Source organism: Kogia breviceps, chromosome 5 (genome assembly GCF_026419965.1).
Source record: "Kogia breviceps isolate mKogBre1 chromosome 5, mKogBre1 haplotype 1, whole genome shotgun sequence".
In the NCBI taxonomy this organism is placed as follows: domain Eukaryota; kingdom Metazoa; phylum Chordata; class Mammalia; order Artiodactyla; family Physeteridae; genus Kogia; species Kogia breviceps.
This window is the reverse complement of record NC_081314.1, coordinates 143576247-143864604: the sequence shown is the minus strand read 5'-3', so window position 1 is coordinate 143864604 and position 288358 is coordinate 143576247. Positions and strand designations below refer to the sequence as shown.

Here is a 288358-nt window from a genome sequence, read left to right as displayed (position 1 = left end):
GAGAGGGATGTGAAAAACAAAAGGTAATTGTGAGATAACACAGTATATGTATTGGTCTCTGCCCCCAGTTCCTGACACAGAGCTCCTAAAACCCTTGTCATTTCCTGGGTGATAGTAGTGTCTTTTGTCCTAAGAACGCGACTCTTGGTGGGTTCCTGAATGGCTCCTCGATGGGGGCTGATCATGGCAAAGAACAAGCCATGGTTAGAAGCTTAGACTGTAGCTCCGCACCCCACTGTCTTGAGAGGGGCAGAGGCTGAAATGGAGTTAATGATCAAACATGCCTACGTGATGGAGCCTCCATAAAATCCCAAAAGTACAGGGCTGGGGAGCTTCCAGGTTGGTGGCCCCATGAAGATCTGGGGAGACCGGTGTGCCCAGAGAGGGCACGGAGGCTCCTGCCCCTCCTTGCATACCTTGCTTGCCCTATGCTCCTCTTCCTCTGGATGTGCATCTGTGGCCTTTATCCTATCCTTTATAATAAACTGGCAAACACTAAGTAGATGGTTTTCCTGAGTTCTGTGAGCTGCTCTAGCAAATTAACTGAACCTAAGGAGGGGGTCATGGGAACCTCTGAGTTCTAGCTGGTTGGTCAAAAGCACAGCTGACAATCTGGACTTGGGGCTGGCATCTGAACTCGGGGGGAGGGAGAGGGGAGGAGGGCAGTCTTGTGGGACTGAGCCCTCAACCTGTGGGATCTGATGCCATCTCCAGGTAAAGAGTATCAGAACTGAGTTAAATTGTTGGACACCCAGCTGGTGTCCCAGAAAACTGCTTGTTATGGGGTAAAACCCACACGCATCTGGTGGCCAGAAGTGTCAGGAGTTAAGTATTCTGTGTGCATTGTAAAGGGGACAGAGGAGAAACGCAGGAAGAGGAAAGAACTGTAGGTTCTCCTAAAACAACAAATAAGGAGGAAAAAGGAAACAGAAAAGTGGAACGAATACAAACAAAAATAAAAGTACAAAATAATATGACATAAGTCCAAATATATCAGTAATTTCAATAAGTGTAAATGGGCTATATGTTCCAATTAAAAGACAATACAGATTGGATTTTTAAAATACAGCCATGTGCTCTTTATACACATATCTAAGCCACTGAGATACAGAAAGTCAAAGGGTGAGAAAAGGTCTGCCAGGCAAATACCATCCAAATGAAAGTTGGTGTAAAAAAAAAAAAAAGACCTGAAGGCAAAAAGTATTACTAGAGATAACACAGGTTACTACAACACAACAAAGAGTTCAATCCACCAGGAAGCTGTATGAGTTCTAAACATGCATACATTTAATAATAACTTAAAAACATAAAGCAAAATTCACATAACTACAAGTCTGCATCATAATCACAGACTTTTATATACCTTTCCCAGTGATGGACAGCCCAGGAAATAAAAGAACAGCAGTAAAGATAAAGATTTGAATAAGACAACTGGTAAGTCTGCCCTAATGGACATATACAGAAGCCATACCCCAAAACTTTAAAACTTGTATTTTCCACCACCTACAGAGTATTTACAAAAATTCTATCCCAATATATTTGAAAGTTGAAAAGAAATGGGTAAATTCCTACCCTAACACGCCTAATATGACTCAAGAAGAAATATAAAACTGAATAACCCCAGAATCACTATTAAGACATTGAAATCAGCAGTTAAAAATCTTCCAATAAAAATAAGAAAAAACCCAAGCAAGTTTTTACGAGCAAGTTCATCATATATTCAAAGAATAAATAATTCAGATCTTAAGCAATCTAGTCCAGAATATAGAAAAAGAAGGAACACTCTCCAACCCGTTCTTATGAGGCTTGCAGAACCTCGATACCAAACCAGATGAGGAAAAAGGCAGTAAGTCCACACTCATCATTTCTACTCAGCATCATACCAAACATCCCAGGCAGAGCAATTAGGCAAAAGAGATAAAAGGCATTAACTGGAAAGGAGGAAGTAAAACTACCTATACTCACAGATTACATGATTTTTACATGGAAAATTCTAAGGAATCCACTAAAAAACTGTTGAATTGCTAAATGAGTTCTGAAGGTTACATAAAACAAGATCAATGTACAAAAATCAATTTCTGTACACTTGTAACAATGTGAAATGAAATTTAAAAACAATCCCATTTATAATAGCTTCAAAACAAGAGACGTGGGACTTCCCTGGTGGCACAGTGGTTAAGAATCCTCCTGCCAATGCAGGGGACAAGGGTTCAAGCCTTGGTCCGGGAAGATCCCACATGCCGCAGAGCAACTAAGCCCATGGGCCACCACTACTGAGCCTGTGCTCCAGAGCCCACGAGCCACAACTACTGAGCCCGGTGCTGCAACTACTGAAGCCCATGCTCTGCAACAAGAGAAGCCACTGCAATAAGAATCCCGCGCACTGCAACCAAGAATAGCCCCCGCTCGCCACAGCAACAAAGACCCAACACAGTAATGAAAACCCAACGCAGCCAAAAATAAATAAATAAATTTATAAAAAAATTTTTAAAAATAGTGACACGTTTAAAAATTTTAAAAAAGATTGAACTCAGCGGCAGTATTCTGAGTGTTGAAAGAGGGATGCATACACTTTACATTCCAAACATGCAGGCAGAAAAGCTGACCCACACAAACAATAGTGAACCCAGAGAGAAAATGAACCGTCTGCCCTGTGATCCACATGGTGTGCAAACCAACTACACACAGAGCTTTGAATCTTGTGACACCACCAAAAGGCTCTGTCATGAAGGACTTGTAAGAAAACAGCACCCTAGAAAATTTCCCTGTTAACTGGTAACCCCCCAACTATGAAAATGTACTCCCTGTAAAAGGTATACGTGGGTGGCCCTAGTGGAAAACCATTATGTGGGGTTTTTTTTCAAGTTAAATATCCCTGGGTACTGACTTAACATCTGGGAGGGGTATAAAAAAGTCTAAGGAACAGTCTCTGGCCCTAAAGGCACTTGCAGCATCGACAGAAAACCCTTTATCACAAAAGTATCTAAAACATTAGAAATAAAAACACACAACAGTAGACACTACAAGTCAATACAAAATTAGTTGACAGAGCAGTCATATTGATATTACTTAAAATGTTCTGACGAGGAAGGGAAGAAAAAAAGAAATCACTATTATCTAAAGCGGTCAGAGAAGGCTTAAAGGTCCAATAAAATATAAATAGATTGGACAGGAGGGGCCAGCGTGCACACACACACACACACACACACACTGCCCCCCCAGAGAGCTATGTATGTGTAAGAAAAACCATGGGAGGGCACAAAGTCTGGCCGGGTCAGGGAAGAGGAAACTAGTTGAGGTAGCATTCCACCCACTTGCACTGGCAACAGAAGAACTGTATTAACCCCATACAAAAATGACTGTGGGGGCTTCCCTAGTGGCGCAGTGGTTGAGAGTCCGCCTGCCAATGCAGGGGACATGGGTTCGTGCCCCGGTCCGGGAAGATCCCACGTGCCGCGGAGCGGCTGGGCCCGTGAGCCGTGGCCGCTGAGCCTGCGTGTCTGGAGCCTGTGCTCCGCAACGGGAGAGACCACAGCAGTGAGAGGCTCGTGTACCGAAGGGAAAAAAAAAAAAAATGACTGTGGGCTTGTACATAAAGATTTCCCTGCTTGATTCACCATAAATATAAGCAAACAAAATTGGCATGATGAGAGCTTTAGATGTATTTTTTAAGATAAATTTATTTTTTTTTTGGCTGCGTTGGATCTTCATTGCTGCACACGGGCTTTTCTCTTAATTGCAGCGAGCGGGTGCTACTCTGTTGTGATGCGCGGGCTTCTCACTGAGGTGGCTTCTCTTTCAGTAGTTGTGGCTCGCGGGCTCTAGAGCACAGGCTCAGTAGGTGTGGCGCACAGGCGTAGTTGCTCCACGGCATGTGGGATCTTCCCAGAGCCTGCATTGGCAGGCGGAGACTTAACCACTGCGCCACCGGGGAAGCCCACTTTAGATGTATTTTAAATCAAAGAGATGTCTATTCTCACATGAAACTATAAACTATACCCAGTAATTTTAAATACAAACACAAAACCTACAGCTATCCATAAAATTTTAGGAAGAGCGAAAAGCACAGATTCCACACCAGTCGTGTGGAATCACAGGAGACTTGGCTTCCTTGCTCCTTTCTGTATTTTCCAGGTAGGATTAAAAAAAAAAAAAGAAAAAAGAAAAGAGTTTTTGTGGGGGTTTTTTTAGGTATTACTTTTTAAAAGTTGTTTTTAAAGCACATACATCGATATTCATAAAGGTATGGAATATCATAGGAAGAATCGTAAAGAAACTAGTAATAGTGGAAAACTCTGGAAAACTGGGTGACACGACAGAAGGTCACAAGATGTACTTTCATCACATCCCTTTCTGTATCTTTTGAATTCAGTGCCACATTTACTACCTATTTAAAAACAAAATCGTTTGAATTCAGTGCCACGTTCACTACCTATTTAAAAACAAACACCGGGGGCTTCCCTGGTGGCGCAGTGGTTGAGAGTCCGCCTGCCGATGCAGGAGACACGGGTTTGTGCCCCGGTCCGGGAGGATCCCACGTGCCGCGGAGCGGCTGGGTCCGTGAGCCGTGGCCGCTGAGCCTGCGCGTCCGGAGCCTGCGCTCCACAACGGGAGAGGCCACAACAGTGAGAGGCCCGCGTACCAAAAAAAAAAAAAAAAAACCCTAAAAAACAAACAAACAAAAAAAAACACCGGGGAATTCCCACTGCAGGGGCACAGGTTTGATCCCTGGTCAGGGAACCCAAGATCCCCCGCAAGCCGCAGCACAGCCAAAAATAAATAAAGAAGAGCTTAAAAAATAAAAACAAACACCATTTTTCAAAAACCACAAGAATATGAAATGCGACGGACATTTAAATTTCCCGTATTTAATCTTCACAAACTATTAATGTATGTGGAAAAGAGTGAACAGCTGTGAATTATAAATCTTTTCCTCTAGCCTCAGTGAAATCTGTCAAAAGTCTTGCAGTATTAATTGCAAGACTACATCCTTAAGAGATAAATAAGGGTCTCGTGAGGGAGACTTTCACCAATTAGTGACCCCAGGACAGTCCACAGTGAGCGTGCCCGGCCACCCGAACGTCGACTGTGTGACCTGCCATTCACGCCACAGCTCACGAATCCCGCAGGGCCTGTGGCCTCGAAGGGGCCCAAGACCCCGAAGCTTCCTTCTGCGGCTGTCATGTCCTCAGCAGGTCGGCTGCTCATCCTCTGTGGCTAAAACGTACCTGTGAGGTGGCTGGGCGCTGGACACTGGTGTCTGCTGTAAATACGGCTGTATCACCAGCTCTGCCTCCTCTCCCAGAGCTGCAACAGCTCGGGGCCGGGTGAGTCTGAGTGATGACGGGAACCCCAAACCCACTCTGGTGACCGTGAACTAAAGCGGCACGGGGCTCCGTCTCTACACAGCTCGGTTACCAGAAATAGTAACGAACTTACTATCACACCGTCAGGGAGCGCACGATACAAAAATGATCTTTTAAACAGTCGTGCTAGAAGTTCGCTTTACAGGGCTGTGGCCCACTTGGTGATCGTTTCAGGCCCTCTGCCACCGATCGGTCGTAGCAAGTAAGTGGCCGTAGGGCAGGAAGTCACACAAGCACTTGCAAAACTGTAATTAGGAAAAAGTGCTTTTCAAAATACTGAGCAGAATTATACTTGATGGGGCAAACACGTAGCCGCTGAAATTAATTTAATCAGGCTTCCCCGTTTGTTTTTTAAGTTTGTTCCATTCTACAGAGCATAAATATTAAATGCTTTAAAAATATCCTTCATTTAAAATACATTAAATATAAAACACAGTTCAAACACAAAACAATGCATTATGGGCTCATGAATACATTTATAAAACACAGTAATGAAAAGTTAACAGCTTCAAATAAGTGGATAATACTATCCAAAGTCTTGCCCAACAAACGACATGTTAAATAGAGGAAGGAAAAAGCGCAAGCAATGTCAATTAGTGTCGTTCTCCCGGTAGTACTGCATCAGATGAAAAAACAAATTTTCAAATTCTAGCAGTGGTATTAAAATTAAGTTACTTTCTAATCTGGATTAAAAATAGCACAAAGTCTTTAAAGTACTTAAGTGATGAGAAAAGTTTGACTTTCCAGTTGGCAATGTGACCTTTAAAATATGTCGAGAGTGCAAATCACAAGTAACAACATGTAGCCCATAAAGTGAGACACTTCTTATCACAAATCTGGTGCCAGGCTGGCTGGTACACACAAGACTGACCTCCATGGCTCACGACAAACGTACAAAACTGAGATTCTTCTAAGAATCTCAACATGAAGCCCAAGAACAAACACGTTCAACAACAAAAACTAACCTGTGGCTTGTGTTTCCTTTTTTAAAAAAACAAGCAAACAAAAATAAAAACAGAACAAAAACCAATAAAACAGTATAAATCAGATTTGTGATCTCCTAAGTGAAAATTCGTTTTTGAAAGTGCTGCAGCCAAATTCATCTTCTTTTTCAGCTGAAAGGGTGAAGCACAATGGCCACAACTTTGTTACAGACTAAAATCCAACAGGTAATTCCAACACCACCTAAAAATAAAGAAATTCAACATGAGAGCATGCCAGGGGTTCCGCCCACACTTCCTGCCTCTGCTACTTTTGACTTCTAGGAAACAGAGCACTTCAGTCCTTTCTGAGTAGTGCTGGGCTAACACCAAGTTTGTGTTTCCTGGGTTCAAACTGATTAGACTTTTTTTTATGGCTGCATTGGGTCTTCGTTGCTCTGCGCGCGGGCTTTCTCTAGTTGCGGCGAGCGGGGGCTACTCTTTTGTTGCGGCGCGTGGGCTTCTCACTGTGGTGGCTTCTCTTGTTGCGGAGCACGGGCTCTAGGTGCGCATGGGCTTCAGTAGCTGTGGTGCGCGGGGCTTCAGTAGTTGTGGCTCTCAGGCTCTAGGGTGCGGACTCAGTAGTCGTGGCGCACGGACTTAGCTGCTCCGTGGCATGTGGGATCCTCCTGGGCCAGGGCTCAAACCCATGTCCCCTGCATCGGCAGGCAGAGTCTTAACCACTGTGCCACCAGGGAAGCCCCCAGACTTTCTACTGATTCACAGAGCTACCTCCTTTACTAAGCAGGAATTACTCAAAACAACAAACAAAGATTTGAAGAATTTATCTTTCCTGCCAGAGAGATGTGCATCATTATTTATGAGATTAATAGACTGTAAGACCACCCTGTCAGACGATCTGTTTTTCCCTTCCCACCAAAGCATTATAAGCACGGAGGAATGTTTACCCACACCTTTCTTGCCCCACTGATGCTGAGAGACAGGAAGAGAGGCCACAAGATGCCCGGAAGGGTGGCCTCCGGCTCCTCGGCTCAGCACTGCTGAGAGCCACCAGCTGCACAATCCCGGCTGGGTCCGGGAAGAGGGAGGGGGAGGGGGAGGACGGGGCCCGGCTAGACTGGAAATCTTTGACACGGGCGTCCCTTGGACTTGGCACTTCGCCTCCAGCATGATCACCAATCACAAGCAAGGACCGGCTGCCCAGGACGCGTACCGCAGCACCATCTCTACAGCAAAAACGGGGGACTTACAGAAATATCCTTTAACAGGGAAATTAGTAAACTATGACACATCCAAATGAAGAAAGCTATTCAAAATTCCTTAATAAAGAAATGCATTAAGCTGCCCTCTCAGCACAGCCAGCAGCACGGCCGTCTCTAAGCTGAAGAAATTTACTGATGTGGGAAAAGGCTTACATAATAAGAGGGGTAAAAACCTGTATGCGCCAGATAACCTTAACCATACAAAAATAAATAGAAAAAATGACTGGAAAAAACATACCACAATGTTAAGAGGGGCTATCCACAGCTACTGAGTCTTTTTTAAAGTTTTTTCTTATATTTCTAATCGTTCTACGATGACATGTACTAATTTTAACACCCAAAAGAAATTCTTTCAGAAGTCAAAGAATGGCCGATAGCAGGAAACGCTGCAGAGGGGCTAAGCATAGTGTGAACTGAAAAGGAGTCAGAGAATTTGGGAAGCAGAGGTGGTGTTTCAATAAACGGGCTACCAGACCCCAGGCACTGGGCTTGGATTACGGAGGCAGGCTTGGGTCGACCTGCAGCCCTGCTACTTCACATTTCGGTGACACTGGACACGTAAGTTCTCTAGACGTCAGTTCCTTTGCGGCAAGCCCCGCGTGAGGCGGAGACACGGAGCCGCGCCCGGTGGGCGGCAGGCTGAGCTCGGCCCACTGGACCTCCCGCCACACGGCCCGCACCGCGCCCGCCGGCGCCCGTGTACCTGCTACTCCAGTGGGAAACGCGACCAGGCGGTCTAGCGGAGTTATCCACCTGCTCGGCACCACGGCCACAGGGACGGAGTAGTACGTCCAGATGAGTGTGACCATCAGGGCGGCCTGCAAGGACACGGCTGGTGAGTGGAAAACATCCTGCCGGCCGCACAACCGACCGCCACGGAAGATGAGGCAACACGTAAACACACCAAGGAAACTCTCCAGGGCAGTGACCTCAAACCCCGCCCACCCAGTCCTCACAGCCAGCAGATACATCACACGATCAAACCCGCTGACAGAGTTAACCCAGGCCTCCCACGGCGCAAGTGTCCTCTCCTCGCTGAGCACCTCCTCTAAGCGGCCAGCCGACGCTAACTGCGCCTCGTCGGTGACAAAAGTGATCTCACGCCTCTCAGACCCCTGAAAAACTAGCCACCGCTCTCACCCACACACCCAAGTGCAGAGGCGAGCCCTCCGTGAGGTTAAGTGGCGGGACGAGAAGCGCGCCTGCCCTCTGCTCCCTTCCCAGCAGCGCTCGGTCAGCTGCCTTCCGCCCCCTTCGTGACCTTGAACGCGCCACTCGAGTGGGCGGACCTCAGAGAGCGTGGCTCGCTCAACCCCTCTCCCCGTGAAACCTCTCGTACCAAAGTGACAGCGCCTCAGGATCCATGTCCCCAAGCAAACCCAAACCACCTGGGCTTCGGGGGGCTGGGCGCAAATCTTTTCCCCCAGGAAGGACGACACATGGGACGGAAACTCGGAGACCATTTAAAGCAGCCACTAGGTGTGCGCGGCAGCCACTAGGTGTGCGCGACAGCCACGGCCTCGGGTGGAGGAAGCAGCAGCAGGGGCAGTGACTGCTCCGCAGCAAATGGGACAAGTCAACGTCCCCCAGGCAAGGAAGCTGGGAAGCAAAGGTCTGGGACTGAGGTGAGAATGACGTGTCCCCTGCCCGAGAGCAAACATCCACACGTCGTCACCTACACGTCTGCAGACCGAATGACAAGCAACCGCCACAGTCACTGAGCACCTGAGAAAATACAATGTCTAAAGAAGCTCTCTCACTCCCCACCCCCCAGGCGCCCAACACGGCGCTGAAACAAAGGCAAAATGAAAGGACTCCAGAGAAGTGCATCTGCTAAAAAAAAATCCCAACATTTAACAACTCTAAAAGACAAAGGCTAAAAGAGACTAAGAGAAACAAAGGCTTCATTTTAGTCTAACTTAGAAATTCACAGAGTGTTCCGAGTTATATGCTAGCAGGACCACCCAGCACAGCAGCTGAAAGTGGAAAAGCCTGAATTCCCAGGCCCGGATTCTGGGCCACAGGGTTCTGGACGACAGTCCGGTACCAACTTCAATGACCCCAGGTGACAGAATAGGACACTTACTTGCAATATGTAGAAAGCAACACTTATAACCCATTTTATCTTGGCCAACTGAGCTGTCCGTGCTTTCACTGAAAGGAAAAACAGGATGAAATGGCATCAGTCCCCCCAAAAAATGAAGAAGATATTCAAGCACACAGAAATGTTATTTCTTCTCATAAACTATTTTCTAACTATGTATGTAACATCTGCTCAATATACTTAGACAAGGGAGTTCCCTTATGGTCCGGTGGTTGGGACTCCGCGGTCTCACTGCCGAGGGCCTGGGTTTGATCCCACTAGGATCTCACAAGCTGCGCAGCATAGCCAAAAAGCAAACAAACAAAATACACACACACACGCGCACACACACACACTTAGAAAATATAAAATAGAATTTCTTAAAAGTCACCCACTGTGCCGTTATTTAAAATAGAATCACACACAGATTATGAGATTTGAAGCTTCAATTTTGAAAACTCTTAAAGCTATTCATCTAAATCAGAGATTCTTTGACGAGGCACTTACCAACAGGACTACCTCTTTCTTCCGGACTTCCCAGGCCACACAGCACACTAATCCATAAGTGGGAGCCAGGTTTGCCTCAGGCCTGGGCAGGCCCCTCTGCACGTTCTACTAGCCACGCACTCTCCCAGCACACAAGCTGACCTCCTATCCCGCAGAGGAGACCGTTAGGCACGGCGGCAAACATAAAGCCGAGTAAGACCTGCTGCCCAGCCTGAGGTCTACACTCGGATAAGGACACTGCTGGGCATTTTTTTTAGATCATTCACAAAAGCTCCTGGGAATCCACCATGAGATTGTTCTAGGCTTCTCTCAGAAAAGTGTTCAATTTGAAAATGTCAACCTACAGAGAATGAAGAAAATCAAAGATGTTAGAGGTTTCTGTGTGGTTGCGTGTTTTTTTTTGTTTGTTTGTTTGTTTTTGTTTTTTGGCCATGACTCTCGGCTTGCGGGATCTTAGTTCCCGGACCAGGGATCGAACGTGGGTCCACAGCAGTGACAGTACTGAGTCCTAACAACTAGACTGCAAGGGGAGTCTCCAGGCTTCTGCGTTCAGAAAGCAAAGGTTCACCAGCAAATAAGGAGAAAGTAACAATTATTATTACTGGGTCTCGTCTAGACAACTTAAAACTCTCTGTCAACATCAGAACCTCAAAGATCAAAGCACAGATGCTGTGCCTCTTTCTATAAAGATTTCTCTATTACTCGGCTCGCAGGAAGCCTCCCACGCTACAGATGAGAACAGTACCGTGAGTTTTGAGCTTATCAGTCATCTTGTTGATCTTCCTCTCCAGCCTGGCGTATCTGGCAAACTCGTCCATCATGTTGACTGTGGAGAGCTCCTGCCTCATACCCTGGATCTCTGCTCGCATCTGTGATTCCCGCTCCACGTCCTTCTGCAGCACCCTGGACATCTGGTGGGGGTGACAGCCGAGCTCAGCCTTCGCCCCCACCCCTCCCCCCATCCGCTCGCTGCCTCCCACAGCTGGGCACGCTGCCCTTTACCCCCACGGCCGGGCTCTGCTGCCCGGTCCCGGTCCTGCTGCCCCCGACCACAGAAACGAACCCCCCGCCCGCCCCGTGAGTCCTTCTTCAATTACGTTTTTCCTTCTGCAGATGTGCCCACGGACTGCTGCTGCACAAATGTATGTATCCTTCACTTTTACTGCAAAGTTGTGATTACAGGGTGAAACCTGAGCTTCACTCAGGTGACAAGGACCGTGCACGCCCCTCATTCCTGTAGAATCCTGTGCTAAGTGAGGTGGGCGGAGAAGGGGGTGCCGGGGGTCAGGGATGAAGCGGTGGCGGGTGAAGAGGGCATCCCCGCAGAGGGGCTGTCTCGCATGAGCGTCGGGGTCCCACAGCAGGGGGGGGCACACGGGACAAGAGGAGGTGGCAGTGGAGGCCGAGGGTGAGTTACAAAGCATTCAGCAAGTCACGGAGACCTGCTGAGGACACTGTGAGCCAGTTTTCTCGCTGAGAGAAAAGGGAGGGAGAAACTTGCATCGGGAGAGAACCAGAATGGATCCCGTGGGACTGGGTGAGAACTGGAGGCACAGGTGTGAACTCGTGGTTTTCCACAGATACACGGACAGATGAACCAACAGACGTAAATGTTTGTGAAGAGGAGCCTCTGACAACCAGGCCCCACGTGGGACACGACCGGCTTAGGCGCCCTCCTGGCCGCCCGGATAGTGGACGGGACCCAAGTGTGAGGGCACCTGCCCGCGCCGTCCCCAGACACCCCCCCCCCCAGACACACACACCGGCGAGGACACCGCCAGCGGCCCGGGCTACACATGCAGAGGCTGCCAGGTAGCACCCAACACCCCACCGGGACAGGTGAAGGTCCCAGGAGAGCAAGGGGAGAGCAAGGGGACCACACTTGCACCAGCGCGGGGAGGTCCACGGGGGACCGCGCAGGGAGGGGACCGAGAAGTCCTCAGGGACTGACCCGGAGTGATGAGTGTACCTCCCCAAATCAACGCCTACGGTACCTGGTGAGATGCAAAGAGAACACAGCATCCTTTGTGACATCCTCGCCAAACACTGAACAGACATGTCCACAGAAGGCCACTGTGCAAAATCACCGCCCTGCGATATTCGGAAATGTCATCCTCGCAATTCAAGGAAAGACCAAGACTCCTTCTAGACTGAAGAGACATGACAAGTATGTGCTATGCATGGTGCTGACTGGGCTCCTTCTGCTATAAAGGACGTCATTGGGACGAGGAAACCCTGAACGGGACAGGAGGACTGTGCCTGACAGCTGTACAGGGGGCAAGGCCACTGTTTATACACTAAAGTACTGGGGAAAGAGGGCACTCGGGTTGACAACTTACTTTCAAATGGTTCAGGAAACAAAACCCGTTCTTTCTAATGAATGTATAACTTCTCTGCACGCTTGTGTTTGTTTCACATTTTTAAAAATATATTAATAAAGATACATTAATAAACTATATTAATCTATTTCCCTGTACTGGTACATAACAGGTACACAATAAATCAGTCTGTTCCTCTAGCCCCCGATCCCCCCGCCTGGTGCACAGTAGGGTGACTCTTAAGTTCGAGCTGGCCAGCCGCGCCCCTCTTGCAGGTCCTCCCAGGGACGCCCGTACAGCCTCCCGGGACACCAGCTGAGGCCCCTTTCCAGCGCCCGAGCAATGAGGCCCTTCGGTCTCCAGAGGGCGCCTGTGCAGAAGCACAGTGTGCTTACCACTGCGCAGCCCCCTGGAGTGGGGGGGTCTTCAAACTCAACTGTCTTGTCGCCACTACCCAACACTCTAACTAAAGGACATACACTCTAGCCAGATCCACCCTAGAGCAGAAAACAGGAATGCACCACATTATCTTTAAAAATCACAAAAGCATCTTAACGAGCAAAGAGTTCATAGATGCTGCTTAAACTTTGTAAATCAAGAAACAGGGGCAGGGACTTCCCTGGAGATCCAGTTGTTAAGACTCCACGCTTCCATTGCAGAAGGCGTGGGTTCGATCCCTGGTCCGGGAAGTAAGATTCCCAAATTCCATGTGAAACAGTGCGGCACAGCCAGAAAATCAAATAAAGGTGTATTTTTTTTTAATTTGATTTTTAAAAAAACAGGTGCAGGGTGGGGAAGGGACTTTCAGAGGTGATGGAGATAATCTTTACCTTGATTGTTTTGGTGGTTACCCTGATTAAGTGTGCCAAAACTCATCAAACTGCCCATGTACAAGAAGTGAATTTCACTGAATGCAAATTACACATCAATAAACCTGACTTTAAAAACTAGGATTTAAAAAGAAATAGAGGGAGGACTTCCCTAGTGGCACAGTGGTTAAGAATCTGCCTGCCAATGCAGGCAACACAGGTTCGAGCCCTGGTCCAGGAAGATCCCACATGCCGTGGAGCAACTAAGCCCATGTGCCGTAACTACTGAGCCTGCGCTCTAGAGCCCGCAAGCCACAACTACTGAGCCCGTGAACCACAACTACCAAAGCCCACACGCCTAGAGCCCGTGCTCCGCAAAAAGAGAAGCCACCTCAATGAGAAGCCCTCGCACAGCAACAAAGACCCAACACAGCCAAAAATAAACTAAAAAAAAAAAGAAAAGAAATAGTCAAACACATTACATACACAGCTTTATAGAGAATACAGGCTGTGCTTCACAGATTTTTTTAATCGAAGGCTTGTAGCAACCCTGCATCACCCAAGTTTATTGGCACCATTTTTCCAACAGTATTTGCTCATTTCACATCTCTGTGTTACATTCTGGTAGTTCTCAAAATATTTCAAACCTTTCTATTATTGTTATATTTTTTATGGTGATCTTTGATTAGAGTTTTTTTTTTTTTTTAGGCCATACCACAGGGCTTGCGGGATCTTAGTCCCTGGACCAGGGATCGAATCCCAGCCCTCAGTGGCGAAACGGCAGAGTCCTAACCACTGGATCAGCAGAGTATTCCCTGATTAGTGATCTGTGATGTCACTACTACAGCTCACTAAAGGTTCAGATGACGGTTAGCATTTTTTAGCAATAAACAACTTTATAATTAAGGCATGTACACTTTTTTTATACAACGCTATGCTATTGCACACTTAATACACTCTAGTGTAAACATAACTTTTTTATGCACTGGGAAACCAGAAATTGCATGTGACTCACTTTTTGATATTCACTTTATTGCAGTAGCCTGGAACCAAACCCACAATATTTCCGAGGTATGCTGTACATAAAACAATTAAAAACTGGAAAGGCCAAAACTGGTTACTCAGGAGTGGAAAGTGAGTGAAGGCAGGAGAATAAACTTGAGGGGAACTGAAGAGATTTGTGGTTAAAATTAGGAAATGCAGTGCTTGAAGAAAAAATGAATATAAAACATCTACAAGTACAAAAAAAGAAAATTTGGAAGTGTTTAAGTTTGCAAATAGGTACCTACATTAATCCAAGACCTCCTTACAAATAACTGTTAAAATATACTAGAATTATGAATTGAAATGTAAGATTTAAGGAAATTTGAATTTTTAAAATGTTCTTAATATTAATTCTTTAAAATATTTATTTATTTGGCTGCGCCAGGTCTTAGTTGCGGCATGTGGGATCCAGTTCCCCAACCAGGGATCAAACCTGGGCCCCCTACACTGGAAGCATGGAGCCCTAGCCACTGGACCACCAGGGAAGTCCCAATATTAATTTTTAAAACATAAACATCTGGGACTTCCCTGTTGGCGCAGTGGTTAAGAATCCACCTGCCAATGCAGGGGACATGGGTTTGAGCCCTGGTCTGGGAAGATCCCACATACCACGGAGCAACTAAGCCTGTGCACCACAGCTACTGAGCCTGCGCTCTAGAGCCATGCGCCACAACTACTGAGCCCGTGCGCCACAACTACTGAGCCCGCGCACCTAGAGCCCGTGCTCCGCAACAAGAGGAGCCAGCGCAATGAGAAGCCGGCGCACCGCGACTAAGAGTAGCCCCCACTCGCCGTAACTAGAGAAAGCCCATGCGCAACAACGAGGACCCAAAGCAGCCAAAAATAAGTGAATAAAATAAATAAATTTTTAAAATATATATCTGAAGTCTTTTTTAAAAAATTTCTATCAGGTTTTTGTTTTGGGGGGGCTGCGTTGGGTCTTCGTCGCTGCATGCGCACTTTCTCTAGTTGCGGCGAGCAGGGGCCACTCTTCCTTGCACGGCGCGGGCTTCTCATTGCAGTGGCTTCTCCTGTTGCGGAGCACGGGCTCTAGGTGCGCGGGCTTCAGTAGTCTCTTAACCACTGTGCCACCAGGGAAGTCCCCTGAAGTTTTTATGTACTCAAGGGCGTATTAAATCTCCCGCTTGACAGAGGCTGATAAGCTGTGTAGCGTATGGTTTTTCAAGGACCTGGAGATGGGTCCACAAATAATTCTAAAGCAGGAAAGTAAATAAGTTTTTAAAGATCAGTGAGGGAATTTCCCAGCGGGCCAGTGGTTAGGGCTTGGCACCTTCACTGCCTGCTGCCCAGGATCAAACCCTGGTCAGGGAACTGAGATCCCGCAAGCCGCAGGAGGAGGCCATCGATCAATAAACAAACAAAATTTGCTTACGATGGACAACAACTCCAGAGGGAGAGTCTGGAGAGACAGCAAGGGCAGAGCGAATCCTCCGCCGCTCCTGCCACCAGACGCTGGCCCTCGGCCTGTGTGAGGTCACAGGGCGCCCCTCAGCCACGCTCTGATCCTGCCCGAGTGGGACACTCCCTCTGCCGACACAATGCCAGGACCCGTGGTGGCACGGGGGTGTTCAAACCCTCACTTCCCACTCGACGGCTGGTCCTCGCTGGACCGGCCCCATCAGAAGATCGTGCCCGACGACACTTACAGCCCAAAGGCTCCTCCCTCCCGGGACACAGCAGGCATCCCTGGGAACGGCGGCTCAGGCGTGTCCCTAACACTGCAGGGAGACCCCTCACCCCGGGAAGGGCCCAAGGTCCAGAACAACCCCACATGCCCCTCGGCCAGGACCGGCCAAGTCGGGCACACGCCTCGGGGCCCTAGTCTCCAGCACGGGGGAGTCCGCATCCGCCAGGCCGCCCCTGCTCATGCGCACTCAACCCCCGTCGCCGCCTCTGTCACCTCCTCAAACAGCACTTGGGGCCCATCCTCATGCTGGTCCACAGCAAGAACTCCCTAGGCGACCGTGCTCCCTGGGAACGGGGAGGGTTTCAGCAAGGCCCGCAGCCCCATCCATTAGCAGAGAGGCTGCTTAAAATCATAATAAGAGGGCTTCCCTGGTGGCCCAGAGTCCGCCTGTCAATGCAGGGGACATGGTTCGTGCCCTGGTCCGGGAAGATCCCACATGCCACGGAGTGGCTGGGCCCGTGAGCCGTGGCCGCTGAGCCTGCGCGTCTGGAGCCTGTGCTCTGCAACAGGAGAGGCCACAGCAGTGAGAGGCCCGCGTACCGCAAAAAAAAAAAAAAAAAATCATAATAAGGCTACAGATACCCCAAAACACACCACCAGACATGGACCTGCCCACCAGAAAGCCAAGACCCAGCTTCATCCACCAGAACACAGGCACTAGTCCCCTCAACCAGGAAACCTACTCAACCCACTGAACCAACCTTAGCCCCTGGGGACAGACACCAAAAACAACGGGAACTACATACCTGCAGCCTGCGAAAAGGAGACCCCAAACACAGTAAGGTAAGCAACAAGAGAAGACAGAAAAACACACAGCAGATGAAGGAGCGAGGTAAAAACCCACCAGACCTAACAAGTGAAGAGGAAATAGGCAGTCTACCTGAAAAAGAATTCAAAATAATGATAGTAAAGATGATCCAAAATCTTGGAAATAGAATAGAGAAAATGCAAGAAACATTTAACAAGGACCTAGAAGAACTAAAGAGGAAGCAAGCAATGATGAACAACACAACAAATGAAACTTAAAATACTCTAGATGGGATCAATAGCAGAATAACTGAGGCAGAAGAACGGGTAAGTGACCTGGAAGATAAAATAGTGGAAATAACTACTGCAGAGCAGAATAAAGAAAAAAGAATGAAAAGAACTGAAGACAGTCTCAGAGACCTCTGGGACAACATTAAACGCACCAAAATTCGAATTATAGGGGTCCCAAGAGAAGAAGAGAAAAAGAAAGGGACTGAGAAAATATTTGAAGCGATTATAGTTGAAAACTTCCCTAGTATGGGAAAAGAAATAGTTAATCAAGTCCAGGAAGCAGAGAGAGCCCCATACAGGATAAATCCAAGGAGAAACATGCCAATACACATATTAATCAAACTATCAAAAATTAAATGCAAAGAAAACATATTAAAAGCAGCAAGGGAAAAACAACAAATAACACACAAGGGAATCCCCATAAGATTAACATCTGATCTTTTAGCAGAAACTCTACAAGCCAGAAGTGAGTGGCAGGACATATTTAAAGTGATGAAGGAGAAAAACCTACAACCAAGATTACTCTATCCAGCAAGGATCTCATTCAGATTTGATGGAGAAATTAAAACCTTTACAGACAAACAAAAGCTGAGAGAGTTCAGCACGACCAAACGAGCTTTACAACAAATGCTAAAGGAACTTCTCTAGGCAAGAAACACAAGAGAAGGAAAACACCTACAATAACAAACCCGAAACAATTAAGTAAATGGGAATAGGAACATACATATCGATAATTACTGTAAATGTAAATGGATTAAATGCTCCCACCAAAAGACACAGACTGGCTGAATGGATACAAAAACAAGACCCGTATATATGCTGTCTACAAGAGACCCACTTCAGACCTAGGGACACATACAGACTGAAAGTGAGGGGATGGAAAAAGATATTCCATGCAAATGGAAATCAGAAGAAAGCTGGAGTAGCAATTCTCATATCAGACAAAATAGACTTTAAAATAAAGACTATCACAAGACACAAAGAAGGATACTACATAATGAACAAGGGATCAATCCATGAAGAAGATATAACAATGGTAAATATTTATGCACCCAACATAGGCGCACCTCAATACATAAGGCAAATAGTAACAGCCATAAAGGGGAAATCGACAGTAACACAATCATAGTAGGGGACTTTAAAAGCCCACTTTCACCAATGGACAGAGCATCCAAAATGAAAATAAATAAGGAAACACAAGTTTTAAATGACACATTAAACAAGATGGACTTAATTGATATTTATAGGACATTCCATCCAAAAACAACAGAATAAACATTTTTCTCAAGTGCTCATGGAACATTCTCCAGGATAGATCATATCTTGGGGTCACAAATCTAGCCTTGGTAAATTTAAGAAAATTGAAATCGTATCAAGTATCTTTTCTGACCACAATGTTATGAGACTAGATATCAATTACAGGAAAAGATGTGAAAAAAAATACAAACACATAGAGGCCAAACAATACACTACTTAATAACGAAGTGATCACTGAAGAAATCAAAGAGGAAATCAAACCATACCTAGAAACAAATGACAATGGAGACACAATGACCCAAAACCTATGGGATGCAGCAAAAGCAGTTCTAAGAGGGAAGTTTATAGCAATACAATCCTACCTTAACAGGAAACATCTCGAACAAACAACCAAACCTTGCACCTAAGCCAATTAGAGAAAGAAGAACAAAAAAAACCCCAAATTTAGCAGACGGAAAGAAAACATAAAGATCACATCAGAAATAAATGAAAAAGAAATGAAGGAAACGATAGCAAAGATCAATAAAACTAAAAGCTGGTTCTTTGAGAAGATAAACAAAATGGATAAACCATTAGCCAGACTCATCAAGAAAAAAAGGGAGAAGACTCAAATCAATAGAATTAGAAATGAAAAAGGAGACGTAACAACTGTCACTGCAGAAATACAAAACATTATGAGATTACTACAAGCAACTCTATGCAATAAAATGTACAACCTGGAAGAAATGGACAAATTCTTAGAAATGCACAAGCTGCCGAGACTGAACCAGGAAGAAATAGAAAATATGAACAGACCAATCACAAGCACTGAAATTGAAACTGTAATTAAAAATCTTCCAACCAACAAAAGCCCAGGACCAGATGGCTTCACAGGTGAATTCTATCAAACATTTAGAGAAGAGCTAACACACCTTTCCTTCTCATACTCTTCCAAAAGATAGCAGACGGAGGAACACTCCCAAACTCATTCTATGAGGCTACCATCACCCTGATACCAAAACCAAACAAAGACATCACAAAGAAAGAAAACTACAGGCCAATATCACTGATGAACATAGACGCAAAAATCCTCATCAAAATACTAGCAAACAGAATCCAACAGCACATTAAAAGGATCATACACCATGATCAAGTGGGGTTTATTCCAGGAATGCAAGGATTCTTCAATATATGCAAATCAATCAATGTGATACACCATATCAACAAACTGAAGGAGAAAAACCATATGACCATCTCAATAGATGCAGAGAAAGCTTTCAACAAAATTCAACACCCATTTATGATAAAAACCCCACAGAAAGTAGGCATAGAGGGAACTTTCCTCAACATAATAAAGGCCATATATGACAAACCCACAGCCAACATCATCCTCAATGGTAAAAAACTGAAACTATTTCCACTAAGATCAGGAACAAGACAAGGTTGCCCACTCTCACCACTCTCATTCAACATAGTTTTGGAAGTTCTAGCCACAGCAATCAGAGAAGAAAAAGAAATAAAAGTAAAAGGAGTGCTTCCCTGGTGGCGCAGTGGTTGAGAGTCTGCCTGCCGATGCAGGGGACACGGGTTCGTGCCCCGGTCCGGGAAGATCCCACATGCCGCGGAGCCACTGGGCCCGTGAGCCATGGCCGCTGAGCCTGCGCGTCCAGAGCCTGTGCTCTGCAACGGGGGGAGAGGCCACAGCAGTGAGAGGCCCGCGTACCGCAAAAAAAAAAAAAAAAAAAAGAAATAAAAGGAATCCAAATCGGAAAGAAGAAGTAAAGCTGTCACTGTTTGCAGACGACATGATACTATACATAGAGAATCATAAAGATGCTACCAGAAAACTACTAGAGCTAATCAATGAATTTGGTAAAGTAGCAGGATACAAAATTAATGCACAGAAATCTCTGGCATTCTTATACAGTAATAATGAAAAATCTGAGAGGGAAATTAAGAAAACACCCCCATTTACCACTGCAACAAAAAGAATAAAATATCTAGGAATAAACCTACCTAAGGAGACAAAAGACCTGTATGCAGAAAATTATAAGACACTGATGAAGGAAATTAAAGATGCTACAAATAGGTGGAGAAATATACCATGTTCTTGGATTGGAAGAATCAACATTGTGAAAATGACTCTACTACCCAAAGCAATCTACAGAATCAATGCTATCCCTATCAAATTACCACTGGCATTTTTTACAGAACTAGAACAAAAAATTTCACAATTTGTATGGAAACACAAAAGACTGCGAATAGCCAAAGCAATCTTGAGAACGAAAAATGGAGCTGGAGGAATCAGGCTCCCTGACTTCAGACTATACTACAAGGCTACAGTAATCAAGACAGTATGGTACTGGCACAAAAACAGAAATATAGATCAGTGCAACAGGATAGAAAGTCCAGAGATAAACCCACACACATATGGTCACCTTATCTTTGATAAAGGAGGCAAGAACATACAGTGGAGAAAAGACAGCCTCTTCAATAAGTGGTGCTGGGAAAACTGGACAGGTACATGTAAAAGTATGAAACTAGAACACTCCCTAACACCATACACAAAAATAAACTCAAAATGGGTTAAAGACCTAAATGTAAGGCCAGACACTATCAAACTCTTAGAGGAAAACATAGGAAGAACACTCTATGACATAAATCACAGCAAGATCCTTTTTGACCCACCTCCTAGAGAAATGGAAACAAAACAAAAATAAACAAATGGGACCTAAGGATACTTAAAAGCTTTTGCACAGCAAAAGATACCATAAACAAGACCAAAAGACGACCCTCAGAATGGGAGAAAATATTTTTAAATGAAGCAACTGACAAAGGATTAATCTCCAAAATTTACAAGCAACTCATGCAGCTCAATAACAAAAAAACAAACAACCCAATCCAAAAATGGGCAGAAGACCTAAATAGACATTTCTCCAAAGAAGATATACAGATTGACAACAAACACATGAAAGAATGCTCAACATCATTAATCATTAGAGAAATGCAAATCAAAACTACAATGAGATATCATCTCACACAGGTCAGAATGGCCATCATCAAAAACTCTAGAAACAGTAAATGCTGGAGAGGGTGTGGAGAAAAGGGAACACTCTTGCACTGTTGGTTGGAATGTAAATTGATACAGCCACTGTGGAGAACAGTATGGAGGTTCCTTAAAAAACTACAAATAGAACTACCATACGACGCAGAAATCCCACTACTGGGCATATACCCTGAGGAAACCATAATTCAAAAAGAATCATGTTCCAAAATGTTCATTGCAGCTCTATTTACAATAGCCGGGACATGGAAGCAACCTAAGTGTCCGTCGACAGATGAATGGATAAAGAAGATGTGGCCCATATATAAAATGGAATATTACTCAGCCATAAAAAGAAACGAAATTGAGTTTTTTGTAGTGAGGTGGATGGACCTGGAGTCTGTCATACAGAGTGAAGTAAGTCAGAAGGAGAAAAACAAATACCATATGCTAACACATATATATGGAATCTAAGGGAAAAAAATGTCATGAAAAGCCTAGGGGTAGGATGGGAATAAAGACACAGACCTACTAGAGCATGGACTTGAGGATACGGGGAGGGGGAAGGGTAAGCTCTGACGAAGTGACAGAGTGACATGGACATAAATACACTACCAAACATAGGGTGGATAGCTAGCGGGAAGCAGCCGCGTAGCACAGGGAGATCAGCTCGGTGCTCTGTGACCACCTAGAGGGGTGGGATAGGGAGGGTGGGAGGGAGAGAGATGCAAGAGGGAAGAGATATGGGAACATATGTATACGTATAACTGATTCACTCTGTTGTAAAGCAGAAACTAACACACCATTGTAAAACAATTACACTCCAATAAAGATGTTTAAAAAAACAAAAATAAAGAACTCCTAACTTAACCACAGAAACGCAGCCACTCACACTCGATGTGGGCCTGCAGAGAGTGCCCTTCCTCTAGGGACAGCTCCTGAAGCCCCGTTAGAAAAGGGGCCACAGACCTGAATAGACGTTTTTCAAAGATATACAGATGGCCAATAAGCAAATGAAATGATGTTCAGCATCACTAGTCATTAGGAAAATGCAAATCAAAACCACAGAGAGAAGTCACTTTGCATCCATTAGGATGGCTATTATCCAAAAAGGAAAAATAATAACTAAAAATAACAAGTGTTGGAGAATGTGGGGAAAATGGAACACTTGTGCATTGCTGTTGAGAATTTACATGATGCAGCCGCTGTGGAAAACAGTACAGCAGTTTCTCAAAAAAATTAAAAACAGAATTACCATATGATAAAGCAATTCCACTTCTGGGTATTTACCCAAAAGAACTGAAAGCAGAGATTTGAATAAACACTTGTACACCAATGTTCTAGCAGCATTATTCACAATGGTCAAAAGGCAGAAACAATCCAAATGTCCGTCAAAAGATGAACAAACAAAATGTGGTATATACATACAGGGGAATATTATTCAGCCTTAAAAAGGACAGAAATCCTAACACAGGCTGCAACAGGGATGAACCCCAAGGACATTATGCTGAGTGAAATAAGCCAGACATAAAAGGACAAATACTACATTATTTCACTTATATGAGGTGCCTATAACAGTCAGATTCATAGAGACGGAAAGTAAAATGGTGGTTGCCAGGGACTGGGGGAAGGGGCATGTGGATAACGCCCCATGTTTTCTGGGGACAGAGTCTCAGTTTAGGAAGCTGCAGTTCTGGAGACGAAGGGTGATGAACAGCTGCACAACAATGTGAGTGGCCTCAATGTCACTGAACTATGTACCTGAAAACGGTTAACACGGTAAATTTTACGTTATGTATATTTTACCACAATTTTTAAAAAATAAGAAAAATGAAAAGTGGGCTGGGGCCTACCCTTCAAGGGTCTTTTATGCAATGCTGAGTACTTCGGACAACATCTTGAAGACAAGGAAGCATCAGGAAAGATTCCCAACGGGGGATGGGATTAAGAGAGAATTGCCTCAGGACAACTTGGGTGATAAGGTCCTAGAATAGTTTTGCACAAAACAGGCACCCAATGGATACCAGTAGAGTAGAAAAAAAGAAGTAGAAACCCTGTCTAGTCTTATATACCCCACCACCACCACCACCAATTTATACCAGGAGAGAAAAGCAGAACCGAGTTCCCAGGATACTGCTACAGGGTGCAGCTCCTCACTCCCACTGGCGGCCTACAGAGGGCGCCCTTCCGCGGAGAACAGCTCCTCACCTTCTCCACACGCACCTCCCATCAAATATGCCACCAAACCCCCTATTCACGCTCCAACAGGCAGAGGAGCAGACCTCGGAGAATCACAAACCAAGGATCAAACCTCCACCCCAGCAATCACTAGCTGGATGTCTTAGGACAGCTACTAGACTCTGAGTCAAACACACCTCCTCTGGGAGGTACAGGAAGATGGCACGACAGTCACAGCAACCGTGGCGACTGGACACGAGGAAATTACTCATGATGGACAAAACGCCCCGCAGACAGTGCTCCCAAGTGCCCGTCGCTCCTCTGGGTATAGGAAACATCACAGAGCACTGGGATTCTAAGTCTACACTGTCTCCAACCCCTCCCGCCCCAAGAATGGGGGCCCCTGCATCCTGAGACCCGTCCCCAGGGACCCTTCAACAGCTGCACTGCACGTGAGAAGACGAGACTTCCCGGAGCCCCGGACGCCGTGCTGCAGGCACTGGCCCTCCCCACGCCCCGACCCCAGCAGCCTGAGGCTGCTCGACGCCCCCAGGAACCAGAGAATAACAGAAATGAGTGCAGCCGGCAGAAAGGCCCTGAGGACTCCAGGCCGCTGCCACGCGAAAACGTGGCCAAGAGTTAACAGGCTTTTTTTTTTTTCTCCCCAAGAATCCAGAAAACCAGATATGGGGGTAAAGCGTTGCGACTTGACGCTAGCAACTCACTCAAAAACATCTTAAAATACAGAACGGCCCAACCAAGACGCCTCTGCAGGCCGAATCCGGCCGTCGTACCGGATTTGAAACCCGTGTCGGCACGCTGCGGCGGAGACCCCACCGGCCCCTGGAAGGCCAGATAGCCACTTACGAAGGAGGAGAAGGACGGGAGGAGGATCCTGAGTACATTGCACCCAAACACGAAGCTGAGCACCAGCAGCCAAGCCCAGCGGTCGGCCTCGGCCGCGCTCATCTCGGAGGCTCAGGGCGGCGCCAGCTCGGCTAAAGCAGCTCCACCTGGGACCAAGCCGACGCCGCGCGTGCGCAGTGAGCCCAGCGCCCGCAGAGGCGCGCCGCTGCGCCTGCGCACTGCGCCGCACTCGGGGGGGGGCGGGGCCATCTTTTGCTCCGGGCTCTGGTTAACGCCAGCCTTGCCCTTGGCCTTCCCGGCTTCCGTAGAGTTCTCGCACCCGCCCCACCACCCAGGCGAACCTGTTTTCCAAATTCGGCCTGCACCGTGTCTCTGGTTTTGTTGTATCTGCAAAGCACTTGTGTGATTATGTAATTAATACTTTCTTTAAACTGACTCACCTTTATTCCTAAATAAATGTATTTTTGTTTTTATTTATTTATTTAGCCGTACGCGGGCCTCTCACTGTTGTGACCTCTCCTGTTGCGGAACACAGGCTCCGGACGCGCAGGCTCAGCGGCCACGGCTCACGGGCCCAGCCGCTCCGCGGCACGTGGGATCTTCCCGGACCGGGGCACGAACCCGCGTCCCCTGCATCGGCAGGCGGACTCCCAACCACTGCGCCACCAGGGAAGCCCAATAAATATTCTTCAATAAACCTTTCCGTAAATAGAAAGCTACGGTAATGATAGTAGCAAGTAACCGTAAAAAGAAAAACGTTTTGTAAGTAGTTTTTAGTAAGTAGTGTTTACATTTCAAAGCTAAACATTGTAATAAATCTAAGTAATTTACAAAACTGCATACCTGAGGTCCTGGTTACATTCAGCCTGTAATAAAGTAGCCTACATTTACGGGAAGATGAGGTTTTACAGCAAAAGAATCCTAACTCACAGTTACGTGTAGTAGGTAAAGCAAAAGATGATTAGCTGCCTCTTCTGCCCTGGTTGGAGTCTGAGAACTAATTCCCAATCAGAATGAATCGAGGAGCTGTGGTTCTACAAATTTCTGATTAAAGAAAACATGTGAAGTGAAACTATTCGATAGTGGTAGAGGGAATTATTTCCATGGAGAGGTTTCTTGGCCGGTAGGTGATGCTGAACTGACCAAAACAAAAGACAGGCCTGGAGCCTGCTTCTCTTCCATAGCCTTACCCTCTACCTGGACCATCCAAGGCAGCCTGGCTACTAGCTCCTCTACCCACTAAAGGCTTGGAAGGATTGGAAGTAGAAACCATCTCGTGAAAAGTGATGGCAGATCCTCCGGCCTCCATCTCCCGGCCCCGTCTCTGCTTTTCAGGCAGAAGAGGAGAGCATCGCCTGCTCCCCACCCGTACCACACCCCATCCCAGTGCCACATCCGCCCAGGAGGAGGATCACCGATTCCTGGTGAGACGAGAATTTGACAAAAAACCCTGGAGAATGTCCTTGACTGTACAACAGTGGTAGGAGAGGACCAGCAGTACCTGGCCAGTGTGAACAACTCAGCTCTCTCCTATTGCTCCATCTGGGCAGCTCCTAAGAAGAGCACTAACAATTAAAGGCTGCCAACACCATCCGAGTACCACACTAGGCCATCAAGTTAAAAAAAAAAAAAAAAGTATCCGTCCCACAGAAAATAAAGATTGTGATGTCACAAATGGATTTCGGTCCAGAGCAAGACTGGTAGAAAATACTAACACCATTGGGGGTTTTCATCAAACCATTTCTTGTTCAGAACAAACAGGTCTCTAACCTCTAACATAATACAACAATTCCTCTTCATAGGACTTCAGAGAATGTGTTTAGCAAGCCCTATATCAGTGACTTTTATGTTGATTTTAAGCCAATCACGACTGAGATTGGAGAAATGAGTACTCTAATAATTAGAGACCAACTCTCCGTCAGAGACTCAGAGGAGTGTGAGCAGGGACCAGAGACGCGCCCAGAACTGAGCGATTTAGGGCCAGTGACTGAGGGTGGCCCACCCGAGGCAGAGTCTTCTCAAGGCAGGCACACCCAGAAGGCAACACTGAAATGCAACGTGAAAATGAGAGTGCCTCAACTATTCCCAAAACAGGGAAAACAGAGGGGACAAAGAGAAGAAACAATTTAGCGGGAACTGAATTTACCTCTTCTTAGCTTTGCCTGCCTGGTTTTACTAAATGAAAATGATGATGATGATCACATACCAGGTTGGATCAAAGAACAGACCGACAATCTTTCCCCCGGCAACTAGGAGTACATCAATATTCAGAGTAACTTAGGTAAAATCTGCAGTGTTTATTTCAGTAACTGGCTGTCACAAACTAAGTGCAGGCAGATACCTCATTGCACAAATTTTATAGCCAGCATATTGCTCAGTGGCTGTCAGAGGACTGGACATGTCTATATGTTGGCAGCCAGTTTTAGGTCCAAGATAGCTAATGATGACTGAAGAATTAGGATCTCTTGGAAAACTGCATTTTAGCGTAGTTGAATAGTCAAGCATTCTTTGAGTGTGTGTGTGTGTGTGTGTGTGTGTGTGTGTGTGTGTGTGAGGAAGTAATCAGAGAGGAAAGCATCACAGATTGTAATTCAAGCTATTTTGTTGTTTTTTAAACTTGTTAAACTTGTTTAACTAGTTTTTAAAAAGCATTTCTGCAAAATTTTAAAGTGCAAATGTTAAGTATCTTTAAAAGCAGCGAGGTTATTGCTAGATGGTGGTCGAACAACATTGTGACTGTACTAAATGCCACTGGACTGGACGCTTTAAAATGGTTGAGTCGTGTCATGTGGATTTCACCTCAATTTAAGAAAAATATTGCTACAGCCAAATAAACTTTAAAATGTTTTTATTTTTGTCTCTTTGTTATGCTAAGCCCTTCTGAATACGCAAAATTCAACAGGTCAAAAATTAATCTTATTGTTATTAGTGCAATAAATTTCATTTAGACCTCAAATTTTCACAGGCTTTTACTATGTCCAGAAATTTATTCCTAAATAAAACTGTCATGAGCTTTTCTTTTTAAAAAATTATTCTAAAATAATTTCAAACTGAGAAAAATTACAGAAAATATAAATGGTATCAAGAACACCCAATACCCTTTTTTTTATATTCACCTACTTTAACATTTTAGCCCATTTGCTTTATTTCTTTCAAAATATCACTAAGAATATTCCCTTATATAATCACGGTACATTCATCAACTTCAGTGAAGTTGACATTGATACAATACTTTAATCCGCCATTTGTGTTCGTTCCAGTTTTGTCAGTTGACTGAATAATGTCCTTTGTAACATTTTCCCTCCATTACAAGATCTAGCCCAGGGTCAGGCATTGCATTGAATTAACATGTCTCTTTAGCCTCCTTTAATCTGGACCATTTCCATAACCTTGCTTTGTCTTTTACTACATTAACATTTTGGAAGAATTCGAGTCCAGCTCCTCTACATTCTCGCCAATACTGGCATGGTCAGTCTTTTAAATCTTAGTCATTCTAATAGGTGTGTAGTGGTATCTCACTATAGTTTTTTGCTATATTTGCATTTCCCTAGTGACTACTGATATTGAGCAGGTTTTCACATGCACCTACTTGTCATTCTTATATCTTCATTGATGAAGTATCTGTTCAAATCTTTTGCCCCCTTTTTTACTGAGTTGTTTATTTTCTTAGTATAGAGTTTAGAGTTCATTCTGGACACAAGTCCTCTCTCTGGTATATCCTTTACAAATATTTTCTCAGTCTGTGGCTTATCGTTTCATTCTTTTAGAGGTGTGTGTGTGTGTGTGTGTGTGTGTGTGTGTGTGTGTGTGTGTGTGTGTTACACAGGCCTCTCACTGTTGTGGCCTCTCCCGTTGCGGAGCACAGGCTCCGGACGCACAGGCCCAGTGGCCATGGCTCACGGGCCCAGCCGCTCCGCGGCATGTGGGAATCTTCCCAGACCAGGGCACGAACCCGTGCCCCCTGCATCAGCAGGCCGACTCTCAACCACTGCGCCACCAGGGAAGTCCTAGAGGTGTCTTCTGAGGAGTAGATTTTAAACTATAGTAGCAGAAAGTTAATCCGCCTGGGGCTGAGGATGTGATCAAGATTGGCTGAGAAAGGACAGCAGGGATTTTTTTTCCAGGTGATTTACATGTTCTGAAACTGGATTGTGGTGACGATTGAACAGCTGTGTAGATTTACTAAGAATCTTCTTATTGTTTATGCTGATTTGGGTTTCTATTACTCCTAGCCAAAACTCTCTCTCCTCTCCTTCCCACCCAATCCACTGAAGAATCCTGTCAGTTACCTCCACCAAAACCCATCCCAAATCCCTCCCTCCACTGATCTCCATCCCCACAGCCAACATCCTGGTCATTCGTTGCCTAGACAACATTAAAATGTCTCCTCTGGTCTCCCATGCCTCGTCCCGGCAACCGGACCTCACATCCCAACCTCTCAGCCTGACCTCTACTTGGAGTCCAGATCAGTGACGTAAGTCCCCTTCATAGCTCCGCCACCGCTCTCACATTCTGGCCACTGCTTTCTTCTCTAACTACAACACGTTTCCCTCCTTCCAACACGCCAAGGTCAATCCTACCTCAGGACCTTTGTAGGAGCTGTCTCCTCTGTCCAGAGGCTTCTCCCTCAGATCCCCCAGAGGCCAGGTCATCTCACCCTTCACTTCTCTCCCCAGAGACCCCTCCTGACTATCCCATCTACTAGCTCCATTCGGCGTGCCTCCAGCACATTCTATATTGTGACAGTTTTCTTCCTTCAGGGCACTGTCACCCTGTGAAAGAATCTCATTACCTTTTTTATTTGTACTCCCATTAGAATGGAAGCCCCATGAGGACAGACAACTTGACTCTTGTGTTCACCACGATATCCCTAGGTCTAGGACAGCACCTGGCAATCGGTGCAGGCAAACTGTTTAACTTTGTCTATCACCACCAATTCTGCCCTACATTATGCTTGTGATTCTTTTCTCTAAAATCCCTTGGGAAAAAAAAAAAAAGAGAGAGAGAGAGAGAGAGAGAGAGAGAGAGAGAGAGAGAGACTTCCCTGGTGGTCCAGTGGTTAGGACTCCACGCTTCCACTGCAGCAGGCACAGGTTCATTCCTGGTTAGGGAACTAAGATCCTGTATGCTGCATGGCACAGCCAAAATCAATAAACGAATAAAAGAAACTAAAATTCCTGCAATCATCGACCAGCCTGAATCAACGCGTGATTTTCCAAAGTGGGACACCTGGAGCCCGGGGTGGAGTGCTGGTAAGCATACCTCTGTGAATGTATACAAAGGTCCTGAAGGTTCTTGGGGATTTTTAAAAATTTTGTGTGTTCAGGTGATCATCGACATTCAGGATCACCCAGCACAGATTGCTACTTTTGACCAAGCATTGCCTAGTTTTGTGCCTGTGTTGGGTGCGTGTTTAGGTTTGGCCCCAAGTGGGACCAGCTTTCCACAGTTTTACAAGTAATTATAAAAGCATCTATAAAATTATAGACGATTTTAATTCATAAATAGTGTTATCTATATCACATGAAACCTAAGTCACACCACGAAGGGCTGAATGAATGATAGCTTGTCAATTGTACACATAAGGTGCCAGGACAATCACCACAGAGGTCATATGGGCCAAACACCATAGGCATATGCAGCAGTTTGCTTTTAGCAAAACTCATTCTTCATGTTAATGCTGTTGGTTTAAATTTTATTGGTTTTGTAGAGATTTGGGGGTTCAAAAGTTAGTTTTAGATTTATAGTTGTTTAAAACCTCTAAGTATTAAACATTCCAAACTTATCTTAAGTTTTCAAAGACGTAAGTGAACTTTATAATAGAAATAGTTTAAGTCAGGACTTGCAGGAACATTTTGTTGTTTTATACAATGTGCTACGTGACGTGTACAGACGTGGCTATTCATTGCAGCGTCCTCTGTGGGAACGAAAGATTGGGCACGATTTGAAAAGTCCAGTCAATAGAGAACTGGTTTGAAAGTGTTTGGCCCATCTATACAGTGGACCACAATGCAGCAGTAAAAAGGAGGAGGAATCTTGTAAGTACTCATAGGAAACAAACTCCATTAAGTGAAAAGTGCAAGTTGTCAAACAGTGTGAAAAATGAGAAAAAGGAAGAAAAAAATATATACACACACATATTTGCTTGTATGTGCATAAAACATGTCTGGAAGGATCCACAAGAAGCAGCAACATTGGCTCCTCCTTGAGAGAACCAGACATCTGGGGAGGACAGAAGTGGAATGGAGACTTCTCGGCAGTCATTTTGCACTTTTGGGATTTTGAGCCACATAACTATTTCTTCCAAAAATAAACAGAAATATAAAAGGTGGCGCCTATAGCTGTGCACGCTCACACACAGGCATCTCAAACGAAAATGCCTTTGAAGGCTCGGCAGATGACACAGGTGGGCAAAGTCAGCAGCACTGGGGCCCTGGCACTCTGGAGAAAGGAAGCCTCCTTGCGAGTTCTAAGGTCAAGTGCAGCCTGTGGGGTGCACACACAAGGGAGGCCGGCAGAAGCTGAAGAGCTCGATTTGTATGTGAAATCATCTGATTCTAACATGCTGCCAAAAAAGTCTTTAAAAATTTACTGCTGATATCTAGCCAGCAATGTATGCATAAGTGCACAGCTCGATGAATATTCACAAGGCAAACACAACAGTACAAGTAACATCCAGATCAAGAAATGGAAGATGGCCGGCTTCCTAAAGCCCTCCGCCGCTCTGTTCCAATCACTACCCCCCCCCACTTACCCCCACTACTGTCCTGACTTCAGCCAGACGAGATCCGTGTGCCTGCCTCAGTAGAGTGCAAGAACAGGATCGCAAGTACTGTGGTTTGGCATCTTTCTCTCAACATTGTGCTTGTGAGATTCATCCACTTCGGTGTGGAGCTGCAGGCAGCTGTTTCTTATTGTTCATACTTTTCCATTTATTCATCCATTCTCCTCTTGGCGGGCATTTAAGTTGCTGCCAGTTTGGGCCTATAAAATAGTTCCGTTATGAATATTCTATTTCACGTCTTCTTGCGAACAGACGTAAGCATTTTTGTTGGGTATGTTTCTAGGAGTGGCATTACTGAGTCTTGGAGTATCTGTTTAGCTTGTAAAAGATACGAACAGTTTTCCTACTGTGTTCTCGGTTGCTCCACCTGCCTGTTTGGGCAACTTTAAAAAAATCCCGACCAAAGCAAACATCTGCACGCCACAGGTCTCTCACCTCTGGCCTAGTGCATCTTCAGTTCTCATGGGAGAAAGATCTTCAGGAGGTTGAGATCTCAGCACATCATCCCTTGATTAAGACCGTACGGGATTCCCTGGCGGTCCAGCGGTTAGGACTCCGAACTCTCACTGCTGAGGGCCCGGGTTCAGTCCCTGGTCAGGGTACTAAGATCCCACAACCCGCACAGCAGAAAACAAAACAAAACAAACAAAACAAAAAAAACCCAAACCTTGCAATGTCTCCCACTCCTTGGATAATGGCCAAACCCCTTAGCCTGGCATCAAACGCTTTCTGCAGGCTGCCCTTCTTTTCTCTGCCTCTTTTCTTTAATCTTCACTTTCCACCGTTGATGGGCCCATCCATGCCATTCTGAGGGCTCTGGATGGCCGTCACGTTCTGTTAAGTCTGCACGCCTTGAGATGTGCTGTCCCTCTTCCTCTGGCTTCCCCTTTCCCTTACTAGGCCAGGCCAATTTGTGTACTTTATTCTCTCCACTAAACCACCACCCCAAGTCCTTGGGAATGGCGTCCTGCCTTCAGTCTCTCTACCCCAGGGCCCAGCACAATGACTGACACAGGGAAGGGACTCACTACATGTTTGTGCCACAAACTTGGACTCTCTGATGCTATTATTTTTCAATGCAAATAGGAGAGGGGAAAAATAAAGAAAAACAACCCATCAGGGAAAAGCATCTTAAAATGAATGTATGTATATGTATACATGAATCACTGTGCTGTACACCTGAAACTAACACAACACTGTAAATCAACTACACTTCAATTTTTAAAAATTACTAATTCAACAAACATGTCATAGTTTCTGGGAACGAAGTGGTGTCAAGATGAACAGGGTTCCTACCCTCATGGAACTCATACTCCTGTGAGGGATACAGGCAACAAATAACTAAACACATCAAGCAATTACAGAATGTGATCAGAGCCATAAAGGAAATATGCAAGGTGATGTGAAAGGAAGAAACAGGAAAAGGGGAGATTATATTAGAGAGGGATAGGATTGCCAGAATGTATCTCAAGAAGAAGAAAACAATTAGTGTTTTCAGCAAAAAAAAAAAAAAAGAGAGAGAGAGAGAGAGAAAAGGATAAATTTCCATCTTACCCTACTCCCCCCAATTGTTCTTCCCAAAGGCAACCACTGGCACCACGTCCTTGTGCATCTTCCTGAAATATACAATGAACGTATAGCTTTACACTCAATATAGCTATTTAGTCTCAAAAGATGCTGTGCAGATAACTGGAGCTGGGGAGCTGCAATCCTAAACTGAAAGGTCAAGAAAGGCCTCAGTGAGACAGTGACATCTGTGCAAAGATCCAAAGGGGATGCGGAATAGAGAAGCACTGGTCTGACGCAGTGCATGAAGCATTCCACGCAGAGGAAGCAGCAGGTGACAAGTCCTGAAGCAGGACTGCCCCGCCTACTTGAGGCTGGGAAGGTGCACCGAGGGAAGCAGCGGTGAACACCGTTTGAAGCGGGCCAGATGGCAGAGGAGTATATAAGCCACTTTAAGGACTTGAGATTTTATTTTCATTTTTTTGGCGGCGAGGCGCAGCGCAGCCTGCGGGATCGTAGACCTCCCACCAGGAACCCGCGACCCCTGCAGTGGAAGCGCAGAGTCTTAGCCACTGGACCACTAGGGAAGTCCAATAATTTCTTGAATGAGAAGGGAAGGCACTAGAGTTACTGATCAGGAGTCAGAGTCTGACTAGTGGTTTTCAAAATTCACTTCTTGCGTGAAGAGCGGCCTCATTCTTTTTCGAATGAATAGAATAGGGAGCTCATTAATCTACTACGTGAAGGTGAAGGTTGTCATAGTTTCTCCGGGCCTTTCAAATGGTGGACATTTAGTCTGTTTCCAAATTTTCGGACTCAAAGTACTCCAGTGTTTCTTCTTCTCCATGAATTCCAGCTGACAATTTTCCGATTAAAAACTTTTTCTGCATGAACCCAACTGAATCGGTCCTTCTAAACATAATTTTCTTATTCATTAAAGAAACTGGGTAACATGTGACCTCACAGGTTCCGGGGTTCCCAGCTCAGACCCCCCAGCCTGAAGCTCTTTACACCTCAGAAAGGAGCTTAGGTGAGCCACGTGGTTTAAAAACCAGGCATGAGCCGGATGGGCATGCTTCCTGTTTCACTTCTGCGCAGGAGTGGATCAGCCGGCCAGGGTGTCTGAGAGTGGGTCCGCGTCCTAGGGCCGGTGGGGGCCGGGACTCACACGCCCACTATGCTCCTGAGACGAACCGCCTTCACCCCCGGCCGCCCAATGAACAGATAACTTAAAAGAAGCTACAGAAAGGCCCGACCGCGAGCAACCTTGCATGGTAGCCGGTCCGCAATTCCACGGCCTTCGCAAAGACCCGCGCCTGCGCAGTGGAGCCCCGCGCGTGCCCGCGCTGACTTTCCTTCCCACGGCCTCCCTTCCCGCTCCTGCGCACTAGGACCCACTTCCCGCAGGCCAGCGAGCCCGGAGACCTATTAGATAGCCCTTCTTACTGACTGAAGTGGGAGAAATTGGTTCGTACTTGAACCTGTTGTATCTCCCTTCCCAGTCTGTGAGATCCAATTGACCCTAGAGAGGAGAGACCCTATCCTGGGGCTCTCCGGTCGCTGAAGGGCGCTCAGGTATCCAGCAGGGTGGTGAGCGGGCTCACCCGCCGACCACGTGGCGGGCCTCCGCCAATCGGCGCGCAGACCGCACTTTGCAGCTCAGCTTCAAACAAACTACCGTGAGGCAAGAGCTGCCTGTGGGGCCCCGCCCCCTCGCCTGGGTCTGGGGCCCTGCGAGACGGCGGGCGGGTAGGGGCGCCGAGAGCGGGGGCGGGGCGCAGTGGTCGAGTGACGGCCCGCCTCACCTATTCGGGGCCCGGGCCGCGGCGCGGTGGGCCCCGTAGCCAATGGGCGGGGGCGGGGGGCGGCCCGGCCGACGGGGAGGGGGAGCCCGCGGCTGGGGGACGCGGGGGGAGGAGGGGGCGGGCTCCCAATCCGGTTCCATCCGGTTCTCCCACCGCCCCCGCCGCGGGTCCCAGCAGCTCGGGAGGCGGGAGGAGCGGCAGCGGCCAGGCAACGCAGCTTCGTGAAGGCTCTCGGCGCGCCGCGGCCCGCAGGCACCCGGCACGCGCCCGCCCCGCCGCCACGATGCCCAAGAGGAAGGTGAGCGGCGGCCGCGGCCCGCACACGCCCCCCTCGGCCGGCCCCGCGCCCCGCGAGGCCCAGGCCCGCCGCTCTCTCGGCAGCGCTGGGCCGGGGAGGCGCCCGGACCTGCGGCGGGCGGGCGCGCGGCGGCCCCGGCCGCGCCGTTCTGGAACGTTCGGCTGCCCGAGGAGCAGGGTGGGAGATTCGAACGCGGCGGCGGGAAGCCGTTGACGTCACGCGGCCGGGCATTGTTCTCGCGGACTGGCGGGCTCGGGGCGCGCGGGCACTTTTGTTTGGGGGCTGCGTCCACTCGCCGTCTGCTTTCTCCCGCAGGTCAGCTCCGCCGAGGGGACGGCGAAGGAGGAGGTAAGACCCCGCTCCTCTCCCGGGGGTGGTTTCGGTTTGCACCGCACCCCGCATTCCTTGCTCATTTTCCTTTTTTTCTCCCAAAGCCCAAGAGGAGGTCGGCGAGGTTGTCAGCTGTAAGTAAAGCGAGCCCCCTGACCTTTCTTTTCCGTGGGATCGTACCCAGGGAAGAAATTCACTGCTACCTTTGCCTTTCAGAAACCGGCTCCTGCAAGAGTGGAAACGAAGCCAAAAAAGGCGGCAGGAAAGGTAGGTTTCACACTCACCTTAAGAGATCGTGGTGTCTTCGAAATGCTGCAGTGCTACCCTAACGCGCATTGCCAGCAGCTGAGGTGTTGACTTTGAGGATCTCGAAATCAACCAGAGTTTGATGTCATAGTCTCCTAATAAGTCGTAGTGTTACCTTATTTATCACTTTAATTTTAGGTTATAGTAATTCCAGTAAACAATGTTGTTTCTGGTTTGGGTAAAATACAGTAGATGCAGTCGTCATCCCGGTTTACGGGAACCTAATGCATCACCTTAATGCTGCTGCAGAATTTGGGAAACTTAAGACGGCTAAAAATACTGGAGAATAACTTCCGCTTACCAGGGAAATCCATTCTTTGTGTTGTGTATGTTTTGGTTAGTGGTCCTCTGTTGGTTGCATGCTTGTACTTCCTCTTTTGACAGTATCAGCAAGGGTAGGACTGAGGCCAGGAGATGGGGAATGTGTAAGTTTTTGCATATAAGGTGCTCGAGGAAAGGTGGGGGGACATATCTTATGTCCAGAGGTAGATCAAGAGCTGTGTTTTCTAAGAGTATTTTACGTACCATTTTATATATATAGGAGTTCACTAAGTTATTTTATCATAAATAGTATGATGGTTGCTGCTCTAGAATAGATTCATGATTACTTTGTTCACATTGCCGGTCTTTGGGTAGTTGTTGGATATGTATGTGTAGGTTTGAAAACTATAAGTTGGAAAACCTAAATGTGTGCATGTTATTTGTAACTTTGTGTTTGGATCTAGCGTTGATACCACCCTCTGTAAAGCTCTTGTTCTTCAGGGGAAATTCATGGTGTGATTAACTTCTGTTTACTCAAAACTTCAGTGAGAGCTTGTTATTAGAAGTCTCCTCTCCTCACAGTCCTTATTGTCATTACCCCTTTCCTAAAAGTAGGTGAAAGGTAAACAGTGCATAATCAAAGATTTTTCCGTTTCTTTCTTTAAACATTGTACAGAGCTGAGGGTAAAAATCTTAATGTTTTTTCAATAGAAAGTTCTGTTTTGTGATCCTTTTTAAGAGGGTTCAAGGAAGGTGTAGGCGTAGTATGTCAACTTGAAATTTCTTACACTAGAAAATAATGGGATAATTCTGTACGAGAAAGAAGAGTAGGCGGGAAAAATAGTGGCTCTTGTTGCAAAAAGTCTGCTTGAACAGTGTACTATTATTACACGTGTTTTATTATTTGCTTTTTTAAATAAACGGATTGGCTGTAATACTATGCCTGTTTTCTCTTAAATTTTTCTTTAATTTAAAAAAAATTATTTATTTTTATTGGCAGTCTTGGGTCTTCGTTGCTGCGTGCAGGCATTCTCTAGTTTTGGCGAGTGGGGGCTACCCTTCGATATGGTGTATGGGCTTCTCATTGCAGTGGCTTCTTGTTGCGGAGCACGGGCTCTAGGAGCGCGGGCTTCAGTAGTTGTGGCTCGCGGGCTCTAGGGCACAGGCTCAGTAGTTGTGGCATGTGGGCTTAGTTGCTCCGCAGCATGTGGGATCTTCCCGGACCAGGGCTCGAACCCTTGTCGCCTGCATTGGCAGGCAGATTCTTAACCACCAGGGAAGCCCAAATTTTTCTTTCTTTATTTATTTACCTGCGTCTGTATTTTGATTTGCCCTAAAATTTTTTTTTAATGAAAACAGTTCAAATTTTACCTCCAGTTGGGTTTGGGACGTCAGATATAATCAACAGGTAAGTTTTCACATCAGTGTTCCTTGAGAAACAAACCTGTCTGTTCAGTTTTCCCAAAGGAAGAATGATGGGGAGAGGGGAGGAGCCTTTTTCCCCTTTTAGTTTCAATAATATACCTTTGTCTTCATAACCAAATCGTTTCAAAGCCTTAAACAGAAGGTAAAGCTTTTGTTGTATTAATTACCATACTACAGACGTGTTGATTTATTTTGTTTTGTCTCACTTTCCAGCTGTTAATAGTTAAAATGGTATTATTTCAGTCCAGGCTATTGCATAATTCTGTTTTCACGTTTCAGGTTTTACATTTTTATGTTACTGTGATAATGGTTATTAAATTAATGAGAAATCTAAAATCAGATTATAAAAGAATCGTTTTTAAACACAGAAACGATTGTCACGCTTCATGGTGGCGATGTGTGTAGCGGTGTTGTCCCAGATATGTTTGTTTAGGTAATTTATTCTAAAGATACTGAATTACGAGTAGTTGTCATGCGTTCATGTATGGAATGCCATTATAGGAGTATCGGTCACTATTGGTCCTATCTAAGTCGGCTATTAACTACGTTCTCTACTTACAGGAAATACTTAAGTGTCTCCTTCCCAGTTGATGGATGGTGTCCAGAAATACTGTTTTATATTACTTTAAAGTGGCTGAATCTTTGAATCTCTTGAATCATCATACTAACACCTGTGCTTTTCAGGTTCTTCAAACACCTAAGTGAAAACGATAAACTCAAAATTGAGCCTTTTAGCTACTCATTATATGATATCAAGGGACTAACTAGCAGAACTGTAGTAGGATAATCAGTCTGACCTTAACAACAGGGTGCTTTTCTCAGGTGAATGGTCTTTTACTGTGAAGGCAAGTCAGTGGGTATTTGACAATTTGATTATTGTTCCTGCTTAAAGAGTTTGGGGGGCGGGTAGGGTTACAGTGGGGAAGAGATTCCTCCAGCGGTTCCTCACTTCATTTATTCTCTCTTGTGGAACTTTAGAGAATAGCGGGTGATTGAGAAAGTGGAGAAGGGTTGTAACTGAGGCTTTAGGTTTAATTAGGTTTAATTGTCGTAAGTCTGATGACGCTTGGTGTGCAGGTGCTGTCAGGGGTCTCCTCAGTGTGCTGTGTGTGTGGTCCTGATCACTGGGGGGACCTTACAGTGTGTCCTGTAACTCGGGATGACACGCGACCACATTAACGTTGCAACTGCGCTGGGCGTAGCCTCTCTAGCAAGTCAGAAAATGCTGGCAAGTGCAGGGTCGGTACTTAAAATAAAATATGCTCTTGTTCTGCCACAGGGTAAATCTTCCGACAAAAAAGTGCAAACAAAAGGGAAAAGGGGAGCCAAGGGGAAACAGGCTGAAGTGGCTCGCCAAGAGACTAAAGAAGACTTACCTGCAGAAAACGGGGAAACTAAAAATGAGGAGGTCAGAAGTGTTTGTGTGTTGTTCATTTTGACTCTGAAGAGTGGATAATAAACTATATTTTTATGTAGCAGATAAGGCAGTCTTTATCCTTTATGATATTGAACAAAGTTTTGTACAGTAACTCCCAAGTGAATGGACAGATTATTTTTATGCATTAGATCATATTTGAAAATATATGTGTAAATGGGTTTTTTTTAAGTGAGTGAACAAGAAATTGTAATGTACTCAGAATTTCAGATTCATGATCTTTATTGTATATGGGGTTCATTAATTTAATTGCTGGTGTGAGTGTTTTAAAAGATTTAATTTACGAAATGGTATAACACATTTTTCTTTCTTTAACATGACCTAGGGGTTTTCTTTAAACAAACTTTTTTTTTTTTTTTCCCAAACTGCCATCTGTAGAACTGTTAATAATCTTGTTTGGTTTTTATATTCTGGATATTGCTTAAAATTTTTTTTAATCGATTCCCTTTGTTTGTCATATTTTTCCCACTTTCTAGTAAAGAAGGCTTATTTTTCTTAAAAGCCACTGGTCTAGGATTAAGTAGTAACTTAGATTAAGCAATTAAAAAGATTGATGGGCTTCCCTGGTGGCGCAGTGGTTGAGAGTCCGCCTGCCGATGCAAAGGACGCAGGTTCGTGCCCTGGTCCGGGAAGATCCCACATACCACGGAGCGGCTGGGCCCGTGAGCCATGGGCGCTGAGCCTGCACGTCCGGAGCCTGTGCTCCTCAACGGGAGAGGACACAACAGGGAGAGGCCCACATACCGCAAAAAAAAAAAAAAAGATTGATGTCCTTAATCTTTATCCTTTTAAGCTCTGAGAAAAAGAGATTTTACCTTTAAAAAAAAGTGTGTTGCAAGGTTATGGTAAATAACTTTTTAAGCCAAGCCTTTTTTTTTTTTTTTTAAACATTGGCTAAGCAGAAAATATAGAGTATTAATTTTTAGATTTTTATATTTATAGATCAGATTGTAAAGTAATAACTACTTACTCCTCCGATTTGCAGGCACAAATTCCTAAATCTAACCCCAAGTCAAATATTATGTGATAGTCAGATGAATTTAACTAATCCAGTTATAAGGGGAGAATGAGGCCTTCTGATCCCTTTTATCAACTGCAGTTGATTCTGGTTATTCATGATGGTTATGTTCTATAAGGTTGCTCTGTATACTGGACAGTTGCTCATAGTGGAAATTCTCAAAATGTTCTCATCACATTTCCACCAACAGATCAAACCATAACCTTATTTCATGTGTGTCTGTTCAATGTATGTATTTGTAAGTTAACACTGAACTCGGGGCCAACAGAAACAGCACTGTAACTCGTGCCGCAGTGAAGCTGTCGAATGTGTGTCTTCTCCACGCGGCATGTCACAACCTTCTTACACAGCACGTAGTACTGGACAGCACTGCACTTGTCTAGTCAACGTTGTTGACCAAAAGCACCCAAAAAATGTGAAATGTGTGGCCCTAAATAGACTGTGAAAAAGACATTTGTTTATAGTGTTACAGCTGAAACAAGACAGAAGGGCCTCAGCTGGGAATGTCTGTGTCAGGTGACTCATTTTTTGCTGCTCTGTATCTGCATATACATGACCATGGAACATGAAACATGAGTATTGATTTTGGGGTTACAAATAAATTTTAGTGAGTCAGTAAATTTATAAATACAGAATCTACAAGTGATGAGGATTGAATGTATTGTTAAGACTTAATAATAGTTGTAATGAGTAAAACTTACACTGTATTAATGCTAAATATCTCTAACATTGTAACACTGACACAGAAGTCAAATGTTCGATCACTGTTTTTCCTTTGATTTTGCAGAGCCCAGCTTCTGATGAAGCAGGAGAGAAAGAAGCCAAGTCTGATTAATATCACAAACCTGGTCCTATCAGTGGTCCCTGTTTCCCTTCTTGTACAATCCAGAGGAATATTTTTATCAACTATTTTGTAAATGCAAGTTTTTTAGTAGCTCTAGAAACATTTTTAAAAAGGAAGGAATCCCACCTCATCCCATTTTTTAAGTGTAAATGCTTTTTTTTAAGAGGTGAAATCATTTGCTGGTTGTTTATTTTTTGGTACAACCAGAAAATAATGGGATATTGAATATGGGAGGCTTTGATTGTCTTGGGTGTCAGCTTAACATTCCACAGATGCGGGGTAGCTTTTCTATCCTATAATACAACGCATACCACATGGCAGTTTGCAGTCAGTTGCACATTTAATGTCTTAAACACTTTAAATTACTTCTCTTCCCACGTTGCTTTTGGTAGAATTGTTTCCTAAAGCAAACCACTCACCCCTTGACCTTGGCTCTCCTGGGCAGAATCTCGTGCACTCTGGAACATCTTTGGTCGTGGTAGTCCGGTTCTTCTAGTAACTTTGTTAGTGTGCTGTGAACGACTGACAATTTGAGTATGTAGCGTATGTGATATTAAATTGTGAATTAGTGGGACTTATGATGTAACAGCATATCAATATTGGAAGATATTGGTACTTGATATCCTGTGAAGGAAAATTTGCCCCCAAATTTTAAGCTGGAAAGTCACTGGAATAACTGTTCAGAAAAGAATCACAACTACATGATTTTTTAGGTTTTTGGTACGTATGTTGAGAATTGTGTACAAATTGAAATGTCTGTGTACTGATCCTCAAAACAACCAATAAAATCTCAATTATGAAAGAATTTCTTGAAGCACATGAATTAAGTTGTGGTTTAAATTTCATTTTAAAGAATTTTCACGTTTGTTCTTCCGAAGTCTTAATAAAATTTTGGAAGAGTGGACTACTTCATTTTTTCTATAATTAACAGTGTACTTTGAAGATGCTTTTGTGACTAAATTGGTTTAATGGGAAGTTAGTCCCCTGTTCTCTGAAGCAAAGTAAATACGTAATTATTCACTCTTCCTATGAAGTAAGCTTATAAATACTGAATAAGCTAGCACTAGATCTAGTAGGTTTGTATTTGTGTGTTATTTTCAAGATTCGCTTTCATGCAAGTCCTTGTCCGTTTTGCCATCTGAATAGTCTTTAGAGGTGGTACTGGACACTGCTGATTTGGCAAATGCAGAAGTGGAGCCAGAGATGGCACCTTGCCAAGGTCACCACTAAAGAGGGAGAGGCCTTGGAACAAAGTTTACAACTCTACGTTTGATGTCATTTTGCTTATGGACTTGATTAGTAGGAGGCAAGAATGCTTTAAAAATTAGTCCTTGGGGGGACTTCCCTGGCGGTCCAGTGGTTAAAACTGAGCTTCCAACGCAGGGTCTGCAGGTTCAATTTCTAGTTGGGCAGCTAAGGTCTCATGCTACGTGTTGCTGTGTGGCCTGGCCAAAGATTAAAGACGAGGCCCGGGGGATCATAGAACTCTGCAAGGGCTGTGTGCTGCTGGAATGTCCGGTGTGAGCAGAGCTCACAGGGAGTGGTGAGGTGTGGCATCGTAAAACGTGAAACTACAGAAAGAAATGCAGAGGACATTGATTTGGGTTGAAATGACACCCCAAAGAGGGCTTTGGCAACTCTTGGGGAGTGGGAAAATTCTTGGTGGAGGACCTGAACTGAAACAGTGATGCAGGTAGATTGTCGGTAGTTTCTAAGTTTTGTTAGACTGTTTAGATATGCAAATTTAAATGGAGCTGAAACATTTTCTCTTGCTGTGTGTATGGGTACTTCATGCAATTTTTTGGTACCAGAATTTCTAGTAGCTATTTGTTGCAGTTAAAGGGATATCTAAAAAAAATAAAGGGAATTCCCTGGTGGTCCAGTGTTTTAAGACTCCACGTTCCCAATGCAGGGGGCCCAGGTTTGATCCCTGGTCAGGGAGCGAGATCCCATATGCCTTGACTGAGAACCCCGATGCGGCAACTAAGACCTGGTGCAGCCAAATAGATAAATATTTAAAAATTAAAAAACCAATGGGGAAAAAAACTAGTGAATTTTAACCCTGTAACCCATGTGGCAGTGTTCATTTCGTATTACCCAACCGTCCACCCCTAGGAATGTGATAAATGTTTACAAAGATTTTCTTATTCTGAACTCATTGCTAGTAATACGTTTAAAGAGATTTATTAATTTTCTAAAAAGCACACCAGGTAAGGTTTTTTCACTTCTTGTTGTATAGATTGATACCTAAAAGAAATTGCCTCTTGTAGAAAATTGGAATGTAGTACTTCTAGATCCTTGCCTTAAGCATTATCCTTTTATGATTTTTTTATAATAAAATGAACCCTCAAGTGGGTGTTCTCTTCAGCTGTCAAAAGAAAACAATTACTTAAAAAAAACGAACACGTTGAGGCATCTTTTCTGGGATCAGTACTTAGAAAAAGTTAATTTCTTGCCCTTTCAACAACTAGTTGAATGAGAACTGAGTGAGGAATGGTTAAGTGAACGTCAGTTTAGACGTCCTAGAAGGACAAGGAAGATAACTGTTCAGTAGTGATGTGAACAAATCAGACAGTCTCATTTGTTAACTAAAAAAGGAAGTTAGCAAGAACCCTGCGTTCTCTTGGCTTGTTTGAGGTTGAATTTGACCTTTCAGATGTAGGCTAATCAGAGGAATTAAGGCATGGAACCTGGTGCCTGCTGCGGAGATGCATGATAATCGCGGAGGCCCGGACGGGGTTGGGGGGGGTGGGAAGAGTCTGTTGTCTGGGTGTTTGGTAAGTGTATACAAGTGTGAGGGCGGGAGCAGGGAGGAGAAAGTGTGTGTGTGTGATTTCAGTACAGCGGCAATCCGTGCTCCCTGGGGGAAAAACTCAGGAAACAGACAAGCTAAAAACACCCAAAATTATAATTCACTCACTAGGCAACTATTTATTTATTTATTTTTGCGGTACGCGGGCCTCTCACTGTCGTGGCCTCTCCCGTTGCGGAGCACAGACTCCGGACACGCAGGCTCAGCGGCCACGGCTCACGGGCCCAGCCGCTCCGCGGCACGTGGGATCCTCCCGGACCGGGGCACGAACCCGTGTCCCCTGCATCGGCAGGCGGACTCTCAACCACTGCGCCACCAGGGAAGCCCTAGGCAACTATTTAAAGATGCATTTTTCTCAGATCCTTTTCTGTGTTTTTACAAGTTTACAAAATTGGTGTCATTATACATCCGTGGTTTGTTTTTTGTTTAGTTTTTGTTTGTTTGTTTGTTGTTGTTGTTTTGGGCCGAGCCTCAAGGCTTGCAAGTTCCCTGACCAAGGATTGAACCCATGCCCCCTGCAGTGGGGACATGGAGTCCTAACCACTGGCTGATCAGGGAATTCCCGCTACATCCTGGTTCGTAATCTTTCTCATACTGTGAACTTTCTCCTAGGTTAATGAGTATACTTACATAGCATTTGTAAGCACTGCATACTATTTTATTTCAAGAATGTAATTTGTCAGACATTTAGACATTTTCCCCATTTAGACAAGCATTGTGAAACTAAAAAAAAATGGGTGATTTCTATTAATGCATACAGATATATCCTAAATATATATTTGCCTATCACAGTCCACAGTTGTTCCATGAGTTTGCAGTAAAAATACGCAATTGCAAAGCAGTTGAGAGTTTCAAAACATTAAGCTTAAATAGGTGATGAAGAGTCTTAAATAGATGATGGGAAGCAGCTCAGTAACAAATTGGTTTTCAGATCATAAATGTTTAGGGTTGTTAAAGAAGAAAACCTGAAAAATAAAAATAAAATCATTTATTCCCAGAAGCTAAAAGTAATTATTTTCAACGTGTTGAATTTTCTTCATATATGTTTGGGTTTTTCTTTATTTGTAAAGTGTTGTGGTTTTTTTGCGGTACGCGGGCCTCTCGCTGCCGTGGCCTCTCCCGTTGCGGAGCACAGGCTCCGGACGCGCAGGCTCAGCGGCCATGGCTCACGGGCCCAGCCGCTCCGCGGCACGTGGGATCTTCCCGGACCGGGGCACGAACCCGTGTCCCCTGTATCGGCGGGCGGACTCTCAGCCACTGCGCCACCGGGGAAGCCCTGTGAAATGTTTTAATGTTTGCTTCACGGTTCATTGTATGGCTGTGCCGTAATTTGGCCGTTACAGTTTTTTTCTTAATTGAGGATAATTTTACCCATACTCAGAAGCAGTTCAGTACACTCAACCCCATGTCCCAGCCCACCGGTCCCCAAAGCCATGCGACCGTTGCTAATCTAGCCCATCCTTATTATTTTGAAGCAAATAAGGATGGATATTTTTAAAATAGTATCTATAAATACGAACTTGAAAGTGAACAAAATGCACAGGAAGCAGATATTTACATAGGTAGTAAAAATTATTAATTTATCTTTGGTCTTTTACACATTTTGTCCGGGGGTTACATGCAGATTCAATTTAATGAGAAGCTGCTTTTTTCTTTGTGGCTAGTTCCATCTTTAGCATCAACATATTACCTTCAGATGCTGATTCCACATTGATTTTTTTTTAAGTAAAACATTTGCTCAAGTTTATTGAATAGCCTTAGATTAATAGGCAGCATTAAAGAATTGAATACCAGAGACAAAAAAAAAAAGTCTTTGCAAAAGATGTGAGTAAAAAAAAAGTTCATCAAAGCCAAGGTATAAAAGAATACATCTAAGTATCACCCTTTAAATCCTTTTCCTGAATATTCTATGAATTTAAATCTGGGGATCTTTGAATGTTATTAGCTTTTATCTGTGACAATAAATCTTATAAAGGAACTCTTTAGAAGAAGGACCTCGTTCCTCTTGATAGTGAGCTTTTAAAGGAAGGATATCTATTATGTGAACCCTCTGTCTCTTGGAAGGCTGAAATTCCATGGGTTTCCCAGGCAGCTTTTAAAAATCTCTTATGGAAGCTTGCTATTCCTAGGGTGTAAAATGATTGAAATGCATTCCATCATTTCCTCCTTAATTGCAGCCACATGTTCAGATTTGAGTTTTAAATCCTTATTCCCTTATTTTGTAGGAAAATTCAGCATTCAACAATAGATATATTATTGAAAGAAACCTATATCATTTATAAGTAAGTAACTGTCCTTCAACAAACTTTCATCCTTGATGTCTAAGAATGCAAACTCTAAGTTTGTAGGGTACTGTAATCAAAAAAATCTCAAGTTTGCCCCATCAGCTTCTGCAAGGTTATTTGCACATAGATTCTCATGCTTGAGCAGATGGGGAAGATCTTTTTCCTGGAAAAGATCCAACCAAACACAAAACTAAAACTCAGGGCAGGGGGAATGCAGGTGTTCTTGGTGGGAATATTGGCATCAGGCAATCGTTTTCTTAAGCACTGGAGCTGGTGACGTTGAAAAACTACATTTTCTTGACACTCTCATTAGTTTCTGTGTCCATTTGGCTCCAGGATTCAAGCAGATAACTGACTTATTCTTCATCCAGGCTATGATTTCTGTGTTTGGACATCCATTCCCAGGGGGCAAGATTTGAAGTTTTCCAATGAGCAAAATGGAGACAAAGTTGAAGGTCTCTCGGATGCATTTACACTTTAAGTTTGTGTTATATAGTTCTCCAGGACACCATGGACAGGAGAGAGGCTACAGGCCAGCAGCACAAGAAGCAGAGATCCTGGGGGGTGAACCTCATTCTGCATCAAGGTGGAGTTCCCACACTGATATTTTTAAAAGTAAGTGGGCATTTGGAAATTTTTAGAGGGCGTGGAAATGTAAAGTGATGTGATTAGAAAGTTAGTAGGAAGAAGGGAAACCACAGTGCAGGGATGCAAGAGATAGTCTGGACATGGTGCAAATGCAGATCTCAGTCAAGGGTGGTTACAGCAGCTTCACCACCTTTGGTTGCAGAAGACTGTGACCCCACAAGGGAGGGGGCGAAGGATTGGTAATAGGACTTAACTAGAGTGATAATAATGCCTTTCCCAGGGTATCCAAGGAGCTAAAGCAGTGCCTGCACACAGCACCTGGTATAATATCTGATGCTATTCCTCAGTGATTTTCAGAGCTTATGGTAAATAGATTCTTGGTGGATTTATTCCCCTTTACAACGATGTATGTTGTTGGGTAAAGCCTTAGAAAATACTTTTGATTGAACCAACGTTAAGTTGAGCACTGTAAATGAGAACTCTAGCTCATAAGATCTGGCTGTGGTACTTACTAGACTATGGCGTTGGTTAAGTCCCTCAATGTTTCCTTACATCTTTTTTTTTTTTTTTTTTTTGTGCTACGCGGGCCTCTCACTGCTGTGGCCTCCCCCGTTGCGGAGCACAGGCTCCGGACGCGCGGGCTCAGCGGCCACGGCTCACGGGCCCAGCCACTCCGCGGCACGTGGGATCCTCCCGGACCGGGGCACGAACCCGTGTCCCCCGCATCGGCAGGCGGACTCTCAGCCACTGCGCCACCAGGGAAGCCCTCCTTACATCTTTAACCGTGAAGATTACTGTTGTGTTTTAGGTTGAATTCATAACTGTAAATTATGTTAATATTACATTTTATCTTTGAGAGCACTTTGTTACCCAGAGAAAATTCAAGTTGAAAAATATATGAAAAACTAATGATACATTCAAGTTATGTATGAAAAAATTTAAATACACTAATCTGTTATGCATGATTCATAGAGAGGAAAAGCTGAAAGTCTTGCATGCTTGGATGTGTCTGTATAAGGATGTGGCTGTGTATTAAAATATGCAAGATTGGGCTTCCCTGGTGGCGCAGTGGTTGAGAATCTGCCTGCCGATGCAGGGGATGCAGGTTCGTGCCCCGGTCTGGGAAGATCCCACATGTCGCGGAGCGGCTGGGCCCGTGAGCCATGGCCGCTGAGCCTGCGCGTCCGGAGCCTGTGCTCCGCAACGGGAGAGGCCACAACAGTGAGAGGCCCGCGTACCCCCCCGCCAAAAAAAATGCAAGATTTTTATTTCCACCAATGCTGATTTGGGTTTTCACAAGAAATATATTTAAAGACGGTCTTAGCTGTTGTAGCATGATTTCTCAGTTTTTGCTTCACTTATTTATCTTATTTTTTTAAAATTTTATTTTTGGCTGCGTTGTTGGGTCTTCATTGTGGTGCGCAGTGGTTTCTCTTGTTACGGAGCACGCGCTCTAGGCACGGGGGCTTCAGTAGTTGTGGCACATAGGCTCAGTAGTTGTGACTCGTGGGCTCTAGAGCGCAGGCTCAGTAGTTGTGGCGCACGGGCTTAGTTGCTCTGCGGCATGTGGGATCTTCGCGGACCAGGGCTCGAACCTGTGTCCCCTGCATTGGCAGGCGGAGTCTTAACCGCTGCACCACCAGGGAAGTCACAGAGAAAAATGCCCATTTTTGATGCTGGCCAAGACCCATTTTGAGTCCCGAAGTTCAGAAGAGCAGTGTGCTCCCTTGCCAAGTATCCAGGCTCTGTTTATCCCGCCATCTAAAATAACCATTTTATTCATATTAGCTCAATTAAATTAGTTGAATTTAATATTTAGTTCATTTTGGCTTCAAAGATAAATAAGAGGGGCTTCCCTGGTGGTGCAACTTTCTGATTCTAAAGTTCATCAGAAAGAGAAAATTGTGAGACTAGTCAAGAATTTCTTGATAAAAGAATATGAATAAGGGGGGCCGTGCCCTACCAGATATCAAAATGTCCTATAAAACTACAGTAATAAAAGCAATGTGAGCGACTTCCCTGGTTGGTCCAGTGGTTAAGACTCCATGCTCCCAATGCAGGGGGCCCGGGTTCAATCCCTGGTCGGGGAAACTAGGTCCCGCGTGCCACAGCTAAAACAAAGATCCTGCATGCCACAGCTAAAGATCCTGCACACAGCAGCGAAGATCCCGCATGCCACAACTAAGACCTGGCGCAGCCAAATAAATAAATAAATATTTAAATAGTTTAAAAAATTAAAATAAAAGCAATGTGATTTTGGAGCAGAAATAAACAAAAAGATCAATGAAACAGAATAGGCCAAAACAGATTAATTTATGATAAATGTGGCATTTCAAATCACTGAGGAAGAGACCATTCAAAAAAACGTTTCAGTCCAATTGGCTATCTATTTAGGAAACTACCAGTTAGTAAATTAGGTTCTCTACCTTGCACCACACACAAAGAAAAATTCCAATAGATTAAAAAATCTAAATATAGAAAAACTCTGAAAGTATAGAATAGTTTTATAATTATGAAATGGAGAAGACCTGCCTTTCTCCACAAAGTAATAAATCTGAAGCCATAAAGGAAAAGCTGCATATTTGATTTTGTAATATTTTTAATATTTTTAACTTTTATTTGGTGTTATTTAAACAAATATCTGAGAAATGTTAGAGAGGGAGAAAATATTTGCAATATATGTAACAAAGAATTCCTTTGGTCAATGTGAAAAAGAAAAAACTCAACAGAAATAGGAGCAAATGATATGAAAAGACAATTCACAAAAGAAATATAAATTTTAAAAATAGTTATTTTTTGGGGGGCTTCCCTGGTGGCGCAGTGGTTGAGAATCCACCTGCCGATGCAGGGGACATGGGTTCGTGCCCCGGTCCGGGAAGATCCCACATGCCGCGGAGCGGCTGGGCCCGTGAGCCATGGCCGCTGAGCCTGCGTGTCCGGAGCCTGTGCTCCGCAACGGGAGAGGCCACAACAGTGAGAGGCCCGCGTACCACAAAAAAAAAAAAAAAAAAAAAAAAAAAAAGTTATTTTTTTAATTGGAAAATATGCATACCATAACATTACTGTTTCAACCATTTTTAAGTGTACAGTTCTCTGGCATTAAGTACATTTACATTGTTCTGCAACCATCACCACCATTCATCTCCAGAACTTTTTCATCTTCCTCATTGAAACTCTGTATCCATTAAACAATAATTTCCCATTCTCTCCTCCCCCCAGCCCCTGGCACCCACCATTCTACTTTCTGTCTGTATGGATTTGACTAAGTACTTCATGTAAGTGGAATCATGTAGTATTTGTCATTTGGGGCTTATTTCACTTAGCATAACTTCAAAGTTTCATCCATGTTGTGGCATGTATCAGAATTTCCTTCCTTTTTAAGGCTGAATAATATTCCATTTTATGTATGTAACACATTTTTAAAATCCATTCTTCTGTTGATGGACACTTGGGTTGCCCCATCTCTTGGGTACTGTAAATAACGCTGCTATAAACTTGAGTATCGATCGTCCTCGACTTACGATAGGTACATCCTGATAAACCCGTCCTAAATATAAAATATCATTAAGTTGAAAATGTATTTAATACACCTAACCTACCAAACATCCTAGCTTAGCTTAGCTGACCTTAAACATGCTCAAAACACTTACGTTAGCCGACAGTTGGGCAAAATCGTCTCATACAAAGCCTATTTTGTGATGAAGTGTTGACTGTCTCCTGTAATTTACTGAATACTGCACTGAAAGTGGAAAACAATGGTTGTCTGGGGACAGAGTGGTTGTTGGTGTCCGGTTGTTTACTCTTGTGATTGTGGGGCTGTTGCCCAGCATCCCCAGAGAGTATCAGGCAGCATGTTGCTAGCTCGGGCAAAGATCTAAATTCACAATTCAAATTTGTGACTGTGTATCACTTTCACACCATTGTAAAGTCAAAACTCATAAGTAAAACATCATAAGGGGCTTCCCTGGTGGCGCAGTGGTTGAGAGTCCGCCTGCCGATGCAGGGGACGCGGGTTCGTGCCCCGGTCCGGGAGGATCCCACGTGCCGCGGAGCGGCTGGGCGCGTGAGCCGTGGCCGCTGAGCCTGCGCGTCCGGAGTCTGTGCTCCGCGACGGGAGGGGCCACGGCAGCGAGAGGCCCGCGTACCGCAAAAAAAAAAAAAAAAAAAAAAAATCATAAGTTAGGGACCATCTGTTTACATCTCTGCTTTCAGTTCTTTTGAGTATATATCCAGCAGTGGAATTGCTGGATCATATGGTAATTCAAAGTTCAATTTTCTGAGGAATCATCATACGATTTTCCACAGTGGCGTCACCATTTTACATTCCCACCAGCAGTGCACCAGTGTTCCAATTTCTCCACACCCTTGTTCACATTTGTTATTTTCTGTAAAAAATAGTTTTAACTGCACTAGAGGTGAATGCAAATAAAAACAGATACCATCTTCACCTATTGATTGGTTAAAAAAGGATAAAGAATGATATTTCATGTTGGTAAGGATGTGGGTTTAAGGGCATGCCTTTACACTTGCTGGGTCAAAGTATAAATTGGAATGACCTTTCTAGAGCACAATTGGGTAATAACTTATCAAAATTTTAAATTAACATATCTTTTGTGATGGCTAATTTTATATGCCAATGTGGCTGGTCCATGGTGCCCAGATATGTGGTCAAACAGTATTCTAGATGTTTCTCTGAAGGTGTTTGTGAATGAAATTTGCATTTTAAATGGTGAACTTAGAGTAAAGCAGCTTGCCTTCCATAATGTGGTGGGCCTCATCTAATCAGTTGAAGACTTGCATAGAAGACAAGACTGACTTTCCCTGAGCAAGAGGGCTTTTCTGCAGCACAGGGTCTTGAGACTTGAACTGCAGACTTGGGACTTGCCAGCCTCCATAACTGCGTGAGCCAATTCCTTTAACTAAATCTCTCTGTATATATATATTACACATTCTGTTTCTCTGAATGTGTTTAATACATCCTTTGACCTAACAATGTACTTTCGAAGAATGTACTCATAACAAAATTACAATTGCACGAGGCTATACATACAAGAACGTTCAATGTAATAGAATTTGTAATAGTGTCCAAATATCCAACAATAGATTATAGTATATTATGTATACTATGTATATTATGGAATAGCACTTGGCTAAAAAGAATATGATAGACTTGTATATGTAGACAGAGAAGGAGTTCCGGAATATGTGGGTAAGTAATAAATGCCAGTTACAAAAGAATATGATTCCGTTCTCATGAATGTATTTGGATGAGCGTGGAATAAGGGCACTTGTAAACAGTTAACCATGGCTACTCCCCCGAGAGAGGGGGCTTCAAGGCAGAGCGGAGCAATGGTTAGAAAGGGAATTTAACTTTTGAATTTATTTATGTCTATATAATTTGAATTTATTGAAACAAGTCCATAATGCTTTTGTAAAAAACTTTTTGAATCCAAGGATAGAAAAAGAAATCCAGGTCCAGATCAGTTTTTTTCAGAGGTGAGCTAGAGAGTCTCAAAAAAGGACCAAGGGGCCGGTGTTCGCACTTCGGGTGAACTGGACAAATCCCTTGGTGGGTCTGGGGGTCCTGAACAAAGTCAGAGCTTTGGGTCTTCTCCGGGGTAATTTTAACCCCTCCCTTCCATCCCACCCCGAACTGGCCAAGAATCAGGGTCGTGGAGGTTGAGGAGAGAAGGGGACCTGACCCACAACAACGGAACTGAGTGGTAGCTGATGGGAGGTTACAGATTCCAGCAGCGTCAGCAATTTATTGATAAGTTGAAGACATTTCCGAAGAAGATCTTGCAGTCAACCCTTGGTGAGACATGCCTTGGCAGGAAAGAGGAACAGTATACTTCACACGGTTTGCCATGAAACGGCAGTGTGCCCTCTGCATTTCAGTGTGGACATCTCCACCATCTGTTCTGTCACAGTTCCTTTTGGATGAAAGGCTCTGGAAAGAAATCTTCAAGTATCCATAAAAATATCGTAAAAGATGAGCTGGGGGCATTCAAGGAGAAGACGGTCCCTTGAAAAGAATCTATTCCCATCTCTTACAGTCCTGTGCTCACCCCTCCTTTACCCTTCCCTAAATCCCTCCAAGAAAAATTCCCTTTCACGTAGGGCGACAACCTCCATGTAGATAGACAAAAAGCTGAGAAAGGGCTTAAGTGTCTGAGGATGAGGCAAGGCATTTGAATATGCAAAGATAACTTGTTTAAAAACCCTTCAGCTGCATATGACGTAGGGGAGATTCTTTGTTTTCCGCACTGCGCGGTTTCCGTTCCCAACCAGGAATCGAACCCGGGGCCCCTGCAGTGGAAGCGCGGAGTCCCAACCACTGGACTGCCAGGGAAGTCCCCTAGGGTGTATATTTTTGAATTAGGGTCCTTTTTTACTTACTTCATGACTGGTTTGGGGACTATATGCTGATTTATCCCCAGCTCTGGCAGGAAGCACTGGAAATGAAATAATCAGTGACCCAATATGCTTGACCATCTCGCTCTTTGCTCATGTTGCATGAAAAATGATTTATCAGTGGAAGGCTCACTGGTAAAACAATGGTGTAGGATCAGGAAGATAGAGTCACGCACTCATTCAACATGTGGCTATTAGGACGGCCCCTGTGTCTGGGTAAGGTGAGAGATACTTCAGTGAACAGACACGTTCCCTACCCTGTTGGAGCTTACGTGCTACTGAGGAGGCCAGCAGGAGACAAATGAAAACTACATACGTGAGATAATTTCAGGAGGTCAGGTTATAAAGAAAACAAAGTGAGGGCAAGACTCTAGAAAATGGAGCCATGTTATTTTGCAGAGGGTGTTTAGGGAAAGCTGCCCTGGGGCAGCGGCATCTCTGAAGAGACATAGAGGAAAGGAGTCCCCCATGTGAAGGTCTGCGGGAAGTGCAAAGGCCCTGAGGTTGACAGGAGCTGGGTTTAGTCCAGGAATTAAAGGCAGGCTTAATCAGGGTTAGGAAGAACAGTAGGGGCTGAGGAGAAGCAGGTACACAGGAGCCAGATCACAGGAAGAGTCTGGGTTTTGTTCTGAGTGTGATGGGAAAACACTGTGAAAAGGGGATCAATGTGCTCCAGTTTATACTTTTAAAAGCTAACTCTGGGGCTTCACTGGTGGCGCAGTGGTAAGAATCCACCTGCCAATGCAGGGGACACGGGTCTGATCCCTGATCCAGGAAGATCCCACATGCCATGGAGCAACTAAGCCCGTGCGCCACAACTACTGAGCCTGCGCTCTAGAGCCCATGAGTCGCAACTACTGAGCCCATGAGCCACAACTACTGAGCCCGTGCACCACAACTACTGAAGCCCATGCACCTAGAGTCCGTGCTCCGCAACAAGAGAAGCCCCCGCAATGAGAAGCCTGTGCACCACAACGAAGAGTAGCCCCCGCTCGTCGCAACTAGAGGAAGCCCGCGCGCAGCAACGAAGACCCAACGCAGCCAAAAATAAAAATATATAAAATAAATAAATTTATTTAAAAAAATAAATAAAAGCTAACTCTGGCTGCTGGAACAAATTGCCACAACATTGGTGGCTTAAAACCACACAAGTTTATCACCTTGCAGTTCTGGAGGTCAGAAATCTGAGATGCGTCTCATTGGGCTTAAAACCAAGGTGTCAGCAGGACGGCGTTCATTCTGGAGATTCCAGGAGACGTTCAGGTTCCTTGTCTTTTCCAGCTTCTGGAGGCCGCCTGCATTCCTTGGCTTGTGTGCCGCCCCTCAGCGATTGCATCACGTTGTCCATGGTTTCTGCCGTCACATCTTTCTCTGCCTCTGACCCTCCTGCCTCACTTCCCTTTACAAGGACGTTGGGCCCACCCGGATAATCCAGAAGAATCTCGCTGTGTCCAAACGGTAACTTCCTCCCATCTGCAAAATCCGCTTGCCATGTAAGGTAACAAAGTCACAGGTTCCGGGATTTGGACGTGGACACCTTTGGGGGCCATCGTTCCGCCTACGACACAGGACAGGAGTAGAAGCGAGACAGCAAAGGAGGCTGAGAGGGGAGATGGTTTGCGCCTTGGAGGTCGTGTGTTTTTCTTTTTTTCGATTTTTTTTTTTTGTTTTTGGCCACACCGGACGGCATTCGGGATTTCGTTGCCCGAACCCACGTCCCCTGCATTGGGAGCATGGAGTCTTAACCACTGGACCGCCAGGGAAGTCTCTGGAGGGCGTTTTTGCAGTCCACACCTTTAGGGTGAGATTGACCTGGAGGAGTTGTTGCCCTAGTAGAGAAAGGACTCTTTTAAAAAATTTATTTATTTTTTGGCTGCGTTGGGTCTTCGTTGCTGTGCGCGGGCTTCTCATTGCAGTGGCTTCTCTTGTTGTAGACCACGGGCTCTAAGCACGCAGGCCTCAGCAGTTGCAGCATGCAGGCTCAGTAGTTGTGGCTTGCAGGCTTTGTTGCTCCGCGGCATGTGGGATCTTCCCAGACTAGGGATCGAACCTGTGTCCCCTGCTTTGGCAGGCGGATACTCAACCACTGCGCCACCAGGAAAGCCCGAGAAAGGACTCTTGTTGGCAGCTTCAGTTCCTGCCAGGTCCTGCATCTCTTGGCAAAGAGGATAAAGAGAATGAAATTTTGTTTCCAGAAAGGTGTAAAGCAGTAGACAGTAAAATTCTACTCTCAGACAATGGAACTGAAAATTGTCTTCGGGGCTTCCCTGGTGGCGCAGTGGTTGAGAGTCTGCCTGCCAATGCAGGGGACACGGGTTCATGCCCCGGTCCGGGAAGATCCCACATGCCGCGGAGCGGCTGGGCCCGTGAGCCATGGCCACTGAGCCTGTGCTTCTGGAGCCTGTGCTCCGCAACGGGAGAGGCCACAACAGTGACAGGCCCGCGTACCACAAAAAAAAATTTGTCTTCACTTCACATGTAAAGACCCTGCCCCTCAAAGTGTTCATGGGTGCCTAGTAAATTGTTCAAGTCTTCCTTTATCAGGAGATTGACATACGCGGATATTTAAAAAAAACAAAATGCAGGGTCTTTGCCTCTCACCAAACTTGCCCACGTAAACTCATTCTTGTTTCTAGGCCTTTCCTTAGGCTTTTTTTCCACCAGGAAAGCCCTTGATTTGCTCTGCCTGAATTCTACTCTTCTTTAAAATCACACCTCCTAGGAAGCCTCCTTAGATTTTTCTAGTCCGCATCGAGGGCCATCTTTGTTGAACTCTTACATTATAGTCACCAAGAGTAATATAAAAGCACCCATTCATTGTTTACCCACTATGTTTTTAATATACTTTAAGTATATTACCTAATTTCATTCTCACAAAACCCTACAAAAGAAGAATCATGTCCACATAATATATGGGAAAACTGCAGCAGACACAGATTAAGCAACTAGCTAGAAAGCTGCATGGCTAGAATTTGAACTCAGTTTTATTTGGCTCAATTTTAACCTTCCAATAAAAGTTTAGTTTCCCCAGTTTGTGGTACAGTTTTTGTCCCAACATTTTATTATGATAGTTTCAGATATACAGAAAAGTTGACAATTTTATAGAGAACACCCACGTACCCACCACCTAGATTCTACAATTGATGTTTTCACTATCCTTGCTTTATTCCCTATCTTTCTGTTCATGTACCCGTTCCTCCCTGCATCCAACAATTCATCTTGTTTTTTTTTCATTTATTTCAAGGTCAGTTGCAGACATCAGGACACTTCCCCCTAATACTTCAGCATGCATATAATTAATTAGAGTTCCATATTTGTTTATGGTTCTATTTTTTTCTTTTGAGGTGTAATTTGCATCTGCTGAAATGTACAAATCTCAAGTGTACTGTTCATGAGACACACCTGTGTAACCCAAACCCCCGTCAAGATATAGAAAATCATCATCACCCCAGAAATCCCCTCACACCCCTTCCTGTCCTATCATTACTCCCACTCCAGTCTTACCTTATCCACCATAGATTAGCTGTGCCTATTCTAGAACTTCATGTAAGTGGGATCGTGTGATATGTACTCTTGTAACAGAGGCTTCTTTCACTCAGGAATGTTTTTGAGATTCATCCGTGTTACTGCATGTATCGGTTCATTCCTTTTCTTTTTACTGAAGTAGAGTTGATTTACAATGGTGTCTTCATTTCAGGTGTAAAGCAAGGGGATTCAGTTATATATATACATATATTCTCTTTCAGATTCTTTTCCCTTATAGGTCATTACAAAATATTGAGTAGAGTTCCCTGCGCTCTACAGTAGGTCTTTGTTGGTGATCTATTTTATATATAGTCGTGTGCATATGTTAAACCCAAACTCCTGATTTATCCCTCACCCAACCCTGTTCATTCCTTTTTATTGTTGAGTAGAAATTCAGTGTCTGGATATACCACAATTTGTTTATCCAGTTTCATATTGAAGGACAGCTGGGCTATTTCCATTTGTTGGCTATTATGCATAAAGCTACAGTGACCATTCTGGTACAAAGGGGTTTTTGTGGACATGTTTTCACTTCTCGCAGATAAACATGATACAATTTTGAGTGCCGGAGTTGCTGTAATCGTGGACTAAATTGGAGATGGTATATTTTTAGGAAGGTAAAAATGTGGCTCTTATTACTAGGAAGACTGCTTGTTTCAACCAGTAAAGCAAGAAAGTTTATCGTGTTCAAAGCAAGGTCAGCACAAACACATGTGTTGAGTCCCTGTTATGGATCAGGTGCTGTTCAGAGCATCCTGAACTTGCGACAGTGAGAATACATGCTCCTGACTGCAAGGTGGGAAGCTGTCTGCTTTCCATACCTCTTCATCTTCTGAGCTTAGAACAGCACCAGGGCGCATAATAAACACTCGAAAACTTTTTGGGTGAAATAAATGAGATATTTGTGTACCCATTACTCAAAAAGGCTTGGGAGAGGCATGACCTAAATTATATATTTTTAAAACACCTGCCCAAACCTGCTTGTAGATCTTCAAGGCTCTGGAAAATGACTGTGATTTTATATCTCTATCTATATCTCTATATCTATTCTAGAAGTTTCAATAATTGACTGAGGAATTCAACAGTACCTATTAAATTAAAATGTAGCATCTCCCATGTCCCAGTAATGCCATTTTTTAGTACCTGCCCTAAAGAAACACAAGAGCACAAGGAGGGAAGACAAAGATGTTAATGGCAGAGATGTTTGTACTGATAGTAATGGCGGGAATTGATAAGAGCCCAGTGTCTCTCAGTAGGGGATTGGCTAAAGTAACTTCATCACATCCTGCTTCATAAGCCTAAGACGTCCTTTACGTGCACCACACCTTGAATGTTTGGGGGCCCCCTTAGGGAAAAAAAGGAAACATGAAAATAAGAACTTGCACTCTTAGTGGAGGAGAAAGGGATGAACAGGTAAAGCACAGAGGACTTTTAGGGCAGTGAAACTGGTCTGTGTGATACCATAATGATGGATACCTGTCATTGGATATTTGTCTAAACCTATAGATTGTACAACACCAAGGGTGAACGCTAATGTAAACCATGGCCTCTGGATGGTAATGATGTGTCAGTGCAGCAGCATCAGTTGTAACAAAAGTACCATCTGGTAGGGATGCTGATATCAGGCGACGCTATTCATGTGTGGGGACACGAGGTAGACGGGACTCTCCATAACTCCCAGTCAATTTTGCTGTGAACCTAAAACTGCTCAAAAAAAAAAAAAAAAAAGTCTATTAAAAGAGATTTTTTTTTGGCCGCACTTCGTGGCTTGCAGGATCTTAGTTTCCTGACCAGGGATTGAACTTGTGACCCCTAGCAGTGGAAGCACAGAGTCTTAGCCACTGGACCATCAGGGAATTCCCAAAAGAGATTTTTTTAAAAATCCAAACTTGTATTCTCTTCTCAGCTAAATTCTACCCAGAACTGTGTGTACCTTTCTCATAAATAAATCAAGAAATTTGAAAATTTGAACATACTATGTGTGTAAAATTTGTGGGAGAAACCTTGGCTTAACAATAATGCCAGCTGAAAAAAAAAAAAACAATAATGCGAGCTAGCTGTTCAATTTTACTACTTTAATAAACAGTTGCCCTATGAACACCCTTAATGCCACTGCATTGTATGCTGAAAATGGTAAATTTTGTGTTATATATATTTTAGCACAATGAAAAACAGAAACAGTTGTCCTGCTAATGAATCCCCCCTGGAGGGACTGGGTCACCTCTGCTCCAGGAAAGGTTGTGAAAACCGCAGGATTCTTCCCGGCTTCGATGAAACTCTTGGTTGCAGGCAAAGCCCTCCACCCACTATCCCAGAACTCTTCATAGCAGCATGCATTGTTCATAGCCGTGAAACACTAGAAACGAGTCCACAAGAGAATGGGCTAGTAAATGGTGTACATCCATCCAACAGCATATTAAACAGTTCTTAAAAATGAATGAGCCACAGTCACATGCAACAAGGCTGAAACAGAAACAATACTGTATGGAGTGAAAGAAAATCTCAACCAAGCACACACACAGGTTTTCATTTAATTGCTTTCATCCACCTGCTCTCTGTCCTCTTTTGTTTTGTTTTTTGGCTGCTCTGCAAGGCCGCTCTGGTCTTGTCCTTCTTGGTTCCCACAACTTAGGCCCCAACTTGTAGCTCCTTCAATACAATCTTTTCCTTTGAACCATGAGAGTGGATGTTTGTTTTGGGAGAGATCTCAGCTGATACAACTACATAAAATCTCATTTTTTCAAAGCTCAAAACCAAGGGTGCTGAACAGTGTGCTATGGAAGGAACCCTATATACCTAGTAAAACTGTTTATAACTAAAAACCAAAGCAGTGTCTGATAAACATACAGTTCAGGCCAGTGGGAACCTCTGGGGGCCAAGCAGGAAATAAAATTGGGAGGTTAATTTCAACAATGTTGATCATGTTTTGTTTTGGTTTGGTTTTTGGCTGTGCCACTCAGCTTTGGGATCTTAGTTCCCTGACCAGGGATTGAACCTGGGCCTTGCCAGTAAAAGTGAAACAGGAGGGAAGGGGGCAGGGCACAACCTTTGAAAGAATGACATAGCCTGAGGACATGACATAAACGGATTAGAACCAAATGGGTCCAAGATGGTGGACAAGTCGACTTCCAATAGACCTTGAGCCTCAGTATATGCTCACTGTGACACATCAGCAAGCTAAATGACACACCCACAGGCGCCATGACAGTTCTAAGGAGACCATAATGATCAAAAGTGGGTGGTGGCCCAATTCCTGGAAATCCCTGTCCCTTCCTAAAATAGCTGGAATACTTCTCCCACTCATTAGCCTATGAAATTACCCACCACTATAAAAACTGACACCATACCCTGGTGCCTTTCTCACCTTCTGAGACGGCCCACACCCTGTCTGTGGAGTGGAGTGTGTTCCTCTCTAAATAAACCCACTTCTTACATATCACTTTGTCTCTCACTGAATTCTTTCTGCGATGAGACATCAAGAACCTGAGCTTCATTAAGTCCTGAAACCAGGTGTGTGATCTCAGTTGGAAGACTGTGGTTTTTGGCCTGGTTTGAGTCCCAGACTCATGGGTTCAAGTCCCAATCTGAGATGCATGGTTTCAAAAGCACTGAGTCCTAACCACTGGACCACCAGGGAATTCCTGATCATGGTCTAACTCTTTAATTGGATGGTGTGTTCAAGGGAGTTCTTTTTTTTTTTTTTTTTTTTTTTTTTTTGGCGGTACGCGGGCCTCTCACTGTTGTGGCCTCTCCTGTTGTGGAGCACAGGCTCCGGATGCACAGGCTCAGCGGCCATGGCTCATGGGCCCAGCCGCTCTGTGGCATGTGGGATCTTCCCGGACCAGGGCACGAATCCGCGTCCCCTGCATCGGCAGGTGGACTCTCAACCACTGCGCCACCAGGGAAGCCCCAAGGGAGTTCATTTTAATACTGGGCTTCATGACTTAATACATAAATTATTTTACATGAATCAACTTTAAAAGCTAAAATGTGGGGGAGGGACAGATCTGCTAAAACATAAGAAAAGAAAAAATCTCATAGGAGGCTGAAGTAAATGTCATAACATAACATTATGCAATAATCTAGTTGGTAGAGCCCAGAGGCAGAAAAAACCCTTGAACTAATCTCTAGGTTATTTATTGTTAAGTTTTAAGAGTTCTCTACATATTCTGCATAGCAATCCCTTATCAGATACATGATTTGCAAATGTTTTTCCCATCTTTCACTGGGATTTTGATTAAGAAAAATTGGGGCTAGTTGTTTTAGTCCATTTGGGCAGCTATAACAAAATGCTATAGACCGGATGGCTTACACAACAAACATTTATTTAGTAGAGTTCTGGAAACTGGAAGCCCAGATCAAAGTTCTGGCAGATTTGGTGTCTGTTGAGAGTCCACTTCCTGGTTCTTAGACAGCTATCTTTTAGCTGTTTTGTCAGGTGGTAGAAGGGGGCAAGGGAGCTCTCGGGGTCTCTTTTATAAGGGCACTAATCCCATTCATAAGGGTTCCACCCTCATGACCTAATCACCCCCCAAAGCCCCACCTCCTAAGACCATCACACTTGGGGTAAAGTTTCAGTATAGGAATATTGGACAGGGGGGACTCAAACATTCAGTCTGTATCAGTGGACAGCCCAGATCTTGTCAAGTGTTTAATACATCACCCTATGGAATTGCGGGACAGTTTAAAAAATGAAAAACACAGGGGATCTACTAAAACAAAGATTTTCAAAATATTGTTAGAGAGAGAGAAGCAGATTAATTTAATAATTAAATTGCATTTAATCTCAAGCAAATTAATCATTGCATGATTTTATTTATGTTAAAAAAAACCAGGGACTTCCTGGTGGTGAGTAGATAAGAATCCACCTGCCAATGCAGGGGACATGGGTTTGATCCCGGGTCCGGGAAGATCCCACATGCCTCGGGGCAACTAAGCCTGTGAGCCACAGTTACTGAAGCCCACGTGCCCAGAGCCCGTGCTCCACAACTAGAGAAGCCACCCCAAGGCGAAGCCCGTGCACCACAACGAAGAGTAGCCCTCGCTCGCCGCAACTAGAGGAAGCCCACACTCAGCAACGAAGACCCAACACAGCCAAAAATAAATAAAAAATTAAATCTTAAAAAAAAAAAAGTAATCAAACTTGGCATCACCTCGCAATATCCAGAGTGACATTGTGCCCCTCCTAATACGAAGCAGTGAAAACTAAATGGCATCGCCTATGAGACAATCTTGTTCAGAACATTTGGCCTGAATCTAATCATGAAGAATAATTTCACAAATTCAGAATGTGAAACAGTTCAGAAGACGAGTGACCTGGACTCTTGCAAAAAGTCAATTTCTAAACAAACATGGGAGACAATAGATGAACAACAAGGACCTACTGTTTAGCGCAGGGAACTATACTCAATATCTTGTAATAGCCTATGATGGAAAAGAATGGAAAAGGAATATGAATATATATAGAACTGAATCACTGTGCTATACACCTGAAACTTACCTTATATTGTAAATCAACTATACTTCAATAATAATAATAATAATAAAAACCAAAGGTAGGGGAGAAGGTTGGGGAAGGAACAATTCTAGAGGCCAGAGAAATAAAACCAAATATAGTACATGAAACGTCACTGGATCCTGGATCAAAAAAAAATTGTTATACTAGATCCCACATGCCGCGGGGCAGCTAAGCCCATGCACCACAGCTACTGAGCCTGTGCTCTAGAGCCCTCGAGCCACAACTATTGAAGCCCGCATGCCACAATTATTGAGGCCCGCGCGCCTAGAGCCCCATGCTTCTCAACAAGAGAAGCCACCGCAACGAGAAGCCCACACACCACAACAAAGAGTAGCCTCCGCTCGCTGCAACTAGAGAAAGCCTGTGTGCAGCCACGAAGACCCAATGCAAGTAAAAATCAATTCAAATAAAATTAAAAAACAAAAAAGATGACCGTCAGATCTGCCTGTGCTGTTTCTGCATGTAGCCCCTCCCTCAGCCTATGAAAGTTCCTGCCCACTGACTGTCAGTGGGGTAAGTCGGGCTTTGGACAGGCATCCGCCCTCCCTCCGTCCCCCGTTGCCGGCATCCAAAATAAAGCAAGCTTTCCTTTCCACCATCCTTTCCTCTTTATTGGCTTTTGAGTGGTGAGCAGCCAGTTATAGGTACATATTAAATTATTTGAGATGAAAAGTCATGATGTGTATGACTTGTTTCACATGGGTCAGATGAAATAAATATAAGCCAGTGTGGCAAAAAGTTAACAATTGATGGACTACATAAAGGATATACAAGATGTCTTTAGTACCATTCTCTCAACTTTTCTATAGGCTTGGTGAATGTCAAGATAAACATTTGAGGGGGAAGAATGCAAAACACCAGTCAAAGAAGAGTGTCACTTGGTTAATAAGACACTCGTGCTTTGACGTTGTTAAACTTGGCGTTGCACGTGTTTGGAATCTTGAAATAAATATTTTTAAAATGTGGATATTTTTGCTGAAGCATCTAAATTTAGATTACAGGGTAGCCATGGAGAAATATTTGCCCTTTGAATCAGATGCTGAAAAGGTAGAGTTGATTTTGGCAGGGTGTGCCCTGCCTACTGGCTAGAAGAAAATGTTCTCCCTATGCAAATCATACTTGAATTTTACAGTACAACTACTCACAAGATACATTTACTGTTTACCATAATAGGAGTTAGGACAGAAATTGTCCCTCGTAAGGAAAGGAGGAGCTAGAGGAATCTAACAGATGGGGTAACGATGAAAACGACATGGAGAGGGCGAGATGCATTCTTGGTCTTGGGAACACAGAAAGGATCGAACTCGAAGTATCTTTCCCTGTGTGGATGAGCCGACGCACGATGGAAGTTACGTAAATGGAGTCAAAGGAAAGGGCTTGTGAAACAAAGACAAGGGCTTTTACTGGGGGGAAGGTTGCTTCAACAATAACGGGAAAAGCTTATTGTCGATGATTTTCAAGACATAGAAAAGCACCAGGGAGAAAACAGAGCCACCGACATGCCACCACAGAGGATAGCATTTGGGTTGCTTCCAGGCTGTTTTCTACGTAAAAATGATGATGAGCAAATGTTTATTCTGGGAATCTAAAAAACCAAACAAAGGAACAAACATAATACAGAAACAGACTCACAGATGCAGAGAACAAATGGGTGGTAGCCACAGGGGAGGGGTTGGGGGGGATGAGTGAAATAGGTGAGGGAGATGAAGAGGTACAAACTTCCAGTTACAAAATACACGTACAACATAGGGAATATACTCAATAATATTATAAAATCTTTGCATGGTGACAGATGGCAACTAGACTTATCACGGGACCATTTTGTAATGCATAAAAATATCACATGGGGGCTTCCCTGGTGGCGCAGTGGTTGGGAGTCCGCCTGCCGATGCAGGGGCCGCGGGTTCGTGCCCCGGTCCGGGAGGATCCCGCGTGCCGCGGAGCGGCTGGGCCCGTGAGCCGTGGCCGCTGCGCCTGCGCGTCCGGAGCCTGTGCTCCGCAGCGGGAGAGGCCGCAACGGTGAGAGGCCCGCGTACCGCAAAAAAAAAAAAAAAAAAAATCACATGGTTGTACACCTGAAACGAACATAATATTGTAAGGCAATTATACTTCAATTAAAAATATAAAGAAACAGGTACTTCCCTGGTGGTGCAGTGGTTAAGAATCTGCCTGCCAATGCAGGGAACACAGGTTCGAGCCCTGGTCCGGGAAGATGCCACATGCCACGGAGCAACGAAGCCCATGTGCCACACTACTGAGCCCACGTGCCTAGAGCCCGTGCTCCGCAACAAGAAAAGTCACCGCAATGAGAAGCCTGCGCACAGCAACGAAGAGTAGCCCCCGCTCGCCCCAACTAGAGAAAGCCCACGTGCAGCAACAAAGACCCAATGCAGCCAAAAAACAAACAAGAAAAACCACAACAAAATACTAAGATCAAATAATGTTTTCAGGGACTTCCCTGGTGGCGCAGTGGTTAAGAATCCGCCTGCCAATGCTGGGAACACGGGTTCGGGCCCTGGTCCGGGAAGATTCCACATGCCGCGGAGCAGCTAAGCCCGTGCACCACAACTACTGAGCCTGCACTCTAGAGCCTGAGAGCCACAACTACTGAGCCCACGTGCCACAACTACTGAAGCCCGCGCGCCTAGAGCCCATGCTCCACAACAAGAGAAACCACTGCAATGGGAAGCCCGTGCACCGCAAGAAAGAGTAGCCCCCGCTCGCTGCAACTAGAGAAAGGCTGTGTGCAGCAATGAAGACCCAACGCAGCCAAAAAGTAATTAATTAATTAATTTAAAAAAATGTTTTCACGTCATATTGCATTTGACCCCACAAAAGTAGTCTTTCATTATTGAGGCGGAAATACAAGGGTTTATTGTACACTTTGCTACGTGCCAGGTACCCACGAACACGACTCCGCGTGGTGAGAACTATTACTTTTGTCTCTCACTAGCAGCACAGTCACCACGTTCATCTAACTTGCTCACATGGCTAGTACGAGGTGGAATCCAGAGTCAAATTCACGTCCTCTGACTTTTTGTCCTACAGAAAGAGATAAAAGATTTATGATGTTATCACTAATCTTAAATTTGCATGTAATAATCCTTTCACCATTTCAAAGAGCTAATTATCTTTATGAGGGACCAGAAGTACATTTAGACCAAAAGTACATTCTTTGAGCATCTAAGTTTGTAATAGGATCAATGAACTCATTCAACAAAAATCTGAGTGTCTTGTATTCTAGGCATGGTGCCTAGAACATATATTATTTCTTTTAAGTCTCAAGAAGGTCCATGCGAAATTATTACAGTTTCCATCTTTCAGATGAAGCGAAGGGATTTTCCCCAAGGGATGACAGCTGTGCCAGAGCACAGCCACTGGTAGATTGGTAATGAGCCGGCCGACCTGGTGTGGTGAGCGGAACAGCATTTCCCAGAATTCTCCTCTCTGTGTGTCTCCATTGCGGGGGGTGGGGGGGCGGGGGCGGGGACGGGGTGTGTGTGTGAGGGGCGCTACAAAAGACAGTCTGCATCTGATTGGGAAGGGAGGGGTGGAGCCAGAGCCCTGTGGTGGTTTACACTCAGCAGGCCTATGCAGGGCACCCAGGTGCTGTTGGAGTTCGCCTGCACGGGTTACTTGCTGGCCCAGCCTCTCCGGAGCTACTCTTTTCTCGCCCCAGATGCTCCAGATGTCACTTAGCTCTTTGACAAAGAGTGCTTTACCTTCTCTCACAGGACACCACATCCTCAAAGTTGGAGCCTGGCGGTGACCTGACATCGGTTCCCCTCTGTCTCTGTGGATTTGTCTGTCCTCCTTCTACCCCTTTTACGTACATTTTTTTTTTTCTCTTTCCGACTGCCTGCCCTGTGGACGTCAGGCTCCAGCGTTAGAAAGCAAGAGGATAGCTTTACAGAGACCGTTTAACCAGCTTCCACAATTGAAGAAGGTCAGATCCTTGTTACGTACCCAGTGGTTTGCTTTCTGTGGTCGAACCCCGATTATTAATAGAAGCCCAAACTTAAAAACCAAACAAACAAAGAAAAAACCAGAAAACAGGGCTTCCCTGGTGGCGCAGTGGTTGAGAGTCCGCCTGCCGATGCAGGGGACACGGGTTCGTGCCCCGGTCCGGGAAGATTCCACGTGCCGCGGAGCGGCTGGGCCCGTGAGCCGTGGCCGCTGAGCCTGCACCTGAGCAAAAGAAAAACAACTAAGTGGCCAGATGGAAATAACTTGATCATTCATCTGTAAATACCTTGGAGTCACAGCTGAACCTACTTTTGAGAATTATCTAATTAAGCTGAGAGGGAAGAGAGAGGTATTTTTTCCAGAGTCTGGAATTTTTTTTTTTTTTTTTTCGGCACGTGGGCCTCTCACTGCTGTGGCCTCTCCCGTTGCGGAGCACAGGCTCCGGACGCGCAGGCTCAGTGGCCACGGCTCACGGGCCCAGCCGCTCCGCGGCACGTGGGATCTTCCCGGACCGGGACACGAACCCGCGTCCCCTGCATAGGCAGGCGGACTCTCAACCACTGTGCCACCAGGGAGGCCCCCAGAGTCTGGAATTTTTTTTTTTTTTTTTTTTTTTTTTTTTTTTTTTTTTTGATATGTGGGCCTCTCACTGCTGTGGCCTCTCCCGTTGCGGGGCACAGGCTCCGGACGCGCAGGCTCAGCGGCCATGGCTCACGGGCCCAGCCGCTCCGCGGCACGTGGGATCTTCCCGGACCAGGGCACGAACCCGTGTCCCCTGCATCGGCAGGCGGATTCTCAACCACTGCGCCACCAGGGAAGCCCTGGAATTTTTGAATGATGAATTAAATAGTTTCATGTAACTTGGCAAATGATTAATTACATTACTAGAGTTGATCATTAGGATCTTAAAAGTTGCTTCTGGCACCTATAGCTGCTGTAATAAATGATCACAAACAATAGCTTAACACAGATTTATTATTTTATATAGTTGTGGAGGTCAGAAGTCAAAAATGAGTTTCAGGGACTCCCCTAGTGGCGCAGTGGTTAAGAATACGCTTGCCAATGCAGGGGACACTAGCCCTGGTCCGGGAAAATCCCACATGCCGCGGAGCAATTAAGCCCGTGCACCACAACTACTAAGCCTGTGCTCTAGAGCCCACGTGCCACAACTACTGAGCCTGCGTGCTGCAACTACTGAAGCCCGTGTGCCTGGAGCCTGTGCTCCGCAACAAGAGAAGCCACAGCAGTGAGAAGCCCCCGGTCGCCACAGCTAGAGAAAGCCCGTGCACAGCAACGAAGACCCGACGCAGCCAAACATAAATAAATAAAATTTATAAGAAAAAAAAATGAGTTTCAATGGGTCAAAGCCCAGGTGCTGGGGGTAGCTGCGCTCCGTCTGGAAGCTCTGGGAGAGGGTGAGTTTCCCGGCCTTTTCCAGCCTCTAGCCGCCCAGATTACTTGGCCTGTGGCTCCTGCCTCCAACTTCAAAGCACGTCTCTAACCTCTGCTTCCCTCCTCTTGGACTCTTGCTTTCTTTGGATAAGGACCCTTGTGATTGCATCGGCCAACCTGGATAATTGAGGATAGGCTCCTGATCTCGATCCTGGTTCTTACCTTGATCACATCTGCAACATCCCTTTTGCTGTGTAATATAATATATTCGCAAATTCTCAGGGTTAGGATGTGGGTATTTTGGGGGCGCCTTTAATCTGACTACCACAGGCACCATGGAAGTTTCTCCTTGTTTCTTTTCTTCTAATGTAAACTTTTAATCAACATGTAACATCTATTTAGGAAAGTGGATGTCAAAAGCATATGGATGAATTTTTCGCCAAGTGAATAATACATCCCAGATTAAGAAACAGAACATACGCAGAAATCCAGAAGTGTCCTTCCCGTCACTCTCCCCACGCCCAAAGGCGACCACTATCCTAACTTCTAATGCCACAGGCTCGTTTCGTCTGGTTCTAAACTGCACATCGATGGAATTATATAGTATGCACTCTTTTGTGTCAGATTTCTTTCTTTTTCTTTTGATGTGGGCCATTTTTAAAGTCTATATTGAATTTGTTACCGTATTGCTTCTGTTTTTATGTTTTGGTTTTTTGGCCACGAGGCATGTGGGATCTCAGCTCCCCGACCAGGTATCCAGCCCACACGCCCTGCACTGGAAGGCAAAGTCCCAACCACTGGACCGCCAGGGAATTCCCTTGTGTCCGTCTGATTTCTTTTGCTCAATCCTTATAAGTCATTTATGTTGAACATCCATTTTCACTTCTGTATAGTTTACCAGTATTATGAATAAATTTCAGTTTCTTTATGCATTCTACGGTTGTCGGGCATTTGGATGTTTCCGGCTGGGGACTATGGTAAGTAGTTCTGCCATGAACATACTTGCACGTGTCTTCTGATGAACACAAACGTGCATCTCTGCTGTGTGTAATCTGAGGAATGGGACTGCCGAGTCACGGGCAAGCTGATGCACGCATCAGCTTCCCCAGGTACTGCAGAAACACAGCCCTGCTCCATCCGCATCCCTCCCATTCCTGAGGCTGCCCCTTACCCCTGTCCCTGACCTCCTTGTTATTCTGCAACCTCTGATCCGCCTCCCGACACCCTATGCCCCAGGAACTGGCGACGGGGTAAAGTTCAGCTCTGGAATGAAGCTGAGGAATCAGATGAATGTAGGTACTTCATGCATGTCTTGGTTGATTTTTAAAATGATGCAAGTGTTAACTGTCTATTTTGGGCTGTGACATAATGCCCCTTGGGTCAAATGAAGGTGCATGCCAATGGTGTGTTAAAATACACAAATTCAGAAGACGACTGGGGTGTTTTGTACTTGGTGGCAGGGCATTAAAGCTTCAAGTGTCAGGTGGGAAAGAGGGTCAGGAAGGTTTAAAAAAAAAAAACACAACCAGGAGAATAGCAAAAAAAAAAAAAAAAAGTTTCTTCCACCTGATGGAATCTTTGCTGGTTCTAGGTTCTTGTGGGGAACTTAGGAAGCTCTGAAAGCTGTGCTTGGCTGCTAGCAGGCAGGCAGCTTGTGTGTCTCCTGCTTTATGTAGCTGGCAAAGTTTAGTTCTGTGTTCTTTGCCACTGGGGAACTTTATACCTATAGGTCAATCCATCCCCATCTTAATGAGACAACCACGCAGTTAGAATCCTTGAAAAGCTGTAAGACTGTAGAGAATTCAGAGTACTGGGCTGGTCATTATTATTTTTTTATAAAGAAAAAAAGAGAAAGCTGAAGAACTTATATTCTAGTAATTCCGGTTACGAATTAGAAAGTGTTAGCCGTGTCGGACCAAGATCTGTATCAAGGTAAACGTTTAATTTATAGTGTAGCTTGTCATCATAAAATTGAGGTTTTGAATATTTTACCGCAAAGACCAAGATGTTCTCTTGTCATATTCTGCTCTCTGCAAAGTCTTTATAATTAAACTCTGTGGAATGTGTAACCATCGTGAGGTTAGATTTTGGCAAGTCTTGTCTAATCGGTTTGTTGTAGGAAATTCTTTTAGTTGTTATTGTTATGGAAAATAAATCTACTCACAAAATTGTAATGAACATACCCACTTTGGGATAATTCTCACACTACCTATAACTGCATTAATTTTGTTTCGTTATGTCCTCTGTGTGAGTAGCACGAATCCACTGGCTGGTCAGTATTCTAGCCTCTGCTCTCTTAAAGGCCTGGGGAAAGAAACCAACCCCTGTCTAACCCCACACAAAGCCCAGTTCTTCTGGAGGTTAGGCTGGGTCCCTGTGGGGAGTAGGTTGATAAAGTCTTTCCCTCTCACGTAGCTAGAAAGATTCTGGGTTCTCACGTAGCTAGATGGTTGGCGGACCCCCAACCACCGCGCCACCAGGGAAGCCCTGTCCTCCTCTTTACAGACTTCCTCCTGGGCTCCCGGGGCTTCCGCTCCCTCCCAGCGGCTCCAGAGGCTCATCTCCCGGGCAGGCCCTGAAGCCAGTTTCCTTGGTCTCCTCATCTTTGCCTGAGGGAAGCCCCGAGGAAACCCCAGAAGGCGGTGCCTGTTTGGGGGAGAGGCTGGGGAATGGGGGAGGGGGTGCTTCCTGTCTGGTGAAACAGGAGGGAAGGGGGCAGGGCACAACCTTTAAAAGAATGACACGGCCCGAGGACATGACTGCAAACTGATTAGAACCAAATGGGTCCAAGATGGCAGACAAGTCGACGTCCACTAGACCTTGAACCTCAGTATACGCTCACATCAGCAAAAGCTAAATGACACACCCACAGGCCCCATGACAGGTCCAAGACCAGCCCGTAAGGATCAAAAAGTGGGCGGGGGCCAATTCCTGGAAATCCCCGCCCCTTCCTGAAATAGCTGGAATCCTCCTCCCCCTCATTAGCCTATGAAATTACCCATCCCTATAAAAGCTGACAAGCCCAGACCCTGGGGCCTTTCGCACCTTCTGAGGTGGCCCCCGCTCTGTGGAGTGTTTCTCTCTAAATAAATCCACTTCTAACCGATCACTTTGTCTCCCGCTGAGTACCTTCTGTGATGAGACATCAAGAACCTGAGCTTCATTAAGTCCTGAAACCAGGTGTGTGCTCTCAGTTGGAAGACTGTAGGTTTTGGCCGGGTTCGTGTCCTAATCTGGCTTTAGGCTGGGTTCGAGTCGGGCACGTGGGTCCAAGTCCCAATCTGAGGTGCACGGTTTCAGCTGGGGCTCAGGCCGGAGGCTGCTGGCAGTCGGGGTGAGCCCGAGTCCCGGGGTCACGGGGCGCCGTGTGGCCAGGGAGGCAGGGGCCACGCCACGCCCACGGGAAAGACATGACAGAATGTTCCATCCCTGGAGCACTCAGTCCTCTCCCTAAAGCAGCCTCCAATCCTGTTCCTGAAAATTCTCTTTCCACTCACCTTCATCTCTTGAAACTTTGTTTTCTTCCTGCCTTTGAGAGACGCCACGAGGCCCTTCCCTCACGGGGTCACTGTGGGTTGGGGGGTGAAGAGGGACAAGGCGTTCCCGGCCTTCCAAGCTCTACCCATGCTGGCCTTGTCTTCGTGGCAGCAACCCGGGCTGGGGGCCAGGTCTCCAGGTATGTTATGAGCCAAGAGGATTTTGTGGGCTGTCCCCAGGTCTAACCACCACACCATCCAAAAGGTTTATGAGTGAATGTTGAGAGCATAACTATCTCATATTGAGGAACTGTCTGGTCTGGGCAAGGAATTTTCCATTAAACATCCAACAACTATTTATTGTGTACTTAACCATATGTTAGGCTTGGTTGTAGCTCCAGAGGGATTTCAGAGAGCAAGACACACAAATCTCTGCCTACCCTCATAGAGTGGGAGGAGACAGGCAATACACAAAAGAGATTAGCAAATTTCACAGTAGGTTTGAAGGTCAAAAGTACTAAGGAGAAAAGAAAGCAGGAAGGAGAAAAGGGAAATGGGGGTGCAGAGTGAGGGTAAGTTTTACTTTTATTTAGGGAAGTCAGGGAAGGTCTCACTGAAAAGGTAACATTTGAGCTAAGACTTAAAGGAGGAGAGGGACTGAGCCATGCAGTTTTCTAGGGGAAGAGGGTTCTGGCAGAAGGAACAGCAAGTACAAAGGCCCTGAGGCAGCGGCGTGCCTGGCACAAGGTGGCCGGTATAGTCAGAGCAGAGTCGAAGGAGGGGAGAACAGTGGGACAAGAGGTCAGAGAAGTACCAGGAAGGCCAGCTCCTTGGGGCCTTGTGGGACTTGGGCTTCTCCTCTGAGTCAGATGGGAACCGTCAGAGTGTTTTGAGAGGAGGGCAGACCTGACTGGTTTTAAGGATCCTTCAGCTGCCTGTTGAGAATGGGTGGTAACCAGATGAAGACAGAAGGAGGAAGACATTTAGGAGGTTGCTGTGCCCATCTGGGTGAGAAGTGCTTAGATTCAAGATCTACTCTGGAGGTGGGCTCATCAGGGCTTCCTGACGGATTGCACGTGTGATAGACAAGACAGATGATTCTAAGATTTTTGGAAAGAGATTAACCAGGACCCAAATGATGTAAGAAAGGTTTTGTGAAGGAAGGAGTTTGGGGACCTAGGTGGATTCTTTCAGGCTAGAGGACAGATATATACAGACAAGGGAGACATATGGGAGCAGAGGGGAGACCTGGAGAGCAGAGCGGGTGTTCTGGACAGCCACGGGGGATACAGTGGAGGGTAGGCGTCATTACGGAGAGAATTAGTACCTATCAGAGTTCCGGAAGAAACAGAATGCATAATCCCGCTGGGATAATTGAGGAGCGTTAATGATGTTATTTGCAAGGGTGTGGGCGGTTAAAATAAATCAGCAAAGGATGGCACAGCGCCCTGGGCTGCCTCCAATGGCCATCTGACTCAGAAGACAAGCCCAAGTCTTGGGGGTCCAGGGGAGGTAGGGGTATCAAAACCCCGAGATGGTTGCTGTGTGGAAAGAGGGCCGTCCCTCGTGAACTGTGGCCTCCAGGAGAGGAACAGCAGCCGCCACTAACCTACAGCTTGGCAGGAAGGGAGCTGGGAAAATAGAAACCCACCCCTGTCATCTCACGCTGGGGCCTCCTACTGGATGAAGCCAGAGGCTAAGAGAGCTCTTAACTGTTAGTGCAGTCAGCTGGGTGTGCAGTGGGGGCAGTGCAGAGCCCGGATAGCCTCCCTTGAAAGCCCACCCAGCTTTCAAAACAAGCCAGGAGTCCAGCTTTAGGTGATAGGGACCAAGAACGGTTTGATTAGAGAATATGCCAAGTTGTGCTTCGGGAAATGTAAAAGTCGCGATAGGATTAATTGGGGGGGGGGGGTGTCAAGGAGGCTCTTTGGTGACCGAGGGAATGGAGAGAAAGATACTCATTTTTATGTGATAGCATCATGCTGAGAGAGAGGCATTGTTCAAAGAGTTTTACAGGCATCCTCTCTGGCAGCGCTCCCAAACAACGCCAGCTATTGCATGAGCGTGAAAGAATACACGTCAGTGGTTTAGCACAGTGCCCAGGATATAGAAGCATTCAACATGTGTTATCTGTTAGCTGTCATCCCCATTTTAAAGATGATTAAAAAACCAAAAACAAACGTTGAGCCACAGAAAAGTTGCTCAACTAGTAAGTGGTGTTCAGACACAGGGACATTCTGATTCTGGCTCCCACATTCCCAAGGTCATGTCCAACCTGTGTTTTATGCAACGCCCTGAGAAACATTTCAAAGGAAGAACTGGTAAGTCCTGGAGACGGACACGGGCCAATGCCTGCAATGTGGGAACACTAGGGACTGAAGCCAACAACAAGGGAGAGGCAGAACTGGAGAGGCAAGAGATAAATGTGGAAACAATTTGCTGAGGGAGGCAGGGACAAGTTGCATTAAGGGGACAGCTGGCTGGGTTAGACTCAGAGGGAAGAAGAGGCCCTGAGAGAAAGGTGACACTGCTGCAAGGGGGAGGAAGGGCCTTGCGAATTAGATGCAAAGTCTGCGAGTGACTAGGGGCTGATCCCAAAGTCAGACACCTTCATTCGTTTTTCCTTTTAAAGTCCTCTGGAAGCCACGGAGCCACTAAGCCCATGCGCCACAACTACTGAGCCTGCGCTCTAGAGCCCACGATCCGCAATTACTGAGCCCGCGTGCCACAACTACTGAAGCCCGCGCGTCTAGAGCCCTTGCTCCACAAGAGAAGCCGCTGCAATGAGAAGCCTGCGCGCCGCAACGAAGAGTAGCCCCCACTCGCCGCAACTAGAGAAAGCCCACGCACAGCAAAAAAGACCCAACGCAGCAAAAAAAAAAAAAAAAAAGTCCTCTGGAAGTCTCTCAAGATGTTAACTCTTCTACTTCTAGGGATTTATCTTATGGAAGCCCGGGAGCCAGTGTTTACCACATGGTGCCTGCCTTAGAGAAATTCAGCTTTTGCTGAATGAATGAAATGATGCAGGGCTTTGGGTGCACTTGAATTCACTTCCATGTACTGATTCAGTTTTGTGGTATCATTGTTCTGTAGGTCCAGTGTCATCTACTTTTTTACATCCCTCAGAACTATGCTGATATTGTGCCTGCATCATTGATGTCTGCTAGCTGAATCTAAATTCAGTTCATGGACATTTGCATTAACATATTGATATTAGAATCTGAATGATGTACATAATTTTCTTTGCATAATCTCCACTCCTCACAGACCAACCTAATTTTTTACTTTAAAAATTGACCCTAATCTACTCTTTAATCCTCATTTTGGACCCCTCTCCTATGTGAACTGTTGGAAACAGTCTGGTTTGCTCACCATTTTCCAGATGTGCTTTTCACACTTAATACCTTTGTGACTCCTAAATGGTGACCTGGAAGGCCCCACTGAATTTTTTTTTTTTTCATGATGATTCATCCTTAGGCAAATTCTTAAACTTTCTAAGCCTCAGTTTCCTCATTCTTAAAATGAGAATAATAGAGTCTAGCTCAGACTTGCCTGTGGTGAGATACTGCACGTATTACGCATTTTCAAATTTCAGCTCTCTCACCTACTAGCCATGTGATCTTGTCTAGGCCCCCTGGTCTTTGGGCTCTGATTTCCTCCGTTATGAAATCGGCGAGGGCAGAAAGCATTTTGCAGTGCTGGAGCTCTGTTTAAGGTAGTGCTGTCCCACAGGGCTTGCAGCTACATGTCCTTGGGCCCTTCTCAATCTCTCTGGGCCTCAGCTTTCTCCGTTGTGAAGTGAGCGTGTTAACAGCACCCGACCGTTGTGAAGATCGGTGATGTGTATCCAGGATGCTTGCCAAGGACTAAAACATCATAGTAGTTCCCTTTTAGTGGAGATGGGTGACAGCATTATAGCTGATGTCACCAGCCATTAAGATCTTCCAACCCTTGCTTACCAAGCACTTTTTCGATAATTTAGTTTTCCATGTAGCTTTCCTGTGGTGAAATTCAAAAGCTATTTCCATTTACCCAAAAGTAAACCTTAGTGTGTGCATTTGGAATGCCTTGGATTCAATTGCTCGAGGGACCCAAACATGATTCTCACCTTACTTGGAGACCACTTCAGGCAGGTCGCAACTATGGAGTTGCTGATGGACAGTTTTCCCCCCTTTCCTCCTCTTCTCTGGTGTAAGTGGGAGTCAAATATGGGTTTCTGTCACTTGACAGCTGAAGGGGGAAGATATTCTGCCTCTTGTCAGAAATCCTGGCGTCTCTATTCCAAACCTAGGAACAGTGCTTGTCATGGACGTCAGGGTGAGTTGTAAAGAACTAGTAGGGCTTGTACAAGGGAAAACTCCTGTCATCTTTTCTGACCTCTTGTAATGGTTACTGTGCTGCCCACACCAGAATTGCAGTTTTGGACAATGACCAGTGCTTGGGATATAAATTCTTGTAACATGTTTTGGGGCTGTCTTTTACTTTTATGATTTTGCTACACAATGAAATATGCAACTCCTTCCTCTATCTCTGAAAGGTTAAATTCTCTCCTCTTCATGTCTTTGTTACTTGCTAACTTTGGTAATATTGTAGCATCAGATCATACTGTCCCACAGGAATATATGCGCTATAACTTCAACTGATCAAGTTGTTCCAAGCAGTTGTCCACCGTAACAATTTAACTAGCCTGGATGCCCTGTCTCAATTGGTGGCACAACCTTGACCTACTAAGCCCCAGACTTAAGATTTTTGTGACTTTTCCTCTCACTGCACTTCAACCTCATCTTACTGATTGAACTTCCTATTTCTGAGCTTCTTTTTTTTTCTTTTTAAAATTTATTTTACTTATATTTATTTTTGGCTGCATTGGGTCTTCGTTGCTGCACGCGGACTTTCTCTAGTTGTGGTGAGCGGGGACTACTCTTCGTTGCGGTGCGCGGCCTTCTCACTGCAGTGGCTTCTCTTGTCGTGGAGCATGGGCTGTAGGCACGCGGGCTTTAGTAGTTGTGGCGTGTGGGCTCAGAAGCTGTGGCTCGCGGGTTCCAGAGCGCAGGCTCAGTAGTTGTGGCACACGGGCTTTGCTGCTCCGTGGCATGTGGGATCTTCCCAGACCAGGGCTCGAACCCGTGTCCCCTGCCTTGGCAGGCAGATTCCCAACCACTGCGCCACCAGGGAAGCCCTGAATTTCCTATTTCTGAACCCATCTCTCTCTCCATCTTTACAATGATTGCCCTAATGCATCTCATCTCTTTCCTATTTTCGGGGTCGACTAAGTGGTTTTCCTGCCTCTTGAAAAGAATCCTTTCTGGCTTAGAACCCTTCAGTTGTTCCCAATTTTAACTCCCCCCCCCCTGCCAATTTAAACTTTGATTTAATGGGTCCCATTCATGCCTCCAAAGTCACCCCAAGTAGTCATATTAAATTTGAATTCTTTAAACTTGGAATGTTATTCACGTCTTGGCCCTTTGTTGTTCATGTACCTGGAATCCCTTTCCATACACTGAAGACTCAAACTTCTAACATCTCCCCCTCCCACAGGGGGGTTAACCTTCCTTCTTGTCATTCTTTGCAATGATGTAAGCATCGTTTCTCCTGAAAGACACTGAAATCTTGGATGGCAAAGCTGTAGTCATTCCTTCATCTCAGTCCCCATCACTTGATAACTGTTTGCTGAACCAACAGATACAAGAAAAGACTGCTGATGCACTCATTCAAACACGTTTGGATCGCTCCCATACAAACATATATAAAAACTTTTGCTATGTGGTGTCTAAATGATTAAAAGCTGGCACATACAGGGTACTTGCTGTATGCTAAGAACACGTTAACCCATTACACCCTCACAACCCTATGAAGTAGGCACAAATATTATCTACAGTTTACAAGTGAGGAAAATTGAGGCTCAGAGGTTGTGATTTGCTCAAAGTCACACACTGAACAGCCCGGCAAGGCCCAGGGTCAGTCCTGCTCCAGGGTCTGCTCTAAACCACTACCTTTAACTTTTCCATGCTGTGGTTGTTATTCTACTGCGTAGGAATTGGAAATTACAATGTCCTCTCCATGAGGGCAGTATTTTGCTCGCTGTTGTACCTTAGGACTCCGAATAGGGCACGTTGGCTATGCCGAGTGAATGAATCCGCAGCCTACCACGGCATTAAGGGAATCTTGTGGACCCTTGTGCACTGCTCCAGCCTCAAATCCTACTACTGTCTTCCAAGAACATCCTAATGACGCACGGTTCCCCCCCGCCCCCGAGTGTCCCTCAAGGGACTGGGCTGCTGCGTGTCTATTGCCCGCTTCCTCCCACCCGCCTTCCTATCCGGCTCAGTCATCGCCGGCCTGGACTGCCTTCCCGGACTAGCGAGGCTGACATCCACAGAGATGTACTGCATTTTCTTTAACCCTTTCTACGAGACCGCTGGGTTCTCCTGGGACTGCGTCTCGGCCTCATGATTCTATCTTCTTCTACTGCACGCGGCAACGTGGACTCTTAGTAAACGTTTGCTGCGCCCTCCGAGCCACAGTGTCCGCGGCGCCCCGGTCCCCACCCCCATCCTGTGACTTCCCCGCATCCCTCCTCCCCTCCCGGGCGAAAGCTTCTCGGGCCGGCCTTCTCCTCTTTGCAGGCGACACGATTCTCAGCTGTAAGTGTTTCGCGTCCTCGAAGCAACCGATCTTCCGTGGGGGACAAACACACTGGCCCCAGATGACCGTCCGTGAGGTCCTTTCCGAGAGCCCGGAGTTGGCGACCCCGCCGCACCCGCCGCGCGTCCTGGGCCCCCACGGTTCCGCGTCGAGGGGTCTCGGTTCCCGCCGGAGAAGCGGAGACCTGTCCCTCTCCCGCCGCCCCCCCAACGACCCCCACCCGACCTCCGCCCCCGCCGCCCGCCGCCCGCCGCCCGCCGCCCGCCCCTCCGCGCAGTCGGGCCGCCGCCTCACAATGGCCGGGCGCCTTCTCACCGCGCGCAGGGATCCCGGCCACGCGCGCTCCCCTCCCCCACGCTCCGCCTCCCCCGGGGCTCGGCCCATGGCGCACATAGTCTCCTCCCTGCGCTCCCTGAAGCGGAGGAGAGGGAGGCGAGGTGCGCTTTTCCGGCCGCGGCCAGACCGCCGTTCGTCCGGTGGTGCCGGCTGGCCCCAACGGAGGAACTACTTTCTCTACCTCAGGGGCACTACTTCGCGGAGGCGTCGGCGCTGGCGGCGCGCACGGCATGGCGACGGCAGCGGCGGCGGCGGCGGCGCGCCTGAGATAGAGAGACGCGGGCCCGGTCAGGCCTCGGCGCGGCCTACACGCTTCGCTCACCAGCTCCCGCCCCGGCTCCGCGCCCGGCCATGGCGGAGTCCTCGCCCGCCCGACGCCCGGTGCCCCTCATCGAGTCGGGTAAGACGCACCGCCCGCGGCGCCCCCGCCCCCGCCGCGGCCCCCTCCCCGCCGCCGCGCCCGCTCCTGACCCGACTCCCCGTCTCCCCGCAGAGCTGTACTTCCTCATCGCCCGGTACCTATCGGCCGGCCCGTGTCGGAGAGCCGCCCAGGTGAGTGCGGGCCCGCGGGCGGCGGCCGCGCTCCGGAGGTCGCGGCCCCGCCGCCGCTTGGGGTCGCGGGAGAAGGGCGCCGGGCGGACCGGGATGCGGCCCCCGCCCCCCTAACTGCGCGTCTCTTCGGCTGCAGGTGCTGGTGCAGGAGCTGGAGCAGTACCAGGTCTGTGCTGCGCGGCGGCGCCCGGCCCGCCGCGTCCCCTGCGTCCCCTGCCGGCCCTGCCCGGGGGCCGCTCGCCCGGCTCCCCCGTTCCCTGCCCCGCCCCCCGCCCCTCGCCTGGCCCCGCGCGGTGGTCACTCGTGTGCGTCTCGGGTCTTTGCAGTTGCTGCCGAAGAGGTTGGATTGGGAGGGCAACGAGCACAACAGGAGCTACGAGGAATTGGTGAGAGTTTTGACATTTCCATCCCGGTGTTTCTGAGCGCCCGCCCCCCGCCCCCTTTTCGGGGCTCCTGTTGGAGGGGCGAAGTGACCGAGCGGCGCTCGGAGGGGGCGGGAGGGCGGCCCTGGCGTCACCGGGACGACGGGACTCCCCCCTGTAGGTAGTATTTTGCTTTGTGGTGGCCGGGTTTGTTTGGGTAGGAAACGGCTCCGGGGGGAGAGTTGGCGGGGTGGGTCCCCAGGTGCGGTGCCTCTGGTGAGAGCCAGGGGCGCGCCAGCCATTCAGCGAGCTGCTCTCATCCGTGTTTCTCCTGAACCCGACTTGTGACTCGACCTGTGATTGGTCTTCCTCCTTTTACCCCGCCCATCTTCTCCAACCACTTGTTCCTAGGAATAGAAGCATCGGTGTCTGAAAGGTGGAGAAATGTTTCTCTTTTTTCCCTCAGCAGAGTAATAAAAAATCTTGGCTGCTGTGAGACTGTGCCGCTCCTCCAGTACTTGTGCCGCTGTAAACTGTGCTACACTTGTTGAATGCCTTAGGAAACTTAATGTGATGAATTTTTACGTTGCTGTTTGGTGTATGTAACTTAAATATAGGCTCTAAATACGCAGTTTCTCTTTCTGGAGCACCATTTAATATAGATTACAGTTCTCTTTCCATTGTATTTTGTCGTCTTTTTTAGTTGCTTTCACAGTATATGATTTGGTTTGATTCACTCGTTCTGTCCTTAGTGAAATAAAACATTTTTCAGGAAAATATTTTTCCAATTTGTATATTAGGACAAAGGATTTCTTTAGTTGCCAGGCCATATTCAGCATCTTGTATGCACAGAACAACTGGGGGGAAAAAAAAAGTTCCTGAATGATTTTTTACCACAGTTCTAATACCTGCAAGCAGAAGTTGGTAGAATATGATCACCATTGTTGAATTATACAAAAGAACAGAAATAGGGGGATTTGTTATCTGTATGTGAACAGTTAAGTGTTTTTAATAAAACTTAATTTAAGTATAGTTGATTTACAATGTTGCGGTAATTTCTGCTATACAACAACATGATTCAGTTATATATACGTTCTCTTTCACATTTCTTTCCATTATGGTTTGTCACAGGATATTGAATCTAGTTCCCTGTGCTCTACAGTATACCTTGCTGTGTATCCATATTCTCTATAATAGTTGGCATCTGCTGATCCCAAGCTCCCAGGCCTTCCCTCCCCACCTCCCCCACCTCCACCCCCTCCCCCCTCCCCCTCCCCCGTGGCAACCACAAGTCTGTTCTCTGTCTGTTTCTGTTTTCGTAGATACTGAACACTTAAGTGTTAACAGTTAAAGTTGGTTGAATGTAACAAAAGATTCTATTTCAATTGTCAGTTTTAATATTTGCCTTCCTAGAGTTTTTTGAAGCAAACACTTAAAAGCAAATATTTTCAAGCAAGTGAGCTCTCAAGGTTCTGTATCATGGCAGTTTTTATGTCTTCTTGAGTTTGACATTTTGAGACTTAAGGAAAAAGGACTGATCCATTTTATTGTTTTACTCCTGTTGTTAGGTGAAAACAGTGTTGTCAGTGAAGCAGAAAAACATTATTTTTTAAATTTATTTTTTATTGAAGTATAGTTGAATTACAATGTGTTAATTATTGCTGTACAGCAAAGCGACTCAGTTATACACATACATACATTCTTTTTCATATTTTGCATCATGGTTTATCATAGGATATTGACTGTAGTTCCCGTGCTATACAGTAGGACCTTGTTGTTTATTCATTCTATATATACCAGTTGGCACTGCTAATTCCAAACTCCCAATCCAACACTCTCCCACCTCCCTCCCCAGAAAAACATCATTGACATGACAGTGCAGTCATGCTGCTGAAGAGAAAATTGCTTACATTTTGAAATAAGCGTTATGCTATAACTACTGGAAAAGTTTCTTTAAAAATAGACTTGTATATTTTTTGGCTTTTGCTGGTAGAATTGCTTAAAACTTAAAATTCTGCTTTAAATTATTCAGTATCTCTCTGTGATATATCCCTATGATGTGGCTGCGACATATGTCTTCTCATTGTCTGGATGATTTGTCTGATGGGTATCCTCTTCCTCCTTTACCGTCCTGCCTCCTCCTCTCCCAGCACTAAATGGAAGAGGATGAGTTTCCTGTATAGAGAATTATTCTTTTGTCAACGGTATACAAGTAGCTTCTAGTTCTCCAACAAAGTCTCCTTTTTTTTAAAAAAAAATATTTTAAGTAGTGTTCAAATATACACAAATGAGAAAAATATAATGAATCTGCATATATCATAAACAAATTCATTAGCAATTTTTTTTTTTCTTTTGGCCTCACCCTGTGGCATGTGGAACTTCCCTGACCAGGAATTGAACCTGCGCCCCCTGCAGTGGAAGCATGGAGGCGTCGCCATTGGACCCCTGGGGAAGTCCCCCAATTTGCTATACTTATTTATTTTTTAATATTTGGTTTGAATTGGGCTTCAGACAAGTTCCATGCATTGGGCTGAAATTACATCTCTTTTTATCTTGCATAGTTTTTTTCCCTGTGCTGTTGATTTACTGAAGAGGCTGAGTTATTCTGTAGAATGTTTCACATTTTGGTTTAGTCTGATTGTTTCTTTTGATGTTGTTTGTTTCTTTAATTTATTCCTTTTTCTCAGTAGTTCGCATTCTTGGATCAGAACCACCTGGGAGCTTTATAAAATCTGGATGCCCAGGCTATGCCCCAGACCAGTTAAATCAGAATCTTTGTGGTGGGGCTGGACATCACTATTTTTTAAAAGCCTTTCAGGTGATTCCCATATCACTGTTTATAAAGCTACAGTTTATCTTAGACTTGTGACCATGCTGTTATTCCAGCCTGTACTTTGGAAGTAAGAATGTTTTTGATACTTCTCAGGAGAATTGAGATTAGTTACCTCTCAATACCTAACCCTGTGTTAGCAGTTGGGCTTGTGAATTTAATTGGAATTTTTATGATTTATAGGTGGTGAAGAAAGGGGAAGAATGAAATAGAAGTATAGAACTGGGCATGGGAATTGGGAAGGACTAGGTTTGTAAAGGAGGAGTGTATTTAAAAAGAGGAAAGTGGGCTTCCCTGGTGGCGCAGTGGTTGAGAGTCTGCCTGCCGATGCAGGGGACACGGGTTCGTGCCCCGGTCTGGGAAGATCCCACATGCCGTGGAGCGGCTGGGCCCGTGAGCCATGGCTGCTGAGCCTGTGCGTCCGGAGCCTGTGCTCCACAGTGGGAGAGGCCACAGCAATGAGAGGCCCGCGTACCCCCCCCCCAAAAAAAAAGGAAAGTGATTTGATATACTTTGTGATTGAGTAACATGATAGATCAATTTTTGTAGACAATCTCTTAACCAGAAAACAAAAACATAAGATTTTTATAGTGTAGCCTATCATTAGAGGATTTATTGTCATTAAGTCGTCATTTATTTATTTTTGGCTGCGTCCTGTCTTCGTCGCTGTGCGCGGGCTGTCTCTGGTTGTGGCGAGCATTGTGGTGGCTTCTCTTGGTGTGGAGCATGGGCCCCAGGCACGTGAGCTTCAGTAGTTGCAACACGCAGGCTCAGTAGTTGTGGCTCACAGGCTCAGTAGTGGTGGCACACGGGCTTAGTTGCTCTGCGGCATGTGGGATTTTTGTGGATCAGGACTCGTGTCCCCTGCATCGGCAGGCAGATTCTTAACCACTGCGCCACCAGTGGTTAATAACAAGGGAAGTCCCTTGTTATTTTTAAAAAATAATGTTTGAGTAGGCCTTTTGTATGAGGAAAAGTCTTCAGAGTTATTTGTATTGAAATCAGTATCTGGTTTATTAGAATTGTAAGTGGTCATATTTTTTAAACTTTTACGTTCATTTACAAATTTTAGAAGGGTAGTAACATATATAGAAACAAGTATATTTGTTTTTACATTTTGATTAGTGTTTGTCACAAGAGTTTAATCTTAAAATATTTAACACCAACTTAATATTGTTAATTAAATTTCCTTGGGGGTTTCCACACTATATATACAAATAGATGATGATTTTAATCTGTAGATGCCTCAAGATGGCAAACATAAGATTTAAGCGTCATCTTTCTAAGGATTTAACTGTTGTAAGTATATTTTATTTATTTATTTATTTATTTATTTTGATTTTTGCCCACTCCACGCAGCTCGCGGGATCTTGGTTCCCCAACCAGGGATCGAACCTGTGCCCCCTGCAATGGAAGTGTAGAGTCCTAACTACTGGGCCACCAGGGAATTCCCAGTATATTTTTATTTTATTTTATTTATTTATTATAAATCCATTGTAATTAATTTATTTATCTTTGGTTGCTTTGGGTCTTCATTGCTGCATGTGGGCTTTCCCTAGTTATGGCGAGCGGGGGCTACTCTTTGTGGTTTGAGTGCTTCTCATTGTGGTGGCTTCCCTTGTTGCGGAGCACGGGCTCTAGGCGTGTGGCCTTCAGTAGGTGTGGCATCTGGGGTCACTAGTTGTGTCGCATGGGCTTAGTCGCTCCGTGGCATGTGGGATATTCCCAGACCAGGGTTTGAACCTGTGTCCCCTGCGTTGGTAGGTGGATTCTTAACCACTGTGCCACCCGGGAAGTCCTATTTTATTTATTTTTATTTTTAAAATATTTATTTATTTGGCTGCGTCGGGTCTTAATTGCAGCATACGGGATCTCTCATTGTGGTGTGTGGGCTCCAGAGCTCGCGGGCCCAGTAGTTGTGGTGCGTGGGCTTAGTTGCCCCACGCCATGTGGTATCTTAGTTCCCCCATCAGGGATCAAACTCGTGTCCCCTGCATTGGAAGGTGGATTCTTAACCACTGGATCACCAGGGGAGTCCCATAAATGTATTTTAAATTTATTGTAGTAAATTATTCTTTTTTACAAATGCTAAAAATAGTTCAGTTATTACAAAACTTGTTACTATATGAGAATAACTATAACTTGCACAAGTGTATCCACACTTCTTTGCTTCACCTCTACTTATTTGTCAGCCTTCCTCGGTTTATGAATTCACTGTCCAAACCAAGGGGACAGTGGTATTACCATCTTGGTCTCCCTGCTGGATTAAGGACTCAGGTTATGATTGAAGACTATGACTCAGGACTTAAAATTTGGGTGCACTGCCAGATAGACTCTTCTGGAGTCTCAAATTGAGCCTTTTTTAAAAATAGCAAGGCTACTTATTTACCATTTAAAACAAAACAACTCCTGGGACTTCCCTGGTGGTCCAATGGTTAAGAATTCCCACTTCCACTGCAGGGGCATGGGGTCGATCCCTGGTTGGGGAACTAAAATCCCATATGCTGTACTGCGTGGCCAAAAATAAATAAATAAATCTGTATTCCCCACCTGTATTGCAGTTAGTCACATTACCATTTTATTTTCACTGTGGGTTTCTAAAGACCCTTCATCCTGAGTACAGCTTCTTTCTTTCCTCTCTGTAGGGATTCTGCATTTTCTTTGTACTTGACTGTAGAGATCTGTCATTCTACAGGCATTTCATTGACAACGCTTGGGAACACTTAATGATCATGGTAGTGTGAGGATAAGTTACAGTCTAGCAATAGAGCAGGTATTAAATTAGAAAGTTGGGTTTTGGTGCCAGGTGGCTAGGCTGTAATTCAGACTTTTTAGCATTACTTACTAGATGTTCTAAGGCAGATTATTTAGTCTCTACCTCAGTTCCTCGATGTGCAAGACAAGGGTAATAATAATTGTATCAAAGTGTTGTTGTGGACCTTATATGGAAATGAATGATTTTGCAGTGTTTATTAGTAACAATGTTGATAGGACAGTAAGTCATAATATTGTTAGACTTCCCCTTCACCTGATTTATATTTGTAGGGTCTTAGGAATTAACGAAATACAGTCTCTGTGAGCTCTAACACTTGTATGAATGATACCTGGTATTTACCCTTATGGATGACCACAGAGTAGGAAGTCTCTATACCTGCAGTCTCTATACCTTAGTGCTGAATAACGGTAGTGGTGTCACTATCTGAGTCACTTAGCCTTGACTCTGCTACTTTATTTATTTATTTATTTATTTGCTTAATTTTTTGGCTGTGTCAGGTCTTAGTTGTGGCACACAGACTCTCTCTAGTTGTGGCGCACAGGCTCAGCGGTTCACATGGCCTTAGTTGCCCCGTGGCATGTGGGATCTTTGTTCCCCAACCAAGGATGGAACCCGCATCCTCTGCATTGGAAGGCGGATTATTAACCACTGGACCACCAGGGAAGTCCCTTGACTGTGCTACTTTAAAAGATAATAGTTATTAGTTACTTTGTTTTCATGGGCTCATCTAATCATAACAGTTATTTTCCTTTACGGCAGGGCTCTCTAACCCCTGTGCTGCTGACTGGTACCTGTCTGAGGCCAGTTAGGACCTGGGCTGCACAGCACGTGAGTGGCAGGCGAGCGAGAGAAGCTTCACCTGCCGCTCCCCATTGCCCCCCATCACTTTCATTATGCTTGAGCCATCCCCTCCCCCAACCCCCACCCCCCCACCCCTGTCTGTGGAAAAATTGTCTTCCGTGAAACTGGTCCCTGGTGCAACAGAGGTTGGGGACTGCTGCTCTAAAGGACAAAGGTCATGTGACATTTTTCCTTTCAAATTGTCTAAATCCTTACAGATTTAAAAAATTCTCCGACCTATGTGGAGTTATCTGTCTCTTTTTTTCTTTAGTTCTTTATTTTGAAGCTATCTCATTAGGTGCATACAAATTCCAAACTGTTATCTTCCTGTTTAGTTGATCGCCCCCCTTCTTTCTAATGGACTTAATTTTTTAGAGCAGTTTTGGGTTCATAGCAAAATTGAGTGGAAGATGCAGAGGTTTCCCATATACTCCTGCTCCCATAAATGCATAGTCTCCCTCATTATCAACATGTCCCACCAGAGTGGTACATTTATTGCACTTGATGACTATTTTGACATATGCTCATCGAAAGTCTATAGTTTGTTAGTGTTCTCTTACATTTACATTTAGTGCTCTTGGTATTGTACAGTCTGTGGGTTTGGACAAATGTACAATGACATGTATCCACCAATATAGTATCGTAGAGTAATTTTACAGTCCTAAAAATCCTCTGTGCTCTGCCTAAATATCCCTGCCTTCCTCCGTCCCACTGATGTTTTTGCTGTCTCCATAGTTTCACCTTTTCCAGAATTTGACCCTTATTTTATTTTTTAATTATTATTTTAAAATTTATTTATTTAAAAATTTATATTATTTTTATTTATTTTTGGCTGCATTGGGTCTTTGTTGCTGCGCACAGGTGTTCTCTAGTTGTGGTGAGCGGAGGCTACTCTTCATTGCGGTGCGTGGGCTTCTCATTGCGGTGGCTTCTCTTGTTGTGGAGCACAGGCTCTAGGCACGCAGGCTTCAGTAGTTATGGCTCGCGGACTCTAGAACGCAGGCTCAGTAGTTGTGATGCACGGGCTTAGTTGCTCTGTGGCATGTGGGATCTTCCTGGACCAGGGCTCCAATCCGAATTTTTAACCGCTGCGCCACCAGGGAAGCCCTGACCTTTTTTTTTTAAATTAGGAAATACTCTCTCTTCATACTTCTTGCCTTAAGGTCTAACATTGCCTTGTGTTATTGTAGCCAGCCCAGCTTTCTTTTGGTGAGTGATGGATAGTATGCTTTTGTTTATCCTTTTACTTTTGGTATTCCTGTGGTCTCATTTTTAAAGTGTGTCTCCTGAAACAGCATGTAGTTTGTTTGTTTGTTAGTTTTTTTGCGGTACGCGGGCCTCTCACTGCTGTGGCCTCTCCCGTTGCGGAGCACAGGCTCCGGACGCACAGGCTCAGCGGCCACGGCTCACGGGCCCAGCCGCTCCGAGGCACGTGGGATCCTCCCGGACCGGGGCACGAACCCGTGTCCCCTGCATCGGCAGGCGGACTCTCAACCACTGTATCACCAGGGAAGCCCAGCATGTAGTTTTATTCAGTCTTTTAGTTGGAGTGTTTAAACCATTTGTATTTAAGATAATTACTTAAACTTGATTGTGTTAGACCTACCAAGTATCTGTTTTATATATGTGCAATTTATTTTTCCTTTCTTACTTTCTTTTGGATTAACCAGCTGTTATTCTATTTATTTATTTTTTAAATTGCTTTTCTGTAATATATCTTTTTATCATTTTAGTGGTTACCCTAGAGATTATAATATGCATTACCATTTACCTTAGGTACTTTAACCACTTCTCATATAAATGGAGTTAAAGCTATTAGTTGTCACCCTCTTGTCCTTTGGGCTATTATCATATTTTACCTTTACATATGTTATAAATTTTTCCAGATGTTATTGTAGTTGTTTTATTTTTTTTGGCCACACTGCACAGCACACAGGATCTTAATTCCCCGATCAGTGATGCTACCTGCATACCCTGTATTGGGAGTGCAGAGTCTTAACCACTGGACCACCAGGGAAGTCCCTGTAGTTGTTTTAAAGTAAATTTTCATTTGCTTATCCACCTGTATACCTTTCCTGATATTTTTATTTCCTTCCTGTCTTTCCATGCCTCTTATATGTGATTATTTTTTCTTCAGTCTCCACAACTTATTTTGGTATTTCTTTTAATGAAAGTTTGTTGGCAGTGACTTCAGTTTTCCCTTTTCTTTCTTTCTTTTCTTTTTTGTTTGAAAACTTCTTTGTTTTGAATTTTTTTTTTTTTTTTTTTTTTTTTTTTTTTTTTTTTTTTGCGGTATGCGGGCCTCTCACTGTTGTGGCCTCTCCCGTTGCGGAGCACAGGCTCCGGACGCGCAGGCCCAGCGGCCATGGCTCACGGGCTTAGTTGCTCTGCGGCATGTGGGATCTTCCCGGACCAGGGCACGAACCCGTGTCTCCTGCATCGGCAGGCGGATTCTCAACCACTGCGCCACCAGGGAAGCCTTATTTTTAAAAAATATTTATTTTTTTAATTTATTTATTTTCCTTTTTGGCTGTGTCTGGTCTTAGTTGCGGCACATGGGAGCTTTTATTGTGGCGTGTGGTCTCTTTGTTGCGGTGCTCAGGCTTCTTTGTAGTTGCGGCGTGTGGGTTTTCTCTCTCTAGTTGTGGCTCATGTGCTCCAGGGCATGTGGGCTCTGTAGTTTGCAGCATGTGGCCTCTCTCATTGAGGTGCACGAGCTCAGTAGTTGTGGCGCGTGGGCTTAGTTGCCTTGCAGCATGTGGGATCTTAGTTCCCGGACCAGGGATCGAACCTTCCTTCCCTGCGTTGGAAGGCGGGTTCTTTACCACTGGACCATCAGGGTAGTCCCTTGACTTTCTTTTTTCTTTAACTAATTTTTACTCATTATTATTATTAAAAAAATATTTTTAAAAAATTCATTTCATTTATTTTTGTCTGTGTTGCGTCTTTGTTGCTGCGTGCTGGAGTTCTCTAGTTGTGGCGAGTGGGGGCTACTCTTGGTTGTGGTGTGCAGGCTTCTCATTGCGGTGGCTTCTCTTGCTGCGGAGCACGGGCTCTAGGTGCGTGAGCTTCAGTAGTTGTGGCACATGGGCTCAGTAGTTGTGGCTCCCGGGCTTAGTTGTTCTGCGGCATGTGGGATCTTCCCGGACCTGGGCTCGAACCCGTGTCCCCTGCGTTGGCAGGCAGATTCTTAACCACTGCACCACCACAGAAGCCCAGATTTTTTTAAAAAATTAATTAATTAGTTAGTTTTTTTTTTTTTTTGGTTGTGTTGGCTCTTCGTTGTTGCGCGTGGGCTTTCTCTAGTTGTGGTGAGCGGGGGCTACTCTTCCTTGCAGTGTGCGGACTTCTCATTGTGGTGGCTTCTCTTGTTGTGGAGCACAATCTCTAGGCACGCAGGCTTAAGTAGTCGTGGCACGCCGGCTTGGTTGTTGTGGTTCACGGGCTCTAGAGCGCAGGCTCAGTAGTTGTGGTGCATGGGCTTAGTTGCTCCGTGGCATGTGGGATCTTCTCTGGCCAGGGCTTGAACCGGTGTCTCCTGCATTGGCAGGTGGATTCTTAACCACTGTGCCACCAGTGAAGCCCCCCCAATTTTTTTTTTTAAGCTGTGAAATTCTGGTTGCTTGGTTGGTTCTGGTGTTTTTTTCTTTCAGCACATTAATGTTGTAAAGTCAGCAGTCTTACTATTGCTTCTTTCAAGATAATGTTTTTTTCTCTGGCTGCTTTTTAAGATTTTCATTTTGTCTTTAATTTTCAGAAGTTTTACTATGGTATGCTGTAGTCATTATCTATCACTACATAAAAAGTTACCCTAAACTTAGTGACTTAAAACAACACAGATTAATTAAGTAATTATTTTTACTTGGCTGCACCACACAGCATGTGAGATCTTAGTGCCCCGACCAGGGATCGAACCTGTGCCCTCTGCATTGTAAGAGCAGAGTCTTAACCACTGGACTGCCAGGGAAGTCTCACAGATTTATTATTGTCTCTATTTAAGTCAGGAGTCCAGGCACAGCTGAGCTGAGTCCTCTGTCTCAGCCTCTCTCAAGGCTGCAATCAAAGTGTTGGCCAGAGCTGGGGTTTCAACTGAAAGCTTGACTGTGGAAAGATCTGCTTCCAAGTCACATTGTTTTTGGCTGGCTTCAGTTCCTGGAGTGGATTGTTAGACTGAGAGCCTCAGTTCCTAGTTGGCTCTTGGCTGCTCTCAGCTCCTTGCCACATTGATCTCTCCAACATAGCAGCTTACCTCATAGAAAGATGAAGGCAGAGAAGGCAGTAGTCTGCAGGCAAGCCAGAAGTCACAGTCTTTTGTAACCTAATAATGGATGTGTTACTCAATGTTAGTGTATTCTGTTGGTTAGAAGTAACTTACTCAAGGGGAGGGGATTTCACAAGTCTGAGTACCAGAAGGTGGGAATGTTGGGGTCCATGACAGAAGCTGCCTACCACATGTGCCTAGGTAGATTTCTTGGTACTTACTTTGCTTGGGGTTCTCTGAGCTTCTTGAATCTGTAGTGTATCAAGTAGTTCACTATATAATTAAAGTCCCATATGGAAAGCATAGAAGAATAGGGCAGAATAAGTATTTTGAAGAGATAATGGCTGAGGATTTTCCAGCATCTGGGCCATTTCTGGGTCTGCTTCTTTTCGCCATTCCCTCTCTTGACCCTGGGTCTCATATTTTGCTTTGTTTTAAGTCTCATCATCTTTTGAAGTATACTGGGCCTTTTTGTGTTAAAAGAGTAGTGTAGTTAGACTCAGTAAAGGAAGTGCTTCTTTTCCTCTCTCAAAGCTGTTAGGTTGTGGGGTTGGGTCAATCTGATTTGTAGCTGATCATCTCTGGCCTTTGGTGCAGCTTTAGTTGCATTCACCCCATAACTGGCTTCACGTGTTTTGCGGGTGGGATTGAGACTCTCTTTCAGCAGAGTTTGGAATTTGGGCACCAGTGAGATTCTTTTTTTTAAAATTAATTAATCAATTATATTTATTTTTGGCTGTGTTGGATCTTAGTTGATGGCACGTGGGATATTTGTTGAGGCATGTGGGATCTTTCTTTGCAGCGCACAGGCTTCTCTCTAGCTGTGGCGTGCGGGTTTTCTCTTCTCTAATTGTGGCACCTGGGCTCTGTAGTTGTGGTGTGCGGGCTGTCTAGTTGAGGCACGTGAGTTCAGTAGTTGTGGTGTGTGGGCTTAATTGTCCTGCGGCATGTGGGATCTTAGTTCCCTAACCAGGGATCGAACCTGTGTCCCCTGCATTGTAAGGTGGATTCTTTACCACTGAACCACCAGGGAGGTCCCACCAATGAGATTCTTGAGAGGTCTATACTTTATAGCTCAGTTGCCAGCTTTCCAAATTTGTAAGATCTTGCGCTATTTTATAGTCCAGTTGCCTACATTTTGGTTGATGAAGAGTTCTCTTTAATTTCCAGTTCTACCTTGTTGTCTTATTCCTAGCCAGCTGCTCTGCATCCAGTTTTTGGCCCTGTGCAGTTGGTGAAGGCCTGTGGAAGGGAATCAGCCTGGGTGCAACTCACTCTGAGGAGGCTCCTTAGTGTTCTAATCAGTCGTCAACCCACAGGTGGCTGTTTAAAAGTTTGACAGATTTTTCCCTTTTCCTTATGTCTGTGTCAGTTCTTCTTGCCTGTCTGCTATGGATGAAAGCAGCTGTGAGTGTTTTTTCTGTTCACAGAGGGCTCATCAGTTTCTGGGGTACAGTTAATTTAGATTTGTTTCCTTAGCTCTGTGAAGGAAGTAGATAACCCAGCTTGTTCTCATTTTTAAGGTGAGAGCAATGGTTTTTCTTGGATTATCTCATTTGAAATAGTTGGAATAGATAGATGATTACTTTTGACTTTTAAAAATTATGTGGGACAGGAATTCCGTGGTGGCGCAGTGGTTAAGAATCCACCTGCCAATGCAGGGGACACAGGTTTGGGCACTCGTCCAGGAAGATCCTGTATGCTGCAGAGCAACTAAGCCCGTGTGCCACAACTACTGAGCCTGCACTCTGGAGCCCATGAGCCACAACTGCTGAGCTGCCCGTGCTCCGTGACAAGAGAAGCCACTGCAGTGAGAAGCCCACACACCTCAATGTAGAGTAGCCCCTGCTCCCCTCAATTAGAGAAAGCCTGCACGCAGCAATGAAGACCCAACGCAGCCAAACATAATTTTTTTTTTTTAAATTTATGTGGGACATGCAACCACCTGTAGTTACCTGTAGGTACAACTAATTACATTTCTTGGCACATAGTAGGCTCTCAGTTTTTATCAAAATAATTAATGTTTAATGCTTAGTATTTTTTTTTTTAACTGAGAACCGGTCATTAACAGTTTGGTTATTAAATAGTGTTTTGTCTGATCTTTGATTTCTTAAAATTTCTCTAAGAAGTGTACTTCATTTGTAGGGCAGTTAGGGCAGTGTTTAGTGCCAAATGGTCATGAGATATATGGAAGTTATACATCCCTTTTTTTTTTTAAAGCTTCTTAATCCATTTCATTATTAACCTACAAAATAGAATTTTTCGATGATCGTTTATTGTCTTTCCTTTTTTATGTGGAAATGGGGAAATGGCATTTTTTTTGAATTATGTGTATTCAAATGATGGTGTTTTAATTCACACTGAACAACAGCAACAAAATCTTGATAAAAAAGAAATGGGAGAAATAAAAACTGATTTCTGAACCAAATGTGTACTTACACAACAGTGAATCACTGGGAAATGTAGTCATGGAGTAGGTAAACTCCATGTGAAGAAAACTGCATATAGGAATTCAAAAGCGTTATAGCACATACTCTTTGTTTTTTAAGTAGATAGGCCTCAAAATTTTTTTTTTTATAGCACATCATTTTAAAATAAATTCTCACTTTTTTTGTTTTTGGCTGCATTGGGTCTGCATTGGTTGCTGCATGCGGGCTTTCTCTCATTGTGGCGAGCGGGGGCTACTCTTGGTTGTGGTGTGCAGGCTTCTCATTGTGGTGGTTCTCTTGTCGCGGAGCATGGGCTCTAGCCTCGTGGGCTTCAGTAGTTGTGGCATGTGGGCCCTAGAGTGTGTGGGCTTCAGTAGTTGTGGCGCAGAGGCTCAGTAGTTGTGGCTCGTGGGCTCAGTAGTTGTGGTGCACGGGCTTAGCTGCTCCGTGGTATGTGGGATCTTCCCAGACTAGAGATCAAACCCATGCCCCCTGCATTGGCAGGTGGATTCTTAACCACTGCATCACCAGGGAAGCACCAGGACTATTTTTTTAAGAAAGTACGTTTATTGGCGGTTGATAATTATTCATCTTTTCTGAATTGCCTTTTTATATCTTTTACTTGCTTTTTTCCTGCTCTCTTACTGTTTTGCAAGAATTCTCCATATATTAGGTTATTCTTTAGTCTGTCACATGTTCTAAATTCCTTTTTCCAGTTTGCAGGTTGCTTATTAGTTTCCTTTGGAGGTTTTAATTTTAGAGGTTTAAGATTTTTAACTTTTTACATGTCTTAATCTTTATTTTGCTTTTATGTTTCTTTTAAAAAAATTTTTTTTTGCTGTACACGGGCCTCTCACTGTTGTGGCCTCTCCCATTGTGGAGCACAGGCTCCAGACGCGCAGGCTCAGCGGCCATGGCTCACGGGCCCAGCCGCTCCATGGCATGTGGGATCTTCCCGGACCGGGGCACGAACCCGTATCCCCTGCATCGGCAGGCGGACTCTCAACCACTGCGCCACCAGGGAAGCCCGCTTTTATGTTTCTTAAACCATACTTTCTGTACTAGAAAATTATAAAGGCAATATTATGTATTTATTCATTTATATTTTTTCCTACGCCATTTATAATTTCTTTTATATTTTTAGTTTTATCATTTTATTTTTTAAAAATAAATTTATTTATTTTATTTATTTATCTTTGGCTATGTTGGGTCTTTGTCGCTGCGCATGGGCTTTCTCTAGTTGTGGCGAGTGAGGGCTAACTGTTTGTTACAGTGCATGGGCTTCTCATTGTGGTGGCTTCTCTTGTTGTGGAGCACGGGCTCTAGGCTCATGGGCTTTAGTAGCTGTAGCTCACAGGCTCAGTAGTTGTGGCTCGCGGGCTCTAGAGCACAGGCTCAGTAGTTGTGGTGCAAGTGCTTAGTTGTTCCACGGCATGTGGGATCTTCCCGGACCAGGGCTTGAACACGTGTCCCCTGCATTGGCAGGCAGATTCATAACCACTGCACCACCAGGGAAGCCCATAATTTCTTTTTTTTTTTTGCAGTATGCAGGCCTCTCACTGTTGTGGCCTCTCCCGTTGCGGAGCGCAGGCTCCAAGCGCACAGGCTCAGTGGCCATGGCTCATGGGCCAAGCCGCTCCGTAGCATGTGGGATCTTCCCAGACCGGGGCACGAACCCGCGTCTCCTGCAACGGCAGGTGGACTCTCAAACCACTGCGCCATCAGGGAAGCCCCGTAATTTCTTTTTAAATGTCTTTATGTAGAGTTTATTTTAGCATTTGGTTTGTATGATATGTGGATCTAGCCTTTTCCAGATTGTCAGTCAGTTTGCAGGTAACATCTGAGTTATCTTCTTTCTCTGCAGAGAATGCAATCATTATCATTTTCTAAGTTCTTTCTGACTTTCCTCTATGGACTTTTTCTGTTCTTGTGACATTCTGTACTGTTTCTATGATTGAACTTTTTTTTTTTTTTACGGTACACGGGCCTCCCACTGCTGTGGCCTCATCCATTGCGGAGCACAGGCTCCGAATGCGCAGGCTCCGGACGCGCAGACTCAGTGGCCATGGCTCATGGGCCTAGCCGCTCTGTGGCATGTGGGATCTTCCCGGACCGGGGCACGAACCCGTGTCCCCTGCATCGGCAGGCGGATTTAGGTCTTCTGCCTATTTTTGGATTGGGTTGTTTGTTTTCTTGATATTGAACTGCATGAGCTGCTTATAAATTTAGGAGATTAATCCTTTGTCGGTTGCTTCATTTGCAAATATTTTCTCCCATTCTGAGGGTTGTCTTTTGGTCTTGTTTATGTTTTTCTTTGCTGTGCAAAAGCTTTTAAGTTTCATTAGGTCCCATTTGTTTATTTTTGTTTTTATTTCCATTTCTCTAGGAGGTGGGTCGAAAAAGATCTTGCTGTGATTTATGTCATAGAGTGTTCTGCGTATGTTTTCCTTTCAGAATTTGATAGTGTCTGGCCTTACATTTAGGTCTTTAATCCATTTTGAGTTTATTTTTGTGTATGGTGTTAGGGAGTGTTCTAATTTCATTCTTTTACATGTAGCTGTCCAGTTTTCCCAGCACCACTTATTGAAGAGACTGTCTTTTCTCCATTGTATATTCTTGCCTCCTTTATCAAAAATAAGGTGACCATATGTGTGTCGGTTTGTCTCTGGGCTTTCTATTCTGTTCCATTGACCTATATTTCTGTTTTTGTTCCAGTGCCATACTGTCTTGATTACTGTAGCTTTGTAGTATAGTCTGAAGTCCTGGAGCCTGATTCCTCCAGCTCCGTTTTTCTTTCTCAAGATTGCTTTGGCTATTCAAGGTCTTTTGTGTTTCCATACAAATTGTGAAATTTTTTGTTCTAGTTCTGTGAAAAATGCAAGTGGTAGTTTGATAAGGATTGCATTGAATCTGTAGATTGCTTTGGGTAGTAGAGTCATTTTACAATGTTGATTCTTCCAATCCAAGAACATGGTATGTCTCTCCACCTGTTTGTATCATCTTTAATTTCTTTCATCAGTGTCTTATAGTTTTCTGCATACAGGCCTTTTGTCTCCTTAGGTAGGTTTATTCCTAGGTATTTTATTCTTTTTGTTGCAGTGGTAAACGGGAGTGTTTCCTTAATTTCTCTTTCAGATTTTTCATCATTAGTGTATAGGAATGCAAGAGATTTCTGTGCATTAATTTTGTATCCTTCTACTTTACCAAATTTGTTGTTTAGCTCTAGTGGTTTTCTGGTGACATCTTTAGGATTGTTTATGTATAGTATCATGTCATCTGCAAACAGTGACAACTTTACTTCTTTTCCGATTTGGATTCCTTTTATTTCTATTTCTTCTCTGATTGCTGTGGCTAAAACTTCCAAAACTATGTTGAATAATAGTGGTGAGAGTGGACAACCTTGTCTTGTTCCTGATCTTAGAGGAAATGGTTTCAGTTTTTCACCATTGAGAACGATGTTGGCTGTGGGTTTGTCATATATGGCCTTTATTATGTTGAGGTAAGTTGATTGAACTTTTATAATATATAATCAGCATTGTAGGTCAAAAAGAAGGTGGTCATTAAATGCATTGTGTGTGCTTTAAGGTGTTAGGGAATTAGAAAGGAATTGGTTTTGAACTATACCTTAACCAATAGCTGTGTAGCCATGTGTACTTTCTGGCCTTGTATTTGGGAAATAATATTTCTGTTCTGAATTATTCAATTGCATTTAGTTAAGTATTTTAGACATTTCAGGACTCAGAACCTGAACCTTTTACTCTCCATCAAGTACATTTCTTTGATTCTTTGTAAACTCTGATTTATGTTTGTATTGCACTTTATGAATTTGTTTTAAAGACGTAGCTAAAATGAATAGGTTTTATTTCTTTTGGTCATTTCGAATAGGACAGACTTCTAGGTGAAATAACTAAGTTTGGCTAGGAGATGTTTTACATTGATGTTGAAATCTTTGGTCTTTACTATGTACATGTGGCTGAAATTGTTATTTGACCAAGAACATTTATTATTTCATATCTTCTGTAAGCTATACATGTGTAAAATTCATGCATTTTAAAGTGCCTGTTTTGGGAATTCCCTGGTGGTCCAGTGGTTAGGACTCTGTGCTTCCACTGCAGGGGTCATGGGTTCTATCCCTGGTCAGGAAACTAAGATCCCACAAGATGTGTGGCACCAAAAAAAAAAGTGTGCCTGTCTCTTCTGTTTTAATACATCTTGTTAAACAGTATCTTTTTTTTTTTTCAGTATGCGGGCCTCTCACCGTTGTGGCCTCTCCCTTTGCGGAGCACAGGCTCCGGACGCACGGGCTCAGTGGCCATAGCTCACGGGCCCAGCCGCTCTGCGGCATGTGGGATCTTCCCAGACCGGGGCACGACCGCGTGCCGCCTGCATCAGCAGGCGGACTCTCAACCACTGCGCCACCAGGGAAGCCCCAAACAGTATTTTTAAAAAATGAAGTTTAACTTCTTTGGGAATGTTTATGTCTTCATTAAGTTCCATGTGCAGCAGTCCCCAACCTTTTGGCACCAGGGACAGGTTTCATGGAAGACAGTTTTTCCACGGGGTAGGGGGCGATGGTTGAGGTGGTAATGCAAGCGATGTGGAGTGGCACATGAAGCTTCGGTCACTCGCCCGCTGCTCACCTCCTGCTCTGCGGCGCACTGACGGTCCCGCTGCTGGGGTTGGGGGCCTGGGCCGCGCAGGGTCCGTGCTGTCATTAGTCTTTGCACATTTTGGTCATTCCACTCGGAAAACTGTGTCATTTTGATTTGGTACAACAGAAATCTCAAGATGAGTGTTTTCTGTTCAGAAGTCAGGTGATTTATGTCTAAAATCCCTGAGAATTTTGCATTCTGTGTTTTATTCTTTTCAGGTGATCTGATGGTAGTTCTAGAAACAGCAGGAGAACTCCTTGTGAAGAGTATCACAAACCTCACGGGAATTACCTGGTGGTCCAGTGGTTAGGACTTGGTGATTTCACTGCTGCTGGGGCCCCGGTTTGATCCCTGGTCGGGCAACTAAGATTTCACCATCTGCGTGTTGACCAAACAAAAAAAGAATATCAGAAGTTTTAGTTGTTTTTTCTCCTGAATAGTTTGTAATTTGGAAAAGCTTACATGGTCTAGAAACAGGGTTCATTGTTTTGCTAAGGGAGGAAGAAAATATTAATAGATTGCACAGAAATGCTAACTAAGGATATGTCCTGGCAGTGAAACTGAGAAGAAATCTCCTGAGGCAGGGGACCGTTCCCGTAAAATTTCTCCTCCCTAATAAAATAGTCGCAGGAAGAAAGAATCCTTCCTTTCCAGCATTTCTAGGGTGTGATGGCAAGAGCTACAAAAACTATCCAGCAACGTAAAAACTAAGAGTCTGAGAGGAAAAAAGCCAAAATGTCAAGGATGCCCAAGCAGAAAGACACGCTCTTTAATGACACCATTAGATCACTGCATCGATTCCATCCACAGACTTGTAAGACACCATTACATATCTTTATTATTACTTAAGCGACTGCTTTGCAGCAAATGAAGTATTCAACAAGCCTATTTTCATGTGCTGCGCAAGCTCACAAAATCATAAAAGCATGTCCACCATTCTGAATATCTGTAACAAAGTCACCCACCAACCATCTCAGTAAAGTGAGGCTTGCCTGCACTGCTCTGGGAAGCTAAAACTGGTTAACTTTTTTGAATTAAAATACACTGAAATGCTTTTAAATGAAGGATCTTCACGCCAGCACTAGAACATTTCTCTGCCTAGGTCCTTATGTATATACTGTTAAGCTCCTTTTTCCTCTTATTTATATAGGAATATTCTGCCATTGACTACTAAACTTGCACTTTTTATTTATTAAAAATTTTTTAAAAATTAATTTATTTTGGCTGTGCCATGTCTCAGTTGCGACATGCGGGATCTTTAGTTGGGGCATGTGGACTCTTAGTTGTGGCATGCATTTGGGATCTAATTCCCCAACCAGAGATCGAACCTGGGCCCCCTGCCTTGGGAGCATGGAGACTTACCCACTGGACCACCAGGGAAGTCCCTAAACTTGCCCTTTTTAAATAAAGAAGAACGTCTGTCTCATCAGAAACTGGGGGAGATTTCTTAAGGAAGACACCAAATTTGGTTTTTTTTTTTTTTGTAAAACACAGTGCTCTCTGTCACTTCTTATGTTTCATTGTTATACTGTACTTTTTATTGTTATAGGAATTATGATATGGCAGTTTACTTACACGTTTTCTGTTGCAGGATTTCTAGGTGTAGCTTAAAACAATTTGAGGGAAAGCTAAAGATCAGACAGGTACATATTAAAGATATTAAATATTCATTCTAGATCCTGATTAGATTATAACATCCCAAACTTTACAGAAAAAGCTACTTTTCCCCATAACGTTCCAATTATGTATTTATTTTTTGGGAATTTTTGAATTTTATTTATTTTTTTATACAGCAGGTTCTTATTAGCCATCCATTTTATACACATCAGTGTGTACATGTCAATCCCAATCGCCCAATTCATCCCACTCCCCCCACCCCCCACCGCTTTCGCCCCTTGGTGTCCATACGTTTGTTCTCTACTTCTGTGTCTCACTTTCTGCCCTGCAAACCAGTTCATCTGTACCATTTTTTTAGGTTCCACATGTATGTGTTAATGTACGATATTTGTTTTTCTCTTTCTAACTTACTTCACTCTGTATGACAGTCTCTAGATTCATCCATGTCTCTACAAATGACCCAATTTCATTTCTTTTTATGGCTGAGTAATATTCCATTGTATATATTTACCACATCTTTATCCATTTGTCTGTCGAGGGACATTTAGGTTGCTTCCATGACCTGGCTATTGTAAATAGTGCTGCAGTGAACATTGGAGTAAATGTGTCGTTTTGAATTAACGGTTTTCTCTGGGTATATGCCCAGTAGTGGGATTGCTGGGTCATATGTTAATTCTATTTTTAATTTTTTAAGGAACCTCCATACTGTTCTCCATAGTGGCTGTATCCATTTGCATTCCCACCAACAGTGCAAGAGGGTTCCCTTTTCTCCACACCCTCTCCAGCATTTGTTGTTTGTAGATTTTCTGATGATGCCCATTCTTACTGGTGTGAGGTGATACCTCATTGTAGTTTTGATTTGCATTTCTCTAATAATTAGTGATGTTGAGCAGGCTTTCATGTGCTTCTTGGCCATCTGTATGTCCTCTTTGGAGAAATGTCTATTTAGGTCTTCTGCCCATTTTTGAATTGGGTTGTTTTTTTAATATTGAGCTGCATGAGCTGTTTATATATTTTAGAGATTAATCCTTTGTTTTGTTGATTCATTTGCAAATATTTTCTCCCATTCTGAGAGTTGTCTTTTCGTCTTTGTAGTTTCCTTTGCTTTGCAAAAGCTTTTAAGTTTCATTAGGTCCCATTTGTTTATTTTTGGTTTTATTTCCATTACTCTAGGAGGTGGATCAAAAAAGATCTTGCTGTGATTTATGTCAAAGAGTGTTTTTCCTATGTTTTCCTGTAAGAGTTTGATAGTGTCTGGCCTTCCATTTAGGTCTTTAATCCATTTTGAGTTTATTTTTGTGTATGGTGTTAGGGAGTGTTCTAATTTCATTCTTTTACATGTAGCTATCCGGTTTTCCCAGCACCGCTTATTGAAGAGACTGTCTTTTCTCCATTGTATATCCTTGCCTCCTTTGTTATAGATTAGTTGACCATATGTGTGTGGGTTTATCTCTGGGCTTTCTATCCTGTTCCATTGACCTATATTTCTGTTTTTTTTTTTTTTTTTTTTTTTCCCGATATGCGGGCCTCTCACTGCACAGGCTCAGCGTCCATGGCTCACGGGTCCAGCCGCTCTGTGGCATGTGGGATCTTCCCGGACCGGGGCACGAACCCGTGTCCCCTGCATCGGCAGGCGGACTCTCAACCACTGCGCCATCAGGGAAGCCCCCTATATTTCTGTTTTTGTGCCAGTACCATACTGTCATGATTACTGTAGCTCTGTAGTGTTGTCTGAAGTCAGGGAGTCTGATTCCTCCAGCCCCGTTATTTTTCCCTCAAGACTGCTTTGGCTCTTTGGGTTCTTTTGTGTCTCCATACCAATTTAAAAAATTTTTGTTCTAGTTCTGTAAAAAAATGCCATTAGTAATTTGATAGGGATTGCATTGAATCTGTAGATTGCTTTGGGTAGTATAGTCATTTTCACAATATTGATTCTTCCAATCCAAGGACATGGTATATCTCTCCACCTGTTTATATCATCTTTAATTTCTTTCAACAGTGTCTTGTAGTTTTCTGCATACAGGTCTTTTGTCTCCTTAGGTAGGTTTATTCCTAGGTATTTTATTCTTTTTGTTGCAGTGGTAAACGGGAGTGTTTCCTTAATTTCTCTTTCAGATTTTTCATCATTAGTGTATAGGAATGCAAGAAATTTCTGTGCATTAATTTTGTATCCTGCAACTTTACCAAATTCATTGATTAGCTCTAGTAGTTTTCTGGTGGCACCTTTAGGATTGTTTATGTATAGTATCATGTCATCTGCAAACAGTGACAATTTTACTTCTTTTCCAATATGTATTCCTTTTATTTCTGTTTCTTCTGTGATTGTCTTGGCTAGGACTTCCAAAACTATGTTGAACAATAGGGGCGAGAGTGGACATCCTTGTCCTGTTCCTGATCTCAGAGGAAATGCTTTCAGTTTTTCACAATTGAGAATGATGTTTGCTGTTGGTTTGTCGTATATGGCCTTTATTATATTGATGTAGGATCCCTCTATGCCCACTTTCTGGAGAGTTTTATCATATATGGGTGTTGAATTTTGTCCAAAGCTTTTTGTGCATCTACTGAGATGATCGTATGGGTTTTCTCCTTAAATTTGTTAATATGATTTTTTTTCCTTCAATTTGTTAATTAGTAAGGTTATCTAGACCCTACTACCACTTTCTGTAACTGCTATCCAGGGTTTGAAAGGGCTTATGCTCATGGCAGTATTTGGTGATAATGATAGTAATACAGTGATTCTAGGACTGTTGCTCATAAACTTTCTGAGACTGAATATGCCTACGAAAAACAAGATGGTAGAGAGATGGGCTGTTTGACTATTGAAGGGACTTTGTTTCTGGCTTCACTCCTGCGGACCTTGTGTAACTGTGGCTTACTCATTGAATTTGCTGTTAGAAACTGTTACTAACGTTCATATCTAGGACTTGAAAATATTAGAGGAAAATTAGCTATTATATTGATTTTTGTCAGTATGATATTAATTTTTAAAAATTCAGAACCATTTTTTCATTTTTTTGTTGTTGTCTGTATTGGGACTAGAACCGTATTATTTTTCAGATACACCTTATTTTGTACAAAATAGGATAATCCCCCCCCCCCCCCCCAGATCTTTGATTATGTTATGTTATCTTTGATTTTGTTTTGTTAGAATCCTCAGAAAAGCAGAGAATCTATAATTCTCTTTATGGGAATTAATAGCTGCTGGATGGAGTCCATGTTCCTATAGTATCTGGACTTTGTCTATATCTACTTGCCTATGTTGAAGCCTTCTTTTAATTTAATGATCAGTTTTATTGCTTCTTCAGTACTGGCAATCTTTTATTGCATGTTTGTAAAGTCCTCCTTCCGTATCATGTAAGAGATGAAATATCTAGCAGTGAGAAGCAATCTGTTTAAAATTTTCTATCCATACCTTTTCTACTTGGAGAATTTCTTTTTATCCATATCTTTTATAGTTGATCTTCAGAAACAAGTCTCTATTCTCAGAGTTGGTTGTGTAACCTCAAAACTTAAAGTCAGTTATATAATTAGAAGTTCTCTATCCATCTGAGTAGTGGAAATCTCAAAGAAAACTATTAGAATGATTTTCCACCTTACAGAAGTCATGTTGCCATTGTCCAAAGTCATTCTCTCTTTTTTTTTAAAAAAAACAGATTTATTTATTTATTTTTGGCTGCGTTGGCTCTTCCTTGCTATGCGCAGTCTTTCTCTAATTGCGGTGAGTGGGGGCTACTCTTTGTTACGGTGTGTGGGCTTCTCATTGTGGTGGCTTCTCTTTGTTGCTGAGCGTGGGGTCTAGGTATGTGGGCTTCAGTAGTTGTGGTTCACGGGCTCTACAGCGCAGGCTCAGTAGTTGTGGTGCATGGTCTTAGTTGCTCCATGGCATGTGGGGTCTTCCCGGACCAGGGCTCAAACCCGTGTCCCCTGCACTGGCAGGCAGATTCCTAACCACTGTGCCACAGGGAAAGCCCCATCTCTTAAATATTTAATCCTTTTAGTTATGTTGTTTAGGTCAGTTAGTACAGTTACTTCAGTTGGGTTTTTGTTTTCAGATTTGCGTTACTGACAAGTTCTTAGATCTGTGATTTTCTTGATCTTGTTGGAATTAACTTCTAGTTCCTCCTATCTTCCTCTCTACTCTTATGATGAGCTAATTATTTACACCAGTTTTTGGACTTTTACATACTGACACTTTTGAAGCACGGAGTGCTAATATTAAATACTTTTTTGAGGTCTGAGCTTTGATACATCTTTTGAGTTTTATCTTGGAATATGTGTCATGGTGGGAAACATAAGTCAGATTGGAAAGTTGAAGATGTCACCAGGGCTTATGAACAAAAACTCTATATTGAATCCAGTTTTATCTTACATTTGAATTCATCATTCAGAACCAAAAGTAAGATCTAGAACTCAGTTTCAAGTTTTCTTTGTAGCAGTGTTTCTCAGGGAGTTTGAAAATGTGTGGGGCCTTGTTGGTGTCAGAATGGCATGGGGAATATTGTTGGCATTAATGGAAGGGAGCCAGAGATACTATGTGTCCTGAATGTGGGCACAGTTCTATGCAGTGATGTTTTGTCAGAACTTTCTCAATGCTCATAGCATCACGATTGAGAAACCCTAGACATGAAGCATTAAAGTTTATGGCAGATACATTCATATCAGGTAACATTAGGCGTATTCATGAGTTAAACTTACACAGTATCCTTTGTATTCGTTTTTATTTTTTTGATGGTAGATTCTTGAGTCTTTTTATTTATTTGTTTGTTTTGGTTGTGCTGGGCCTTAGTTGTGGCAGGTGGGCTCCTTAGTTGTGTCACGTCGGCTCCTTAGTTGTGGCTTGCGGGCTTCTTAGTTGCGGCTTGCTGGTTCCTTAGTTGAGGCTCACTGGCTCCTTAGTTGCAGCATGCGGACTCCTTAGTTGTAGTATGTGAACTCTTAGTTGCGGCATGCATGTGGGATCTAGTTCACTGACCAGGGATCGAACCCAGGTCCCCTGCATTGGGAGCGTGTGAACTTAACCACTGTGCCACCAGGGAAGTTCCAATCCTTTGTATTGTTGTTTTTTTAAAAATTTGTTTTATTTTTGGCTGTGTTGGGTCGTTGGTGCGTGCAGACTTTTTCTAGTTGTGGCAAGAGGGGGCTACTCTTCGTTGCAGTGCATGGGCTCTAGGCACGTGGGCTTCAGTAGTTGTGGCTCGTGGGCTTCAGTAGTTGTGGCTCGTGGGCTCTAGAGCACAGGCTCAGTGGTTGTGGTGCACGGGCTTAGTTGCTCCATGGCATGTGGGATCCTCCCTGACCAGGGCTCCAACCCATGTCTCCTGCACTGGCAGACGGATTCTTAACCACTGCACTACCAGGGAAGTCCCTTTTGTATTCTTGTTATTTATTTTTTTGAGGTATAATTGACATAATAAACTGAGCATAAAGTGTTGAAGTTGATAAATTTAGATGTTATGTGTACCATGACCCAACACCTCAGTGAAGATAGTGAACATACTTATTACACCCAAAAGTATCCTCTTCTTTATAATTCTTCCTGCTTATTTACCAGCCCCCAGTTACCTGTGACCTGCTTTCTGTAACTATATATTAATGTGCATTTTCTGGAGTTTTATGTAAATGAAATCATATAGCACGTGCTCTTTTTTCTGGCTTCTTTCAGCATAATTATTTCGAGATTCATCCGCGTCATTGTGCGTTATTAAATTTTTTTTTATTGCTGAATAGTATTCCATTGTACAGACATACAGTAGTGTGTGTAGGCATTCACCTGTTAATGGACATTTGGATTGTGTTCACTTGGGGGCTCTTAAAAAGAACGCTGTTCAAGAACATTCACATACAAACCTTTACGTGGATGTGTGCTTTCACTTTTCTTGGGTAAACACCTAGGAGTATTATAGCTAGATAATATAGTAATGTATGTGTTACTATTAAAAACGCTACCCCATTGTTTTCCACAGTGATTGTTCTGTTTTACATTTCCACCAGCAGTTTCTCTACATTTTTGCTGATCTTGGTCTGGTCAGTCTTTAATTTTAGCTATTCTCGTAGGTGTGTAGGGATATCTTATTATGATTTTGATTTGTGTTTCATCAGTTACTGGTGATGTTGAGCATCTTTTCATGTGTCTGTTTGCCATCTGTATGTCTTCTTTGGTGAAGTGTCTAGTCAAATCATTCTTAAAAATTAGGTTTTTAAAAATAGTGTTGATAGTTCTTTATATATTCTGGATACAAGTCCTTTACCAGATATATTCTTTGCCAATATTTTCTTTCAGTCTGTGGTTGTCTTTTCATTCCCTTAACAATACCTTTTGAAAAAACAGAAGTGGTTAGTTTTGCTGAAGTCCATTTTATCTATTTGTTGTTTTGTGATTATGCTTTTGGTGTCATTTTAGAAATTTTTGCCTAACATCAGGTCATAAAGAGTTTCTCCAATGTTTTCTTTTATAAATTTTATGGTTTTAGATGATACACTTAGATCTATGATCTGTCTTGAGATAATTTTTATTTATTGTGTGATATATAGATTAAAGCTAATATTGTAATTATTTTTTGGCAAATGGGTATTCACTTGTTCCGGCACCATTTGTTGAAAAAGATTATCTTTTTTTTGTACCTTTGCCAAAAGTCAGTTGTTCTTATATAACAAGTCCTGAAATCAGGTACTGTTAGCCCTCAACTTTGTTCTTTTTCAAAGCTGCTTTGATTTTTCTAAGCCATTTGCATATACATTTTAGAATAAAATTGTCAATTTCTACAAAAAAAACCTACTGGGATTTTGGTTGGGATGGCTTTGAATCTATAGATTAATTTACTGCTTATTTCATTCTTTAATTTCTCTCAGCAGTGTTTTGTATGTTTTTCACCTGTTTTGTCAGACTTATCCCGAAGTAGTTAATATTTTTTGAAACTCTTGTAAAGAATGTTGTTTTTGAAACTTGCTCTCCAATCAGGTCTTGTCCAATAAGCATGTGGCTCCTGACCATCTGCTGCAAATCTGCCAGCGCATCGGCCCCATGTTGGATAAAGAGATCCCACCCAGTATTTCAAGAGTCACTTCTTTGCTTGGTGCGGGAAGGCAGTCTGTGCTACGTACGGCAAAAGGTACCTTAGTTTGAAGAAGTGTTCTGCTTTGTATTACTAGCTTAGCAATTATTATAATTGTGAAGTAACGTAAGCACTGCGGAAGAAAGGTGATATCCATGATGTGGACTATAAAATTCTCTGCATTTAGCGTAGACGTTGAATTTTATTACATCAGTGTTTAATGGGTCCTTCTGCACTTAAAAAAATGATAAAGGTATAGATGTTAAGCTTAAAAGCTTGAATTTATTCTGAGATGTGTTTGAGGTTTTATCAATGTGAGTTCTTATTTTTCCATTTTGTAGCTCACTTATAACTTCATTGAATGTAATTGTATGTGTCTAATAAACTCTTTAAATGCTAGAAGTATTTCATTTGAATATTTAGATTCTGAAGCCCTTTTATAAGGGGAAGTGATTTTCTAAATTTGGTAGCAGTTTGAAAACGAGCACCAAAAATGTACAAATGCATGGTTCTTTTTCACCAGTTTAATTTTTTTGCGAAATTATGTGGTAGCAAAATGTTTGGAATTGCTGTTCTTTTTCTGTTAGCTTGGTATAAATTACTTAGACTCAGTATATGTATGAGATATGATCTATGTATACAACGTGGCTTAACTGCTAATGGGCAAGAATGTTGGCTCTTCTGATCCTGAGTCTACGTCAAGTGCATCCCTCATGATTATTTTTAAGATCTGTTGCTGATGTGATGCTGCTTCTTAGATGCTCCACCAGTATAAAGTTTGACTGAGAAAGAACAACCCTTCCTCTTGGTTCCATGCCAGACTGGTTTGTCAGCTTTAGTTGTTTCTCAGTGCTCTATGGTGGCTTGAATCAGGAAACTGTTCATATTCTTCCTTTTTCTGTGTCCCTACTCACCTTGTAATTATTCTGTTTTAGGTTGTTATATAGTAGTTGCCTGGGTAGCCTGTTTTCCTGTTTTCTTTACTTGTGTCAAGCTCAATGTCGTTTTGTGATGAGCACTGCTTTAGAACTGGCAGACCTTAGAAGAAACTTCAGCAAGCTGTCCTAGGGTAGGGACCATATTTCTCTGTTTTGTACTAGTGACACAAGAGGATGCCTTGTAACTGCTCTTTGATAATGATAGTGGTAATGAATTCATTCATGTAACACATGATATGCCTGTTAGTTTGGGGCACCCGAGGCTCAGTAGAGGGTTTATATAATGCCTTTCTTACCTTCTTCTTTCAGTTGTGAAGAAGCACATTTCTAGCACAGCATAATCTGTGTTCTGCTGCTATCTCCTATAGAGGGGATAGACAGTTTTTCTTAGTATATTTGCTAAGAGGGATAGGACTTCAGAATTAGTGTTCAGACTCAAGGATCCTACATAAGCTCTTGTGTAAAGGATTATCTATGATCCTAAAACAAGAGGAAAGACATTTAATTTTGTCAGTACTTTCTAAGGAGATTAAAATCGTGGTAATATTGGCCATCATTATTTTTAAAACTCAGTAACATTTCACTAAGTTTATTAAGTCAGGATTTTCATATAAAACAAAAACATTAAAATTTTCCTTACAAAAATTTCTGGTTTTCGAAAGTTGGATCAGTTGTGATTAAGACCTTTACCATTAATAATTGTATGGTATGATTCCGCAATGAAAAATAAAAACCTGTTTGGCATTGAGTGGGACTTGGAGTCAAAAGATCTGGTTTTATGGTCCATCTTGACTAATCATTTGCAGTGGATCTCGTTAAAGGTCCTGGAACCTTTGAGCCTCAGTTACCTCACTTGTAAATTGGCAATGATACCTACCTCACAGGGTTGTTGTGAGGATCCAATGAGATAATGTATGTGGAAAGCACTTTGTAAATTGTAAAGTGCGACACAAATGTTAGTTGTTGTTGTATCTGAGATGTCTTAAATTTTTTTTTTTCCTTCAGAAATAGTCTAATAAACCTCTAGGGCTTTTCTGTTAAAGTATATTAGTTGGTAAACCTTTGAATAAACAGTTTATTACAATATACGTAAGTATTCTATAAAATCTTTCTTGGGGTTAACTTTCAAGATTTTATGTGTATCTAAAATTCATTTTAAAGACTGCAGGCACACAGTTTGGAAGGGCTCTGCCTTTGCTGCTCTTCATAGAGGAAGACCTCCTGAAATGCCGCTGAATTACGGTTCCCCACCAAATCTTGGTAAGTGGGGCTGACTTTTCAGAGGCCCAAAACCATTTTTTAATTTCTTGACCAACTTTGTAACTGCTATATTAAAACTTAAAGGTAGTACTGGTAATGTTGCTTCAAATTTATGGTTTTCCTAAAATTATTACTATAAGTAATAAAAGTCAATGAAAACAATCTTATTTTAATAAGAAGTCTGTATTAGTGCTTATAGTAGAAGAGAATTGGGAAGAAACTTTGTCTTTAGGATTTCTTGAACATTGATTTTTGTGACCCTCTGGAAATTGTTTTGGAGGTTTTCTTAGCTTCTTACATATTGGCTCCCCCTTAACCACTCTCATTGTTTTTATTTCCTAGTGGAGATACATCGAGGAAAACAACTCACAGGGTGTTCCACTTTTAGCACAGCATTTCCAGGAACTATGTATCAGCATATAAAAATGCACAGAAGGATTCTCGGACATCTATCTGCTGTTTACTGTGTAGCATTTGATAGGACAGGACATAGAATCTTTACAGTGAGTTAACATTTTAAACTCAATTTGGTATCATCTGGAGCACTTTAGTGTGCCTCAGAATTATCTAGAAAATCTTATAAAACATGTACATTCTATCTTTCCTTTTTGTCAGGAATTTTGACTCAGTAGTGGGGCCCATGAATTTACATTTTTATTCAATATCGCAAGTGATTCAGATGCAAATAATCAGGCCTTGTGTATTTTTTGTGATACACTGATTTAGAGCAGTGGTTCTCGAGCATGATCATCAAGGATGCTAAACAATATGCATTCCTAATGCTTCCCCTCCAGCCCATCCTAGACCTGCTGAATTAGGTTATATATAGTATGTATTAAAAACAAATCCCCTCTACATTAATCAAAAAGACCCCCTTACCCCCAAATCCAAATCTCTACAGGTGATTCATATTCACATTGATTAATCATGATCCAAGGAAATTGATTAACAGTGAAAGATTATTTTATAATTGTAAAAGTATATGTAAATATTTGGAATTTAATTTTAATGTTTTAAGGGAAAATAAGGGTGGGTAAGAAATTTTAAATTTCATTTTTAAGTTGTTGAGACTCAGAGTAGATACTCGAATATTTGCTGAATGGATAGATGCTTGCTGGTACTATAAATTTGAGACTCTGTTGCTTAGTTATTTAAAATGAATGTTCTAGTCCCATTATTTTTTGTTTTTGGAATTGCCACTTCTTCAACTTGTGAAACATAGATCAGTCTTAACTAACACTTATCAAATTATTTAGCTTGATGTGAGCTAACCAAGCATTTAACTATTGTTAATTGAAATGGGTGAGCCATGAACTTTTAGTTGGACTTATTACATGGCAGAGAATTTGGGGAAAATAGTATTTATAATAGGTCTAAGCCATAGAAATGAAAACTTCAAGGTATCTTTATTATTTGATTTGAAGAAAAAACTATTATAAGTGTTCTTGGCTGTAAGATTCATAATTTGCAGAATATTCTACAGTTGGAAAGAGAGGAGGAGTTATAGATGCTTAATTTGAGTGACATGTAAATGGTATTTTTTTAAATGATAAAAAAGACTTGCTGTATTAACATTTTACTTTTGGGTGTATTTTTTCCGCAGGGTTCAGACGATTGTTTGGTGAAGATTTGGTCAACACACAATGGCCGCCTGTTATCCACATTAAGAGGTCATTCTGCAGAAATTTCAGACATGGCAGTAAACTATGAGAATACAATGATTGCAGCAGGGAGCTGTGATAAAATAATTAGAGTGTGGTGCTTGAGAACTTGTGCTCCAGTTGCTGTGCTCCAAGGACACACGGGGTCAATTACATCTTTACAGGTAAACCAGCTTAGTGTGCACATTTGTGTATTATCTCCTTTCCTTTAAAACTCTTTTTCTTTGGAGATGAGAAATAGTAGATGCTTAGTAGTTATATGCTCTATTTTAAATTTAGTAATGAAGAGAAATATAATTAATCATAGTTCCATGAATCTTGGAAGGGTGATATAACAAATATATAGTGCAGTTAAGAGCCTTATATGAAGGCTTGATGGATGACTTATTGTTTCCTTAAGGTTTATAGTTGAACTGAATGAGTGTCATTACACACTCATGGTGTTAAAGGAGAAAAATCATCAATTTAAGACTTGTGGATTTTTATAAGTGGATTAAATTTGCTGAAATATATTAAATTTTTTCCTTCATTGGGGATGTTAATTTTGAACAACATACACAGTAGACAGAATAGTATGATGAACCCCTATATGCCCATCACCTCAGGCCAATTCTTCTTCAGCCATTTCACCTTGTACCCAAAGCAAATCCTAGATTTCATATCATTTCTTCTGTAAAAACTTCAGTATGTCTTCCTAAAAGACATACTGTGTTTTATGAAAAACTGATGTTCAAATTTCCAGTTGTTTCATAAATAGCATTATTTTGTTTAGTTTGTTTGAATTAGGAATCAGACAAAGCCTGTACCTTACAATTGCTGTAGATTAAAAGAATTTTAAAACAATTGCACAGTCTTGTCCAATTTTTTTTTTTTTATAACCACTTGCAGTTTCTTTGAGGAAGTTGGGTTTATCTATAGAGTTCCCACAGTTTGGGTACCATTTGCTTCCTTGTGGAGTAGATACCATGTTTCTTTGTATTTCTTGTAAGTTGGTTGGATCCAGAGCAGCAGTTTTATTTAATGTGCATGAGAATCACTTGGAGGCCTTGTTTAAAACACAGATTGTGGGGCTTTCCTGGTGGCATAGTGGTTAAGAATCCTCCTGCCAATGCAGGGGACACAGGGTTGAGCCCTGGTATGGGAAGATCCCACATGCTGCGGAGCAACTAAGCCCGTGAGCCACAGCTACTGAGCTTGCGCTCTGGAGCCCGTGCTCTGCAACAAGAGAAGCCACGACAATGAGAAGCCACGACAAGGAGAAGCCACGACAACGAGAAGCCCGCGCACTGCAACAAAGAGTAGCCCCTGCTCACTGCAACTAGAGAAAGCCCGCACACAGCAGTGAAGGCCCAACGCAGCCAAAAATAAAAACAAATATAAATAAATAAATTTATATAAAAACAAAAAAGACAGAAAAACCCAAACAAACACAGATTGCTAGGCCCCAGTGCCAGAAATTTTGTTTGATTCAGAATGTTGGAGGCGGGGCCTGAGAATTTGCCTTCCTAACAAGTTCCCAAGTGCTGCTTCTGCTCCTCCTTTACTTATTATTACTATTTTTAAAATTTTATTTCATTATATCTTTTATTTTATTATTTATTCATTTATTTAATTTTAGCTGCGTTGGGTCTTTGTTGTCGTGTGCGGGCTTTCTCTAGTTGCGGTGAGCAGGGGCTACTCTTTGTTGCGGTGCGTGGGCTTCTCATTGCGGTGGCTTCTCTTGTTGCAGAGCACAGGCTCTAGGTGCACGGGCTCAGTAGTTGTGGCTCATGGGCTCTCAAGCGCAGGTTCAGGAGTTGTGGCGCACGGGCTTAGTTGCTCCGTGGCATGTGGGATCTTCCCTGACCAGGGCTCGACCCTGTGTCCCCTGCATTGGCAGACAGGTTCTTAACCACTGCGCCACCAGGGAAGTCCTGCTCCTCCTTTAGGGACTACACTTTCAGGATCATTGATCGAGAGGCTTGGTTACCTTGAGGTATGCTCTTCCAGGCATTGAATGTCTGGTGGTCTCTGCAGTCGCCTTAGATCCATTAGTACTGAGAATGGTGCTACTCAGTTATTTTATTTATTTTTTTTTTTGAAAATTACATTTTGTTAGTAGATAATGATTTGTAAGGCCTTTTAAGACATGTTGGTGCCTCTGATTTGAGTTTGAGTAAGACAAACAGAGTGGTTTCATTTTCGTATGTGAATTTACCCAGGGTATATGTTAAGTGGTCTATAAGTAGATTTGGTGTGAAGTTCTGTGATAAAAGTGACTTTTCTCAACTCCTGTGGTCAATATTCTTGAAGAATAAAGACTGCAGACTTATTTTTGAAGGATGACAACTATAATTGGGGTTGTGTTTTACTTTGAAAATGTAAAAGCAAAATTTTTGATTTGCCTGTTTATTTTTTGTTAAGGAGTATATTGTTCTCTAGAGGATTTCATAGGTTAAAAATTAATTCAAATCCTAGCTATGTTCCACAGGTTAAAAAAATTTTATTTTGTTATTTGATATGAACTTATAGGCAACATAACAGCAAATAAGAACATTTATAATACTTTTTGAGGGTGTTTGTCTTAAAACCATTAGGGAATTCTTCAGTGTGAAAGTGGAGCTCTGGTCTTCACTGAAAGCCCCATTCTTTTGGTAATGGGGGCCCACATGTGTTTACTACCTACTGAATATATAAAAAAACTACTTGGGTGGTGATAGGTTTTTATACATCAGAAGGCCTATCTGTGCTTGCTAGTGGTTACTCTGAAGTTCAAAGTCAAGCAAATGCATGATTTTAGTTATTAATCTTTTTCATGTTCTTTGCCTTGTTGCTACTGGCATGTATAAACCATTTTAAATTTTAGTAAAGGTTTTCTTTTTATCTATTAAAAAAGATATGTAAGTAATATTGTTTGCAAAAAAATTAGACAGTAGTTAATAGCAAATAAAATTAAAACCTTCCATAATCTTACCATCTAGAAATAATCACTTTCAGTATTTTAGGACACACCTTTCTCATGGGTAGCAGTATACAGTGTCAATATAATTTACATTCTCAAAAATGTTAGTATTAGACTTAACTGGGTTAGAGGTAGAACGTTTTGTCTCTCTAAGAGGATCAAGTGAACATTCTTCAGGAGTAAAAGACATAATGCAGAGCTGGCAACTAGAAAAGCTGGAGGAAGGTGAAAAAAGTATCTGAAGTACTAATATAATGAGAAATTATGGGACCAAGATACAGGAGATAAGGAAGGCCCAGGGAGAGGAACTTGAGTTTGAAGGCATATGCCAGTTTCACAGGAGGTGGCTGAGAAGCTTAGCAGAAATTTTGACAGACTTGTAGGGTTGGGGAGGATATATCTTGGAAGTATGTATGCATAATAAATTCATAATAATTATGCAAATTTCATCAGAACTAGAAGTTAGTAAAAAGGAAATTCTAGAATTGAAACATATAACTGAATTTAATAATTCAATGGATGGTTTTAACAGCAGATTAGATGCAACTGAAGAAATCAAAGAGAGAATTAATGAGCTGGAAATGAGGTCAGAAGAAAAGAAATAGATGGAAGCACAGAGGGAAGAGTTTGGAATGTACTGAAAGAGATTAAGGAAGAGACAGGAAATGCTGAAAAGATTCCACATGTGTATACGCACGTGTATACCATATGTGTAATTGGAATTCCTGAAGAAGAGGAGAGAATGAAGCAAAAGCTATGTTTGTAGTGATAATAGCTGAGAATTTTGCAAAATACGATAAAGAAATAAAGCCACAGATTGAAGAAGCACTAAGGATCCTGGGCAGAATAAATATACAGACAACTACGACTACTAAACATTACAGTAGAAGCTTTAAAACCGAAGACAGAGAGAAATCTTAAGTAACCAGAGGGGAAAAAAGAAGGAATAAAACTGGCGGCTAGCTTCTCAGTAGGAGCCGTGGAAGTTGATAGACAAAGGAGTGCTCTTCTTAAAGTGTTGATAGGAAATGACTGCCAGTCATGAATTCTGAACCTACTGAAAATACCATTAAACTATAGTCAACACATTTTCAGACAAACTGAGAGTTTCTTAGTGATGGAAGCGCACTAAGGGGAATTCGAAGTGGTATCCATTAGGCAGAGGAGGAGTGTGATCCCAGGCTTGGAGTAAGAAAGAGTGAAGAATTAAAAAAAAAATGTGTGTGGGCAAATGGAAATAAACGTTGACTTCATGCAACAAATGTAATGTCTTAGGGTTTTAAATTATGTATGGAATTAAACTAACAGTAATAATAGCTTGTATATAGGGAGGAGGTAACTTTGGTATTTGTTAGAACTTTGCATTTTGTAATCTCTAAAATAATTAAAAGACTAGCAAGAGAATATATAACTACTAAGCTTAATAGAGGGGGAAATATGGAACAATAAAAAGGCAAGAAAGGAAAGAAAAAGAAGTGTGAGAAAAGTACTGAGATGATACTAGGATATCATTAAATGGCAGTGTAATCATAGATTACTTGTAAATGCGTGAAATGGTCCAGATAAGAGAGAGATTTCAGGCATAATTGAAAAACAAACCTCACCTTCAATATAAGGGTATAGGGAGTCTGGAAGTAAAAAAAAGTAAAGAATGGAAACAATTTTCCAAAAATTAACCATAAGAAGGCTGGTGTAGCATCCTAATATTAGATAAAAAGGCATTAAGGCAAATACCAATTTTAGAGATAAAGAGGGACAATTTATAATGATTAAATGTTTCATTAGGCAGGAAGAAGAGTTCTGAATTTGTATGTGTTCAGTAACACAGCTTCAAATTACATTACGCAGAAATAGAACGTGTGGGGAAAAATAGACGTCCATAATATTAACGGGTGATAAGCACATCCCTGTCTCTCTCAGTAGTTGGAAGAACAATCTGTGTCATTAAGAATATAGATTTGAACAATGTAAGTAATAAGCATGATCTGTATGACACATTAGAACACTGCGTATTATATTCGCATCATTTCTTTTCAGTCATAAGTGGATTATTATATAAATATTGTCCACATTCCAACCCTTAAACTAAGTTCTCAGTAACTTTGAAAATACTGAAAATAATCTTAAGTACATGTTCTCCAAAAGTGCTATTAAGCTGGAAATTGCTAGCAGCCAGAATTAATAGAATAATCCTCACTTTTATAAATTAAGCAATACACTTTTATGTAACCCATGCATGAAAGATGAAATCACAATAAAAATTTGAGAATATTTTGAGCTGATTAATAATGAAAATATGATAATTATAACTTGTGGGATATAGAGTTTGGTAGCCAGCCACCAAGATGGTGCCCAGTGATTCTTGCTTCCTCATACTCTTACCCACTGGTAGTCTCCTTGTTGAATAGGGTTGACCTGTGTAACCTATAGGGTACTGGAAAGGTGAAGGGTGACTTCCATTGCTTGATAGTGAAAGGTTATAAGACAGTGGGAGTCACTGTCTTATTCTCTTGACTTGAATGGAAACGTCAGTCTTATTCTCTTGACTCACTTGTCTTGAGGTATGCCCGCTGTGTCATGTCGACAGGACACTCAGACAGCTCTATGGAAAGGTCTTCCTGGTGAATAATTGGAGTCTCCTACCTTAGCCGTGTGAGTCAGCCTTTCTGGAAGCATGTCCTCCATCCTCAGTTAAGCCTGGGCTGACATCTTGACTTCACCCTCAGGAGACCCTGAGCCAGAACCACCCTGCCAAGCTGTTCCTGAATTCTTGACCCTTAGAGACTGTGAAATAATATTTATTGTTGTTTCCAGTAGCTAAGTTTTGGGATACTTTGTTATACAACAGTAGATAATTAATACCCAGCTGAAGTGGTGCTGAAAGGGAAGTTTATAACCCTCAATGCATATATTAAAGAAAAGGCTGAAATTCAGTGATTAGATGTATTTCTCAGAAAGTTAGAAAAAGAACAGGAAACAATTAAGGATGGGAAAAATAAGCGTAACAGTAAAGAGTATCAACAAAGCCAGAAGTTATTTGAATGAAATACTAAAAATGGTGTAAGACTGAGCTTAATCTAGGATCAAAATAGAAATATCATAATTAACTATTATCATATTTGAGAAAGGGAGTCACTGTAGAGCCTTCAGACACTAAAAAGTATATTTTAAAAGTTTTATATGGAAAATTTGAAAAAATGAAATAGGTAAATATCAGAAAAACACTAAGACTGGCACAGAAAGAAATAAAATCTCAATAGACCTGTAAATGTAAAATGCATTGAATCTGTAGTTAAAATTCTTTCTCTACCTGTTAGTATTTCTGTCAGAAACGTTTAACCTGAATCACATGAGGAAGCAGTCAGACAAATCCAAATTAACAGTTTATGAAAGCAGTCTGTATCCTTCAAAAGCTTAGTTTCAAAAAGACAAAAGGTGGGAGAACTATTTTATAAGGAAAGTAAAAAATGTGACAAATATACATATGTGATTTGGATCCTGTCTTTTTTTTTTTTTTTTTTGCGGTATGCGGGCCTCTCACTGTTGTGGCCTCTCCCATTGCGGAGCACAGGCTCCGGACGCGCAGGCCTAGCGGCCATGGCTCACGGGCTTAGTTGCTCCACGGCATGTGGGATCTTCCCGGACCAGGGCACGAACCCGTGTCTCCTGCATCGGCAGGCGGATTCTCAACCACTGCGCCACCGGGGAAGCCCGATCCTGTCTTTAAGAGAGGAAAAAAAAAAAGAAAACCTATAATGGACATCTGAGAAATTGGGGGAAATTTCAATATTAATTGTATATTAAATGTCTTGAGTCTTATACATGTATTATATAGGAGAATATCATTGTTCTTAGGAGATACATGCTGAGGATTTTAGGGTTGAAGTGTCATGATGTCTGCAACATAGATTCAGATGGTTCAAGTCCATTCAGTAGCCAGGGGCAAGTGTGGCAAAATATTAACAACTGGTGAATCTTGGTGACTGGTATGTGAGTGTTCATTGTACTATTCTTGCAACTTTTATGCAGATTTGAAATATTGCGAAGTGACATTTGGGGAAAATGAACAAAACACTATACTATCACTGCAACTGTTCAACATTAGCAAGTACTACTAAGCAAGAAAAAACAAAAGTGTATAAATATTGGAAAGAAAGAGGAAAAAATTCTTATTTTCTTTTTTTTGGCCATGCCGTGTGGCATGTGGGATCTTAATTTCCTTACCAGTGATCTAACCCCTGCTCCCTGCAGTGGAAGCATGGAGTCCTAACCCCTGGACTGCCAGGGAATTCCCCCAAATTCTCATTTTTCAAACCGTGTGATTACCTTCTTGAAAAAGCCAAGAGAATCAATGGAAAATGCCTTGGCAGATTTCTGTTTAATCTTACAATAGTTGTGGCACCAGATAGTGATAATGGCTGCAGAGTATTGTGAATGTACCAAATGCCACTTAATTATACATTTTAAAATGGTTAAAGTGGTGAATTTAACGTTGTGTGAATTTTACCCCCTCCTCCACTCCCCTATGCTCATGGCGCTGTCTAGAATGCACATGTGAGCACACAGGAAAGATTTGCATTTTAACAGTTAATAGGACAGCTTACTACCTTTAAATAATGCGTTCTTTAATAGCAAAGTAGAGAATCAACATACATTAAAGACTTCTTATTTTGCCACTGAATAAGTTGTAAAAGTAGAAGTTATTATGCTCTCAGGCACATATTACATACTAGACAGTTATTCAGAATGTGTGATTTCAGGAAAACTATTTTGACTTTGGAAGTAGACATGTGAGATTGCAGTACAGAATCACAAAGCCAAAAGGGACTTTGAGAAATTGCAGTTCTTACTGTTTCTTTTATTTAGAGATGCATGTTACAGTCATCAGTGAGTAGCTTTGAGGGTGGTTAAATACAACATGGCTATACTGCATTTGAGGAAATGTTGTTACTTAGAAACAGTAAAAGGAAGGCTTCAAAAGTTAAAAATGCCTGTTGGGTACTAAAAAAAAAATCTCTTAAAACGCAAACTTAAGAGGATTTACCTGGTGAATTCTATTAAAACCTATTAGAACTGCTGAGAGCTTAGTAAAACAGATAGATATAGGACCCATGTCCTAAAACCAAAACTTTCTTATAAACCATCAATAATCAGTTTGCAAATATAATGAAAAAAGTATGTAATTCACAATAGCAACAAAAGCTTCACATAGGAATAAGCTTACCAGGAGACGGGAAAGGTCTTAAAAATAATGACAGAACCTTGGGTGGTGGGGAGGGAATAGTCTAAATAAGTGAAAATGTCTACCATGCTCCTGAATCAGCAGATTCAATGTTGTAAAGATGTCACCTCTCCAAATCATGGTATAAAGTCAGTGTATTTACATTTGAAATCCCAGTTGCTTTGTTTTAATGGAACTTGGCATGTTATCAAGTTCATTCAGAAGGAGAAAGATAAGCACAAATAGCCACCCCTCAATCCCTCAAAAAAACAAAAACCCCTCAACTTTTTGCCATACTAGATATTTAAAAATGCTTTAAAAGATGTTATAGAGAAAACAGTATAGTGTCAACCCAGGGCTAGACAAAGACATCAGTGAGACAAAACAGAGAGCGACAAACGACTTGTGTATCTGTCATATTAAGTCACCTGTGTGCTAACTAATTAAAATTCTTAAAGTACTCTGTGTTTGCAAGGTTACAAATTTTACCTTGTTTTAATTTTAGTTAACAAGAATATCCAATTGTTAATATAATTTCAATTATTACTTTTAATGAATATTCTCTAAAACTCATTGTTAGTCCATATGCTGAAACATATCTACTTAGATGTAAATAATCACTTAAAAAACGCTTCATTTCATATATTCGAAGGGAAGGAGCTTAGAAGAAGCTTCGCTGAAGAAGTCATAGGTTCAAATCCTATCTCTCTTACAAAGTGTATATAACCTTGGGAAAAAGCATGAAACAGAGATAATAAACTATATCTCTCTGGCTTGTTGTAATGATAAGTAAGTATGTTAATCATACGGAAAAACAAAACCAATCCATCTCCTCCCAACACTTCCTTTTCTCTTAATGGCAATACTGGTCTTACTTTTGCTTAAGCTCCTTTATCTTGAATGTCTCATGAGTCAGCAAGTTGTGTTGCTTCTTTGATGAAGGTAGGGGGTACTGCCCTCCAGTTAAGGTTCTTGGGTCAATTGGATTGATTCTTGGTTCTGTATCTTATCTGTTCCTTTTCAGTCAATATTGTATACCGCTGTCAGACAGATCTTTGGATTGCCTTCAGTGTTTTACTTGAGAACTATAGTTAACCTCTTAATTTGCTGTTACTGGGTCCAGATTTTCTATCCGTTTAACCCATTTCCGTACCACGTCCAAAATGAACACAGTCTTATAGATCTGTCTGTTAACTATCACATATCGCATTCCCTCTCACTTTTGTATTTTTGTTCATCTTATTCCTTTGCCTAGTGCATTTTTCTTGTTTTCCTTATATTTTTCTGTCTTTTAAGCTGCCTTAAAAGCTGCCTTTGGTCCAGGATGTCTCTGGACCAAATTGATTTTGCTCTCTTTAGCTTGTTTGTGTAGCACAAATGTTAGCCCTGTTCCGAAGTTACGATATAATTTTTGTGTTTTCTTATAACACTTTTATGGTCTTGTTATTTAAATATGTAAAATGTTGATCACTTGGAATTTGTGCTGCTTTACAGTCTGAAGAATGGATCAGTTTTCCCCCGGATGGTTGCACAGTTGTCCCTTGACCGTTTATGCATTTACGATCCATTGTTTCCTCTACTGATTGAGATGTGGCTCCTTTATCTTAAGTCTCGGGTATTAGGCTCCAGTTTGGACTTCCCATTTTTCCATTGGCTATTCTGTCATTGTGTACCTCCTGTGCCTCATAGTTTAATTAATCGGCTTTGTGGTAGGTTTCACATTGATAGGACTAGATCTTTCCTTTCTCTTTATAAAAGTTTTTCTGACTGTTGTTAGTTGTGAAAATAATCATTTATCGAGATCACATAACATTTACAAATTAGAGATAGACTTCATTTTTTACAGCTTATGAGTTTTCACTGCAATAATATCACCTATATTTTGGATTTCTTGTGTTTTACTTAAAGTGTTAGTTGAAGTTAACTTTGAAGAACTGTTTAACTTCAGTAGCAGCTCAGGAAGCTGAATTGTAAATGTTATTCCTTTTTAGTTTAGCCCGATGGCCAAAGGCTCTCAAAGATACATGGTCTCTACTGGCGCTGATGGGACAGTTTGTTTTTGGCAGTGGGATTTAGAATCCCTGAAGTTCAGGTAAGTGACCTTAATAGTGTAATAAGTTTTCTTTTTTAATGCGTTACAGTTTAGTCTAGTGAAATGAAATCCGATTATAAAGAGAAATTGTGTATTGTGGTTGCCTTTTTACTTTTGAATTTAATTTTGGTTATATACAGCATATGTGCCATATTGACTACTGTTGACACTGTACGATTTAGATAGTTGGATATGTGAAAGGAGCATAGCCATGCTGTCTTAGTGGGCACATTTTTTTGAAAAAGAAAAAGTGATAGTATATATGTGAACATTTTGAAAAATGTTAGAAATGTATAGTTACTTAGACAGAAATTTAGGCAGGAGAATTTAAGAATCAGACCCGGATCATAGCCCTGCACTGTCCAGTGTGTTTGTTACCTGCTAGCCACACGTCTCTGTTGAGCACTTCGGGTGTGGCTAGTGCAATTGAGGAATCGAATAATGATTTTAAATTTAACTGATACGATTCAGTTATTACAGAACTTTTAAGCATATTTCAAACAACTTGAGTATGTGAATTTAGTTTTTCAGCTATAAGTTTTATGCAATCTGAGTACAGATCAAGTATTTTATTTTTGTGGTACGTGGCCGTTGCGGGGCGCAGGCTCAGTGGCCACGGCTCACGGGCCCAGCTGCTCCGCGGCACGTGGGATCCTCCCGGACCGGGGCACGAACCCGCGTCCCCTGCATCGGCAGGCGGATTCTCAACCGCTGCGCCACCAGGGAAGCCCCCAGATCAAGTAGTTTTGATGAAAACTGTTCAAATTGAGATGTATTATTAGTGTCTAGTATGCTCTAGAAGATTTATAAGATTTAATATGAAAGAACCTAAAGTTCTCAATAAAATTTTATTACCATTAATGTGATATTTTGGATATATTGGTTTAAATGAAATAAAACTAATTTTATCTTTTTACTTATAATGTGGCTACTAAAAAACCCTAGTTTTATCTTTATACTTATGATGTGGCTACTAAAAATTTAAAGTTACACACGTGTGGCTCGCATGCCCTTTCCGTTGGACCATGCTATCTCACCTGGTGGTTCTACATCCTGCTCTGCGGCCTTGATAATGGATTCTCTTACACTGTCTGAGCTTTAGTCACCTAAATGACAGAACGGGGGTTAGTAGGCTTGCTCTTTCTCTATGCTGTGTTCTGTATAAGTTTGGGGATTGGACAGTCTTCTAAGATCCATCCAGCTATAACAGCATAAGTGGAAATATTTGGTATACTGTGAGGTACTAGAAATAAGATGATAACATTTAAATATGCTAGATTAAAACCAATAGTTTAAACCATGTTAATGTGCTAAACTCATGTATTTTAAAACATCTTCTTTTCAAGTCCACGTCCCCTGAAGTTCACTGAAAAGCCTAGACCAGGCGTTCAGATGCTTTGTTCTTCTTTTAGCGTTGGTAAGATGACTTTAGTGTTTTTTTCTTAGTTTTATTTTAGCATTTTGAATGACCACATTATGAGAGAGAGCTGGCAAAAAGGAGGCTTGAAGTGTCCGTATGAGCAGTTCCTGTGCCGTGTGCCCTGTGTGTATGATAAACCAAGAATGTGGTTCTTTTAACTGAACTGCATGTTTTTGGTAGTTTAAATTAGTTTTCCACACGTCTTGTGAAATTAATCTCCATTTTCTTTCCTTGTACAGTGGACTTGTGTGAAACCTTTCTTTTTGGGAGAGGTCAAAGATCTTTCCCCATAGAAGTCTGAAAATTTGAACAAGTGAACTTCATATTCCATAGCTAGGTTTAGGTGTGTACAGCTGTTTGGGAAGCAGAGCCCCTTTTCATGCATTTTCAGAGCCGCAGCATCTTAAAGTCATTGTCACAACTAATACAACACAGGGAAATAGTGAACATTTCCAGACTGAATTAACTTTTAAAAATTAAGCCTCATTGGATGTGTGCTTCCTGCCCCCGCCTCCCCCCTCCCCAGCACCACCAAACAATTCTCCGACACTAGTTGGGTGTCCTATAATTCAACTCAATTCTGACACTACCTACCTAGAGAATAGTGTGAGATCCCACAGGTTAAGGGCTCAGTCCTACAGGATGCCCCACCTACCCGCAGCCTCAGACCAGGTTGTCACCTGTGCTTCTGACTGATGGGCTGTATAGAGCAGAGATTCCACAGCTTCCTCCTTGGGTTTGATTAATTTGCTAGAGCAGCTGACAAAACTCAAACATTTTACTCACTAGATTTTCGGTTTATTATAAAAGGATATAATTCAGGAATAGCCAGATGGAAGAAATAGATAGGATAAAGTATGTGGGAAGGGGCACTCTCTGGGTGTGCCGTTCTTCTCTGATCTCCACCTGTCCATCAACCTGGAATCTCTCTGAACCTTGCCCTTTTGGGTTTTTTATGGAGGCTTCATTACATAGGCACAGTTGGTTAAATCATTGGTCAACTGTTGATTCAGCTCTCTCCCAACTCTCTTATCACATGGTTGGTTCCCCTAGCAGTTAGCTCCCATCCATAGATGCTTTCCAAAAGTCACCTCGTTAACATAAACTCTGGTGTGGTTGAAATGGGTCTGATGAAAATCAAGACACCGGTATCACTTCACTTAGGAAGTTCCAAGGTTTTAGGAGTTCTGCCAGAAGAAGGAATGAAGACCACATATGTATTTCTTCCTAAAAGTCACAGCGTTACATGCGTTAGTTTTAAAAGTTCTTTATATAATGAATTAGAGAACGGATTTATTGCGATAAATTTAGTTTTGGCATAGAGACCTTGCTTAATTTAATAGAGAAATTTGGTTGAGATATTTGTTACAAACTGGATTTTTTAAACCTTAAAATCTTTATTTCAGGTGGTATGTTTTTAGCCACAGGTAGTACTGATCACGTAATCAGAATGTATTTTTTGGGTTTTGAAGCACCTGAAAAAATCGCAGAACTTGAAAGTCACACTGTAAGTATTCACATTTTAAAATTCTGTGGATTGTTAATATTCCTGTTGGTACATAGCCTCATATTGCTAAGGGAAATTGTTACTGATTTTAATTTTAACTTAAATTTAGGGGGAATTGGATTTAAAGGTGAAGCATGATACTGACAAACTCAGCACCTTACGGTGCCAAATACTTTGCAGTGGTTATTTCAGCTTTAAGTCCAAACTCTTGATTATGATAATTAATCTGGGTGGATTAGGTTTGAATTGGGTCTATTTATCTAAACCAAGCTCATGAAATTAGAATGCTGTTTTATCAATGTGTACTGAAATAGGTAACTCTCAGTATTCTGGAGTGCTGGTTAGCGGTCAGGTCCTCTTTTCTCCTATAGGAAGTTCTATGAAGTTATTTGATAAAAAAATCACTTTGCATTTTTTGCACATAATCATCGAAGTGAATATGCCTTGTTTTCAGCTACTTAAACTTTTTTTTTTGATCACTTTCTACACATATCAGTTTTTATACAGATGTAATTAATTGCAAATACCACTTTAATTTTAGAAGTAGGCTTCTTTTTACCGCATGTGTCTATCTTTGAGACGAGAGCTGTTATCTTAGTCTTATTAGGTTCGTAGTTAGATTCTTTGCACTTAAACGTACAATATATGTTTGAATGGCAGGGTTAAGCAGCGTAAGTGCGTATCTCTAGCTTTAAACCAAATATGCTTCTGGCTCTAAAACTGAGTGGGTTTTCTTTGTGTACAGACTATGTAGATGATTACTTTTGTGTTTGTTTTTTTTTCCCCTCTTTAGGATAAAGTTGATAGTATCCAATTTTGTAACAGTGGTGATCGGTAAGTAAGTGTGTGTGTGTTTGTTTTTTTAAATTTTTTTTTTTTTTTTTTTTTTTTTTGCGCGGTACGCGGGCCTCTCACTGTCGTGGCCCCTCCCGTTGCGGAGCACAGGCTCCGGACGCGCAGGCTCAGCAGCCATGGCCCACGGGCCCAGCCGCTCCACGGCACGTGGGATGTTACCGGACCGGGGCACGAACCCACGTCCCCTGCATCGGCAGGCGGACTCTCAACCACTGCGCCACCAGGGAAGCCCTAAATTTTTTAATTTAAATTTTTTTTTATACAGCAGGTTCTTATTAGCCATCCATTTTATACACATCAGTGTGTACATGTCAATCCCAATCTCCCAATTCATCCCACCCCACCCCCACCCCCCGCCGTGTTTGTATTTGTGAGTGTGTTTTTAGGTAAATATACTATGCTTCCTATTAGTATAACTAATATATCATTTTGTAGGTATATATCATATTGCAGGTACTTGTTAGTAAATGTAATAACCGAAGGAAAAGTGTCTGGGGCTGGGAGGAAACAATTAAATGTAAGTTTTTAGAATTGTAGTTTCTACAGCCTCCTATGACCAAAAGTAGTTTTTCTTTATCTCACTGCTGGCTAAATGTTTGATTTATAGGAAAATTAGGTGTAAAGATAAATTTGTTATATTTGAGCAGTTAAACTCTCTTCTAACCAATCACTGTGATGTAATGCGACAGAATATTATCACTTAAATGATACCCTCTGTGGTCCCCAGTGTCTTTTTAGGTACTTTTCCTAAACTGATTTTTTAACACTTAACTTTATTAACTGATTGATTTATTGTTACACATGGCTAGCATGAATTAATTTGAGTTTAGAGTTGAAATGCTTATAATGGTGCTTTCGGTCTTACTGTTTCCTCCATACATCTTTAATTGTCCTTCTCCCACCCACTCCCCCTCCAAACACTTACTGTACTTTGTCTTTTCAAAACGCAATCTATTCGAGAAGCTAGTGATTGAGTTTGAAACGTGCTCTACTTAATAGGGCCAGGCAAATCATAGCAAACCAGATTTTCTCTGTTTAGATATGTGCTAAATTCCCTGTTTTTTGGAATTAACACCTATAGATTTACCTGCAATCAAGATAGCCACATTAAAAATTTTTCACTTGAAATATTCACCGTAGCCCTTGGTAGCACGTATGTGAGTAGAAGATCTTCTTTTCTTTTAAGGTTTTTAAGTGGTAGCAGAGATGGAACAGCACGGATTTGGAGATTTGAGCAGTTAGAATGGAGAAGCATCTTACTGGATATGGCTACAAGAATCTCAGGGTAAGTTGAGACGGTTTGTTTCTAAGTAGGTGCATCCTAAGTACTTGGTTTCTCTCTCTCTCTGGTTGGTTGATTTCTTTGTTCAGGGGATCGGAGCCACCTCCTATTAGAAGAGCTATGATCTAAGTGAATGGCTCCCTACTGCACATCTGACAGATAAATACTTAAACCTCGTATATTCTTTTTTTTAAAAGAATTAATTAATTAAGTTTTGGCTGCGTTGGGTCTTCGTTGCTGTGCGTGGGCTTTCTCTAGTTGGCGGCGAGTGGGGGCTACTCTGTTGCGGTGCACGGGCTCTAGGCACACGGGCTTCAGTAGTTGTGGCTCGCGGGCCTAGAGCGCAGGCTCAGTAGTTGTGGTGCACGGGCTTCGTTGCTCTGTAGCACGTGGGATCTTCGTGGACCAGGGCTCAAACCCATGTCCCCTGCGTTGGCAGGCGGATTCTTAAACACTGCGCCACCAGGGAAGTCCCTGCCTACTATTTCAAAAAATATATAAAAATAACTCAAGTATATCAAATGTGAAAATTTTCAGAAAATTCTACTTTTTGAAGGTAGGATTTTTGGAATTTTTAAGAAGTCACTTACAGCTACTTCTGGTGAAAAAAGCAAACAAACATACTTTATTTAGGTTTAAAAAAATTGGGCTCCAGTGAGAGTGAAAATTTATCTTTTTGTATGCTGAAATTTTGGTTTGTAAAATGGCACTGAAAGCAAGTTTGTCCAACTTTCCCCCTCCCTCAACCTCCAAAGTCTCAAAAATGTATCTTGAGCATCTTTGAGATAAGTTTAGTACTTTCCAAGATTAATATTACAAATTTCAAATACATTGCTTTTTTGGTTTGTATATTTTGGGAGGCGATACAGGTAGTGGAAAGAATTATGTGTTTTGGAGTCAGACCTTTGCTCAAATACCATTTACACTGTTTATAGCTATATAATTTTGAGAACATCATTTAATATTTATTAATCTGTTTCATCAACTGGGAAGTGAGACTACCTGCCTTTAAGTATTGTTGGCAGTTTTAAATCTTGAAAATTTCTAGCACTGCTTGGTCTAGAGTAAGGCATATCAATGTTCTTAGCAGTTTTTCTGAGAAATGTTACACATTTTAGACCTTCATGTCTGCTTTATTTTTATTAATAGTAGGAGAAATTAACCCATTCTTTGCTGTGGCTCAAACAATTGGATTTGAAAATAAATTTGATATTAATATTTTTGTGGAATGATCTGTGGTAGAGAATGGAAAGAATACATATTATAAATCTGATAATCCTCGTTCACAAACAAATCATTACAATTATTTAAAAATGTTACATCTCGATATTTAGAAGCATCTCAGTGTGAAAGTGAATAATAATGAAAGAGTGGCAGTGAAGAACATTTGAAATGGTATTCGCCCATGAACAATTATTTTATTAGGCACAATAGGAATACCATTGTAAAAACTTGAATAAAAATTTTTAAATGAGACTGAAAACCATTTATTTTTCTTGTTGTCACCCTCTCTTCATGTAGAACTTTTCTTGTATTTTCCCTCATGGTGGAAATATTCCTTTCTCATTTAAAGTTTTACTTATTTCAAATCTTGAAAGGCAGTGTTTTCTGTGTGTAAAAATTGATGGATATATTTGTTTTAGTGTTCTAATCTTGGCTAATCAACTTGATGAAATGCAACACGTCTGTTAGTAAATTCAAATGAAGCGTGGAGGGTCTTAGCCTGTATTCCATTTTGTCATTTATTTATTTATTTGGCTGCATTGGGTCTTAGTTGTGGCATATGGGATCTTCGTGTGGCATGCAGGCTTCTCTCTAGTTGTGGCGCACAGGCTCCGTAGTTGTGACACGTGGCCCAGTTGCCCCGTGGCATGTGAGATCCTGGTTCCCCGACCAGGGCTCAAACCCATGTCCCCTCCATTGGAAGGTGCATTCTTAACCACTGCGCCACCAGGGAAGTCCCCTTTTGTTTTTATGTTACACTTCCTCTGACCAGTCTAGTTATAGTTAGAATTATTTCCTCATTTGTGTTCCATGGTGCTTACATAGATAGGTGTTACGTAGCACTCATTTGATATACTTGTAGCTGTTTTCTTTAAAATACATGTTTATTATATGGTTAATCATTTCTTAGAATGTGCTCTATGATTTCAGAAGCAGCTAGGTCCCCCCAGTCCCCCCAACCCCATACTACTGACTGCTGTATTTTATACAGAAGCTTTGTATGTTGCTTTCATAAAGGTAGCAAAACACTGCAGACGTGTATCCAAGACCGTTCTTGGCAAGGACCTATAGGAACAGTTTATAGGGAAGTAGAAAGAGATGAATGCAGCTCATTTACAGTTCAGCAAATTGAGAGTCTGTGTCAGGCACTTTACTAGACATTGGGGTCATGAAGATGAATTACCTTCTTTCTGTCTTCCTGAAGTTTTTTGTCATCTATAGAGAGTGAAACAGTTGAAAGTATTACTTATAGGGCTTGGGGTCAGGAGAAGGGAATAATTAGAAGAGAGGTAGAGAGAAAAAGCCTTGCTTTTATGAGCAGCGGCGGTGTTCTGAAATCTGCCTGTATTCAGTCTCCGAACTATTTGTAAATCATCCCTTACCGCTCGGGATTTTGCCCTTATCTGTTTATAGATTACCTTTTGCGGGTCAGATGTGATGAACTCTCTGTCGAGTTGGTAAGGTATGGACATGAGCTGGATTATTTTAGTTATTTTTGTGTTGATGAGGGATTGTGTACATTGTACAGCCTCCTGCACATACAGCATTGCACATTTCATATTTTTTTCCTTAGAGATTTATCTTTAGAAGAGGAAAGGTTTATGAAACCCAAAGTAACAATGATAGCTTGGAATCAGAATGATAGCATCGTTGTCACAGCTGTGAATGATCATGTCCTCAAAGTGTGGAATTCTTACACTGGACAACTGCTTCATAACTTATTGGTAGGTAGTTTTTATAAAATATAACAAATCAAAAAATTTTGAACTATAATTTTATTTTTAATAAACATGTTTCATTTATATTATCGAATGAATAGAAATGTGTATATATACTAATGTATAAATTACTGTCATTAATGTATATTTTAAAACTCTTATACACTGTGACAATATGGGCTTTTAATTTTAAATTTATAACTTGCAAACCCTCCTTAACTGTATGACTTTGTTGAATAAAGGGACATGCTGATGAAGTATTTGTTTTGGAGACACATCCCTTTGATTCCAGAATTATGTTATCTGCAGGACATGATGGCAGCATATTCATATGGGATATTACAAAAGGCACCAAGATGAAACATTATTTTAATATGGTAAGTGGAGTGAGAGGTATCTTCATGCATGTTTGCATTTGTTTCAAGTATTTGGATAATGAAGTGTAGCCAGAAACTGATCTGCATATTTTGGCAGTTTATATTTCTAGAAATCAGGGTACTAGTTAGTCTGATAAATATCTGATAGCCATATATACATACATACATACATACAAATGTGAAATTAATCTGTATAACTAATTCACATGAGGGAAAGATTTTCAAACTTTATTTATTTAGCTTGGTGTGTGTGAATTTGTCCCCGTCTCTGTTTAAATTGGCAAAATTATGGTAATTCACACAACTTTTTCACTATTTAAATTTATTAAAACATTTGATAATAAGGACTTCCTGGCCATCCAGTGGTTAAGGCTCAGCACTGGCAACGCAGGGGAACTAAGATCCCACATGGCACGTGGTGCGGCCAAAAAAAAAAAAAAAATCTAGGGAATCAAACATCATTGTTTGTTTTTCAGCGTTTCTTCTTTTTGCACATGAGTATTTGAAAACCAGATTACGATCTTATTGCATGTTTTTAGAATTTCTTATACATAACTACAATACAGTTACCAAAATAGGCAAATTTAACATTGATAAAATAGCATTATCTAATCCAGGTTTACATTCAAATTTTGTCAGTTGTCCTAATAATGCCTTTATAGTTACATTTTACCCCTTGGACCAGGATCTAATTCATGATCATGCATTGTATTAAGTAGTTATGTGTCTCTAGTTTTGTAAGATCAATAATTCTGCCTTTTTTTTTTTTCCCTATATCTTGCCCTTTTACAGGCAAGTAATGTTACAGGATATCTCTGTTTTGTCTGATATTTCTTCATGATTCAGTACTGTTTCACATTTTTTTGATGTAATAAAACAAATGATAGTGTGCCCTCCATGCATTGTATTAGAAGGCACATGATATTTATATGTTCCACTGTTATATGGTGATAATTATTAATATTTGGTTAAGGTGGCATCTGCCAAGTTTCCCCACTGATTTTTAAGATAGTTGTTTTTTTCTTTGTAAAGTTTAAACTGATTTTTTCAGAGACTATGTAAATTTCTGGTTCCTCATTAAACTTTCACAAATATCAGTATCCATCGAAGGCTTTCTAATGGCATCATTCTTTACATATTTATTAGTTGGCATTCTTGCACATAGTTCTGTAATCCTTTCTCATTTTATGTAAAGAATGTTTTTCAAACCCTTAAATATTTTTTAAGAATTTGCAAATATATTTTTGACGGTAAATTCGGCATATCTTAGAAGTATGTTACCTATATAGTTAATTTACTATTGTTGAGTATTTAAGTGGTTTCTAAAATATGCACATTTAACAATACTTTGAATGTTTTTATACATGGCTGTTTAGGTAGATCCCTGATTATTTCTTTGGGATAAATTCTGAGGGAAATGTGTAAAAAGGCTTGTACATTGTTAAGACTTTTGATTTATATATATATATATGATAGGTTTTATAAAATTACTCTTCAGTTTATATTGAGATCCAGTTCAAACTATAATTAATTTTTGAGGCAGTATAATAGCATCCTATAGGTGAATGATTCTTAGATATTTGATTGAAGACCATCTTAGTTCATGTGTTCCATGTTTTTGTTCATTTTTTTGACCTTAACATTTTAATTTCAATGTGCTTACACTGGACAGTTTCTTCAACAAACAGTTTAAAATACAGTTTTTTATTTATTAACATTAAGTGCACTAAAACAACTCAAATAGCCTGACCCACGTACATCATTAGGCATCTCTGAAACTTGCATCTCTGTTCACATTACTGGAAAAAGAACTAAGCCGCCTTCAGTTTTTCTATGGCCTTCAAATTCATAGGTACATCCATCTTTTAATTAGACTTTAAAACTTGATAGGAACATTACATACTAAATTTATTAAATCAGAAAACTACATTAACTCAGGCTTTAAACAGAATATAAGCTAAAATAACCTCTAAGCCAAAGAGTAATCTGAAAAAAGTCTCAAATGGGCAACAATGATCTTATTTCCAGTCAGACACCAAAAATTGGCCTTGTATACTGAATTCTTCTTACCTTTACTGCTCAGATGAGAGTCTCCTAATTCTTTAATGCTAGACAAATTACTTAGGGTTGTAAACTACTAACAAAAACATTATTTCATTAAGTAAATAGTTAACATAATGTGACACTGAAGTGTTCTCCAGGCACAGTTGCAGGTCGGATTTTGTCAGGAATCCTTGTGTAGGTCTCTTCGGACTGCAGGTAAAAAACCGGAGTCTGTCTTGCTCTGCCTAGGTAGGTTTGCCCACTTGGGAAAACGTCCTTCTCAGCAGGTGCCCTTAACAAAGCTTTTGGTGCAGTAAGTTCCACACGTATGATAGGAGAGTAGCTGCCACCATCTTTGCTTTACCAGCCAAGGGCTCTCCCCTCCCCACCCTCCCCTCCTTTCCTGGGACTGAAGGTCTCAGGCCAGAGGTGTGCAGTGGTGCCAGGGTGCGGGTTGGGCGGTGGTGGAGGTGGCTCTTCAAAGGACCCTGCGGGTGAATCTGTGTAATAAGAGGGAAAATGTTTACACATTTTTTCCTTTTTATGTTATGAGAGAATGCAAATTTGTATACAGGGATTATCTTATTCAGCAAGTCCCTAAATATCCCAATACCTTAACGTTTTTCCCCCGTTGTGTTACTTGGCACTCACTCATGTGTGGTATAGCAGTAGTGGATTGTTGCTTTTCGAGCGGGTGTTTAGGTATGTATGTGAGTTTGTTTTGGCAGTTAGTTGGGTGGATGAATCCTTTTTCCAACGCTGATTTAACTTGTCCTAAAGTTTAATTATTGGAAAGTTATAGGCTGAGACAACAAATAAGTATAGCTTTACACTACTTATTGAGTTAATGAAACAACTCATTTAACTATAAATTGATAATACTAAACTACTGTAATTTACAGTTAAAAAAAGAATAAAACATTTTAAAAGTTATCCGTTTAAGGCAGCATTCGTGATGCACTTAGAGTATCCTTCCTGAAATTTGTGGCAGTTTGAAATAAGGTAGTTGCAGGTGCAGGCAGTTACACATGCACCCTTGAGACTTTGCAGCGTTACAGGTTTTGCATCTCCACTTAGTCATCTAAGTGGAAAGTTTAAACTCCATAAAAGTATGGATTTTAGTTCATGAATTCCAAACTTTATTAATCTTTAATCATTTCCCTTGTAGGTTATTAATCAAAAGATTTTTGTTATACGTTGAAAGAAAAGTCTGTGAAATTGTCATTCACATGTAAGAAGTAAGGAAAGCCTTCATTTTGGATTGGTTTATGATCCTTCATTTGATCAGTTTGAGAACTAATTCTCACAAGATCTTTCGAGATTTTTTTTCTAGGCTAGTGGTATCTAAAGTGAATTTTATTTTCTGAAAATATCAACATGTGCTTAATGAAAAATTTGTTTAAAACTTTTTTTTTCAGAAGTTGATATAGCAAAAGCTCTTACATAGAAATGATCATACATTTTTCCCTTTGTGTTTCCTAGATTGAAGGACAAGGACATGGAGCTGTATTTGACTGTAAGTTTTCACAGGATGGACAGCATTTTGCCTGTACAGATTCTCACGGTCACCTTCTGATATTTGGTTTTGGATGCAGCAAGCCATATGAAAAGGTCATTTCATATACTTTCTTATAGCATGTAAAATAGTTATAAGCGATGTTTTGAAAATAGGTTAGATGTATTGATTTGAATTTTTTGTCTTTTCAAATAAAGTTAACTGGTTAATAATTTATTTTCTTTAACATGTGTAAACCTCAAACTATCAATTTGTAAACTTCCCTTTTCTAGATTCCCGATCAGATGTTCTTCCATACTGACTACCGGCCACTGATTAGGGATTCTAATAATTATGTCTTAGATGAGCAGACTCAGCAGGCTCCTCACCTTATGCCTCCACCATTCTTGGTAGATGTAGATGGAAATCCTCATCCAACTAAGTATCAGAGATTAGTACCAGGCCGAGAAAATTCTGCAGATGAACATTTGGTTCCACAGCTAGGTTATGTGGCAACAAGTAAGTTCTAAGGCTTTTTTGTTTAATTTTTAATTTGAAAAAATGTAAGTAATAATACAAAGAACTCCTACACTTTCAGATTCACCAGTCCTTAATATTTTGTTTTATTATTGTATTTCTAGATATATATTATTGTTTTGAACCATTTGACACTTAAGTTCTGGCCCTCATGTCCATTTACCCCTAAATACTTCAGTATGTATTTTCTAAGAGCAAAGATATTTTCTTATGTAATCATAAACAGTTATCAAAATTAGGACATTTAACAATTATATAATACTGTTATCAAATCTGTAGTCTAATCAAATATTACTGTTTTAATAATGCCTGTTATAGCTTTTTTTTCTCCCTTGATATAGATTTTAATTTGGGACTGCGCGTTAACTTCATTTGTCATTGGTTAAGTTCAGGTTATGCATTTTGGAAAGAAGACAGCATAAATGGTGTTGTAGCCTTCCTGGAGTATCATGTCAGGATGCTTATGATTGTGTTTTGTGCACTTATCGGTGACGCTGACTTGCTATCTGCCAAGGTTTTCCACTATGAATTTTTTTTCTCTTTGTAATTATTAAGTAGCTTGTGGTTTAAATAACCTGTTCTATTTCAAACTTTTAGGATCCATTGATTTTTTTTTTTTTTTTTTTTTTTTTTTTGTGGTACGCGGGCTTCTCACTGTTGTGGCCTCTCCCGTTGCGGAGCGCAGGCTCCGGACGCGCAGGCTCAGCGGCCATGGCTCACGGGCCCAGCCGCTCCGCGGCACGTGGGATCTTCCCGGACCGGGGCGTGAACCCGCGTCCCCTGCATCGGCAGGTGGACTCTCAACCACTGCGCCACCAGGGAAACCCAGTCTTACTTATTTTTAATGGTTGTTCTAGGGCCTAAATTGTCAGTGTGTAGTTTGCAGACCCATGGTTTTATCCATGACCTTTTATGGGGTCTTAGAGGTTATGACTATCTTCATAATAATATGGAACTATCATTTTTACCTGTGACATTTGCACTGATGAAGAAGCAGTGGTGGGTGAAACATTTGGTACTTGAGAACAAATAAAGGCCGTGGCACCAAACTACTCGCAGTCATTGTATTCTCCACTGCTTTGGACACACATCTTTAAATATTCTGAGTGTTAAAATTGGAAATATGCTTAAAATTGTTCTTGTTTGTGTCTGAAGTCTGTATTCTGGCTAGTGGGAACATGTACTGTTGCCAGCCCTCTGAGAGTTCTGGCAATTTTTTGGCTTTAAAAAATGGCTTAGCTTTTTCATGTTTTATTCCCCAGCATGGTGGAGTTTTAACCAATGTGTGCACATATTATTTAGCCAAAGAATCGATTCCTCATTGTGTACCTCTGAGCTTTCTGTGCAATCCAGTCCTTTCTGATATTCAGCCCTGCATATTTTAGTCTTTCCCCTGCTCTCAAACTCTGGCCTCTGTTTCTCAACTCATTGTGACCTCTGGATGGTACTTGGGTCCCCTCTCCTTGTTCTGTAGTCTGGAGATTGCCTCCAGGCTGTTACCTGGAGCAGTCAGAAGACTGGGCTCCGCTGTCTTCACTCAGGGATCACAGTCCCCTGCTGTTATCCAATATCTGAAAGCCCTTCGTTCATATATATTGTTTTCAGTGTTGTAGTTGTTTATAGTGGAAGGGCACTGTAGTACTTAAGCCTTTATGTGTAGAACCCTTCTTTAGTATTTGAATGGTGACTGCATTATGCCAAGTAGAAACAAGTATCATTCTTGATATCTCCCAAGTTACATTTAAGTTCAATGCTGTGAAAGAAAAGTTACATAGGGTTTTTCTGGGGAGGGGAGAGGATTAGAAGTCTCCTTTTCTGCTGTTTTCCCTTTGGATCCATGTTGTGATCTTAGGGATATTATGTTATTCCTGGTTCTAACTGAAGTCTTTTTATCCTTTTACGAAATTTTTTTATATAGAAATTTACTTATTTTATTTATTTATGTTTGGCTTGTTGGGTCTTCGCTGCTGCGTGCGGGCTTTCTCTAGTTGTGGCAAGCGGGGGCTACTCTTTGTTGTGGTGCAAGGGCTTCTCATTGCAATGGCTTCTCGTTGCAGAGTACGGGCTCTAGGTGCATGGACTTCAGTAGTTCTGGCACGTGGGCTCAGGAGTTGTGGCTCGTGGGCTTTAGAGCTCAGGCTCAGTAGTTGTGGTGCATGAGCTTAGTTGCTCCATGGTATGTGGGATCTTCCCGGACCAGGGCTCGACCCCGTGTCCCCTGCATTGGCTGGTGGATTCTAAACCGCTGTGCCACCAAGGAAGTCCCTTGTTATCTTTTTAGATTAGGGCTCCACTTCTTGCTGTCTTAGTTCATTTTTTGACAGTGATCAAAAAATTTCCATGGTTTTTGTTTGGCTCTTCTAACTTCTTCATTGATTTCCACAGTAAAATGGAGATGTTATCAGTAAGATTTAAGGGATCTAAAAGTAGATTAGTAGGATAGGAGGATAGAAGCATTTTTCCCCCTGAAATAGTATATGACGTTTTTCAGTTTCTGATGTGTTACTATGGATGCAAGTATATCTTTGCATTCTTTTTGCCTAATACCCTATTAATTTCGATTTGTTAAGGTTCTGCTTATAAGCTGGTGGGGCGGTGGTCCATGTTATATATTATGTTCAAAGAAGATGCGTTTTATGGTGGGAGGATATGTAATGAGTTGTTTGCATGAAAATGTCAATGTTTAGGTAAATTTCAAGACCCCACAACCATCTAACACTTTTTTTTTTTTTTTTTTTTTTTTTTTGCACTACGCGGGCCTCTCACTGCTGTGGCCTCTCCCGTTGCGGAGCACAGGCTCCGGACGCACAGGCCCAGCGGCCATGGCTCACGAGCCCAGCCGCTCCGCGGCATGTGGGATCTTCCCGGACCGGGGCACGAACCCGCGTCCCCTGCATCGGCAGGCGGGCTCTCAACCACTGAGCCACCAGGGAAGCCCTAACACTTTTTATCCATTAACACTAACTGAACCTATTAAATATCTCTGAAAATGTATTATTTGAAAAATAAAGAAACAAAGACACTTGAAAATATCTGATTTTGTACGTGAAGGATTATGTCTATGCTTAAAGCCTGTTTGAAAGAGTGACTTAAGCTTGGTGGGAGAGGCATGTGGAAGCTGCCTCCCTCAACTGTGCGTATTTGGGGTGGGAGAGAGCTGGAGTTGGGAGTGGTCATTTGTTGAAGGCCTAAAAGGTGTTGCATACTCTTTTTTTATTTCATAAGACAAAGAAATGCCACTGCTTTTCTCTGCATCAGAAATCACACATTGTTGGTTGTTATAGTCAGAGAGACCTTGGGAAATAAGATTTTAATGAAATACTTGTATAAGTGAGGGACATTTATGTGAAACAGAAAAACAAAACTTTCACTTTCACTCAAGTGTGTTTCCAGATGCTCACTTCTCGGGATTTCAGAATCTCTGTTGAGGTTTTTGTGGTACTTAGTACCCTAAGGTTTGTTTTGAATTTTTTCTGTGACTTAATTAGTTATGAATATAAAGGATATCTTTAATTGATTATTTTTGAAAAACAAGAATTCTGACAGTTGCTAATGTAATTTTAATTGTAGCTTATTGAAAGTTTTTCCTATTCATATGTATTAAGATTTCGTATTCATTCATTGAATTTGCAGGTGATGGAGAGGTAATTGAACAAATTATAAGCCTACAAACCAATGACAATGGTGAACGAAGCCCAGAGTCCAGTGTTCTTGATGGAATGATAAGACAGTTGCAGCAGCAGCAAGATCAGAGAATGGGAGCAGGTCAGGATGCTGTTCAAAGTGGACTTTCAAATGGGGAAGAAACACCCCGAAGAGGTAATAAATATATGAGAGATATTTTGCCTTAATATGGCTGGATTGAAATTGAAGAATAAATGAAGTCATTGTCCCTTACATGCAGTGTAAAAAACCTTAAGCAATGTACACTTACAACTTGAGTAGTAGTCTGGAGGTAGCTTTATTAGGTGTAAGGTTGATGGACTAACAAATGGACATTTGAATTTCAAGTGCTGTGAAAGGCTATTGAAATCTTTTTGCTCTAAAATAAGAGTATTTACAAAATTACATTAAATAAATAGGAGTAAAGAACAAAGTGTTTTCTAAAGGAAACACTAGGTTTCCTTTCCTTTATAATCCTTAAAAAACTGAGCCCTAATGTTTCTTATTGAATCAGAAAGCTTGAAGTGAGTTTTCAGGGCAAAGTACTTGATATTGGAATGTAGTAATAATTATATTAGTGGAAATAATCTAGAAGAGATGGGTGATTGTTATGCAACTGAAAACTCACTCTGGAAAAGCTAAAACCTTGTGGAAGGTAAGAGAAGATTTGAGAGGCTGTAAAATGCTGTAGAATTTCCTGTCTCTTTATTGCTCAGTGCTGTGTTCTGAACAGTTTCTTCAGCACTTTCTGCCCTTTCACTCTTGATCCTCCTTTCATCTAATCTGCCTCGTAACTGGGCTTTAGATTTTTAAAAATTATTACTTGTTTTTTATTTTGGCTGCATGGCTTGTGGGATCTTTTTTGTTTGTTTTTAATTTCTTTTTGGCTGCGTTGGGTCTTCATTGCTGTGCGCAGGCTTTCTCTAGTTGCCGTGAGTGGGGACTACTCTTCGTTGTGGTGCGTGGGCTTCTCATTGTGGTGACTTCTCTTGTGGAGCACGGGCTGTAGGCACGTGGGCTCAGTAGTTGTGGCGCACGGGCTTAGTTGCTCTGTGGCATGTGGGATCTTCCCGGACCAGGGATAGAACCCATGTCCCCTGCATTAGCAGGTGGATTCTTAACCACTGTGCCATCAGGAAATCCCGGCTTGTGTAGTTCCCCAACCGGGGATCGAACCCAGGCCCTCGGCAATGAAAGTAGGGAGTCGTAGTCACTGGACTGCCGGGGAACTTGCAGTGCTTTAGATTTTTATTTGCAGCTACTGTTATGTCTACACGTTTCATTTTTTTCTCTTTAAAATATGACTTTAAAATTAGTGCCTTATACTTTAAGTTTTACTTCTTTTATATATTTAACTGTTTTGGATTCTAGCAGCACAGAATTGGGTCTATCAAAACTTTGTTCTTGACATACTCTTATTGTTCGTTTACACATGCTCCTCTTTTATTTGTTTTAAATCATGATAATAATCTACATCTTTTTATGTGGTCCTGTCCTGTTTCCCTATCCCAAGATAACAACTATTCTGAATCTCATGTTGATTCTTCGCCTTTTAAAAAATAGATTTGACACTCGTATGAATAAAAAGCATTTGTTTTTAAACTTTATCCAAAGGTTTATAAAGGTTAACTTTATCAAAAGGTTTATAAAAGGTTTATAAAGGGACTTAATTGTTTTCACATAGTGCTGTATTTTTAAGATTGCTCACTTGTTGCATTGGATTAATTTTGACTGTTGTGTACCTTGTTGTATATATGATTTTATTAATTCATTCTCTTGATGGGCCTTTGGGTAGTTTTGAGATTTTGCTAATCTCAAACAGAAATGCTATTAACAGTCTTGTATGGGTCTCTTATACACTTCAAAGAATTTCTCTCTCTCTGGTATGTTTTTTTTCTAAATTTTAGAGTAAGATGTGCACTTTATCCCTTAGGCTTCATTCTATATCTTCCAAGAACTGGAACATCTTTTATATGATCATAATACTATGATCACAATCAACAGACTTTATAATAGTACACAATGTACAGACTATACAGTACTGCTCTCTGATGTACAATCTTCACATTTCCCCACTTGTCCCAAAATTGTCCTTCATGGCTTTTTAAAATTTTAGGGTTTAATCAAGCCTTGGTCCATGTGCTTAATTATTGTGTCTCTTTTAATTTAGAACAGTTCCCTCATGGCACTGGTACTTTTGAAGAGTTCAGGCCTGTTGTTTCACAGAATTTCCCTCAATTTGAATTTGTCTGATTATCTCATAATTGGATTCAGGTTAAACATTTTAGGTAAGAATACTGCATAGTTGCTGTGTTCTTCTCAGTGCATCAGAGCAAGAGGCACAAGATATGTGTGCATTTTTCTGCACCTTGCTCTTTTCCCTCAACAGCCTATGCTAGAAGTCACTCTCTTTCCATTCACAGAGCTCGTCTTCGTTCCTTTTTATAGCTTCATAGTACTCCACTGTGTGGAATAACCAGTCTTTGTAATTAATCTGTTTATGGCCACTTAAATTATTTTTCGTGCTTGCTATTACAAGTAATGTTGTGATACATAACATATATTTTCTTCAGATTGTTGGAGAATAATACTATGACTTGGGCAGTCAAATTTAGAATTTAGGGCTTCCCTGGTGGCACAGTGGTTCTGCCTGCCAACATAGGGGACATGGGTTCGAGCCCTGGTCCGGGAAGATCCCACGTGCCACAGAGCAGCTAAGCCCATGTGCCACAACTACTGAGCCTGCGCTCTGTAGCCCACCGGCCATAACTATGGAGCCCATGTGCCTAGAGCCCGAGCTCCGCAACAAGAGAAGCCACGGCAATGAGAAGTCTGCCCACCGCAATGAAGAGCAGCCCCCACTTGCTGCAACTAGAGAAAGCCTGTGCACAGCAGCAAAGACCCAGTGCAGCCAAAAAAAAAAAAAAAAAATTAGAATTTATTTTTAGTTCTCAATTCAAAAAGTGTTCTTAAACATCAGTATATTTTAATATAAATTTTGGATTAATAGCAGGGGCATTTAATGTCATTTTTAATAGCTGGAGTATAATATGTTGCGCAGGGCAGCTTGGTTCACATTTGATTGGTGAATGGAATGCTGTACATAGAAGAATGAAGAGGTTTGTTCACTCATATTTGAGTTTTACCCTAAGCAAGGAGAGCTGGCGTGTTTGGAGTAGAATTTAATAGCCTCCCGTAGGAAAGGATATAGCCCCCAGTTTTCTTTGTTGCATTAGTAGCAGGATCCCCTTCACCCTGTGGTTCAAGAAAACAAGTACTTTGCCTGCGATTCACTCCACATCCCCCCAGGGTGGTCTCCATCCTTTGTGACTTCCAGCTCTTGGGAGGTTGCCCTGCCTCCTGTGTCTACCTCATCAGCTCTGCATAGGCTCAGGGCTTGATGTGGTCTGCATTGCCCTGTTACCCACTCTCCTAGCTCCAATTCAGGTGCTGCCAGCATTTCCCCACTTTGCATTTTTGTGAATTTTAAATAATGGGCTCTGGCAGTTTGCCTGCTTGGGTGGCTTAGATTATCTCTTTAAGTCACAAATAATGTTTGTTGTTAGAGCTCTTATTATAAAGCCACCACAGTTTGAGGCATCTATTTGCAGTGCTAATTTTTCCAGAAAGATGTGTTTTTAGTTTGCAGTTTTGAGGAAGGCGAGGTTTTTAGGACTGCAAATATAACATTATTATAGAAAATGCTTGTATGCACCAGGGCTTGAACCCGTGTCCCCTGCACTGGCAGGTGGATTCTTAACCCACTGAGCCACCAGGGAAGGTGGCCCCATGTAGCCTACATTTTGATCTCAGTCACATTAAGATTCTTTGTTCCAAAGTTTTTTCAGTAGATCTTTTCTTTTTTGGTTTGTATCTTAGTAGGATAGATTGAAGTTTGTTTTGTAATCATTCTTGACAATTTTTCCCTAGGTTTTAGAAGACTAAGCTTAGATATCCAGTCCCCTCCAAATATTGGTCTGCGTCGTAGTGGACAAGTGGAAGGTGTTCGTCAGATGCACCAGAATGCTCCACGTAGTCAGATGGCGACAGAGCGTGACCTGCAGGCTTGGAAGCGAAGAGTGGTTGTGCCAGAGGTACCACTAGGCATATTTAGGTTTGTTTTAGGATATCTATTAATATTGCTTATATCTGTGAGAATATATCTGTATGGTTATTTACACATATTTTAATCATTAGTGGTATAAATAATCATATACATATATTTTAATAATGGGTTGGGATGTATTTTAATTGTGGTAGGAAAACGTCAAAATTGTTCTCTAACTCCATAACCAATCTTGTTTCATCTATACAAACACCCCCCTGTTCTCCCTTCAGTATTATTTTAAAAGATATTCCAGACATAATATCATTTTGTCTGAAAGTATGTCAGTATGTAATTTCTAAGGATAAGGAATTGTCTTAACTATAATGCCATTGTTATATCTTAAAAAACGAACAATTCCTCAGTAGAACCAAATAGCCAGTGTTTAAATTTACAGTTGTTCCAAATGTCATATTTTTAGTTTATTGCAAGACTATTTCATAAGTGGTAAAATTCCATCAGAAAGCATATAATATCTTTTTCTTTATTTCTTTTCTTTTTTTTTTTTTGTGATGCTGGCAGGAGCTGATACTCACTGCCCAGGTTCATTAATTCATTAGGGATTATAAAATAGTGATATTTCAGCGCTGAAGTGTTTATTATCTTGGATACTTCCAAATAAAAATTTACCTACATCTACTATTTAATTATCCAGTAGTAAAGTTTGTATATAAAAACAAGTTTGTGTATAAAAAACAGGATAGCTGCCTGCTCATTTTGCTTTATTTACCTTCAAAATAAAGATTTATTCCTTTATATTCTGCAGTGGCCAATTTGTGTGTTTGTGTTTTTCACTGTATTAATTACACTGCTGTGATTTAGCTTATTTCTAATGTCCTTATTAATGTTTAAATTTTTTTGATCTCTGGCCAGGAGGAGCTTCTTCTAGTTGGCTCCTGAGTCCTTCTTTTTTTTTCCTGTGGTATGTGGGCCTCTCACTGTTGTGGCCTCTCCCGTTGCAGAGCACAGGCTCCGTACGCGCAGGCCCAGCGGCCACGGCTCACGGGCCCAGCTGCTCCACAGCATGTGGGATCTTCCCGGACCGGGGCACAAACCCGTGTCCCCTGCATCAGCAGGTGGATTCTCAACCACTGCGCCACCAGGGAAGCCCCTGAGTCCTTTTGAAATGATGTAGTAGCCTTGCGTAGCATCTTTGCTGTCAGGCATGGCAGGGTGTTATAGGTTCTTCTTGTAAATTTCTTGACCTAGACTTAGGATTAGTCTTTTAAGAGGCCCTATTTTCTTTTAATGAGAAATGATATTTCATAAGTATAGTGTGGATCATAGGGTTTTCCTTGTACTGAATTGTAATGTACTGATTTTCAAGTTATCAGAATGGAGGCAGCAAATACTGTTTTTCATTGATATGTAAAATGTTTCAGTATTCTGTTATGTTTGTGTCTCATAATAACTAATACCTTGAAGATAATTTTGTAAAAGTTTTCATGTGTTTAGCCAGAAGAGTCAGTTGATTGGTAGAGTAATATTGGATAATACTTACATGTCATAGAGTGAATTTAAGGATGTTTATAAGTATACGATAAACTACTGAAAAGCAAAATCTGGAATTAGGATGAGAAATACAGAAAATCACTGTCGTGTATGCTGCATTCTATAATTAAGCCTTAAAATTATGTCTGAGTTGCATGGTCATCAGAATTGAAAGTGTCATTTTAGGATACTTTTTGTTGTCAAAATCAAGGGAAGCAAATAGGTATCAGGAGTGAAAGTCCTGAAGAATAGTTCCTTAAACGAGCATTTATTTTCTTAACATAAAGGAAGACTGGAAGTAGTTTACGGCTAGAATCATGGTTCCCCAGTTAATCAGGGACTCAGGCTCCTCTATTTCTGATATCCATCTTAAGAGTGTGGCTTCTAGTCTTAAGGTCACCTCAAGGTCCAAGATAGCTGGACTTTATAATAGCTATCACATATTGTGATAGAGGTTGAGATTTAGGCCAGAAGAAGGAAGAGAAGGCAGGAGGCAGCAAAAAGGACATTTCTAGTTGAAGCAATTTCATTTAAGCAGACTTAATGGTCCCACATGACATGTTTCCTCATAACTCATTGACCAGAATGTCCTCATATGGCCATACTTAGCTACAGAGGAGGCAAGGTAATACAGTCTCTATTTAGAGCAGCAAAGAGCCTAGATGAAAATTGGGATTTTGCTTCTAAGGAAGAAAGAAGAATGGATTTTGTGAGTCAGCTAGCTGCTGCAGTATAATTTTCCCAAAGAAGAGCATAGCTCTTTCTAGAACTCTATTCTAAAATACACTTGAGTTTTTATGAAGGAGATTCTGAGTGATACAGTAGAATCCTTTAGAGAATGGATTTGCAATCTTGGAAAATCATAGGTACGTTTTGAGTAGCTAACATGAGAGATTCTGTTTGAGTTGGTCCTCATAGGGCCAATCAAAATATAAATGAATGAATATTTCTGTGTTAGATATGAAAAATAGGACCTCCTGGCTGCCTCTGAGATTTTGGTTATATTAAATTTCTAGAGAAGTGTAGTTTGCCTTAAGTTTTGTTATAACTTTAGGAATTTTCTGTATTAATTAAAAAAATATTTAAGTTATGATTCCCAGAATCATAATGATTAGTTCTTTTCTCTATATATCCTTTATTTATCAGCAACTAATATAGCTGGGTACTTAAATTTGTAGGAAGTTGGAAGACTTCAGAATAGAGAAAGGTGAAGAAGAAAGAAATCTTTATGTAATTGGAAGAAAGAGGAAGACTCTCCATCTTTCGCAAAAGGTAACCTAAATTCCATTTCCTTAGGAATAAACAAATTAGAAATTAAACTGAAATTTATAGTTTTCTTTTTGATCAATGAGAATATTAGTAATATTAGTCTTCTGTTTGGGATTTAAAATAGTAGACATAAAGTTGTACAGGTGTTAGGAATAGTGGCTTGAAACTTGTGGGAAATAGCCTAATGCCTAACAGTGATGAAGGATTCTAGAAAATTATTGTTGGGATTTCCCTGGTGGTCCAGTGGTTAATAAGACCCTGAGCTCCCAATGCAGGGGGCACGGGTTTGATCCCTGGCCTGGGAACTAAGATCCCACATGCCTCATGGCACGGCCTAAAAAAAAAATGTTATTGTCTAGTAACCTCTAGAACATTGCCAGCCCATCAAAAGCATTTTGTATCCATTCCCAGTCACTATTCTCCTTTCTCCTGCAGGTAACCAACTGTTTGACTTCTAAAGATGCTGGTTAGCTTTGTCTGTTTCTGATGTTTTCCAAATCATGCATTTATAAAAAATTTTAGATGTCACAATGGTTAGCAACAAAACCCAACCCTACCTGAGAAAATCTTATTCCTTAGTGTTTAATTTCTTGACCATCATATGTGAAGCATTAACAAGTTAATGGAATTTACACAAAATGTATGCACGATCAGTGCTACAAAACTATGGTGAAAATGGTTGTGTTTGCAAGATATTCTCTTAATTGATCATTTAGTTTTGTAGCCATATTGTGAGAAATGGCCTGTGCATGCCTGTCTGCCACATTAACTGCCTTGATGCATGGTTTTTTTGTTTATGACTTGGGCTTTGAGAATTAAATAAAAATAGTTTCTATCTTTTTATTTAATTTAAAAATAATTCAAATCTATTATGTCAAGTACTGAAAAGAAAACAATGTTGACTGAGTATCTTCAGCTATAGTTAGGATATTTTCTCATGATAAAAAACCTTCAAAGTTAAATTTACTAAAATTTTTAAGAAAGTTTTTCATTTGTTTTATTTTTGCTGGAAAAGTTTTGAAGGATTTTTTTTTGAAGTATGTGGGCCTTTCACTGTTGAGGCCTCTCCCGTTGCAGAGCACAGGCTCCGGACGCGCAGGCTTAGTGGCCATGGCTCATGGGCCTAGCTGCTCCGTTGCATGTGGGATCTTCCTGGACCGGGGCACGAACCCGTGTCCCCTGCATCAGCAGGCAGACTCTTAACCACTGTGCCACCAGGGAAGCCTGTTTTGAAAGATTTTTTAAAATTTGATTACTGTGCTATTATGTATTCAGAAATTTCTAATTTGGATATGTAATTTGATAAATTACAATCTGTGTAATTAAATTACATCAAAAGTTATTCAAGAAAGTTATAAAGTTAAATGCAGAGAGCTTTAAAAATTTAAATTTAGCTTTTGTCTTAAAAATATTATCTATTTTAAACCCTGTATTGGATAAGAAGGCTAAGCCTTACACTTAATCTGTTTAGGTACAGAGGACAGATATACTACATAAGTGTTTATGTACTGTATGTATGTCTGTGGTATTACAGTTTGAGGGAGCACATTAGGAGAAAGTCAAGTTTCCTGTAGGGTAGTGGTAGTGTTAAAAAAAAAAGGATAAGAAACACTGATCTAAATGGAATCGTACAGTATGTATATGTAATCTTTTGTATCTGGCTTGCATTTGCCCTTGTGAGATTTATCTTTGTTGTGAGTAGTTGAAGTTCATTTGTTTTCACTGTTGGACAGTATTCCCTTAATGAGAATGTTGCTGTTTAATCTGTTCTTAAAGAACGTTTGGGTTTTCATATTAGGAATATGAATTAGGAATAGTATGTTAGGAATAATATTGCTTTCAACATTTTGTACATATTTCTTGGTATCCGTCTGTGTATTTCTTTTGAGTATATGCACTGGAGTGAAATTATTGGAGCATAGGATACGTGTATATTCAACTTTAGTAGTTAATGCCACATGTGGTTTCAAAACGATTGCACTCTTGCTTACAGTGAGGTAAGTATTAAAGTCTCACTATGCTTGTAGATTTCTTTGTTTCTACTTACTTTGATTTGTGTGGTTTGAAGCTCTGTTATTTGGTGTGTACGTATTTAGAATTTCCCTTTTTCCTACTGAATTGAACCTTTTACCAGTATGAAGTTATCTCTAGTAATGCTTTATTCTTCAAATTCTTGTATATGAATGTAGCTTTGCTAGCTTTCTTTTGGCTAGTGTTTGCATAGTACATGTTTTTATCCTTTACTTCCTGTCTTTCCATTTTATTTTGTCTTTTTAAAAAAAAATAAATTTATTTATTTTTGGCTGCTTTGGTTCTTTGTTTCTGTGCGCTGCTTTCTCTAGTTGCGGTGAGCGGGGCTACTCTTCGTTGCGCTTCACGGACCTCTCATTGCAATGTCTCTCGTTGCAGAGCACAGGCTCTAGGCGCGCGGGCTTCAGTAGTTGTGGCTCGCGGGCTCTAGAGCACAGGCTCAGTAGTTGTGGCGCATGGGCTTAGTTGCTCCATGGCATGTGGGATCTTCCTGGACCAGGGCTCAAAGCCGTGTCCCCTGCATTGGCAGGCGGATTCTTAACCACGGTGCCACCAGGGAAGCCCTATTTTCTGTCTTTTTTGTTTTTAGGCTGTTTCTTGCTGTTCTGAATTTTTTTCTGACCGAATATATTCCGTTTAGTTAGTTCTCTTCAGCTGTGTGTATCCTGCTAATAACCTCGTGTTCTTAGTTTTAGTTATTGTATTTTTCTGTTCAGAATTTTCCAGAGTTTTCAGTTTTCTGCTGAAGTTCTCATTATTTTAATTTCTTGAAAATCTGCCCTGGTTATTTAAAAAACCCATTTCTGGTAATTTCATTATTTCAGTATCTTGTTCCCCTGTTAATCTGTTTGCATTCTGTGTTGATTTTTTTCTCATTGTTTTACAATCACATTTTCTTTGTTGCCTGTGTTTTTGATTGAATGTTAGATTTTAGAGGTGGTTTGAAGTCTAGGATGGCATTTCTTCTCCAGAGAAGATTTTAATTTGCTTCTCGTAGGCTACTAGGGCCACTCTCAAGCCTGTATTACCTTAACCCAGACAAGGATGGGCTTTTAGTTTCTTGGGATTATTGTTTATCTGTAGTTTACCTATAGGTCTAGATTATAGCCCTTTGGGCTAACAGCTGAAGCTTGAGGTGTTTGCCTATACATCGGAGAGTCCGAATTGCAATTTTTGTTAGCATAACTCAAGAGTTTAGTCTGTCAGTTTTTTGCTTACCTGCTAAACCTTTCAGCTTCCTCTTCCAGAGGGAAATTCTAGGGTTCTTTTTTATTGCTTGTGTCCTTTTTCGTGTATTGGTCCTGTAAATCTTCATAGCCTTGTTAGGTATACAGGGCGCTCAAACCGTTTTTTTTTTTTTTTAATATATTTTGACAGATTTTCTTGTTCTTCTTAGTGGTAGTTTTGATCCATCTGATTTACATATTATTAGTCATGAAATTCATTAATAGGAATTTTTGCTTTAACAAAAAAAGTACTGACAAATTAAGGAAAGAAGAGTTGTATTAAAATCAGCCAGGATATATTGTTCAGGATATGTTGAAATGATAAAACATCCCAATGATTATCAAACACATGGCACTAACGTGAAAATTGATTTGTATATCATTTCTGGGAATATGTACTTTCACTGAGTGATCTTGCATACGCGACTTTGGTGTTGGAGGGATAGCATGTGCTGTCCCCCCACCGTTTCAATCTAGCTATTTTATTTGGCTGATTTTAAAAGGTTATTTAATTATTTTGTTTTAATTTTTAAAAAAGATATTTTAAAAATTCAAGCACAACTGAAAAGTACTGACAACAAATCATCCAAAAAGTTAAAACCTGGAAATAACTAGGATTGATATTTGAGGATCATTTCAGATAGTTCTCTATACCTATATATTCACACAGTGATATATATTCCTTAAGGTTGATTACTGCATCATAATATATGAATATATATTTTCACTTCTAAGATATATATTTTAAAGTGATTTCTTTTTTGGATTATAGTTATTATTATCTAATTTATGGTAAGCCAATTAACTTATGGTTTAGTTTGGAAAATGATGATCTAATGTGCCTAAATTTAGCCATGTCTTCTAAATACCTTAAAAGTAACAAAAACCAATCTTGGTTAACAGTATGTGGCAAAAATACCCATTCAAGAATATTTTATTTTTTGAACTATTATTATTATTATTATTATTATTGCCTTAAGTCCTTTTGGGATTGGATAGAATGCAAAATACTTTATTGAAGATTGTACTTATTTAAGTGTTGATTTTCATCTGCATGTTTGTGTTTCAGTCTGATTCCGTGGCTTTGATGTCACGGTCTAGGCAGAGGACATGTAGGCGTAAATATCCAAATTATGGTAGAAGAAATCTTGGACGGCTTGAGTTGTCTTCTGGAAATGAATCTTCAAGCTCCGTAAGACATGTGAGTTTCATAACTTTAAAATATATAAAATAATCTTGAATAATTTGTCTTAATTCTTTACTTTGAATCTACCTTGAGATTTTGTGAAAGTATTCTCTAGAGAGTAAGATGAAATTTCACATTTTGAACTTCTCTAACAGTTTTGAACAGCTTTGTTGTACCATATAAGTGTACAATCCAGTGGTTTTAGTATATTAACAAAATTGTACCATCACCACCACTAATTAATTTCAGAATATTTTAATCACCTAAAAAGAAACCCTGTACCCATTTGCAAGTACTTCCCATTCCCACTCCACCCAAGCCCCCGGCAACCACTAATCTTTCTATCCCCGTGGATTTTTGTATTCTGGACATTTCATTTAATGGAATCATACAGTATGATCTTTGTGACTGGCTTTTTTCACTTACTGTGTAATGTTCTAGGCTGATTCCATGTATAGCATGGATGAATAGTTCATTCTTTTCCATTGCCCAATATTCCATTATATGAATAGAACACAGTTTGTTTACCCACTCATCAGCTGGTGGACATTTGTATTATTTCTGCTTTTTTTTTTTTTTTTCTTTCGGTATGCGGGCCTCTCACTGTCGTGGCCTCTCCCGTTGCGGAGCGCAGGCTCCGGACGCTCAGGCGCAGCGGCCATGGCTCACGGGCCCAGCCGCTCCGCGGCACGTGGGATCCTCCCGGACCGGGGCACGAACCCGCGTCCCCTGCATCGGCAGGCGGCCTCTCAACCACTACGCCACCAGGGAAGCCCTTATTTCTACTTTTTTGATTGTTATGGATGTTGCTCCTTATCAGCATCAATGTACAGGGTTTTGTTTGGCCATAAGTTTTCAATTCATTTGGGTTTATATCTATGAGTCAGTTTTCTGGGTCATACAGTAACTGTATTTTAACCTTTTGAGGAATTGCCAGACTGTTTTCCAAAGTGGCTGTATTATTTTATCTTCCCAGTCAGTAATGTATGAAGTTTCCAGTTTCTCCACATCCTTGTCCACACTTGTTATGTTCTGTCCTTTTGATTTCGGTTGTCCTGGTGAGTGTGAGATGGTATCTCACTGTGGTTTTGATTACATTCCCCTAATGACTAATGATGTTGAACATGTTTCTGTGTGCTGTTTTCCACTAGTATGTCTTTGGAGAAATATCTATGCAAATCTCTGGCCCATTTTTCAGTTTGGTTGTCTTTTTTATTGCTATAAGGGTTCTTTATACATTCTGGATACAAATCCTTTATATCAGATGTATGACTTTGAAATATATTCTCCCATTTATTGGATTGTCTTTTCACTTCTTTGCGTATTTCTGCTGAGCCACAAAAGTTTTACATTTTGATGAAGTCTAGTTTGTTTCTTCCGTAGTTGCTTGTGCTTTTGCCTTCATATCTAAGAAGTCTTTGTCTTATCCCTTTTCTTGACTTACAATAATCATATGTAAGTTACTGTTCTTTTTGATTTTTGGGGGGGAAACCAGTATTTCTGTAAAGAGTTTTTAAAGGTTAATAGTAGAATGTTAGTATTTTCTAATCAGTAATGTTTTGAGGATTGAAATGTTACATAAGGATGAACAATTTATTTGAATTCCTCTATAAAGCATTAGGGTAGTAGTCAAACATAGGGTTTGAATTTAAATCCAAATTCTTCTGCTTCGACAAGTTGGTTAAACTTTTGTGCCTCTGCCTATATCTGTAAAAGTAATTAAGAGTGTGTCCCTCAGAGGTGTTGTGAGAATTCATTTAGTTAACCATGTAAAATGTTTAGAACACTGCCTAATATCCAGTAATGTTAGCTGCTGACCGTTCACTTAAATGATTTTGTGTAAGACCTTTCTTATTTATTTTTTTCTTCTTTATATGTATTGAGCATGTTTTAACCTTTAATGATTTGGGGTAATTATGATAAATGTTCCCATCCATTTTCACTAGTTTCTGGCATATCTTTCCTGTGTTTTTTTTTTTTTCTCTTTCCCCTGTATACTCAATTAGATACATGTATATTTTATTATTTCTCATTTTGTACACAAAATGTTACATACTACAGATACTCTTTTGCACTTGGGTTTTTTCACTTAAAATATTCTTAAAATCACTTCGTATCAGTTCATAAATGCCTTCCTTATTTATTTTTAAAGAGTTGCATCATATTTAAGTTATCTGATTGTAACAGAGTTTATTTAACCACTCTCTGGTTATGGGCATTTAGGATGTTTATAGCATTTTCATTTTAAATAATGCTACAATGAATAATCTTGTAGATGTATGTATTTGTCTAATGATGGAGATGTTATTGGGGGGGGTACATTCCTTGAAATGGGATTGCTGGGCCAAAAGATAAACACGTTTGCATCTTATGAGATGCTAATAAAAATTCCTCATAAAGGAGAATTCCAACTTGCTTTCCTCCCTATGGCGTAGGAGAGTGTCCGTTTTCTTACTGTTTACCAACGGAGTGTGTTACACTTTCTAATTTTTGCCAGTTTAATTGGCAAGAGATGGTATCTTCGTTTTATTTTTTATATGTTTTGACTATTCTTTTATGTGATAGAATATTGTATGTAACATGAAATTTACCATGAGCTGTTTTTAAGTATACAGTTCAGTGGCATTGACTGCATTTACAGATGTATGCAGCCATCACTACTCTTCATTTCTAGCACTTTTTCATCATCCCAAACAGCAGCTCTGTACTCATTAAAGAAGAACTCCCCACTTCCTTCTCTTCCCAGCCCCTGGTAACCTCTCTTATACTTTCTGTCTCTGAATTTGCCTATTTTAGTTACCTCATGTAAGTGGAATCACAATATTTGTCCTTTTGTCTTTGGTTTATTTACAGTGTAGTTTACATTTCTCTTATATGTGAAGTTGAACATATTTTTATATATTTAGAGTCTTTCTCATCTTTGTGCATCGTGTGTCTTGTCTTTTGGCCATTTTTCTATTGTGTTTTTGGCCTTCTTCCCCCCTTCAAGTTTTAATTTTTTCCACCCTGCTACATTACTGTATTTTTGAGTTAAATTATCATTGGATTCTGTGAAGTTTTCCAGGTACACTCTCATTTATACAGTATTCAGTTTTACTACTTCTCTTCTAATTTTTATACTTTTAATTGATGTTTCTTGTCTAATTGCAGTATTTAATACTTGCAGTACATTGTTGAATACTAGTGGAGGTAGTGGACCATATTTCTGTTGTCAGTTGAAATGTGCCTGCTATTTTCACAATAAGTAAGATGCTTTGTTTTAGGTTTCTACAGTATACATATATATTACGCTAGGGAAATATTAACCAATTCTTCTTTTCTTAAGTATTTCTGAAAAATCAGGAATGATTATAGATTGAGTTTTAATTTTTAGATCAGTATTAATCTTATGATTTTATGTCTTAATTTGGTTTATTTGCAATTAATGGGGAACTTTTAAATTAACACAAGTATAATGTAGAATGTTAAATCCACTTGACCTTTTAAGGTAAGTCATAATTTTGTGTTATGGTAGTTTACCTCCTACAGTGGTATGAATTCATTCTCCTGAGTGTTGCAGATGGGTGGAGATTGTTGTGTATGTTGGTTCCATTATGCTTTGGTTTGGAAAGCACTGATAGTAGAAAAAGTATGGGTTTTAGAGTTGGCCTGGTTTCGGATTCCATTTCTTACACTTACTCTTCTGTGACCCCAGGTGTATTTCTTTACATTTCTTAGCCTTGGGTTTCTCTATATATGAAAAGGTAGTAGTGGGCAGGTAGTGACTTGAGATAATACAAAACTCATTGGCAAGACGGATTCAAGATTTGTGGGGTTTGAATCTTGTATAATTTTAGGGACGTTCTTTAGAAAAAGAATTCAAAGTTACAAATAGACACGGGGCCTTGGTAGGCAACTTAAATTGAAAGCCTCTGAAACTTAAGTTTCATTAGCTTTATCTTAACCCTGCCTCTGTTTACAGAAGTGTTTTGAGAGTTAATGCAGATAAAACATTTAAAACTTTTTCCCAGAATGCATGGTTTCCAGGTAGTAGATTTTAAGAGTTTATTTTATTACTGTGATTTTTTAGAAGTCTATTTTGAGCATAAAAAGCAGACTCCTGTTGAGTAGATCTAGTGTGGCTGGCCTAGGAATCTGTACTCCTTGAATAGCATTGGGCTCACATTTTAAGGAACATTTTTTAAGAATATGTTTACTTTGCATTTTGCCTACTCAAATGAAGTATGCAAAATAGCTATTTCCTTGCAATTCCAACTTTTTAGTTTTGTTTCTCCGTGGCATTTTCATTATCCATTTATGATTCACTTAATGTAAGTAGCTGTTATAGGAAGAGGTTGTATCTCAATTTAAAAGTACCTGCTTAGTATCCAAGACCAGAATTTAAAGTAGATGGCAGCTATTAGGGTTGTGGGAATTAGCTGCTTGTTTCCCTCTCTTCCTTTAAAGACTTCCGTGTTTCAGGTTTAAAAAAAATTACACAGTAAGTACAGTGAGTTCCCATATACTGTTTCCCTAAATGTTTCCTATTAATAACATCTTGATTTAGTGTGGTACATTTGCTACAACTGATGAACCAGTTTTATACATTATCATTAACTGAATTCTGTAGTTTACATTAGGGATCACTGTGTGTTGTATGGGTTTAGACAAATGCATAATGTTACGTACCTACCATAATAGTATCATACAGAATAGCTCCACTGTCCTAACCCCCCCCTGTTGTACTTAATCATCACTCGCTCCCCCTTCCTGAGCTATGGGCAACCACTGATCTTTTTACTGTTTCCATAGTTTTGACTTTTCTAGAATGTCATATAGTTGGATCAAACAGTATGTGGCCTTTTCACATTGACTACTTTTTAGTAATATGAGTTTAATTTTCCTCTATGATAAGCCTATATTTAGCTCTGTAAGAAACTGCCCAACTATCATCCAAGTGGTTGTGTTACATTTTGTACTCTGATGAGCAGTGAATGAGAGTTTCTGTGCTTCACATCTTTTTAAGATATTATTTCTTCCCAACTTCATCTATAGATTCAACACAGTTCCAAGCAAAATCCCAGCAAGTTTATTTTGTGGATATTGGCAAAGAGATTCTGAAGTTTGTTTGGAGAAAAAAATGACCCAGGATAGCTAACAATACTGAAGAACAACAGAGGTGCAGGACTGATAGATACTACCTGACATTAAGACTTAGTATACATCTCCAGTTTTCAAGACAGTGTCGTACTGGTGAAAGAATAGACAAATAGATCAATGGAATAGAATAAGGAACCCAGAAGTAGATCAATACAAATATACTCAACTAGTGTTTGACGGAGGAACAAAGACAACTCAGTGGAGCGTTGTCTTTTCAACAAGTGGTGTGGGACAACTGGATATCCACATGCAAAAAAAAAAAAAATCTAGACACAGTCTTTTCACAAAAATTAACTCAAAATATATCATAAACTTAATGTAAATGTAAAACACAAAATTATAAAATTTCTAAAAGATAACGTGTAATAAAAATCTAGGCGACCTTGGGTGTGATGATCACTTTTTAGATACAATTCCAATAGCATGATCCATGAAAGAAAAACTTGACAAATAATAGAAAAGCCTGAGAGATACTGTTAAGAGAATGAAAAGACAAGCCATGGACTGGGAGAAAATACTTGTAAAACTCATGTCTGATAAAGGACTTGTATTCTTTTTTTTTTTAATTAAAAAAAATTTTTTTAACATCTTTATTGGAGTATAATTGCTTTACAATGGTGTGTTAGTTTCTGCTTTATAACAAAGTGAATCAGCTATACATATACATATATCTCCATATCTCCTCTCTCTTGCATCTCCCTCCTTACCCTCCCTATCCCACACCCCATCCCACCCTTCTAGGTGGTATGACTTGTATTCTTTTTTTAAAAATTTTTTTTTGAGAAAAGGACCAGGGAGGTCTTTTTTTTTTTTTTTTTTAAATTAATTATTTATTTATTTATTTTTGGCTGTGTTGGTTCTTTGTTGCTCTGTGTGGGCTTTCTCTGGTTCCGGTGAGCAGGGGCTACTTCTTCGTTGCGGTGCGCGGGCTTCTCATTGTTGTGGCTTCTCTTGTTGCGGAGCGTGGGCTCTAGGCGTGCAGGCTTCAGTAGTTGTAGCACATGGGCTCAGTAGTTGTGGCTTGCAGTCTCTAGAGCTCAGGCTCAGTAGTTGTGGCGCATGGGCTTAGTTGCTGTGCGGCATGTGGAATCTTCCCAGGCCAGGGCTCGAACCCGTGTCCCTTGCATTGGTAGGCAGATTCTTAACCACTGCGCCACCAGGGAAGCCCAGGATTTGTATTCTTAAAACTCAATAAGAACACAACCCAATTTAAAAATCGACAAAAGATCTAACAGGGACTTAGTTAAAGAAGATGTGCTCAACATCGTATGTCATTAGAGAATTGAAAGTAAAATGAGATACCACTACCCACCTATTACAGTGGCTTGAGTCCAAAACAGTGAGAACAATTACATTGACTTATTAACTTTGCTCAGAGAATGGCCTCTTGTATCAATTTCTTTTGTTAATAGTAGTAGTGTTAAGTCTCACAAATGTTTTCTATTGCCTAATTCTTTGATAAGAAAAAGGATGTAGTAAAGACACTTGCTTTTTGTTTTAAGTTTACCTATTTTATTATGCAGTTCTCATACTTACTCCTGAGATGATTAGAATGACTGTGTGGTTTCTCTTGCCTTGTGTTATTTAATCTCAGAGATCAAGATTTTTATTTTATTTTCCCCCCCCTCACAAAATTAGGAGACTTCCTGTGATCAAAGTGAAGGTTCTTGTTCTTCTGAAGAAGAAGAATGGAAAAGTGATAGAAGAAGTGAAAGTGACAGTGAAAGTTCAAGGTACCTGTTTTTACTCATTTTAATCTTCTAAGATTTTAGTCATGATGTTGAATGGAATCATACTTGAACGGCATTCAAGGTGTAAGAGCTTCCAGCTGGGAACAACTAACATTGAGTTTTTGATACATTTAAAAGGAGAAGAAAGCTGGATTAACAGCTGTTTCCATAGAAAATATTTTGGGTTTTTTTTTTGACTATAAAACATTTGAGCCAACAGTGTAAATATGTGTACTCAAAACATCAATTTAGTCTTGGGCTCCGTTTATAAAGAGGAGTATACAACGTCTGTGTGGTAAAATCACCATTAAATTTATTACTAGTTATTGCATACGTTGATGAAAGTTCAATTAACTATCAAGAAGAAAAAAAAAAAAGGGAATTTTATGCAAGCCAAACTGAGGATTCTAACCGGGAAGCAGATTCTCAGGAAGCTCTGAGAACTGTTCCACCTGTTAGAAGCTGAAGGCTCAGTCATGTACATTTTTTCAAGACAAATGATGGTACATCAGGATGACATACTGCTATCTTATATAAAGTTCATCAAGGTTACATAGTCCAGGTAAACTTTGACAAAGTGAGCACCAGGTACTGTGACCCCCGCAGAGCCGGGAAAGAGTGCTCTTCTTGTAAGACGCTACATTGCTCGCGTCAGGAGGAAGGAAAAAATGGGCCTTTACTGTCGAGCAGGCACTCCCGTCTTTGAGCAGCTCTGGTGAATGTGTAATGCCGATGCCCACTGCACATTAGGGAGGGTGGAGGCCCAAATGGACACAGAGAGAGAATTTTATGTTGAATTTTTCTTGTCCTACCTTAAAATATAAACTTTATTTTATCATACGTATTACCTTTTGTTTACTTTTGGTATCCAAATTTCATGGGTCTAAGATGTTAACATCTGTTTCTTGTCTTGGTAAATGTCAACTTTGTCCTGGCAGATGCTCCAGCCAGAATCCTGGACATCATTCTCTTTTCATAACATTTCCATCACCAAGTCTAGAAAATTCTCCCTTCTAAATATGACTCAGATTATTATTATTATTTTTTTTTTTGCGGTACGTGGGCCTCTCATTGTTGTGGCCTCTCCAGTTGTGGAGCACAGGCTCCGGGACGCACAGGCCCAGCGGCCACGGCTCACGGGCCCAGCCGCTCCGCGGCACGTGGGATCTTCCCAGACCAGGGCACGAACCCGCGTCCCCTGCATCGGCAGGCGGACTCTCAACCACTGCGCCACCAGGGAAGCCCTGACTCAGATTATTTTGATTTCCATTGATACTGTGCTTTACAGACCACCATACCGTACTCCTGGCTTCCTTTCTTGTCTTCTTTTATTCCATTATGCTTAGGAGCTGGAGTGATTGCTAGAGCACTTGTCTACTCTTGTTTTTGTTTGTTAACTTAACTTTAATTGTGGTGAAATATACAGAACGTAAGATTCACCATCTTCACTGTTTTTAATTGTGCAGTTCAGTATGTTAAGTATATTCACAGTGTTGTGCACCCAATCTCCAGAACTCACTTCGTCTTGCAAAACCGAGACTGTGTACCTCCTAAACAGCAGTTCGCCCCCCCACCCCCGGGCAACCACCACTGTCCTTCCTGTCTCTATATTCACTATCTTAATTCAACTTTTGTTGAACTTTATTTTACGAAGCAGATGCTCTTAAGATTTTTAAAAACAGCTCTTTTTTAACAAAATATAATACAAAAATAATATTTGTGATAAATAGCTTTTGGAACTGTGTGTTTTATCAAGCCTGAGAGGTATGTGGTTGGACAGTGATGGCCCCAGTAGAGGATTTTTATCCTTTTCTGTGTTTGCTAAAGCTGGGAGTGGACCAGGGGCTAGTTTTCTAGTTTCCTACTTGACTCTGCTTTTGCTCCAGGGTAGGTTAGGACTCGGCCCTCTCTGGGATCTTTTCTCCTATCAGGGAGAGTCCCCCTCTTGGCAGGAAGCTTTGTCCACTTAGAGCTTTCTCTTCTGTGCTTTCCTTGTGGCTCTCAGTGTAGTCACTCACCGATGGTTTGTCATTCCAGTTACAATTTCCAGTCCCATTTTGGAGCCTCCTGCGGTTTAGGGGGCATGCTGCTCTTCTGCACAGTCTCTCCTGCTTTCGTAGCTACACTTCACTTTTGGAAAGGGTATTATTAGTGGGCTATAGATGTTGTCTTCTATGAGGTCTCATCCAAATTATACTTAAAAAAATTTCTCAGTGAAGATTTTTCTCCTTCTCATGGTCTTTGGTCATTTCAGTATGCACTGATAGGGAGGGCAGTCGAATCTTCCCAGGATCTTTTCTTTCCTCCTTGTTGTCTCTCCTCTCGTAAGGTTGTAGGATGAAATTACTCTTAGGGCTTAGATTCTGGTTCTGTGCGACTGAAACTGTTTTCCTCTCTAGTGGCTCTTCATCTAGATATTCTGATTGGACGGCTGACGCAGGCATCAATCTGCAGCCTCCTTTACGAACGTCATCCCGTCGACGAATTACTCGGTTTCGCAGTAGTTCAGAGGACGAAATGTCTACTGAGAATTTATCTCCTCCAAAAAGGAGACGAAAGAGAAAGAAAGAAATTAAGCCTAAAAAAGAGGTAAGAAAAGTATATCTTTAAAAATACCATCTATCTACACTTTTATAGTTTCTGTCCATATTTAGAAATTAGAAATCTTTGGGAATTTGGAGGCTTTATTATTATTATTATTTTGATCGATATACATCATCAGGAGTCAAACGTAAAATGCAAACAAACTTATTTTTGGAAAATCTCCTTCGTTATTAAAACTTCTCTAATCTGCTCTTAGTTGGACTTGGCACTTATACCTTTCTGAATCTGTAACTTAGAGGGAAAGCTCTATTTTGCTCATATCCCCACCATAACTCTTATTTTGTCCTCCAGTTCCAACAGCAAAAATATACTTCAAGGCATTTTAAGATCCTTTCTTCTTGTTTTGTCTGCTATTGTCCTGTTTCCCATTTTCATTTGACATGTTCTGTCTTCATGCTTTTCTCCTAATTGTAATATTGTTATACCTTGTTCCATGTACAGTGCTACATGTGCTCCTGTCATATAGGTAGCTATTGTTACTTAAAGATGCTATGTCTTTGTATTAGGTATCTATTGCTGTGTAACAGATCATCTTGGAACTTAGCTTAAAAGCAAGAAACATGTATTATTTCATGTTTTGATGAATCAGGAATTTGGTCACTGATTAACTGATTTTTGGCTCATGAGGTTGCAGTCATCATGTTAGCTTGGGTCACAGTTGTCTAAAGGCTTGACTGGGGGTGGATCTTTGAAGTTTGTTCATGGGGCATTTGGCTGCTGGCCTCAGTTCCTCACCATATGGGCCTCTCCAGGGAGCTGCTTGAGCGTCTTCTTGACATGGTAGCTGATTGTCCCCAGAGCAAGTGATCCAAAAATTAAGCAAGGGATAAGCCTTTTATGACCTAGTCTTAGAAGTCTCACACGGTTACTTCTGCTTTTTTCTATTTGTTAGAAGTAGTTGGAGCCCACATTGAGTGGAGGATACTTAGGCTCCACCTCTTTTTTTTTTTTTTTTTTGCGGTACGCGGGCCTCTCACTGTTGTGGCCTCTCCCATTGCGGAGCACAGGCTCCGGACGCGCAGGCTCAGCGGCCACGGCTCACGGGCCCAGCCGCTCCGCGGCACGTGGGATCTTCCCAGACCGGGGCATGAACCCGTGTCCCCCACATCGGCAGGTGGATTCTCAACCGCTGCGCCACCAGGGAAGCCCATAGGCTCCACCTCTTAAAGAGGAAAGGAGGAGTATCAAAGAATTTGTGGTTTTATTTTAAAATTATCAGTCTTTTTTTAAAAATTATTTTTCCATTATGGTTTATCACAGAGTATTTTTTTTTTTTTTTTTTTTTTTTTTTTGTGGTACGCGGGCCTCTCACGGCTGTGGACTCTCCCATTGCGGAGCACAGGCTCCGGACGCGCAGGCTCAGCGGCCATGGCTCACGGGCCCAGCTGCTCCGCGGCACGTGGGATCTTCCCAGACCGGGGCACGAACCCGTGTCCCCTACATGGCAGGCGGACTCTCAACCACTGCGCCACCAGGGAAGCCCTATCACAGAGTATTGAATATAGTTCCCTGTGCTATACAGTAGGACCTTGTTTATCCATCCTAAATATAATAGTTTGCATTTGCTAACCCCAAACTCCCACTCCATCCCTGTACCACCCTCCTCCCCCTTGGCAACCACTAGTTGTTCTCTATGTCTGTGAGTCTGTTTCTATTTCATAAAAGTTCATTTGTATCATATTTTAGATTCCACATGTGATATCATATGTAAAATTACCAGTCTTAAAACCTCAGATCAAGAGGAGACTCCCTGAGATGATTAGTCTGTGGTGAAATTCACTGTGGAGTCTTGGCAAAGCAGCCTTAGTGTGTTGAAGAGGATCCAGCGGGAAATTAGACCCACTTCATAGGATGTGAAGCGCTATGTGCAGAGTCTGTTAGAGATTTGGGAGACACTGGGAACGTGCTAGGTAGACCTACAGTGCCTACACAGCTGATAATGTTCCTATGTATGTTAAAGAGACAAATATGTGTGCTGTTTAAAAACTCATCACTAGGCGACAAGCTAATAAAACAGCCCTTCTGAATGGTGATATCTTTTGTTTTTCAATTAAACAGTGCACGCTGCCCCTTTCTATTCTATTAAACTTTGTTCTCTTCCCCTTGGCAGAATCTGCGGAGGATGACTCAGGCAGAGCTTGCCAACATGGAACGTTTATATGAATTTCATCCTCCGGTTTGGATAACTGATACCACACTTCGGAAGTCTCCTTTTGTTCCTCAAATGGGCGATGAGGTGAGAGTAATAAAGTTTAAAAATGTGAAGACGGAACGTAAAATTAATATTACTCTTAGGTTTTTATTTTTAAATGTATACTTCCCTTTTGTAGGTAATATATTTTCGACAGGGTCATGAAGCTTATATCGAGGCTGTCAGAAGAAATAACATTTATGAACTGAACCCTAACAAGGAGCCATGGAGAAAAATGGATCTTAGGGTAAGATGATGGTATTATTAAATCATTAAACATTTAGCACATACATGTATAGTTAAATTATTTATAAATCCGTTAAAAATAACCTCCTGGATGCATACTACATGACTACCTTTCTGTTAATTTCCAACTTAAAAACATCTCTGCTGTTACCTGCTCAGCATTAAGGTCGAGTTAGAAGACGTGCTGTCACTGGGCACTCTGTTCATTATTGGAAGGCGGCTTGGCTGTATATGTCATTAATCTTAAAATGATTGTACCCAGGACAGGTTTTCAAAAAAACCAGTACAAATTGGAAAAAAAGGTTCAACCTCACATGTAATAAAATACAGAAAAAACTTTAGCTTCTCTGTACTTAACCAATTTTATGTATATACATATTTTTAACATTTAAAGAAAGAAAATACCATGTTTTAATAAGTAGCAAAGGTTTAGGTTTGTTAATAGTTCTTCAACTTGGTGATAAGGGTGCATGAAACAGGTGCAGGCTCCCTATAGCGTATCTTGGCAGTTGGAATTGAAACTGAAAATATTTAGACAAATCAGCAGTTCTACTTTTGGTAATTTAGGAAACAACCAGAAGTGCATACAAATTTAAATTCTGTATCACTGTTTATAAAAACAAAAAATTAGGAAAAAATCCAAATATCCCACAGTACTGAACAAACCAAACCATGATATATTCACACATTTGGCTACTATGTAGAGCCCACCATGTAACCGAGCCTTTTAAAATGTTTGTAGAATGAATACTACATATTCACAGTGTGTTACTAAGAGGAAAAACGGGATGTGAAATTCTGGTTTGGGTTATGATAAAAATTTAAAGACATATGGTCAACCAAAATAAATACATTAAAATGTTAGTGGTGATTACATGTAGAGTAGGTACAGGTGATTTTTAATCTTTATACTTCATATTTTTGGTACTTTGATTAACTGAAGATGAAAAAACTCAGTGGCTCTACTTCTATGAATTTGGCTTTAGATACATTCAAATTTATGTCTCTTTCACTTATTACTGTGTCCCTGAGGACGGCTGATCCTCATTTTTCTTGTTTCCCATATTTACGAATTTGCCTTTCTCACTGTTTGCTATTTGTAACACCACAATCAGTACTCGAGGTGCTTTCTAGGCCCTTGCAGGCGTGTTCGGTGTGGCAGAGATGTGGGGGGCCTGCCCAGCGTGTGCTCAGCTGAGCTTGAACAAGGTGATACTTCCTTCTTCTGAGCTCTCATGTTGTAAATAAGTGTTCTTTTTGCAGTCTATTCAGTGCCACGTTAAACATTTTTCAGATGTTTGTGCTTTTTTTTTTCCAGATTTTTGTGTTGGTGACTTGCTGTTTAAGATGGCCCCCTAGCGTAATGCTAAAGTGCTGTCTTGTGTTACTATCTGCAGGAAGGTGATGATGTACCTTATGGAGAAAATCTGTGTGTTAGATAAGCCTCTTGTAGGCCTGAGTCATAGTGCTGCTGGTTGTGAGTTCAGTGTTAATGACTCCACAGCGTAGATTAAATGACGTGTCTTTACATAGAAATTCACATTACACAAGATACTATCTTAATTAGGTGACTGAAGCTTTACGACTGGGGGCCTGCAGCCACCTAGCCTTGTATTCCCTGCAGGAGCAGTGGTTCAGTGTTCACTGGGAACTCAGTAATTCATCATTTTGGGCGGCACTATAGAATAGTAAGAATGCTGCAGATAATGAGAACCAACTGTATTTTTAGCACTTTGTTTGGCACATTATAACAATCACATTTTGTGCAGTGAATAAATGGACGAATCATCTCATATGCTTAGTATTAAGGAAACAGGTATTGGGGGAAGGCTAATTACAGTATAGTGAGTAGGATGCTCTATCATGGTAGGACGTTTCTCCCATTCCCTGTCTTACCCCTACTGCCTGGAATAGGTCATGGCACATAGATCTTCAACAAATATTTATTGAAATGTATTAGGTAGAAATTTTTTTTTTATATTACAATTCAGCAAATTTCTGGGTTTTGTTTATATTTTATTTTTTTAGATGTTGGCGGTCGGAGTTTTATTAATTAATTTATTTTGCTGTGTTGGGTCTTCGTTTCTGCGCGAGGGCTTTCTCTAGTTGTGGCGAGCGGGGGCCACTCTTCATCGCGGTGCGCGGGCCTCTCACTATCGCAGCCTCTCTTGTTGCGGAGCCCAGGCTCCAGATGTGCAGGCTCAGTAGTTGTGGCTCACGGGCCTAGTTGCTCTGCGTTATGTGTGACCCTCCCAGACCAGGGCTCAAACCCATGTCCCCTGCATTAGCAGGCAGATTCTCAACCACTGCACCACCACGGAAGCCCCTAGGTAGAAATTTAATGTCAAGTTTTTGAAGAATAATAAGCCAAATGCTTACATATTTTGATTTGTATAGTACAAAATTATATAAATGAAAGTGTTTCTCTAGGAAGAGAAGAAAGCCAGAAGGAAATTCTGATTATGCACAGTGGTTGTGATTAGATACTGAGCTGATGGGTGATTTGTGTGTTCCTTCTTATACTTTTGTTGTGTCTTTTTTCTAAAGTTGGTATATTCCTTACGTTAGAAACAGTGTTAAATACCGGTCTTCAAAAAATGTGGAGGTTTAGCAAAAACGATTGTAATTAATGGTAAATTAAACCCCTCTTCTGGTTTGGAATCCTAAATTGTGAGCTGACTTAATTTGGCAATATGTGGAGAATTATAATCTTGAGGAATTGCTTTACTTTAACCATTTACTCTTTTAAAAATATCTGTTAAAGGATCAAGAGTTGGTCAAAATAGTTGGAATACGATATGAGGTTGGTCCCCCTACACTTTGTTGCCTCAAACTAGCATTTATAGATCCTGCGACTGGAAAACTTATGGACAAATCTTTCTCTATTAGGTATGTGTTACTTTTTAAAAAATGGAATTATTTAAATTTAGATTTTCCCTCTCGCTGATCAGCATGTCCTTTGCATTCAGCTGCAGGGTAAATAGTAGAGCCCTGTGGACAGCCCAAGATGTAAGTTGAAGTTCTGATAGATGGGACCCACTGGAAGTAAAAATACTGATACTGCAGCAGCAATTAGGCGGGAGCGTGTTTTATACATTTTTCATGCCACTTAAATGTGTAGAGAATTCTGGCCTGTAGTGGAAATTTCTTCTGCATTTGTTTTTGAGAAAATATTAGAATAAATAATTTGCTAACCCTGTGCTGTCCAGTATGGTAGCTGTTAGCCACGTGTGGCTGCTGCTGAACTGAGTGTGATATAAGTGTACGCATTGGACTTTGAAGGCTTGGCATGAAGGCAAAGAATGTGAAATATCTCATTATTTTGTATTGATTATGTGGTGAAACAATATTTAGGATATATTGGGTTAAATAAAATACACTATTAAAATTAATTTCACTGGTTTCTTTTTACTTTAATAAGGCTAGTCAAAAATTAAAAATTACACATGTGGCTCCCATTGTATTTCTGTGGGACATTGCTGCTCAAGACTATAACTTGCTGTGCAGGAAATTTAACAGGCTTTTATTTTTGTTTAGATACCATGATATGCCAGATGTTATTGACTTTCTTGTATTGCGTCAATTTTACGATGAAGCAAGACAGAGGAACTGGCAGTCTTGTAAGTCTGTCCTTACTGAAGTTTATATATACCCTGAGAAAGGAATGTCTCATTTTATTGCTCTGAAGTTTTTTGGTTGTGGTGCTGCTTATTATGGTGGATGCAAACATGTAAATTCTGGAAAGAAGTTTAAGACTGCTACGTGTATTTTGCTTAGGGCTTGGTATGCTATGTGACACTTTGGAAGGATGATTTCTTACTCCTGGAATATAGGCTAGAGTAGACCTTCTGTTTCCCTTCAGACTTGTCCACACTGCCTTACTTCCATCTTTAATGTGACACTGGTCTAATTCACAAAATTACCTGTAATGTAAAACAATAAGAAAGTTGAAAAATACCGCAATGATGTTCTGGTATGCCAGAATATCTTACCTTTGATAATCATATCAACCCAGACTTAAATAGGTTGACTGGAGGTAACCATTCCTTTAAAAAATAAAAAATTTGTGTAAAACTTAGGCTTTATAACCATGAATTGTATGGGTTGACAGAAAAAATAAAATCACCTAAACGTAGGCACTAACTTTTTTTTTTTTTTTTTTTTTTTTTTTTTTTGCCGTACGCGGGCTTCTCACTATTGTGGCCTCTCCCGTCGCGGAAAACAGGCTCCGGACGCGCAGGCTCAGCGGCCACGGCTCACGGGCCCAGCCGCTCCGCGGCACGTGGGATCTTCCCGGACCGGGGCACGAACCCGCGTCCCCTGCATCGGCAGGCGGACTCGCAACCACTGCGCCACCAGGGAAGCCCAGTAGACTTTTTTTTTTTTAGTAGGCTATTTTTAATGGTAACGTCCACACAAGTAATCAGGGTTATTTTGGGGACTGGAGGTGTAAAGGAAAGTTTTCTTGAAGAGAAACATCTAGCCACCAAAGACTAAACAGAACAAAACAAAAAACAAACAAACCGGACAGCTGGAATATGTAGAAGTTAATTTTGTACAGCCAAGTCCCAAAGAACTTTATAGTTTCCTAGCCAGTCTGGTTTTCAACTCCCATGATGTGTAAATTAGAAGCTCTCATTTTGTTCTGCCAACATGCCCATTCAGAAAAATTTCTTAACCTCGATTCTCTACAAGTAAATGCTAGAGATTGATTCCTGACTACCCCTTGTAATTTGGTGGGTTTTGTTTTATTTTTGAGGTTGTGAAATTATTGTATCATATCTTCTATGTTAATTAATTTGTTTTTGCTCCCCCACAAAAATCTTACCTCTTCTCCTGAAGTTTGAGCAGTTACTATAGGAAGTTGCTTGTGAGAACTTTTTACTGAGCAGATGTTTATCCTGCTTTTGACTAGCCAAAATAGGTTTATGTGAAAAATCTTAATGGAATAGAAAAGCCCATTTTTACCATGAGAAAATGAATTTTTTAAGCCTGCTTTTAATTTAAAGTTTTTAGTCTTACACCAAATAACTATTTTTATCTCAACTGAAAGTATTCTAATATTAGATAAATAGGGAAGAAAAATATTACCTAACTAATTCTTGGTGTCAAAGACTGTCTCACTTAGTAACCATATATTTTTGTGTTAGGCTTCTCAAAATGAAGCCCCTGGATTTGTTATTATTACAGTAATACTTATTGTAACAAATATTATAATTGATATTTGTTAAATTAGGTTATTTACATTATAGAATTGGACAGAAATCATGGTGTTACATCAAAATTTTAGTATATATTCCTTCCATTAAAAAGTTTTGTTGTTAAAATTTATTAAGACTTCTTTTTAAAGTTGAAGTGGGGCTTTGCTGGTGGCGCAGTGGTTGAGAATCCGCCTACCGATGCAGGGGACACGGGTTCGTGCCCTGGTTCGGGAAGATCCCACATGCCGCGGAGCAACTAAGCCCGTGAGCCATGGCCGCTAGGCCTGTGCGTCCGGAGCCTGTGCTCTGCAACGGGAGAGGCCACAACAGTGAGAGGCCCGCATACCGCAAAAAAAAATTAAAAAAAAAATAAAATAAAATAAAGTTGAAGTGTTTTGGAATATCTGTATTAATGAAATACTGTCAAAAGTAGAATTTTATTAATGGTAGAAGGGTGGTGGGATGAGGGGCTTATGGGTTTCTAATGATTTTGAAGTAAAATTTACATAAAGATCATGTTTATATAAATTTGAAAATATGTTAACCTCAAAACATGTAGCTCCAATAGTTGTGATATTGCTATTTTTTTCAGTTTTACAGAGTTTATTGAAAGCATGCTTTCTTTAGTCAAGACTATTTGTGGGGAATATTCTCTTTCTTGGGAGTGATATATATGTAGCTTTAATTTTGATTGATACTATTTCTGTAAAACTTTTCTTGAAGAAATAATTGTTAATCTACCAAAGAATTATTAATGAAGAATAAGTAACTTTTTTTCATATTGATTTTGTTTTGAAAATGATGGGAAGGAGGAGATAGGGTTATTACAGCAGTCTGTGTTTCTTTTGTAATATATGTAAAACAAAGATCGAATACAGTTTCTTTCTCTAGCAGTTGTTAACAGTTATAGAATGCATTTAGACATGTATATGTATAATCTAAATCACTGAAGTCAGTTGGAGTATTCTTTCCAGTTACTTCAGTTTGTATAGGGAGCTCTCCTAAGGTCTGCTTGCTTGCTTTTATGTTATGCTGAGATAATGGGGTATGTGGATGTTTAATTCTTTTAAATAATAAATACATATTTCAAGGGTACGTTTAGACCTGATTTTTATTATGAGATCTTAAGAATTAGAACACCTTTTTATGTGGAGATATTTATATAGCAGCAACTTTAGAAGAATCATGGATTAACTTCTGATCATACGTTTATAACTTGTTTTATTCAGGAAATGTTACATATTTCATAAGTATATTTAATATGCTTATTAAATATTTATCGATTTGTATACATAGTTGTAAAAGATTTTTGAGTTTTGTTAAATTTTGTTCTTTGTAATAGAACTTATTTTGGAGTGGGCATTTGGATCCATTAAATAATGGAACCTAGTCATAAACCGTTTTCATCAATTATATTATATGGTTTTATACCTTTGGTAAATTGCCGAGTGTAGTACTATGTCTTTTTCATGTATGTTTTATCACTAAAGATTGCAGGTAAGTGGTGAAGAATGGTTAAGTTTAAGATAAAAATATTATTTGATTTGTTTTATCTGTCATAGGTATTTTATAAATTAAAAATGTTAATGTTAGCAAATTGATGTCTCAGACTTGGTCGTCTCCCTTACAGGTGACAGGTTTCGTTCTATCATTGACGATGCTTGGTGGTTTGGAACGGTGCTGAGTCAAGAGCCGTATCAGCCACAGTACCCTGATAGTCATTTCCAGTGTTACATTGTTAGGTGTGTATGCAGATGAAAACCAATCACGTACAGACATTTGTTCGTTGCGTCAGGTTGTGGTATGAATGACGTGTTTCAGGTTAAAAAAAACACCAGTGACTTCATTGTTAAGTCACGTCAGTCTCACCTTTGCAGCATCTCTCTAGAATGCCTCTGTTACTAGTTACCCGTCTTGGTGCAGGTTCGGCTTGCTTCCCTGGGACCTTTTTTGTAGCCTCCTAATATTTCCTCAACCCAATATTGTGGGATCATTGTTCAGGAGCACAGGTTACTTCATTTCCCTTGTTCAGAAAAAGTCTTTGCTGCCTTTCCATTGGCTGTGGAAACAAAGTCCACATTCTGAAGTGTGGCATTCGAGGCCTTCACACTGTCTTTCTTCACTTACCCTGGGTACAGGCCACACAGGATTTCTGGTTTTGTCCTTGAATCCACCATACATTTTTTTTTTTTTTTTTTTTTTTAACATCTTTATTTGGGTATAACTGTTTTACAATAGTGGGTTAGTTTCTCCTTTACAACAAAGTGAATCAGTTATACATATACATATGTTCCCATAACTCTTCCCTCTTTTGTCACCCTCCCTCCCACCCTCCCTATCCCACCCCTCTAGGTGGTCACTAAGTACAGAGGTGAACTCCCTGTGACGATGTGAGAGAGTGGCAGGGACATATACACACCACCATACATTTTTATACTTGTTTGTTACAATCTATTTGAAAAAAACCATACTGTTAATATTTAAACTTACTGCTATAGTGAGGTTAATTTTTGCATTTTCTATCTTTTTGTTTACTCTTGTAGTGGGTACCTAGTTAATTATCCACAGGTTTTTCTTTTATTTTTTATTGGAGTATAGTTTGCTTTACAACGTTGTATTAGTTTCTGCTGTACAGCAAAGTGAATCAACTATACATACACATATATCCTCTCTTTTTTGGATTTCCTTCCCATATAGATCACCATAGAGCATTGAGTAGAGCTCCCTGTGCTGTACACAGATTCTCATTAGTTATCTATTTTATACGTGCTATCAATTGTCTTTATGAAAGGCTAACCAGACTTTCTTTTGGTTTTAACAGGTGGGACAATACTGAAATTGAAAAACTTAGCCCATGGGACATGGAACCAATACCTGATAATGGTATGTAATTTTTAAACAATGAAAATACATTTTCAAGTTTTTATCTTACTAATGCACATAGAGTACACTTGTGGTCTTTGAGAAACATTTAAAAATTATTATGGTTACTGTGAGCTTTACTAAAACAAGTGAACAGAATTATGTGTATCTGGCTCCTTAATTCTTATCCTCTTTCCAGCTTGTTGCTCGCTGTATCTTAGTCACCAGCTGTCATTTCTCATGTAATTGTGCTTTAGTCTCTTCTTGGTCTCCTTCACATAGCCTCCATTTCTCTTTCCTTATCCTTGTTCTTGTACCCTTGTTCTTTCCTCAGAGAAGAGCTCTAACTGGACTTCTGCCTGTCGTTTGCATCCCCTCGCCTTGCCTGAGAGGTAGAGGCCTCTGTTCGCAAGGCTGTCTCTCCCCCAGTGCTGGCTGTCCCACCCCTTTGAACTTCCCGTGGACCTGGTGTTTACACCTAGTTCATTCCCTCCAACAATTGTAGTTTCCTCCTTCCTATCTCCATTCAAGTTTGGATTTGTGTCTTGTACCTTACAACAGCTTTCATTTCGTTTTCTTGAACATTTTGCTACTGAATTACTTCACTCTTGTTAAACTTCTTGAAGGGGTACCCTGTATATCTGTTGCCTCCCATCGCTCCGCTGTCTTATATTAGTGACGATTCAACATAAAAACATGGAAGAACTTGTGTCCCCACATCCACCATTTTTGACACATGAAATCTTTTGCTCTGTGTTTTCTTCTTGTGTCTGCCTTAAGGGTCAAGCCCTTTTTCCTTTGTGTTTTATTCTCTGACATATCTCCATCAACTGTTGCCTTGCTTTACTTTGGAAATAAGGAGTTTTTTTTTTTTCTCTTTTTGTTTTTTTTAACATCTTTATTGGAGTATAATTGCTTTACAATGGTGTGTTAATTTCTGCTGTATAACAAAGTGAATCAGCTATACAGATACATATATCCCCATATCTCCTCTCTCTTGCGTCTCCCTCCCACCCTCCCTATCCCACCCCTCTAGGTGGTCACAAAGCACTGAGCTGATCTCCCTGTGTTATGCAGCTGCTTCCCACTAAGGAGTCTTTTTCAAAAAAATTTTAAAAAAATAACTACACTCTTGAAAGTCACCAGTGACGCCTTTATTAAATTTTCTTTTGAGCTTAGTATCTTAACAAATAACACTTAGCAATATGAAATGACATTTTGTGTTGTATAAAGCATATATAGATAAGTGAAAACCAACATTTTTTTGAGGTCTTACTCTGCTGCTAAGAACTTCATATGTATCCATTTATTTAATCTTACTCTGAGGTGATGCTCTATTATTAATTTTACAGATGAAAGAACTCAGGCTCAGAGAGTTTTCAGTAACTTCGCTAAGTCACACACCTCTAGAAAGGATAGGAGTTTGGATTCTAGCCTAAGCCATCTGGCACCAACCAGTGCTTTTAACTGCTAGTTATAGCTACCGCTTTGTAAACGATACCAAATTAATGAAAGCACTTACGTAAAGAGATTTTACATGTTAATGAGGCCAATAAGTCTTTACAGGAGTTGTCAAAAGACATGAACAGGCAGAAAAATAAATTTGGAGGTATATGAAGAGAAGCTCGTTGGCATTATCAGTCTTGGAAAGGTATATTAAAATAATAATATTTTAAATAATTTAAAATACTGAAATATCGTTTACCTATCAGATTGTTAGATTGATACGTCTGTCTTCTTTCTGTTGACATTTTTCTCCTTTTTAAAAAAATAGTTTTCAAGAAACTATTCTCTGAATATTTACATTGCCTCTTGTTCTTTTTAAAAATGTGCATACTCTTCCATTATCAATTTTTACTGCACTTTTTAAACATTTCATTTTGAAATAATTTCAAACTTAAGCATATTACAAAAAGAGTACGAAGAATTTCTGAGCACCCAATTTTCTCAAGTGTTAACATCTTAACACAAGTACAATGCATTTATCAAAATCAGGAAATACCATTGATACAATTCTAATCGTACAGACCTTTTTCAAATTTTGACATGTTCTTTTACACGTTGGATTTCATTGCCATGTCTTCTTAGTCTCCTTTAGTCTGAATCTTTCCATTATCTTTCATGACCATGACACTTCTGAAGAGCACTGGCCACTTACTTTGTAGAATTTCCCTCAGTTTGCATTTATCTGATGTTTCCTCATGATTAAGTCCAGAGTTTGCATATTTGGCAAGAGTGTCAGAGAAGTGATGTTGTGTCTTTCTCAGTGCATCATATCAGGAGGCACGTGATAGCAGTCTGTCCTGTTACTGGGAATATTTAATCATTTAATTTAGGTGGTGTCTGCCAGGTTTTTCTGCTATAAAGTAACTTCTTTTTCCTTTGATTAGTATCTTGTATATGAACTTGGACAATTGAATTTAAATATAGTGTATATTTAGTTTGGTTTGATTTTTTTTTTCTTTTCTTTTTTGATGGAATCATAGTTGATCCACCTGAAGAATTAGGAGCTAGTATTTCTGTCACTTCAGATGAGCTAGAGAAGTTGCTCTACAAACCCCAAGATGGTGAATGGGGTCAGAAATCGAGAGATGAAGAATGTGAACGAATTATTAGTGGTATAGATCAACTTTTGAATCTTGGTAAGTTTTTTTACGGTGACAAGTTTCATGTTCAAGATTTCTTTTCCACAAAAGTATATTTTAAAGCAGTAGCATAGTTGTGGTTATATTCTTTATTACACTTTGTATTTATTACTTTTTGGGTAAAAGCCTGTACTAATTGTAGCTCTGTTTTATGAATGATTTGCAGAGAGATGTCACTTAGAGGTAATGAATTTTTTGATGAAAATTCTTCCTTCTGCCATTACAGATATAGCAGCAGCTTTTGCAGGTCCAGTTGATCTGTGTACATATCCAAAGTACTGTACTGTAGTGGCCTATCCAACTGATCTGTACACAATTCGAATGAGACTTGTTAATCGATTTTACAGGTCAGTAGCAACCTACTTTAAAAAAAATTTGAAAAGATATTTGGCCATTTAACCAGGTAGAGTTAACAGAGGTAGTGGTGGCTGATGGTGACAGTGGTGGAGTGGGGGCTGATTAGTATTATTTTCCGTTTCATTCTCTTCTTTTGTTATAGTCATTTCTTGGTCCTGTGTGTAAGACTGTGTTAGATGCCTGTGGCTAGGTATGGATAGAACTTGGATAAGGAGAGGTACCACGTTTCATTCCTCGGTCTTTAGTAGTCTGTTTTTCTTGAAAAAGCTGCTCCATTTAAATACAAAATGTAGTGAACAATGACTTTGGCCTTTGAAAGATTAAATCCCCAGAGTCATCAGAGTCACCAGCTTTTTATCTCTGGCTTCTAGAGCTTTGAAAACTATAAAACCTCCCATTCTCAGGGATTTTTTTTTTAAAGCAGGTGATGGTATTCTGTACGATTCAGCTGCTTTGAGAAATTATCTTTACAAAAAACTGACTTCTTGAGTTCACATTGTTGATGTTAATTTACCTCTGTAGTGCATTCGTTCAGAAACCAGTTTGTGAGTTTATAGTCAGATGGACTTTCTTAGGATTGACGGTATTTAACACATTTTCTTCATTGAGTCTCAATAGCTTCAAATATACCTATAGGCAGTGTGAAAAGGGAGGGTTGCTCTTTTGGTTTTCTGGATGTGGTTAAGTGATCTGTTACGACTTTCAGTCCTTAAGTGTGTTCTCTGCAGTTCAGCTTCCACTATAATTGCTTATGACTGTGATCAAGTTGACAGTATTAGAAAGTTATTCATTATAACTTTGCACTTATGGTTTAATTAATATATCATGCTGGCTTAACATGCTGGATTTTTTTACTTGGTTTCTGTCTTTTCATTTTTTAAGCCCTAAATTGCCTATTTTTTACTTTGAAGGAGGCTATCTGCATTAGTTTGGGAAGTCAGATATATAGAACATAATGCCAGAACATTTAATGAACCTGAGAGTGTAATTGCAAGATCAGCTAAGAAGATAACTGACCAGCTTTTGAAATTCATCAAGTAAGTGACCTCATATTATAGATGTTGTGGAAAAGTGACTTTGCATATTGTGCTCTTAAAACTATCCAGTTCTTAATTTGTGTTCTCTGAATTATACCCTTTTAACGTGTTACATTAAATGACATTTCTTTACATTTCTTCTTTTGTGATTGTAATTTAGGTAAAGGAATGAGAAATTGAACAGTCCAATTTTTTCTTTTTTTTAAAATTTTGAAATAATTTTATACTACAGAGAGTTGCCCTATGTATACATATACCATTCACCTATTTTCCCCTTAGGTTAACATTTTACACAACTGTGGTGTCCTTATGAAATGTTAAGAAATTATCCTTGGTACAGTACTATTGACTAAAGTGTAGAATTTATCTGGATTTCATCAGTTTTTACATCAATGTCTTTTTCTGTTTCAGGATCCAATCCAGAATTCCCACTGCATTCACTGTTTTGTTTTCTTAGTCTCTTTTAATCTGTTCTCTAGTCTTTCTTTTATCACTTCATCTTTTTTTATGAGTGCTGGACACTTATTTTGTAGCGTGTAATTAATTTGGCTCGTCTGATATTTTCTCATGATTAGATCTTTAATCTGTTTTGGATTGTATCCTGTGAATATTCCACACTTTTCTTGCATTTGGAAAACGATTTGGACTAGTAGGATGAGAACTGACCTGCAAATTGAGATCCAGCTTCTAACCTAATCTGTTCTGGTGAACTTTCTGGGTGATTTTGCACATATTACTCAGCCTCTTTCCTTTAAAATGAAAGATTTTGCTATATGATCTTGTATGCCTTTCCCCCAGTTATAAAAATTCTTTGAAAGAATTATATACTGGGGAAGATAATTTATAAACTCTGACATCATTTTGAGTATCTGGCTACAAACTGGGGAATAACTGATTCCAGCTCTTTCACTCTCCTGGGCTGAATCTGTCCGATGTCTGGAGGACTCAAACTTATTGCCTCTCCTCCCAAATTTTCTTCTTTCTACTTCAGGAAGGTCACATACCTATTTTCATTTCAGTTGTGTCTAGATACCCCTATTTTACGATTCTTTCTTCTGCTGTGTTTACAGTGAGGTTAAGATATGATTTATTTTAGTTTTTACTTCCTTTTTTGCTTCCATTCCTTTTTATCTCAAGTCAGCCACTTTCCTGGTGCTCACTGTCCAGATGTTTCACTAGTGGTGACAGCTGTGGAAAGCTCACCCGCGTGCTCATCCAGTTGAGGCTATACATACAGTATTTCTGGATTTTACCAGCTTGATTTCTGTACACACTTAAATTGGAAAAAAAATTCACTTTCAGTGTGCTAGTATGGTCAGTTGTTTCCACAGAGGATAGAGTGAAAACCTGATGTTCTACTGCTTGAAATTAGGTGTGCATAGTTGGGGAACTGTTTGCATAGTTGGGGAACTGTTTGTATCTTAACCTGTAGTTTGAATATTTGGAGACAGGGACTACATTTGCATACTGTTAAATTAAAAAATTGTCTTTTAGGAGTCAAGACTGTACAAATATCTCAGAACTTTCTAACACTTCTGAAAATGATGAGCAAAATGCCGGGGATTTGGTATGAAGTTTGTCAATTTTATAATGATTTTTGTTAATTTCAAATGATAACTTAGAATGAAGAGTGAAGTAGAAAACGTTGGTTACCTAAATCAATTCTTGCTATATTCCAATGAACTATGAAAATAGGGCACTTGATAAAACTACATTTTAAAATTATCTAAATCATCGATGAGGTAATAGCCAATAACTGATATTAAATAAACAAGTTATGTCTAAGTGAATTAACTTAGGTGTGGAATATGTTCTCTTTCCAAATTTGAAATAGAGAAAGGTGTATTATAAGAAGTACCTTGGATGTGTTTTTGGTAAAATCAGCATCTGAGGGAATTCCCTGGCAGTCCAGTGGTTAGGACTCAGTGCTTTCACTGCCGTGGCCTGGGCTCATTCAATCCCTGATTGGAAAACTGAAATCCCACAAGCCATGTGGCACAGCCAAAAAAAAAAAAATCAGTATCTGAGAGTTGGATTTAATTGTAATTAAAAATCAATGAACTTTACCATGCTGTAAGTACCCTAAAATCCTTCACTCAAGATGGTGTCGAAGTGTAAGTAAAAGCATATATCATTGATGTTGTGTAATTTCACTTCATAGAAAATCAGGTTGTTGTATGGAGTTACAGGAAGGATATTTTTTAAAAATAGTGTGTTGTCAGTTTCTACACAGACTATTATTGTAGTTCACTGATTTTCATTGGAATAAAAATGGGGATGCTAATATGTGATTTAGCGAATAGGAAAATGTGTAGCATACAAAATGTAGGAATCTGTGGGAGACTTTTTCTGAGCTTTATGGAAGAGGTAAAAACACAAATTTAAAGCTCCTTGAGCATGTCTTCTGTGGACATGCACAAGGCAACTTTTTATAGCTATATTTTGGACTTAGTGCATGTTTACGTTAGGGAGTGTAAAGGGTTATTAAGAATAAGAACAAGGGTTGGTTTCTTGGAGGGTGAGTGCCACAAAGTGCATCTGGTAGGCTGTATTTTGAGATTTTGTTAACAAGTTAAAACCCTCGTAAACCTAATGTCTTTGATATGCTAAGATTATTGCATATCTAATGAAAATGTTAACACTGAAAGTGCTCTGATTTTTATTCCTAGGATGATAGTGACCTTCCTAAAACATCTTCTGGAAGAAGGAGAGTAAGTTAATTTGTGTGATTAACCTTAGTTGTTTATTTACTCTGTGTTTTAAAATCAACATAAGATTTTAGGTGTTGTCTTTGAAAAGTTACATTGATATTGATATTGAATACTTTATAAGAGAAATGGGAGAAATCACTGTAAGGTGGATGGCTAGGTAAGGTTTAGTGGAAGGCTTGGGGTTTAGACTGTGTCCTCAGAATGAGATAGAGTAAGAAGAGGACACTCGAAAAGTAAGGGTTATTATCATTCAAGCCAAAAAAGTAGGAAAGTGTGGCATGTCAGTGGGCTGCTGAGAGCATTGGCCTGACTGGCGTAGGGGTTGAATTTTGGAGTGAGCAAAGTGGTTGTGTCTGGCTGTTATGTTGGGAGCAGATTATGGTGATATTGTAAACCAAAGATTTCTTTTAAATTTACAGGAGAGAGTCAGTTCCATAGCCAAAACAGATAGATTTTGATTAAAGTTAGATAGATTTGTATTAAAGTTAGGAGTTCGTTGCAAGAATCTCAGAGAAAAGGTGGGAAACTTAGTCAAGAATAGTGCTGGCTGGGAATTCCCTTGCGGTTCGGTGGTTAGGACTCCGCACTTTCACTGCCGAGGGCTTAGGTTCAGTCCCTGGTCAGGGAACTAAGATCCCACAAGTGCCCGTGGCATGCTCATTAAAAAAGAAAAAAAAAAAATAGTGTTGGCCTGCAATAGAGAGGAAGGAAAGAAGATGAGACCTTTTTTAATGGGAAAATTAACTAGGATTTGGTGACTGAACCTTTTTTAAAAATGAGGATTTGTTGGGAGGATAGGGGAGGACAAAGTGGGAAATAAGCTTTGAATATTGGGTAGTTAAAATTGTGGTGTCATCAGCTGTTCTTGAAGCTCTTATGTAATATGTTAATTAAAAGTAAAGTTTATTAATTGGAAAATGCTTAATAGTGTTATCCAAATGCTGCTTTTAAGTTTAAGCTTTTTATCACATCAATTTTCATAATATGCTGCCTCAAACAACAATGAAAAGTTAAGACTTGAATTATTACCATTTTCATATAATTTCATTTCTAAACAGACTTCCAAGTATTTAGTATCTATTTAGTATTTGTCATGATTGCTGTAGCAAATTATAAATCTAGTGCCTTAAGCAATAAAAATATCTTGTAGTTCTGTAGATTAGAAGTTTCACAGGGGTCTCACTGCACTAAAGTCAAGGTGTCAGCATAGCTGCGTTCCTTTCTGGAAACTCTAGGGTAGAATTCATTTCCTTCCATTTTCCAGCTTCTGGAGCCTCATGGCCCCCTTCTTGCATCTTCAAGTCAGCAGCATAGCATCTTCCAGTCTGCCTCTGACTCTTCTGCTTCCCTTGTATGAGGACCCTTGTGATTACATTGGGCCCACCCTGATAATCCAGGACTATCTCCCCATCTCAAAGTCTGTCTATTCTTTTAGTCGTATCTGCAGAGTCCCTTTTGCCATAGTCACAGGTTCTTGGGACTAAGATGTACACATCTTTGGGAGCATTATTCTGCCTACTGCATTCTCCAGTGTGGTACTTCATATTCTGTGAAAACATTTTCTAAACTTAGGAGATAAGTGGTGGAATGGAAATGTTTTTAGAGTAACAGATGTGACATTGGGTTTTTTTAAAAAGTAGATTTTTTTCCCCAAGTAGATAGAAAATCATGTAATGACATATTATGACATAATACAGAAGACAACAGCTCAGTTGCATTCTTACCATTATACTATACCATACCATAGTGTGACTTTTCCAAGATTGAAAAAACTTTTAATATTATGAATGTATTTTTAGGTTCATGATTGGAAAACAAGGAGCATCAAAGCAACCAGTTATGTTGAAAGCAACTGGAAGAAACAGTGCAAGGAACTAGTGAACTTAATATTTCAATGTGAAGATTCTGAACCATTTAGACAACCTGTTGATTTGGTTGAATATCCAGTAAGTTGTCATTTTTGAATGTTTGGGGCTTTTCTTGTTGGTGTAGAGGAGATTGGGGTAGAGGTATTCAAATTAAAAAGTAAGGTGTCTAGAATTCCCTGGTGGCCTCTAGTGGTTAGGATTCTGGGTTTTTCACTGCCGTGACCCGGGTTCAATCCCTGGTCGGGGAACTGAGATCCTGCAAACCATGTGGCGTGGCCAAAAAAAAGAAAAAAACCCCCAGCAACCAAAAAGTGAGATGACGAGGCTTCCTGTTAACTTTGTCTCTGACCACTAATTCAGCTGTGGAAGAGTTGTTTTACACAATTTTCTTGAATTAATAGACACCCTTGTAACTTGGGTTAAGACTTAGTTAACCAGTGTTACATAATATAATTGGAGGATTAGTAGGCCTAGCCCCAGGAAAACTATGAATTGATTAAAAGTGTCTGTCTTTACTTTCTAATAGGGAAATGGAAAATGACCTTAAAAAAAAAATAAAAGATTAGAAAGCACAAATTTACTGTAGGAAGCTTAGAAATTATAGAAGGGTATAAAGAAGGAAATAAAAACAATTTCGTATCTTGCTACCAAGTATGTAATTTTGTTATATTTCTTGTCCATATGTTTGGATGTCTTTTTAAAAATTATTGATGATTCTTAAGATCCTTGTAACCTTTTTTTCTTCTGTCATTTTGAATATTTTAGAGATTTGATGCACTTACGTTTCTAAAAACAGGAATCGAATCTTTGAACTAATTATTGTTTTTAAAACCTAGGATTACCGAGACATTATAGATACTCCAATGGATTTTGGAACAGTAAGGGAAACTTTAGAAGCGGGAAATTATGACAGCCCTTTGGAATTTTGCAAAGACATCCGGTTGATATTTAGCAATGCAAAAGCATATACACCAAATAAAAGATCAAAGGTAATTTAAAAAGTGGTTTATATAAAAAAAAAAGAGTATGTGTGATCTGTGTAGATGGTAATTTTCTAGTGTTTGGTAGAGGTGGGAGCATAAAAGATCAGTGAGTAGAGTAAGACCACTGCTAAGCATAGAGTGCCACTGGCCAGGCATCTGCTTAGGAAACATTTCCTTGTGACACTGTTCTGCTTTCCTCAAGTTTTCTAAACCAAAGAGGATTGGTGTGAGTGAGGACACCAGTGAAAAATGAACAAATTTGTATTTGATGTATAGAGTGAGAAAAATCTGTTTTCTTACATATGGGAATCTTGAAAAGTGGATTGGGAACTTAGTGATAGAGGCTGGAAGAATATTAAAAGTAAGAAAAGGAAAATCTGAAGTGGGCGTGGACTACTGATGGCATACTAACATTTTGGATCTGAAGAAGAAATACGTCGGCCATCTGATTAGTTAAGAACACAAATAGAGTGGACATTGCTAAATTTTTATTCAAATGTTCTGTGTTGGATAACTTTTCAAAACTTGTTGAAACATAATAAATACACAAAAGGGTACACAAACTCTCAGTGAATATTCATAAACCTTTGTAGCCAGTGTGCTGGGTAATTTTTTTTTTTAAAAAAAGCAATAATTTGAGAGTAAGACTTTAAAATAAAGCCCTTGCTTGATGTTACAGCACTTTGTCTATCATCAGTGACTATCACTGCTAATTAACCATTTTGTCTTAATTTCACTTCCGCCTCATTACTTATTATCAGACTCTGCCTGCATTATTAATTCTTCTCTTAATCTGAGAACCTTTTCATTGCATTCAGTATCCTAATTGCTTATTGGATCAGTTTAACATACAAGTCTAACATTTTTCCAAGCTTGTGTTATTGTCAGTATTCACCATTTGTGAGGCTTCCTTTCCAGACAGAAAATAAATTTCATTCATGTCTTTTTCCCTTTTGTTTAAAATATATGTTTGATGATACATCATATAACTCATGGACTTCAAGTTCACAATTTAGTGAGTTTTAGTGTATTACCAAATTTTCAAAATTGTGGTTACATATATATATATGTAAAATATAAAATTTATCACTTTAACCATTTTTAAGTGTATCGTTCAGTGGCATTACTTACATTCACAGTGTTGCTCAGCCATCACTGCTGTCTATTTCCAGAGCTCTTTCATCATCCCAAACAGCAACTCTGTCACAGTGAGCAAGTAACTCCACATTCTCCCCTTCCCTCAGCCCTTGGTAACCTCTAACTTACTTTGTATCTCTCTGAATTTGCCTATTCTCGATATATCTCCTACAAATTGAATCACACAGTATCTGTCTTTGGCGTCTGGCATGTCTCACTCAGCATTAGCGTCTTAAAGGCTCATCCGTGTTGCTGCCTGCATTGGGACTTCATTCCTTTTTATGGCTGAATAATATTTCATTGTATGAGTGTATGACATTTTGTTCATTCATCTTGTGATGGACACTTGCGTTGTTTCTACTTTTTGGTTATCGTGATTAATGGGAATACAAGTATTTGTAAGAGTTCTTGTCCCCAGTTTTCTTGGGTATATATCTAAGATTGGAATTTCTGGTTCATAGAGTAATTCTACGTTTAGCTTTCTCAGGAACCGCCAAACTTTGTTCCATAATGGCTGCACCATTTTGTATTCCCACTGGCAATGTACGAGGATTCTAGTTTCTCCACATACTTGCCAAAATTCGTTATTTTCTGTGTTTTAAAAATAAATTATAGCCATCGTAGTGAATGTGAAGTGTTATCTCCTTGTAGTTTTGATTTGTATTTGTTATGACTTACTAAAAATTATATCTAGAATTTATTTTAATCAGATATAGTAAGACAGGCAGACATGAATTGTCATGAAGGAAGAAGTTTATACTCACAGATCCCTAGAAACAGAAGTGTGATACAAGGTTGATAAGTAGGCAGAGGGGAGGGGAGGGGAGGGAAGGGAAGAGTATGGCGCAGAGCTTAGATTGGGGTTTTCACAGGACGGCAAGGCAGGGCAGAGTAAACAGTCTAGGATTGGCTAGTTTGTAGTAATTGGAGCTTTGATCTGTAGGGGTGGTCTCTAGATGTCTGATTCCTGGCCCTGGGGTGATTTGAGTAGGGGGAATATTGGCTTGGTTTATGAGAGTTTGATAAAGAAGACTGCGTTAGGTGTTTGATCTCTGGATTGATTGTTTTCTGTATCAGAGGTGCACCTGCAAAAAGAAAGCCACTTGCTATCTCTGGGAACTAGCCCTGGGATGGGGTAGTCTCTCCAGGATCAAGGCTCCAAATGCCAGAGCATCAAGGATACAGAAAATAAGAAAATATAGTCAGTACACTAATGACGTTGAGTATCTCTTCATGTGCTTATTGACCACTTGTGTATTTTCTTTGGAAAAGTATCTATTCAAGTGCTTTGCCCAATTTTTAATTGGGTTTTTGTCCTTTTGTTGTTGAGTTGTAAGAATTTTTAAATATATTCTGGATATTAAGTCCTATTCAGGTGAATGTTTTCCAGTTATTTTCTCTGTAGGTTGTCTTTTCGCTTTTGATAATGTCCTTTGATACACAAAAGTTTTTAATTTTGATAAAGTCCAATTAATCTATTTTTTTTTTCCTTTGGTTTCTTGTCCTTTTGGTTTCATGTTTAAGAACCTGTTGCTACTTAGGGTCACACAGCCTGTAAGATGCCCACCACTATTATGGAGCAATTCGAAAAATATGTGTCAGAAGCTTAAGTACCATTTGACCCATTAATTCTAATTTTAATAATTATTTTTTATAGACAGTCAATATTAACTGTGGAAAAGACTACTTGCACAAAACATGTATATTAAGGAGTAATTTATAGAGGCAAATGTTTGGAAATAGTGTTCAAAATAGTTAAAAAAAAAATCTATTGCCAAATTCAGTGTCATGAAGATTCACCTCATGTGTTCTTCTAAGAGTTTTATGGTTTAGTTCTTATTTAAGCTGTTGATCCATTTTGAGTTAATATTTGTATATGGTGTAAGATAGAGGTCCAGTTTATTCTTTTGCATGTAGAAATCCAGTTGTCCCAGCAACATCTGTTGAAGTGACTATTTTTTCCCTATTAAATGGCCTGGTACCCTTTTTTTTTTTTTCCCCCCAGTACGCGGGCCTCTCACTGTTGTGGCCTCTCCCATTGCGGAGCACAGGCTCCAGAGGTGCAGGCTCAGTGGCCATGGCTCATGGGCCTAGCTGCTCTGCGGCGCGTGGGATCCTCGGCCTGGCACCCTTTTTGAAAATCAGTTGGTCGTAGATATATGGGTTTATTTCTGAACTTAATTCTGTTCCATTGGTTTATACATATGAGTGTCTGTCTGTCTCTGTGTTAGTACTATAATGTTTTGTTTACTGTAGCTTTAGTAGTAAGTTTGGCAGTAAAGGAAATTTGAGTCCTCTTACTTTGTTCTCTTTCAGGATTGTTTTGGCAATTCAGGGGGTGCAGTTTATTATGAATTCGAGGATTGACTTTTTCCATGTCTGGTTTTTTTTTTTTTTTTTTTGTGGTACACGGGCCTCTCACTGTTGTGGCCTCTCCCCTTTGCGGAGCGCAGGCTCCGGACGCACAGGCCCAGCGGCCATGGCCCACGGGCCCAGCCGCTCCGCAGCACGTGGGATCCTCCCAGACCGGGGCACGAACCCGCGTCCCCTGCATCGGCAGGCGGACCCCCAACCACTGCGCCACCAGGGAAGCCCCTCCATGTCTGTTTTGATAGGGATTGAATTGAATGTGTAGATTGCTTTGGGCAGTATTGACATCCTGACTACTGTTTTTCTATCCCTTAATGCCAGATGTCTTTCCATTTATTTAGGTCTAATTTCTTCCAGCAATGTTTCGTAATTTTCAGTGGAGAGTCTTACAGCTCCTTGGTTAAATTTATTCCCACATATTTTATTGTTTTAGATGCTATTTGAGATGCAGTTGCTTTCTTAATTTCCTTTTTTGCTTGTTCATTGCTGGTGTATAGAAACAGCAGATTCTGGTGTGTTGATCTCATACTCTGTAATTTTGTTGGATTAATTTATTAGCACTAATAGCTTTCTTATAGAATCTATGATTGCTTCTATATATAGGATCATTTCATCTGCAAATAGAGATAGTTTTCTACCTTTCCAATTTGAATTATTTTTATTTCTTATTTAATTGCTCTGGTAGAATTTAAAGTACAGTGTTGAATAACAGTGGTGAAACTAGGCATCCTTGTATCATTCCTGGGGGAAAGATTTTCAGTCGTTTACCATTGTGTATAATGATAACTGTTTCACACATGCCCTTTTTCATGTTGAGGAACTAATAATTTTAGCACTCATTTTTGTTAAACAATTTTATTTTTAATTCAAATGTATTATTGAATTTTTCAGGTGAAACTGGTGGTACTCAAGATTATCAGAGCTTTCAAACTTAACGCTTGAGGAAAAAAATCACTCTTGTTAAAATTGGTGACTTATGTTAGAGTTCAGGTTTGAGGGAAAAGAATAAATTTAATATATATACAAAATACTGGAAATAACTGTTAAAGATCACTTCAGAGATAAAGAGGGATTACAGATTTCACATATACTTATTATATGTATATGTATATAGGTTTCCTCCTGTATTTGAAAGTACCCCATTTCTAGGTGACGAACCAGCTACCTTAGGACACATCTTGATAACAGATGCACAGGATAGATCAAGATAAAGCACAGATGCTCACAGATACAGTTCAAAACTATGGCAACCTGCCTAAACAAAATGAGTCACAAAGAGATGTACACCAAGACACATCATAATTAAAATGGTAAAAGTTAAGCATAAAGAGAATTCTAAAGACAGCAAAAGAAAAACAAAGTCATAACGTAATGGATACCCCTTAAAGCTGTCGGCTGATTTCTCTGCCAGAACTTTGCCGACCAGAAGGCGCTGTCGAATTACATATTCAAAGTGCCGAAAGGGAAAATCTGTCGTCATTATACTTTTGTCAAAGCCCAAGAATGAACCCTAATGGTTTTGATGGACTTTGGGTGATAACGTGTCAATGCAAGGTCAGCAACCATAATAAATGTATCTCTCTGGTTTGGGACGTTGCTAAAAAAACAGAAACGAACAAAAAAACTGTGGTGACCTGATGCTGAGATACTGAGTGTAGTTGCTGGGGAAGGAGCTTGGCAGTGCTACTCTTGCTGTTTGGGGTATGCACTACCTCTATAACAGCTTGCTGCAAACAAATGCTGAACTCTGTTTTCACCTTTTTTCATAAAAGTGAAAATCTTCTTTGGATTCTTTTCAGTTAGCAAAAACAAGTACTACTAAAGTAGGTCTTTTGTAAAAGCGAAGTGGCAGAAAGTAGCGTTTTTGAAAGTGGGGATACCTGTATATGTATGTGTGTATATATGTATGTGTGTGTGTGTGTGTATATATATATATATATATATATGTGTGTGTGAACATGGGAAATTCATACATTTTACATACTTTTTAAAGGGTCCCCAGTGTTAGTCTCTTCACCCTCCTCTACCATATGCACCAGCGTGACTGATATGTAGCTTTCAAACATTAAATTTTTACTTTTCAGGAATGACTGTGGATGAGTAAAGAGCACTCTCTGTGAGTACATAGCTGTGTCAAAAAGTTACTTACAGCGGCGCACGCAGCGCCACGCTGCTGTTCTTTTGAAGATCCGCTGCTATGCAATTATGAAAGTTATTAGAGCACAGTCTTTCTTATGTAAAGTTATAGGGCATAATGTCACCTTCTGGATGTAAGCAATCGTTTTTTCCCAGTAATAATCTAAGTGGCGTCAGAGGCAGTCAGATGTCAAGTAGAGACGAGTGTGGAAGTGCCTTTGTTCCCTTGCCCCAAAGAGACACTGCTTTTCTGCTGCCGAAATAGCAACCCTAAAACCAAACAACTTCCTATCTAACTTTAGGAGAAGGAGGCATTTGGGGGATTTGTACATGTAGATGTGGAAAAAACCAGTGGAGAACCGTTGACATATAGACATAAACCCTAGATACAACCCTAGGGTTGACTGATTCAAAATTACTTTCTTTTCATCGGAGAAGTGTATATTTGATACTTCCACTGTCCTTTCAGGGAAGGGATGGGAAATAAAGTAAGGAACACTCATTTATCTGTAACAGTGACATAATAGATTACAAGTAGCCTTAATGACTGTAATTTTACTGGTAAAAATATTTTAAAAGATATTTTATAGTACTAGTTTTGCTTTCATGTCCTTGCAGATTTACAGTATGACGTTGAGATTGTCTGCCTTATTTGAAGAAAAAATGAAGAAAATATCTTCTGATTTTAAGATTGGTCAAAAATTCAGTGAAAAACTTCGAAGAAGCCAGAGGTTCAAGAGACGGCAAAATTGTAACCGTGTCAATCAGGCTAACAAAAGTATCAGGTAAATTGGTTATTGCAGTCTTTGTGTGCAGTTTTTAAAAATTTCAGGTTGTGATACTTCTTTGATTTTATTAAACTAAAAATTCTTAATCATTTTACAGTATATTCAGAAAAGAACAGTCATTGTTTTTTATGGATTGAAAGCATTCTCTGCATATAGAGCTTTTGCATTAATTTTTAATTATATACATTTGTAAGCATTTAATGAAAAGCATCAACCAAATCTTACTAAGGATTAGTCAAAATATTACTTGTCTTTTGCATAAGAATTTTTTTTTTAATACAGAGGGTAAAATGATTACTGTGTATGGCTGTTGAGCATTTGATCGTGTAAGGGAAAATGCCAGTTAGATGTAATGCACTCTTATTTTCACTGGGGATTAGTTGTAGAGAAGAAATATAAAATGCAGGATTTATTCTCTTTATAGTAAATTAATATTAATTTATATTTTGCCATTTATGACTATATAGCTTGCATTAATATCAAATTTATAGATATTTTGAAGTGTTGAAATGTGGACATAGAGTTTTTCAGTGTTTAGTTTGTTTTCATGTACTTTTTTTAAAAAGTAAATTTATTTATTTATTTTTGGCTGTGTTGGGTCTTTGTTGCTGCATGTGGGCTTTCTCTAGTGTGGCAAACGGGGGCTACTCTTCGTTGTGGTGCGTGGGCTTCTCACTGTGATGGCTTCTCTTGTTGTGGAGCACGGGCTCTAGGTGTGTGGGCTTCAGTAGTTGCAGCACACAGGCTCAGTAGTTGTGGTTCACGGGCTCTAGAGCACAGGCTCAGGAGTTGTGGCGCACGAGCTTAGCTGCTCCGTGGCATGTGGGATCTTCCCAGACCAGGGATCGAACCCATGTCCCCTGCATTGACAGGCAGATTCTCAACCACTGTGCCACCAGGGAAACCTGTCATGTACATTTTGAATGTGTGCTATACCCTTGATGGATTTCCTCATGGTTGTTCTTGGGATTATACCATGCATCTCAATTGAAAACAGTCTACTTCAGGTTAATACTATTTAATTCCTATAGATATAAGAATTTTGTTCTAGTTTAGCTCCCTTCTTATTTGTGCTGTTACTGTCATACATTTTATATCTTTATATGTTGTTTTATGAAGTTGTCTTTTAAATCAGATAAGAATAAACAAATTACTTATACTGTTATTTATATTTACTTTTGTAATTACCTTTCCCAGTGGTCTTTATTTCTTTTTATAGATTTGAGTTACCCTCTGGTGTCATTTCTTTTCAACCTGAAGTCCTTTAATATTTCTTGTAAGGCAGACATGCGAACAGTGAATTCCCTTAATCTTTGTTTATCTGGGAATGTCTTAGTTTCACTTTTATTATTTAAGACTAGTTTTATTATTTAAGACTAGTTTTATTATTTAAGACTAGTTTAGTTGGCAGTGCTTTTCTTTTAGCACTCTGAATATGTCATCTTACTGCCTGCTGACCTCCAGTGTTTCTGATGAGAAGTCAGCTATTATTAATCTTACCGAGGTTCCCTTCCTTGTGCATATGGAGTTTTCTCTTGGTGCTTTCAAGATTTTCTTTTTGTCTTCATCTTGCAAATGACTGTAGGTGTGGATTTCTTTCAGTTTATCCTTATTGAAATTTGTCCAGCTTTATGGATGTATAATGTTTTTCCATCAGATTTGGGTGGTTTTCAGCCATTATTTCTTAAGATACTTTGTTCTGCTCCTTTCGTCTCCTTTGGGGCACCCACATGTTGGTATGTTTAATGGTCTCCCAAAGGTCTCTGAGGCCTTCTGCATTTTTTTCTTCATAAAGGATAGGATAAAAAGGAAAAGTTTTCACTCTTGAGCTACTATCACCTTGTCTACTGTTAAAAATCAAGTTTATGGGGCTTCCCTGGTGGCGCAGTGGTTGAGAATCCGCCTGCCGATGCAGGAGAAACGGGTTCGTGCCCTGGTCCGGGAAGATCCCACATGCCGCGGAGCAACTAAGCCCGTGAGCCATGGCCGCTAGGCCTGCGCGTCCGGAGCCTGTGCTCCGCAACGGGAGAGGCCACAACAGTGAGAGGCCCGCATACCGCAAAAAAAAAAAAAAAAAAAAAAAAAAAAAAAAAAAAAAAAAAAAAAAAAATCAAGTTTATGATAAGTATATAAGCATATAATTATTTCTTTTTGTATTACCCTGCAGCTGATATTAGTGGAAGTTAAAATTTTGACATAACAAGTTTGAGTTTTCTTTTTAAATTTTTTTTTATTTTTTAATAAAAGGAGGAAACCAAGATGTTACGTTTTACAGTCATTTGTCCCCCTCCCGTTTGTAGCTGACAGATTGGATTTAACACATGGAAACAGAAAGACTACTTGTCTTTAAACATGGTCTATTTACATTTGGAAACTTGAATTTTCTTGATTATGATAAACAATAACTGCTTAAAAGAACTGTGGGGCTTCCCTGGTGGCGCAGTGGTTGAGAGTCCGCCTGCCGATGCAGGGGACGCAGGTTCGTGCCCCGGTCCGGGAAGATCCCACATGCCGCGGAGCGGCTGGGCCCGTGAGCCGTGGCCGCTGAGCCTGCGCGTCCGGAGCATGTGCTCCGCAACGGGAGAGGCCACAACACTGAGAGGCCCGCGTACCGCAAAAAAAATAAAAATTAAAAAAAAAATTGTGCTTTAAAAAAATTGAAGTATAATTGTGGTTATCTTTAAGCTCAGATGTCTTAGATACTCCTAAAAGCTCCTTTATCTTTTTGTTTTAAAGGAAAACAAAACCAAATCCTTTTGTTTTAAAGGATTATCTTTGAAAAACATGAATATTACTCAGATCTGTAATTTAAACCCAAAGATTGTCTTTTAAACTTCCACTGTTTTTCACCATAATCCATAGCTCAGGGGCCGATTTTGGTGAATTGGCACTTAGATGTAAACAGATTGGTCTCAGAAAAAAACTAGCTTGTTCTCTTTTTTGCCTCTCTGTTCTTCAGGTTTTGTCAATTTCTCCTAATTTTACACTGTCTTTAGGAATATATAAATAGGAGCCTAGAGGGAATGTTGTCATATTGAGACTCAAATTTGTAATATGGGCAGTTCCTTGGTGGCCAAGTGGTTAGGATTCCAGGCTTTCACTGGCGTGGCCTGGGTTCAATCCCTGGTCAGGGCCGTGGTGCAGCCAAAAGTCAATCAATCAAAATGAAATCACATCACAAGCTCTATTGCAGATATAACTTAAAAAAATTCGTAATACGAATGAATGCCTGTATTACATAAATGTTGGCTCCCCTTAGCATTTAATCCAAAGAATCTAAGGTATTCAGCATGATTTTCTGTAATTCTTTTACTTGGATCATTTGTTCATTACTCAAATTTGGAATAAAATGATGTCAAATTTAAAGAGAATAGTAATCCATGCTAGAATAAGATGTTAATAATGAATATTTTAATGTCTTGATCATAAAGTTATTCTCAGGTTAAGTAACAATACACTTTATTTAGGCATCCTCTGTTTTGTTAAATATTGTTTTATTTTTCCTATGTTTGACCAGAAATATCAAGCAGAAGCGCTTAAAATCTCAGGCAAAAGTAAGTCCTGAGTTGGTAGGTTCTCCTGTCCAATCTACCTCAAGTAGGGCAGCTTATTCTGCAAGTCGCAAGACAAGTGCTAGTGTCTCTTCAGGTGTTCCTTCTGGTGACTCTTCAGATTCAGCGGCATCGTCAGAGAGAATGAGAAGACACACACCTGTCACTCTAACAAATGGTTCTACATTATCTGGTGAGAAATGGAACGTTATATATTCACCCGCTGAGCACTCACGTTTGTAACATTGGTAGTTACTGTGGGTTTAGAGGAAAGAATAAAGAAGTAAGACATGGCCTTGACATTCTAGGAACTTAAATTTAACAGAAGAGATGTAAGTAACACATGGAATAATTAGATTATATTTGATAAATACTGTTCTTTGCAAGTGGTGCAGCCACATTTTAAGCAAATTTGAGTCCTTCAGGTTTTAAATAATGTGATATAAGTACCACTTTTTGTGCAAAATTTGACATTTAAAAATTTCTTTAAATTAAAAAAAGGACTTGGTAATCATGTAAGTTTAATGCTGATGACCTAATAAGTTCTAAACTGTTTATTTTACTACTGTTTGATGGTGTAACTGTAGCTGACGCTGACCCTTTGTTAGCATTGTACGAACGAGGCCATGGTGTGTACATACTTGCATATGGCTCTGAGTGATTTGGGTGACTTGTGATGATGGTATAATGTTTACTGTTGTGATTTAAAATAGTAGGATCAAACAGGTAAAACGCAGCCACATTTTAGAGACTGGCGAGCCTTGCAGAAAAGTGGATTACTTAATAGGGTCCCTTGTTGTGAAGGAATCACATGACAAATTCTGTTTCAGGAAGATTCATCAGTTTGGCAGTGATACGTGGGGGAGGAGGAGAATCTGGAAGCATAGCCAGCATGAAGGGAAGTGGGGTACCGTAGGAGTGGTGGAGGGCAGACTGCAGAGCGGTTTCAGAGGGAGAGCACAGTTTGGCGACAGACACCCCTATGACAGCCACTCTGTTCTTCACGGAGAGTTGGGTTGTGATATGGAGCACAGTCTTGTCGTTCAGCAGTATGTTCCCACTCATTTTGATGGAATATTTATTTTGTGATAGGCAGGCAAGAACTGAGCCTGGATGAGGGAACAGGAAATTTGTTTTCCTATCTTGTGCTTACATTTGTGCATATACTCATTAAATATTATGGTGGGCGGAAATGACCTGTGCTATTTAAATTATTCATCTCACGCCTTTTCTACCTGTGTGTGTGTGTGTGTGTGTGTGTGTGTGTGTGTGTGTGTGTGTGTTGAAATGCTCTTTCTTGAGCTTGGAAGCCTGTATGGTTCAGCTATGCTGTTAGGAAGGGCTACTAGAAAGAGACCTACTTGAAAGCCTACTGAAATACTGGACTTGAAATGATTGTCTTTTCTATAGGAAATACCTGTCTCATAACAGAAGGAAGAAGATAGTGGAGCTAATTAAGTTTTTAATGAAAGCTTGTTTGTAAAATATATAAACAAGCTTTGAATTTCTGAATCCAAACCAGTATTAACATGTTACTTTCAGAAATAAGAGCACAAACTTGATTTAAAATGCTGATTATGTACCTTTTAATACCAAAGTGTTATCAGCTAGTCTTTGGAACGGTTTTTAAAAATATACTCTTCCTCTTCTGAGTATTTTAAGGATCTACTTTTAGTCTGTTGTTACAAAATAACTGCTTGTGTGTAAAGATAGGAGAATATATGTAATGAACTGTTGATGCTTCATTTTTCTTAGAAAGTGAAATGGAAGATTCCTTAGGTACCTCTTCGTCATCTTCAGCTTCAAATAGTTCAGAGGAAAGCAAAGAGAGTTCAAGAGCTCGTGAATCCTCCTTACGTAGTGGGTTGGCCAGGAGCAGGGTGACCAGAACCAGAGCCGCTAAAAGAAAAACTGGTGAGAAGAGGCTCAGTGGTACTTTGGAGAAATGTATATCAAGAGAATTCAAAAGCTAAATATTGGATGGTTTATTTATTTACCCACTTTAAAAAATTTTGTTTTAATTTAAATTTTTATTTATTTTTTGGCTGCACTGGGTCTTCGTTGCTGCGCACGGGCTTTCTCTAGTTGCGTTGAGCAGGGGCTACTCTTTGTTGCGGTGCATGGGCTTCTCACTGCAGTGGCTTCTCTTGTTGCAGGGAGCACGGGCTCTAGAGTGTGCAGGCTTCAGTAGATGCGGCACTTGGGCTCAGCAGTTGCGGCACACGGGCTCTAGCATCCAGGCTCAGTAGTTGTGGCGCACGGACTTAGTTGCTCCACAGCATGTGGGATCTTCCCGGACCAGGGCTCGAACCCGTGTTGCCTGCATTGGCAGGTGGATTCTTAACCACTGCACCACCAGGCAAGTCCTGGATGGTTTATTGACTTAATGCATCTGCACATGATTACATGTCCTTTAGGCTTTTTTTTTTCTTGAGGTGTAATTGACATATAACATTATATTAATTTCAGGTGTACAATGTAATGAGTTGACATTTGTGTACTTTACAGAATGATTACCACAATATGTTTAGTTACCGTGCGTCACCATACATAGTCACAAAATTTATTTATTTTTCTTGTGATGAGGACTTTTAAGATTTAGTCTTAGCAACTTTCAAATATGCAATACAATATTATTAACTATACTTGCCATGCTGTACATTATAGCTTCATAACTTATTTTATAACTGGAAGTTTGTACCTTTTGACCCCATTCACCCATTTCACTCACTCCCTGTGCACCCTCACCTCGGGCAACCACCACCAGTCGATTCTCTGTATCTAGGAGCTTGTTTTTTCTTTTGTTTTTGTAGATGCCACATATAAGTGAGATCATAGGGTATTTGTCTTTCTCTGTCTGACTTACTTCACTTAGCATAATGCCCTCAAGGCCCATCTGTGTTGTCGCAAATGGCAAGAGTCCATTCTTTTTTATGGCTGAAAAGTATTCTCGTGTGTGTGTATCTTCTTTGTCCATATTCATCCATCAGTGAACACGTAGGTTGCTTCCATATCTTGGCTGTTGTGAATAATGCTGCAGTGAGCACGGGGGTGCACACATCTTTGCACATTCATGTTTTTGTTTTCTTTGGATAAACAGCCAGAAGTGGAATTGTTGGATCAGATAATATTCTGTTTGTAATTTTTTGAGGAACCTCTATACTGTCCTCTATAGTGGCTGCACCAATTTACTTTCCCACCCACAGTGCACAGGGGCTCCCTCTGCTTCAGATCCTCACCAACACTTGGTATTTCTTGTCTTTCTGATGACGGCTATTCTGGCAGGTGTGAAATGATAACTCACTGTGGTTTTGGTTCGCATTCCCCTAACGATCACTGATGTCGAGCATATTTTCATGTGCTTGTTGGACATCTGTATGCCTCCTATGGAAAAATGCCTCTCAGATTCTCTGCCCATTTTTAAATTGGATTGTTGTTTTTTTGCTGTTGAGTTGTATGAGTTCTGGATATTAACCCCTGAATAGGTGTATGATTTGCAGGTATCTTCTCCCATTCAATAGGTTGCCATTTCATTTTGTTAATGATTTCCTTTGCTTTTTAGTTTGATGTAGTCTTGCTTGTTTATTTTTGTTTTCGTTGCTTTTGCTTTTGGAGTTGGATCTAAAAAATCATTGCCAAGAATGATGTCAAGGATTTTTCTACCCGTGTTTTCTTCTAGTATTATGATTTCAGGTCTTACATTCTTTAATCCACTTTGAGTTAATTTTTGTGTATGGTATAAGATAGTAGTCTAGTTTCATTCTTTTGCATGTGGCTGTCTAGTTTCCCAACACCATTTATTGAAAAGACTGTCCCTTCCCATTTTTATATTCTTGGCTCCTTTGTCATAAATTAACTGACCATATATGCATGGGTTTATTTCTGGACTCTCTATTCTGTTCTGTCCTTTAAACTTTTTACATTTAGAAAGGTAAACTTGTTTTGGCATTAAAAAAATAAGGAACATCAGTACTAAAATGAAGTCATTTAAAGATGTTGAAATAAGGAAGACCTTTCTAATTTTACTGATACTTTATTTTTAGGTCCAGTTTCTTTGGAAAATGGATGTGGCAGAAGAGCCACTAGAAAGAGAGTCTATTTAAGTGACTCTGATAACAATTCTTTGGAGACTGGTGAAAGTCTAAAAGCCAGAGCTGGAAGTAACCGAAAAGTGCTACGAAAGTGTGCTGCTGTGGCTGCCAATAAGATAAAGTTAATGAGTGACGCAGAGGAGAATTCTAGCTCTGAAAGTGTCTGTTCTGGCCGTAAGCTGCCTCACCGCAATGCTTCTGCTGTAGCTAGAAAAAAGTTATTACATAATTCTGAGGATGACCAGAGCTTAAAGTCAGAACTTGAAGAAGAGGAGCTAAAAGGTCAAAATCAACCGTCACCATTGTCCAGTTCTCATGCTGCCCGGAATACTGAAAATGGAGATTCAGAGTCAGAAAGTGATTTGCGGGTAGCCCGGAAAAATTGGCATGCTAATGGTTACAAGTCCCAAACTGCAGCAACTTCTAAAACAAAATTTCTTAAGATAGAGTCTTCTGAGGAAGACTCTAAAAGTCACGATTCAGATAATGGACGTAACAGAACTGCTGGCCCATCAACATCTTCGCAGAAACCTGAGGCAGAAAGCATCTCAGAGGAAGAGGAGGAAGCAAATTCTGAACCAAGAAAATATGGTGGTAGGAGATACAACACAGGTCGCAAGAATGCTACTTTCCTTAAGAAAGCAAAAATCTTCAGTGATTCAGAGGACTCTGAATCCGAAGCAGAAGATGGAGAAGACGGTAGATGTCATAAAATGGAAATTAACCCGAGTTCAGGGAATGTGAAGTGTGAACCTATTGCTGGGTCCCAGTGTTTTTCAGATCATGTATCTGAAACTGATCTGGATTCAGATGATGACAAGAAAACAAAAGAAAAACCAAACAATTTTATGAAAGGTAATTCAAAACATTCAACCTTGGTTCACTGATTTTTCTCACTGTCTTTTTTTATAGCATACATTGTCTTTTCCCCCCATGAAACTTTTCTTTGCCACCTGTTTTCTCTCCAACCCCTGCATCCTCTATTAGTCTTTTCTCTGTGTACTGTTGGTTGAGTACATTTAGTTTTGCTCATGTAACAGGCTGCCTTGGCCATAGCTGTTTTTAATAGAGATTTCACTTCTTATAATGGAATGGGGATATTATATTGGCTATGGGCTTAAGAAAAGCAGAGGCCAGCACATTTATAAGCTGTTGGTGATAATAGTTGGAGGAGAGGAAAGAAAAGGGTAGTTGAAAGGAATGTGATAAGTAATAATAATAACAGCAGCTAAGAACAGTTACCAAGTTACCAAGCTATTTCTTATCAGGAAGTTTTTCTAAATGGTTTACATTTATTTATGAACCAGTTTAGTCTTCATATCTTTTATGAGATGAGTACTATTATTATGTCCATTTTACTGATCATAACTCTGGAGCATGGAGAATTTAGATAACTTGCTGAATTAAGATTGTCCTGGTAAATGGAGACTGAAAAATATTAAAGAGCAAGAGGCATCTAAAGCTAAGACTAACTAGTGTGTGATGGAACCTGTGAAGTTAAGAAGTTTCAGGGAGGCTGAGTGATGAGTTTGCATACTTTAGTGCAGTGATGAAGAGAGTGTAGTTTGTATTCATTTAAATAAAATACTCTAGTGTCAAGTGTTTTGTGTATATAGATAGAAAGGCATGGGATGTTATTGATGGGAGTATGTTACACTTGTGGACGGTGCTGAGGCTGAAAAAGTCACTGTTCTAAAGTAGTAGAAGCCCAGCCCATTCACTGCCACCCTCTTTCCAAGTTAGAATCTCGGACTTCAGTTGTTTAAAATGTTGAACATTTAATTCCTTTAGACTTAATCTTCTATTAAAGATTAAAAGAGTACTCTTAATTTTTAGACTCTGCATCACAAGACCATGGACAAAGCAGAAAAGTTGCGAGGAAAAGGGTCTGTTCCAGTGACTCAGACAGCAATTCGAAGGTGGTTAAGAAAGCATCAAAAGCCAAAACGGGTCTCCTAAGGGTTCCTCGAAGGTGTGCCACCACCGCTGCTACGAGGATCAAGCTAATGAGTGATGTGGAAGACGTCGGTTTAGAAAATGTGTGTACTAGAAGCCAGAAGGGAAGGAAAAAGTCCCTCCGTTTTGCATGTACCACAGCTAAGAAGATAGTGAGTGATTCCGAGGGAGACGTAAACTGTGATGTGCCGAACGAACAATACGGCTGTGAAGGGCAGTCAGCTGCGGCCGACTCAGACGGCAGTACAACAAGTGCCGGTCAGCCTTTAGACGCAGACGCAGACTCAGACTCTGGAGGTGTGGTGGATCCAAGACACAAGAGCAGGCATACCAGCAGTCAGAAAGCAAACGGTGCACCTTCTAAGACAAAGAATTCTTTGATTGGGTCTTCGGAGGAAGATTCAGAAAGCCATATTCCAGGGAATGAGACTGGTAGAAAATGTTCTTCTGAGTCAAGTCTGGTGCAAAAAGCTACTGCAGAGAATAACTTTGAAGAGGAGCTGAATTACGGGCTACGCAGGTGGAACGGCAGAAGACTCAGGACCTATGGGAAGGCTCCTTTCAGTAAGACAACAGTGACGCGGGGTTCGCAGGAAGCAGCCGGGATGGCGGAAATAAAAAGGAAGAGACTGCGTCCTGAGTTGGAAAATGCGAACGCTTCTGAAACAACGGGGAGCTCGAAGTGTGGACCTGACGCTAGTCCCACATCTGATTCAGAGTTGGGGTCTGCTACTGAATCAGATGCTGACTTTACTGATGACACAAAAACCAAAAAGAGGAAAATCCAAGGAAAAGCAAAAGTAGTTAGAAAAGGTAAAACTTTCACAGCGAAGGTATCTAAAACCGTGAGACGACAAAGACAGAGCAAACGTCCTAGGCTAAATGTGGAGGATAATGACTGGGAGGGTGTGGACTATGCCAAATCTAAGAGAGTCCTCCGGCGTTCCAAGATAAAGACGAGAAATCAGGGTAGGAGGACCGTGAGATACCACGATGGGGATGACGACAGAAGCTTAGAAAACGTGTTAGAGTTTGAAGATTGCACCTTATGACCTTGAGGGAAAACCAGTTCATTTAAAGAGGGAATGGACTGGAATTTATAGTGAAAGCTGGCTGTTGAAATTATTTTTTGTCCTACAATTCAGGGAATATATTTATATTTTTCTATGAAAAGTTATGAATGTGACTAAATCATGACTGTTATTTTTATTTGCACTTGCTTGCCTTTGTAGCAGCATTCAGCACAGGTGCCAAAATATGCTTCATTTTGGGGGCAGATCTACTTCGACAGTATTTAACTACATATAGCAAGAGTTTGAAATATGTTAAACACTAGACATTCTGGTTATCAAAACCAATGAGCATTACTTTCATGGTAGCAATTGTCATAGTTATTTTCAGAATTCGTCAAGAGGTGGTAGTTTCTAATCCCAGTCTTATTGTAGTATGAATTTCATGTGACCTTTGTTTACAGATTCTTCATAAATATTCTGTGCATACTGACATAACAATTGTGGGAGGGGTAACCATGGTTAGTAGGCACGGTACCTACCACTTTTTTCTTTCCCTGGCTACTTGAGTAGAATGCATTATACCAGATTGGTCATTTTCATTGAAATGGTTTCCAACTTTTGTTTCAAAGCCCTGTTGGGTCTTTCTCTTTTTCTTTATTTTTAAGGAAAATATCATCCATTATATTTTATAAACTTGAATTTGTAAAGTGCTGGTAAATTATTTTTTTTTTTTAACGTTTGTGCATTTTAAACCTCTAAGGCCAGACCATAGTACTAGCATTTTCTTTTAAATTGTGCACTAACAAAATGCTATATAATTTGTCTTTCCAAGATCTCCTGGTTTCCATGTACGGAATTTAACCAAAATCTTGGTCTTCCATAGTCTTACTCTGTGAAATAGAGGAGTTTGTGTGCCTTAGATTTAGATAAAGTGTGTTCTTTAATAGAGTGTACAGGGCTAAAAGAGTAAATTATGTGTAATTTCCCCCCATCTCTTGAAATTGTAGAGTTGATTTTTGTTAAGAGTGCAATCACAGATCTCATTTATACAGGAAAATAGTTAACTGTCATTCTCCGTCTCTTTTAGTCGACTGCTGCCATGTGCAAATCCCAAGCATTCTCTGCTGGTGCAACTGAGTATCTTTATTAGTGACCTCGAGTTTAAATCTAAGAAAGTGTCATGTGTTGTGGGAAAATAATTTTGAAATCCACTTAAAGCGTAACTTTTACATCATCAAATACCATAGTACACTTATTTTCGAGCCACATATTTTTACTTGACGGGTGTGCTTCTCCAAGCAGCATAGGTGGCCCCTCCTAGCTTGTTTGTGCCTGAAGATGGACTTGATTCAAGTGGTTTACATATTTCGTAGCTAAAGGGGTATGTTACAGTACTCCCACCCTTTGTTATTTATTGGCCCTGTGTTTGGTTTCAGACAAAATTAACCCTTTTCTCCTGTGTATCCTTAAGGTGGCAGATAAGGAAAAGCATCAGACTCTGGTATCAGTGTTAGAGTGTTCTTAAGTGTTGCTTCTTTTTAGTTATCTTTTCCAGTTGACATGGTAGAAGGTACTTTCTCTTTCTACTCTGTTATCAGGGGAAGGATGTTCTTAGACATTACGAACTGAGGTAGGTGGTATACCTACCTCTCCTTTGGTTGTTGAGAGAGCTATCACCACTTCAAAACTATGATGCTTTTCTTCTCAAAGCTCATGTTAACTGTATTGTTAACAGAGTGAGTCAGGATAATTGTCCTTGACTACTGACCTGAAAAAAATTAATGGCATGCTCTTTATTTCCTTAATTTTAAGAAATGGTGATAGATGTCATATCCATTAATTTATTTTAACTCTTCTTAAGCTTCTCTGTTTTATATCTATTCTCAGGGTTATAACTCCATGTTTACCATCACCTGGAAAAAGGTACCAAAAAAATCCATAAATAAATATGGAATATATTCATAAATACATCACTTCTTTTGGTGAAATGATACTTTGACCATTTAGCCTTCATCAGTAGAACTAGTCTTATCTTTTGGACTGAATTAACTGAATTGATTGACTGGTCAACCGTTCATAATTGTTCATTTTGTCCAAAATGGTTAGGCCTTTGTGTGTAGAAGCAGTATTTTGGTTTCATCTGAAAAACAAACAAAACCCCCCAAAAATTGGCCTGTTGACTTTGAAAGCATGGTTGACAATGGTAGCTTCTCAAGTTCTGAAGTAAAACTAAGGGATTATGGAAAGAATCGTTTTTATGGGTTTTTTTGGTCATGGTGCTATTCCTAAGGTTAACTTTGAATATGTGACTCTCTCTCTGCTAAGTACCTTTAAGGAAGATTAATAAATAATTGATAGTTCAAAATGTTTACATTGAGCACTAGAGCATGTTTGACTTTTTTTCTACTTCATGTGAAATGAGCAGGGATTTAATGCACAGATGTACTTTAATATGTTTGGGATCAGTTTGTATTTTTCTTGTGAAAAAAGACAAAAGGTTCAAAGTGAATGTGAACTGATCCAGAAGTAAGTGCTACAGCTTTCAATTGCACTCGAAGTAACTTAATGATGTATATGAAAAAAAGACTACTGTGGTGTTGTGTATGTCCAAAGTCCTATGATTTTATTCATTTATGGTTAAAAAAAAAAAGGTTTGAGGTGTATTTAGATTTGATTTTTGACTCCTGTGAAAGACTAATTTTACCAAGCATATGAAGACAAAAAGATTTCAAACATTAAAAAAAAAGGTGAGGTTTAAAAAAGTTTTTCCCCCACTTCCGGCTTATTTAAAAAGGGTCTACTGACAATGTGTAGTAACTTCTGAATAAAAGGAAAAGTTTATCCCATTTTCAGATAATTCCTAGGGTAACCATTCTCCCTTTATTTTAGGGATTAAACCCCTTGTCAATTTAGTAATCCTTGAAAGAATGGTAAAGCATTTATTTACTCACAGCTTCTAAGTTACAACAAAAAAGTTTCTTCTAGATAGTTAAGAGTTGTACCTAAAAAATAAATTAGTTTTATAATAGAGAATGGGGGGAAAGAACTTAACGTTTTAGGAAAAGGCACTTCAAAACCTAGAAGTGCAAATGGGAAAAGGAGACGTAAACCAATAAACATGCCATCTGAAGGTACCTACTGTCCAAAAGTAAGACACATCGCTGAATCCTTCACACTCCACTGCTTGATGACTTCTTAAGTAAAAATTCTTTAGAGTAATGTTGGGTCCATACTGTGTTCCCTGTCCCTCTTCCAGCCTTTTTTTCTTTAGAATGATCAGAACACAGAATTTAGTAACTTCACTGTATGGTATTAAAAACTAAAATGAAGGGATTTTATTAATCTCTCTTGTCAGTACAAATTGAATTTGTGTTACCTGAAAAAGATGAGAGGTTTGTATATCAGTAGGTTGCAAGAATATTGTTAAAGGTGCATACAGTATTTTTGGTTTTCCTTTCTACTCAGTTGTACTCGTTTTTTGAGTAATATTTAAATGGCTAGAAAAGGGTTTTTTGCCTGCCTTTTTATAGCTGAAATGCCATCTCCATTCTTTTCATTGATACTAAGTCAATATATTTACTTTATTCAGGTATCTTGTGGTTGTGACCAAATCCTTTAGTTCGTACATTGTATGGAAATTATAGTTCAATTGTTTTAGTATGATGGAGTTTAACAAAGCACCTTCATTGTAGAAGAATTTTCCGTCTGTTAATTATTTAAGGTACATCTCTCAACTTCTGCTGTGGGTATCAGGGAATAATAAAGCAGAAACCCTAAGAAATTTGCAACCTAACAGAATAAGACTGTCTCTTATTCTAGTATTCGGGAACATACATACCAGATCAAATATATTTGTCAAAGCTAGGGAGAAAATGAGCATTGTGGAAGAATCTAGTCCAACTTGATCAGTAAATGCTAATCCTACTTATAGCTCAGATTGTGAACTTAGTGGAAAGGACTGAAGTGTGAAGCGTATAATGGTGAGGGCTGTGTTGTCTTTTCTCACATTTTAAGAAAAGTTTTTATAGCTGTTTCTTAAAATTATAGGTGTTGCCTAAGGATACATGGGAATTCTCCAAGTTAAGAGAAATGTTTACCAATCACTCATAATCTGCCAAACTGGTTCCTAATATGTTGTTAATTTGGTAGAAGAATATCAAGACTCTTACTTGGTACCTCTTCAGGGATTGCTTGTATGGATTTGATGGAGGGAGGAGGGGCGGGGGCCCTCGCAGCGTTTGAGTCATACAAATTCGCAGGCTCTGTCTTTGGCAGCAGTGCAAGTCGCTACAGACTATTTGTCAAGACCGATAATTTCATTGAATGTAATTATCAGTGCTACAGCATATTGTCTGGTCATACTTTAGTTTTTACATTAATTTTAAAGTAAGTTTTATCATTTATTAAAATCTTTAATGGGAATTAGGACTGTAAAGAGAAAGAGGCATCCTGACAATTGAAATGAGATGGCACGGACTCTGTGGACTGCAGCAGCCAGCCCTGCCCTACTGTTGGTTCCACCAGGAAAATTATGTAGAAATCATTACCTTTTTCGATCAGTGGTTAAATGTTAAAGGAATCTTTAATTTTTAATAGGTTGAAGTTGATTTCCTAAGTTTTGATCCACCTTTAGTCCTTGGACTGTATGGACATGTTCAGTTCATCTGTAAAATTCTACCATTTTACTGTAGCTTGTCAAAAAGGCACATCTTTATAATTTTCCACTCCCACATGAGAGCTCTACTTTAACTTTCTAAATTAGCTCGTTACCACGACTGAGTCAGCATTGTCAACTAGGAACCAATTTTTTAGATAACTGAAGTAGTAGGGTATAATAAATTTAATAGTCATCATAATTACAAGCAAAGGCTTTTTTTTTTTTTTTTTAAAACTACTACCAGCCTTCTAGCTGGTTAATTCTGTGAGGTCTGCAACATCCAGTCAATTTCCATTGCAGCTCATCTTTACCTCTTGTCTTAAGCAACTCTCCAGCCTTTATCCATTTGTGATTTCTTCGCATGCAGGCAGAATGCAGGGCTACAGTTTGTTGTGAGCCAGGGGAAGCTGGAGGGAGTCAGATATTCTTGAAGAGGGGCTGCCGTTGGACTGTCTGTGGCCCTGCTGCTTTTCATTCGTAAACTAATAAAGTAGATGGAAAACCCAGTATTTACTTCTGATATCTTGATGTAAGATCTCTCTGAAAAAATTCATTAAGCAGATAAGTGTAAGATCCCCGAATTCATACTTCATATAGTTTTTATCAGATTTTTAGAAAAAAAGTTGCAGTAGCCATCACAACTCCTGTGAGAATCATTATATGACTGTTACCAATTAATTGCTCCTAGAGATGAAAGAAAACTATAGAGAGTCAGATTAGCTGTAGATGCAAAACAAAACAAGGTTCTATGTACCCATCATTGAATGAATTAGATTTAAGTTCATGTGTTCAACCACAGAAGTGACCAAACTAGCAGAGAACAACTCTTGGTTACAGAATAATTTCTGACAATCCCTTGACGCAGCACATACATTGACTTCTCAGTGTTACCAACTCCCCCTAGAAAAATGTTAAACCCAGTGAGTTACAGAAAACACTATTCTATAGCCCTTCTCTAAAGAGACTTTCAGTTTATGGGATCTTCTGGAAATTTACAGTGTAAGGAATATCAGTAGTAAATGCTATTTGCTTCCTGAGTTTTGGTTATTTCATTGCCTATCAATGAAGGGGAGACAATGAAGAAAGGACATCTCAGGTCTCCTCTGATAAGAGGCTTGCAGGACAGAGGTTATGACTTGCAACTAAAATGTTTCCCCTTTCTAGGGATTTGATTTATCCACCAATCACAGTGACCAATAATGTCTGTACTTAAAGTATATGAACTAGGCTAGCATGTTTTCATTTTGATGCAGACATTCTTTTATATTTTTCCATTATCAAATTTGTTTCTAATACTCCCAATTGAAATGCTGATAAGATTAAAATTGTTTATGCTTCTATAGCAGTGATATGAAGTTTACTTTGGATTTAGGAATACAATTTTGTATCATGAAGTATAATTGGAATATGAATGATTCTTAAAACACAGAAGCTAGAGATCGCTGCTTTGAATCAGAACTGTAATGTCTATATCCACGTTTCTGTTCACTACAGACTATATTAGAATACATACTGATCTGTGAGTTATAAAGTCATCTAGGTAAACTGTGATGGAGCACTATTAAAGATGTAAATTTTCACTCTACTAATGAAGTTTTTACCATACCCAGATAGGGAATCATTTACAGAAAAGCAGCAATGCCCTGAGCACTCAGTGACTGTTCCCACACCTGTGGCTGACCCAAGACCATCTAGGACAGTAGGACTTTGGGGATTATACTGATTTGTTAGTATTAAATGACACAATCACAGATGTATTTTTAGAGCAGTATCCTCCAAAAATTTTAAGCTTGTACCCTAATACATAAATTGGACTTCTCTCTAACCCTGAATTATCCTGTATATCTTTCTAAAAACTGTTTGTGGTGTTCTCAAGGACAATAAAACACGATGATTTAACGAGTTCTCAGTGACGGACACTGACTTACGTGCATATGTATTATTTTAAACAGTCCCCCGCTGTCATTCTCCTGTTTTCCTCGGATTGTTTTTATCTTTATGAAATTCCCATTTTTGGGTCTACGTCTTTAGAGATACAGCTTTATCAAGTTGGAGTTGCTTATACAGTATAACTTACTCCTGTATTCTCTCCCCTCTGGACATAGTTCATATTTCCTTAAAGCATTTTTAAAAGCCTAATTATAGTTTCTTCTGTAGAATCTTAACGTTTCCCTTATTTTGGATTACAGATGTCTTAAGAGTTGGTATTATTAGGTTCCTGCGTTGTCAGTATAAGTACTTTCATCACTACATTAAAAAGGAATTAGTTAAAAATAAAAATAAAAAGGAATTAGTTAATGCAATTTAAATCATTTTGTCCCACAGAAATTTTTAGTGTAATAGGATTTTATCTATACCTTCAACTGGATATGTTGTTGGGAATGAACCAATTGTCTTTTTTAGTATTTTTTTCAACATGCAAATGGATGCAGTTTGTTGACTGATAATAGCATATCCTTATCTTACCATAAAGTACAAATTTCACCTTAATTTTGCCATATATTTTTTAATACTTCATCTGTTGTAGCATATTTATATTCTAGCATTTGCTTAACATTGTTTTAATGTGCTGAAGATTCACTTTGAATCCAGGGTTGGTTTGCTGAGACAGTAGTTTATAATCTAAAAACATTGTTTGAAGTGGTAAAATCACCACTTTAAGCCAGTCCTCCTTTCACTCCCCAATTTCATGTGCAGGGGACTCCACAGAGCGCAACCGAGGGTATGGAGCGGGTGGGGTGGGGGGGTGGTACCTGCTGCATGGAGCCCTGCCCTGCTGAGTCGCGCAGCCTGCTGGAATGCCGTTTTTACAATGCCGCGGGACTTACATTGAGCACCTCATGTCTTTAGAAGTAGAGTTTCACTGCAAAAGCAAACAGAAGACGGAGGCATTTGTGGGGGGTTGCTTTTAGCAGAGTAGTTCCTTATCTACTTTGGGAGAGCTTTCATGGGTCTTGGAGAAAGCACAAAGCACATCTTTGAAACGAGGTTCATAGGCATAAGGTAAAATCGGAAGGGTTTTTCTTTTGAGTGTGGAAGACCTTCCTCATAATCCTTCCTCTGTTGTTAATGAACATGTCAATCCACAGAAGCCACTGTCACCGGTACTCATCTGCCCTTGGTGACAGATACACATCTCCCCTCACAAAAGGAAAAACTAAGAAGGCTGGTAATTGGTAGTTTCACTGCTACCGAGTAACTGTGTTGATAGCTGAGAAAACCCTTATTTTCTATCCCGAGCAGTGAAAAGGACGTAGGGGAAGTGAGTTCTCCAGATGTGTGGTGGTTTCAGTATCTGCAGCCTGTCGTCAACGGCTGAATGTCTGCAAACATGAGGCGGGGTCCTACAGCCCCACCCCCCAGCAAGACTTGTGAACCTTTCAGGCAGTTCTCGATAGTTTGACTCAGTGGCAGCAAGACTAGACTGCCAACAGATAAGGCCCCCACATTCAGGGGCTAACGAACTTCAGCTGCATTTTTATCAAGAGATACTTTTACCCCAGATACTTGGTCATTAATCTTGTATTTGAAACTTGAGGATACGGCATTCAGATGCTGGCAAAAATAAAAATGATTTGAGCCCATCTAAGCTGCTAGATGTGGAGTGGTAGGCCCGGCACCAGGTGGCAGCTCAGCAGGACCCCACTGAGGCCCATCTGAGCTGCCTCGGAGGCCGCCTCAGGCCACAGGAAGGACCTGCCTCTAGTGTGCCTTTTGTCCTGCCTTTTTGGCTGGGGGATCCCGTCAGTTTCTAGCTCACAGCTACAATGACACTTCCTCAAAGGAAGCTTTCCTTGTCCCTTACGAAGTTAGGTTTCTAGAGCATTTCTCACAGCATCCTGTGCTTCTTCCTTATGGCAACTATACTTGCATGTGTCGAGTTCATTTCTTCTAGAATATTTAGCCTGATCCTCTGTGTGCCCAGCATATACCAGCTCAGAAAGTATCTGAATAATAGTGAAACTAGGATTTAATCATTTCAGTTATATAAAATACTGAAATAATTTGAAAAAAATGAATCTAGGATGAAAACCACATTTCAGTTATATAAAACTAATATACAGTTCCGTCCGTTCCCCCCAACCCCCCACCCCCGGTACACGGGCCTCTCACCTCTGTGGCCTCTCCCGTTGCGGAGCACAGGCTCCGGACGCGCAGGCGCAGCGGCCACGGCTCACGGGCCCAGCCGCTCCGCGGCACGTGGGATCCTCCCGGACCGGGGCACGAACCCATGGACTCTCAACCACTGCGCCACCAGGGAAGCCCTACAGTTCCTTTTCATCTACTAGTTACCCATGTAATTTTTTTTGACTAAAGGAAATACTGGTGTTGGAACTAAAACCTTAAGGATCTTGAAGTGGGGCTGATGCTGTATCATCATGGTCATCGTGGCACTTCCTTCTTGTTTAGGGTCTAGGAAAATTATTTCAGAAATCATATGGAGTATTTTAAAGTAATTCAACATAGAGAGTTAGAAATGATACCAAAAATTTAAAACCTACAAAGTTCTAATGAAAAAATTCAGATTTAAAAAAAGTGCATTTAGGTTAGTAGCTTTAGGTTAGTGACTGAACGTACTTAACTCCATTCTTAAAAGTCTGCTACTGCTTTGAGTGACAGTTCTCCTTCCAGACTGCAAAGTATGCCAGGTGCAAGGGATCGTAGCTTCTACACAAGACTTCCTTTTGTAGATAAGGAAATGGAAGGTTATATCAATGTCGGAAACATATCATTGACGATCACTTATGTTTTTTAATTTAGCAATGTGAGTAGTTTTAACATTTACTGTTTCGGAATGTATTATTGAGGAACGTAAGAGTAGTAGTAAAATCTTGTGTTACAGGATTTCCATTTATATGAACTTTCACTCATTTTTCAGAATCTGTTCCTAGAGACAGAGAACCCAATACAAAAATGAGAACATGTAGGCATAGTCAGAAGGGTGCTGTGCAAATGCCTAGTGAGACTCTGAAAGCAAAGACGGCGCCTGAGGAAGTTCCCCGCAGATGCGCCCCTGGGTTGCTGCAACTAAAATAAAGATAATGAGTAATCTAAAGGAAACGATTTCAGGACCAGAAAATGGGTGGATTAGGAGGAGTAGCAGAAACTGCCCCATCGAAATGCTTCTGCTGCAGCTAAGAAAAAATTACTGAATGTTTATAAAGAGGACGATACAACCATAAATTCTCAACGTGAAAAGGTGCTAGAAGATATTAATAGAAAAATGCCTTTTTTGAGGCGGTTCAGATCCTGGAAAGAAAAAGCACAGTAGTGACTATGAAAATGTAGAGTGGAATTGAAAACCAGGGGCCACCAGTAAACTGGCAGTTGCATTCTGCTCCTAGCTCTAACGTTAATCCCTTGTTGGCACCTTCTGAGGAGTTTCTAAAAGCCATAATCCAGTGGGTCAAAGTGGGAGGACGGCTTCCTCCTAGTCAGCCCTTGTACAGACACACGTTACAGAGAATTCTGAGGGGGAAATAGATTGTGGAGCCTGTAGCTGGAGAGGTGGAAAGAAAAGACAAATGGCCTGTCATGAGATTATTCCTTTCCAGAAAGGAAGGGCCTTGAAGAAATCTCTTGATTCTTTAGAGGAAGAAAATAATGGGAATTGTACAGGGCTGAGATTTCAAAATCTCAACCTGATGCTAATTTTCAGGGTTCTGCATTACAGTATAAAGTTTCAGACCACCATGACTAGAGGGTCATTAATGAAATAAGAGAAAAAAGGGCACATTTCAAGAGCAAGTGCCATTGAGCCTATTTGACTTTTGATTGAAGCAAATACTTTAACAAGATCCAGTCCCCATAATTCGCAACCCCCAAAGTTATAAACAACTTAAACTAGAAGGACCTGGGGATTCAACGATGGGGATGTTGATAAATGAGTTCTGAAGTAGAGCATTGGAAATAGAGACAATCCATTAATATTCTTCTTTTGTTTATAAGATTGGAATTCATACTGAATGGTGACCACTTGATGTGACATTCAGGGAATATATATTTTTCTATGAAAGCTATGAATGTGACTATCATAACTTTTTCTCATTTTTACTCTCATGTAGCAGCATTTACAGAGATGGCCAAAATGTGCCTCACTATGAGGCAGACCTTAGTTTTAATGACATAGAAAATCAAAAGTATAAAGATCAAAACAGTCATATTTTTATTTTTTTATTTTTATTTTTTTGCGGTACGCGGGCCTCTCACTGCTGTGGCCTCTCCCGTTGCGGAGCACAGGCTCCGGACGCGCAGGCTCAGCGGCCATGGCTCACGGGCCCAGCCGCTCCGCGGCACGTGGGATCCTCCCGGACCGGGGCACGAGCCCGTGTCCCCTGCATCGGCAGGCGGATTCTCAGACACTGCGCCACCAGGGAAGCCCAAAACAGTCATATTTTTAGATGATACAGTCACATCCTCTTATGTTTCTCTACAGCACCTGAAAAGAGCTTTATGAACTTATTACAAATTTATTACAGTCTCATCACAACGGCAGCATGTCTGGGCTATTTCAGTCCTTCACTAGGATTGGAAAATCTGGTCTTGATACTATAAAGAACTTATTTGCAATGAGGTTTAATTTGTTAATAGTTGAAATTAAAATCACCAGATTAAATGAACGCACTGTCAAATCTTTTTAACGTGGTAACATGCTACTGGAAAACTGACTTGTTAGAAGCAAGCTGTTTTCCCATCTTAAAATACCTGTGAATATTAATATAAGATTTGCATGTGTAAATCTGAGAAAGTAAAATATAGAAACTTAAGGGTTTCTATTTTTCATTAGACTAATGTAGTGCGTATTTTTTGGTTATACAGATCAACCGAGTGTCTTGATTACTTGAGAAATTTGTGGTTGCATGTCTGCTTAAAAAAAGGCTTTTTGTTGTCATTTTCTTTTTCTTAGCATAAGCCAGAGTATTTCTAACCTATGGAGTCTGTGTTCTTTGCTCTGTTTTTAGTATATTTTCATCTGAAATACTGATACCAGTAACTTGTTACTAGTACAGGTGAGAAAGGGAAGAATTCCTAATAAACTGCTAATATTTTTAGGTGCATGAGGTTTGAGTTTTGATCTTTAATGAAATGTTTAAACCCATTTTCAGTCCCATATTTACACTTAATTTCATAGAAACTTATTGGGTATGCTATGTCCTCAACAAGTGCCATAAAATGAAAATGTTAAAATCTCAGTTTAAGACTATTTTATGCAAAGTTTTTTGACAGTTTCAGTGTCATGAAGATTTCATTTTGAAATTATAACTTACTGTGGTGGGGTTAATTTCTGTCAGTACTTGAGACTGTATCATCAGCCTTCTTTCATAGTGGAATCCCTTTTCTGGTTGAGTATTTAATTTGAACATATACGTGCCTTTTTTTAAGTGTTTGGCCTAAATTTATTGTAATTGCATGAAATAAGCATTTGTTTAAAATTTAACATTCTTGTAAAACTCTCTCTCTCTGAAATGTATGCAGAATTTTAATCACGGCTAAATGTACTATCATTACCCTATTTATAATTTTAATCAGCTTTCCACAAGTGATTTTTTCATAATGTAATTGAAATCAAATTTAGGACCTTACTGGTAAAAATGAAGCTACTTTATTCAACAAAAGGACTAAGTGATGCCCAAACTTACTCTGCAATTCAATCATTCTATAAAACCAAGTAACCCAGGAGTGTTAATGCAGTTTTAAAATATTACACTGGTAATCTTGTATATTCTAGCTTGCTAGCTATACCCAAAGTTTCCTAAGCTCTAACTGGATAGTAATTTGGTCTTATTGTTTATACTTAAATGTTCAAATTTCTTCAAAACTCAATATATTATTTTGCAGTAATGTGTAAAATTGCTAAATACTGATTTTATGGAAAGGCTTGTTTCACTTCTTTAAACAAGATGTTTCTAGCAACAGATTTCTGAGATTTTTTTTTTAATCTCAGGAGGCTCCCCCGACCCCAAATTAGCACTTAACTTTGTTACTATTTATTGATAGGGTTCCAGAATGTAAGCAATGCCCTCTAGTTTCAGCACAACTAAATCTTCCGTTGCAATACTGGGTATTTTCATTTAAACTATGGTATAGTGTCCCTTTTCTCTCCCGCTTGGATTAGTGCTCCGTTATCTTTGTCTCAATTTGAAAGAAGAGAACCAACTCAAAAATTACATCCTTTGCTTATTAATGACAAGCTATTTAAAACGAAAACAAACTTTGGGTTAGAAATGGCCAAGTTTTAAAAAAGAAGCAACTATTTTTGCATTCTCATGAAGTCTTTCAGATCAGCTTGACAAGCATCAGCTTTTGAAATGTGACTTCCTATTGCCAGAGTAAAGGCTTATTTTTACAACACCGCGAAGCACTGTATTTCTTCCTGCCCTTCCATCCGCCTTCTGTCCACTGTCCCTAGGACGCGCCGGGCTGGCACCTACCTGGGGCGGTCGCGGTTTGAAGCCGGGTGCTTAATAAACCAAAGCTCACCCAGTCACTCCTAACGGAGAAGAAAACGGAAACGGGTTGAACGAAGGAAAGGTAACCTGGCCGGTCTCTTCCCGGAGCGCTACAAAGGGGCTGGGGCGGCCGAGCCCCTCCTCTGCCCGTTACCTGCCCGACGGGAGGCCCCGCCCCCCGGCTCGCCTCTCGGTTCTCGCCTCTCTAGCCTGCAGTCATCCGATCTCTCGGTGACCCCGCCGAGCTCAGGCGGCTGAAGAAAAAACGCTCCGCGCTTGCGCCGCCGCAAGGACCGGGACGCACGCGCGGGGGTGGTGCCCAGTGGGAGGGGGCGGTGTGTGGAGGTGCTCAGGGGCGCTTGCGCGGGGCGCATGCGTCGTGCAGTGGAGCCGCAGTTCATCCGGGAGGGTGTGAGGGCGGCTATGGCGGCTACGTTCTTCGGGGAGGTGGTGAGGGCGCCGTGCCGAGCCGGGACGGAGGACGAGGAGGAGGAGGAAGAGGAGGGGAGGAGGGAGACGCCCGAAGACGAGGAGGTCCGGCATCAACTGGCGCGGAAGAGGTGAGGTTTTGGGCGTGCCGTCGTAGACCCGGCCCTGCGGGAGCAGGAGCAGACGCGCAGGCCCAGGGGTCGCGGCTGCTCCGCGCTCGGCATCAGTCCTCCGGAAGCACAGGGGGTCCAGACAGCTCTGGGCGTGCCGGGTGGAGGCGGCTCGCGGGGCCTGCTGCAGGCTCCGTGGAGCCGTCGGATCCTCGCGTCTTTAAAGGCTTCCTTTAACTTTGATGCAGGTGGTTTCCTGCGGGCTTGTTAGGTTTTCCAGCGCTGCAGGGCTGCCTTCCCGCCCCAGGTTTGTCGTGTCTTTGGTTCATGGACATAAGACAGGTCTTTTAGAACTTTCTTCTCCGCTGCACACCTCAGTTAGCATTACGTGTTAGTAGCAGATGGATATGTCTTTTTTAAAAAATGGATTATTTCCAAACACACAGACACTGGAGAAAATAGTAAAGTGACACTTTAAGCCCATCCAGTCCCCTAAGTTCAACGGTTATGAAGATTTTGCTACATTTATTTTATCTTCCTCCACCCCCTAGGTGGGTCCCAGTCACCGTGGCCTTTCACCGCTACAGTTTTCCGAATGCGTCTCAACGATATAGGCATTGTCTTACGTATGCTGTCATCCCCCATAACAATTAATAATACTTTTTGGATACCGTTTAATAGCCAGTCCATGGTCAGATTTATGCAGCTGTCTCAGACGTGACATTTTACAGTGGGGCTTCTGGAAATCAAAATCCTGGCCAGGCCCGCACCTTATATTTAGATGTTTCCTCTTTTGAGCTTCCTTTCGTTTGGAGCAGTCCCCTTCCTTTTTCGCCCTGGCTGAGAGACTGATTGTCCTGCAGGATGTCCCATGCTCTGGATTTGCCTGATTGCTTCCTCTTGGTGTCAGTTATGCAGATGTGTGTCCACCACCTGCACTTCCTGTAAAGGGAAGTTCCTTCTAAGAGGCTTGGTCAGTATTTTGCTGGCACAGATGCCTCGGAGGTGGCATTTGCAGTTTCTTAGTGCACACTGTGCCCAGTTGTCCACTTTTAGCGATGCTGGGATGGACTGATCAGTGGGCCGGCTGGACAGCCGGGTCCCTCTTGCACAGTGTCCTCCAGGAACTTTGCAGCAGGCGGTTTTTACCTGTTAGTTATCGTCGCCTGAATCCATTGTTTCCTTAGGATTATAATTATGTTCTTTATAAAATTAAAGTTTGCATTTTACTTAACACAAAATCATACTTATAGTAGCCTTTTTGTCGTAGTATAGTACTGATTACCTTTAAATTGCTCTCGTTTCGTCTTTCATTTCTTGTGTTAGGGAGGTGCGGCTCCTTGGAAGACAAACAAAAACAACTTTGGAAGTTTCTCTGCTAGAAAAATATCCTTGCTCCAAGTTTATAATTGCTATAGGAAATAATGCAGTAGGTAAGTGCAAGTGCATTAGAGTACACATTTTGTTGAAAGAGCAAAAGCTGAAGTTACTTATTTATTTCCACCATAAAAGATTTCAAATGTCTGTTAACTTTTTAAGAAAAAGTGGTAGCAGAGTAACTTTGTATCTGGGTGAATTCTATCCCTGCTCATGCGGCACTGTCTTTTTGATAAGCGTGAAAAATGAGATTTAGAGGAAATACTGGCTTTGGGAACTTAAGAAGTCAAGGAAACACTGTTTTCAGTATACAGGTTTGCCTTAGGCTTACTGGGCCTGTCGTGGCCAGACTGGAAGGGCAGCGGTGGCATGTGCAACAGGGCCCCCTTGTCACAGTGCTCCTTGTATGTTTTTGAGTTATAACCAACTCCTTTAAAAACGTATGGAGCACTCTAAAAATGACAATGATAATTGCTACATTTCTCAGTACTTGGTTTCTAAGATCTTCACATACATGAATTCATTTGATAGGTTAAAGCCAGAACGGTGCAGAGTGCAGCTAGAACAGCGTGCACACACACACAAGTACACAAACCTGTATCGTTTTAGGGGGTTCACGGGCTTGGAGGAGAGCCTTGGGGAACCCCAGTGAAGATTCCTTGCCCTGTAAGGTACCCGTAGTGCTTGTAGAGCAGTACATGGTAAGTAACTGCTGACTCATTTACGTGATGTTCTCCTGGCCTGAGATTTTCCACAGGGGTGTTACAGTGTGAATCTGGTGAAGTCTGTCAGCAAACCTGTCTTCTCGATTCCTGGCTCCAGTACCACCTGTACTCAGGGTGTGGCCTTTAACTTCTTGAGGCCTCAGTGGGTTTTTCTGCAAATGATGGTGTGCATAAGGTTGATGGTCTTAATGGCTCTTTCAGCTCTAAGATTCTCAAGTAACTTGAATATCTTTTTTATTGAATAGAAAATGCAACTCGCGGAACCAAACACTAACTTATGCAAACTGTTTTTCACAGCATTTTTGTCATCATTCATCATGAATTCAGGAGTCTGGGAAGAAGTTGGTTGTGCTAAACTCTGGAATGAATGGTGTAGGACAGTGGACACGACACACCTGTCCCCCACAGAGGCTTTTTGTGTGTTTTATCACCTAAAATCGAATCCCTCGGTATGTGGGGCCTGACTTGTATGTTTAAGTGGGGTTACTTAGGCATCATTTATGTAGTGTTCCTTTGAATTCTATGTTCCTTTATGTCTCCTTTTGGGCTGAGGAATTCTGCCTGTAGGCAGTGGTAGTAACCACTTTTTTGTCTGGTTCTTGTTTTTTTATTTTATTTTTATTTTTTAAAACGAAAAACAAATTAAAAAATTTTTTTAATTAAAAAAACTTTTTTTATTGAAGCATAATTGGTCAACAATGTTGTCTCCTTTTTGTTTATATAAATGTTAATGTGGCGTGTTGGTAAACTTCTGAGGAAATTCTGAAATAACTTTTTTAGAAACAAACCAGAAACATTAGATATTTAAACTTCGCCCTCCTTCAGAGAATGATTTAAGCTGGCAAAGGTAAACATGGGAAAATGTGTACTTGCTGCGGAAGCAGGGATTTCTGCTATGTCGCTGTATACCCACCCGCTATTCAGCCAACGCTGAGCACAGATGCTTCGTGCATTCTAAATACAACTCTGTTGACCTCAAGCTTTCATCCTCACCTGATTCATCCTGATTTTTTTTTTTTTTTTTTTTTTTTCTTTTGGCCTCTCCCCTCGGCTTTCGGAATCTTAGTTCCCCGACCAGGGATCAAACCCGTGCACCCTGCGGTGGAAGTGCAGAGTCTTAACCACTGGACTGCCAGGGAAGTCCTAATTCATCCTGATTTTTTAAGTTATGAAAGATAACTCTGTAGCTGATGCCTAGTGATTTCATTGGAACCATTTGTCCTAACCCTGTCCTTGGGTTCATTGAGAGAAAGCAGTGTCCCGGGCGGTTTGGGGGGCAGGTCAGGCAGGTCAGGTGGCCAGGCAGGTGATGTCTGTCTGTCTCGCCACCTGCTTGTCTGACAGGGTGCCGCTCCACAGCTGCCGAGCACCTGAACAGAGGCCGGGAGAGGGGATTCAGACGATGCGAGAAGTCAGTAATTCCATAATACTAGGATGTAGGCTTGAACACTATACAATTTGATTTTGTAATACTTATAGTTGGTTTTTGTAATACGGTATCCAAAGTTATTAAAGTTTACATAAGGATTTTTGTAAACATCCAGTATTTATAGGAAATAAGTAATAAGGAAACTAGGCTTTTTTTTTTTTTTTTTTAAAGATTTTTTGATGTGGACCATTTTTAAAGTCTTTGTTGAATTTGTTACAATATTGCGTCTGGTTTATGTTTTGGTTTTTTGGTCCCGAGGAATGTGGGATCTTAGCTCCCTGACCAGGGATCGAACCTGTACACTCTGTGTTGGAAGGCGAAGTCTTAACCACTGGACCACCAGGGAAGTCCCAAAGCACGTTCTCTATCTGATCCTTAGTGGAAAGTTTGCACTCTAGAATACATCATGGAGGTCAAGCAGTAGAAATTTCTGTTACTGCATTTAGTTATACCATTGATTGGTTGGGTGTCTCTTGACTATCCAGAATCTTTGTGTGTAGCGAATTACATATCTAGTCTTTCTCTTCCCCCTATACGTGGGCCCCCTTTTTCCCTCTCGTGCTGCTGCTGCTTTTTTTTTTTGGCCACACCACACTGCATGCGAGATCTTAGTTCCGCCCAACCAGGGATCGAACCCGTGCCCCCGAATTGCAAGTGTGGAGTCTTAACTGCCAGATCACCAGGGAAGTCCTTGTGTTTCATTTTTTCCCACTTGTGTCATTAAGTGTTAGTGTTTCTGGCGATATTTCAATAGAAGACAAAGTTGACTTTTATGGATGCCATCATTCCACAAGCATTAATAATCAGGAATGTCGGGCTTCCCTGGTGGCGCAGTGGTTGAGAGTCTGCCTGCCGATGCAGGGGACACGGGTTCGTGGCCCGGTCCGGGAGGATCCCACGTGCCGCGGAGCGGCTGGGCCCGTGAGCCATGGCCGCTGAGCCTGCGCGTCCGGAGCCTGTGCTCCGCAGTGGGAGAGGCCACAGCAGTGAGAGGCCCGCGTACCGCAAAAAAAAAAAAAAAAAAAAAAAAAAAAATCAGGAATGTCATCCTTTTACAGCATTGTGCATTGCATGTTTTCACTTCAAGCACATGGTCTGGACATGGTTTCTAGAGTAATATCTCCTTCCAGGCATCAGCAGTGTCCTAGGGTGCCGCTGGGCTGAGATGCTGCAGGGCTGCTGTCCTGATAGCGCTTAATGTTTCTGTAACACTTTTTGAGTTCACGGTGTGTGGCACCAACACCCCCCCCGCCCCCCGCCAGGGGCGGCAGGCCTGGTGTCGTCTTTGTTTTACAAAGAGGACTCCGGTAGTACTTACTGATAGTGTCTTTAGGATCTCCCGTGCCAGCCCTCACAGTTGCTCTGTCAATGTGCACTTTTCTCTGGTACTAATTGCCAGTAGTGGCTCGATTCTTAAATTTTAAAGAAAAATAAGTAAGGCAGTAGCAGATTAAGCAAAACAAGTGTTATCCAGAGGTTATGTTGGGGTTCACATGATACGTATATGATGACAGTGTGGCGTGTGTGTAACATTTATTTGACCTGACAGAAAACTTGGGCTTTGATTTTCAGGTTGTGCTCTGTCAGTGTAGTTGCTACGTTGCTGAAGATCAGCAGTATCAGTGGCTGGAAAAGGTAAGAGAGATTCTGGGGTTGCTACTTTATCAAGGTTCAGTATCTTTACACTTACACCTATGTAGTCAGATGTTGAAGCGGGCTAAGTATTTGCTTTTTCCCTTAGAAACATAGTAGGAGTTTGTTATAGAATATAAAGAATAAAAGAACTCATTTGGCAAATGTGATCAGCGATGTGCTAAAGATCGTTGGTCAGAGAAAGATAAGACATAATTGGAACAAGTTACCCCCACGAAATAGAGCAGGGTTGCAGCCGCCGGTGAAAACGGGCCGTGCTGACGATGCTGCCTGGAAGCGCAGGGACGGGAGGTGGGAAACTGGGTTCCTGGGGTTGGCGCTCAGCTGACACTCACACCGGGGTTTCATCCATTTTTCGTAGCATTAGAATGGATCAGTTGAGGCTTCATTTTGTGGGAAAATTGAGCACATGGTATGTGTCCACTAAAACAAATTTTTCAGTGAAGAACTTAGCTAGAAATTTTAGAGAATAATCATGAATTTTGGTAGTTGCAGGTTATTATTTTTTTCTAATTATTTATTTACTTAATTTTGGCTGCTTTGGGTCTTCGTTGCTGTGTGCACTCTCTCTAGTTGCGGCGAGCGGGGGCTCCTCTTCGTTGCAGTGCACGGGCTTCTCATTGCAGTGGCTCCTCCTGTTGCAGAGCACGGGCTCTAGGTGCACGGGCTTCAGTAGTTGTGGCTTGTAGGTTCTAGAGCGCAGGTTCAGTAGTTGTGGCACGCGGGCTTCAGTAGTTGTGGCTCATGGGCTCTGGAGCACAGGCTCAGTAGTTGTGGCGCACGGGCTTAGTTGCTTCGTGGCAGGTGGGATCTTCTTGGACCAGGGCTCGAACCTGTGCCTCCTGCACCGGCAGGCAGGTTCTTAACCACTGTGCCACCAGGGAAGTCCAGTTGGTAGTTGCAGGTTATTTGTAAATGAAATAGCCCTTTTATATACGTCTTTTCAACATTGCAACTTAAATCTTAGGCATATTTTAATGTAGGTATTACAATTAAGTTCATTAGAAATAAAAATTTGGTGTACACCTGCTTTAAACCAGATTGGCATACTTAGAAACATTTATTAAAAGTTATTCAATGCATTTTATTAAATGAGGTATTTTCTAATAAGATCTGTGAATCTTATGGTTGTATATGTGATTTTATGCTGTGTACCTATGTGTATTTTCTAGAGAGAGGGTCCATAGCTTTTACCAGATCTCAGAAGGGTAGGAAACTGCCATATTAATTTGTATTGTTAATTTATGTAGGGCATTTTATTATTTTTGTACTATGGAACAACTTTTCTCTCTCAGACTTGAAAAACTGTAGAATTATGCATTTCCAAAACAATTTTTTAATCAGTATTTTTTCCCCTGGGGATACTCTTTGGGTCCCTCTGCTGTTTGGTTCATGTCAGCTGCATAATCCTGATAATCACACACAGTCCAACAGTTGTCAAGTATTGTGGCTTCAGATGATAAGTATCTTAGCGAGGAGGATAAATCAGGCCTTGTGAGTAATGTTAAATGGGACGTATCTGCTGACAGATGTATGTGGTGTTAAGTTTTGTGTTTGTTTATAAAGCTACACTATCATTAAAGTAGCCCTATAAATCACTTACGGCACATAATATAAAATCTTCAGTTCCCTTTGCTAGTTGAAGTAGCCATTTTGTTCTCTTCATAAAATATTTTCAAACAAGGTGCAATGACCTAAAATCTACTCTTTTTTTTTTTCCTTAAAAGATAGCTGCTTTTTTTTTTTTTTTCTTACATCACCAAAGATTTTAAAAGCTGGAAGCATCCCTGGAAATCCATGAAATACCAACTTAGGTGGACATTGAGGTCTTGAGCGATTGAAACTTAGTCTACAGTTGAAATAAATTTAAAAGCGAATTTAAGAATCGTTTGCACTGATAAAAACACTGTTATGAGTGCAACTTGCAAGTGATGTTCTTAGAAACATCCTTAATGGAGTGTTCTTGAACCTATTATATTAGTGAAAGGATCACTTCCTGTTGCTGATACAATACTCGTCTAAGTGGAGCGTTCTTAGAGATACCTGTGTTAGAAGAGATCTTGATCACGTCACTTTTTCCGGTAGAGGATGGGTGTCACTCTCATGCACTTCTATTCAGTGTAACACTGTTCTCAACACTGATTGCAAGCAGTGATCTTAGAAACAGAACAAACTGGAACAAACCGAAAAGAATAATTTGCAGGCGTCTGTGGAGGGCGGGAGAGGGCGTAAGGAGCAGCTGCTCATAGTTGAGCGACTGCCTTACCTGCCGTGGCATCCCTGGCTGTTACAGCAGGTGCCCTGCCTCCTTTGTTCCTGACTTCATTTAATCCAGATCACACCTCCCTCAGTCCTTAGTTCACAGGTGAGGAAGGTAACTTGGAGAAGGTTACCCAACTAGAAAGTGACAGAATTAAGATCAGACCCAGGGGCTTCCCTGGTGGCGCAGCGGTTGAGAGTCCTTCTGCCGATGCAGGGGACACGGGTTCGTGCCCCGGTCCAGGAGGATCCCACATGCTGCGGAGCGGCTGGGCCCGTGAGCCATGGCCGCTGAGCCTGCGCGTCCGGAGCCTGTGCTCCGCAGCGGGAGAGGCCACGGCAGTGAGAGGCCCGCGTACTGCAAAAAAAAAAAGATCAGACCCAGGTGAGGGCACAGCAAAGCATGGGTTTTGTTTTTCCATGGACAGTTCCACCCCTGCAAGGTGCGTGTGTGTGTGTGTGTGTGTGTGTGTGTGTGTGTGTGTGTGTATATGAATGGTGTAGATAAACAACTAGAGGGATGCTTCTGTTCTGTCACGAAGTTATATATATATATTTTAATTTGAAATCAATTTTGTGCTAGGTTTTTGGCTCTTGTCCAAGGAAGAATATGCAAGTAACTATTCTTACATGTCGACATGTTACTGACTATAAAACTTCAGAATCTACCAGCAGTCTTCATACTCCTTTCCTGAAAGCCCTAAAAACACAGAATTTCAGAGAGCCTCCTTGCTGTTCACTGCTAGAACAACCAAATATCGTACATGACCTTCCTGCAGCAGGTGGTATTACAGTGCATAACATTCACATTTTATCTTGTTATTGCTTTATTCATAGTTAATAGTTGGACTAGAAGGGATCTTTTTGAGGTAGTTTGTTAATGATGCTTGATACCATTGTATTGTTGTTTGTCCTCACTGATTGCTCTAGTTGCTGGTATATTCTGTTTGGTTTGAGTGTTGAAACTTTCCAGACACACAGTTGTGTGAGAGCAGCTCAGAGTTCTTAACTGTTAGCTTCAGAGTTGCCGTTTCTTTTTGGTCTTTGATAACTCATCATGCAAGCCAGTGTTAGATGTAAATTGTTGGTGTATGAGAAGTTGGTAAAGTATGTTTTAATTGTCAGAGTAGAAGCTTCAGATATTGAATTTTGGTAGTTGCTTCAATAGTTTATTTTTTATTCCTGTTATCAGTTCTACCCTAACATCATATCAAATTATGATTGTCACTTTTTAGTGGCTAATATGTTATAATATATAATTCAGTGTTATTTGTTAATAAATAAAAGGTTTTTAAATTTAAATGATAAGTTTACTAGAATAAATGGCTAAATATTTTACATTATGCATTGTATATTATTTACATTTAATTTACTTTAGTGTAGTCAGCAAAATTTTAATCTTGTGTCTTAGCTAACCCAGATGTGTCTCAGTAGTATGTTCAGAAAATGCAAAATAAACGTATTTGTAAAAGCAAGAGATAACTTACGAAAATAAATTGGCTTTGAAAGAAAATGTGCATTATAATTGGTTCAGAATGTCAGTAAATGCTTTGATTAAGAGAGGCAACAGAGATGACTATTTTTTAAAGCAGCCTTTATGAGTTAGAGGTATTTAATTTCAAAATCATATAACAGAAAACTTAAGTGTTTTTCTTCTTGTATATTCATAGTTCTGAGTTATTGTCAAGTATGGAAAATCTCTGCAATTCTGTACTTATGTTATACTGATGTGATGAAATTAGACCTAATCACAGTTGAAGCTTTTAAGCCTGTACTTTCTTCCAGAAGCTTGAGAAGTTTGGTTAAGGTAAGGTTTTCTCTCATTGACTTAATAGCTGAGTTATTATAATGAACTTAGTAACAAACATAAATGTATGGTATCAGTGTGAAACCCAAGCAGCACGTAGAGATCCTTTTTTCTCCACAGAAAGAGAAAAGTGTTGATCTGGCAGTTTGAATTTGATTGTTACATGTTCTTCTAGGTATACTTCTGTAACTTGGAGAATGTTTTGTTCATGTTTTGTCAGGATAGATCAGTGCTTTAAATCCCAGATGTTTGTGTGGAAAGATGTTTTCACTATTCAAGAAGTTTCTGTAACTAATTAATTTGGAAGGTGTAATTTTTGAGAAGGCATTTTTGAACACAGTATGGATCAAATTATCGTCATGTTTATTCACTTAATTTTGCATGGACTAGATGAGACAAATCTGTTCCCTGTTCCCAGTCTGGATATATCTGTGGGCTCCTTTCCCAGAAAAATACATATGGGAACATGTATAGAAAAGTTTTGCCAGTAATTTCAGGTAGGTTAGGAACTCTGATCCTCTCCCTAAGAGATTAGCTGAAAGTCTGTGGACTCCTGGTTTAAGAACTTCTTCCTTAAAGGGAAGAGCTTATAACAACATTGTTCCAAGTTGGAAGCCTTGTTTTATTCTAGAAAATGGCCATTAGTATTAGGGCAGCTTTTCTTGTAAGTTCTGTTGGCATCATCTCATTTCATAGCTCTCATAAATTAGTTAGATTGTCAACTCCCTGGGAACGTTTTCCCTTTTGGTGTCCCCAGATCATCCTGAATATGACGTGTAGAAGGCCCTCAACCAGGTGTTGAATTAGTAAGAGTGAAACTGTAGCTTAGTATAATTCAAGTATATCTTTCAGATGAGCTAGAGTCAGGGATAATCTTTCAGACAAATTGAGTTAGTCTGTATTTAGCATCTCCTTCCGAGGATATAGTAACTAATAGTGCTGCTTGCGTCTGTAGTTAACCGATTGGCTCTTCCCACTTCATTGAGAGCAGGGGTCGTGGCTGTTGTGTCTCCTCTGGGCGCTTTCACTGGAGCATCTTTGCCACAGACGTCGTGGCCGCAAGCATGTTCACTGCAGAAATTTTCATCACATAACTTATTGTCTGAAAGGCAGTTGCCATAAAAGATAAAATAACGAAAAATAAAAGAGGGACATTAAAAAGGACATAGTGAAACATGAGAAAGGAATAACAAATTTAGAATGATTTTACTGCAAAATACAAAATATTTGAATACATTTAAAATGTATGTAGATTTATGGTGGTACTGTGCAAATAACAGATTCTGTGGGTTGTACCTAAACTCTTGTCTTCCAAGTTGTACATACATGTGAGCATACATGTGTATGCACAAACACGTATACATATATGTGCATGCACGTGCGCACACACACACACACACACATACATACAGATATATATAGGCTTGTTGATTTGTCTCTTCTTTCAGCATTGCACCTTTTCTTTTTCACCAAAATTTCTTCCTTCATTCATAGAGGTATCAGTTTCCAAGCCTGGGATGCATATGTGTGACCTGAGCCTCCTTACCTGCCTTGTGAAGCCTTTTCTGCACTGTTTGTTCTTGGCCTGTTGTCACATGTCCACTGGTGGACGTTCTAAGTAGTATGGGAAATGTGCACTCCACTCTGCACCTTCACATCACCGAAGGATTTGGGGACTGGTGTGTTATACCGTCTTCCAGTGTAGTACACGAGCTGGCTTTATCCTCTCCTATTTCGCACTTCCCCTAAGTTTCGTCACCGTGTTTTCTGTCCAGTCGATGTGCGTAGTCGCCGCGACCCCCCCGTGTTAAGACTCCAGGTCTGCTCTCGTCACCCGGCACACGCCATCGTGAGGGCCAAGACTTAAGTGACTTAGAGAGAGTCCTGTGTCAGCAGAGAGACCCAGAATGTCGGCCAGTTGTTCAGTCTTTTGTAGCAGGGTTGCTGTGCGGCCAGTTAGCCCCGCGGGGCGCATATAGCAGAGGGGAGCCGGAGGCCTCAGCGGGAGGGCCGGGCGGGTTCTGCTCGTGCGGTCGGTGCCGAGGGCACAGTGCTCCAGGAGCAAATGCACTCATTCTCAGACTTGCAGGTCATCTGCCTTGGGGGGTTTAAGTCAGCTTCCAGGGCCCAAAAATATTCTTTGGAGAGGAAATTTAATTAACTTTTTTGAAGGGGCTCTTTGAAGGGTGCTGTTTTCTTAGCGGCCAGATACAGTCGTCCTGGCTTAGGTCATCGCTTCTGTCCTCCTCAGAGTGGTATTTGGTCAACAAAATGGCATTCTCTTGCGCGCCTGCCGCGTGGACCCCGCGGTGCTGGGCGGTCCACAGCCCGCAGGTGGCGCAGGCGGCCGCCGTGCCAGGTGCCAGCCCGGGCGGGGGGATGGGGGCGAGGCCGAGCCGAGGAGAGGCCCCACGGGGAGGGTGGCCCTGCAGCTGGACTGGAAGGGTGGGTGAGTCCCGGGGGAGGAGCGTGCAGAGGGAGGCGGCACGAGCACGAAGTTGGCAAGTTCAGGGTGCGTTTGAGGAGAGCGGTGGGGAGCGTGGTGTTGGGGTGCAGACGGCGTGAGCTCGGGGGGCCAAGCAGAGAGTCGTGCCTGTCTGAGGGCCTGAGGCTCCCGGGGGGCCTGAGGTCCCGGTAGAGCTTCGGGCGGGGGGCGGGGGCACACGCTCGATGTCGCGTCTGCTGAGCGAGGAGGTGAGGGGCGGGGCCTGTCACGTTCGGCGCCCTTCTCTGCTCCTGACTGAATGCTCAGCCTCACTATATGAACGCCTTTTTTCTCTCCTTCCAGAATATTCCCCAGAGCACAGAGATACTGAAGAAATTGATGACAACAAATGAGATTCAGAGTAACATTTACACATGATTCCAGAGATTGTTTTGTAGAGTGTATTACCCATCCATTCCTATAAGGGTGCGGCGTGCGCTGTTTTGTAGTTTACTTTTTTTCAGGGGGGTATTTTGAGGATGTTAACAGAATAAACTTATTTTAAATTCATTGTAGTTTTTGTTCCTTTTTTATGGTGGTACTTACTGTTCAACCTGAAATAAGCCAGACTTTTTTCTTTATCCACTAGGTGGGAGTATTGTTTTGTTTGAATATTTTAAGGTACTAGAGTTAAATTGTTAAAAAGCTACAAATAGCGACAGGTTTTACAATATGGAAAAATATATACTTTGGTGCAAAAATTCTGTATGAAACCTGAAAGTTGATGATCTATTGGTGATTCTTATTATTTGGAAAGGTTCTATTTTATGAGTTCTTCAGTTGTTGTTTTTTGTTTGTTTTGTGAATAAAAATCAAAGTTATATATTTACTCCAAGTGAAACCAAAAAAATGTGTGTTTCCTCACTTTCAGTAATATCTCACAGTAGCCTCTTTATGCAGACTTTCTGGGCTCTTTTGCAAGGTTAATGTGTTGATGTCCCCAGCTCTACTGCAGTAGAGTATTACACTAGATTGTGACTAGATCGTGAGCTCCCAGGAGCCACACTGCTTCACAGACCCACAAACTAAACTGGAACCTGCATCAGTGAAGCTAAATTTTAAGATGGTGGAGTGGAGAAGTGCTTCTTATGTCTTCTTCCTTTCCTCCTGTTTCTGTTGAGTCATTGATACGTTATAGGTTTAGACGGCTTTTACCCATTTCTGTCTTCTAGATTCAGTGTATTGTTGCTGCTGCTTGGAGGTGGGAAGGGGAGACTCTGTTGGCTCCCCGAGTAAGCTTGGGTTCTCTCGTAGTCAAGTGCTGCGAGGCTTACGCGCAGCACACGTGAATGTGCTCGGGTGATAGAAACTGAAATATTTTCCTTCTTGCAAGAACGTATGTATCCATTCAGCACTGCGTTTGTAGAGCCGTCAGGTAACACTGGGTTCTGGCCCCAGCTGGAGCTGGAGTCTTTTTCTGCCCTGAAGGTTAGTGTGGAAAGTAAGGAAGGTCCATCCTGGAATGAACCTATGTCCAGATCTCAGGGCAGCTCTTACAGGCTGGTGACCTCAGGCAGATGCCTTCAAGCAGGGCAGATGCCCAGTTTCCTCATCTGTAAACTGCAGGTAGAACTAGATAGCAGGGACGTCCCCGGTGGCGCAGCGGTTAGGACCCTGCTCCCAATGCAGGGGGCCTGGGTTCGATCCCTGGTCAGGCAACTAGATCCCACACGCCCGCCGCAACTAAGAACTGGCACAGCCGAAAAAAAAAAAAAAACTAGAAATCAAAGTTTAATGAATTAATGTAAATGTGCAGAGTCATTGTTACTTCCCTCGAGTCTCAGGTTTTCATCTGCCTGATGAGGAGGATTCTCTCTGCTTACATTGTTGGGTGGTTGTAAGAATAAAAATATAAAAATGCTTTTGATGAACAGTAGAGTGGTATTTACACACACACACACACACACACACACACGTGCGTACACACATCCCGAAGATGCAGACCTCGTGGTGCAGCCAGGAAGAGGCCGTTTCCTTCTCAGCATTCCTCCCACCAATCTGAGAACCACAGTTCTTGGCGATGTAGAGTGGCCAGGAGTGGAGTAGTTGGAAAAGTTTCATCAAGAGTGATCCTGGGAAAACCATAAAAACAGATCACCGTGGGTTGGTGGTCTCTCATTAATTTTGGTGAAGAAAGAACCACAGGCGGCCTCAGCTATCCAGGAATAAGCCTCCGCAATAAGCAGCAGGTGGCAGCTGCGGGAGATGGGTCACCAGTGCAGCAGAGGGGACCGTAGTGAAAAGCTAGATACCGGAGACTTGGTGTAGGAAGTGCGGGTCCACAGCCCCGAGTGGGGGGCGCGGGAGGTGTCGGGGGAGGACTCGGAGCCCGCGGACTTGGGAGGTCGCCTTTTCCGGGCAAACGTCGGGCCTGGGTAGGGTTCCCATTCAAAGGGGAGTAGCCGAAACACCATACGTGGGCCCCATGAAGAGAACTGGTGATGTAAAGGATAGGAAACTGCCTTAAAAATACAGAAGAGCGGGTTTCCCTGGTGGCGCAGCGGTTGAGAGTCCGCCTGCCGATGCAGGGGACGCGGGTTCGTGCCCCGGTCCGGGAGGATCCCACGTGCCGCGGAGCGGCTGGGCCCGTGAGCCGTGGCCGCTGCGCCTGCGCGTCCGGAGCCTGTGCTCCGCAACGGGAGAGGCCACGGTGGTGAGAGGCCAGCGTACCGCAAAAAAAAAAAAACAACAAAAAACAGAAGAGCATTCTATTGAAAACTATAGAAAACGGCTATTTTTTAAAACTCAGGGACTTTGGATTTTTCTGAAAGAATGAGGATGTATGAGATGAAGCTAGCTGAAAGGAAAATTTAAGAACTGCATAGAAGACTTTGAAAGAGACAAAACTTTAACTTTAGAACTAAAATCGGTATCGTACGGAAGTAAAGGGCAGAAGGAGTGCAGTATGTAATCTGAAGTGTATATACTGTCACCTGTAAATTAGAGTGTATCATACAGAAGAGCCGTTATGCTGGAGACTAAGCTGAGGTGGCATCCTTAGCTGCTGGAGGACAGAAGTGGAAAGGTAACACAAGGTGGCACAAGGTAGCTTGCCTGCAACATGTAGGTAGTGTTCTGGCGGAGGGATCAGACCAAGACAGTAGTGAATGACAAAGAACAGAGATTTTTCCAAAGTGAAGCAAGGCTCTGAGTCTGTAAATTAAAAGAGCCCCACCGGTGCCAAGAACGAAGACATAAAAAGCTAGATGTACTGAACCTAAAGGCCCAAGTGCCGGGCAGGTAAGGACAAAATGATAACTTGTCCACTAGCTGTTCCTGCCTAATACCCTTGAACCTGGAGACCGAATGCAGCCACTGTCCGTTTCTCGAGGCTGCAGGTTGGAAGTGTGGCCCTGCTCAGATGGTCTTGGCTTCTGCATCTGCGGTCCGGCGTCTGATGTGAGGTGACTGGGTCCTGGCTGCTCTGGGATGGCCTCGGCTGGTGTGGTTTGGCTTTCTTCCATGTGTCACTCCTGTTCCCCCAGCAGACAAGCCTTGGGTCCGGGCTGTCTAGGCATTTCTCATGGTGATTACAGAGCAGCAAGAGCGGGCACAGAAATTAGCGTGTGTGCTTCTTCAAGTTTCTGTGTCACGTTTGCTGTAACCCCCATGGTCACGTCCAGACAGTATGGGGGAGGGGGGCACCGCCAGGAGGTGTGGATGGGGCGGGGACGAGGGGGCGTGAGAAGTTGGCGCCGTTACTTTTGCCTGGTCTGCCCCCTGACCACGGTTATTCACGCCCCTTGCACGTGCAAAATATTTGCATCCCAGTCCTAGGACACCCAGCGTCTCATCCAGTATCCGGCTTGAAGTCTAGAATCTTGTAACCTAGATCAGGTCTAGATGCATCTTCTACAGAAACCAGCAAACTAAAACGACAAGGTGTCTGTTCTCTACACACCCAGTGCACAGCGGTGAGACAGGGACAGGCCATCTGCAGGAAGTGCTTCCATTTGAGATGGCGAAGACTAGGACATAGACCGTAGGCATTGGTCTGTACCAACTCTGAAATTCCGCTGGGCAAATAGTGCCCAGCTCCCCTCCCCTGGGAGTGAGAAGTGTTCCTTGACGAGGCCCAGTCTCTGTCCTCTGGCAGAACCTCTTCAGTCTCATTCTCAGCCTTTATTCTAAGCCTTCATCTCATGCCTTGTCTGCTCTCTAAGAAATGACCTTTGTTAGCAGCTCTGTAGCTTTCTGATTCATAGAAAGATGAGTGCCTGAACTACAACACCCTTAAAACATTGTGGGCTTTCTATGTGTCTTTTTTTTTGGCCGCGCCACACACTTTGCGGGATCTTAGTTCCCTGACCAGGGATCGAACCCGTGTCCCCTGCAGTGGAAGCGTGGAGTCCTAGCCACGAATTCCCTCTATGTATATAATCGTAGTTCGCTCCATGCTCCAAACATCACACTGTCAAGAACTGAGAAGGGTCAGGGATTTTGCTGACTTGCAAACTTACAGGTAAGCCTGCCACAATTTCCTGGATCCTGGTATAGACTTGAGACCCTGGGTTAGAGACAAAGGACCGTATTACAGCACAGCATGAAGCCTGTGCTTCTTGTTTGTATCCGTTTCACCTGCCCCCCTCAAGTCCTGCAAGGATGATGCAGAACCATCCAGGTGGATACTGTGATCGCAGCGGGTCTGCGTCACCACTGAGGACCCTCAGGCTTAGGGAATCCAGATCTTTTGTGATGGACAGCAAGCAAACCTGTCTCTTCTCTGTAGGAAACATTATTTCACTGGACATGAAGCAGATTTGCCCTTTGCTCCAGGAGACACCATCTCTATCTTCCAAGACTGTCTGCTCTACAAACAGCCTCAAAAAGATAGCATCTCTGCTCTTAACAAGTGCAGAGATGTGAGACTTCTCTCCCAATAATATTCACTCCTCGTATCTACACCGCCCCTCCAGCCACTGAGCAATCGGACCCATAGGATTTGCTAACAGCTTGGATGGATGGAGGAGCCGGGGTGAAGCCCAGGTCTGTGTTCGGAGCACCTAGTAGAGTGGAATTACATCAGCCGAGGCGGGGATGCTTGCAGGCTAAGGAGAGAAGCCCAGTGTGGTTCTGGGTATAAGTTTGAGGTGTCAGCGGGACGTTCAGGTGGAGGTGTTGAGTTGGACACCGCCTGGGGTTTGGGAGACAGGTCCCGGCTGGCGGCTAAGGATGGGAGTCATCGGCAAAGTGCCTTGGGGCTGGGTGAGATCACCAGGCAATGTGTACAAGGGACTGAGGTTTGAGCCCCGGGGCCCTGCAGTGTCAGGGGTCAGGGAGATCCCAGGAGACCGAGAAGGGCCTCCGGTAAAGGAGGATGGAGCTGGGAGACCATGGTTTCCTGGGAGCCTGTGAAGAAGGTGCTTGAAGCAGGAAGGACTGTTACCTGGGCTTCATGCTGAAGACACATCAAGGAAAATGAGGTCAGATTTCTCAGTGTGGTGGTTGGTTGAATGAGTTACATAGTCCTTACTTTGCACAGAGATTAATAAAGGGTAACAGATAATAATTGTTCTGAGGTTTAGGATTTGTGGATCACGAATGTGAATGGTGGTGGTTTCTGGAGAAAAGTAAACAGCAGAACGTACACAAACGATGACTTCTAATTCTGATTTCTCCCTTTTCAGTGCAATGGAGACTCACTTGTGAGTTGTAAAGTTTCACGATCTTCATTTGGGCAGAGGAGAGGGCAGAGAGAAGGGGAAGGTGTGAGAAAGATGAAAAGGGAAAGGGAAGGGGAGCTGAGCGCCTCCAGAGCGGCCTGGAATTCTGGGTTCTTAAGGAAGTGGGGTGAGTGATGCAGCTTGGATTCCCCTTCGGGACTTTCCAGGTAAATCAGGGGTCAAGAACAACTCGGATGCGGCTTGATCGAGAGCCTCCAATAGCAGGAGGAGCTCAGTGTGCATATGCCATGCCGCCCACGTCTGTGCAGCTCCTGGGCTAATCATCCAACTGTAGAATGTCTCGGTGCCGCTAATCCAGCCTGCGGTCCACGCCCTCCCATTAAACACGGCTGCCACAGCCATTCCGCAATGTGAGCACTGTGCCCAGCTCCCCGTCTCATGACCTGTTTAACAAAGCACTGCCTGACGCTGCGTAAATACACTCCGTTACGACCACAAATAGGAGCCCTGTCTCGGCATAATCTGCAAATTATATTTTATAATGTGCGAACTCCCACGGCAATGTCGCTCTTCATTAGTGCCTCAGGAAAGCAGAGAAGGGGAGACGAAAGTCACATCATGTTGATGACAGTTAACGTGTCTGGCAAAGGCGATCCTGAGTTCCCTGCAGATTTATCTGGGCCGTCCTGGCTTTTCCTCCAGCGGAGCCAAGAGAGGGGCTGGGAGGGGATGGTTTCCAGCGAAGCCAGGTCAGTGTTGTTCCTTGTGGGAAATGATAACTTCCAGCCAGGAACGTCAGACTTGCTTATTTAGGAAAACGATGAACAGAATGAACTAACCCCCCCCCCCCCCCCCGCTTTTCTCCATCCTCGGTGCCATTTTGGAGATGCGTCCACTCCTCTTCCTCCTGAATTCCCTCCTAAAAAGAAGCTACTGCGATTAACCAGAGGAGAGCGGGGTCTGATGCTTGTTAAATCCTCACGCTGTACGTGACGTTGCCTAGGCAGGGCTATGTTTGCCATTTCATAGCATTCTTTTTGTTGCTGTTGTTGTTTTGTATGTGTGTGTCTCTGTCTCTTTTTTTTTTTTTTCCCACACCGTGCGGTGTGTTCCCTGACCAGGGATGGAACCTGCACCCCCTGCATTGGAAGCACGGAGTCTTAACCACTGGACTGCCAGGGAAGTCCCTTGTTTCTTTTTTTAAAAAAAATTTATTGGAATATATTGATAGTTGATTTACAATGTTGTGTTAGTTTCAGGTGGGCAGCACAGTAATTCATATCTCTATATCTCTTCTTTTTTAGATCCTTTCCATTATAGGTTATTACAAGATATTGAGCAGAGTTCCCTGTGCTCTACAGTAGGTCCTTGTTGGTTCTCTATTTTGTATATAGTAGTGTGTATCTGTTAATCCCAAACTCCTAAGTTATCCCTTCCCTGATATCATATCCCTCTTGAAACAGGCCTAGGAAGAGCCCAGTTGACAATGCAAATGAGTTGAGTAGAACAGCCTCGGGCCCTGGTAAGGAGTGGATTCCATGCTGCCAACCCGCCCTGCCCGGGGCTGGGGAGGCGAGGTCCCCGGGCCTCACGGCTGGAACCACCCAGCAGACCGGAAACCCTGCCGCCACGGAGCCTGGGCTCCACCTTGCTGGGAGGGAAAGGGTCCAGAAGAGCCAGGCTCCTAGCCTCGGCAGCTCGCTCTCAGCCACGGCTGGGGCACTTGGACGCCGGGTGGCAGCCTTCGGGCAGGCCAGGGTGACACGGGGCAAGGCCGCCCAGTGGTGGCCTCTCCAAGCGCTGCCCGAGGGTTCCCGTCACAGGCGCCTGCCTGCGGGCCACGTGCTCGGAGCTCAGGGCCTGGCTCTCCTGATGTTCCTCCCTGGTCCGAGCACAGCAGTCTCTGTAGGAACCCGTTTCCTGCTGCAACAGTTTGAAAAGCGTGGGTAGTTGGCTGGGCAGACGGAGCGAGGGTCCGAGTCTCAGGTCCTAGTGGAAAGGGAATTAGAGGCCGTGTGGGCTGTGGCTCAGACACTGCCAGGCTGAGGATGTCCGCAGGTGTTTAGTGAAGGGGAAGCTACACCGCCAATCAGAGACCTGGCAGCAGAGCTGGGCTCTCGACGGCAAAAGGCTATTTGGAAGCCCGTCCGGTGGGCATGTCGACTCCTGCGACGAGACTGTTGGGGCCCAGCCAGGAGCGGCCGAAGTGCCAGGGTGGCCGTCCCAGGGCTTGTCTACCCACCACCTCGAGTCTGAATCCAGACGGCATCACCCGCTAGGCCTGGCCGTAGACCTGACGGCCAACGTTGAGTGCCACAGACGGCCTGCCGAGACCGAGCCTGCCTTCAGGCCTGGCCGGCCAGGCTGGCTTCTGGGCTCGCCCATGGAGAGGTGGGGTTTCTCTCTGCTCCCAGGATGGCTCCAACTTTGAGAGGCCCCAGGAGGAGCCGATACCCCGGCTGCCCTGTCCTCGAGGTGCAGGCCAGGCCTAGGCCTCTGACCCCCGGCCTCCGAGTTCCCCATGGAGGTCTTGCTCCAGTGAACGTTCTGGATGGTGCGTGTCTCCACCGGGTCAAGCCCGGGCCTTTGATGCTTATAACAGAACAACGCGCTTTTCGGGTTGCCATGTGGCCGCCAGACTTCTGAGCGTGGCCGGCGATTACTCAGAAATCCTGCACACGTTCTCCAGCGGCTGGAGTGCTGGATTTAAACACATATTAATAACGGAGCCATCTGCTTTGTCTCTTAATATTAAAATGGGAGATTGTTCATAGATTCACATCTCTACATTGTGAAACCGATATTAAACATGACTGCTACCAAAATAGCTCAAAGCATATTTATTTCAAAGGAAGCAGGGCAATTTACATCGGAATCCTCCCATTCACAGTGAACTTTAAAGGCATCCTGAGAAAAGGATAAAAAGCCCTGCAGTTATGGCTGCAAGTTCACAGAAATGGTTGGACTTTAAACGGATGCAGTCTCTTTTATTTAAAAAATTTCAAATGTTATTTATAATCACAAAAGGATTTCTGCTTTTGGACTCATGATCTGGTTAGAGTTTTGACTCAATCTTGCTTCTCTTTCTCTCCCTGGGATGCTGTCCTTCCATCAGCAAACGTGGTTACTTCTGCCCTGTTTTGGAACTCGCCAGCCTTCTTTCAGTCTCGCTGTTCCTTGAAGCTCCCACACGCTCTCTTGTCCTCTGCCCTCTGGCGCTTCTGGAGCAATAGTCTGTCGAGGTGCCCGATGCAGTCAGACTACCTAGCTGACCAGGTTCAGCGCCTCCTAAATATCCAGTCGCCTCTTAGACGAGCCTCATCGGAGAGAATCGGGTCTCAGGTAAGCAGAAGCCTCGTTGTATCGCCTCGCTGGTCTCCTCCTCAGCCTGGGCACCTCCATGTCCCCTCCCCCACCCACATCGGCATGGACGTGGGAGCCCCGTTTTTCTTTTTTTTTTTTGAAGTTGGCTTTAATTTTATTTTTTAAATTAATTTTTATTGCAGTAGAGTTGCTTTACAATGTTGTGTTAGTTTCTGCCGTACAGCAAAGTGACTCAGCTCTACGTGTACATATGTCCCCCCTTTTTCGGATTTCCTTCCCATTTAAGTCACCGCAGAGCACTGAGTAGAGTTCTCTCCTCTATACATGGTATCAATAGTGTATATATGTCAACCCCAATCTCCCAATTCACCCCACCCCTGCCCCTTGCCCCCTTGGTATCCAATGTTTGTTCTTCACGTCTGTGCCTCTGTTTCTGCTTTGCAGATGAGGTCATCTGTACCATTTTTCTAGATTCCACATATATGCATTAATATACAATATTTGTTTTTCCTCTTTCTGACTTACTTCAGTCTGTATGACAGACTCCAGGTCCATCCACGTCTCTGCAAATGACACAATTTCATTCCTTTTTATGGCTGAGTGATATTCCGTTGTATGTATGTACCACGTCTTCTTTATCCATTCGTCTGTTGATGGACATTTAGGTTGCTTCCATGTCCCGGCTATTGTAAATAGTGCTGCAATGAACATTGGGGCGCACGTATCTTTTCGAATTACAGTTTTCTCCAGATATACGCCCAGGAGTGGGACTGCAGGATCATATGGTAGCCCTATTTTTAGTTTTGAAAGGAACCTCCATACTGTTCTCCATAGTGGCTGCACCGGTTTACATTCCCACCAACAGTGTATGTGAAGAAGGTTCTTTTTTCTGTGGGAGCCCTTTGTTTATCAGATACACTCCAAATATCTGGTCCCCTTGCAGGCTCCTGAATGGCCTAGATCTACCTTATCTTTCTCACCTTATCACCCCCGTTCTTCAAAACTCAACGACATGCCGCGTTTTCCAAAAGCCGCCCCCAGCTGCTCAGTCGAAAGCCGTCTGTTCTGCTCCTGGATGTTTGCAGAGCCCCACGGCATGTATGACTGTCTGCCTAGAAACGGAGCTGTCTGTGTGGACCTCACCGCCAGGGAAGACCTGGGAGGGTGAGGGCAGGATGCTCTGGGAGGATTTTGGAGAACTCATGGGCAGGAGCAGAGATGTCTGTGAAAGTGCAAGGGTGAGAACAGAAATATCAGAACACACTTGGTAAGTGCAGGGCAGCTTTGAAATGGAGGAAGGTCACATGCATGTGTGTGTACTGCATGGGTCCGCTTATACACAGATATTTTCAATAAATGTATTGTAAATTAAAGTGTATTTTAATTTACAGCTCTTTAAGTGTGGGGAAAAGTCTGTTCGTTAGAGATCACAAGGTGTGGAATAAAAAGAACTAGGGTTTTTATTGAAATATAGTTAATATACAATATTTTGTTAGTTTCAGGTATACTACATAATGATCTGACATTTGCATATACTGTGAAATGATCACAATAAGTTTAGTAACCTGTCCCCACACAAAATTATTACAGTATTATTCACAATACTCCTTATGCTGTGTATAACATTCTCATGGCTTATTTATTTTATGTGTTTTTTCTTTTTTTTTTTTTTTTTTTTTTTTTTCTGTATGCGGGCCTCTCACTGCTGTGGCCTCTCCCGTTGCGGAGCACAGGCTCCGGACGCGCAGGCCCAGCGGCCATGGCTCACGGGCTTAGTTGCTCCGCGGCACGTGGGATCTTCCCGGACCAGGGCACGAACCCGCGTCCCCTGCATCGGCAGGCGGATTCTCAACCACTGCGCCACCAGGGAAGCCCTATGTGTTTTTTCTTTTAACTTTTAATTGAAGTATAGTTGATTTACAATATTATTATTAGTTTCAGGTGCACAACATAGTGATTCAAAATTTTTATAGATTATACTGCATTTAAAGTCATAAAATATTGGCTATATTCCCTGTGCTGTACCATATACCCTTGTAGCTTATTTATTTTATACGTAGTAGTTTGTACCTCTTACTCCCCTGCACCTCTCTTGCCCCCCGCTTCCCTCTCCTCACTGGTAACCACTGGTTTGTCCTCTACATCTGTGAGTCTGTTTCTATTTTGTTATATTCATTTGTTTGCTTTATTTTTTAGATTCCACATATAAATGATAACATACAGCATTTATCTTTCTCTGTCTGACTTATGTCACTAAGCATAATACCTTCCAGGTCCATCCATGTTGTTGCAAGTGGCAGAATTTCATTCTTTTTTATGGCTGAGTAATATTCCATTGTATGTGGGGTGTGTGTGTGTGTGTGTGTGTGTGTGTGTGTGTGTGTGTGTGTGTGTATAAGAGTTTCCTCCAGATGTATGCCCAGGAGTGGGATTGCACTAATATATATATATAATGTATATATACACATATCTATCTACCACATCTTCTTTATCCATTCATCTGTTGTTGGACACTTAGGTTGCTTCCATATCTTGGCTGTTGTAAATAATGCTGCTGTGAACATTGCGATGCATGTGTCTTTTTGAAAAAAAAAATTAAAAATCTGGGCACTAAAACTGTGATCCTCAGCCTTTTAATGGTCATAGCACAATTAAAAAAAAAAAAAGAGCTAGGGTTTGATTGTATCCAGACTGCTTCCACTTCCTGCCTTCGGGTGAGGCATTTATCAATTCCTTAGTTTCTGAGGATGAGAGGCCAGTATTGGCGTTTTCAATGGCATGGGGGATGCAAGGTAACCCATAACCCCCAAGTCGTGCAAGGGTCAACGTATACGTGAGCAGTGGGTGCGAATCTCTGCCCAAACCCTAGTGGTTATACAAGTGCTTTCCTTTTCTGTGGCTGGACTTGAATTTCTCTTTTAGGCCCACATTCCACCAGCAACAGGACCTGAACATCCATCAGTTCAGAGGTGGCTCCTTCCCTGGGGTGTGTCTCCACCTGGGGGCCTCGGGAAGGTGTCACACTGGCTAGAAACTGCCGCACCTGCTGGGGCATCCAGGGGCCAGGAGGGCTGTTTCAGGGCGGCTTCTGGACGCCACAGAGGGGAATTCCTTCTCCATGTTGGGGGGCCCACCCTGTTCCTTTTGGCGGTCACTTGTAAGCGTGTCTGGTACCAATTCTGGGTTTGAGTGCTGGGCTGGGACCTACCTAGGGAAGGCTCCCTCTGCCCTGCGGCCCTGGCTTTGGAAGTCAGGTGCACACAGGGACCCCAGTGACATCCAAGCTCACCATCTTCCCCTCCGCATACAGACCCCCTGTGATCTCATCTCTGGGCCCAGGAAGGACCAGCTTGGACTGATCTTATAATGCCTTCTCTCTCTTAGGCCAAGACTTCACTTAAAAAAAAAAAAAATATTTATTCTGGCTGAGCTGCGCGGCTTGCGGGATCTTAGTTCCCCGACTAGGGATCGAACCCGCGGCCCTTGCAGTGGAAGCACTGAGTCCTAACCACTGGACCGCCTGGGAAGTCCCAAGACCTCACATTTTAGAACTCAAGACGCCACAGCTTGACTCCTGTTCTCTGAGCTCTGCCGTGTCATCCATTCTCTGAGGCACAAAGCAGGGGGTGCTGGAGGGAGGCCGGGGTGCAGGGATTTACGAGGAAAACACACCTGAGTCAAACTGCAAAAAACTGTGGGCACAAAAGAGAATATTTGCTTAAATTTTAGAACTGTTTTTGGGTGGTGGGGATTTGGTAGTTTTTTGTTTTTTACTTAAATTTTTTTTCAACATTGAACATGAATTACTTTTATAACTAGGGGGAAAAAAACCCAAACCAATGACTTATAAAAAAAGACCCACTCTGTTTCATTCTTAAACATGTCTGGTTTGGATCTCATTTCAGTGTGTGTGTTCAGGATGCCCAGTAAAAAATTTTTTTAATATGCTTTTTTTTAAAAAGAATTTTTGTTTGCATTGGGTCTTTGTTGCTGCGTGTGGGCTTTCTCTAGTTGCGGCGAGTGGGGGCTACTCTTTGCTGTGGTGCGTGGGCTTCTCATTGCGGTGGCTTCTCTTGCTGCAGGGCACGGGCTGTAGGCACATGGGCTTCAGTCGTTGTGGCGCACGGACTTAGTTGCTCCGCGGCATGTGGGATCCTCCCAGACCAGGGCTCGAACCCGTGTCCCCCTTCATTGGCAGGCGGATTCTTAACCACTGCGCCACCAGGGAAGCCCATGCCCAGCAGCTCTTGTTTAATCTTCGTAAGGACCCAAGTTAAAGCACTAATTCCAAACCTTGTCCTCTCCCTCTGTCCACCATTCAGCATGTTCTTACTTCCAGGTGCTTGGGATGCAGCAACGGGCAAGGTGGACAGTTTCTGTCCTCACAGAGTTTGTGGCCCTTAAGGGACTGACTTGATGGATGCATGGATCTGACCCCCAGATTCCCAGTTCCGAACAAGCAAACACAGGGACAGCCCCACATGCAGACGTTTTCCTCACAAAGCTAACTTTTATCTAGGCTATTACATGTTACAGTAGCAGAACAGTACAGCCAATCCTCATTATTTGCGGATTCCGTATTTGCGAAATCGCTTATTCCCTAAAATGTATCTGTAAGCCCCCAATACTCCCAGTACTTTTTGGGTCCTTTGTGTGGCCAGGCGCAGAGCAACAGAAAATTTGAGTTGCCTGATGCACGTGTTTCCAGCTGGGGTTGAACCAAGTGCTGCCCTGCCTCCCTGTCTTGGCGTCACGCACAGATGACGGGAGGAGAGAGCCGGGAGCAGGCAGTGCAGTGCACAGTGAGACGCTCTGGCTCTGGGGCCAGCTGGATGGGGTTGCATCCCAACTCTGGAACCCATTAGTGGGATGGCCTCAGGCAGCTCACTCAACACTCCTGAGGCTCCTTTGTTTTCTCTTTTGTAAAATAAGGAAAATAGGATCTGCCTGGATGAGTTGTTTTTAAGATTACAGATTGAGATCTGCCGTGAGATTCCTATATACATACCTCCATGTGTTCACATCTCCCCTAGGGCAGTGGCTCAGCACTCACTGATCCAGTGTTTATGGCAAGTTTACTACTGACATGAATAATGAGAACGGACTCCACTGGGTTCAGAGGTCTCCAGCCAAAGAGGCTCCTGTTAGTTGGATGGCTGGCAGGGTGACAGTTCTGTGCCCTGAGGAGACTGGGGTTGTGCGGGGCAGGAGGAGTTGTGTGGAGGAGTGTCTTAGCTCAGGCTGCACGGCAGATCACCACAGACTGACTGATTTAAAAATCAGAAATTTACTTAAAGGTCTGGAGGCTGGGAAATCCGAGATCAAGATGCTAGTTGGTTTGGTTAATGATGAGACTCTTTTTCTGGCTTGCAGATGGCTGTCTTCTCCTTGGATATTCATATGGCAGAGAGAGAGGGAGGGAGAGAGAGGGAGGGAGAGAGAGAGAGAGAGAGAGAGAGAGAGAGAGAGAGAGAGAGAGAGAGAGAGAGGAAGCAAGCTCTCTCGTGTGTCTTTTTATAAGTGCACTAATCCTATCACGAGGGTTCCACTCTCATGACCTAATTACCTCTTTTTTAAAAAATAAAATTATTTATTTTTGGCTGCATTGGGTCTTTGTTGCTGCGCGCAGGCTTTCTGTCGTTGCAGTGAGTGGGGGCTACTCTTCGTTGCGGTGCACGGGCTTCTCATTGCGGTGGCTTCTATTGTTGCGGAGCACGGGCTCTAGGTGCATGGGCTTCAGTAGTTGTGGCACGTGGGCTCAGTTGTTGCGGCTGTCAGGCTCTAGAGCGCAGGCTCAGTAGTTGTGGTGCAAGGGCTTAGTTGCTCCACAGCATGTGGGATCTTCCTGGACCAGGGCTCAAACCCGTGTCCCCTGCATTGGCAGGAGGACTCCTAACAACTGCACCACCAGGGAAGTCCCTAATTACCTCTTAAAGGCCCCATTTTCAGACACCATCACACTGGAGACTAGGGCTTCAATATGAATTTGGGGGAGGGGGACACAAAATTAGCCCATAGCAATGAGGGAGAGCAATTGCCCTGCAGGGCAGGCCTACAAAAGGAGTTATATAGTCAGGGAAGGAAAATTCTGTACTCAGCACTTGGGGAGAAATGGAAAGAAAGTGCAGAGAGGGAGACTGGAGGCTGCTGAAGATACACATTTCCACGGTGTGGAGAGCAGTCCTCAGTCTACCATGCCAGTGACACATTGCAAGAGGGTAAATCCAATTATATTTATAACTTCTTCCGTGGGTTAAAAAATGAGTTATTTTTTAAGATAAGGTTTTGTTTTTCATTTTCAGTTACCATTTCTCCCCCTGACTTATGGATGGTTTGGAGCTTGAACGTACAGTTCTTGGGATACGGCCACTGCATTTGCGTCACAGCTGACTACTATCTTAATCCCTTCATTACCAAAGAGAGATTTATTTTCCCAAGTCTTCAGTCTTAACTGAGTGGAATACTTACTAGAATCGCTGGGTTTTGTGACTCTCCCTTCCCCCTTCCCCTACCAGGCTGGCCTGGGAGTCCACTGCAAAGCCTCTGGGCTGGAGTGTGGTCTCATTGCGGATCTTCTGCAGCTATGTTGGCCAGGATGGAGGAGAGCAGTGGTGGTCCAAAGCCTTGCTTCTTGTCTGATGTTAGACTGAATTGTGTCCCGCCCCCCTCACGTAATTCGTACATTGAAGCCCTAACCCCCAATGTGACTGTGTCTGAAGACTGGGCTTCTAAGGATAATTAAGGTGAAGTGAGGTCCTAAGGGTGGGCTCTAGTCCACAAAGACTGGAGTCCTCGTAAGAAGAGGAAGAGACTCCAGAGCTCTCTCCTTCTCTATGCACGTGCACAGAGAAAGGCCGTGTGAGGACACAGGGAGAAGGTGGCCATCTACAAGCCAAGGAGAGAGGCTTCACCAGAAACTCACCCTGCTGATGCCTTGGTCTTGGACTTCCAGCTTCCAGAAGTGTGAGAAAATAAATTTTGTATTGTTGAAGCCCCCAGTCTGTGGTATTTTGTTGTGGACACCCAAGCTCACTAATACCTCTGGTAATGAAGAATGGAATCGGGGGTTCTCCACTCTGGTACCCCAGAGCCTCAGCCTCCGCTTAGCCCTCCACCCTTACTAATGGGACCCAGAAATTCCCAGCTATGTGGGAATTGGGTGGGATTGATTCTGATCATTCAGAGCCATCTGCAGTTGAATTCTTTGGTTATGGTGTTTAGTCTAAGACGGAGCATATTGACCCAACCGGAGAGAAGCCTAGGGCTCTTGCTCAATGGTTGAAGAAAGAGAAGATCCCTCTCCTTGGAAATAAATGATGATACATGAGCCTGTAGGCTCCTGACACATACCTCAGTACCGTGAGGGCTTGAGACAGACCCAGGGGCATCCCAGAGAAACAACTGCATCTGAAAACATCATGAATATTTGGCCCCAGCGGCACTGTCGTACCTCTGGACTTTTAGTTATGTGACAACAAATCGCTTTCATTGTTTTAGCTAAATGCGTTGTGTTTCTTGTGACCTGTCCCTGGAACTCATCCTGACTGGAACTCTCTCCCACCAATTGATTTCCCACACAACAGTCAGAGTGCACACTTAAGAATGCAAAGCTGATTCATGTCACTTTGTAGCTTGAGTCGTTTCAGTAACTTCCTGTTCCATTTAAGATACAATCTAGGGGCTATTTCTGGTAATGGTGGTGAAAGAAAATCAATTGACTTCACTCTGCAGAAAATAAGTACAAAACTGACAAAATTATTAAAGACAATCATTTCAGGTCACTGGAAAGTGACAAAAGATAGGCAACAACTTGAGAAGAATTTACCTATGAAAATTCCTACAACATTGGGTAAGAGTGGTGAGTCTGGCCTTCTAGTCTGGAGGCATTTCCATCTCACCCAACTTGGGTGGGGAAAACTTACAACTTTACCAGCTGGACTTTACAGATTTGATTCAGGGAGCTGACAGAGCAGCTCGAAATTTAAGGGTGAGATTTTGGAAGTGAGAGAGCCAAGGAAGAGCACAGATGGAAGTCTCTCCACACATTGCTGGTTGACTGCTAGACAATGCAGGAACACGGGAACCACAGGAGGTCTAGCAAAAATCGAAAGCCTGGGAGATGTGTGACTTTACTGCACTTTTGAGAACACCCCTCAGTCCACACATAGCTTAGGCAGCAGAGAGCAGAAGATTTACTGGCTTGAAGTGTCTGAGCATAATCTCTGCCTAAATCATTGCCTGACTATAAAACCATGCAGGTGAAGGGGAAACCCCTAAGAATCAGACCCCACCCCCTTAAAAAAATACGAGCAGAGATTTCAGTGGCTGTCCATTGAAAGTGAGATAGATTTTCAGGTTGAATCCAGGCAAGTTACTTGTCTGCTAAAACTAAGAGCCCTCAGAAGAGCAAAACAGAATCCAGAATTGCTGCAATATATTGCCTACAATGTCTGGTTTTAAATAAAGAATTATTAGACAGGCAAAGAAAACGTAAAGTATTTTCCATACCCAGGGAGAGAAGGAAGGAGGGAAATCATTCAATAGAAACGGACTCTGAGTCAGCTCAGACTTACACCTAGCGGACGAAGTCTTCAAAGCAGTAAAATAGAGAGCTAGTGGGAAGCAGCCGCATAGCACAGGGAGATCAGCTCGGTGCTTTCTGACCACCTAGAGGGTTGGGATAGGGAGGGTGGGAGGGAGATGCAAGAGGGAGGACATATGGGGATATATGTATATGTATAGCTGATTCACTTTGTTATACAGCAGAAACTAACATACCATTGTAAAGCAATTATACTCCAATAAAGATGTTAAAAATATATATATTCAAAATATTTGAGGAAACTATGCCAACACAAATAAACAAATAAAGAATCTCAACAGAGAAATGGAAAAAAGAAGCAAATGGAAATTCTAGAGCTTAAAACTATACTAACTGAAATGAAAAATTCATGGCATGAGTTTATTTGGGATGTGAGAAGAAAGAATTGCTGAATTTGATAGAATGATAGAAATAATTTAATCCAAAGAACAAAAAGAAAACACCTCATGATCAAACTGCCAAAAGCCAGAAGTAAAGAAATCATTTTTTAAATTTTTTGGCCACGCCCCGTGGCATGTGGGATCTTAGTTCCCTAACCAGGGATCAAAACCCTGCAGTAGAAGCATGGTGTCTTAACCACTGGACTTCCAGGGAAATCCCAAGAAATCTTTTTTTTTTTTTTTTTTAACCATTGTGATGTACTTTTTTTTTAACATCTTTATTGGAGTATAACTGTTTTACAATAGTGTGTTAGTTTCTCCTTTACAACAAAGTGAATCAGTTATACATATACATATGTTCCCATATCTCCTCTCTCTTGCTTCTCCCTCCCACCCTCCCTATCCCACCCCTCTAGGTGGTCACAAAGCACTGAGCTGATCTCCCTGTGCTATGCGGCAGCTTCCCACTCGCTGTCTAATTTACATTTGGTAGTGTGTATATGTCCCTGTCACTCTCTCACTTCGTCACATCTTACCCTTCCCCCTCCCCATATCCTCAAGTCCATGCTCGAGTAGGTCTGTGTTTTATTCCTGTCTTATCACTAATCTCTTCATGACATTTTTTTTTCTTAGATTCCATATATATGTGTTAGCATACGGTATTTGTTTTTCTCCTTCTGACTTACTTCACTCTGTATGACAGACTCCAGGTCTATCCACCTCATTACAAATAACTCAGTTTCATTTCTTTTTATGCCTGAGTAAGATTCCATTGTATATATGTGCCACATCTTCTGTATCCATTCATCTGTTGATGGACACTTAGGTTGCTTCCATGTCCTGGCTATCGTAAATAGAGCTGCAATGAACATTTTGGTACATGACTATTTTTGAATTATGGTTTTCTCAGGGTGTATGCCCAGTAGTGGGATTTCTGCGTCATATGGTAGTTCTATTTGTAGTTTTTTAAGGAACCTCCATACAGTTCTCCATAGTGGCTGTATCCGTTTACATTCCCACCAGCAGCACAAGAGGGTTCCCTTTTCCCCACACCCTCTCCAGCATTTATTGTTTCTAGAGTTTTTGATGATGGCCAATCTGACCGGTGTGAGATGATATCTCATTGTAGTTTTGATTTGCATTTCTCTAATGATTAATGATGCTGAGCATTCTTTCATGTGTTTGTTGGCAAACTGTATATCTTCTTTGGAGAAATGTCTATTTAGGTCTTCTGCCCATTTTTGGATTGGGTTGTTTGTTTTTTTGTTATTGAGCTGCATGAGTTGCTTATAAATTTTGGAGATTAATCCTTTGTCAGTTGCTTCATTTGCAAATATTTTCTCCCATTCTGAGGGTTGTCTTTTGGTCTTGTTTGACATATTCTTTGCTGTGCAAAAGCTTTTAAGTTTCATTAGGTCCCATTTGTTATTTTTGTTTTTATTTCCATTTCTCTAGGAGGTGGGTCAAAAAGGATCTTGCTGTGATTTATGTCGTAGAGCGTTCTGCCTATGTTTTCCTCTAAGAGTTTGATAGTGTCTGGCCTTACATTTAGGTCTTTAACCCATTTTGAGTTTATTTTTGTGTATGGTATTAGGGAGTGTTCTAATTTCATTCTTTTACCTGTAGCTGTCCAGTTTTCCCAGCACCACTTATTGAAGAGGCTGTCTTTTCTCCACTGTATATCCTTCCCTCTTTTATCAAAGATAAGGTGACCATATGTGTGTGGGTTTATCTCTGGGCTTTCTATCCTGTTCCATTGATCTATATTTCTGTTTTTGTGCCAGTACAATACTGTCTTGATTACTGTAGCTCTGTGGTATAGTCTGAAGTCAGGGAGCCTGATTCCTCCAGCTCCTTTTTTCGTTCTCAAGATTGCTTTGGCTATTCGCAGTCTTTTGTGTTTCCATATAAATTGTGAAATTTTTTGTCCTAGTTCTGTAAAAAATGCCAGTGGTAATTTGATAGGGATTGCATTGAATCTGTAGATTGCTCTGGGTAGTAGAGTCATTTTCACAGTGTTGATTCTTCCAATCCAAGAATGTGGTATATTTCTCCACCCATTTGTATCATCTTTAATTTCTTTCATCAGTGTCTTATAGTTTTCTGCATACAAGTCTTTTGTCTCCTTAGGTAGGTTTATTCCTAGATATTTTATTCTTTTTGTTGCAATGGTAAATGGGAGTGTTTTCTTAATTTCACTCTCAGATTTTTCATCATTAGTGTATAAGAATGCCAGAGATTTCTGTGCATTAATTTTGTATCCTGCTACTTTACCAAATTCATTGATTAGCTCTAGTAGTTTTCTGGTAGCATCCTTAGGATTCTCTATGTATAGTATCATGTCATCTGCAAACAGTGACAGCTTTACTTCTTCTTTTCCTACTTGGATTCCTTTTATTTCTTTTTATTCTCTGATTGCTGTGGCTAGAACTTCCAAAACTATGTTGAATAAGAGTGTTGAGAGTGGGCAACCTTGTCTTGTTCCTGATCTTAGTGGAAATGGTTTCAGTTTTTCACCATTGAGAATGACGCTGGCTGTGGGTTTGTCATATATGGCCTTTATTATGTTGAGGAAAGTTCCCTCTATGCCTACTTTCTGCAGGGCTTTTTATTATAAATGGGTGTTGAATTTTGTCAAAAGCTTTCTCTGCATCTATTGAGATGATCATATGGTTTTTCTCTTTCAGTTTGTTGATATGGTGTATCACGTTGATTGATTTGCGTATATTGAAGAATCCTTGCATTCCTGGAATAAACCCCACTTGATCATGGTGTATGATCCTTTTAATGTGCTGTTGGATTCTGTTTGCTAGTATTTTGTTGAGGATTTTTGCATCTATGTTCATCAGTGATATTGGCCTGTAGTTTTCTTTCTTTGTGATGTCTTTGTCTGGTTTTGGTATCAGGGTGATGGTGGCCTCATAGAATGAGTTTGGGAGTGTTCCTCCCTCTGCTATCTTCTGGAAGAGTATGAGAAGGAAAGGTGTTAGCTCTTCTCTAAATGTTTGATAGAATTCACCTGTGAAGCCATCTGGTCCTGGGCTTTTGTTGGTTGGAAGATTTTTAATCACAGTTTCAATTTCAGTGCTTGTGATTGGTCTGTTCATATTTTCTATTTCTTCCTGGTTCAGTCTCGGCAGCTTGTGCATTTCTAAGAATTTGTCCATTTCTTTCAGGTTGTCCATTTTATTGGCATACAGTTGCTTGTAGTAATCTCTAATAATCTTTTGTATTTCTGCAGTGTCAGTTGTTACGTCTCTTTTTTCATTTCTAATTCTATTGATTTGAGTCTTCTCCCTTTTTTTCTTGATGAGTCTGGCTAATGGTTTATCAATTTTATTTATCTTCTCAAAGAATCAGCTTTTACTTTTATTGATCTTTGCTATCGTTTCCTTCATTTCTTTTTCATTTATTTCTGATTTGATCTTTATGATTTCTTTCCTTCTGCTAAATTTGGGGTTTGTTTGTTCTTCCTTCTCTAAGTGCTTCAGGTGCAAAGTTAGGTTGTTTATTCGAGATATTTCCTGTTTTTTAAGATATGATTGTATTGCTATAAACTTCCCTCTTAGAATTGCTTTTGCTGTATCGCATAGGTTTTGGGTCGTTGTGTCTCCATTGTCATTTATTTCTAAGTATTTTTTGATTTCCTCTTTGATTTCTTCAGTGATCACTTCGTTATTAAGTAGTGTATTGTTTAGCTTCCATGTGTTTGTATTTTTTACAGATCTTTTCCTGTAATTGATATCTAGTCTCATAGCGTTGCGGTCGGAAAAGATACTTGATAAGACGATTTCAATTTTCTTAAATTTGCCAAGGCTAGATTTATGACCCAATATATGGTCAATCCTGGAGAATGTTCCATGAGCACTTGAGAAAAATGTGTATTCTGTTGTTTTTGGATGGAATGTCCTATAAATCTCAATTAAGTCCATCTTGTGTAATGTATCATTTAAAGCTTGTGTTTTCTTATTTATTTTCATTTTGGATGATCTGTCCATTGGTGAAAGTGGGGTGTTAAAGTTCCCTACTATGATTGTGTTACTGTCGATTTCCCCTTTTATGGCTGTTAGTGTTTGCCTTATGTATTGAGGTGCTCCTATGTTGGGTGCATAAATATTTACAATTGCTATATCTTCTTCATAGATCATTATGTAGTGTCCTTCTTTGTCTCTTGTAATGATTTTTATTTTAAAGTCTATTTCATCTGATATGAGAATTGCTACTCCAGCTTTCTTCTGATTTCTATTTGCATGGAATATCTTTTTCCATCCCCTCACTTTCAGTCTGTATGTGTCCCTAGGTCTGAAGTGGGTCTCTTATAGACAGCATATATACGGGTCTTGTTTTTGTATCCATTTCCATTTTGTATCCATTCTCCAACCCCGGAGAACATTTCCGGGATTATAGCAAGTTCTATTACCTTTGGGGTAGAGAGCAGCCAGGCTGGCAGGGATCGCTCTGGGGACGTGGAATGGGTTTGGAGGGGTGTGGCGAGCATTGCCCTCTGAGGAAGGCGCCATTAAGACCCTCATAAGCCTCAGGGCCCGACTGTACTCTCCTTGGTCTGCATCCTGGACTTTATGGTATGAACGTAAAAAAGGAGATGGCCTTTGGCCAAATCGCTCCAGGGACCTGCTCAGTTACTGGGAGTCCCTGGTTGTTCCCTAAAGCTAGGAAAAGCAACCCTGGAGGGGAAATTGGTGCCTTTGAGGGAGAAGCCGAGAAGCCAATCAACCAGCTGATGCCGATAAGGCGTGATTAAGCCGAGAAGCCAATCAACCAGCTGATGCCGATAAGGCGTGACTAAGCAAAGAAGCCAATCAACCAGCTGATGCCGATAAGGCGTGACTAAGCAAATTCCCTGCTTTAGGGGGATACAGACGGCTACGCTTTGTTGTGAAACTTGCCTTGCAACCGTCAGTTGTCTGTGCCCTTCTGAGCCCATACCTTGGTGCGTTCAGTTCCCTACCCCCTCTCGTCGATTGTTGCTGCACTTTGAGGACCCGCCGCGGCCGGTGGCAAGTGGCGCCCGAACAGGGACCGGACGAGAGGGACGTCTGAATCTCGGTAGGTGAATCCGCGGAGTTTCGAGTGAAAGTGTGGCCACATAGGAAAGTTGATAGTAACTCGGGGCAATAGTCAGAAGTAAAAAAATATGGGACACAAAGTATCCAAGGAGCGACCTGAGATTACTGATCAAGAGAAGGAGTTGTCCACCAGTGCTTTCCAGGCTTTCACAGCTAGAAATTATGATGTCTGTCTGCAACATCTTGCCTGCCTACAAGATATAAACAAAGACGATTATAATATAATTTTGAATACGGCAGTAGCTGAGTTTTTCAAAAGTAACCAGACAACAACAGATAGTTTAAGACAGACACTTAACCAGTTGAAGAATCAGGAAGAAATGGATGGATTAGATGATGTTGAAAACAGTATGTTGCATTACAATCAAGCAGTCATCCTGTATCATGTCCGACAGTATACAGAAGCCATATCCGTTGGTGAAAAGTTTTATCAGTTCATAGACCCTTTTGAAGAAAAATTTGCCCAAGCAGTGTGTTTTTTGCTTGTAGACCTGTATATATTAACCTACCAAGCTGAGAAAGCTTTACATCTTCTTGCTGTTCTAGAAAAAATGATTTCACAGGGCAACAATAACAAAAATGGAAAGAATGAGACTGGTAATTACAGCAACAAAGATGGGTCTAATCATAAAGCTGAAAGTGGAGCTCTAATAGAAGCTGCAAAGTCAAAGATACTATCTTTGTGTTGAAGTATATGTAGGAGGACAAGGGACTTTACTGGCCGGCCATAGTTTAAGGGTAGTTAAAGCTGTTACAAGTTTGAAGTTTCTCTCCTTTTTTCCTTCTGATTTTCCCCAATCTGATTTTGAATTCTCAAATCTGGTGCACCTTAAATTATAATAATGGTACCATTTTAATTTCTTCAGTTTCTGTTACTAATAATAGTTTGGTTTTTATAAGCATTGGGATTTTGGGAAGTTTGCATTGTCTTATTCTTATCAACTGGTTATTACTTGTGTTACACCCTCATATGCCTTGCTAATAGGAGATTTACAGATTGAGTTTACTTCTGGTTCCTTAGGATATAATATAACTTGTCAGAATTGTATTTTTAGTACTTGCATTCTGCCTATGAAAGGAACTTTTGCTGTTATGATGTTGAAACAACCTTCCTATGTAATACTGCCTGTAAATATTTCTGAACCATGGTATCATAGTACTAGCATGCAAGCTAGGCTAGAATTATCTGAAACTTTAAAAAGACCTAAACGATTCATTGGAATATTAATATGTAGCATATTAGCCTTAGCCGCTTTAACAGCCACAGCCGCTACCGCCGGTTTAGCATTAAGTAAAACTGTACAACAAGCACATTATGTTAATCAATTGTCTAAAAATACCAGTATTGCATTAGCATGACAAAGTCATATTGATACTCAACTAGAAACTGAGGTTGATGAGTTAAAAAATGCTCTCATAGGTTTAGGAGACCAAATTATGGCTTTAAAATTGAAAATGCGTTTGATTTGCCATGCTAAATATACTTGGGTTTGTGTGACTCAACACGCTTATAAAGAAACTGACTGGGATTGGAACAAAGTAAAAATGCACTTTTAAGTGTATGGACTGATGGACACATTAGTTTGGACATACAAAAACTTAATGCGGAAATACAAGCAATTCAAGAAGCTCATCTACAAGAAGACGGGCCCCAACAATTAATTCAAGGACTCTTGGATCAGCTTCAATGGTTAAACCCAATGCATTGGTTTCAAAATGGACTCACAGGATTGATTACCGTGGGGTCATGTGTATTGTTGATGTTAATTGCATTACCTTGTTTATTACGCTTTGTTGGCCGTCTCGCTGCTCTTCTTCAGGAGGTGTATGGGTTGAAAGTGCATTATCAAGCTTTAAAAAATAAAAGAGGGGGAAATGTGGCGAGCATTGCCCTCTGAGGAAGGCGCCATTAAGACCCTCATAAGCCTCAGGGCCCGATTGTACTCTCCTTGGTATGCATCCTGGACTTTATGGGATGAACGTAAAAAGGGAGATGGCCTTTGGCCAAGTCGCTCCAGGGACCTGCTCAGTTACTGGGAGTCCCTGGTTGTTCCCTAAAGCTAGGAAAAGCAACCCTGGAGGGGAAATTGGTGCCTTTGAGGGAGAAGCCGAGAAGCCAATCAACCAGCTGATGCCGATAAGGCGTGACTAAGCCGAGAAGCCAATCAACCAGCTGATGCCGATAAGGCGTGACTAAGCCGGGAAGCCAATCAACCAGCTGATGCCGATAAGGCGTGACTAAGCCGGGAAGCCAATCAACCAGCTGATGCCGATAAGGCGTGACTAAGCAAATTCCCTGCATTAGGGGTATACAGACGGCTACGCTTTGTTGTTAAGCTTGCCTTGCAACCATCAGTTGTGTGTGCCCTTCTGATCCCACACCTCGGTGCGTTCAGTTCCCTACCCCCTCTCGTCGATTGTTGCTGCACTTTGAGGACCCGCCGCGGCTGGCGGCAGAGCGGAGTGGTCTTCAGTCTGGAAAGATCCCCAAAGGGGTGTTGGGACCCTCAGGAAAGCTGGTTGGTTGTCTGTCTGCTGGCCCTTTGTCATCAGCCAATAGCAGAAAGACCTGCTGTAGCTGAGAGTCTACGATGAGCCCAGCTCCTGGTATTCCAGATACATCTAACGCCTGTAACAATTCTCTAAGGTAAGTGTTTCCTCATTTTTATGATTGAGAAAACTGCAGATCCGAGAAGTAACTTGTCCATCACCAACTAGCAAGAGACAGAGTCAGGATGTAAACTTGGTTTTAGTTAGTCCTGCGCAAAGGCTTTTTCTGTGGCATCTTTCTGCTTTCTGGGACACCTGGGCTCTGGTAGAACACAGGGGAGGAAGAGAATGATGGCACTCACTCTCTGGGCTCCCCTCCCCTCCATCAGGGTATCCCAAAGACCCCTGGTCTCCCTCCTAGCTGGTTGAAACCAGCCGGCTCTGAAGTGTGCGTGTTGCTTTCCCGAGGGTCCTCGTCGTGATGTCTGAGCATCTTCCTGCATCTCCAGGCAGGTACCTAGAGGCAGCCGCCTATAGCACAATTGATAATGGTGTTACTAAGCATATTGGTATTGCAGCTCGTGTAGAGGGAGGACGGGGCGCCTGCAGTGCTGCGCACGGATGGTGGGGCTCGGTATAGGGGGCTCACCCATGAGGCCCTGATGTCCTCAAGGGGGGAAGGAGGACTTGCAAGGAGAACTGAGGCCCTGGATTTTCTGACCCCACTTTTCCTGCTCATGAAACGAGAAGAGAACCAAGGCATGCGTCCCTCCAATCCACAAATTATGTACCTTTCAATCACCTTATAAATTCAGTGGGTTAGAATGTTTTCTGTATGTATATCTCTTTAAAAAGATTTTTATATAAATAGGGATTTAAAATTTAACTTTATTAGAGAAGCCTATTTTTCACTTTTAGTGCTTTTTTTTTGGGGGGGGGGGGCGGTTTATGCCCTTAATTATCATATTCAGTTGACACACAAATGCAGTCTTAATTAGGCAAAGCCAAATAAGCAGTAATACAAGGCATTTCAGGGACACATGGGGGAGATTCTAGGATCCCAAACGTTAGACACAGAGCAGATGCTGTGTTTTCACGAAGTACAAGTCTGACTTGTGAAAGTCCTCTTTTAGCCACACTGGGGAGGGAATGAGACTTGAGGCCGGAGTGGCCAGAGCAGCACCCCCTTCCCCTGTATAGAAAGTGCACAGATCATAAACCTACAGCCACAAGTGGACTCATTCTTGTGAACACCCAGGTCAAATACAGGGATGTCGCCCCAAAATGGCATTCCACTAGCAATCTTACCTGTCTCTAAAAATGCCTTTGACTAAAGTTATATTTTACCTGATACATATTTTTTAACTTTCTCCTACTACCTTTATTTATTTATTTAAATTTTGGCTGCGTTGGGTCTTCGTTGCTGCGAGCGGGCTTTCTCTAGTTGTGGCGAGCGGGGGCTACTCTTCGTTGTGGTGCGTGGGCTTCACATTGCGGTGGCTTCTCTTGTTGTGGAGCATGGGCTCTAGGCGCGTGGGCTTCAGTAGTTGTGGCACGCGGGCTTCAGTAGTTGTGGCACGCGGGCTCAGTAGTTGTGGCATGTGGGCTCAGTAGTTGTGGCACGTGGGCTCAGTAGTTGTGGCACGCGGGCTCAGTAGTTGTGGCACACGGACTCAGTAGTTGTGGCTCGTGGGCTCTAGAGCGCAGGCTCAGTAGTTGTGGCGCACGGGCTTAGTTGCTCTGTGGCATGTGGGATCTTCCCGGACCGGGGCACGAACCCATGTCCCCTGCATCGGCAGGCAGATTCTCAACCACTGCGCCACCAGGGAAGCCCCCACCCACTACTTTTATTTATTTAAAAGTAGCTTTACTTTATTTAAAAGTAGCTTTACCTCCAGCTTTACCAAGATATCGTTGACGTACAACACGTGTAAGTTCAAGGTGTACAATGTGATGATTTCTGCATGTATATATTGCAAGTAATTACCACAAATATGGTTAGTCAACCCATCTATCCCCTCACTTGTTACACTTTTTTTTTTTGTGTGTGTGTGTGTAGTGAGAGGATTTACAATCTGCTCTCTTAGCAACTTTCAAGTATATCATTCAGTATTGTTCATTAGAGTCACCGTGTGGAAATCTGATCCCAGAATGTATGCATCTTAAAGCTGGGAGTTTGTACTCTTTGACCAACATTTCCTGTTTCTTCCAACCTCAGCCCCTGGCGATCACTGTTTTACTCGCTATTTCTCTGAGTTTGGCTTTTTTGATACCACATGAAAGTGAGAACCTACCGCATTTGTCTTTTTCTTTCTGACTTATTTCGCTTAGCATAATGCCCTCAAGGTCCATTCATGCTTTTGCAAAAGGCGAAATTCCCTTCTATTTCAAGGCTGAATTATATTATTTCATGTGATACTAATTAGTGGCGTTCATTCTCTCTGGGTTAGTATTTGCTTAGTGTTTGTATATAAATATATATTTTCCCTGCATCTCTTGTAAATTGCATTAAAAAACAATGGACAGCCTTTTAAGTGAGACATTTACTGCATTTACACTTAATGTAATTGTTATATTTGGATTATTTCTGCCATCTTATTTTGTGCTGTCCGTGTTCTCTCTCTCTCTCTCTTATTTTTGCCTTTTTTTGGATCTAATGAGCTCTTCCTTATATCGTTCCATTTTTTTCCCCATTCACTGGTTCGTAAATTATACTGGTTTTTTTTTTTTTTTTTTTGCGATACGCGGGCCTCTCACTGTTGTGGCCTCTCCCGTTGCGGAGCACAGGCTCCGGACGCGCAGGCTCAGCGGCCATGGCTCACGGGCCCAGCCGCTCCACGGCACGTGGGATCTTCCCGGACCGGGGCACGAACCTGTGTCTCCTGCATCGGCAGGCGGATTCTCAACCACTGCGCCACCAGGGAAGCCCATACTGTCTGTTTTTATTCCTTTAGTGGTTACATTAGAAATTACAACATAAAAAGCTAAGTTATTGTTTAAAATTTATGAAAACCTTTACTCTTCTCCTAGATAATACACAGATCTTAGGAAACATTCAGCCTATTCATGCTCCTGACTTATGTGACTATCAAATGAAGTTTTAGGTCTACCTGTACAAATTTAAAAAAAACAGTGGTTATTATTACTACCAATTTATATAACTGATGGTCACTGAAATCTCTCCACTCATTTAACACTTTCTTTGTCCTCCATTCCTGTTGCACTCTTTAGACCTCTTATCTGAAATCACACCCCTTCTACACGAACTATATTCCTATAAATTCCCTTTCACGAGGATTTACTGGGAGGGAAAACCATTCGTCTGCTTCATTTCTACCACGAGAGGTCTCAACTTAATGCTTAATGCTTTTATGGGCTTATTGCTTTTAAATATCCTTTGCTTTCATTTGAATGGGTTCTTGGAAGGAGGAAAATAACTGTATCATGTTTTACACAGAACTTACTGTGTGTATTTCCCCATAAATATTTTGAATGTTATTGCCATAAAGATATTTACAAAGAATAAAAGCCACATCACTTCACTTGGCACACAGATGCCATCCAATAAAATCTTGTTGAATGAAGAAATTAATGAAGCAAAGTACCCTGGACAACCTTCTGGAAACTCATTGCCGTTGAACAATTCCCCCCAAAGACCTTCTAAACTGTAAGGGAAAAGTGACTGTTAAGGAAGTATGCAGTCTATAATTTCCTACTATTTTTAGTTAAAATGGATGCAACAGCTATGTTTCTTGCGCTGTGTGTTTGTTTTAACTTAGTTGCCTCTGTGTAGTCAGAAAACACTTTATTGATGCTCCCTCAATTACAACATGTTTCCACAGACGTTTTCCACGTGCTTTCCACATCAGCCTAGGGAGCTAGGCGACAGTTCTTAACACTATCTTATGAGTAATTAAATACAAGTCTGGGGAGACCAAGGGGCTTGATCGACATTGCCCAAGAGCTCACAGAGCCAAGCCCTCCGACTTCCAGCTCAAAGCCTTTCCACCGTGTTCTGTCCTCAGCCCGGTAGCCTTCTGCCCGCCCATCAGCCCTGCAGGCTAATTGTGCTATTTTAAGCGATGTTGGATAGTTGCTGTTCCTGCACCTCTTCTTCTGTGACGTCGGGTCGGTCACATCCATTTCTTTGTTGCAGAGCTTCTCAGTCAGAAAGACAAACCTTGCCCATTATTCTATGGTTCCAGAAAAGAGGCTGCACTGATCCAGACGACGATCCAGGGACACACCAGTAAAACCTCTGCCTGTCCTTCACCTGCCACCTTAAAAAGGTGAGGACCACGACGTGCAGCACGTGAAACATAGCGGCTGCAGATACACTGTGACTGAAAGTGGTGGGAAATGATGGCAAACACTGCACACTGCCCCCTGTGGCTAACACTATGGTTTGTCCTGTGTCACCGCTCAAAGAGGTATATGTAGGTCCCTGGAGGGCCCTTACCAAGCCATCAAAATATTTTCATCAAAAAACCATGGAGCGTAGTGAAACTTGATGATAAAGGATTTCTAATTTCTCCCCTTTTATCCCTTAGGACAGTGGTTCCCCATGGCAGCCCTATTCACAATAGCCAAGACATGGAAACAACCTAAGTGTCCATCGACAGATGAATGGATAGAGTAGATGTGGTACATATACACAATGGAATACTACTCAGCCATGAAAAAGAATGAACTAATGCCATTGACAGCCACGTGGATGCACCTAGAGATGAGCACACTGAGTGAAGTCAGTCAGACAGAGAAAGACAGATACCATATGATACCACTTATATGTGGAATCTAAAGAAGTGATACAAATAAACTCATTTACAAAACAGAAATAGAGTCACAGACACAGAAAACAAACTGATGGTTACCAAAGGGGAAAGGGGGTGGGGGAGATAAATTAGGAGTTTGGGATGAACAAATACACACGACTATATATAAAGTAAACAACAAGTACCTACTCTGTAGCACAGGGAACTACATTCAATATCTTGTAATACCTATAAGGGAAAAGAATCTGAAAAAATACATACAATACATATATACACATATACATCCGTATATAACTGAATCTCTTTGCTGTACACCTGAAACTAACACAACATTGTGCATCAACTGTACTCCAATAAGAAAATGGTTAAGAGACAACAAAACGATGAACAGGGGTTCCCAAACTTTGCTGCCTTTAGACTCACCCAGGGAGCTTTTCAAATGCTCGATGCCCAAGCCACACACCACACTATTCACATTCGTTTCTGGAGGTGAGACCCAGTTATCGTTATTTTTTACAACTCCCAGAGGATGCCACAGGCGGCCGAGTTGGAGAACCAGCGGGGTCTTCAGGCCAGCATCACCAGCATCGCCCAGGAACTTGCTAGACATGGAAATTCTCAGCCTCACCTCAGACCCACTGCGTCAGGCACCCCGGGGTCGGGCCCAGCAGCCTGTGTTTTAACACGCCTTCCAGATGATTCTGAAGCCTGTTCACACCTGGGAACCCCCCACCCCCCTCCGCAGAGCATCCCACACGCTCACCTTCAACCATGTGGGGATCTTGTCGAAATGCAGATTCAGACTCCGGGTTCAGGGGTCGGGGGCTGGGGAGGGGCGGGGCTGTGATCCTGCCTCTCATGGGCTCCCGGTGCTGCAGCTTCTGCTGGTGGGCGGGGCCAGCTGAGCATGGCGTCCCAGTGACACTGGCATAGAGTAGATGCTCAGTTCAGTCCCCGGTGAATAGGATAAATATTTGGTGGAGATGAGGATTAAGTGCCACAGGGGTGACTACCCATCATTCACAGGGTAAAAATGACCACAGTTAGGGAGTTTGGGGTTGACGTGTACACGCTGCTGTACTGAAAATGGATAACCCAAAAGGACCTATTGTCTAGCACAGGGAACTCTGCTCAATAGTATGTAGTAACCTAAATGGGAAAAGAATTTGAAAAAGAATAGATGCACGTATATGTATAACTGAATCACTTTGCTCTACACCTGAAACTAACGCAGCATTGTTAATCAACTACGCTCCAATGTAAAATAAAGTTAAAAACAAACAGAAAACAACAAACAAACAAACAAAATGACCACAGTGAATGCTCTTTACATAGTCTTAAAAATCGCTGGAAACGTTTTGAACAGCAGTCTCTCCTTACAGCAAAGAATCCAGCAGGTAAGTTATGTGGGCTGGAAGGAATTTATACTTGAAATCCCTCAGGCACTTGCAGCTCCCTTATTCGTGGGGAATGTTAAAAAACAACCAACCAAACAAACAAAACAGCTGGGATGGAGGTGAGGCCTTCTCCACCATGTCAGCTGTCCACGTTTTCTAAAGTTGCCCTGGGAACGCCATTGTGACTCTTTGACGACATTGTTCTTAAATCAAACTTCTCCTTTTACGCAGAGGTGGTGCTGTGTCTGCCCACCTCCTTCGGGAGTACAAGAGCGTTACCCGGGGGTGAAAGCATATTCCTGCAGCTTGTACAAATCGGGCACCTGTGTCCGTTTCCAGAGGTTAACGTTCTGAAATAGTTAAGTAAAAGTTGGTCACGAGGGGGCAGTATTGCCCCACAAAGATTCTTCACTTTGGCTGTTGAACCTGGAGCTGGTCACCTGCTCTTTTTAAATACGTCTATGTATCAGTAATGCTCTTTGTTCTTCTTTCTTCGAAGACCCGGAAGCAATCAAAAACATGCCCCCCAAATCTGTAGGCATTGGACCTTTATAAAAATGTCTATTGACTGTTTCTAAAAATATTTTTAGGGACTTTTTTTCTCCTGAGATTTTTATGCGACTCTAGCTCATTATTACCAAAGATGAAAACGTGATCCTTTCCTGGAAGACGCCGTTCTTTATCAGCAGCGCTGGAACATCCAGCCCCGGAGACACTCATATTCTTAAGATTCAGGAATTTTTGCTCCCGAGGAGAAATTGATCTGTGAGGAAGCCTGTTGGCTGAGAAACTCAAGAATGAGTTATTTTGGATGTTTCAGGTGCTGCCTCAGTTTCTTCTGAGGGACAATGGTCACTAGTGAACGGGACCGCCGAGGGGTCTCCCAGAACACAATGTCCTTGTCCGCCGTCGCCTGTTCCGAACTGAGCCCCGTCACATCCCCCTCGATGCTGGTCTGCATGGGTCTCAGATGGTGACGTTTATCAAAACTCAAAGTGCATGGATTCCTGCACTGTCCCTTTCTGAGACCTCTGACCTAGGAGTTGCTGGATCGCGAGGCGTTTTCTTCCGTCCTGGACCCCGGGGCTGCGTGTGCTGTTTTGCCGGCCCGTTAACGAGGCTTCCTCTTGGGTTAATTGCGCGCCCCGCCCGGCCACATCTCCAGAGGCCAGCTTCATGCCCCCCCGCCGAGATTATTTCCATATGTGACCCCACATGCTCCCGCGGCCACCTCTGAAGAGGCTGGCTCCCAGCTGCCCCCTCGGGAGCCATCAATTGTCTGTGTCTGCTGGGCTTCCTTCCAGGTAGCTCTGCACCCCTCGAGGGGCCCTGCTTTCAAGCCATCAATGTGGGTTTTCTTTGGAGTGGCTGCAGACTCAAGAGGCCGGATCCACGGTGACATGGAAGGTGACAGTCTCCGCGTTCTCTCTGGTGGCTTCCATTTGGCCTGCTGGGAGCTCTCTTCTTTGTCTGAGGCCACGGCAGAATTTCAATAGGGGCTTGATATTGATTAACGGACACTGATGTGATGCCCGGCCCAGTCCTGGGCCCACCCTTTGGGAGCCTGCAGCCCAGCGAGCTAATCCGTCCATCACAGAGCTAAGGCCAGCATGGAGCATCCCAAGAGCTCAGATCTCCCTGCGAAGGGTCACCTTGGACTCACGTGCTCACGAGACCGAGGCTGAGGTCCGGGAGCTGTCTGGTCTCTTGGGTCTGCTCCAGCCTGGATCCAGGCTCTTGTCCACAAAACGCAGGGCCATCCCCAGCCACCAAGATGAGGGGGTTGGCCAAGGGAGATGGGGTGCCGGTGGACTCAGGAGGGCTGTTTCCCAGCCCTTCTGCCTGGGGAGGGGATTGGTGGGTTCTGTGAATTCACACCAGGGTGGAGAGAAGGCAGGTTGCAGCTCCTGTCAGATGGAAGCACATCGGGCTGCTTGTATCAGAACACCTGATGGCAGAGGTGGAAGCAAACAGGGATGAATAGTCATAAACATTTATTTTCAATAAATAGAGTTTATTTGTTTTGAGCAAATTTTGGTTCACAGTAAAATGGAGCAAAAGGCACAGAGGTCTTCCATCTCCCCCCCGCTCCCACACATGCAGCCTCCTTCACTATCACCACCCACCAGCAGAGGGGGACGTTTTACAATTGATGAACCTGCATTGACATGGCATCATCGCCCAGACTCCATAGTTTACATTAGGGTTCGCTCTGGGTGCTGTACATTCCGTGGGTTCGGACCAATGTACAGTGACATGTATCCACCACTGTAGAATCATCTAGAGGGGCAGAGTCAAGATGGGGCATGGGAGGATGTGGAATTTGTGTCTCCCCAAACGTAGGGCACATGCCGGATGCTGGTGGGGGACCTCAGCGCCCAAGGAGACATGAGGAACCCCCGGGCAACTGGGTAGGACATAGGGGGGGGAGGGAGGGGGGACAAGAAGTGGAGGCTGGACAGGACCAGCACCCCTGAGGGGTAGCTGGGAGAAGGGAGGGGTTCCCACTCCTGGAGGGACCCTCGGGGGCTTGAAGGATCAGGGATGAGTGTGCCTAGCATTTTCCCTGCCCAGTCGGGCTCCGGGAAGCCTGCTGGGCTCCCGGGCCGGGTCCTCGGCCTTCTGAGGCCCCCTCCAGGCCATGTGGGTCCTAGGACCATGGGAGGGAGGGAGGGAAAATCAGAAAGAGAAATTAAGGAAACAATCCCATTTACCGTCGCAACAAAAAGAATAAAATACCCAGGAATAAATCTACTTAAGGAGGCAAAAGACTTGTATCAGAAAACTATAAAACACTGATGAAAGAAATCAAAGATGATATAAACAGATAGAGAAATATACCATGTTTGTGGATTGGAAGAATCAATATTGTGAAAATGATTATACTACCCAAAGCAATCTACAGATTCAGTGCGATTCCTATCAAACTACCAATGTTATTCTTCACAGAATTAGAACAAAAAGTTTCACAATTTGTATGGAAATACAAAAGACTGAGAATAGCCAAAGCAATCTTGAGAAAGAAAAATGGAGCTGGAGGAATCAGACACCCTGACTTCAGACTATACTACAGAGCTACAGTAATCAAGACAGTATGGTACTGGCACAAAAACAGAAATATAGATCAATGGAACAGGATAGAAAGCCCAGAGATAAACCCACGCACATATGGTCACCTAACTTATGACAAAAGAGGCAAGAATATACAATGATGAAAAGACAGCCTCTTCAATAAGTGGTGCTGGGAAAACTGGACAGCTGCATTTTACATCTTTCAGTGAAAGAATGTAATTAGAACACTACCTAACACCATACACAAAAATAAACTCAAAATGGATTAAAGACCTAAATGTAAGGCTGGACACTATAAAACTCTTAGAGGAAAACATAGGAAAAACACTCTTTGACATAAACCACAGCAAGATCTTTTTTGACCCACCTCCTAGAGAAATGGAAATAAAACCAAAAATAAACAAATGGGACCTAATGAAACTTAAAAGCTTTTGCACAGCAAAGGAAACCATACACAACACTAAAAGACAACCCTCAGAATGGGAGAAAATATTTGCAAGCAAAGCAATGGAAGAAGAATTAATCTCCAAATATATAAACAGCTCATGGAGGTCAATATCAAAAAAAACAAACAACCCAATTAAAAAATGGACAGAAGATGTAAATAGACATTTCACCAAAGAAGACATACAGATGGCCAAGAGGCACATGAAAAGATGCTCAATATCACTAATTATTAGAGAAATACAAATCAAAACTACAATGAGGTAACACTTCATACCAGTCAGAATGGCCATCATCAAAAAATCTACAAACAGTAAATGCTGGAGAGGGTGTGGAGAAAAGGGAACCCTCTTGCACTGTTGGTGGGAATGTAAATTGTTACAGGCACTATGGAAAACAGTATGGAGGTTCCTTAAAAAACTAAAAATAGAACTACAATACAACCCAGCAATCCCACTACTGGGCTTATACCCTGAGAAAACCATAATTCAAAATGACACATTTACCCCAATGTTCATTGTGGCACTATTTATAATACCCAGGACATGGAGAAAATCTAAATGTCCGCCGACAGATGAATGGATAAAGAAGATGTGGTACATATATACAACGGAATATTACTCAGCCATAAAAAGTAATGAAATTGGGTCATTTGTAGAGATGTGGATGGACCTAGAGTCTGTCAGACAGAGTGAAGGAAGTCGGAAAGAGAAAACCAAATATCGTATATTAACGCATGTATGTGGAATCTAGAAAAATGAACAGTTGAACTTATTTGCAGAGCAGGAATAGAGACATAGACATAGAGAACAGACATGTGGAGGGTGGGATGAATTGGGAGATTAGGATTAACATATATGCGCTACCATGTGTAAAATAGCTAGTGGGAACCTGCTGTATAGCACAGGGAACTCAGCTCGGTGCTCTGTGGTGACCTAGATGGGTAGGATGGGGGCAGTGGGAGGGAGGTCCATCCAAGAGGGAGGGGATATATATGTATACATATAGCTGATTCCCTTCATTGTACAGCAGAAACTAACACAACATTGTAAAGCAGTTATACTCTGATAAGTAAAAGAGAATCATATAGAATAGAGTTTTCAGTACCTAAAAATCCTCTGTGCTCCACCTCTTCATGCCTCCCTCCCCCTAGACCCTGGAGACTAATCTCTTTACTGTCTTCACAGTTTGGCTTTCTCCAGCACGTCATGAGTTGGAACGGTGCAGTGTGCAGATTTTTCAGATTGACTTCTTTCACTCAGGAATAAGCAACACGCATGTCTTTTTGTGGCGTGATAGTGCATTTCTTCTTAGCCTGATTAATGGAATAGTCCTGTTTATCAAGAGGTTCAAGTGGGTTGGTCGTGGGCTGCTGCAGGGGCTCAGGGACCCATGTTACTCTTTTGGCTCTGCCCTTGCAGCCCGTCGCCTTGGCCACTCGTGGTTGCAGAGGCAGTTGCATCTCCAGAAAGTACCTCCAGGACAGAGGCCAGAGGAAGAGGGAAAGAAAAGGGGGAAAGGTGTTGGTGCTGTACCCTTTTTGCTGGAAAACAACAGATTTCCTAGAAGCCCCTGGAGGGGATGTCCCCTTACATCTCATTGGCCAGAACCAGGTCACGTGGCCACATCTGGACACAGAGTGGAAAGAAATTGCCAAGATGTGTCTAGACCCATCGTGGCTCCCCCAGCATTGGGCAGGGGCTTGCTGAAGACATGGGGGGTTGTTAGCAGAGAAGTGTGTGAGTGAGTGTGTGAGTGTGTGTGTGTTGAATGGATGCTGGGGGGTAATAGAAGGGGTTTGTTGCCACAAACTCAATAAACAGGCCCTTTACGTGATTGGGAAAGGCGACCCTTCCTCCCCTGGTGGGTGCTGTCAGAGGTGGATGCTGCCATATTGGGACGTAGAGGAGGTTTAAGGGTCAGCTTGTAGGGAGGAGGCTGTTTGAGGGTAATTGTCACATGAATGGTGTGGGTATAGTTTGGAGGGGGAAGGAATCACTTAGTTCAGAGAACTGATGAGGGAGGATGTGTTTGATCTAGGCTTTGAAGGATGGATAGCATTTTTACAAAGTAGCTGTTTTATTATAGAAGAGCATCACAGATTGCTAACTGTCCCTTACTAGCCACTGTCCCATCTTCTGCAGTAATGACACCCTCAGTTTTGGGGCTACCTAAGGACTACATTTCCCAGCTTCCCTTGAAGCTGGGTGTGGCCAAAGGGAGGAAGCATTAGATGCAACTCCCTTCCCTTTTTTCTCTTCTACCAGCAGGCAGGTGGCCGTGGTGGTGCTTAGCCAGTTTGGATGTCACGGCTGAAGCCACCCCCAGGACTGATGGAGCAATGAGACAGAGGGACCCTACACCCAGACCGGATGTGACAGAAGAGAAAAGTCTTTCTTGTTTAAACCAGTATTAATGTGGCTACAGCTCTGGTAAAGCTATGAGCCTATGTCGTAATTTAAAATAATAAGCTTTTAGTGTCTCTTGAAAGCTAACTTTAATCACACTTAACTGAATCAATGCTTACCTAGCCTTGCCTTGTTAAGCAACAATGTATAGCCTCCTTTTTCTAAAAAGGAGTTTTCTGCATTACGGTAGGTTGATGGTCCAGTTTGCTCTTGGGTCTGAATCTCCCTGTGGTGTGTCAGCCTATCTGACAGGTGTAGCAGCATATGATTTGGAAATATCAGCTGATGTTTTCCTCTTTGCCCTCTGATCCTTCACTCAGGTGCGGTTTTTTTGTCTCAGGGAAGGGAGGGGACCGCAGAAAGAAAAAACTGGAGTCGGGTCTGGGCCAACCCTGGGGTGCGTCAGAAGGGACTCCTCTGTACAGACCACTGAGTGGGGGCAGATGGGAGAGACCTGGACAGAAAGCCGGGCGCTGGGGGCCTTGGGCCGGGGAGAGGGGCCTGACTCAGCAGGATGGGTGGGCCTGAGGCCACCTCAGCAGGGGCAAGCATGGACATATGACCCCCCCACCCCACCGCGAGCCCCTCTCCAACACCAGGGAACCATGAACTTCTCCTTGAACTCAGCTGCAACTCAGGAAAGTCAGGGGACCCAGATTCAATTGGTGGAAATTATGCTGAGCTACGGAGAAATGAACAGAGTTACATCTGCATTTATCAACAGATATTTGTATCTACGACACAAGCTTTATGGACATCAGTTCTGGGCCTGGCAAAATAATGAGTATTGCAGATGCAAAAACTGTCACAGACACAGAGATGCAGGAGACATTGGTCTCTTCTTTCCATCCTTTTATTCTCCACTCAAGCCACCAGGGCCTAAGGTGGCCATGCTTGAAGGTCTCATGCTACATGGATGTCTGAAGAATGCTGGGCTATTATACTATTATCACAAGTGTAGAATCTGTAGAACTAAATTATGGGGTTCCTTTGCTGGTGGCAATTTTTCAAAGTATTTTTTGCTAGAAGCTACCCACTTTGGATAGTTTGCTTTGCCCAGAGTTGGGGGTGCACTAAATATTTGCTAAAGGAAAAGAAGGAAACTCTGTTTCTTTATGATTTCCCAAATGATTTAGCCTCTGTTTGAGAGGCAGATGACTTTATTTGAGTGAACACCATCGCCACGATCATTATTTTCTATTGGAAGTAAACACCCAGCAAAAGAGTGACCTGTGAGGGTAAACCCAGAGCACATGAAGTCATGCTCTGTTCAAGAAAGGCTGAGAACTCAGAACTGGAATCACCAGTATCAGTGACTACATGTGAATAATGCTGATTTTGCACCAAAAAAGAGCTTCCCATGAAATTGTATTGCTTATCTTAGAACCACACTAAGAGTTGTATATTAAAGGGTGAAAATAATTTGCTGAAATCCTACTTCTTCCCCTTAAAAAGTCACTGATTAGCAAAACTGTGAACAAATAGCTTTTCAAGCAAGTCAGCAGCAAAATAGTTTACACAAACAAATTACATTAGTAGTGAAGAAAAATTCCCTCAAATGGAATGCTTGGCCATAATAATGAGGTATTTTAGGAGAAAATGTGACTGGGATCTTATCTTGGAAGAGGGGAGGTCTTACATGACATGACACAAATCATGACAAAATTCAGAAGCTGTAAAGGAAAATATTGATACATTTGACTTCACGCAATTTGAAAGATTTTGTTATGTCAAGAGTACCATAAATGAATTTAAAATATCAACCAAAAAGTAACCATCAAATTAAAATATGAAGCTAATCTTCAACCTAGCAATTTTCCATTGCTAAGAAAAATATTTGCAACCTAATGTGGTGTGGGCTGATAGCCAGTGTGCTCTGAAATCTGTATTCTTTCTTCCATTGCTGTGGAATACTAGGGAGGCCTCAGCAGGACTCTAGAATGGTGCCCACAATCCCTGATGTTCATGCCCTGGCAGAGTCCCCTCCCCTTGAGTGTGGGCAGGGCATGCAACTTGTTTCTAACCACAGAATATGGCAAAGGTAGCAGGACACACATGCTTGTGTGCATGTGATGATTTATGTAAGATTGCGCCACCTATCTTGCTGGAGTCTCTCTCTCTTTTGTCGGCTTTGAGGAAATCCCATATGACAAAGAATTGAACATGGCTCCTAGGAACTGAGGGAAGCTTCTGATGGGGTAGTTGGATTGGATTTTCTCCTACATTGATTCCTTAGATTACTCTGGGGCCAGCCCTTGAGGATTATACTGATTCCTTATGTTGGTTTCTGCTGAGATGTTTGGAGCTGTTGGGTTTTGGTTTCTCCTACAAAACTGTTTTCCAAAGGGTAACACTTAATTCTTCAACAGCAGAACAGCCAGAATAAATTTTGAAACTTTGTTGGATTGTATTTGAATGATGTGAATCAACAAATAAAGGTTACTGAAAGAGGCTTCAGTGTTTCTAAAACACCAGATAGAGCCACAATCGAGACAGCATTTGGCAAAAAATGAACACACACAATTCCTCACATGTAGAGACCATGTCTTCTACTTTTTTTGTGTCTGCCATGGCATCCAGTAAATTCTATGTAGTGTTAAGTTAAATGCTTAATAACTCCATGGTGGGTGGAAACAATTTTCTTTTTTTTTTTTTTAACATCTTTATTGGAGTGTTATTGCTTTACAATGGTGTGCTAGTTTCTGCTGTGTAACAAAGTGCACCAGCTATAAGTATACATATATCCCCATATCTCCTCCCTCTTGCGTCTCCCTCCCACCCTCCCTATCCCACCCCTCTAGGTGGTCACAAAGCACAGAGCTGATCTCCCTGTGCTATGCGGCTGCTTCCCACTAGCTATCTGTCTATTTTACATTTGGTAGTGTATATATGTCCATGCCACTCTCTCACTTTGGAAACAATTTTCATGGCTAATGTCGACGATAATAGATCATATGACTAGTTCATTTTGACTATGTTGACCTTTAAATCATCAATCTCATAGTTAAAATAATAAAAATCACTCAAATTACCCAATTAGGCAAAAGGAATGTCGAGCAAGACACTATCTTTAGGGGAGAGAAGAATACACAGAAATGTATTTCTTGAATGGCTCCATATAGAAGCATTTGGATGTGGATAACCTCAGAAGCCCAAAGACATAACAGCCTTTAGGTGAAGGAGAGAAGTATTCGCTGGAGAACAGAGTGGACCCGCCGCTGGTAAAGGAAGTATTAAAAGTTGCACATAAGCCCCGGAAAACACGTGCTCTCATTCCCTGACTTTTTCGTTCTGCAGCGTTGTCCTTTTCGATACAGGCTGAACGTATTTACATTATAACCGTGTCCTGCTTAATTCTACTTAGAATTTTTTTATTCTAAACTTTTAGCTAAAACGTCCATTTATGTAAAAGTAGTAATAATTTACACCACTGCTCCACAGTCGGGCGTTTCAGGCAGCGTTTTTCAACCTCACGCTATTGGCATTTTGGCCAGATGGGCCTTCGATGGTGAGGGCCTGTCTGTGCGCTGCAAGATGTCGCGCAGCATCCCTGGCCTCCACCTACTAGATGCCAGAGGCACGTCCTCCCCAGTGCTGCCAACCGGAAATGTCTCCAGACGCCCTGGGGGCCGAACCGTCCCTGGTGGAGGACTGCTGCCTACAAAGGGGATGGAGAGATGGCAGGTGGAGGGGGCCAGCCACACCCGCGACGCCACTGCACCTGGGGGGACCTTCCCCTGCAGGGGTGAAGGGCCCAGCGAGGGGGCCGAAGTCGTCCAGACCCTCGTTTTATCCACCTGGGAGGGGGCAGCGGGTCTGAGTGCCCGCTTGGGTGTTGGGAGTACAGCGGGAGAGGGACTGCAGTGCCAAGGGCTGCCCGGGCTCGACTTCCACGGGTAATCGCTACATAGTTTCCACCAGTGACTGGGTTTATGCCCTGATGTGTGTGCTGTGAGTCTAGCTGCTTCACGGTCTCACCAATACTTAGTGTTCCTCCTGTGAGCATTCGGGTGGGAGTGTATGATTTTAGGTTGCATTTTTCGATGACTAATGACATTTGGCCTCTTTTCAAATGCTTTACTTTTATAATTCGAAAAAAATGTAAATACATGTGTGCATGTGTGTCAAAGGAGTTATAAATATATAAAAGGGTGGAGCCACAAAATTGCAGGAGTGTGGAGAGCATCCGGCCGCCTTGGTGGCCAGGCCAGCACGTCGAAGGGGCAGCCCCAGCTCCCGAGTCCTGCTAGGAAACGTGGCGCCTTCCTCTTATTCCAGGCCCGCCCCGCCCCACCCTTCACGACGCCGAGCGCTGGCGTTCCCTTTCCGCCGGAGTTGGGAAACAGTGCCTCCGAGGAGCCTCTAGATGGCACCGCACCCTGGAGATTTGTTCGGCAGGGCCCTTCCTGTCCCATCCGAGGGTGCATCCTGACCTGACTTTGACCTGTTTTGCAAGCTGAGCCCTGCCAGCACCCGGGCTCAGAAACTCTGCGCGAGGTGCCCTACGGGCCAGGGGTGCGTGCCCATGCACGTGGGGTGCGTGATGTGTGTGCCGTATGTGGTGTGTGTGTCGGAGTGTGTGGGGAGGGGAGGGCATGCTGTGTTCCAGAAGGAGAGTGGGTTCTTACTGGAGATTAGGAAGTAGAGCCAGAATCTCTTAGAAGACAACAGTTCATCCGAAGGAGACACACACACACACACACACACACACACACACACACACACACACACACACAAAAGGCACAGAGATAGTGTAAAGCAAGTGTGTGTGTGTGTGTGCGCGTGCGCGCGCCCGCGCGCGCGCGCGCCCGCAAGCTCACGGTGGTGGGACAGGGTCTTACCAGGAGCAGCTCCTCATGCCTGGGCTCCTGTCAGGTCTGCAGCCCTCAAGCTGCAGACGGTTTCCCTCGGCCACAAGGGACGGGGACGTTCTGGAAGGTCAGGATCCCCTGCCCCCCACTCACACAGAGGCACGCACATTGGTTTCCTTTGTGTTCGTTCCAAGGTTGGCTATTTACAGGTTTGGGCACAGCCCCTCCAAAAGGCATTCCCACCCCCCCTTGAAAACGGAAATAGTGTTTCCCTTTCCTTTGTTAATGCTTTTTCAAATGGAAAAATACCATAAATATACTCAGACAGAAAATCATATCTTGTCCTCAAATTCTCTGAGGAACAAAAGGCCAGCTTTCTTTAACGAGAGTCTCCATTTGAGCCTGTTTGCAGCTTTGGTCACTTCCCAGCAGGGCAGGTGCTGGGACCCGAGTATGCAGCTCCAATCAGCCTGTGTCTGGACTCACAGCTGCACGTGCATGGCCGCCTCCAGTGGGACACGCTCTCCTGGGACACATGCACACGTGTGTTTGAGAAGTCTTGATACCATTTTGGGGGGACAATTCTGAGGAAAGCAGTTGTTACCAGAGTGGGAAAGAAGCCTGCCTTTTTCTTGACCATGAGGCTGGGCAGTGCTGGTTGAACCCTTCCTGCGTTTCTTGGATGTTCATGACATCTTTGGCTGAGAGTGTGGGTGAGTTTTCTGTTTCGTCTGTGACATCTTTAACTTTGGCAGATCGGCCGACTGGGGTTCATGAAGAAATGTTCCACGTGTGCTCAATTTGACAGAAACAAGTTGGTTCCATTTTCTTAAAATGAAATATGTGAGCATCTTTGAAGATGGTTGCATCTTTGCATCCACAGTGAGACCCCCTGCTCGGGGGGGCTGCACCCCAGACCTCCTTGCCCAAGACTGATGGCGCCTGATGACCTTCGGAGTGTGGTATTGATTGTAAGGGATCTGGGGATCTCACAAGCCCCTCAAACACAGTGCTGGCATCAAAGCAAGGGGTGAACTGCTTCTGGGGGAGGGTGGTCTTCTCAGGCCCGCAGAACTGGGAGAGGGTCTTGGGGCTGAGCTTCTGGGCTCCGGAGTGAAAAGAAAATGTTGTCAAAAATCATCAACTGTCACTGAGTCCAAGCTTGTACTGCTTGCCACAGGACAGGCCAATAAATCAGGAGACGAGGTGTCGGGGCAGAGAATAGTGACTTTATTAGAAAAGCCAGCAGACCGAGAGGATGACAGACTGATGGCCTTAGAGAACCGAGAGGATGGTAGACTGATGTCCCAGCTAGAATTCAGGCTTCTTTTATTTATTTATTTATTTTTGCGGTACGCGGGCCTCTCACCGCTGTGGCCTCTCCCGTTGCGGAGCACAGGCTCCGGACGCGCAGGCTCAGCGGCCACGGCTCACGGGCCCAGCCGCTCTGCGGCACGTGGGATCTTCCCAGACAGGGGCACGAACCCGCGTCTCCTGCATCGGCAGGCGGACTCTCAACCACTGCGCCACCAGGGAAGCCCAGGCTTCTTTTATATTAAAAGGAGAGGGAGGGTGGCTGGTTGTTGGAAACTTCTTGGTGCAGGAATCCTTTGTTCTTTCATCTGTCCAGGTAGGTCAGGTCACAAACCTCCAAGGAGACAAACGTGATTGTCTGTTATGCAACTTTTTATCTCTATATGAATGGAAAAGTATTATACTCTTAAAGGTCAGAGCCTTGAGAATGGGCTATCCTGTATATTTCAGGCTACAGGCAACATTCTTAACTGAAAGCAAAAGCAATAGAATAGAAAGGTTAAAGTAAAAGAAACAGATCCAATAAGGACTTAGATTTGTTCTTCCCTATTTCACAGTGAGTCCAAAATATTAGGTTCCTGGGCTTCCCTGCTGGCGCAGTGGTTAAGAATCCACCTGCCGATGCAGGGGACACAGGTTCGAGCCCTGGTCCAGGAAGATCCCACATGCCGCGGAGCAACTAAGTGTGTGCACCACAACTACTGAGCCTGTGCTCTAGAGCCCACGAGCCACAGCTACGGAGCCTGCATGCCACAACTACTGAAGCCACGCACCTAGAGCCCGTGCTCCACAACAAGAGAAGCCCCATTTGCCGCAACTAGAGAAAGCCCGTGGGCAGCAGTGAAAACCCAACAGAGCCAAAAATAAATAAATAAAATAAATAAATTTTAAAAAATGTTAAAAAAAAATTAGGTTCCTCGTGCCTCAGGCCAAGCTCCTGGAAGCAGAGCCTTGGAGAGGGGGTCTTGGGAAGCGGTATATGAGGGGCTCGGGAGGAGCGGGGGGAGGATACACAGCAGGAAAGGCTGTGAGTGGCTGGAATCCAGCTCTAATCAGCTCACCGGTGGTCATCACTGGCCAAAGTCAGCCCTGGGATGGGGCAAATGCCATCTTCTTGGTCTGCTGGCTTTTCTAATAAAGTCACTATTCTTTGCCTGGACACCTCGTCTCCTGATTTATTGGCCTGTTGTGTGGCGAGCAGTAGGAGCTTGGACTCGGTAACAGTTAGATGATTTTTTTTTTTTTTTTTTTTGCGGTACGCGGGCCTCTCACTGCTGTGGCCTCTCCCGTTGCGGAGCACAGGCTCCAGACGCGCAGGCTCAGCGGCCGTGGCTCACGGGCCCAGCCGCTCCGCGGCATGTGGGATCCTCCCTGACCAGGGCACGAACCCGTGTCCCCTGCATCGGCAGGCGGACTCTCAACCACTGCGCCACTGGGGAAGCCCAACAGTTGATGATTTTTGACAACATTTTTCTTTTTTTTGCTAAATTTTATCCTGATCCCTACTTGTTGTATCTTTCTGCTTTCTTCTGATTCCTTTTTTTTTTCTTCTTCTTCTTCTCACCAGAGTCAACAACTCAAGGATTTTCTCAAAGAGGACTTTGTGGGATAAATTCTTTGAAATCATGTATGTATGAGAATAATGTTACTTATTATGTTAAGTAATAATTTAGTTTTCGTCACAAAGCTGGATACACTGTTTTAGGCTAAAATGCTTTTCCTTCAAAATATTTAAGTGATTCTCTGCTGTTCTCTTGTATCTGTCACCATTGACAGCTCCATGAAAATTTGGTTTTGCCCTTTCGTAGGAGTTGTGGGTTGCATTGTGTACCCTAAAAAGATATGTTGAAGTCCTAGCCCCTGGTACCTTGTGAACGTGACCTTATTTAGAAATAGGGTTGTTGCAGATGTAATTAGTTAAGATGAGGTCAGCCTGAAGTAGGGGGGCCCCAATCCAATACCACGGGTGTCCTTGTAAGAAGAGTAGAAGAGACACACACACACAGGGAGATGCCATGTGACAATGGAGGTAGAGATGGGAGTGATGTGTCTACAAACCAAGGAGCGCCAAGGAGCGCCAAGGAGCGCCAAGGAGCGCCAGCACCAGAAGCTGAGGGAGGGGCCGGGAACAGACTCTCCCCCAGACCCTTCAGAGGGAGCCTGGTCCTACTCATACCTTCATCTTGGACTTCTAGAACTATGCAAGAAGACATTTCCGTTGTTCTGAGACACCCAGTTTGTGGTACCTCCTTAGGGCAGCCCAGGCAAACTAATACAGTAGGTAATCTACTTTTTCCTTTTGGGGGATTTGAAATTTCACTTTCTCCTTAATCTTTATCTTCTTATTACGATCAGCAGGTTGATATTGTCTCCCTAGAGGTTGGATAACAGGCCACCTTGAGGTCGTTGAGGTGAGTTTTAGGAAAGATAGAAGCTTCTAGTATGAAGAGGGCTCATCAGTCTCATCCCTCACCCCCAGACGCCCTCCCACCTCCTTCCAAGCATTTCCCTTTTTGTTGGTGGGGGGGAAGCCAGCCTCCAAATCATTGCCCTGGGCAGGCCTGGGGAAGGCAGCTTTTGCTGGGGCTCCCCTGGCCTGGCTCCAGGGCTGCAGGGAATAGCCAGGCAGGCACAGAGTCCCCTGCCCGAGGTGGGGATGTGCTGGGGTGGGCAAGGACGCTGGGGCTCCGGGCTCCAAGCCTGCATGCGCTCAGCAGTGGTTTCTCTCTGCGCCCCGTCTCTCGGGGCCCCGAGTACCCTGAAACCCTGCGGCCCTCAGCTGAGCAGTGCAAGTCTGCTGGGGGAGCTGGGAGGGGTCGGCCCTGATTGCTCCGGGGAGAGAGAAAGAGCCACAAGTCGAAGGTACCTTTCCAGCCCCCATGTGGGAGCCGTGGCCTTGACGGCTTTCCTACCTGCCTGTCACCTCACCCCACCTGGCCAGACCAGCTGTTTCGTCAGCATTGAAGGGGCTCTTAGACCCGCCAGGTTTTTTTTATCAGCTGTTTGATCTCAGGGGCTGGTCTCCAGGAGGCGCCCGGCAGTTCCCGGAGTTCTCCACTTTGCCCGGGCAGCACAAATCAATGAACAAATCAAGAATTTCACTCACGGCCTCTTGTGATCTGAGATGTCCTCGGATCCCCGAGTCACGCCTGTGCCGACACGGCAAAGTAAGACCGCGTGTGTACTTCTGCTTGCTCGGTGGTGGTGACGGGAGAGGGCAGGGAAGGAAGGGGACACGTCCGGCGGCGGGGCCAAGGGGGGGCCTCCATTGCTTCTGACTCCGTGGCTCCATCCCCAAAGGGCTGCGGATTCAAGGAGAAGCAGCGCTCCAGGCCCCAGGAAGGATGCGGGTCCACTGCCGGGATTCCGGACAGGAAAAGCCACGAGCATTGGTGACAAGGCAGGAGGCACCTTCGAGGGCGCCCCGGGGGTGTGAGCTGTGCGTGGGGCTGCGAGGCCCGGGGGCGCGACGCCTGCGTTTTGTATCAGCACCCCGTCTGCTCCCAGATGAGCGGAAGCGGTGAGCGCTGCCGGACGGAGGGAACCGGGGCCACATCCTCCGTGGAGGAGAAGCTTCAGGCCAGGGTCCCCGTTGCCCGTGCTGCGGGCCGCCCTGGGCTGTCGGAAAGGGGCCCCGCTCGGCCTCTGGGCAGAACAGCGCGCGGTCTGGAAGGTTCTGACTCCCTGGGACACTGTGGTCAGCTGAAATTTGCAGACCATCCCCGGTCCTCGTTCAAGCCCAGCGGGTACCGCAAGCGTTTGGGACGCCAGCCAGGCGCCTGGCCCTGTGGGCGGGGGAGGAGGGGAGGGGCGCCGTCCGTGCACGTGGCCCAGCGACTCCTCCCCACAGACCCTGCGGGAGGCGCCCGGGCTCTCGGGGCGTCACCGTACCCCGCCCCGGCTAGGCTGGGGGCCGGTCTCCGTCCAATGTGTGTTTGCTGAGGGTCTGTTCCGTGGCAGGGCGGGGGCTGGGCACCTGTTGGGGGTCACAGAGGTCAAAGACACTCAGCTTGTGCCTCTTCGGTGACTTACTATCCGGATGGCGTTTTGGGGAGGCCCATATGTCTACCAGCGTGTGTCAGGGTTCCCTAGAGAAGCAGAACAGATAGGATGTGAATACTTGTCTCTCCGCGTCTCTCTCTCTCTCCATATATATACACACACACATATATATGGAGAGAGAGAACATATATATAAAGGATTTTTGTAATTAATGAATAATATATATATATTTATTTATCATTTAGCTAGCTAGCTAACTAGCGATTATCTATCCAACTAAGCTTTCTGAAAATCTAGAATCTGCAGGGCAGGCTGGCTGGCTGGAGACTCCCGGAGGGGTTGATGTTGCAGAGTCTGAGTCCAAAGGAAGTCTGGTGGCAGCCGCCTCTTCCCGCAGGGACCGTAGTCTTGTCTCGTAAGGCCTTCAACTGCTTGGACGAGCCCTGCCCCCATTGCAGAGGGAGATCTGCTTTGCTCAGAGGGCACTGATTTAAGTCTTAATCACATCTAAAAGTAAGTCAGAGAAAGACAAATACCATATGCTATCACTTATATGTGGAATCCAAAATATGACACAAGTGAATTTATTTACAAAAACAGAAACAGACTCAGAGACTTAGAGAACAAACTTACGGTCACCAAAGGGGAAAGGGAGAGGGAGGGATAAATCGAGAGTTTGGGATGAACAGATACACACGACTATAGATAAAATAGATAAACAACAAGGGTCTACTGTAGAGCACAGGGGACTGTATTCATTATCTTGTAATAATCTTCAACAGAAAAGAATATGAGAAAGAATATGTACGTGTACATATATAGGTATATATATATAACGGAATCGCTTTGCTGTACACCTGAAGCTGACACAACACTGTACGTCAACTATACTCCAATAAAAACAAAAAATACCTTGACAGCCGCATCTGTGTTTGGCCGAACAACTGGGCACTGTGGCCCAGCCACCCCGACACCTGAAATTAACCATCGCAACCAGTAACCATGAAACAATTTAAGAAATTAAAACAATCAAATGTAACAAAGGCATGACTGGGCTGGGGGTGCGGGAGCCTGAAGACTCAGTTCCCCTGGGGACGGGGAGGAGCGCTTGGAAGAGGGGTGACGTTTGGAAGGGGGTCTCGTTAGGCTTGACATGTGGTGGGTGGCAGGAAGGCTCCTGGCGTTTGCCTTTGGCCTGCGCCGCCGAGGAGGTGGCGTGGGAAAGACCCCGAGGCTCGCTGCTGTGGGCAGGTCCATGTGCAGCTGTGCTGTGCACGGGGACGCCATAGCGGCCCCAGTGCTGGGCTCTTGAGACTGGAGGGCTGAGGTTCCAGAATCACGGCAGAGGGAAGATCATTGCAGGAGAAGCATTATCCCCCCCCACCCCCCCACCCCCGCCCCGTAGCGGGGACACGCATAGCGCACCTCAGCGGGAGACAAAGTCAGGGCAAGGCTGGTGGAAAGCTCCCCTCTCCCCCAAAGCCTGGAGATTTTCCGACAGCTTTTCTGCCCTCCCAGGGGCTGGAATGCAGCCCTCTTGGTAGGCTGGAGGCGGAGGGGTAACGTTGGGACGGATGGATAGCAGGTCAGCCTGAGTGGAGGCCTCGTTCCTGCTCCACCACCCTCCCCGGCAAGTCACCAGGGGGAACCGTCTCCAGACGCCCAAATGCAGAGAGATGAGAGACCTTGTTTAGGGGCAAAGTGTGGTGCAGACTTGTTTTCCCCCAGGAAGCCTCTGTGGGTTCGCACATGTGTGCATAGAAAACATTCTGGTTTTCTGTGTCAGTTCCCACTGTGTTATTTGGAGACCGTTCAATGCCTTCCCGGCGAAGTTTCATTTTCCACTCACCACCCCCTATTGTCTGAAAGGACCCAGAGCTCCCCAAGCTGTAGGGTAATGCATTTGTCGTCTCTGAGAGGATAAGACGCTCACTGAACACTTAGCCCTTGAGTGGTGACGCTACGTTACAGCACGAGTGTCTGCAGGGGCGAGCCCTGCCAGGGGGTCCTGAAGCCTGGCGTTTGGGGGGGGGCAGTCCCCTTGCTGGGGGCTGGCTGTGTCGCCACAGGCAAGCTTGGCCACCAGCGCTCACTGGCCGGGGTCAGCTCCCCTGAGGGACGGCTGTGTGGGGAGGTGAAGGGGGACCGCAGGGCTAAGCTGGCCTCGTATGTCCTGAGTTCACGGTCAGCTCAGAGGAGCATCCAACATCTGCACCATTATCCCAACCTGGGGTGCCTTTGGTAGCTTAAAAACACCACCTGAAAGATCTCCAGCTTATATTCTGAGGTCTGCAGATCGGTTTGTGCTTTGCAGTTTCTATCTACAAAGTGAGAGTTATTCGTGAGAGAGACCCCAATGTCGAGAGCCTGTGGTCTTACCGTCTGGGTCCTGGGTTAAGTGCAGGGCTTGGGATGCAGGTGGCTGGGTGGGCAGTGGCTGGACCAATGCGGGTAGAGGAATGTCTCCCTTGTTCTGGAAACTTCTTGAATCTGTGACAACCCTTAACAACCGCCAGAGAAGGAACCATTGTTCTCCTCAGAATTTTGTTCTGTGATCTTCGAATGAGCAATGTTTTCATTTTTGGTGGATTGTGGCTCCAAGTACAGAACATTTACCTTGCCATGTCCCCAGGAGCGGGGTAAACTTGTCCCAAGCCATCCCTGGTGGACGCATCCCTGTACCTGCGGGAGTATGTCCACGGGGGCCTCAGACCTTCAGCAGCACCTCTTATTATTGACTCGCTGTTTCCCACTCAGGTTGTCTAAGTCGGTAAGTGAGGACCATTTCCAGGAGAACACTTTTTCACTCACACTGTGCCTGTTTGTAGACTGGATTCAGTTCACACCCCCAATCCAGTGCCCAGGCGGGGGGTGCCTGGCCTGGGACTCCAACCAGTCCTCACCTTTTTTTTTTTTTTTTTTTTTTGCGGTACGCGGGCCTCTCACTGTTGCGGCCCCTCCCGTTGCGGAGCACAGGCTCCGGACGCGCAGGCTCAGCGGCCACGGCTCACGGGCCCAGCCGCTCCGCGGCACGTGGGATCTTCCCGGACCGGGGCACGAACCCGCGTCCCCTGCATCGGCAGGCGGACTCTCAACCACTGCGCCACCAGGGAAGCCCAGTCCTCACCTTTTAATGTGGCACATTCTAGTATCATTCTGAGAAAAAAAACTCTCAAATTGCAGTCTGTTTCTGTTTTGTAAATAAATTCACTTGGATCGTTTTTTAATTAGATGCCATGTTAAGTGCTTTCCTGTGACGTTTGTCTCTGCCTGGCGTACTGAAGTGCGTCCTGTGGGTTCGTACCTCCTCCATCCCATGCTAGACACACTCGGGTCTCCTCCATCATCCCCAAACCATACGGTTTCAATGCCTGGCACCATCTTATTGCCTGCACACTCTTGGGTACTATGACTGTCTTTAAATGTTGTGTCCGGAAGGAGAGAGGACATTCCAAACTGACGTAGCATAAAAAGAGGACGCTCCCCAGCTGTGCTTTTCAAGGCCTCTATTGTATGTCTTTTCTTTCTCCTTAAATTGTAAGGTGCTTAAGAGCAGAGACCTTTCCTATATTCTATCTTTCCTATTGGGATTTTACCAATGCCTCGTAAAGTTAGCTACATAGATGGATAGTACAGGTTGTGGACAATAATAGTAATTCTCTTCAAGACAGTGGTGAGCTGAAGCTGGCTTATACCCTCTTCTGAGGAGCAGTTGTTCGGGGGATCTGATTGTTAAACTGTTGATGCCTTGACATTGGCCATGGTGGGAATAGCTACACCATGGAAACTGGCAAAGGCAGCAAATTTTCCTCTCAGAGAGGTGGTTTGCCTACACACCGCTGCTTGAAGGTGAGAAAAATCTCTTGCCATTTATCCCCAGAGAAAAATGAGGAAGATGCGTGGATTCCCATCCCCTGCCCCCGTTTGTTCGGAGGATAAAATCGACTATGCTTTTTTGCTTTCTGGAATATTTTTTTTCTCAATAAAGAATAAAAAGTAACTCTGGGTTAAAGATGGGCAACTGAACATAATCATAATATTCCCAGGCACATGTGCTATCGAAATGTAAACAGCTCCTCCCCCCTCCCTTTCTCATGAAAGCTTTTGTTCAGCCAGGAATTTTGCTGAGAGAATGTAAGATTTTGCAGACACCAAGAATGTTAAACCACAGGACTACTGTCATCATTTTAGACACTTATTTACTTTAAAGAAACCCTGGGGTGGGAATATGAGATTCAGCTACTATTCGAGTCTGGTTTTCTGAAAATAACTTGCCGTTTGGGAAGATGATAAAGAGTGTTGACCTCAACCGCTTGGCTGAGTTTCCTAGAGAAGTTTTAACTTTGCCGATCCCAAGACTAGGTGAAGTGTTTCTCCAGGAGTAACTCATTTGTCAGCGTCCCCTGCGTTCTGAAACCTCAGCGCGCCAGCACTAAACTACCCCTTTAGAGAGAACAACACCCCGGCGAGAATCCCACGGCCTCACGCCGCTGGGCTTGACTGATACTCAAAACACTGAAAGACTTAATTTTTTCTTTGCAAAATATGTTTTACTTCAGTAAACCTTAAGCCAAGCGTCTTGCAGATGGCAGACCGCTGAACCGCTGTGGTAAACTCGTCTGACGTTTTTGGGAAAACTTTGGGTGCTATAACCATCCATCGAACCCAGAGAAAATAGATTTCAGCCACACAGAGACATGCATATGGACCAGCCTCTCGACTTGGCGGCCAAAGTTTTATCCAAGGTTGTTTCTTTTCCCCCTTTCCTTTTCAGCCTCTCTTGAAAGGCTTGCAAGTCAAGAATGTATTATTGGGACAGCAAAACAACAGAGGCCCAAGATGAAATGAATCAGCATTGCTGTTTCCGTCCTCACCCTATCCGTCTTCCTGGTGTGTCTGAGATCGTGGGTGACAGGATCAGTTGACTGTATTCATGTATTAGCTTCTTTTATTTATTTACTTATTTTTAAGTTTCGCAGGCACTGTGTGCCTCTAGGTAGCTCACATCATTGGTCCTTGGTGGCATTAGTTGTAAATTGCAGGAGACACCGCGTCTTTTTTTTTTTTTTTTAAATCTTTTGGCTGGGCCACACGGCATGTGGGATCTTTGTTCCCTGACCAGGGATCGAACCTGTGCCCCCTACATCGGCAGCGAGAAGTCTTAACCGCTGGACCGGCCGGGAAGTTCCCACCACACCTTTCTTGTGTGCCGTCCGTATGCCGGGCGCAGCCCAGGCTTTATTATCTTGGACAATGCATTTCCTGTCTGTGTATCAATCTATTTTCTAAATGAGTGACTTCTGATTCAACGTGGAATTTATAATTTGGGGGTTATAAGAAAACTAGTCAGCATGAAATCCCCTGCTCCTCGCCGCGCCCGGGATCCCTGCCGTCTCTGTGGCAAAGTTAAAAAGAAAACCCAGTGGAGAGTGACTCCGTTTACTTCAATAACCAGGGACTATGAAGCTTGATTCCTTGTTTATAAACACTTGCAAACACGCCGTAGCTCGAATAGCCAACCCATGCTTGTACTTTACACGGGTTTGTTTTAACTGCTTCCCTTTACGTGTGTTACCGTGTGTGTCGGCGAGGGAGCCCTTGGCTTTGACCTGCGCGCTCAGCGCCCAGTGTGCACAGTCACGCGGCAGCTGCAGGCGTCCTGCGCCACGTGGCGCACGTGGCGGGAAGGAAATCCGGGGGCAGGTGCCGCCTGGTGGGCGTGGTAGGGCCTGGACCTGGACCCCCAGGAGGAGCTGATGTCGGTGGTCGTGACTGGACATCTGCCCAGATTTGTTCACAGGACGGGCAAGACGCCCCGAGAACCGTCCCCGCCCCCCACAAGCCCTTGGGTGGGCAGCAGAGGCAGGGGTGGGCTCTCCTTGGAGGGGGGATGGGCTCCAGGAAAGCGTGAGGCCCAGGCTGGCGCTGGGCAGGAGTGATGAGCAGCTTTTTTGTCCAGCCCATCGTCCTCAGCGCAGTTTGGGAGATGAACGCCCACGCCCTTCCGCGGTTCGGTGGGGTTGTCGTGTGGACCGCGGTGGTTCCGCATCCGTGGACTCGGAGGGAATCTCGTCTTTCACCGTGTCACACCCACTCGCCTGCTGTAGACACAGGGCTGGGTTTGTCATTATGCCCAATTTGGAGATGAAGACGTTGCAGCTCACAGGGCTCACTGGACTTGCACAGCTTCCCTTGGCATCTCAGTGCCGGGGGTCTGAGGGAAACCTGACATCTTCCATATCTGTCAGCTCAGGAGCCGGATCGCTCTGGGCTTCCTCTCTTTATCCTCCCCGTTTCTTTACCACTCTTCCCGGGCTGCCTCCTTCAAAGCTGCTGTTCAACCAGATGTCCTTTGTTTCGTTAAAGACTTTCAGGTGTTTTTCTCTCTCACGAGAATCATCCTGCTTAGACAATTTTTTTTTCTCACAAAATACACTAGTGGTTGCTGGTGATCTGTTTACTTTCCCTTTCCTTTCTCCAGGAAAATCAAAGATGGTAAGTCACTTTGCAGAAAAGAAACTTTCCATGTATGACCAGGAAAGGGTTAATTGTCCTTAGGAAGCTTTGGGCTATGAGCCATTGAGAATCCTAGTGACAAAGGCTTAAATATGAAAACAAAACAACACAAAATGCCACTTCTCTCAAGCCCAGAGGCAGCACTTCTGGGGCTCAGTGGCCCACAGACGTCATCAAAGACCGGAATCCTTTTCCCCTTTGGATTTGCTGCTCCTGAGCCTTGTCCTCTTCTGGTCAAAAGATGGCTGCTGCTGCTCCAGCGATCACTGCAACACACAGATCGTTTAGAGGCAGACACATCTCTCTTCACACGACTTTATCAAGGAGGAAAAGATACCTCTGCTGTTCCCCAGCTTCCTTCCAGCTCACCTACACGCTCAGCCAGTCCACACCCCCCCGCTGGGGCACTTGGTCCCCTGCATGCTGCACACAGGTCACGGGGGCCATGTCTCAGTCTCATCTAGGTTTCCATCTATGAGCCCCTCCTCTTCCATCTTCTTCTTATCTGAGCTGAGGGTTAGAGTTCTCCATGGGGCTTGAAGAAATCCTTCCTTCAAGGAAGGACTGGGCCCAATCCTTAGAATATTCTAAGGGATATTCTAAGCCTTCCAGGTATCTTTCTGGGTTTTTCTAAAGGCTCTATGTCCCAGCTACTGAGGTGTGGGCCAGAAGGGGTCAGGTTTTCACTCCCTCCTGCTCTCTCTCCTCCTCTGTCTGACCCCCTGATCACATGATGCAGGAGCTGGGTTTTCTGACCTTTTCTTTCTTTCTTTTTTTAAAAAAACTTATTTGTTTTTTGGCCGTGCCACATGGCTTTTGGGATCTTAGTTCTCCGATCAGGGATCAAACCCGGGCCCATGGCAGTGAAAGCCCGGAGTCTTAACCACCTGGGAATTCCCTTGTCATTTTCAATTTCACAGTCTTCTCTTACCTTTGTGGCTTGGTCACCACAAGGAAAGGGGGATCCTCCCTTCCCCAGGGAAGCATCTTGATGACCTGACCCCCCCCCCCACTTAGAACTTAGAAAATCCTTCTTAGTGAGAACAGCCTTCCAAGGGACAGTCTTGCTGAGATGGAAACAGATAAGCCACTTGACGGTCAGAGTTGTTATGGAGTCAGGTAATTTGTGTGAAGCACGCACGTGAGGCCCTGGCATATAGAGCCCTCCACCGGAAGTAGCTGCTGACATTATGATTTTGTATGAGTGACGGTCACTGAGCTTCATGTCACGAGCAGTCCTGCCCTGAGGTCTGGACGAGAAGGGCTCCACCTTGGCTTCCCCATGGGGTCAGAAATCTGTGGGGCTGAGCCCACGCCCCCCTTCTAGACCCTGTTCCCGGTGCCGGGGACTCTGGAGTTCCCACCCCCGTGGTCCCAAGACTGCTTCTCCCTGGGGTCTGCCCCCCTCCCCAGGGTGAACCTGAGGCTGGTTGTGCCCCCTTAGGCGCAGGGAGGGGGCTGTGGAACGGCTGTTTGTGAGATGAATGATGGACGGCTAAGTGAGACGGACCACTACAGAAGCTGGGAGGTTTTGCAGGGGATGGGCGGAGCTGGGTGGCGGGGATGGAGACGACGGAGTGAGGGAGGGGCCCTGGACTGGTGGATGGAGGCCGTCTGCTCCCCCGCCACCGATTCCAGAGCCCCCGGGAGAGGGAGTCGTCTACATTCAACCTGAGCTTTCCGGGTTGTTTATAAGATCTGTTTCTCGGGGTGGAAGGCTAGGACTCAATTGAACACTTTGTCCACTTGATTTATCACTTTAAAATATTTAAAGGTTGAACTTCCCTGGTGGCGCAGTGGTTAAGAATCCGCCTGCCAATGCAGGGGACACGGGTTTGAGCCCTGGTCCAGGAAGATCCCACGTGCCGCGGAGCAACTAAGCCCATGTGCCACAGCTACTGAGCCTGTGCTCTAGAGCCCGCGAGCCACAACTACTGAAGCCTACACGTCTAGAGCCCACACACAGCAACAAAGACCCAATGCCACCAAAAAATAAATAAATAAAATTATTTTAAAAAAATATTTAAAGGTGTGGTTTGTATGCCTCCCCTTTAGTTCTCAGCCTGGGTCCCCCCAGTGTTAAGGGTGGGTCCGATTGGAACGGTGCTTCTGAGTTGCCCTTATGGTGCCTCAACCATCGACTGAGCGATTTTAATTTATATGATCTCATTTGATTGCTCTTATTAACTATCAAAGCAACCACAGACTGGGGCATTACTGTGACTCCCCACTTGACAGTATTGAATGCTCTGAAGCTAATACATCACGTAATTCCATCGTGTAGCTTAAATTTCTTTCCTGGAAGAAAAATGATCAAGGCACTGCACGCATGGAGCCAATGTACACCCAGCGCTGGGAATCCTTCCATGCAGCAGACCTGAGTCCCGAGTAACAGAGTGGCTTTGATTCCCTAATAGATCTACTCTGGCAGGTGCCATACTTCACGTGCCTCCTCATGGCCTTTGGAAATGCCACCTCCTAACAAACACTGGACACTTGGCAAGAAAATCACGACAGGGATGTTTGTGCTCAGGGCCGTGCCAGGTTCTGCCAAAGATGGAAGATTATAGGACGTGGTTCCTGCTCTGTGAGTAGTGAGTAGAACTGAGGAAGAAATATAGTATGAGAGAGCACATGCTTTTAAAAACTTTACTTCTCAACGATGTTAATTAAAAAAAATTGAATAGGTAATATAATCACATGGCTCAAAACTAATAAGCCACAGAAGGCTCTTCCTTCGACACGAATCCTCCAGCCACCCAGGTCTCTTCTCCATAAGCAATCAATCTTACTAATTTCTTCCAGTGATGTTTTATATATATGTATTTTATACATATTACATATATATACATGTAAATATATGTATATGTCAATACATATACATGTGCATTATATATGTATATATAATAAACACATACATGTATTTCTTCTCCCTCTTACACAAATGGTAATACATTATGCACTTAAAAACATAAACTATCTTTTAAAATTGAGGTGTAGTTGATTTACAATGTTGTGTTTGCTTCAGGTGTACAGCAAAGTGATTCAGTTATACATATACATATATATGTATACATATACATTCTTTTTCACATTATTTTCCATTATAGGTTATTACAAGATGTTGAGTATCATTCCCTGTGCTCGACAGTAGGCCCTTGTTGTTTATTTTATATACAGTCGTGTGTATCTGTGAATCCCAGGCTCCTGATGATCTCTCCCCTCCCCCTCCCCTTTGGCAACCACAAGTCTGTTCTCTATGTCTGTGAATCTGTTTCTGTTTCATAGATAGGTTCATCTGTGTCATTTTTTAGATTCCACATATAAGTGATATCATATGCTATTTGTCTTTCTGTGCCTGACTTACTTCATTTAGTATGGTAATCTCTAGGTCCATCCCTGTTGCTGCCAATGGCATTATTTCATTATTTTTCATGGCTGAGTAATATTCCATTGTATATATGTAGCACATCTTCTTTATCCATTCCTCTGTCGATGGACACTTAGGTTGCTTCCATGTGTTGGTTATTGCAGATAGCGCTGCTATGAATGTTAGGGTGCATTTTTCTTTTTGAATTAGAGTTTTCATCAAAAGTACACTATTTTAAAGGTCGTTTCAGGTCCATGGCAAAACTGAACACAAGTACAGAGGCTTCCCATATACCCCCTGGTCCCACACACCTACAATCTGTCCCGTTATCAACATCCGCCACCAGATGGTACGTTTGTTACAATTGATGAACCTACACTGACTCATTATCATCACCCAGAGTCCATAGTTTACTCTGGGGTTCACTCTTGGCGCAGTACATTCTATGGGTTGGGACAAATGTTTGACATGTATCCACCATGATAGCATCATACCGAACAGTCTCGTTGCCCTAAACATCCTCTGAGAGCACATATTTTAATACTCTATTGTGTTGGGAGTCTAGAGCAGGGGTTGGCAAACTTCTTTTATACAGTTAATAAATATTTTAGGGTTAATGGGCCATACCGTCCCTGTCTCAGCTACTCAACTCTGCTATTGTTGCAAGAAAGCAGCCCTAGGGCTTCCCTGGTGGCGCAGTGGTTAAGAATCCGCCTGCCAATGCAGGGGACATGGGTTCGAGCTCTGGTCCGGGAAGATCCCACATGCCGTGGAGCAACTAAGCCCGGGCACCACAACTACTGAGCCTGTGATCTAGAGCCCATGAGCCACAACTACTGAGCCCGTGTGCTGCAACTACTGAAGCCCGCATGCCTAGACCCATGTTCCTCAACAGGAGAAGCTACCACAGTAAGAAGCCCGCGCACCGCAACGAAGAGTAGCCCCCGCTCATGGCAACTAGAGAAAGCCTGTGCACAGCAGCAAAGACCCAATGGAGCCAAAAATAAAATAAATAAATAAATATATAAAAAGAAAGCAGCCCTAGATGATATATAACCAAATGAGCATGGGTGTGTTTCAGTATAACTTTATTACAATTGCTAAATTTGAATTTCATATGCTTTTTTTTTTTTTTTTGGCAGTATGTGGGCCTCTCACTGTTGTGGCCTCTCCCGTTGCAGAGCACAGGCTCTGGACGCGCAGGCTCCGCGGCCATGGCTCAGAGACCCAGCCGCTCCGCAGCATGTGGGATCTTCCCAGACTGGGGCACGAACCCGTGTCCCCTGCATCGGCAGGTGGACTCTCAACCACTGCGCCACCAGGGAAGCCCATGAATTTCATATGCTTTTAACCTGTGATGAAATACTGTTTTTCTTTGGATTTCTTCCAACAATTAAAAAATGTAGCAACTAAGTTTGCTGGCCGTACAAAGACAAGTGGTGGGCTGGATTTGACCTGTGGGCTGTAGTTGCTGACCCCTGGTCTAAAGATGTGTCCCCTGAATTGGTTAGTAGGACAAAATTACTTCATGGGCTATTAATAGGCATGCAGAAAAATAAGTTTGGGAACTACTACAAACTCTGTATCCTTCTTAGAGAGTTGTGGCACACATTAGCATAATAAAGGTTCTGAGAAGTCCTGCAATTGAATAACCTATGCAGCATTTTCCCACTGTTTACTTAGTGCAGCATTTCCCATACTTGGTCAGGAGAATCTTCCTCTTCCTCCTCCTCCTTCTTCACCATAGGATATGTATTAACTCCTTGTAGAACTGGTATTCTGAAGAACCCAGATTGGGAAATGTTGGCCTAGAGGTCCTAAACCTGTTCAGCACAGTTTGGAAGTGATGGGAAGAGTCCAAGGAGGGTTTTTGGAAAAGCTGGGATTTAAGTCTAAACCACTTTTTTTTTTTTTTTTTTCTTTTTGATAGGTCAGAAGTGGATTTATTTAGAGAGATACACATTCCATAGACAGAATGAGGTCCATCTTAAAAGGCGAGAGCAGCCTGGGAGAAACACATTCCACGGTGTGGGCCATCTCAGAAGGTGAGGGGCCTAAACAACTTTCTTGAGTTCAACTTCAGATGGAGGGATTCTTTGGGGGAAAGCTAATATTCACTGTGCACAGCAGGCTCTTCGTCCTCCCCTTTCCCACCCACTGCCCGCCCCGAGCCTTGTCCTCACTGTCTCAGTCAATAGCACCTGCATCCAGCTGCTTGGACCAAAACCAGGATTTGTCCTCTTTCCTTTACACTCCACATCCAATTCATCAGCAAGTCTTTTCAACTCAGCCTTCAAAACACAAGATGAATCCAACAACTTCTCACCACCTCCTCCCTCCCCATTTGACCTATAATAGTTGGCATCCCATGCCTCAAATATTCCTAGACCAGTGGTCTCCAGAGTATGGAGGAAAGGAAGCCATTAAATCTTTTATTTACATTTTCTCATTTCCCATCCTTCCGTCTATTTAAAAATGTACACATTGTACATTTGCTAATGTACATAATCTATTACTAAAACAGAACATGCTGATAATTTATAAACAATATGTTTGTGTGTGTCTATGTTTATAGAGGGAGGAGTGGAGAATTTGGGTTATGTTTGCAAGCAATCCATCACACACACAGAATGAAATCCAACTCTCCTCCTGAGAACAGCTGGAAATGAGGACAATAGGAAAAGTATTTGAAGGCACTGGAGAGTTAACAGAGCAGTGAAGAATTTTAGGGCCAAGATCTGGGAGAGGAATAAAGTACAGCAATGTGAGCCAGCAGTTGTGACTCCTTTCCCCCAGGTGTTCTTTTTCCAGAAGAAGAAATAAGCTGAGAAGAAGAAGAAGCTAACAGAGCTGTTGATAGACAAATGGGGATAGAAGAACAAACATTGGCATTTGGGGCCCACAAGGAACTGGAGACCCTTGACACCCCATTCCCCCAGAGCATTTGGTTTGGGAAAATGGCACAGGGCTTTGGTCTAGGAGTGAGGTGGTGACAAGAAATTCATTTGAAGAAATGAAGCCCAGCTTTGAATTTTTTCAATCCCGGATTGGATTAAGGAGATTAGGCATTGCTAGTGCCCACAGCTGCCTCCCATAAGTAGATGCAATTTCTCGCTGGACCAAGGAAACACCTTCCCGGATCTGTTTTTCATACACAATGTCTGGCATTCAATCAGAATAACCTGTGCGTGGGTAGACAAAACAATGATATTCAAAAAAGAGAGAATTAAGAGATAAAGGAAACATACCAACAGGGAAAATAACTATGCTTAATATATTCAAGGAAATGAATCCAAAATGAGGATTTGGGTAGAAAACTAGAAACTATAAAGGAGAATCAAAAGAAAATCTTGCAAATGAAACATAAAGTAACAAATTAAGACACTAAGTTTTCATTCACAGATTAGACACAGCTGAGGAGAAAATTAGTGAATTAGAATAACAGAAATATCTAGAAGGAAGCTCAGAAAAGAAAGCAGAAGAGAGCCAGAGACATACAATGCAGAGAAAGCTCTAACATGTATATATCTGAAGTCTCAGAAGGAGAGAAGGGAGAAAATGAGGCAGGAGTAATATTTGAAGAGATAATGACAGAAAAAATTCCAAAGTAGATATCAAATGACAAATTCCAGAAGGACTCTGAGCCCTAAGCAAGATAAATAGGAAGAAAACCACATCTAAGTGCATTACGGTAAAATGGCTGGCCACCAAAGACAAAGGGAAACCTCAAAAGAATCAAATCCGAGTTCCCTGCAATGACTGACAAAGACTGCACGACCTGGTCCCCCAGTTCAATTTCATCTCCTGCAACCCTCCACCTTGCTTATGTCACTCTAGCCTTTTATTTTGCGTGTGTGTGTGTGTGGTACGCGGGCCTCTCACTGCCGTGGCCTCTCCCGTTGCGGAGCACAGGCTCCGGACGCGCAGGCTCAGCGGCCATGGCTCACGGGCCCAGCCATCTTCCCGGACCGGGGCACGAACCCACGTCCCCTGCATCGGCAGGCGGACTCTCAACCACTACGCCACCAGGGAAGCCCCCCTCTTGTCTTTTTGATGATAGCTATCCTAACAGGTATGAGGTCACTCCAGCCTTCTTGATTGGCTGTTCCTTGAACACAACAAGCTTGTTCCCAAGGCAGGACTTCCGTTCCCTCTGCTTAGAAAGTTCTTCTCAGATATTTGTTTGGCTTCTTCCCTCCCATCCCTCAGGTTTCGCTCAGACATCACGTCCTAAGAGAGGGTTTCTCCGACCACGCTAGGAATAACCTTGCCTCCCTGCCCATGGTTCTCTGTCTACTTCCATGGTGTTATTTTTCTGCACTGCCTGACTCATTATTACGTGTGTATTTATGTATTATTTGGTCCCTGTCACTGGAATGGCAACCCCACGAGGGCAGGAGCGCCTTTTTCGCTCCCGTATTGAATACAGTCAGCACTTAACCCATAATTAGCCTCAGTAAATATTGTTGGCTGCATGCATGAATGAAAGAATGAATGAGGGAAGGCACGGCACTTGGAAGGTGCTGTAGGCATGTGGAAGAATTCTCAGAGCACCTCATTCTGACGAATTCATCGGGGGACACTTCCTGCAGGGTTGGGTGATCCCTTCATCAGGTGGGCTCAGTCCCCAGGTTACCAAGGAAAACAGTTCTTTACAGGCTATAGAAGGCTCTTGCTCCCCCAGCTATAAAGGTGAAACCGTGTAACACAAATTCTCAGAGGCTTTTGGGGATGAAAGGCTCCTTTTCAGAAAGCCCACATTTGCTCTGGCTGGGATTACATGTCTCGTGATTTTTCAGTTTAACTTAGAAATTTACAACAGCCAATGAATCTTGTTTAAAAGACCCAGTTAATGGCGTTGAGACTTTTTTCCTGAGATAATTGAGATGAAGTTAATGCAGTTGAGACCTTTTTCCTGAGATAATTGAGATGAAGCTTGAAAGAGATTAAAAAAAATTTTTAATGAAGGCTTTTTATTTATTGAACGGCTAAAGGCAAAATCATCTGTTGCCATAGTGATTGCCTTTGGGGAGTAAAGTGATAAAGATACCAACAACAAGTGAATATGGCCATCAAATGTCCACCGAGATCCTGCACCCTGGTTCCTTTTCTCACTCTCTGCCCTCGTGGCTGCCCTTGGGTAACTGAGGAGTAAATGACTCCAAGTGTTTGCTAGTGTTGCTGAATGAGTTCAGAGCCTGGGTCTCACTCAGGGTTCATGGCAGGAAGCTCTGATTTGTTAGATGTGAGTTTCCTGGAGACAGAGATGGGAGGCCTTGGGTGCCAAGGCCAAATTTCCTCTTCGGATGACTTTTGACCCTGTCCTTTTCCTAGGGGTCACTCACACACAATACCTCCCTGTGTTGTGCTGGGTCACTTCACACCACCGATAATTAAGCAGGGCTTTGCTGCTGGAAAACCCAAGGCCACTTTGGGGTTGATGTGCCCCACGCTGGCCTCTAATCGATGACTCTGGGGTCCCCCACGCATGAGGATTTTCCAGATTTCTGAGACCTAACTTGGGAACAGCGATGTGAGGATATGATCACATGGTTCTAGAATCGGGCTTTCTGGAATCTGCACACCAAATGGTGATTTCAAAATTAGATGCCCTGCCCTGCTCGTTGCCACCCTCCTGTCTGCCCCTTCCTACAAAGCTCTCTTTTCATCGATACGATTGAGCTGAAGCTGCAGTCTGTCACGTCTCTTTCGAGCTCCCTTGTAGGTTTCAGACGGAGCCGGGTTTTGTACGGAGGGTCATTCTCGCTCTGCAAATAGGTGTGCAGGAGATTTGATGATGGCAGCGTAATGTCAGAGACGCTTTAATTCCCGAGCCCCGGCTTAGGTGTATGGGGAAAATTTCCAGACGGTGCTCTGTTAGACTTTCACCCCAGTTACGCGGGGGCCGCCCCCTGAGTGGTCAGCACGGACCCTGCGCTTACGGGGGAGAGATTGTCAGGTGTCGCTGACAGCTCTGCTCCCAGGCGTCATGGCCAGCTGGCCCCAGTGCAAGAGAGCTGACACTTCTGCTACTGATGGAAACCAGATGCAAATAGGACTGATGTAATTGCAGAAAAGCTCCGTAACAGGTCGGGGCTCTGCCGAGAAGGGCACACAGGGGGAGGGCAGGCTTTGTTTTTGTTCTGTCTTTAAATGAAGACTCCTTCATCGGCACTTTGAAATGCTGCCGATGACCTGCAGTTCCTTGTTCAAGAAATCACGCCAGTGATTTTTGCATGTTTGACACTTCCTTACTTGGAAGGGGATGAGCTGGCAGAATAAGAGGGTACTTTTGCTTTTGGAATGACTGCTTCATGACTTTGTGACGTGTGGGTCCTGTGTGAACTGGGGACGCCATCGGGGGACATGTCTTACTGGACTGGAGAGTGTCCAGCCCTCAGGTGGGCCCAGACCACTTTGGCAAGAAACGAAAACTGCACATTCATGTTTATTGCTTAAGTTGGAGGCTTACAAGTCTTGTTTGATTCCCCTCAAAGTTTACTTCCGCTTCCTTAGCCGACTGTTTTTTTTTCACTTCCCTAATATCTTGTTAGAACCACAGGAGAAAGAAAACAGTGTTTCTTGCCAAAGGTCATCTTCTGTAGAAGCACATTTGGCTTTCAAAAGCAGCAGGATTCCTAGCCTCGATGGAGAAAGGCTCTGATCTGGTGAACTTTTGAGTTCAATGATCCAGGCAGAGAAAACATATGGAGGGACCTTGGGAGTCGGGACAGGTCTGAGCCTAACAAGGCAGGAAGGCCATGGGGAGGGGAGGGAGGGGAGAGAGGATGAAATCAGGACAGATTCCAGTTGCCTTTGTGTTTACCATGATGGCGGCCGTTTAGGGAGGCGGGTCCTCTCTCTTCTCACTGCTCCAGACACTGGACCAACGGACCCACGACAGCGGGTCTTCCTTCTTTGGGGCGCACGGTCACCTCAGGGGCCCAGTCTTGAGCTGACTTTGAAGAACCGCCCTTTCATAGCGCAGGACCTCTGCGGGGAGGGCGGGAGCAGCCCCAGGGCTCGTACGCATGCTCCAAGGCTCGGTGGGGTTCCATCGCCTGTTCTGTGCAGCCCTCTGTGATCTGCCTCAATTCACTGGCCTCCCCTGTGTCACCCCCTCCTGCCAGGGTTCCCGTGCTCCACCTCACTGGGCGCTTGGGTTGTTCTGGACGCTCCTGGTCTCTACAGCCAGCTTTTCACTGTCTGGATGCCCTCACTACCGTCCACGCCCAGCAGCGCCACCCGCGTTCATCAGGCACAGACCAAAGGTCAATTCTGTGACCCCCCATCTGTGTGACCGTAAGCTCAGTTCTCTAGCCACCAGAACCGGTATGGTCTACCCTCCTTCTCAGAGAGCAGTTTGGAGCCAGCCTTGATCTACCTGGTGTCCAGGTGCTGCCCAGCTATCCAGAGACCAGCATGGGTTTCTTCACCTTCATCTCTTTGTACTTGTTCCAAACAAGGACAAACAACAGGTGTTTGATACTTATTAGCTGGAGGGACAAAAGGGGTACCTGGTGGAATCCTCTTCCAGATTTTCAAGGGATCAAAAGAGAGTTCACCTTCAAAAAAGAGTATGTGAAGGCTGTGCTCCAAAAGAAATATCTAGTTATGTTTGGCTCTCATATCAGAAATAGCAGGTGACCCATATCCTAGCTGGAGAGATGATATTTTGTTAGAGAATTGTGAGTCAAAAGAAGCCTAAGATTAAAGCCTTGAGGCCATTCATCCATCCACCCATTTATCCATCTATCAAATCATCCATCCAAACCTTTATTCCTGTATTTATTTCCCTTCATTTCCCCCCAACACTGATGAGGATATTAAAACATATAAAACAAGCTTCCAGGCTTGAGAAGCATCTAGATTTTTTTTTTTTCTTAGAGATTTTCATGGCTATGTGATTAATACTAGAAGAAATTTCAAAACAATATTTGAAAGTAGGGGAATGGGTAATGTCCACTGGTGTACCCCTTGATGAAATGTTACATGGCCATGAAAATGATGGCTACTAAGGCCATCATGGGAGATTGTGTGATAGAATGTTAAGTGAAAAAGTGTATATAACATTTGAAATAAATATATTCAATAAAAAAGTCTGGAACGGGCTTCCCCGGTGGAGCAGCGGTTGAGAGTCCGCCTGCCGATGCAGGGGACGCGGGTTCGTGCCCCGGTCCGGGAAGATCCCACGTGCCGTGGAGCGGCTGGGCCCGTGAGCCGTGGCCGCTGAGCCTGTGCGTCTGGAGCCTGTGCTCCACCACGGGAGAGGCCACAACAGTGAGAGGCCTGCGTACAGAAAAAAAAAAAAAAAAAAAAAGAGTCTGGAAGGATGTAGACACAAATGTGAACAGCAGCTCGAGCGACGGGGTATGGGTGATTCGTCTTCTTCCTTGCACTTCTGTGCGTTTCCCATCTTCCCTAATGAGCTCATTCTCCTTGCATTTCCCATGCTCATTGAGCAGAATGCTTCTGCAGAAATTTCTTCCATGTCCCCCTTCCTTCCTTTGGACCACTTGAATCTATATCAGTAGAGTTTATTCCATATAACAGGAAAGATATACTGTCTTTCTCTCTTTTTTTTTAAAGAAATAATTGGAAAATTTTATTTGAGCCAAATTTGAGGATTATAACCCAGGAAGAGCATCTCAGAAAGCTCTGAGAACTGTTCGGATATGTCTTTCTGTGATTAAAAAAAAAGAATGTGTGTGTGTATAAAATACATAAAATATTATAAACACACACACATATATACATATAAACACATCTATATATATACAAATACATGTATATTCTTTTAATTTTTTTCCAGATGCTTCTGTCTGTTTCCAACCAGATTAAACCTGGGTGGGCTTTGCTGGTGAGCTCCTCTGGAGCCCCTGTTGGGAGCCTGGAGAGGATCCCAAAGACTTCAAGTCAGTCACTTGAAAGAGCGTCATCTCATCTGTGGCCACCCTGAAGAATCAGCTCTCAAGGTCCTTCCTTTGGCAGAAATTATTAAGAGGCCCGCTTACAAGCATTAATGTGAATGTGCCAGTTTCCTCCAAACCACACTTTCCTCAGCTGATATTAGCTCATCGTGTTTATCTGGGCACATCCTCTGCAGTTTAATATTCGATGTCACAGTTTCCCCATGGGCACCTTTCACCGCTTGTCTCTCGAACCTCTCGTTTTACCTGCTGCTGTTCCCCCGCTGGTGGTCCTGTGAAGCAAGACCCCCCCAGCTCCCCCTCTTCACTTCTGAAATTCATACTGTAATGTGATAGGATGCATTTTTGTTGGAAACCTTTGCACAGAGTGAGATTCTGAAGGATCTAGACACGCTCCCCCCAAGGGCGTTTGTATGTGGTTCCACTGCTTGGAAAAGACAGTGACTTTTCCAGGTGTGCGGTGACTTCTATGAAGCCAGATCAAACCTTAGTACCCTCCGATCTGGCCACTGAGAGCTCTGAGGGCAGCTCTGCCAGGACAGCAGGCCCCTCCAATCGCAAACTCACCCTGGGGTTGCTTTTGGGTCTCCTACGGTGACCGGGCCCGGGGAGGACCCTGCCTCTTGACGGGGCCCCCCTGTAGCCTTTCCCTGGGCTGCTTGGAGTTAATACTCAGTGCTGGGCATGCCTTGCTATTACCGAGTCCTGACTCAGGCAGGAAAGGGAGGTCAGGGCTTTACACAAGTTACCTGCCTTCATCAGAGAAAACAGAGGAATTGCCCGTGGTCAGGCAGGAAGGTGAGAGCTGGGCCTGCCGTGTGTGTCTGGCTTCCAAATCTTCTCCCTTCACCTCTGTGCTCATGCTTTCCTATATCTCACTCAGCTACACAGCACAAGGGACTCCCATATCCTGAGTTCCTATACTACCAGGTTAATGTAGAGATAAATACCAAGCCAGAGAACACATAGAAGAAAATCACCTGTCAGAGCAGCTCTGGTGGCCCACGTGGAAGCTCCCAGCCTTTGGATGGGAGAAGCGTGTAGGGGTCTACGTGAAACAGCCTCCTCCAGAGGAGAGGGAGAGCTTGGGAAAACTTCAAAAGGGGACAGATTTTTAAAAATGCAATTATTTTAAGCTCGTGAGGACTTGGTGAAGGAGGATTAGAACTTGGCCTCATTTGAAGGTCGCTGACACCCAGGAGGACCCTGTCTGTCAGGTTCTATGTAAAGTGATGCATACACGTACGGTGCACCTTTGTAGGTCATGTGGTTCTGGAGTTTATGGATCTCATCCGCTGAAGCTCTCTGTGACATTGTGCTCTTCATGTAGACATTATATTCTTATCGGCCGTCATACTGGGCCTGTGTATCCAGCCCTTACAGCCCTTCTGTTCCTCTGTCCTGGGCTAGGGAGGAAATCCATGTTGCTATTCACATTGGATAATGTGGCATTTTGAGGGGTAAATTTTTTTTTTTGGCCGTATCGCATGGCCTGTGGGATCCTAGTTCCGTGACCAGAGATCGAACCCGGCCCCTCGGCAGTGAGAGCGCAGAGTACTAATCCCTAGACCACCAGGGAATTCCTGGGGTAAATATGTTTTTGCTACTCTGTTTTATTTTTTTTTTGAAAAGCCAATATCTTTAATAGACCAAGGTGACAATGTTCATTTTCCAAAGCAAACTACAAGCAGAAAAAAAAAACCCAACAACTAAGAAGAAACGGGATTTTTTACACTTACCTTGATGGTTTATGCACATTTCTCAGTGAATCACATCAAACATTTACTAAAGATACAATATATGAACTCCATAGTGGAGGAATCTTGCAGAAAGCACCCGAACTAGGGAACATCAGGTATAAAGGGACAAATAAATATCAGGTGCCTGAAGCACACAGACACATGATCACTTCTGTGGTATTCTGAGCAAAAATACAAAATAAAATCAGAATCGAAAACTCTCATGAAAAGTGTTAGTTTTATGCAAATTGCCGTCCGCATATACCTTCCATCTTCTCTGACTCTAATAGTGTATTTAAACAATCTTTCTTATCAATACAGTTGCTACTCTATTTTTGCATCATGTTGAGATGGTATAAACGAATACATCAGAAGCCGTCCTCTTGATGTGCACAATTCACTGTTCACACCAAAGCTTTCAGGAGGTTCAAGGTCCTGAAGGGGCAGAGAAAGCACAGAGGGTCACTGCTGAGCTGAGCTCTCTGTGCGGTATAACTCGGAGGGTGCGGGGCCGGGGAGCTCAGTGGGCAGACGCGCCCCTGGACGCCCACCCTGCCTTCGAAGCCACGCATCGCCAGGTGCGGATGTCTCTTCAGAGACTCACTCATGTTCTGAGGGCACTTTGGAAAAGAAAACAAAAGAAAACGGTGACAAACCATAGTTTCCCAAATCTCACAGCGGATGTGATTTGTCAAACAATGAAGCCAGCCTCTTATTCTTCACTTGTCATTTAATCAGAATTTGAACTGACGTACTTTGAATACCAGGAAAAGGGGAACTTGTATTCCCTGGTATTCCCCAAAGAGGAAGTGAAACAAACGAGCAGAACAATTCAGTTCCAGAAATAACACCCCAAACTGCCTGTAGAACCATGACTTATGCCTTCTGTTAACCAGGCATCTAAAATAAGGATGGTACCCATCACAGGTTCCGAGAGGGCTTTTTAAGAATGGAACGAAGAAATGAGGTGTCATCCTGGGCTCCTGGGGTTCAGGGTTTGCCTTGGTTGTGCTGTTTGAAGATCACCCCTGCCAAACCCAGAGCCACGGGCCATGGTTGGAACACTGCCCACGGGCCACCGACATTACAGAAGCTGAGAAAAGTCCTCTTAAGCACTGCGTGTCTCGTTTGTGGCTTCGAATGATGTCGTGTGACTTTGCTTGTTCAGTTTAATTCAAGACAGGCAAGCTGCCATTTCTACTGTTCTCAGCTCCTTCCAAAACGGGTCGCCCTTTCCATGGTTCCTCACCTGGATAGCCTCCCCTCATCTGGGGAAACAGGGGTTCCTAAGTGTATGCTGGCCAGTTTCTACACGTGGGCGACGATGTATGGGGGGCAAGAAGGGGACAAGGAGAGGTGTCTCTTGGATACTTTCCTCTTCCCTTGATAACTCCTGAGATTTTCTCAGGGTCACCAGGAAGGGCGACTACTTCACCTGTCGTCACAGGGCAGGCACATCGCGTAGCATCTGCCCCATCTCGCTGAGGGTTGGAGTTGGTTGTGAGGGCGCAGACTGCAGGAATCTTTGTGAAAGATGCTGTCCGCACGGGGCCGCTGGGCAGTCATCATTATGGTCTCACGGTTGCAGGCAGGGCTCAGCCGGGGCCCAGGGTACGTGAGCGCCCAGCCAGGCTGGTGGAGGAGACGCGAGAGGATAGGGATGCCGGGAAGGCGGATGAGGGGCCAGGAAGCACGGCGGGCCCCTCACCCTCCTCCTCGGGGAGACCTTCTCAACCACAGATCCAGTTCAAGGGTCCCGGACCCGCTCGGGAACAAACCATATCCCTGTTTTCA

At 42.5% G+C, this 288358-nt stretch overlaps 4 protein-coding genes across 10 annotated transcripts; 3 read left to right on the top strand and 1 right to left on the bottom strand.

Moving 5' to 3' along the window:
• Window positions 1-4848: 4848 nt before the first annotated feature.
• On the bottom strand, window positions 4849-24620 carry GET1 (guided entry of tail-anchored proteins factor 1). The gene is made up of 5 exons (XM_059065298.2): window positions 24401-24620; window positions 10905-11070; window positions 9656-9723; window positions 8273-8387; window positions 4849-6551 (listed from the first exon to the last, which is right to left on the bottom strand). Exons 1-5 carry the CDS (start codon window positions 24500-24502, stop codon window positions 6478-6480), a joined length of 525 nt encoding a protein of 174 aa, XP_058921281.1. The 5' UTR covers window positions 24503-24620; the 3' UTR covers window positions 4849-6477.
• Window positions 24621-34075: 9455 nt separating this feature from the next.
• HMGN1 (high mobility group nucleosome binding domain 1) lies at window positions 34076-41217 on the top strand. Of its 4 annotated transcripts, none has more exons than XM_067035126.1 (7): window positions 34076-34157; window positions 34673-34793; window positions 35109-35141; window positions 35228-35257; window positions 35340-35390; window positions 38395-38523; window positions 40356-41217. In XM_067035126.1, the coding sequence occupies exons 2-7, from the start codon at window positions 34779-34781 to the stop codon at window positions 40401-40403; spliced, it is 306 nt and encodes a 101-aa protein (XP_066891227.1). In that variant the 5' UTR covers window positions 34076-34157; window positions 34673-34778; the 3' UTR covers window positions 40404-41217. The 4 variants fall into 4 exon arrangements, with proteins under 4 accessions (XP_066891227.1, XP_066891226.1, XP_066891225.1 ...); XM_067035125.1 differs by lacking the exon at window positions 34076-34157 and adding an exon at window positions 34158-34374; XM_067035124.1 differs by lacking the exon at window positions 34076-34157 and adding an exon at window positions 34283-34439.
• A 35459-nt stretch (window positions 41218-76676) lies between these two features.
• BRWD1 (bromodomain and WD repeat domain containing 1) lies at window positions 76677-199457 on the top strand. Of its 3 annotated transcripts, none has more exons than XM_067035122.1 (42): window positions 76677-77032; window positions 77556-77769; window positions 77863-77921; window positions 78058-78087; window positions 78248-78307; window positions 104647-104797; window positions 106840-106938; window positions 107281-107441; window positions 108542-108763; window positions 118753-118853; window positions 120200-120270; window positions 121680-121780; window positions 122574-122614; window positions 123822-123920; window positions 126715-126865; window positions 127102-127236; window positions 130762-130890; window positions 131068-131293; window positions 134945-135130; window positions 138905-139088; window positions 141749-141842; window positions 146166-146297; window positions 153060-153154; window positions 155551-155740; window positions 157866-157991; window positions 158086-158193; window positions 160957-161081; window positions 161730-161812; window positions 165024-165135; window positions 166215-166276; window positions 168742-168897; window positions 169127-169247; window positions 170169-170294; window positions 171789-171861; window positions 172964-173005; window positions 174805-174951; window positions 175710-175862; window positions 182118-182284; window positions 185805-186031; window positions 187594-187752; window positions 189882-190784; window positions 191766-199457. In XM_067035122.1, exons 2-42 carry the CDS (start codon window positions 77721-77723, stop codon window positions 192935-192937), a joined length of 6828 nt encoding a protein of 2275 aa, XP_066891223.1. In that variant the 5' UTR covers window positions 76677-77032; window positions 77556-77720; the 3' UTR covers window positions 192938-199457. The 3 variants fall into 3 exon arrangements, with proteins under 3 accessions (XP_066891223.1, XP_058921255.1, XP_066891224.1); XM_067035123.1 differs by lacking the exon at window positions 76677-77032 and adding an exon at window positions 77433-77470; XM_059065272.2 differs by lacking the exon at window positions 76677-77032 and having other exon boundaries at window positions 77396-77769.
• A 6842-nt stretch (window positions 199458-206299) lies between these two features.
• PSMG1 (proteasome assembly chaperone 1) lies at window positions 206300-218789 on the top strand. Of its 2 annotated transcripts, XM_059065289.2 has the most exons (7): window positions 206300-206565; window positions 207871-207977; window positions 208944-209095; window positions 211648-211710; window positions 214571-214769; window positions 215658-215794; window positions 218583-218789. In XM_059065289.2, the coding sequence occupies exons 1-7, from the start codon at window positions 206378-206380 to the stop codon at window positions 218655-218657; spliced, it is 921 nt and encodes a 306-aa protein (XP_058921272.1). In that variant the 5' UTR covers window positions 206300-206377; the 3' UTR covers window positions 218658-218789. The 2 variants fall into 2 exon arrangements, with proteins under 2 accessions (XP_058921272.1, XP_058921274.1); XM_059065291.2 differs by lacking the exon at window positions 207871-207977 and having other exon boundaries at window positions 206382-206565.
• Window positions 218790-288358: the final 69569 nt, after the last annotated feature.

Excerpts from the sequence above, each read along its gene's own strand:
- GET1 (XM_059065298.2), bottom strand. The coding sequence starts at position 24,502 with ATGAGCGCGGCCGAGGCCGACCGCTGGGCTTGGCTGCTGGTGCTCAGC. Across the intron at positions 9,724-10,904 it reads TGATAAGCTCAAAACTCACG|TGAAAGCACGGACAGCTCAG; the intron begins GTACTGTTCTCA and ends TTTTCCTTTCAG. Across the intron at positions 6,552-8,272 it reads GTTTCCCACTGGAGTAGCAG|GTGGTGTTGGAATTACCTGT; the intron begins GTACACGGGCGC and ends CTTTATTTTTAG.
- HMGN1 (XM_067035126.1), top strand. Across the intron at positions 35,258-35,339 it reads GGTCGGCGAGGTTGTCAGCT|AAACCGGCTCCTGCAAGAGT; the intron begins GTAAGTAAAGCG and ends TTTGCCTTTCAG. Across the intron at positions 35,391-38,394 it reads CAAAAAAGGCGGCAGGAAAG|GGTAAATCTTCCGACAAAAA; the intron begins GTAGGTTTCACA and ends GTTCTGCCACAG.
- BRWD1 (XM_067035122.1), top strand. The coding sequence starts at position 77,721 with ATGGCGGAGTCCTCGCCCGCCCGACGCCCGGTGCCCCTCATCGAGTCG. Across the intron at positions 146,298-153,059 it reads CTTCAAGCTCCGTAAGACAT|GAGACTTCCTGTGATCAAAG; the intron begins GTGAGTTTCATA and ends TCACAAAATTAG. Across the intron at positions 165,136-166,214 it reads TTCCAGTGTTACATTGTTAG|GTGGGACAATACTGAAATTG; the intron begins GTGTGTATGCAG and ends TGGTTTTAACAG.
- PSMG1 (XM_059065289.2), top strand. The coding sequence starts at position 206,378 with ATGCGTCGTGCAGTGGAGCCGCAGTTCATCCGGGAGGGTGTGAGGGCG. Across the intron at positions 207,978-208,943 it reads TATAGGAAATAATGCAGTAG|CATTTTTGTCATCATTCATC; the intron begins GTAAGTGCAAGT and ends TGTTTTTCACAG. Across the intron at positions 211,711-214,570 it reads AGTATCAGTGGCTGGAAAAG|GTTTTTGGCTCTTGTCCAAG; the intron begins GTAAGAGAGATT and ends ATTTTGTGCTAG.